This window comes from Atractosteus spatula, chromosome 12 (assembly GCF_055471065.1).
Source record: "Atractosteus spatula isolate fAtrSpa1 chromosome 12, fAtrSpa1.hap1, whole genome shotgun sequence".
NCBI classification, from domain to species: Eukaryota; Metazoa; Chordata; class Actinopteri; order Semionotiformes; family Lepisosteidae; genus Atractosteus; species Atractosteus spatula.
The window spans coordinates 1,702,545-1,942,041 of NC_142717.1; the positions used below are offsets into that span (position 1 = coordinate 1,702,545).

The 239,497-nt window shown below is 39.7% G+C and overlaps 5 protein-coding genes across 7 annotated transcripts; 2 read left to right on the top strand and 3 right to left on the bottom strand.

Moving 5' to 3' along the window:
* Positions 1 to 26,137: 26,137 nt before the first annotated feature.
* On the bottom strand, positions 26,138 to 111,314 carry nek11 (NIMA-related kinase 11). The gene is made up of 17 exons (XM_088929648.1): positions 110,959 to 111,314; positions 110,434 to 110,633; positions 109,418 to 109,637; positions 89,751 to 89,916; positions 83,288 to 83,406; positions 82,288 to 82,352; positions 81,850 to 81,976; positions 76,860 to 77,009; positions 75,027 to 75,105; positions 73,025 to 73,110; positions 69,142 to 69,261; positions 68,584 to 68,677; positions 68,055 to 68,196; positions 57,130 to 57,266; positions 54,278 to 54,338; positions 47,103 to 47,199; positions 26,138 to 27,021 (listed from the first exon to the last, which is right to left on the bottom strand). The coding sequence occupies exons 3-17, from the start codon at positions 109,588 to 109,590 to the stop codon at positions 26,799 to 26,801; spliced, it is 1,839 nt and encodes a 612-aa protein (XP_088785774.1). The 5' UTR covers positions 109,591 to 109,637; positions 110,434 to 110,633; positions 110,959 to 111,314; the 3' UTR covers positions 26,138 to 26,798.
* Positions 111,315 to 111,338: 24 nt separating this feature from the next.
* On the top strand, positions 111,339 to 118,022 carry LOC148822515 (single-strand DNA endonuclease ASTE1-like). Its single transcript, XM_088928950.1, has 5 exons — positions 111,339 to 111,421; positions 112,295 to 113,641; positions 114,746 to 114,944; positions 115,878 to 116,070; positions 116,853 to 118,022. The coding sequence occupies exons 2-5, from the start codon at positions 112,313 to 112,315 to the stop codon at positions 117,148 to 117,150; spliced, it is 2,019 nt and encodes a 672-aa protein (XP_088785076.1). The 5' UTR covers positions 111,339 to 111,421; positions 112,295 to 112,312; the 3' UTR covers positions 117,151 to 118,022.
* Positions 118,023 to 118,129: 107 nt separating this feature from the next.
* atp2c1 (ATPase secretory pathway Ca2+ transporting 1) lies at positions 118,130 to 152,149 on the bottom strand. Its single transcript, XM_088928949.1, has 27 exons — positions 152,023 to 152,149; positions 138,949 to 139,053; positions 138,403 to 138,519; positions 135,507 to 135,596; positions 135,372 to 135,407; positions 135,077 to 135,138; positions 133,754 to 133,862; positions 132,817 to 132,972; positions 132,361 to 132,429; positions 132,175 to 132,250; positions 131,912 to 131,978; positions 131,291 to 131,415; positions 130,125 to 130,222; positions 129,659 to 129,754; positions 128,683 to 128,772; positions 125,697 to 125,801; positions 125,159 to 125,315; positions 123,805 to 123,975; positions 123,431 to 123,528; positions 123,095 to 123,145; positions 122,734 to 122,900; positions 121,995 to 122,063; positions 121,689 to 121,805; positions 121,269 to 121,416; positions 120,761 to 120,856; positions 119,884 to 120,025; positions 118,130 to 119,578 (listed from the first exon to the last, which is right to left on the bottom strand). Exons 1-27 carry the CDS (start codon positions 152,044 to 152,046, stop codon positions 119,460 to 119,462), a joined length of 2,760 nt encoding a protein of 919 aa, XP_088785075.1. The 5' UTR covers positions 152,047 to 152,149; the 3' UTR covers positions 118,130 to 119,459.
* Positions 152,150 to 155,269: 3,120 nt separating this feature from the next.
* Positions 155,270 to 179,251, top strand: pik3r4 (phosphoinositide-3-kinase, regulatory subunit 4). 3 transcript variants are annotated; one of them, XM_088929651.1, is made up of 20 exons: positions 155,270 to 155,576; positions 156,874 to 157,636; positions 157,888 to 158,021; positions 158,647 to 159,229; positions 159,462 to 159,596; positions 161,394 to 161,615; positions 162,221 to 162,394; positions 164,123 to 164,268; positions 164,873 to 165,076; positions 165,361 to 165,562; positions 168,018 to 168,106; positions 168,941 to 169,157; positions 172,438 to 172,603; positions 174,027 to 174,191; positions 175,723 to 175,934; positions 176,199 to 176,330; positions 176,892 to 176,992; positions 177,610 to 177,698; positions 178,133 to 178,253; positions 178,859 to 179,251. In XM_088929651.1, the coding sequence occupies exons 2-20, from the start codon at positions 156,919 to 156,921 to the stop codon at positions 179,027 to 179,029; spliced, it is 3,981 nt and encodes a 1,326-aa protein (XP_088785777.1). In that variant the 5' UTR covers positions 155,270 to 155,576; positions 156,874 to 156,918; the 3' UTR covers positions 179,030 to 179,251. The 3 variants fall into 3 exon arrangements, with proteins under 3 accessions (XP_088785777.1, XP_088785776.1, XP_088785778.1); XM_088929650.1 differs by having other exon boundaries at positions 155,570 to 155,816; XM_088929652.1 differs by lacking the exon at positions 155,270 to 155,576 and adding an exon at positions 156,442 to 156,672.
* A 1,606-nt stretch (positions 179,252 to 180,857) lies between these two features.
* Positions 180,858 to 226,843, bottom strand: LOC148822518 (collagen alpha-6(VI) chain-like). Its single transcript, XM_088929483.1, has 38 exons — positions 226,756 to 226,843; positions 221,412 to 221,510; positions 220,139 to 220,729; positions 219,031 to 219,651; positions 217,614 to 218,177; positions 215,679 to 216,227; positions 213,328 to 213,897; positions 212,376 to 212,948; positions 211,344 to 211,687; positions 209,439 to 209,517; positions 208,818 to 208,963; positions 207,891 to 207,983; positions 207,200 to 207,253; positions 206,424 to 206,495; positions 205,794 to 205,820; positions 205,135 to 205,179; positions 204,988 to 205,041; positions 203,465 to 203,527; positions 201,167 to 201,232; positions 200,127 to 200,180; positions 198,160 to 198,195; positions 194,263 to 194,325; positions 193,432 to 193,494; positions 192,456 to 192,518; positions 190,407 to 190,469; positions 189,957 to 190,007; positions 189,832 to 189,867; positions 189,656 to 189,718; positions 188,960 to 189,022; positions 188,380 to 188,415; positions 188,248 to 188,284; positions 186,753 to 186,764; positions 185,921 to 186,414; positions 185,358 to 185,448; positions 184,452 to 185,108; positions 183,178 to 183,283; positions 182,797 to 182,885; positions 180,858 to 182,496 (listed from the first exon to the last, which is right to left on the bottom strand). The coding sequence occupies exons 1-38, from the start codon at positions 226,841 to 226,843 to the stop codon at positions 182,303 to 182,305; spliced, it is 6,969 nt and encodes a 2,322-aa protein (XP_088785609.1). The 3' UTR covers positions 180,858 to 182,302.
* Positions 226,844 to 239,497: the final 12,654 nt, after the last annotated feature.

Here is a 239,497-nt window from a genome sequence, read left to right on the forward strand (position 1 = left end):
TGTGAGTGCTTCTGCGATACTTTGTGACCACACAAGAGCACAGTTAAATGGTTATGTGTTCTCTTGACACAGGTGTCCCATGTCAGTTCGTGCCAGGACCTGGACTAAGCAGAGCTCAGTCACGTGGCACTCACTGTAGGATGAGGGACTCCCCCCCCCCTCCCAGCCCCCTCCACCCACTAGCTCTGTTGCTAATGAATTTAATTAGTCCTATTACATTGATCTTAATTAGAGATGCAACAGCTTACCCTCTGCCTAGTAGGGAGACTTTTTTTCCAGCAGTGGATTCCCGGAGAGAGTGCAGAGAGCTGTACACAAGTCCTTCCAGTTTTGAGATTTGCATGTGTTGGCAGTGACAATTTGGGCCCCCTTTCCTCCTCAGATCATTACATCTGCACAGCGCTTATGATAAAAAAGACAGAGAGAGAGAAGAACCATCAGATAACTACAAGAACCAGTGTACAGTGTACTTTTTTGCTAAGCATATGCAGCGAATATATGAAAAGGAATAATGCAAAACCAATGAAAATGAAGATCTGCTGCCTTTAATCTTTTAAAATCCTGTTTTGTTTTAAATGCATCTCCATTAATAGAAAACACTTCATTCGTCTGCTTCGAAATGCTGGCCGGGCTGTTTGCCGCTGTGATCACAAGGCCTTAGAGAAGCGTGAACTTCCCCCTCCTGGAAGGAGATCGATTTCTATTATTTTTGGGATTAGGTGTGTCCGGAGGTGATGCATTTCCCACGCAGGAAGTACGTTTACAATGACATTGAGAAGGGCTCAGCAAATGACAGGACTGCACTAATAATAACAGGAAGCCTCACACTGGGTCTGAACAGTGCTGCCCAGCACCCCCTACCTGACTGCGAGGACGAGGAAGCTCACAGTGCGGAGCACTTGGCCACGATTGGAAGATTATTCCACCTGTCAGTGGAGGCAGAGGAGTAACATCTCTAGGGAGGAACAGTGTAAATCCATCTTTTTTCATTTGTCAGCTTGATCATCACAACAGTGACATCCATCTTAGATCCTCCTCATTTTGAATGCAGAGACGGGTCTGGGGCAAAAAGAAAAACTGTCATTTATCCCACAGGGATTAAAGGATGAGACGTAATGATCTCCTTGCTGCCTCCGGAGATGGGCACCATTTTGGAAATTAAAAAACAAAGAGGCCTCAGAAAATTCAACATGTTGTTACAGAAATGCACCAGAGCCTTCGTGTCACTTTATATGAATGGCCATCAACATCAATTTAAATGATCTTAAACTCTGGTACCCGAAAAAAAAAAAAATCTTATAAGTGTATAGATGTGCCAATTAAAAAAGCACAAAATCAACAAATTAACCAAAACTATTTATATGACAAACATAATTACTGTACTTGAGTAAAACTACTGTACTTGCTTCCTGAAAATACCTTTTTATGTCCAAATAGGACATGTGCCATCAAATATTAAGATTGGGCAAAATGCATTTAAATGGAACGGATAGTTTTGATTGATTATTTCATCCAGCAGTGAACACTAAGTGGAAGTTACTACTTCTTTCTGCAAGAGGCATCATTGGGGTGAAATTAATATAAACTCTTTACAAACACGTTTCTCTTCTCTAGGTTTGAAAAAGTGGATAGAGGTCCCAGTCAGAATGAGTAAAATTTCTTTTAATTACTACAGATTATTGAAAATGTTAAAAATTAACGTTTGCGTCTGGTTGCCTAACCGAGAGGATATGACCCTTGTCCCTATAGGGCAGAAGAGGAGTTCATGCAGTCTACAATGTCCCCTTGCCTGTAATCTTCTCTTTCTTTTTTCCTCCCCTTGCTTGCGACACAGGTAGGTTTCATGACCCCAGGTGATCTGAATCAAGTCCACCAATCAAAGCCTGACAGCAGTGTGGTGGGGAACTAGTCGTATGTGCTTTTCACCACGCGATGCGACATACTGTGCTCACATCAGGCGTCGACTGCGCAAAGAGAACACAGGAGGAACAGAACAATCCAACACGCTCGCGAACATAGCTGAACGCATCCAAGACCAATCGGTAACTTCGTAAAAAGAAACGAAACAAAGTGAATTTAAAAAAACAAAAAGAATCAAAGCAGGAATGATGATTTATAAGAAAAATAAATTGATATTAAAGAGAAAATGATAAAGAATATTCATATTAGAAGTTATGGCTATTAATAAAATATGGTAATGATGCATATGAGCAAAAAGTCCTACATTTCCTAACAAAAACTGAATTATATCAATATTCAAGTCGAATATTAGTTTCCTTATTTTATCTCTCGTGTCTTTGGCACAAACAATCCTGGAATTTCCATTTCAATAAACACTTTTCATCAGGTGATCTCGTACTTCGTGACATCATCTTTAATAAAAGATGTTGCAATACATTTAGAGAAGCCAGCTTTTGGAGTTTCTGTGTACAGTAATTTTTCATTCTGATCCAGAACATTTAAAGTTTAAACCAAGCAAAGTTCAATTTGTTTATAATGTCCAGATTAACACAATAAAAGTATGTATATATATGCTGTTGTATGTTGTTTGTCTCTTCTTGTTGTCAGTGACAATCACCACATACAGCAAAATATATTTCATTCAGAATAGTTACTGAAAGGAATACTTTTTTAGACTCAACAAAAGCCTAGAACTAGAGGAAAATACGAAAGCCAACTACCGAAAATTCAAGAAGCCTAAAAACAGGAGCTCTACGTTCCAATATAAGGTGCAAGAAATACCCTGATAAGGTTCTTGGATCAATAAACTACTGATAAGCAGCCTGTGAAATAGAACGGACCTCGTGAGTTTACTTTATCTTCTTGGATTTTCTTTAGTTTCTTGTCAAGGTAATAACACACCTTTTGGGAAAAAAAAAAAATAAAACTGGTATTGATGTAACCAGGGAGCAACAAACATTTCTCATCCAGGTGCTTTCTCCCTTCTAAAAATATACACATAATGAGAAAGTTCATAAACACTCATTTAGAAAATGGAATAGATCGTAAAAGCCACATATTCAATGAAGTTGAGATAACAGTGGTCTTTAGTACAAAACCCCCTGTCAGCTCACTTGTTTTATCTCCTTTCTGAAATAATGGATACCATTTCAATTTGTTGCAATCCATTGTGATCCACTGAGAAGCTGAATAGTGACAAAATGAGTGAATAGGCTTGATGAGAGAAAAATTGTACTACGTTTTTAAGCTATTCTGCACTTGTCTTAACATCAAATTTAATCTCCTTCCACAATGAGACAGGGAACATTTCGTTTTTAAAAGCTCCATATGCAGAACAGAAAAAATAAAAGAAGTGAAATGAAGCTCCTGAATACAAAATGTATGTGACCTTTATCTTGGTAAACTGAATAAATCATGATATCAATTTTGAATGAAGGCTCATTGACTGATTAGCCTGTAAAGAAAAAAAATTAAAGAAATGAATCGGCAACTTAGAAAGCATTAACAGCCCCCTCCAGTTTCAAAAGGTCAGACTTCAAGAGCTAGGGTACTTCCTTTCCGTATGGCATACATGGGCCAGAAACACTGAAAATCAATTTTACATGACAAAGGCAGACGGCGATGGAGATTCAGCACAAAGTTACCTAATCTCTTCCTTCAAAAGATATTCCCAGTGGCTTCTGCGATTGTGAAGGAAACGCAGCAGTACTGAAGAGAGATGCGACGCTGTCGTTTTGGCATTTTTGTATTCCAAAAGATAGACTGCGTAGTTTCCCGGTGTGTTCCCCTTAGACCGGTCGGTCATTAGGCTGCAGGTGAAATCCAGTGACATTTTCAGAATTCTATGGATCAAAATGGCACTACTCGGCAAATGGGATCAGCACTCAGTGGGTATGATATCTGAATCCCAGGAACTGTTTCCCAAATACTTTGAAAATCACAATATAAACATTGAGAGGACAGAAAAATAAACTAGTAGGTGGCATGCATTTGAGCACAGCTCACATTTCTGAACCGATGCTGACCGCCTTTTTCTTTCATTAATATACATTTTATTTTGATGACCTGTACTGAGCTATTCACCATACTTCAGCCCCAAAATGCCAAACTCAAGTTTGGTATGAGTATATGATGAGAGGTTGGGGAGAAAAAAAAAAACACGGGAGGAAATGTTTTGTTTGAGTTTCTGAAACTTCTGCAAGATCAAGGGTAAAATGTGGTACTTTTCTGAGACTGAAGAAGAAACAATACCACAAAAAAAAAACATTGTCATTGATAAAATCCCATGAGACTCCGATCGGCACATGAGAATTCCTGTAATCCAGCTTCGGCTTCTCCCGGGAGAATCCTGTGGATGGGCACTGGCTGGGGTCAGCAGGGACGGCCCTCTACAGAGTCAACTACCACCACGCGAGTCTCCTCGGATGGTTCAGTCCCTCCCACGTACTGAATCCACCAGGAGACTGATTATGCGATTGAGATAAACATCCAGTACAGAAGAGGAAAGCAAGCGGAATCCATCATTCTTCTCCGTGGATCCTTGCAGGAAAAGACTGTTCTTTTCCGATCTATCGCTAGTTCTCACATGACTGATTCTGGCATCCCTTCACCTTTAGGTGCGCCACAGATCTATGGATTTTTCCAGTTACCTGCATCTTGTCCTAAAACTTATGTTATAGTTTCTCCATGAGCTGAGTTTGTGTCAAAGATCGCTCTAGAAGATATATTTACACAAGCCTGTCGCAACATATTGACTATACTGTTGGCTATACCTGTATAAATACAGTATAAACTATATTGAGTTTATATCTTTAATATCCTAGGTGCACAACTGTTTTAAAATACATGCTGTATTAATTGTCCAAAAAGCTTCTGAATGCAGTTATACACATGTAAAGTTACATTTTTTAAAAGTACGATTTTGGTATATAGAAAATCCTGCCATTTTTAGCTTTAGAACTATAGTTTCATTTGACATGAAAACACAGAATGTGATTTATACAAATATTCTGCCATTTCACGCCACTGTAAAAATCAGGACAAAAATGTTACTTGACAGCATATGCTGTAGAGTACAGAAGATTGCCAGAGGGATTTTAAAAGTGATTAATTACAGAAAATATTATGAATGTTAATTTGAAAAATTCAAGGGACCTTAGGTTCATTAAATAATTCTAACAGTTTAAAGATTGAAGCACATTCTAAAACCTCAATTTCAACAAGGGTATGGTAAGTTTATAAATGACTACTAGAAGGCAAGATTCAAGCAGAATTGTAGTTTTCATATTATTTCAGAAATTACTTTTTTAAAGTACCAAGTGATTATACAATGTAGAAATTAACATAATGCATTTCTCTCCAAGCATCATGTTTAAAAACAGACTGCGAAACTTTTCTAAATGCAAATTGTGAGTCCAAAAGCTAGATAAGCTGTCTTTTAGCAATAACATAAAAGAGAATCTTGTGTCAATCAACATTTTTGGTTGCTTTAGTGAAATGTAGACTAAAATGCCATTTTAAAGCAACGTCCCTAAACATTGTAAGAATATCACAGACAAACATGATCAATGCTGCTCTAATATAAAGTGATTATACAGCCGAATTTTAATCTAAACACGTACTGTGAGAAAATATCAGTTTATGCTTTCTTCCTTAAGACACATTTGCTTAATTTAATTTAATCTAATCAAATATAATTGGATGTTTTAATTTTTTGCCAGCTAGTGTTAATAGTTTAATTGCTGATATACTGTATACACATTTTATACTAGCAAGTCTGTAGCTGGTATTTATTATCTGGATGAATCAAAGGCCAACTTGCTTGGCTAAAAACCTTCCACAAAACATCTTTTTGTTCAAGCCTCTGCCTGCCTCTACACTTGAGAAGCAGCTTTCTGACAGCACTGATTTTATGAAAAGAGCATAACTACTGTCAATTTTGAACTTAAAATAGCACCTCAAGCTTCGTCATTACAGCAGTCTGAAACTAATGATGTCTGTGTCGCTTCAAGTGATACCTTGGAAAATATATTTCATCCAACCAGTAGTTCACTTCTGTTACAAAACCTTTTTTCCCCATGGCTCACAGTGTTATTAAGATAGATGAAAAAATGAAAGAAAAAGAGACCCTAGGGTGCAATTCATGTAACTATGGAAATGATCAGTACATTTTTTCTTAGAAAGCGAGAAAAAGCGAGAATAAAATTTTAAAGAAATAAGTTAAAGTTGTTGAAAAAGGCACTGTATGTGTATCTTACTGCTTTAAAAAATAAAAATATTGCTCATTGAGGATGGGAATGTACCTTTTGTACTAGAGGAGCAATATTGTTTCTGTCATTTCAGCATAACATGTCAAATAAAGTCTATGCTTTTAAATCTATATCACAGTACTCTGTTTGCCTTTGGAGAGTTTTAGCATCCTTATTGTCTCAGGTTTAAGTAAGTATTCACCTCTTTTTTGTCTTGTGGGTTTTTTTTTTTGTCTCTGCCACTAGGCTGGCATAATTTTTGCCCATTCTTCCCAGAAATGTTGTCCTCTAAAGCACATTCACTCTCTTCCCGACAGACCACTTCAGTGTGGCTTCAGATCAAAGTCCTTCCCACTGAAATGTGGTTTGCTGACCCACTATTCAATTCTTGGCTGACTCAAGTACTGTAGGTTTTCCTCTAGGATTGACCAGTACTTTCCACAATCCATATTCCCCCCTATCCTGACAAACCTGCCAGTCCCTGCCAGCACCATGCTTCCCAGTTGTGAAGGTGGGTAATGTGCTATGGTGATCTTGGGCCACAAAACACATACACTGTATTTAGACCACAGCCCTCAATATTTTTACTCACCTGACAACAAAAGTACATTCAGTAGCAGCACGTATTGTCATGGGTAAAATCAGAGCAGTCTCTGAAGATCACAGGTAAATGGTCATTGGCCTCCTTCACAAGTTAGGGGATGGCCACTAGAGGTAATCAAAAACCTATCTCTTGTAAATAGACACACTGGGTGTTGATTGGTTAACAAATATGATTATCAGTAGTAGTCAATTAGTGGAATGCTTGGAAAGGGCTTTCAGGTATTAGTGATGATGGACTGTTTTGGAAATAGCACTATAAATGACACAAAGCCTCTTGCACTGAGCAGTACTGACATTCTTGATTTTTATGTGCACAGACCTTTGGATTGACATTGTGTAAGGGTAGAGTCTGTCATGGTGTAGAAGGAGCTCATAGTTCAGCGATATTGTCAGGAGTCCAACCATTCAAACTCTTAAAGATGAGAAGACGAATTTGGAATTTTATTCTGAAATGCGCAGTAAACCAGTGCAAAGAAGCTTAAACAGGTGATACAGTATGTGCTCATACTGTATAAATTACTTTTTGCTGAGTTCTAAGCACCTGAATCATGAGCATGCAGCAGCCTGTTGAGAACGTTTGCAATCAAATCTAGCAAAGTCAAAAGTGTGCACTAGCTTTTCTCAATATTTGTAAAAGTCAGTCTTATAGATAATATTTACATATTTTTCTATAACTACATTTGAACTTTTCCATAACTAAACAGTTCCACTTGGGAATTTTTTTCTTGCAGGCACATGTATTAATATTACAAGAGACAAAGATATTTCAGTCACTGAGATGAGCATCTGCAATGGATTTCCAACACTTAGCATAGGGTACTGCTGTGTCATTGAGCCAGGCAGTAATGAGAGAAAGTTCAGTGAATGGGATATCTCACCACTAATTCTAAAATCTTCAGCATTGTTTTGGTTTTATAATGCTTCTTTTTAAAAGCGTTTCATTTTTGTTTAAGGAAATTGCTGCAAGTAATATGTAGCATTGTTAAACTTATTCCAGACACCTTTTAAAAATGCCTGTAAAACTTTTTTTTAATTTTTAAATCTATTAATCTTTTAAAATTAATGCATTACTACAAAGGGGTACAGCATGCAAAATGTTTCTTGTGTTAATATTGTGATTAAAAAAAATAATATTTTTAAAGGTCACATTTGTGTTACTTCATTGATCAAGACTTACAATTTTTATTTTTCACGGTAAAACAGTAGCGTATGCAAATCTTTAAGATGTTTAAGATACATCAAGAATTTTCTATATTTCATTATTTTCTAAAACCTTTATAAGGTTTCCTCTAAGTGTATAAAATTCCCCCTACATAAATTACTTTGGGGCCTAATATGATGGGTAATTAAGTGAATATGATTTTGATGAGATTAGCGGATGAATTATGCCAACTTTACAGTTGAATTCTGAGGAAGACCTCATTAGTTACTTCAAGTGTTCTTGGCAGTTCCATACATTTTGGAATATTATTAAATTTAATTACACAGAGTGAGGACAGATGACTTAGTGGATCAGACTTTGCATGTGGTACTGTAATTTATTCTACTGATGAAAATATATGTAAATAGGTTTACTGACATAGTATAATGATGTTTTAAATAGGGCATTTATTCTGCACTAGGATAGATTTAAACTAACAATTGAAAGAATTGCTATGTCATAGTGCTGTGGCCCTGGGATCAGTTGTGGACCTGGGGTGCTATATGCGTGTAGTTTGTTTGTTTGCGTGAGTTTCCTCTGGGTGCTCCAGTTTCCTCACACACTCCAAAGACATGCTGGAAGGTTAATTGACTTCTGGGAAAACTGCCCCTGGTGTGAGTGTGTGTCTGCATTTGTGTCTGTGTGCGCCCTGTGTTGGACTGGTATCCCGTCCAGGGTGTATCCCGACTTGTGCCTCTTGCTTGCCTGGATAGACTCCTGCTCCACCGCTGAACTGGGTAACACAGTCAGAATGTGAATTGATAGAATTAATATTTTGTTTCTTTAAAACTATTCCCTTTAATATCTTCAAGGCAATATAAATGGAAATGATGGTAAACCACTAGAGGCACATGATTTTAAACAATGTTATACTGTATACTCAAAACATAGCATGTGATACCAGAGTTATTCTGTGTAAACAGAATTCAATAAATCAATGAATTGCATAATTTAACATTTAGACCATGCTCCTTATGATTAAATAAAACAAAAAGGTTTAAACAATTAAAAAAGACATAAGTAAAATAAAACTTCTACACGTGTCTCTCTCTGAAACATTTTACACTGTACAAGAAAACAACCAAAGATAGCAGTAAAGTCACTTAGCTGTGTCCTATTAAAAAATTATTCCTCTTCGCGATGGATTTGCAGATCTGCTCTATGAACTTTCAGATTCGAACAAGAATCTCCTGCTTCTCATAATCTGCCTGCTGTTTCATCTTCCACTACTCCCACATGGTCCCTGCTGCACTTCCCATTACTGCAATCCCTGACATCAATAATCACAGCATTGCCTTCAAAAGAGAATGCCACAATTTATTTCCATCTATCTGAGGTCCATAATAAGCAAGCTCTCTCATTGTCAGGGTAAAAGGGCCACTGTCCATCATCTAAAGGCAAACACTGAGGAACCAGAAGGATGGACACCAGAACTATACCAGATAACATCCTAGCCAATTATCAACTGTGATGTTGTACCTTACAAGTCAGCACATATCTAATTTTTGTTGGTTAACCCATTGGCTCCTCTTCTCCCTCCAACTACCCTGGCACTCTTCCCAACCACATGACTGCAAGCAGTCCGAGTCAGGACTTTTTTCAAGACACCAGGCAAAGAGATTCAGTCAATAAAGAACAGGATTCTGTCCAAGCTATTCTGTCTGCACAGAAGAAATCTTGTCTTTCACAAACCAATTGTTTTTCGTCATCTGACCAACAAAATTGGAAAGCTTTCCCCAGCAATATTAATCAAGAGAGCTTCTCTCTCTCCTCTCTGCACTGGGATACTCATTGCACAGAGCAAGCAGCTGACCAGTCAGACTAAGGGACCAGACTATCTCCATCACAGCAGCCGGCTTAAACTAGCCAACAAATGTTTGGCCAATGGATCTTTGAGTATAAAACTTCTTTATTCACATTATGATTCTTGAGAGTTGAACGATTATTCCAAACACATTTGATAATTTTGTTCACAACAGTAAATGCACATTAATTTGTGAGAGTATAAATGTGAATGTTATTGTAACTATATAAAACTCATAAAACCTACAAGATAGACCATTACATGTTATAGTCAATATATTTTACCTCTGATGTTATTAGTTCTTGTCTTTGTAATCCCTGAGGGAACAATAAACCTTCACAGCAGATCGATTCACAAATATATTCCATTACTCTTGAGACTTTGTTATGCATGTTTTGGTATTGTATCAATAAATTGTATATTGTACTGTATATTTGGAATCCATGTGTAAATTATTATACATTTGAATCCAGTTGTCAAAGCACTCTTGCAATTTTCTATTGCAGTTTTTAATTGTTCCAGTAAATGCAAAACCCTTACCTCACTACAATATACAGCAATCAAATGTACTTCAAGGTGCTTTAGCTCTCATGAGAAAAAAATGTATGACCATAAATTAATTTTTACCTTATCAGGAATGAGACGTTGTTACAAGCCTGCTGATGCTGTCATTCAGTGTTTGCAATAACAGGCTTTAACATTTGGCATGATTCCACGTGCTTCCAACACTTTCATCACGCAATGTTCTTGTTGATGCAGATCACCACCATGGCTATACTGCTGATGAAGTGTCCCAATAACGTTTTTGTCTTATTCAATCCTTCAGGTTTACTGCAAGCAAATGTGTCTGTGAATCATAGCAGGGATATATGAACACTAACGAACTCCAACCATTTCACAGTTCGAGAGGGCAGACCAATCTAAAGAAACTTCTAATTGTGCTTTGTGTATATTAACTCAAAGTAGGCACAGACTTTTCTCTCTTATTAGGGATCATCAGCATTGCATAAGCCTATTTCACTGTTCAGAGAACAGCTACAGTATGCAATGCTGAGGAGCCCTAATAAAATCAATACTGCTCCTTGTGCTTCCTTTCTTTGACTTAATAGACACAAATGAAACGATACAAAATACATTACTTAAAAAAATCAATGAGACACTATTTTTATAGGCTTTTCTACTTTCTTTTTTGGAAACACAATCTAAGCACCACTATGTGTTGAGCAATGTGCATTCGGACAAATGACTTATGTGTTTACTGAGTTTATCACATAAGTAATCTAAGAAATCATAACTGAAATAAATCATCTTGTTGGGGGGCTAGTGTTTGGTGAAGAATGTGTAACAATGCGGGTTCTCGGGATGAGCCAGGACGAACACTGGTAAAAGTCAACGCCCCTTTTGAGGGGGCCAAAGCCCCTGGGGTGAGGTATATAGTATATGAAACTATGGCTGAGCTTGCCCCTTCAACTCGTAAAAGTGAATTAATATCACTTCACCATAAACTTCACCTCTCTCTGTGCTGCACATTTTTTTCCCTTAACAAGTGTACATAGCTTTTGGTCTTGGTATCGGTAATGATTTCTTTCCTACTAATGGGCTGTAGTTACAGACTTAAGCAGTGATATATAACCTTAAAATAATATGTGTCTAAAATGTCTGAAAATTGAACTATTTCTGCTCAGGTAAAAAGGTATGTGGAACCACAAGGGAACTAATTAACCTTTAAAATTGTTACATCTATTTATAACATTCAGGAAAAGGTTCTTTAGAGAAGCTTATGTCTTTTTGTACTGCCTTGAGGAAAAGGAAAGAATCACAAGTAAACATTCTTGAAAGGTAACTATTAGAGTATTATATATTGACCGCTGCTGACAAATACCACGTTATTATCAATTACTTGCCTTTATGACCATTTGCAGCAGTGCGCCAGACAGGCTGGGACTGTTGCAGGATTGCTGTTGCCTTCACCGGGATAAGATGAAGTAAAAGGTAATTTTGCAAACAGCTGTGGCCCCAGAGAAGAAGAAGGAGTAGCCACTGGGGAAAAAGTCAATCATGTAACATTGTGCCTTTATTAATAGTGACTGTGCTGCTTGGAAACCGTCGCCATACCCATAAGGTCTCACAGAGGGGCAAAATCATTAGATCTTAAAAGTATTTTACATTCAAACCCTTAAATTCTTTCCTTAAAGAAATTTCAAAGTGTTAAACACAAAGTCTGTTATACACTGTCCCAAGCAGCCTAAGACAAGTACAGTACCATTTCAGAGACAAAAACTGATATCAGTTTCTGTATCTCATAATGAAGTACTGTTACTTGTATGGATTTCTGCAAAGTGTTCACCTTTAACATAGACTGATGTTCAACAATTTTAAAAATCCTTACAGAAGTCAAGAAAGTAGGTTCGGAGTAGACTAGGAGTAGCTTAGTGTTTCACAAAGATTTTCTTGTGCTAGGTTACATAAAAAAACATATTTTTCGGCTAGAAATCCAGATAATAAAGTTTTGTATTACATGATCATGAGTGGACACAGAACCTCTTCCACTGCTTATAACATGCTTAAATTCTGTTTGACTAGATCTGGAATTAAGTGTGGGTAAAAATAAAGAATCCACCCACCTCTTTCAGACAGTTAAAAAGCAGACTGTATTTATGTCGTATCAAACTAGTAAAGCTAAAAAATACACACTGTTACGTTTTTTGATTTTGCATTAAAGAAGGAGAATTTCAGGCTTTTTCGACTTATTTTCAACTTCACAACAACGTGCGCACTTGCAGCTCAAATGGAACATTCAAAAGCAGAGAGCAAGAAGGAAAACACAGCACTTTAACTGTGCATTCTTCTTCCAGAGGATTGGTAGAGCAATGTCTCACTTCACCAGGGGGCCGCTGGTGCATAATGGCTACTGCATATCACCCAGCTGGGCGGTGCTCTACAATGGTGGATGAAATACTCTGGGGCCCGTTGAGGCAAAGAATACAAAAAAAGCAATTAAATTCCTATCTTTCCAAATAGGATGGAATTATGAGAATTTCTAAAGGTACAGCAAAACTTGTAATACATGGGTTATCCACAAGGAACAAGAGCATTAGTAAACAAGATTTACAGTACTAATAACAAATATGGACCTGCTGGTTTATCTTGTCATTTTGCAATGGGTCTATGATTAAATTCATACACATTAAATTATTCATATTGGCTTTAGTCTACATGCGTGCAGAGACCCCTTAGGACTGTATGAATAATGTCATCCGATGTCAATGATGAACACTATCTATTAATGTCTGTATAGCTCCGTCACAACATGCTCATTGATCTTTCTCTTACCTTTGTGGCCCTACTTAAAACACAGCAGTGCTCAGTCAGCAGATGTTGTCTACATTATGCCTTTGGGATATGCGCTTTTCTGCAAGTCTTAAACTACTGCATAATCTGCCGAAAGGAGTTAAAGGAACAGAAACATCTGGCACAACAAACAAAGACCAATATTTTCCTTAGATTTGAATATCTGTGATGTGATTTGTGATGTGTTCCCCGATTCCTTCAAATTGATGAAATACAAAAAGAAAAGGTACTTGAAGATTAAATTCATGAATACAGATGAAATTCAAGTTACAGAGGAAGTATGATCTATTAAGGTTTACCTCTTGCTATCTTCTGTGACTTTGACAATTTTTGAAGGCATCTTCCTCAGATACTTAAATTAACAGATTCATCATGTTCTTTGGTTAATAAACAATTATCCTAATAAGTGATGAAATTAGTTGCCTCTTCTTATTAATAACTTTCCTGAAGTATATCTGTCATCATCATATCTTCTTTTTCTTAAATGTTAAGTTTGTTACATTACTTGTGTGACTTGACTGCAGTATTTTGTATAGCCCTGAAATACTTTCCAAAAACTAGATTTATCTCACAGAGAAAGTGTTCTGTCAAAGAGCTGCAGAGATTTTGGAATACTGGAATATTAAGACATTATTTATAGTGCCTTTCTGACGAAGAATACTATAACAAAATCCTAGCAAAAGTTAGGCCGATGAACAACCATGATGAACTCGCATTTCTTTCCTTCACTTATATAATTCTGCCTCCAGTGTTCACTAAGGCCATCAATATGACTCCCTTGAAAACCTACACTTCTGTGTCAGAATTTATCAGATTTTTACTACTATCAGACTTTACATCCTTGAGAACTAGTCTTTCCAGAGTCTAAAAAATCTTAGCAAACTAAATAAAGCCCGAGAGGACTGAGGAATAGATCAGTGTGATCTTAAAATAGATTAATACAAATGAAAAGAAGTTCAGGGTCCAGATCATGCAGGTTCTGTGGATTATAAACCTGAAGCAGAATTGTATTCCTCACTCCTTCCATGACATATAGCAGCTGCATCTTCCCAGAATGAACCTGGAAGCTGACAGGACCTTTCTTCTACTCATTCAAGAAGGAAAATGAGAACCAAAAAATTTGGTTCTTGTTACATTACTTTTACTACACGAGTAACAGACAGCTGGTGCTGAAGTTTAATGTGAAAACAAAAAACATTAAACTTGAAAACGTTTTTTTGAGCCTCCTTGAATATGATGTGTATGGAGCTGAATTTGTGCCATGTAGAAAGTTGGATGATATACGTTTCTATTATTTGTATGTGAAGTTTGAGCATTCTCACATACTGCAAGGACTGGAAGAAACTTATCTTCCTTAAGACCCAAAATCGTAATTGCTGCCAAAGGTGCTTGCAACCAAGATTTGACTCAGGGAGGTGAATTTAACATTTTATACTTTTATAAAATATTCACTTAAAAACATGTGTACACAACATCTGTAATTCAACACAATGGGATATCTTTCAAAGGGGGGAGAATACTTCTGCAAGGCACTGTATCGCAGGCGTTACATTCTTATAAGATTAAAAAAGGGAAAATAATGTCCCTGGTCCCCTGGAACTTGTCTTTTTTCAGAGCTCGCAGACTAGGTTTCTAGATTACATCGACAGCCAAATCGAAACAGATCTGCCCAATTTGCCCGCTGCCCCCGAGTATCAGGATAAATACCCTGAGCTCCCCCCAACCTCACCTCATGAGCAGGCGAGGATCCAGTTGAGCCAGAGTGCAGGGCAGGGTCTGCAGCCCAACACAGACAGGTGGAGCAGACAGAGCACAAGAAACATTACTGCGGATCCGTAACAACAATAGTAAAATACACAAGAAATACTGAACACATCCCGATGCTATGGAACAGGTGAGTGAACTCTATAAAAATGAAAGACCCCACCAGAGGACCTGTGACAAAGGCATGAAGCACAGTTACCTTTAATAAGTTTGCCAACTAGCTCTATTTGTTTAACTAAACTAAAACCTAAGCTAAACTAGGATCGGGTTTAATTAAATTCAAGGATTGAAGAAAGATTGCGCTCTGAGGCGATATAGTGTTGTGAAGTTTCATTGCACTACAAGGTTTAAGCAGGGATTGGAGAAAGAATAGGACCTTAAATTTTCATGCTTGTGTGCTTTAAATCAGTACGTCTAACCTAAATAATTAAAATATAAATTCTGAATGTAGTACATTCTATGTTATACAGTATGATGGATAAAACATTTTTTTATTTCAACATGTTTGACTATATTCATCACTTAAGAAACAACATGAAAAAGGCAATAGTATAAGTTTGAAGGTAGACACTGGGTAGATAAATTATCATTTTTCTACATGTTAACTTTTACAGCAGACATTCTTTGAATCTGAGGTGGATCAGACAACACCACACCAGACCCAAACTAAAATCAAGGAAGAATGCTTCTTCAAAAACATCTTCTAGCAAAGGTATACAAATCCAACAGAAACGGGTCATCTGGAAAACCGCTCGGACAGGGACACTCCAGGACCAGGGTTGGAGACCCCTGCTCTAGCACTGCCTGATGATACATTTTGTCATTAACTGCACCAGGGGTTCCCAGTGCTGGTCCTGGCGACTCCCACGCCTGCTGGGTTTGTTCCAGCTGAGCCCTCGGTTACACAATCAAGCCCTTCACTGCCTTAAGAATAAGGTTCACGCGAACTGTTTGCTCCCAGCTCTTAAACATGTCGGAGCTTTCACCATTTCTTTTGCAAGTGCAATAACATCCCGGACTCCTGACTAGAAACAAAATGCTAATGTTAAACTGAAGCGGCTTCTTTTCAGGTCGCTCATGAAGGCAGGCAGGAATGAAAACCAGCAGGTGTGTGGGTCACCAGCACCAGGACTGGGACCCGGTGCCCTACAGACTGGATGAACCCACTGCCAGATTAAGGCCTCCCAGAATTTCTTTTTAGAAAACCTCGGTCTTCAGCTAACTTGCTGTTGCAAACATTGATTACAGCTTTACATGAGGTCATCTTCTAACATGATCTTTTTTTCTCCTGGGATCACGTCCAATATTTCCTTGGTTCTGCAATTATCCTTTGCTCCTGATCTTTGCCTTAGGGATCAACTCCAATATTTCCTTGGTCCAGCAGCAATCATTTGCTATTTTAGGTTTCTACTACTACTACAAGAATGTTACATATTCTTATTCATCTACCCCATTTTGTTTATTTTTTACCACTTTTATAGCTTCTTATCATCCCAAAAGGCACAGCTTTCCACCTATGGGTTTTGTACAGTTTTGGAAACGTAAAGTGTCATTTCAGAAGGTTAATAGGTTTTAACAGAAAACGATGCATTTCAAGACCAAAAGCAGCTAGCTTCCCACAAAACATCATACTTCATCTTTCAAAAGCACTACAGCCCATTTTTTCTTTTCATTTAAGACAGTTAGTTTTTAATTGATATTATTGAACCCAAATCCACATTATACTATCTAACAACTGGTAGTAGCATCTACAATAGCTTAATGCTTAATGTGATTCAGTTTCCTTAAGAACGACATACCTGTTAAATCTCTGTCTAATATACATTAAGTTCTAAAAGTAGGCCTGTTTTTATTATACTTAATTCATGTAGTCTTCCTTGAGGTGTTTTTTTTTTCAAAAATTAATGGTGCAAATATTAAATAACAGATGATTTAAGTGCAACGTGCTTATAAAGCCCTTTGAGGATATTTTATCTCCTTGGTAGATTTCCTTGGTGTCTTGAAGCCTTCCAACAATACAGCATATAAGAAACTGAATGTATTATCGTAACCAAATAGCTGTGTATAGCAGCATCTTAGGCTGACTGAATAAAGCTAACTGGTTTGTATTTCTTCAGGCTTTTTTCAACACTTCTCTGTGGTGTCGTTCCAATCATCAGCAATTTTCTATGCTTTAGGCTTCCTCTTTAGTCCCTGTGCTTTGCTGATATGTTATTTTATATGCCTCCAAGCAAAAGCGATGATGTTAAAAAGTGGTAATTATTCAAGCCCATAATTCTGTTATAGCTCATTGTGTTAGATGTCACTGTTTGTTGATTATTCCCTTTGTTGTAATGACTTGTACAATGTCACACTGTTATTAATTTTCACACGCGCTATCCAGATGATGTTTAAATGTGGTCTGGAAAACAACAACTGCAATTACTGCAAGTCCAACAAGTTTTATGCTGTGCATTCTGTAAATCTTTAATAGTCTGTGTGTGTGTGTAGAGGTGGGGGGGGGGGGGGGGGGTCAATTTTCAGGCATAATTGCCTGTTGTAAATTACTGTACACTGCTCCTCTGACAAATGACCTGAATTCCACCTGGGTATTCTTCAGTTTATATCAGTAAACATGCAATAAAGCTGGAATAATGCAGTATCTTTCATCTGCGAAAGCATGGAATTGAAGCTCGGAGACTTCTCTAGTGTACAGTACATGCCCTAATTCAGTTAAAAAGAGACTTTAAAATAAATCTACCGTTTTAACACATTTTAAATGAAAAACACAAAACTGAAAAAAAAACGTACGTATAAATACAGCGAGAGACATTTTGCACATTCAACCGTTCACAATAATTAAAAAAATACCTCTATTTGTGGTGGCTCCTGTATTATATTGTAGTTATGAATATAAGATAGCTTACCTACAGTTTACATATCCCGGGGCGAATCAGTAACCTCACTGAACAAGGCATTAAGGTTTACGAAAGCAAGGGTGGCGAATCTGACCATCTCAGGCCCTGGTTCAAATATTTTGGGCCCCCCTCCCTCAGAGTTAATAACATACCTTCGCAGAGCCCCCTGAGACTGTACGGTACCACTTTTACCTGTGCATCTGTTTTATTTTCAGCAACACGCCCGCTGTCAGTTGGATGAACCACCTGGCTCCAGGTGTCTGCTTGTGGAGCTGCAGCGAGTTCATCACCGCCGCTCCGCGATTGACTGTTTGGCTGCACCACGGCCGAGCCCCGACACCGCTTCTTTCGGGCTGTAGCTCCGAGGAGCAAAACCCCTCTGTGTTTCTAACAGCTCTCCTCTCTGAACACTGGGGTCCCCTCAGCACCCGTTCTCACGGTGCGCGTAATTGCGCGTGTTTGGCGAGTGTCGTCCCTGCTTTATACAGCACCTGCCAAACGTGAAGTGTCAACGAGTCATGGAATTACAGTATAAGTATAAAAAAATTGGAAAGTGATATTGCAGTTTTAGATAGGCTGCATTATGACTATGGGATCGAAAAAATTCTATCTGTACGATTGGGGGGGGGGTGGAGAGAAAATACGTACTATAAACATGTCCGGTTTACTGCGCCGAGAGGGAGGTTTGCACAATCTCGTTTCCGTGTCCCCAGTTTTCCCCATGAGTCCTCCAGCGCAAAATGGCGTCATGGAGAAACGGGCAAAAAAGATCAAGCTGACCTTCAAAACTACGGTAAAACTCTCATTGCAATTTCTCAAATACCACCTGGTTTGCTGATCTCCAAAGCGCATTAAAGTAGCTGATAGTTATTGTAAAAAGTGACAGGTCTCTTCTAAATCCTGGGGTTACCTTTGCTTTGGAGAACGGCAAACCAGGTGGTATTTGAGAAATGGCATTTAATGCTTTTATAGTTTTACCGTAGTTTTGAAGATCATCTTTGTCTTTTTCAAACCCAACATGATCAGTTAAGAGACTTTAACGTGTGAGTATGTACAGCAACGAAAAGCTCTTTGAAGGTTTCAACGTTTTTCAGCCACACAAGCTACATAGGTTTGATTAATAGCCCTTCACAGATGAAAAACTAACATCTCAGAACTGCGTTCATCCAGAAAATAATTTTTCTAACCAGTCAGAAAACGTAAGACATGCAAATCCATTTTAGCCAATTTACAGTCAAGAGTGTGGAGTGGTTTTTAACAAAAAGTGATGAAACAAGCTGAAACAGCACAAAAAATTCGGAATGCATTCTTTCACATATGTAAAGTAATTCATTGTGTGTAGAAAGTATTTTTAAGGTGCAATCTTTGGTAAGTCAAGACGTCAAAAAACGATGGATTTTATCTTTCGTAATTTTAACATGGTGTACATAGTGCCAACAGTAAAGTACGCGTTATATTAACATAAACAATTATGTTTATTACTGAATTACTGAACCATAATTTGATCTATTATTTTATCTAGTTGTTGTTCAATGTGCCCTTTTACTTGTCGGATCTGATGTTATTGAAATTTACATCACTGACATACAGTAGGAAAACTAAATTAATTTTAAAAATGATAAATGAAAAACCGCAAAAAAATTGATTTTGCTTTGCTTTCAATGTGAAATAGAAAGTGAAAAACTTTTCATTTGAACAAGATTAAGATTTATCTAACTGACACCTCAGCTGTAATGTACTTTATCAGAGGAATTCGCATATAGTGTGGATTCAGCTGTTTCATAGGTGATCTGAAATAAAAATGAAATGGTTATCAGGCAAGGCCTTTGATAGCACAGAACTACTGTAGGAATCTCAACCTTTAATGTCATTGTGGAAGATGTGATATATGTCATTTTTCCTTCTGGGGGAAAAATGGTATGTATACTTCTTTATTTCACCTGTTAAGACAGTGTTTCAGAATTCTGTGAGCCTAAGCAATCTCTAAGTAATGGCAGTTTCACAGCTGGGGCGGGGGTTTCACAGTTGTGCAGTGACTCACTGAAGGCTTTGATTTTAATTTAGTCCTTGGGTAACAGAAGAAATTGGAATCTATTGGCCTCAAGTTCAGAGGAGGTGTGTAGAAGCTCAGCAGTTAGGACCTAGACCGTTCAACCTTGTAATCAATTCTATTTTAATGAAACCAACAGTTTCAATGTGTTTGGAGAATGAATGACACCCGAGGCCCTACAGTAGTTTTAGACTTAACATAGTACAAAGTACTTTCTTTATTGCATCAGCTCAGACAAAATAAGCTCTATGAAATCTGTAAAGGGATGCGTGGCAAAGACTTGCAGATAACAAAATAAAATAAATTGATTGGTTGACTGATTGATCGATATACGTAACTCCCTAGATATTCTATAGAACAGATATGCTCATGGGAACCAGACTATAATAATAGTCACCGAGTTTTTAATGTGTTTTAGTCTGCTAAGGACCTTAGCTGATGCACCAGCAAACAGAGCAATGCAGTAATCGATTGTTGATGAAACAATGGCATGAACATGCTTTTCAGTGTTGGGTGAAGAAAGGGGTAGAGGCAGGAGGTTCATATTGTGCGGGTGGGGAAACAGACCACATTTCTAACACGTGTCTAGAAGGAGCTCAGTCCAAAGGAACATCAGGTTTTCTATCCGTCGTATAAGAGCTCATTTCCCATCCATTAATATCCAAGCCTGTGGTCCCATCTGCTTTCGTGTGAACCAGCCAAAACGTGATTTTCTTTTAATTACAAAATATTCAGGTGTTATTTACACAGCACCACGATTCTGAAGAAGCACCGTTTGGAACTGCCTCGGTGTCTTGGAGCTCACACTACAGGCGTGATTTAATATCTTTGAGTTACTGAGCCAAATACAATTTCAGGGAATATGTGCATGTAGGCATGTGTGCAGTATGTGTGTAAGTATACTGTGGGGTCTATGAATACATTACAGCCAAAAAGTAATGGAACAGTAAGTCTTGGTAAAATAGATTGATACAGAACATTTTGAGTAAGCGATCCCTGTGACATCTCTGAGGGTATGATTGATAATTGGTGAGCTACACACCGTGCTCTTCACATGTATTGATTTATGTCTAGCGTCAATCTCATTGCACACTGGCACTGATGTCTTGTTTTCATACAGTACGTCCTGTTGCAAAATAATAATTATCATTTTACTATGTATGGAAATATAGATTATTTTTTGTTCCTCACTGAATTTAAATCACAATGTAAATTGTGATTAAAGCCGTTTGACGGGCAGCTATGGTGGTGTGATTGTTAGTACTGCAGGCTGACAGATCTGTGGTCCTGGGTTCGGTTCCAGTTCAGTTCCAGCAGGGACTCCTGTCTGTGTGGTGTCTGCATGCTCCAGTTTGTCTGTTGTTTTGTGTTCTCTAGTTTCCTCCCGTCTTGTCTGTCTCTCCTCTTAAATTACTTTTAAAATGTAACTGGTTATTGCATAGGACTGGGGGTTGAGGTTATCAGACTGGAGGGCTGTGGGATCAAATGTTATGGTAGGATACTGCTGTCACCTTGAGCAAGGTACCTCACTCAGACCGCGCTAGTCAGTGCACTGCTGTACACAGTACACTGGTGCTTTCCAGCTATTTATAAATGATGTGGGGAGTGAGAGCTTCTGACTGAAATGAAGTAATTTCCTATTGCAATAAAAGCAACTATTTATAGTTACATATGTTCCTCATTCCTGTTGTGAATTATAAATCCATGCTGTCACTGTAAGTAGATGCTGCACAGGATGTAGAGGTTTTTCATTGGTCATTTGATTTTTAGACTGAAATGAAACTTAAAATGAAATATATGACCATGTTAAGCACAGAGAAAAGTACTGTGTGCATTATTTTTTAAATAAATCTAGAAAAAATAATTTGCTAAAATTAATCTACTTGAATGTTTTCTTAAAATGAAGTTGAATTTGAGTCCAAAAATCACGCAAAAGAGAGACATATTTTGAAATTGAAATGCAGCCCAAACACCATTGCTGTCTTGAACTGAACCCCTTAATCAACCTCTCTACACATCAAACAAGTGAATGTTTTGACTGTTAATGAGATTTAACAGTTAATTTAATGCTTATTTATACGAATATTTAATTATCACCCTCAAAGTTACACTTACAATTAAACAAACCTCTCTCTAGAATTGCACTTCAGTTAGGTTAGAAAGAGATGTTATTTGGTTACAGGTATAACAGATATAAAAGAACACTGTCCGCATTTTCCTCAGTATAATTTACTTTGGTAATCTGAGCCCTTTTTATATAAAGAGTAGATTTAAGATGTTCGGTTTGTAACATTTCCTGACTACATTCAAATGAAAGATTTCTTTGATCAGTCTTTGACCTCAATTAATCCAAATTTCACAGAACGAGTGTTATTCTCCAACACAGTCTTCACGAGTCCCCTGAGTCTCAGACATTGCACTTTTGAACTAAACAGAAACATTTTCCTAGCTCAGTCTGATTTTTCTACTTTTCCTTCGGTGTCTTGTCTCATGTCTCGTATGTCCTTTAGCTCAAAATCCTCTTACTCTTCACAAATCATATCACACCCTTTCCTGACCTCATGCGGTCAAGAATTTCCTCTCATGCTGCATCATATTCCTCTTTGTCGTCCTCGTCCTCATCCTCACCCCTGTATTTGCAGCAGTCGTTTCTCTGGCTGACCGGTCCACCCATTTGATTTCCTACCTGCTGCTGCCTGTCTTTCCTGTCCTGTGAAGGCTATAGCTTGTCTCTTTAAAGCACAGCTTCGAGTTTTGTGATTCTTGGTGCCACGCATTCGGGCCTGTCTTATTCCATGGCTGCACAGACAAGGTTCTAGCAAAACAAACAAAAAAAATGCTTGCATTGTAATGTATTCAAACACTAACGAGCAGTTTAAAACTATGAATAAAACATCCTGCTGCTGCGGTAAATCAGGACTTAACTGGGTTCGAAGACTTCGGTCCTTTTATTGCCAGGCCTGCATCTTGCAGGCGGGCGGCTGTCCTTTCGGTTTATCTGCCTGTACCTTTCTTTCCTCTCCTGCCTGCATTTCATACCTTCTCCTCTGCTGTTGGACACAGCAGTTCAAAAGCATTAGCTGAAATTAAGCTACAGTAAAAAAATAAATAAAATAATTACTGCTTCAGCTGCAGCAAATTAAAATTAGAAAATATAATTTTAATTAAGTCTTTAGCGTTTCAGGTCATAACTTTAATTTTATCATTAATGTTGGTAAATCGGCAAAACCTAATTTCTCTGCCTATACAGTAAACCATTAAACCCTTAATGTGAGAAATGACCTTATAAAATGAAGAGTTACCCTGAGGACTTGAATCCTGGATACTTCCTTCATCAGTCTCAGAGGAAAGGGAGAAAATGGAAATTTGATTAGCTTTGGAATTCTCTTTAGCTGTAATCATCAGTAAATTGGCTGTAGTGCATCTCTGCAAATTAAAGAAACTGTTAGGGGGTAGCTATGTCCTATGCTTATACAGTCATAGTACTATATTAGTTTTATAAAGTGTTTATTATTTTATTAAAAAAATCAATCATTAAAGGTAATGAAAAGGATGAAGATAGTTTATACTGTCCCGGTATCTTTTGCTAAAGTGCTGGAGAATGATTTTTTGTTTTATTGCTGACTCTGGTTAATGGGAATAAACTGTGTTAGCATATCTGGCTTAGATTGATTATAGCTGGTGATTATTTAATATGATATTGCTATGGTTCTTTGTTTTGGGACCTTTATAAATGGGATGCAGTGCAGGTGGGATAGCCATAACTGTCCCAGTTTATCCAGATATATTTTTTAATAACTATTATAATAACTAATAATGCACAGTACACACTTACTACTGTAGGGGTGTTATCTGGACATCCTGGCCAAATTCCCCATTGAAAATGTACCTGTCATGGCCTCCTAATAATCCCCATCTCTGAACTGTCTTCATCACTCTGTTCTCCTCCCCACTGGGAGCTGGTGTGTGGGGAGTGTACTGGCACACTATGGCTGCCGTCTCATCATCCAGGGGAGTCCCCATTACCTGTAAAGTACTTTGTGTGGAGTGTCCAGAAAAGCGCTATGTACAGTAAGTGTAAGGAATTATTATTATTCAGTTATTTCTTGGAATGGTTTCATTGAGTCATTTCATTGACAAATTAATTGAGGTTTCAAAATGAAATGCTGATTTGTAAACTTTATCAAACCTCCCAATACATTTTGCTGAACCTTTGTTCTGAAAGTACAACAGAGCACCCCCCACATGTTATGATAACCTACTAGTAATCACCAACAGCTGGAGAATATGGATTTAAGTTTAGACCAGCATTTCTTCATTTGAACTCTCCTCTCTGTGACTTCTGTAATTCAGATTCAGAATTCTATTTTCTATCACATGAAATGCATGGAACTATTATTTGGCTAAGAGAAGGCACTTGAATTTGAGCTCTTCTGTGTATAATTACTGTGCCTTTCAATTCCTTTTTCTGAGAAGCACAGATCCCCTGTGTTACTACACCATTAGGTGCCACTGTAAATGGTAAAGTGATTATCAATATCTGCAGTATTATTAAACAGCATTTTCCTAAAGTCAAACTGTACCGCTATATACTATAGAGCAGAGCTACAGTAAGTAGCTACAGACCTTTGGAAATTTCCGTGGGATTAAAGAGTGTGATGAACCTTTTCCCAGTAGGAAATAAACTGAAGAGACATAAATCTGGGAAGAATGGTCTGTGTCCAATATGCACTCCCAGCTTTAAACAAGGTCCCTGCCTAAATTGGATGAAAAACAATCTTAATTGAGAGACAAATAGTCTGATGTCAAAAACTGAATTGCACAGGAAAAACCTTTTGAATTTTAGCAAATCAAATTTTCTTAGCTTGTCCTTCCTTCCTATAAAAATGGTCATTCAGTTCAGGTTCACCACCTATTCTGCACTGTAGTAAAACCTGAGCTCTGCTTTGATCCCCTGTGATCTACAGTATATTGAATAAGTTTAAAAACTGAAAGCACACTTTTTAGAGCCCTAAGGGGAAAAAACTGCACTTTCATTTTCAGTTAATATTTTTAGGTCCAAGGAACTCGTGCTTATCTCTTTCTGCTACCAATATACTTGCTTCAGGGACTTACTGTATGGAGACATTTTACTCTACAATACTGTAATTTTGTGAGCACATTTCCCCTTTCTTTAATGATACTTTTATCGATTCTCTCTATGATGCTCAAAAAGTTCTTTCTAGTTCTAGCAATCTGACGTTGTTAGCAGCTAGTTTGATTGCAGGGGCAGTTAACAAATGCAGTATTACAATAATTATTAACCCCGATTATTTATCCTATAGAGTATCTCATACCATTCACATGCATGCATGCTGTCATTATCAGTGTAAAGCCAGCCTTTCAGAATCAGCACTGTGACTTTCCAGCCTGCTTCTGCTGTTACACAGACTCTCGTCATCAGTGACGGGAAGGAAGGGTGTTGTAAAAAGGTTGCAGCAGGGAGCTGGGTCAGCAGACTTGACGTGACGGTTTATTCCCTGCTGAAAGGTAAAGAGAAGGGACACAGTGCTTCGGCTATGGAGCTTCTTCAGGTGTGTTCACCTTTACCTGTTCCTCAAACAGGATCGTAATGTTACACCCAATAACGACATGTGCCGTTCCTGGACGGATAGCCCTCCTGCACATCTGTTACCTGTTACTCGTAGGTCTTTATAAGGCAGGCCTTATAAAGATTAAAAAGGAATTTGGCAATATTATAGCATGGATACCATAGTTTATTTGTGTAGTTTATACCATGTTTATAGTGAAGTTTATTGGTGTAATGCACCATCTGACCCAACTGAATGCGCTAGAGATTTTCTCAATCGCTGTGTCATTGAACACCTTAGAGGACACAATGTTTCCTTGTAAAGCAGTTTGGTCAGACTACGATGAAGAAATCATTTATCACTTGATCCTTTATATCATACTGTATGTGCACATTACACATTACAATATGTATTTCTCTTCCTACGATTCAAGGCACTTAGGTTTTTTCTCTACCTCTTAGCCCACATGCATACATTTTGAATTCATCTGAGAACCTCTTTTAAATATGTATTGGAGAAATATTTGGAAAAATATCATGGGAACAGGTTTGTCTGTTCAGTGGCAGCTCCAGCTTTAATCCATATGCCATTCCATCAAGTATTAAAAAATAACAAGACAGAGCACATTGGTAAATAACACAACTTTGCTGTGTGTATTGCTTAATAAACGGGCTGCTTTAGCTAAGTATGATATAATTTTTTATTTACGCCTTAAAGATTACATGAACAAAAAAAATGTTGAGAAATATGAAAGCATTACTGTATTAGAGAGAGCTTTCTAAAAATCTAATTTTTATATTTGATCCCTTCTTCCCTTTTGCATATTATCAAAACCAACCTTGCCAACGTACTGTATTCAGCCCCTTGCACAGTTTTCACAGTTTGTTCCTTGAAAGCCAGCCGTCATGACACTTTGAAGCAGCAACTGATACGTGTTATCTACACATTTCATATAATAGATATAAGTTGATATTATGTATTATGTTTAATAAATGTGCATGTTTTGTTTAGTCATTTCACAAAATGGGACATCGCAAGTAGGGGCTGTAGATCTGATTTTGTAAAACACACTAGGACAATGTTTTTGCCATCCTTGCTGGTTTAACAAAAACATTTTTGGATCCGACACCTGAGAACTTCTTCAGCTGATAGTAATCTCATTAATCAGTGCATTCAGCAAATACCTGACACCATTATTTCAAAGAAGAGCTGCACACCCCTGCAGCACCCTTTTCTAAAGAATGATTATTTGTGTAAAGAGAGAGGAAAACCTCTTCACGCAGTGTGAAACAGTTCTAGGTCGTGTAGTTCTTGCGGTTTGTTGTACCCTTTGGACTCCATGCTCCATTTTAGCGCTTGTTTGTTTTATCTATGTCTTTGCCTGCCTTTGTCATCAGCAGTTGCTCTTCAAAGTAGAGAAGCTGATCCACTTCAAAGCAATCACTTGGCTTTCCCGCAATCTTCCCCAAGAAATCCTTGATCTCGGCTTCCTCCACACAGTTCTCCCTGGCATTCTTCAGGTAGTCATAGACCGTCTGGAAGGCCTCTTCTCCCAGTTTCTCTCTTATTGACCTGAACAAAAACAGGAAATGCTGAAGTGCATAACACGGGGCCTCTCCATTACTAACTCTTAAATCTTCTTAAAGCTTTTTGTGATTATATTACAGAATATATTTGGGTTTCTGACATTCACCTCATCGAACCTCTATCATTGAAATGATTTTCTCTCTCCTCAGAATACAGACGATACACATGCCTTCTGCACCCTTTCAGTCCAGAAAAAAACAAAACAATTCGATGGGCCCATTTTGCCAACAGAAATGCATGATCTGGTACGGTATGACCTCATATTTTATTTAAAGCAATACAGCCCCACATAAACTGTACAACTGGTCATAAAACAAATAGCCTGTATATACTATATATGCATATGCAGACATTCATTCATATTAACTGCTGGATCATACAGCAATCTGAGTGTAGAAAAAGCACATGAATAAGAAAATTAGAGCCATTTAAGCTCAAACACCACAGGTCACACAGCGTGAAGATTTAATCAGCATTTATGGAACACACTGACGGCCCTGGTAGCAGTCCAGCTCTGCAGTCCCTCAGCAGGAGCAGCGCTAACAAAAACCACAATGAATTGCTGGAAACCAAGACACTTGCCATCTCAAGCTTTAAAACAGTAAACAACACACACAGATAGTGCAAACAGAACAGCAGGTGCAGGAAATCTTAGCATCTGCCTCCTCGGGAGAGAACATCAGGTGATATATCGCATGTGGGACAATTGATTTTGCAATGCAAACAACCGACTAAAGCTCTATCGTTGGGAAATATAAAAAGGGTACAGTCACACTGAGACATCTGTCACCAAAGTCCTTTTAAGCTACTTGATAACCATACTGAGTTGCCTCACTCTGTCATGAACCCTGTATCTCAAAGCCCCAGATGCCAGACTTCATTCCTGATGTATTATTTATTACCGCATTGCTCTTGTTGCTTTTGTGCATTCAGTTTCATTCACTGGGTGACCTCTAAATAGAAACATAGGCAGCCGCTGTAAGCGGATGTCGGTAGGTGACACACTCGGGCCAGAAATGCCACACCAGGGCCGTGGTTTGGCGACGAGATGATAAACCAAAGGCCCGACTACACTAGAGATCCCGTGGCCAACAGAAAGAGTCAGAGTAGGTGCCCTGGCTTGCTCAATCTGGCCTTCTTCAGTTTCCCCACTGAGTCAGCTGGTGAAGCGGTCTCTCTCTTCTCTGCCAGCAGGGACGCTGGTGCAGAGTGGCTGGCAGGCATTTGTTTGATTCCTTGGTGTTTACTGACCGCGTGAAAACATTTGAGCACTTCTAAAGAAACCCCTCTTCTTGTAGATGGCCCATTTTCTCTTATTCTTTTAGGACAATGGAGAAAATACTTTGATCAATAGCGCAGAACAGCAAGCACATGTACAGGTACGACATCTGTGCTCTCCTATCCACCTCATCACCGAGTCCACTGAATCAGCCAATTCCTTAAGGATAAAGCAGACATCGTGTTGAATGCATCAATTATTTCTACGTAAAATAACAGATAATCTTACTTATGTATATTACAAATAATTATTTAAAAGGCAAAACTGTGAAAGTATGGTTGCATTTTCTTTGCTGTCTACGGCTTAAAGCTATCAGAATGGCATCATGGAAATGAAAACACTTGTTTTATCTTTCAGTAGGTGGTAGAACCAGGAGGAGGTACCGTAAGACGACTTAAACCCACAAAGGGTGGACTTCAGTCTTATTATAAGTACCTACAATAAGTTCCAAGGCATTGCAGTCAGGTAGCAGTGGTCTCAAACAGTGGGTCACCAAGCACTAGAAAACATGGTTGCTTGGGGAATATCTGTGCTAAGCCTGAAGACAACTTCATGGTCCATGACATGTAACATAAATATTATAAGCATGTAATGTAAGCTGTACTTTGAAACACAGTGGACATACTGTTTACTGTAAAAGAAAAACAAAAGGACGTTTTTATATTGTACAGGTTGAAATAATTATTCTTATTTAATTTTAGTTCAGGTATCTTTCCTTTTTATTCTTTATGTCTGTTACTGCTTCATCTTTGCTTCTGGTTATTTTTTTTTTAAAGTTGATTAGTCTTATTTTTTGCCTTTTGCCATCTTTCTTAGGCTCTGTGGTTTAGGTTGTGGGGGAGAGGGGTATCGAGGGTAGGAAATACCAGGGGATTTGTACTGAAGCTTGGATACTTGGTTCAGCTGTTTACCTTGATGTATTGTGCCCCTTTTAAAACTTTGAACTGAACTGGTTACAAGCATTTTATGTTTCAGGGTGCTCTGGACAAAAGTCCATATTTGGCAGTTTAGAAGGAAACGACCGTGGTTGCAATCCTCTCTGAAAGCTTCTCCAACAGCAGCTCACAAAAGAGCACTGCTCCCAGGGTGCTGGAGTTTCCCAGGTAGTCACACATCAGCGATTCAACTAATACACCAGGCACGCAGCAAATCCGCGACAATTAGAGACCAATCAAATGGAATGCCACATGCTAACACGTCTGATTTCCATCTAAACTGCACAAGGCATCCTGAAGTGGTCCAGTAGTTTTTAGACAAGTGTAACTGGAATTGAACTGGAAAGGAAAGAGTGCTTAATACACGCTACTTGATTAATGCCACTGCTGTCAGAGGTACAGTTACCTGTTCATATACAAACATTAAACACTAATTGCAAAGAAAAAAACAACAGGTAATATAAGCTAAGATATTTTTGAATGTGAAAACCAGACATAATTTCCATTTTCAGTGGTTCATCTTGAAAATAATATCACCATGCGAAAAGACAAATTCCTAATGCAAGAAATTGTATGTGGCTAATAGTGATCTCATAATTTAATTCCTGAAAAAATTAATAATGTACCTCCTTCCCTCCATTCCCCACAGGTTTGCCTTGAACAAAGAATTGTTTAATAGTAAATGTAGTAAACCATGCAATAGAAAGCTCATTTTATACATCAGTCACTGCAGTTTGACGGAAAAGACATACTGTAGATCTATGGAGCAGGTCAGTGAAACCAATCGTTCATTTTTTTGTTTTATTCATACATTATTTCACAAATGCCAGTTTTATAAAAGTTTAAAATGTCATTTTCCAAAAAAGAAATAGAAATTCTGTCAAATGATTGTATATGCCGCAAGAATTGGATGTATCCGGGATGTAAAAAACAGATTTAAACATTATGCTTAGTTATCTATCCACTAATTCAAATGTCAAAAGTTGGACTTGTGTTGTGTCAGCTGCAACAAGTTAGTTCCAGTGAAAATGAATCACCAAGTCACTCTGAAGCACACAAACAACACAAAAGCTACCCTCCTTGTCTATCTGGTAGAGACAGAAAATGGTATTAACCATGGGCATATTCTTGTACTTGTTATTCTTGTCAAAAAACCTGTTTCAGAAAACATTTGGATTATACTAAATAAAAAAAAAATACACAGAACTTTTCCAGAAATAAACACAGGTAAAACAGCTAAGTGGATTAAATTTGGTTTTGTCACATTTGGTGTCATTCATATAACTTTTAAAATGATCAAGTATCTAAACATTTCAGATACAGGATTTGTATCTTTTCCCACATTTCTTCCATGGGCTGCCTTCCCCCCCAAAAAAAAATCAAATCTGCATTACTTTCATCAAACTGCTCATGGCTGATTCTGTTCTAAAGATAAAAAGCACTTCATGCCAACACATTTGTGCAGGAAGCTTAAAATCGAAACGTTGATGGGACAAACAGATAGGAGAGGTGTACCGTATACAATATGGCACTATGCACTGTGCACCACGCAGCGGGGAATGCATCTGCATGGTGCAGTGCACAACCTTCTCACTTTGAAACAGCACAAGAAATACAGAGGCCACCTCCCGGCAGGGCCCTGAAACTCACTTTACGGAGGTAACTCCCCAAGCACAGCCAAGCAGAAGAGTTTGCAGCGGCCCGTCTATGTGAAATCCCAGTCGCCTGTCCCGGCTGATTCAGTGCCATGGGCATCCAGAGGATTCTTTTTTTTTACCGGCGCATATGTTAAATCCATACATCATGCTCACATTCATGCAGGGCTACACCATGTTACAATGCTAACTCAAAAACCAAATGCAAAAACGCAAATGTCCAGCTATGCAAAAGCCTTTCTGTGCCCAAAGAGCTGTGGGAGTCTGGAACAAGCTAACCAGCCGTGTTTCTGAAGTTGGCACACTAGCTTTTTCAAGGTATGTCTGCATGAGATCCTACTGTTCAATTAATGGATTGTTAGATTATGTAAAATACAGTCTTTGACTTACTAAATTCCACAGAGGGTTTTTGCTGAGCAGTTGTATTTTATTCAAAATCCCTATTTTTTAATTATGAATGTTGAGGAAACTAAAGACACTTGTTACTAAATTCCATGTTTTTTTAAAATAAAAAAAAAGTAGTAAAAAGTAGTTGTGAGTTAAAGTTTTTTTTTTACAGTTGTCCTCTCTTTTTCTGCTTGTGGCTTGACCTTGACTGTGACTTGACAGATTTACACTGTTAAATAAAAGAACATGTTTGTTTTTGAGCTACACTCACCTGCTCTTTTCCTTAGCAGTCCTGGTCAGAACTGAACTTTTACATCACTGTTAATAACCACACAGAAAAAGCTATTTGAGATAATTTTTGCTCAATAGCTTAAATTTGCAAAAGCCTCTAATTGACTTTATTGCAAAGAGAACTAATATTCACAAGGGACTGATTCACCTCTGCTACACATCTCTGAAGTCCTAGAGCAGCATTTAAAAGTTGTGTAGTTTTACGGTAAGAACAGTACATTCTGGAATCACTGTATCTGTATCACTGATCTCATCACAATTAACCTAAGACATTCAGGGACCTACAGAAACTCATTCTTTGATCACGACTCATCATCAGGGTTTTTATGAGCACTGCATCAGAAAGGACACTCGCATTCCTCTGACAAGGCGATAAGACACTCATCTTCCCACAGGCAGATGCCACCAGACAAAACACATAATAACTGTTCCTGGCACTGAGGTAGCTTCCTCCTTTTGATCCAAGATGAAACTGGATTTGAATAAACTGATTTAATTTTTACAGCAGAGGAGTACGTGCCCAAAGAATATATGGAGATTTGTCTCCCAGAATTGTACTGACCTATGTAACCATACTTCATGTGATAAAAGTGGCAGCCATAACCTTATGCCTTTCTTGTTCAAAAATAAATCCTTACACATCCACTACCTGTTTTATTTTAATTTTTTTTTGGTGTTTTGCTTCTCTACTTTAATTTCTGAAGAATAATTTAATGACTCATATAGATTGTTGGGGCAAATTCTGGTTGTTTAGAATTTCAGTCTAGTATGTCAATCCCAGGAAAATAGATGTCTGAGGTTTAGTAGATGGCTTACAGGTAAATAAATATATAATAGAAGATATAAAGAAGTTTTTATGATGTGAGCAATTGTCCATTCACTGTTACACATGAGTTTAGATTGGTTTAGCTTTACTTTATATAGTGATCACAAAGTCATTTAGAGTATATGATAACACACAACAAAACACTTTTAGAGATAGTGGAATCTCACCAGGAGAGGGATTTATGCCTTTACTGGGTATAATTTAACACTAAATTTTGCTTAAATAAGCTGAAAATGAGAATTATTTCCTTAATGTTTTGCCAGGTAAAACATCTGAAGCTTTTAATTATTTTGAATTAACCATGGTAGTGTTTTTATATAACTGTCACATCACTGGAAAAATAAATCACATTAATTATTTGATCAAAATATTAAAATAATGACATACATCACAGCATACATATGTGATATACAAAATAATCTGAAATAATGCAGTATTCAGTGTTTCCTAAATTAAAAACAAATGTAATTGTAAAAATGTTATATAGAAGGTGTGAGAGATTTGTATGCTATTTTGTTATTGCTGTATAAACCTTTAACCTTAATTTCATACAGCATGAGTTTTTAAATATGAGTAAATTCTCCTGAGAACTACTGTAGCAGCTTTACCAATATGAAGAATTTAAGAGAGTATTTATTAAAATACATAAAGAATATGCAGGTAAGAAAGTCTCGTCACTGAGCATGAAAGAGGTTGAAAAGAGAAGCTGAGGATAAAACACATTAAATATAACTTCCAGCACTCCTCCTTACTGTAGGTCATTTGGTGTAATTGTCTGCCTGACAGCCAGTCTTCTCCTCATGCAAATTACTGTTAAGTACCAAACTTCAGCACTGAATAAATCCTGGTTTTGTTCATGACCTTCACTCACTTTGTAAGTTTGTGACGACTGAAAGAAAAGCAGTGGTGCACACCTCCAGTCCTGGAGATCCACAGTATCTGTGGATTGTACTCCTAACTGAGATCATCACTACTTTAATCAGATCATTTTAACACTTTCAAAGGTCTTCTTTTAAGACACCTAGAAATCATCCATCATAGTCTTGCCCTTGAGGACTGGATTTGCGTAACTGCAACACTTGCAAATTTAACTTATCAAAATAGTGAACTTCAAATATTTTTCTCAATTTTCTTATGTAGTATAAAACCATTCTTCAGAACTGCACACCTGTTGACTTATACTGTAGGTAACTACCTTTGATGAAGTGAATGGCCTGTGAAATCACCTGTAAAAGACTTAAAAAAAAACATAGGTCTAATCTGAAAAATAATTTGGTTGTCAAATGTTAATAGTCTGGTTTGGTTAAACCAGAAAACATAAGGCCCTCCAGGAATTAATTTTAAGACCCCTGGTGTTAAGTGATACAGATGTGGCCCGAGTACAGGGATGGTACTAAGAATCTGCTAAGCATTTAACTTAGTTCTAAATTGTTTTGTAATCACTATATAAAGTAAAGCTAAACCAATCTAAACTCTTGAATAACAACTCAGATAACCTGTTTTGTACCATTCTTAATCATCACTTGTATCTGAAGGTTTCCTTGCACAAACAGCTCATTTCAGATTTTGCTATAACATGTCAAGTGGGGTTTACGTTTAGGTTCAGACGTTGACTTGCCCAACACAAAACAATACATTTCTTCTGCAGCCGTTCTGTTTTAGACCTTCCTACAGTACAGTATACAGTATGTTGTTAAGGATCATTGTCTTGCTGTGTGACCCACTTTGACCTTGGCTTCATCTGATGAATAAACAGCCTGACAGTCGCTCCAGAATTTGCGGACGCAACGCCAGATTCAGGATTCCAAACAGCGATACAGTCGGAATGAAGTAATTGTGTGGGAAGACAGTTTGGTTTTCTCCACACTTCTCATTGTGGCCAAGAAGTTCAGCTTTTGACTTGTCTGTCCTGGGGACATTCTTCTAGTAATCTGTGGATCATCCTGGTGCTCTCTGGGGGAACTGAGACAGGCACCATTGTTCTTTCCAGAGCAAACCTCATGAGAACCATTCCCATTTGGTCTTCTCCTGATGGCTGAGGCATGAAAACTGACATTACTTACAGTGTGAGAAGCCTTCAGATCCTTAGATTTTACACTGGGGAACTTTGTGCCTTCTAGGATAATTGTCAAGGTTGCTCTTGGGAGCATCAAGCCAGAACAACGGGTCCTGGTCTGACACTGGTCTGACACTGGTCTGACACTGGCTGGATGGAGCCTCAAATACTTAAAAGTGGTTTTGTTACCCTCTTCAGACTGAGCATCAATGACTCATTTTCTGAGGTCCTCTGAAGTCGCTTTTGATCACTGCATGAAGTGTTTCTACTAATCGGTATGGTGAAAATCCCACTCACAAGTTTCAAAGTTTCTGACTGATCTGTCGGCCAGGCTGCCCAGACTCGGGTCTTGTTTACTCTCTACTCAGCTATTCAACCACCAGATTCTAATTGCTGAGTAAAATAGACGTTTGCTTATTAGTTCACTTACACCAATTCTAAATTATTCATCTTTTTCTTCTTCATACGTTAGTGTGTCTCAAAAACATTGAATTAGTTAATGTAAACCCTTATTGTTTTTTTAAGAAAAGACTAGTTTTGATTCAACAAGGGTATCACGGAAAGAAAGGATAATAATATATAATGGTAATGTAAAATAAATTCCTACAGTATCTGAAGAATAGTTACAAATGAGAGGGGAGCATTTGGCTCATTTAGCCAGTTTGGGAGTTAGGAGCTAATTAATCCAGTGATCTCATCCAGCTGTGTCTTGAAAGAAGCCAGGGCATCTGCTTCAACAGACTGGCTGTGTAGTTTGTTCCAGACAGCCCTTTGTTTAAAGAAGCGCCTCCTGTTCTCCGATTTAAATGCATTTCCACACAGCTTCCACTGGTGTTGTCTGATCCATTGCTCGGTGTTGTTACTGACGATGTCCAATGCGTTAACTCTGTCGTTGCTTTTGAGAAATTCGAATACTTGAATTGAGTTTCCTCCTTCTGTTCTCTTTGAGACTCTTTCAGACTGTAAGTATAGCCACTGACACTTAAATCACAACATTTATGTTTTTTTTTTAAATGGTGTTTTTCTTTCTGGTACTGTATTATGTTCTTTAAGAAACACACAGATTTAAATGAACACTATCTGACCTCTTACGAATACCAACATTTATTAAGGTCTGCCTGGAACCATCAGTGAAAAGAATGCAAGGGTGATGTAACCAACCACCAAGCCTTCTTCAGTGTTTCTGTAGCCCTCCAAAAAATACAAACTGCAACACTTCTGGGTTCTCAGACCTACTGTATAGTGCAAAGACCTCAAGATACCCATGCAGGTATGGCCACCAATTTGCACACAATAACTCAAACAATTCTCAAACTAACTTTCACATATTTCACATTCTTCTTCTTCTGCCTTAATGGACATAAATAAATAAAGAACGCTGCAGGAAGAGAAATGCAACAGGGCCAGATTGACTTCTGTGCTGTTGCACTTCAGGTATTCGAATATATTAGTTCACAGTTGTGGTTCTGGGTATTACATCTCTTCTCCAGCCGTCTGCTGCTTCTCTTTTTAATGAAGAATGTCCCTACAAGTACATTGAGTATAAAGTCCAAAGAGCAGTCAAACAACGTTGAAAAGTATTTCCAGGGGTATCCCAAGTGCCATGTCAGCAGTGTGCCTAAATCAATTTCATACCAATCCTGTCCATTCGGAGTGTAACAGGTGAGCTTCTTAAATTCTCTATAGCTATTTTTCTTAAAACATAAAAAAATGAGTAAAGAATGTTGGTCTCAAGTGTCCATGGATCTCAAGTCAGTTAAGAGAAAAAATATATTTTCCTGAGCACTTGGAGAATTCTCTTTCCTTGTTTGAGTAGTAGGGATGCAAATCCATGTTTATTTTAATTAAAACCCTTTTAATAATCATTGATCTTTTCCCAAAACCCCCTTTTGCATCCAAAGGAAAGTTAATTGTATTTAGCCAGCAGCATGACAAAACTGGAAAAGTCACAATACTGGGAATAAAATATTTATACCTCAAAACAGATACAGTGCCTTAAGCTTTGGAGCTGCAATCCATCACAGTGTTTAGCGTATCTCAGCACCTCTTACGCTATTACACACAAATTGCATTGCTCTTTTGCAAGTCTCTTCTGACTGCACTAATCAATGCATGGAGATCAGGCTACCCTTGCTATGACGGTAAACAGGATAAATATTAATGCGCTATTAAATAAAGATCAGGATAACAGAACTAGGCTCTGAGGAAAACTATTAAAACATCATTGTGACTGCAATCAATATCTAGTCACCAAGGCAGAGATGAAGAGAGGATGACAGCTCTGAATTGAAACAATACCTTGGCTCAGAAAGGAACAGTATTCAGTTATTTATGACTCTTAAATTTAAAAGATCTGATGCAGCTACTGAGACTGAAAGTATGATTTTAAAGTAGACATCAGATTGCCAGAGAAAAACACTGTATTCATTTAAAAAGTAACAGCCTACAGTGCATATAAATTAAAAGCTTCAAAACTCTTTTGAATATATAACACAGACCTCCATTTCCTTAAGATACATGTTGTTTAAATAATGCATCTATCTTTACTGCATAGACAAATAAAAAAAATAATAATTTTGCTTTCATACATTATTGGCTTTCCATTTTATCAATCATATTATACCTAGATATTTCTCCAACAGGTATTTGTACACATTTTTACAAATAACGATTTAAGTCCATGTTAAATGAATGTTGTGTGCAATTATTCATAGAGTACACTACCAAAAAGTAAAAAAAGCTAAGGAATAAACATGTTTTCCAGAATTGAGGTCTATGTAGGAAAAACAATGATGCACGCATTAAGTTGGAAGTCAATTATGCTTTGGAATCATATAAATATATGAAATATTTAATTACATTTCCTGTAATAAAGTGAAACGTGGTATTTAGAGAAACTAAAATATCAGAAAATGCTGATGCACAGCAAATTCTCATCCATTGTACGTGTCCTGTGGGCTAGGCTACAGCATGACGTGAGTTACTTTCATAGACTTTAAACGTTCACAACACATTGTTTGGTAAAGACATATTTGTTAGCAGTTCCTAAGCCTAACAATTGAAATTAATTCTAAAACAGAGGTGCTATTTGTATGTAACTGTGCATATCTGGCATTTAGATGAAGACATGTCAGGGTGATTTATCACTGAGTCATCAATTAATAGTATCATAAATCTTAATTTAATTAATCCAACCCAGAAAAACACGAAACATCCCATTTTTATTCTAAACATAAATAAAAAATAAAATGCAAATGTTAAAGTCTGAAGTCACAAATTAAGATTAATGTTAGGATTTAATGAGGAACAAATCATTTTTATAGACTGTTTTTACATATTTCAGGACCCTGAAATATGAAATGTTGATGGTGTGTAGAAGACGAGGTTTATTTGAGAAACTCCCAGCTGTTCAAAAACAAACTAGGGAGTACCGACCTCAACGTGACACCCAAGATGTGGTCTTACTGTAACTGTTAGACCACAGGACTGCTATTTGACTGGGTTGCACCAAATTTGTTAAATATATACACTCAGTTATTTCCTGGTGAACTTTAGACGGTAAGCCAATACAGAATAAATCCTCATTGGCAATGACAACTTAGAGGCCCATTAACACAACTGGAGACAATAACCTTCCTCAGTGGTACAACAGCAGTATTTCATCTGGGGCTTGAACTTGCAACCCACTGGGCACTCCACCCTGCTGCCTTCAAGTTATAAGTTTGTTGTTTGTGTGTGTCACTATGATTTGCCAAGAGAGGTTTGATCCGATTTTAGAACTAGTTTAAATGCCCTTGCTCTTTTGTTTGCGTGTAACTCTGTTTAAGAGCTGTTTTCTGTGCTGCCTCTTGGGTTTAAATGGCAACAAACTGCCAATTACTGCTTTAAAACATTTCTTAATTTCTGCCTTTGGCTCTGTATAATAAAAGATTGCTTTAAATTGCTTCTCGGGTTCTTGTACCGAAACAACTTTTACCCACTACAACTTATGTGGGTATTTGTTAAATATTATCCAAGTGATAAATATCATATCTCAAAAACTCAAGGGAAGATGTATGCCCAGGGTGTCTATAAGAAGCAGATAAAGGAGCAAATGGATTGCAGCACAACCAAGAGCATGTGACTTCATCGTAGGAGTGAAGAGACTAAAAATTCTTTGAGAACAGAAGAATGAATTATCATTGAACCAAGGACATACAAGAATGGATCCCAGGAGACAAAACAAATGAAACCAAGAGAGAGACCGACTTAAAGATGGCCTAATTAAATAAAAAAAAGTTTGCGATATAAAGACGAAACAAATTAAAGTTTATTTGGCATAACTCGCCTGTTTGAGGGAAAGGCAGCCTACCAGTGAGAACGCGAGTAACAGGACGAGGAATGAGCCAGGGAGCTGCTACAAGGGTGAAGATCGGATGGAGGGAGAGGAGTGAGAGAGCAGTGCAAAGGGGGAGCTCAACAGGCGAGATATTTACACAGAGGAAAGCAGAATTAGGGTATCTTAGGAATCTGACCTCCTCACAAACTTGTGTTTAAAAATACCTTTTTTAAGGAAAGACGGACTGGAGACTAGCCCTGGAGACAGGCAGGGGCTGACAGGGGTCTGACGCTTGACCATGAAAACGGGAGAATGAGAAGGATGGAGGGAGAAGAACGAGCACGGAATAGAGAACGCGGAAAGTGGATGTAGAAGGAAGAGAGGCGTAGGACAGGAAGAGGACAGAGGTGTTCCAGAGCTTCCAGGCTGGGTGACCATTTCAGAAAGAGCTGGAAGAGAAAGCAGACTTCAGCCTCTGGCATTTTAAAACGCCATTTCTTACAAGGAAAGACACATATGGCGTCAAATGTATAAGGTTTTAAATGGTTTATTAAAGTCGTAATAAGGAACCATAGAAGTATGAGATTTGGACGATGGCTGTTTATTTCATGGCCCATGTAAATCAGAAGGAACAAGAGATGTGTTGTCAAGATCCAATGATGTGTCCTTGAAAGATTTTTTTTTTACAAATTGACTATGAAATATTCATTGATTCAGAATGTCAGTCTCTTAATCATAAATATGAATGACAGCAGCATCTTGTTTACAAATGCATTTTAGTTTAAGACATTAAATTCAAGGCACAGCGAAATTTTAACATTCATAGGGTCTTCAAAAGGAGGCAGACTATACATCCATGTGTGAATTTGTTAGTGAGAAGTGCGTGTCAGGATGCGTCATTTGAAGAATATCCATGCGGACAACTTGAAAACAATGAACTAGGACGGTCAGAAATAATTTTTATGAAAAGAGCCTAAGACTGTAATCCCTAACCTTGTTTGAAAAGTATATGATGTGCAGTAAGTCAAAAAATAAAACAACTTTAAAACACTTGTTTGGCTTTCTTAGAAAGGCCATCAAAAATTCCTTGTTTTAGTTTGTGGTGTCATTTAATGATCAATACACACTGCCAGCTGGTGAAATGCCACAGACTTTGCTTCAGAAAATAATAATTGAGTGGACAACAGTCAGATGCTGATGGAGACTCATCATTTTGCTGAGAAATCTATGTAGTCAGAGCTCCAATTACTCAAAAGGAAGAGAGGCTGATCAAGTAACAGCTGATAACCCTAATCCTGCTGTAGGTAAGATTATCATTGAGAACCAACTACAACATTTCACTTGCCCTAAAGACACATCGAAATCTATTTGCATTTTATTGCACAGCATATATGAACACTTTGTTTGTTGTATTTTTTTCATAGACCAAGAAGATTTTCATTTTGCATACATTCTCATAAACCACACTCAGCAACATATCAGAAGAGTTCGTTTCATACTCCAATTTTGCATCTTCAATGCGGTCAGTTCCAAACACAAACAACTGTTAAAGATTATAAGATTTCCTTTCAAATTCTGAAAGTTGACGCAGATTGCAGTCTCTGGTAATGTGTCAATATACAAGAACATTTATTGGGTTTTTTTTATTTGTCAGCTCCACAAAATAATGTATCCATTTCTCCACTCCTTAAAATGTCCTTAGAAATTCATGCTTCAAACATACTAGTATGAGCCATTAGTAGCCCTTAATCAAAAGTGTGGAGTAGTTCTCATTGGGTGAACAGGAAGGATTTTCGACTGATCAATTACAAAAATCATTCAGCACAGAAATGAAAGGCAACTTGAATACCATATGAATAACATTTGACTTTGTTTTTTTTACAAATGTTCAGGATTCTGGGCCAGCAATAACCTTTACCATACGTGTTGCAAATTCTGCTGTACTTCACACTTTAGATATCCTCAATGTTTCTCTAGGTTTTCTTTCCAAGGCTGGAAATATTGCTATTGCTGTTTATATTGCGGGAACCTCATACAGCTGTGCTGTTGCTAACCTTCAGGTCACATATTCAACAGCTTCCATCTTCACATCGACCCATTTATGCGGAGATGAAGGCAGGCAGAGACCGCAGGACCAGTTCGCTATCAGGCAGGCAGTCTTTGAGGGTGCACTTAAGCCACCTTGTCAAGCACTATTCCGGCTGTCACATGAATAGTGGGACTACTTACTTTCTCTCTTCAACAGCCTGCACAGAACACAGAAAGGGGAACAAACTCTAGCTGCTATTTTCCTGAAGAGTGACTTTGGCAAATACATTGCATAAAAACAATAAAATTATGAATCCATGACTTTTTACCATTTCTAACACCACCCAGTTTTACCATTCTGTAGCCTCTTACCATTTTGGTGGCACCTTGACATCTCAGATCTTAACGAAAGACACATTTCTTCTCTGTGGCTCTAATGTTATGTTTTTAATTGTTATCAGTAAGTTGCTTTGAGGTTTTTCCATTAAGGTTTGGTAGCTTCATATCAGTGTAATCTGCAAACCTGAAGCTTATTTTAAAGGTCTTTCACTCTATTTGTGTTTTATTTTGTTTTGACCCTGTGGCAGCATCAGTCTTTGAGAATAACCCACTTGCCCGTTTCAGAGAATACTAATCATGAAAAGACATTTTTATTAAATCATTTATTGATAGTTGTAGTTATATAGTTTTATGAGAAGAATTTGGCATGAAAATATTTTTCAAAAATGTTTTATCTACATTTTTTAAAAACTTTTTTAAAGGAAACAGAACCGTATAGCGGGACGTTTAATGATTTTGAAGAATTCTATCCTTAACAATCATTTTGATCTACACTAAAATCATTGCTTCACTTTTGCTTAAACAAAAAGCTAAGTAATACAGGGCAAAATGTTTAACACAAGTTCTACTACTGAAGCTGGTTCCGTCTAACCTGATCTTGTTAGATCTCAGAGGCCAAGCAAGACTGAGCCCGGTCAGTCCCGGAATGGCAGATCTCCATATCAAACCCCAGACTAGTAGGTGGCACAGTCTATGCCCCAGTATGCTGACAATTCACTATAGGAGGTGGGCAACATTCATAAGGCATCAGGCCACATAAAAATGACTTGCAGTCATAAAAGATCCCATGGCACTGTGAGAAGGGATATTAATCTTGAAGTCCTGACTAAATTCCACTTGGAGCTTGCACAATCTGGCCTTCTGAGATTTCCACCTTAATTAAAACAGTGAAAAAACGTCTCTTTCCTCTTCCTGATGCTACTAACGCTTTGCATAGCGGGGCTGCTGATAGCATATCGGCTGCCCTGTGTCTGTTAGGTGGGTTCTGCGCTGCACTGTGGCAGATGAAATGGGTGCTCCTGTATACGTGAAGCATGCAGGTATCCTTTGGGATGAAACTGCATTATGCAAATGCAGAAAATTAATTTTCTGGATTATAAATGTGTTTGGTGGTTTTGACTGTTTTCATTGTGTGTTACAAAGCAGCATTCATTGAAGGAGAAAGGGGTCTTAATAGCGTTAAAGGAAGGCATTGGTTAATTTTATTAACTTTGGCAACACATACAAAAACGGGCATGGATGGCTTAGGTCTTTTTCTGTGCCTCTGCAGTATGAAAATAAATTCCAAAGAATTCCTCCCAGATCCAATTCCGCAATCAGAATGATAACAATAAGATGCACTAAAAGGCAGCCATTAAAAACAGTTACCTGTTTTATTCTTTTATTCTCAAATGTTACCTCTGGGAGATCTGACAGGTTATATTTTATGTTCTGTTGGAACTGCACTTTTATTATTAAAATGCCAGCCTAAAGCTCAGCGAGGTGCCTGGCTTTGTCAGGATACGATGACTTACTCAGGTCAACGCCACATGAGTCATCACTCAACAAAATGCAGAGCTGCCTATACTGAAAAGGATTTGACTGTCATGGGAGAAGGCTTTCACCACTGAACCTGTCTGCAGTGCAGAGAATCACAACCTGCTACAATTAAAATCACCCTCTGAGCTCTTACTTTTCAGGGTGAGGATGGAGCCAACCGGTTCAAAGTCTCGTACAAAAACGGTCCGCTTGACAATAAATCTGACTCTACATGTATGTCATTAAAACTATATATAAGACAATTGCAATAACAACATGTGATGCCATTACTTCAGTAGCCTCACAAATGAAATTTGTTAAAACGAAATCACTCTGATTGGGTCCCATCCGTACAAAAGCACTTCCTCCTCTGTCCCCTTGTTGTTACGTTGTCCTTCACCTGACCTGGCAGTTCCTCTCTGTGACAAAGTTGAAACACTCCAAAAGGCTGTACCTTGGCAGCTCAGAACGCCAATAAGTCATTCCACGTGTTAATATTAACCAATTACACACACACGATCGCAGGCTTACAACAAAAGCATGGTGGAGTAGCCCCAGCGATAAAAGAGGACTTTGTGGTTTGCTACCAAGAGGAACTGTCCCTCCCATGTGCCTTCAAATGGATTATTAACACTAATTCTGCTGCCAGCCCCATTATTCTTGTTTTACCGGTAATACTTCCTGGAATCCAAGACACAGTAAGGCATACATACTGGATAATATCATATACTGTATACATATTGGAGGAGTTTATTAACTCTACTCCTAGAGATTAGCCTTGTGTGGACTTGAAGGGTACTTCTATATTTCAGTCAGCAATTTAAAAAGTCTCTAGTAGTAGGTTTTAAAGCCCATCACAATCCTGACCTGAAACATATGTTTGTAGGTTTTCAGCCTTAGTGGAGCCAAATTGTGCTTAATTAATTTTAGTGAACATCAACTAATTGCAATCCCAAAACCCCAGGGATGAAAGGCAAGTAATGGGTCCACTGCATCACCAACCTATTAATGGATGCTTCATTTTAGAAAAATATTTTTTTAAATACACTCATCTTTTAGATGTATTTTAATACACACAGAAACGAGAAGCATAACTCCTTGCCTCCATGACAGAAACCGACAGCCTATTAAAATCTTTTCCATGAGCAGCTACACATCTTAGCCTGTGCCAGGGTTCTGAAAGCTACACATTGTGTAGGTTAATACACAGCAGTGAGCTGTATACAGTAGCTCACTGTAATTTAATTAAGGAGCATTCAAGTAAGACTTTAATTTAAACTATTAGCATCTAGGCAGAAACAACTGAGGGGCATGGTGGTGCTACAAAGTGCATTAATAATACATTGTTGACTGAGACATGTCAGGTTAACAATTTCTCAAAAAAGAAAGCTGACCTGCCTTCAGCGATCAAGCCTAATCAATAATCTACTGTACATTCACGAGACTATTGAGAAAGGCTGAAGGCAATCAGTAACAGTTCCTGATGCATTCTGCATGACTTCTTTGTTAAAGCATTTAATTCAAGTGTTAGAGGCTTTTTCTGACCAATGTTGTTTTAATGCTGTGAATTAAAAAACTGTTGTTCGTATTTTCAGAGTATTGTCACTCCACAACAGTCTACCAGATGACCGAGACGTAATGAGCACACTGAGGAATTCCACCTGAAGCACTCTCAGCTTGGAAGAGCCTTGAGTGACACATGTTGTGTGTGGACAGCATTACTGTACTTAAAAATGAATGTATTATTTTGACATTGGTGTTGAAATACAAAACTGGAGCACAGGCCTCAAAATATGAACAACAAAGACAGTATGTAGTGAGAGCACTACCAATAGAAACGGGCACGTCAGTAAGTTGGTGTTAATACATTTCTGCACCATTATGCTTCTACCCTCAAAATGAATTCTTCTTGATTAGTAAAAGCCATACTCACATGCTCTGCATACACAAATGAAACAAACAACCAAAATTAATCAGAACCTCCCTTTACTAATGTCCAGGGGTTTAACGGTGCCTGATCATTTTATTCAGGTTTATTTTATAGCAAATCAGTTACCAGCTGTAGCTGCTGCCGTGCGGAAGACAGCTGTCACTTGGTCTCTCCAGATCGGCCGATTCTGTCACCTGGGAGTTAGACTTGACCGTTGAGACGATGGCTGTCCCCTGTCAGTTTGTAACTGCACTGGCGTGTAGCTGTGGGAGACGGGTGGGCTTGCACCCCTCAGGGATTCACGTGGCGATGTTGCTGCCAGCAATGTGACAGAAACCCACTTCCTCACACGTTCACACAGACAAAGCATGAGCACCGTGCTTAAACCTGTGGAAGGTCATGCGACTTTTACGCTTCTTTTATGCAACGCCAACACATGCGCGTGTTCTGCCATTTCATATTCAGAAGGTAATAAGTGCGCAAAACGGGGGTGTGAGCTCAAGTGCTTTCTGCAGCCATATCACAACCTTCGTAACATCATGCTGAAACAGTTTGATTTGATAGCGCTGCATAATTAGTCATCTGGTGTGAAAAAGACACGCTGAGTTACTGAAGCGTGTCAGCACATGTTTAAATATCAGCCTTCTGCAAAAGCATCTGCGTCAGGCCCTGCATGATGTGAAAGGCCAAGCTTCCAGATGCTGCTCTGTTTATGCCTGATCCATTTTTTTCTCTGATGCTGCATCACACACACATATATATATTTAATATCTGTGTCAAGGCCACTTATTTTAATATGGCCAAGATGTCCCCTTCTGATATTATTAAATCTGGGACATTCTTCAATTACCAATAAATTGGTACAGGAGGTCACTGTGATCTCTTCTTTTGGAATAAATAAATGTCTCATGGCACTTTTAAAACAGATGCAGTTGACCTCTCCTCTTTGATGTTAGTACACCACAGCTGTCAAGATGTGAAAGAAGGTTGTTTAAGTGCATAAGCAGAAATGAAGCAGTATTACAGAACTTGACCTGACACATATGTTACCCATGGTAACTAAGGAATTTTTAGGAGTGCTAATTTCATCAGAATATTTCTAATATACAAGCTTAAAAACCTACGTACAGTAAACCTATACAAAAAAGGTTAAATTGATACTGTAGATTATACCATTAGTTATGTGATGTTTTTCTCTCAAAATGCTTATTTTTTTAAATGCTTCAAACAGAATGGTGGTGACAACTTTGAGAGAACCACAGGAAGTTAGCATTTGGCTCGTATGCAGCCCTAAGTTTCTAAACATCAAAATACAGCTGATTATGAAGACTGTTTTCCGAGAATCAATGTGGTTCTATGACCCTTCTAAAGCACTCAGATCTAGCTTGGAAAGGCTGACATTTCCCTGTGCTTTGGGATTGGAAAAGCATGCGAAGACTTCCTTGGGGAGTAAGACTGGCAGAGCTGTGTGTACTCTCAGAGGTTACTCTGGTCTGCACAGTCCGCCCGTGTCAGTCAGTCAGCTGCTAGCTGCCTTCCTGTCATCAGAGGAGTAAGCAAATGAAAGGTAGAAATGTGGGAGAAATCCACTGAACCACAAAGTTCCAGAAGAATACAGATCTTTGGCAGGATTTTCAAAGAAAATCTCTAATTACTTGGTCTTTATTGTCAAAACAGCCAGGTTTTTCTAAATCTGATTTTACAAAACAAAAGCTTCCTACAAATTCATCCAGGACAGGACATTTAGAAGGGCATTGTGAGTGCCAGCTTTCCTCCTCTCCTTTGTTTTAGTGTGAAATGTTTGGTCTGCCGAAGGTTAAAAAGCTTTTTTGTACACCTGTGCTGATCTGGATATAAAGAAACACGGAGGTACAGTACAAACAGATATTTAGTGCAGAACTCATGTTCAAATTTCTTTGGTTTCATTTAAAATTGGATTAGGAGGCAAACCCTTACGTGCCATTCAGTTCTGTGGAAAAGGTGACTCTATCATCTTGCACTAGAAGGATCAAGATTTAATATCAGAATGAGATGGATACTTAAATGCTCTATCATCAAAGGAAGAGAGTGCCTGCAGCTCAGGCTTTAGGCTTGCTTGGAGCCTCGTGGATGATCATTCACTTTGGCAACTACAGCTCCTACGCTCTGCGTTGGCATAGATGATGCGTACATCATTCACAGTAAAACATGGCCTGAAAGAGTCAAGTATTTTCTTATTTATTTGACAGAAAAAAGCTTCACAGCAGCTGCAGCTCTACAAATGTATCCACTCTTGGCAATAATCTAAGGGTTATATGAAATAAGTGGTATTCTTGAGATTAAAAAAAAACATACACTATTACAGGGAAGTAAGTTCAATTAGGTCCCTGAGCAACGTACTCATAATTGCGCATGAGTTAACAAGGTTTGCAACTGCGTTAAAAAAGGGAGAATTAACAAGTCGGACCATTTGGATATTCCCACTGTTTCAGAGGAGTAAAATCAGAGGCAGGCACGGTACTCACTGCCGCATGCGCTGGATCTTGCTCTCCGCCATGGTGCAGTTGATCGTCTCTGGCCTCTGGCCCAGGGCTGGAGCCTCGGTGCTGGCCGCCCCAACACCTGAAAGCAAGGAAGAGGTGCTTCAGAGTGTCCAAGCTGCTGTCATCAGCACCGCCTCAAAACCCATGCCAACACGTTCAAGGGCACACAGCAGAGCATTCTCCTTCATCAACAAGGTAGCAAAGGCATTAATTAAAGATGAGTACAAAAATATACCCTGTGCTAGTAACATCACCAGTCAGAATTACTGTACTGTGGCACAAGGTGCAGTTATTTTCTTAAAAACACTGTACTTGTACTTTTATTTCAAGTGTCCTTAATGTGCATTCTTAGTCAATCTTACACTCTCCAAAAGCACAGATAGCAACTCAACGTGACGGTGAACGTCATTTATACAGAAAAATAAAACATTTCTCTCGTCATCTGGTACTGGAGGCTAATGGGTAAACGTGCTGTAGACTACATGATAGCTGCGGATAGGTATACAGGCAATAGATATTCAAAAGATTTTAAATAAATTCGAGAAATTGTCTGCAGAAGAAAATATAAAGCCCAGCCTGAGCAGGAGGCTCTAGCCTCAAGTGCAGACTCAGAGTGCCAACAGCACAAAGATTTGGAAATGCTCTGAGTGACAAGATTCCATTCAAAAAGACTCATCTTAAAATTCATAAGAGATAACGTATATTGCAGAGAGTGTCAGAAAGGTTTGTGGTCAAACAAAACAACAGTTAAACTTTTAAGACTTCATGCAAAATGTTATAACTGGAGTAAAGCCCAACACAGCAAATCACTCTGTTCATCATGATGGTGGCGGCATCTTTTAAGGAGATGCTTTTCATCAGTAAGGAATCTTTTCAGGATGGAGGGAAAGTGGATCGTCATGATCCTAGCAATGGGATGAACAACCGCACTTAAGCAGGACTAGGCCAAAGCCCAACAAGATGGGTTTGGCGGGAAGTGAATGAATGTCATTGACCCAAAATCCCGACAAGAAATGAATAGAAGATTTATGGCGAGACTTGAAGATTAGAGTCCATCAGTGATCCCCAAAACTGTTAGAACTGGAAAAATCTTGCCAGGAAGAATGGGCATAAATTACACCCACTGTGCAAAGCTGGCACAGACCTAAAATAATCACAGCTGTAACTGCTTCTGCCAAATATGGACATAGAGGCCTGAATACTTATGTAATCAGTGAACTCCAATTTCTATATTTTCTTTGTACATTTTGCTGACTTTCAGGATCCTTCTCATTTAACAGTGTAGCCTCAGCATTACAGTTTTAAAATGCACAATAATCAAATAAAAATATATTTTTTTAAATAGAATGATGAAAGAAGTTGTGTATACATGTGTATATATCTAATGTAATAATGCAACAAAGTCATTTTCAAAATAACATTGAGATCATATGTGCAACACTATTTTTAATTAATTAATTAAATGAGTGAAAAAAGTATACAGAACCTGTGCATTCATATAACTTCATCAAGAAACTCTTAAAGCAGAAAAATATATACAAAATCTGTAAAAGCAAGGATATATGCTAACTGAACCAAACTGTTCAAGGGAGCAATATAAATTGTGTTAACATGCTACATACTAAAACTAATGGTGTTAAAATTATTGAGACAAATTAAATTAAAGCCATATACAACTTAGTATTTTGTACCAAATCCGTTGCACACAATAACCGCATCAAGCCTGCAACCCTTTTGACATCACTAAACTCTTAATTTGTTCTTTTGAGATGCTCAGCCAAGCCTTTGTTGCAGCCATTTTCGGTTGCTGTTCCAGGAAGTGAAACGCATGATCAATTGGAAAAAAATCAGGAGATCGACTGCTGGGGAAACTGGGGTGGAGTTGGACGCCAGAGATAATATAAACTGTTGGACGCCTGCAGACTGAGCCAGAGGTAGGACGCCGGACAGACCTGGGACTGCACAGAATTGCATTTCAAATAGATGAAAGGACGCCCTTCTTTACCCAAAGGGTTGTAGGGTATAGACAAGCTACCCAGCTATGTTGCTCAAACCAGTACCCTGGCTTCTTGAAAAAGCTGATTACATAACAAACAAGTTAGACGATCTGAATGGCCTCCTCTCATTTAAAACCCTCGTTATGTGCTTATGTACAGTCCAGTAAATTATGGGCTTTTAAAAACAATTGCAAAATCCAGACATTTAAAACTTTTGCAAAACCTCAGGGGTAGAAAGTCATGAAACACTTCACCTAGCTGTCAGTATTCTTTGCTAGTCTGACATGTTTCATGGTTCACTGGAATTGTCCGCATGCATCAGGAATGTACAAATTCAAACAGTTCAGGGCTTACCTGAATCTATAAAAAAAAAACATGAACATGACTGGTTAAAGTGGAATACAGAACAAAGCAAAAGAAATTTATTTTCTGTTATGTTGACCTCTGCTATTAATGTGTCAAACAGAAGAAAATACAGAATTAAAATGTTTTGTAACATAACATGCCCATTTAATTCTTATTTCTTCTTTTAAAATGTTTATATAATTTCTTGTTTCCAAAATTGACTTTGAGTATTCATCTCACCAAACAGAACAAAACAACCAGGAGTAACAATTTGATACAGCAAACACAACGTTAAATTTCTGGCTCTGTCATCATTCTACAGTTTGCCAATGCAGAATTAAAAAAACATCATTCAAAATGTTGAATTCTGCTGCATCTGATACAGTATGTTCGAGAATTCGGGGTCAGTGAACCAAATCTAAACAAGATCTTATCCTAAGATCTCCCTAAGTGGATCTCTATGACATTTAGGGAATTAGAATTGGCACACCATGTGTTTGTCATTATCACACAGTTACATTAAGTTACTAAACATTTTACATGGCTAAATTACACGGGACCTTTCTAGATGCAAAAATAAATGAGTACATTTTGGATTAAGCAGATTTCTAAATTCAAGATTTCTAAATCAATTTGAGCAAAATATATATATAAATCACTTCACTGGAATTTAAGTCATACCAAAGGAAACTAAGTTAAAGAGAACTTCCTTTTTCAAATATTATACACTCCAACAATCAGATTTGTAATCACAGTAATTACCCAAAAGTGACACTATTTTTAATAGTAGGTTTGAGAAACCTGCAGTTTCCTAGAATAACCAAAACGTATCTATTGAGTTGTCAAAAAATCTCCATATTAAGTCTGTACTTAAAAAAAACAAACATTTACATAAAGCTTTTATTAAAAATGAAGTTTCTTGTGATAAGCATTACTTTCATTAAAAATTAAAAATCATTATTACAGTAACAAATAGCACATTTGATAGAGTATCAAAATCTCTCTCCCTTTTCCTCAATCCCCCTGTGGTAGGTTGTCATTATATGTCACCGAAAATGTTGAACTATAACTCACCTTTTTTACATGCAGACATGCATTAGAAATTATATGCAATGGTGCGGTTGATATATATTTTAATCTGGAATTTAGAAAAATAATTTTGTGCAACAGGATTAAAAGTATGATTCTTGATTTAACTTGCTTCATCAGTTAAACAGTGGAAGTGCATCTAAAAAACTGAAATTTTCCATTGATGGAATTCTGGCAGGGTGTTTGCAGCTCTGTAGCTACATTACCACGTTCCCTATGGATTATAATCTTATCACACGATCAGACTAATTGGCATCTCTAGATTGGGGCAAATCGGATATGAACGATAATTCTTGTAATTTGTTGCAGCAGGTTAAGTGCACTGCCTTCTCTGTTCACGTGTGTTTTCTCCTGCTTCCTTGACTGATTTCTAAACATTAATGATTCATGTCAGCAATTTCAAGCTAAGTATAATTTTTCCGCAGCGATCATTATATTTTTACATTGCAATCAGCATAGCAGATAACAAGCACTCAGCAACAAACAAAATACAGGAACAATAAAATAAAAAATAAAATACCATTCTGACACAACTACGAAAAAGTATTATGTGGGTCATTACTGAGCGTAGTTTTAAAGTCCCATTTTTGCATTAAATCCTCAACATTGACACTGTATCAGTTTATCATACACTAGATATTAAGGGAAAGTAAACTTAAATTTAAAAAAAGTATTTAAAGGCAATATAGGTGGAAAGGAAGGTCAAATGCTCGGTCATTTGTCTATTTTATGTGCAGCAGATGGACAGGATAGTGTTTTGTTATCATAATTTACTAGGAAATAAAAACAGGAACACAGAAATGCTGACTTCTATTGACATCTATTTTAACTGCCAGAATTTCAGCTGATGATTAATGCAACTAATGTAACGTAAAGGATAACTGTTCACAGTAACAATAAATGTCTGTGAAATATTAAACACATTTATAAACGGCACCTAGAAGATTGCTTCTGTACGTAATGCCCGAGAAACACTATAAAAAAAGTTAACAGTGGTAACAAATGGGAAAGAGACGTAAAGTATAATTAAATCTACCCCATCCACCAGAGAGCTCCGAAGTCCTTTTCCAAAGGCCCTTTCCCACCCTGAGGGGACAGAGGGGCCCCGAGCCTGATCACCGTCCCCACCTCGGTGCCAACGCGAAAACTACCGCTGACCCGGGCTTTGCCTCACCACGGGACTGGACTCGCACCAACCTCTTCTCAGCGTCAACAGAGGCCCACCCGTACCCAAGTGCACACCGGGGGGGAAAAAAAGGTCGCTGACGGAGCGTTTGGAAGGTGAGGCGTGTACAGCGCGCGGCTGTCCTGCCGGCGGCACGGGATCCTTGTCGGTAAGAGAAAGGCGTTATTTTTACTTCAAGGCAACTTTCGACTCATGCCCAGAAGACGACCAGAGCCTGCTAGTCAACACATCAAAGTAAAACTGTTTGCTAGCACGCAGAGCTGACAAGAAAACTAGTTGTTCCTGTAATTACATCATTGACTGCAAACAGAATAAGCCTCAGGAAACTGGAACACATACTAGATTATACAGTTTATACCATGTATATAATATATACTGTATTGCAAATACTGTATATTCATCTGCATTTTGGTATTGTTGTGTGTGTGTATATAGAAACACACATGTATATATAATGGAACAAGTAAAGGTTTATTCCATGCAGAAAAGAGAAGAAAAGAAACACGTTTCGGCTGTGGAGCCTTCTTCGGGTTTTACAATTAGTCAATAAATACAATGCAATCACATACACTGCGTAACTTCTCAAACTTACATCAAGAACGGTTGCGCTATCAGGAAGATACCGCACACTGGACATTCTAATTGGTTGTTACTTTTAAAAAACTTTTGACCTTTCTTAATCTTAATTGCTGAGGTAAAAACAAAAATAAACTCACCAGCAAACACTCATAAGCAGCCAGTTCAAAGCAACTTCAATAAGTGATAGAAGAGACCTTTAATAACAAAGAATATACTGTGCAGGTTCTATACAAGTTATATTGGTGGTTCAGAGGAAAGGAAAATTGAAGGCTCAATGGAAATAAGATTAGTTTTGCACGGAGCAATATATTGCTTTTTTAAAGGTTGCTCTGCTTTCTCAGTAATGGGCAGGAGACCTAAAATGTCACCATGTGTACAACATATGAGATATATACTTTTTTCTGAGATATATAATGCTTTTAGAAAGGCTGTTGTTTTTTTATTTTTGTGAAGGTACCTGAACCACAATAATAATGCAACCTCTAATAATATCTGCTATGTGTTTTGATAGGTGCTTTGGTTTTCATCATATGCACTCTGACCACAATATACTGTATACAGCACAGAAGCTTCATTGGTAAATACATCTAAAAAATTTAAATCCTACAATATGAATCCATTATCTGTTTCGGTGGCATTACACATAAGCATAAAAATCATTCAAACATCGGTTGTGCCTTGATTATTGGCTCATATTGTGTGATATAGCCATGTCTTTGCTGTGCTGCTGTTGCATTTAATATAGTAGCCCCAGTCATATGCTAAGGACTAAAATACTCAAACCATTGACACTGTGTATCAAGTAATACCTCATTTGAATGACCACCCGACTGAAGTGGATTCAAGTTCACTCAAATTAGCTTGAAGTTGCCCAGAACTTGAGGCAACACACGCCTTGAGCTGGTTAAAATGAAGTTTCCGTAGACATCTGCTACACTTCTATACAAAAAGGTATGCCCAAGTTCACAATTTCAGTGCAGTCCTTGTAAAATTTGATATCCTAGAGGATATGGCATTAAGACACCTTAGGGAATTCAAATAAAGGAATTGGGGTGTGATTTAAAAATGCTTCCGGCTTTAAAGATGCTTTTTCTTACAAAGTTTTTGCACATTTTTTTGTTCTATTAAAAAAATATTCAATTAAAAAAAACACATTCTTAAAACAGCCCTACCACTGCTTCTGTGGAGCTGTCCAAAAGGCTTTTAAGTTCTGAAGAAAACAGACAACACAAACTGAAGAGAGGAAAATAATGCCTAAGTTGCAACTGAAAAAAAAACATGCATGGCAGAAAGCAATTGGGAATAAAGCTATGTGCCCTGTCTCAAACTAAAAAGTAAATTTGAAAAAAAGTAAATATCTGCAATCCCCCATAGTCTAAGCAGGATTTTGCACTCAAAAGAGCCAAAATGAAAGTCTGCATCCTTTTACACTTTCCCTTGTCAGGCTGGGTCACGTTCTGCCAAATTAAACTGGTGCACAACACGATGCCGCAAAGTTAGAATGACTCTTCCACAAGTTTTAATTGGCGGCCAACAAGAGTTTTGGTGGGAGTGTGAGAGGCTTTTCTACCCATTCTGACGAAAAAAAGATAACGAAAAAGACATTTCTTATGTATTTTACATATATCAGGGGTTTTAATCATAGCATTTTCTATTTGTTTAGGCTTCCCGGCTTGCTGATGGACAATCGTTGTCTTCTGAAGGGTAAGTCTAAGTCCTATTTTCTCATGCCGCTCGATCCATTCCATGGTACAATGCAGCATCATCAGTGTACAGGAGTGAAAAATAAAACATCAGTGAATCTGCTCTTAAGAATGCTGTTGGTTTCGTAATGGGACATATGCAAGTTTCATATTTTAAAAGAAATAGCTTTTAAAATGGATTTCGTATTTGTGTCTTTCACACTGAAATCTCAATCCCCAACTTCATCTTACCCAAGCACATCGATACAAAGTACTTACTACTGTGTTCGCTTTCCAGAACATCCTCCAAGCACTTCACCATGGCTTCTACATCCGTGTCCTGAGTGGAGCACAGAAAGGTCACTCAGATCAGCTCATTTCAGACAGAAAAGGTCAACCGCCCACCTCTGATTAGGCACATTCTCCCCCAACGTTTCTTCTCTATTCAGTCTCCAGGTTGCACTGAACTATAACATGCAAATGTTCACTAAAACAGAGGTCTTGTAGCATAGGTGGAGTTACAGTATGTGCACTGTTTACTTAATCTTGCATGTGCTTCAAGTTAAACATGTGGCCTGCCATAGAGTGTTGGCATTTAATCTACTGGAAAATAATCCACTAGGCAAAAGTTCTAATCAATATAATTAAATATGCAGATTATACTGTGAGTTATGTGCATCCAATGATAATCTAACCCATATCCTTAGACGTTAGCTGTTCCCTATTAGGATATTTACTGGTGCACTTTTATTCTATTGCCAGAATCTTTGAGTACATTAAGTATACTGATGACAGCAGGCTAATATTTTAATGCAAGCTTGTATTTATTTTTAGAAATTTCTGTTAAACTACAGTACTATCAGACGAAACCTTTAAATTCATAAACTGAGATGAGGAGCAGTCTATGGCCATCTAATAGAAGCCAAAAGTCTTATACTGGCTGTATACTGATCTCTTTGTCCACTAACTCATGCCCTGTAAATCTTGTGATAATAGTTTTCCCTTTCAATGCTGAGGCTTGACAAGCAGCTTGTAGTTTAGGACTGTTCTAGTTATTTGTTCATATTCGCTCAAGGGTTTTACCTCAGTTGATAGATGATTGGAAGAGATGTAAACCAATCATTACAAGGAGACAGATGTTAAAACTAAGTCCATAGGCAGCAGCTACAATACCTGTATGAGGTAACGTTCAGCAAGAACAGAACTGTTCTCTCTCTCTCTTTGCCTTTTGAATAAGCAATTAGACATTGAATTATGCCCTCTGATGAGCAGCGAATAAAAAAATCCAAAATGTATATCAGGGAGCTATTAATCAGTCTCAGCAAAATATAGCAAGACAAAACACAATGAATCTGTCACTGATGCCCAGAGAACTACTGTAAAAACATTTATTTAAATACTGTGCTATTAAAACAGTCAAGAAGAAGAAAGGAAAAACAGTTAAGTCAAATATTTCTTATTCATCAACAGAATTAGACTTAAATCTCCTATGATTAAAAACAGGGCTTCAAACTAGATCTCCAAAACTGAAGAGAAGTAAAAAACACCCTCTCAGAGCTTCCCTTCGAGTTGTATGGAAGACTACAATTAAACCACCAGTCTTTCTTTTTATAAGAGGCCATCATTCTTACTTAAGAGATCGATTTGAGAGATCAGTAATGATTACACTGATTTCACAAGTCCAAAATCACATTAATCCATGCAGGCCGTCTTGGAATTGGATCGGCAATGTGCAGTAATGCTGCAGTTCTCCTTATACAGAGATATTATAAGTCTACATAGCAATCCAAGCAGAAAAAACAATGTCTTATGACAGCTTACATAAAACAATCCCTAGCGTTACTGTTTACAGTGCATGCACACAATGTCTATTACATAACCTATTTCTTCTTTGTCTTCACTAATTCTTATTTTTAGCAAATGCCACATTCATGTTCATACCCAAACGGGTCAATTAGGTGGTAAATGTGCTGAACTGGTATTAATTGGTATCACAAAGAAAAAAAGGATCTTTTCCTTCCTCTTCTCCATAAAACAATTTTGCACACATAAAAAAATGAATGTCGAAAACTATATCTTCCTTTGTAACATATGCATCCTGAAAAATTTCCATTAAACGGCAAAATATCTCTCTTACACAGTCTAGCAAGTCTAGGTTTTCAGCAGTTAGAGGTCTAGTTCAATTAACTCTAAACGTTGAACAAATACATATTTCTAAACGTGTGTGCTTTGTTCACAAGAGTGTGCTTTTGGTGATCAAAATCCAATTCCAAAATCTCACTGCCTTAGATTAAAGTGTTTTTTTTTAACTTCATCAATCAAGCATCCAGTCAGCCAATTACACCCAGCTGTATCTTCAGACATTTGGGTTGATTATCAAATTCTGCTTAATTACCTCAGTGATTCTTGACACGCTCTGGAGGAGTATTTTTTGAAAGGGTCTAACTCTTTGACTATAATTATCCCATGATAGTTGCTCATTGCAACTAAAAAAATCCCAAACTAATCAAAAAGTATTTTTTGTTATCCTTCGCAAAAATTAACACAACACTGACAATCGCAGTCTGAAGTTTGTAATTTGATTTTTAAAAAGAAGTTTTAATATACTGTCATTATTTAAATTAGCATATATTTATTACTATAAACAGTGTATAATAGTTTGCAAAAATATAGAATTAAAAGTACATTTTTGCTTTTTTATCCCATTGCAGACATAAAGACTAATTTTAATTTTAAAGATGGAAATTTCAAACCATTTTCTAACATGTCACATTTCAGAATAAACAAAAATATTTTAAAAACAAACATTTAATGTCTAATAAGTCTGACTGAAACATATGAGAGCTCACAACAGTTTTGATCCACAAAAATAGAAGACTTCTTTAATATCAATTTAAATGAATGCAATATCCTTGTAATTTCTTGTTATGAGCAATTTCTCCATTTTTATTCTTAGAAGCTTGCTGCTAATATTGTACAGTAATACCACTTTCCAATGAAGTCTTGCAATTTAATAAAAAAGCAGAAAATTGTGTCTTCTACCACACAAGATTAAAAAAAAGACTGTTTTGGGGATTCCTTTATTCTCAAATGATTTATGTTTGATGCTATGGGAAGAAAGCACATCAGACCTGTCCACAAGTTTTGTAAAGGGTGTCAGAGGGCTTTTCCTCAGAATCCTCCTGCTCATCTTCCTCTTCATCAGAGCATGACTCAAACCTGTCTTCGTAATAGTACAACTCTGCCGTCTGTGGATCCTCAGGAATCTCTGGGAACAAAGGACAGGAGTGACTTCAAGAACAGCTTTATTCCCAGGAGAAGACTGATACAATGGGACACATTTGAAGTGCTGTTACACTCTAATTTAACCCTAAAAATACATATAGATATTTATACAATGTATAGATTTTATGAAGATGTACATCTGAAGGGCAGGCCCACACAACTCCCATTCAACACCTTAACAGAATTTCACTAACACCAACTTGTTTTTCGGGAACAAACACATGTAAGTCTCACACTCTGATTATTACTGAAGTTGCTGCAGTCCATACCCCAGACATGAGTCCATACCCAAGGACTATGTGCTACTGCTTGTTTTTTCTGCTGTGATTTTAAACCTAATTTAGTGTGACAGAACTAATCCTATCTTTTTGCTATGCTTGATATCAACACAAATTATTACATATTGTTATTACCATTAAATGAATCTCAGTGGAAACATGTTTAATTTGTTTTTACTTTATTATTATAAATATTATTATTTTTATTATAAATATATTATTTTCAACTGGAGCTTTGCTTTTAAAAAAGAATGTGCATTTAAGAACAAACAATACATTTAAAATGGTACATTCTGCTCTAATTGGATAAATGGTCTGGACAAACAGCAATTAAATTAGTTATAATATGTTTCTATTAACATTTTTCACAGTCAGATCAAATTGAAAGCTCTACATTATAGCTCTGAAACAATGGCTATCATCTTAAAATGAATGAAAAGGATTTGAAGACTGAAGATGAACCTCACAGACCTACAGAAAGCTGTACAAAAACAGCAATATCGGTATATAGAGTATATAGAGCTTAGACAGGACTTCAGTTTCTGCAGGGCACAAGGTATTGTGTTTCATATTTTAACTTCAGCATGCACAACTCAACAACAAACTCCAGAAAGGTATCCATATCTTCATAGGAAATCCATTTGGACCTAGGAGGCTCATGAATATCCACGGTAAATACCCGGCAGTGAAAATTGTATTCTATCCCAGCTTTGCTGATGGACACCAGATTTATTGCTACAGTGTGTGTGAATTCTCTCTGGCTGCTTTGAGAAAGAGGCCGATATTAAGGATGAACCTTGTTCATCACTACAGTGTGCTGCATCCATTACTGCACAAAAACAGGGATCGACAGGCAAAAATGTATTTTAGATGCGATTTTAGCCTAGACACATGGGTGTTGAATTCATGGAAAAATGACAGTTTCCAAGCTGCCATGTCAAGGATACTCGGCTTCCAATTAAATGTTCAGAAACTCTCGACCAGAGCCTCAGAAGCTACAGTATGAGACTCGGAGCCTACAACAACATCTGTGACCACTACTTGTGCTCCTGAGAGTGATTCAGTACGTGCTTAAATGACTTCATTAGATGTTTAGAGCTCTCCACCTGCTTGTAAAACCACTGAGAGACTAATTTCACACAGCTCCAACGATCTCAATGAAAGAGTCTTCAGAGCAGGGTACTTACTAATCAATTCCTGAAATTAAGATAAGTCATGTGTCAAGACAGACATGTTGCACCATGAAAGGCACCTAAAAATCTACGAAGCACATAAGAAGCTTCCTATAAGCATAAGCAATTTTCCTATTCTTTGTATACACAGTATGGAAAGGGATGCAGTGGGTATTGTTATGGGATGTATATTCAAACAAATCACTACGTCACTTTACAACGATGGCATTTTTATGATGTGGAAAGAATGCTTAAAAACTTTAATTTATCAAGTTACTAAAAACCTGTGATTTTAATTTAGACTTACTTCTTTTATTGTCACAGATTTGCTTTGCAGGCAGGAAAAAAGACAGGCAATACATGATACATTTAACACAACACACATCCAGTCACCAACAAAACCCATACACACTTAAGAATAAAAATGTCAGAAGCTTTAAATAACCCTTACAGTAATAAAAGTTTGAAAAGGTTATATGTATAGAAAATATAATAATAAATCAATCACTTGTGCAAACTGAGCAGGTTAATAGTCATGAGAATAAAAGATAACTCAGTTCTATTGCAATTAAATCTTGTGAGCCTAAATCACTCTCCTCATGGAAGGAGCTCAGATTTACTGTGCAAGGGAACACGTGGTAAAAAATATTAAATCATGGAATATAGCATCCACTGTTATAAGACATTTTCCTGTACAAATATCATTTTCCTTGCACTTGACAAACCGCAGCAGCAACACTCTGAGAGGGAATCTTTTACAACTGTATCAAAAACACACGTAAATGCGACTGGCAAGATATTTCTTCTACACCCCTTCTTCTGAGCTTTTTGCAGTTTTTCACCATTTTTCTCATTTTTGCCAGTTCAGAAATATGCAAAATATGTTTCTCTTTTAGAGTCATCCTTTTGTAGGTACTTTTTATCACTAGTGCCGCATCAGAATGTTGTGTAGAAAGGCTTTCTGCTTTGAACATCATTACACAATCTCAGCTGGATTACACTGCAAGTCTGCTATAAATACTCCACTAACCCTATTCAACTGGGACTTTTCTAAAAATCATTTATATGCCTTTTACGCTTGCTTTTGATAGAACTGTTTACACAGTATTGAAAGATTTTCTGTTTCTGCAGTGTTAATAGGAGCTTATCCACATTGGATATTTTGGGACTTTGGGGAGTAGATTTTTTTTTATCATTCACTCTTTATTAATTAATTTATTCTTTTTATGGTTTGCCATGGACCTATGATGAGGTACTGTAGCACTTTGTTGAACACACACCATATGACAATACTTGCTGCGCTGTGTGCATTTCCAAATATAGATGCAATGATAAAATGATGTGCGTCTTGTTGAAGGGTGCTGTAAGAATGGTGTTCGAAATTAATTTTCATCATCACCAAACTATAAAGTTCTAAATGGATGCTGCTTAAAATGGCATATTTTTTCCAATAGACAAGAATATTGAAGGAGAAAAGCAATGAAAAAAAATGGTAACCTAAGGGTATATGAAATTTAAACAAAAAAAAATCAGCTTATCGGAGGAATGAAAGCTTGGAGGCCATTTCATATTGAGATGGATGGATAACGGCAGCAGGAAGGCCTACTGCACATAAATGTCACCCTGAATGGGTAAGTGCTATATGCATATAGTATATACCAGACACTGCTCCACCTTCTAGTGGGAATGGCGATACAGGTGACTAAAAGATGTATGTCCGTTAACAACTGGAGCCAAGTCCATCATGCTATTCACACTGCACAAGGCAGAGATGAACAATCTTCATAAACTGACTTTCCTTGTCCCGTATACCTCGCCTACAAGGTGTCGAGAGAGGCAACTGGAAGAAATCCGAGCCGTGGAGAAGTGAAATGTGTGCAGACCACTGTGTAGTTTTTGCACAAGAAAACGTGGCTCAGTATCGCGTTGATCGTTGCGACACATTGTTGTGTGTGCCCGTGGGGGGCAGCTGAGCTTCAGCTGGGATGGGCTTGTTTGCACTTCCCAGCTTGATGATCTCAGAAGGGTTTGCACTGTGGATGTCGTTTTCCTGCGCTGAAACAGGTGAAGACATGAAAGCAGGCAAAAAGGTATAGGTGATCTAAAGAAGTCTAGATCATCGAGGTTAATTAACATCACTGTTTAATAATTAAGAAAATCGTATTTAAGAGTAACAATTTAACAGTGACTGGTCAGTCCTTACTGAGGTCATTACACCAGTCACCATGAGAACGAGCCATAGCACAAATCCAGGAGTTCCTACACATGAGACTTTTTATGACTGCACACTTTTAACGCACGGAAGTGTAGTGCAAATGCCTGAAAAAAGGTGAAACTATTTAAAACAATTTTTTCCTTAATCAGACAAACTTTTCCTTTGAAATATACCAAGTGTTAAACTAATGCAAAGTAAAGAATAACACATTAAAGATCTTTTGGTTATGATTCAGGGACTAATTCATTGATCTTTTAAAAAGGGTAAATGGAAGAAGCAGCTACTGTATGTGGGAAAACCAAGATAAAGCACACTTTCAAAATAGTGCCCTATGTATTGTAATATTGAGTTTGAAATGAGGTCATGGAGATTCTGGTCTTGAGCAAAGTCCTTGGAGAGCTGTATGAATGCACCTGAAGCTCTGCCTCTCTCATTTTTAAATAAATCCAGGCCAATTGTACTGCCTGCTTTGGAAATGACCTCTCCTGTCTCTTCAGCATATCCTTCCACTTTAGGTACAATAATGATGTAGCGGGAAGTCATTTCTCTTCAGACACGAGATATCCAGGTGTTCGAAACATCCTTTTTTATTTCTGTCTACTTCCTTATCAGTGTCTGCTTTATATTTTAGGGGATTATCTGTTTGGAGGTGCAACTATGTCAGTGAGTGCAGATATTACAAAGAAATATGAACAATTTTAGTTTCCCTGTACGGCTTACTATAAATCTTGTATTCTAACTCTGACTGGCAGTGTATTATACTTTATAAGAGATAACAGATGATGCGATTACACTTTGGCTTAAACTGTGGTTGCTTATTATCTTTCAAATACTCCTACAATGATAGGTAATCATCGCATTTTGGTCACAGAAACCCGAAAAATCAGAAATTAGCTTTTAGCAATTTCACCCAGTGAGAATGAAAATTGTATACAAGGGAATAAGCAGAGAAATAGAAATCCTGCAGTATTCTGGCTAATAGTGTAATTTTAGATCCCAGGGTAGACACATGAAAACGTACAAATTCACAAACAATCCGGTTGTGTATCTGTGAGCATAGTTATTTTTTTGTATTTGTTAAGACGATAATAGTACACATAATAGTAAGAATTGTATCCCTAGAAAACACAGCTAACTAATGACTTTAAAAGTGAATTTCATGAGGTAAGACATGGGTTTCAATGTCTAATTAGTGGAACAAAGCAGCACTATGGAGAACTCATATAACAAGTTTTACCCCTGCAGAATAACCTGGGAGAGGAGAAGGAACATTGATTTGATGACACATATCCATTATGTTAACGGACTTATTTATACTGGAGTTTTCTTCTTTTTTTTTTCATATTTTGTAAATGTTAACTAAGCTTTTGTAAAAGATACAGCCCCCCCCCGTGCTTGCACCGTGCATTGTATGTTCCAGTTGCATACGAACACTGGGCACGGTTTTAGACAGGCCAATAATCCTGGACAGCATGTCTTTGGAATGCGTGAGGTAACCAGACCTCTTCTGATAAACTCATGTGGCCACTGGGTGAACATACAAACTACACACAGAAGGCACCCCAGGCCACACTCCAGCCCAGGATCCTGCGAGGCAACAGGACCGATCTCCGCATCCCCCTAGTGCCCAAAATGCATCCAAGAAATCATCATTTTAAACAGCTTTTCATTTCCAAGAGAAGCACGGCACTACTACTGCAAATGATCCTGAAGCTTCTAGTCCACAGAATTATTTTCCTGCAGTCAGAAACCTGCCTAATGGCACAAAGCATCGCAGCCACCCCAGACACTGGGTTGAACTTGACTCAGTAGAAGCACTAGTAATTGCAAAAAAATTTGAATATCTTCATAAAAACTGATCATAAACAGAACAGCGTTCTCTGATCGTGTAGTCTCCAGTAAGGCGATATTCCTCAAAGTAAAGAACCACATTACACACACTCACAGTCTCTTTTATAAGCAGAACTTTTATCAGTAGAACGCAGACTAGCAGTACAGCCTAAAATGGGCTTTGCACAAGCTCAATGAACATTAACTCAGCAGGTAAAACAAATGATCCATTAAAATGTTACACTTGCTCTCCAATGGAAATTAGACTTCGACAGACTCTTCAAGTAACAACTTTTCACCGTCGGGGAAAAAAAAATGTCCCTAAAGAGATAATTATGAAGCAGAAATGTACAGATGTAGGATGTAGGAGTTAGTTAAGGAAGTCAAAGAAGATAATTTTGCCCAGCACTGACAACAGCGAATTCACAAAGAACTCGCAGAGGGCTGACTCTTGCACCAAGATTAATTTAGCGTCCCTGGAAACTCAAGAACGAAAAAAAAGAGGGTTTGTTCTTTTTCTCTGGGAACTCTGCCATGTGACAAACAACTCAATCTGGTTTGAATTTTACATTGATGAAACCAGCAGACCATATGACATGAAACATTGTTATTATACAGTATGTTTGGTGACCAGATCACCATGATTTCAACTTGTGTTGTACAGTCGTACATTTTGTTCATATTGTTCCACAATGCTATAAAACCAGTACCTTTGTCTCTTAAATTCATGAATTAGTTGGGCTGTTTCTTGTTGCATTCCCTTTTGAAAACGTGTAAGTATGTGCTCATACCTGAAGAAGGCTCCACGGCTGAAACGTTGCGTTTTCCTTCTTCTTTTTTTCAGCATGGAATAAACCTGTTACTTGTTCCTTTGCAGCCTGCGCATGCTGACGCAGCTCCCCACCTGAACTACGTGTGTGTATTTAGCCTCGATTCATAAAGCTCCAGTGAGAGATTGCTTTATGTCTGAGATTTGGTGTTGGAATACTGCTCTGCCTTCCAGTCACACATCAAATTGTTATTGCGGATTCCCGTCTTTCTTTTGTGAAGAGCAGAAACATTACATGTCCTAGGAAAAGCTCAAACTCCACAAATATTCTAATTAATATTTAAGATGACCCCTGTACAACACCCCATAAGCTAAAAGTTATAATAACTATTAGTTATTATATAACAAATAACTATATTTCATTACATGTTTGAAAGCAGGACTGTGCAGTAGCTAATGTTAAATGTAATCAAAATACAGTAATGTACTGGAGCCTTCTTTCCACAGCCAAAACGCTGTTTCTCCTTTCTTCTCTTTTCAGCATGGAATAAACCTGTACTTGTTCCTACATAGTATATTACAGAGTAGGGCCCTGGGTTCAACTCTTGGGGTGCTGTCTGTGTGGAGTTTGTATGTTCTCTCTGTGTTTACGTAGACTGGTGTCCCATCCATAGTGTGTCCTGCCTTGCACCACTGCTTGCTGGGATAGGCTTCGGCTCCCCCAAGACCATGTGTTGGTTAAAGCAGTTAAGAAATGGATGGATGGATATTATAGTGTAATACTAAACAGTATATACTATTTACGACTGACAGCTCCACATCGGAGGTAAAACATACTTTTAATAATCAAAGTAGGTATATTCAAAGTATACCTATGAATTCATTTAAAATTATCACAATACAGGTTATTTTTTTAAAAAAGAAGAATTTATCGGAAGGAGTATTGTGCACCCAGATGCAAATTTCACTTCAATCTATCTCTCATTTCATAATAAAAATATCTGCAATTCCTGAACTTGAAAAGTGGCTTGAATAGCATGAATGTTAATAGCCACAGCAATCAACCTAATACACTATTTTGAATATTTTGTCTTTTCTAATGTATAGTTTTTTAGCCTTGAAATTGCATCGGCCACTTGATAAATTTGCAGTGATTCCTTAAATGAAGTTACTGAGATGGATCAACAACACAAATGGCTAATGTAGCACTTTAGACTTGAGATTCATATAATGACATTTAGAGATTCTGCAGACATTCAAATGTCTTTCAGGGAGGAAGAGACTGCAACAGACAGTAATAATTAATGAGTCCTCCACAGAGGTAAAGCTTAAAGGCAATATTTTCCTCTGTGGATATTTAAAATATATGCAGGGAGATTTTCATGTGGCCAGTACACATGATTATAATAATTGTAGTGCACATAATTTTTTAAAAAATAATTTAAGTAAGACCCAGCAAATAAAGTATGCAATCCATTCTTAAACACTGGCAGTTTATATCCTGTTTAACGACATGTTCATTATGTTCTCCACTGTGTTTAATCTCTTTCTACTAGTGCACATATAAACTATGTAATACACTGAAAAAATCAGCTACAGAACATCTTTGTGTGTAATTGCTGCCTTTAAGTTCTCTTTAGTGTGCAAGTAATTCAGACTTTCACTATAGGTATCAAGTGTTTTCTGCATAATATTGTCAGAGTTATAAGAACATCAAATTAAATATTAATGTTATCTGCAAACTCACAACAGAATTCCTACTCTGATAGTTATTTGCATAATGAACACTTTTTAATTCACACTGTATGATATTATCCTGAATAACAGATGGTCTGTTAAGGTCTATTATATCAAGTTGCTGTAATTCACTAACTCTTCTTGAATAAATTCTGTTTCTAACTTCATACATAAGATTAGTTTGAAACAAACTTCTAATGGCCACATAATTAAAAAAATCATATATAGATAGGAATAAAGAAGCAATTATATACATTTTCTTTCCTGAAATATATGAAAACATTTTACTGCTACTAACATTTCAGTGCAAACTCCAAGGTATCATCTTCTACAATATCTTCCTTATTAATGGCAGAATACCATGATGGACAATAATAAAAAAGCCAATAAAATAATAAGAAAATTCCTCAGATCTGTAAAGCACTTTTTCTTCAATAGGATTCCAAAGTGCTTTATAAATATAGTGCCTTGCAAAAGTATTTACTCTCTTCCAATGATGATCCATTTTGTTGAATTACAGATGATATATACACATCTTTTTAAAGCATTTTTATCAAAACCTGGCTGACATAAAGGCCTCAAAAAGAGAGGTATATTTATTTTCATCTTTCAGATAATTAAAACTAACAATATAATTACACTGATTTTCTTTTTTTTTGCAAAATTATAGTACTAGAATTATATTTGCAAGAATTTATTACTATTTTTCTCTGTGTGCATTTTAAGTATATTTTGAGAATAAAAAGAAATCCATAAATATTTATAGTGCATGTTTACCCTTATTCCAGTTTATAAATCCTTTAATAATTGATTCAATTAGTTTGGCTCAGCTAGCCCTGAGATCCCAGTTAAATTTATGGTGGGGTATTAGGCAGTCAATTCAAAAATCCCCATGTCACCACAGACCTCTGCTCCAGCTTAAATATGACTGATTGAACAGATCCCCACACACACCTCCAGGCTCTTGTGCTAGTGCAGCAACAGTGGGAAGCTCCATGCTTGTGATCAGTCTGTGTGCTGTTTTGTTTGTTAAAGGGAGTCACCACACTGGACACTGAAGTCAACACTACTTCAGAAAGGAGCAATGTCTGAATATAACAAAATGACTATACAACATTCGGGAACACTTTTTTTCTGATGAGAAACACATTGTAATTTCTTCTCAAAATAGGTCAACTGACAATAACATTAATTTTGCAAAAGATGTTATGACCATCATGTACTAATTGCATGTCTCCTATTACTTTAATCTGTAATGGATTATAATGGAAAGACAATGCTTTTGGTGTCCTTTCTTCCTCTGTACTTATTTTCTTTTAAGCAAAGCTTGGAAGCAGTGACTTTTGTTAGATTGTCATTGAAATGTATCTGCTTCCAGTATATATGGTCATGCTCATTAGAAATGCAGCCTTCTGGTCTAACCAACACAGTCAAATATTTTAAACAAGGTATCAATCAAAATCACTTATTGAAACCTATAGAGATGTCATGTTTAGAATGAACTGTGACGCTGTTGACACTAGTGAAAGTATTACTAAGTTAGTGTTGATACTGACTTTTTTTAGCATTAATGAAAACATGACCATAGACTGCATAAACAGACTGCATTGTGGGACATTCTGTCAGACTTCCTGTGCAACTCTACCCAGCAGGCAAAGACTGACCAGTCATGGCTGCTGCCAGTCAATATCACCAGTGGGGTGACCCACAGATGTTCAGGGACAGGCAATGCCCTAGATGATGGAGGGTTCACCACAGTTCCAAACTGCAGTGGCTTTTGATTCCAGGAAGCCACATGCCACACATCACAGAATGATGGGGCCTCTTAACAGCATGGAAACCGTTTTTGGTCAATCCAATCAGCAAAACACTAAGCACCTAGGGTATTGATGACTTCGCTTGTCTCGAGCTCAGTGTCCCGTTATACCAAGTTATAATACTACTCAAGGCATCTGCTCACTATATAAAATGGAAACATCATTATACATGTTACTTACAATGTAAGTAACAAATGTACATCACAGATGTACATGATTCATTAATTGCACATGAGATGGGTGACTATAAACGTTAACAAAAACTATAGATACATTGGACACAGGAAATACAGCCCCTTAGACAAGCAGGTAAAGCAGACTAAGAGCACGGGACAAATGATGGACAACCATTGCTAGGCCCCTAACACATCAATGCAGATTTGTGGAAAGAACAGAGTCTGTAGCCTGACCATCTCTTCAAATGAATTTTAAATCCGCTGAGCGAAACCAAATTCTCTAGTGCTCACAGTTTTCTTTGGATCGTAAATGGTATAAAACAAAAGGGGAAACCAGCAGCTGAGCCTATAATTCCCTAGAAAACCATATCATCCAACAGATGATCCATGTTGCAGAAAGCCAAAGGAAACATTTTTCCATCCAACTATCCATCCATCCACCAAAATGCATCTGTCTCGGATTTTCAGTCAGATTTTTCATGGTAGTTGTTTTCATTAACATCTTCACCATCAACATCATCTTCATTATTAGAAATATTACGCATAACAACCTTGTAAACGTTTCATACGTTAGGATTCAGACCTGTAAACAGATTAAGCTAACCCTTAGTGGCAAAAGCAGTAGAAATAAAGTGTATTGCTGAAAACATCAGTGAATCACAGCTGGCAAAGAGCGCATACAGACACACAGTGGTTAGACTTATACCAGCTATTTTCATGTGCAGGGAAAATCTGGATTCTAACCTTTTGTGGTAAAGGCACAGGGTGGTTTCTTACCATGATCCAGGGGCTCTGACATACAGAGCCTGTCAGTGTCCTGTTTCTCTGTGCAGCCTCCTGAACGGACCAGGGACTTGAAGTCTTGCACAGTTATGGGCTGAGTCTGGTTAACCTGTTCCACAGTCTGCTCCTGACACTCCTAAAAACACAAAATCAGAATGCTGTCAACCACCAGTCCTTTCAGCATTGGTAAACTAGTGTGTCAAATCAGTACTTATCAAGAATATTTCAGAAGGTGACTCAGAAAATATCTAATGACTTAGGAAAAATGTATTTATGCAACCTTCAAAACATTTAAAAATGAAAGCATCATAGGGGGAAAAAAGATTGTACTCGTAGACTTCTTCTAAATTATGTTGACAATTTGTGTTTGGGAACACTTTTCGTTTGCTTCAAAAAGAATATTTATAACGAAATACATAAAAATGTCTATAAATTTTGAGATAATAATGATATATTCTGCCCTTTTAATTTAGAAGTCTAATGCTAAAAAAATAGTTTTTTTAAAGAGTTGTACAGCTCTTACATGCAGAACGTCCACACTGACATTCTGAAAGTTTCGGGACCGGAATTCTTGTATTCGGCGACAATTCTCCTGATATTTTTCTTCAGCAAGCTGCCTGTTGAACGAATGAAAATCAGGTCCGATTTACATTTATTATTTATTATTATTTATTAACTGTCTAAAGGTGAATAGCTTTAGAATGGTGGTGTTTGTGTTTTGCCTTAGCAAGGAATGATATTTCAATTTTAAGAAACTTGCTTCTGCCTATAGAAATCTTGGAAACAATCTTCATTGTGTTTTTTTAGCAAATAAATGTATCAAGTTAAAGATCAGAACATGTTACAATATGCCTCAATTACCTTTCTGTTAAATGATGAAAAACCCCAATTTATTTTCTCAATTGGGCAATTGCCCCGAGATTTTCCCTTGAGAGAAAACTTAGTGGCAAGCAGGCAAGCAAGCTTAGTGTCACAATTTTCTCCTCTCTCGTTATTCAAACCAAACTCTTAATTCTGCAGATCGCTGCCCGTAGTGCATCAGCTGTGCTCGAAGCCAGTGAACAAACTTCGCTGGCCTTACTTTAACTTTCCGGCTTTCTCATCTGCTGCCTGTAACTTCCGCAGTCTCATGCGCTCCCTGGGTGTCATTTTCTGAACTTCTGACTGCTCCCGCAGAGTTTCCAGGTGGACTTTTTTCTGCCTGAAAGGAACATATGGCGGGGAACACACTTTAAATGAAGCAAGCCAGAGCTCAGCTTCCGGTGCCGTGCGATCACCTGGCGCAGCTTCATCATCACAAGGGGGTTTGGAGACAGAAGCGACAGAAATTTCCACAGTGAAAACGATGTCCCTCAGCGTTAACATTCGCTGCATTCGTTGCTACCGGACACATATAATCCAGCCAAGCTGAAAATGCATACCTTCAGAGAATTCTTCACAGTACATTTGACTAATTTCGTGGCGTGGTCACAAATGGATTGCAAGTGTCTTTAATACTGCACACAATCATGACTCTTCTTAATTCAATCTATATCGTTTAGTAGTGCGTAGAATCTTACATATTTTAGTGAGAAAAGGTCATTTACTGGCAGCTATTAACACTATTAATTCACTGTAGGGAAGTAACTTTCAATCTGTGTCAAGCATTAGCAATTATTTTAGAAGCTTTGAAATAAACATGTCAATGGAGAGATTCTAGTTACAGTGCCTTGCGAAAGTATTCGGCCCCCTTGAACTTTTCAACCTTTTGCCACATTTCAGGCTTCAAACATAAAGATATAAATTTTTTATTTTATGTGAAGAATCACCAACAAGTGGGACACAATTGTAAAGTGGAACGAAATCTATTGGATTTTTGAAACTTTTTTAACTAATAAAAAAATGAAAAGTGGGGCGTGCAAAATTATTCGGCCCCTTTACTTTCAGTGCAGCAAACTCACTCGAGAAGTTCAGCGAGGATCTCTGAATGATCCAATGTTGTCCTAAATGACTGATGGTGATAAATAGAATCCACCTGTGTGTAATCAAGTCTCTGTATAAATGCACCTGCTCTGTGATAGTCTCAAGGTTCTGTTGAAAGCGCAGAGAGCATCATGAAGACCAAGGAACACACCAGGCAGGTCCGTAATACTGTTGTGGAGAAGTTTAAAGCCGGATTTGGATACAAAAAGATTTCCCAAGCTTCAAACATCCCAAGGAGCACTGTGCAAGCGATCATCTTGAAATGGAAGGAGTATCAGACCACTGCAAATCTACCAAGACCTGGCCGTCCCTCTAAACTTTCAGCTCAGACAAGGAGAAGACTGATCAGAGATGCAGCCAAGAGGCCCATGATCACTCTGGATGAACTGCAGAGAACTACAGCTGAGGTGGGAGAGTCTGTCCATAGGACAACAATCAGTCTTACACTGCACAAATCTGGCCTTTATGGAAGAGTGGCAAGAAGAAAGCCATTTCTCAAAGATATCCATAAAAAGTCTCGTCTAAAGTTTGCCACAAGCCACCTGGGAGACACCCCAAACATGTGGAAGAAGGTGCTCTGGTCAGATGAAACCAAAATCGAACTTTTTGGCCACAATGCAAAACGATATGTTTGGCGTAAAAGCAACACAGCTCATCACCCTCAACACACCATCCCCACTGTCAAACATGGTGGTGGCAGCATCATGGTTTGGGCCTGCTTTTCTTCAGCAGGGACAGGGAAGATGGTTAAAATTGAGGGGAAGATGGATGCAGCCAAATACAGGACCATTCTGGATGAAAACCTGTTGGAGTCTGCAAAAGACCTGAGACTGGGACGGAGATTTATCTTCCAACAAGACAATGATCCCAAACATACAGCAAAATCTACAAAGGAATGGTTCACAAATAAACGTATCCAGGTGTTTGAATGGCCAAGTCAAAGTCCAGACCTGAATCCAATCGAGAATCTGTGGAAAGAGCTGAAAACTGCTGTTCACAAACGCTCTCCATCCAACCTCACTGAGCTCGAGCTGTTTTGCAAGGAAGAATGGGCAAGAATTTCAGTCTCTCGATGTGCAAAACTGATAGAGACATACCCCAAGCGACTTGCAGCTGTAATCGCAGCAAAAGGTGGCTCTACAAAGTATTAACGCAAGGGGGCCGAATAATTTTGCACGCCCCACTTTTCATTTTTTTATTAGTTAAAAAAGTTTCAAAAATCCAATAGATTTCGTTCCACTTCACAATTGTGTCCCACTTGTTGGTGATTCTTCACATAAAATAAAAAATTTATATCTTTATGTTTGAAGCCTGAAATGTGGCAAAAGGTTGAAAAGTTCAAGGGGGCCGAATACTTTCGCAAGGCACTGTACATGCACAGATATGAAAATAATCTATTTTGCATCACAGTTATATTTGAGCTGTTGCAAATGTGGGTGTTTTGTAACTAACCCACCCCTTTTAGCATGCAAGGTTTAATGAGATATTTTTACTTATAAATGAATTTGACACACTCCTTTGTAGTTGTTGAGATTCTTTTCAAATCATTGAAAATTATATAGGAAAAAAAACTTGTGAATGGAAGCATAAGTAACGTGTGCAAAGAATAAATGTAAAATCCCAGAGCATATCTCTTCATTAGCACATCCTAAATTAGGCATGCAATCACATGACCTATGGTTACCTATTTTTATCTCCTTTGTATAGCTACATATATAAAACTGACACAAAATAAAAACAGTGCTTAAAATATATACGTTTGATATACAGTACTAATACACAAATACGCTTGTCTTCACATAACGTGAAATATAACTGCATCCCACATTTTTTGTAAATATCACACACAAAAAACTGCCCACAAAGAAAGCAAACATGGACGGAACACTTTTTTTTCTGTGAGTAGCTAAAATTACAAACTGTTAAAACAGAACTGTCAATGACACTGATGTTGTTACAAGTACAGAAGTCTTCCTGAGAAATACATTCACAGACATAGATTATTTCCATTACTCCTTTGGGACTTCTGTGTGCCTAGGATCACCAGATTAAGAACAGCTCAAGAATAAATGATAGGGACAATGGAAAACCGAAGGCACACTCCATTATCATTTTACAGCTCACCTTTAATAGAATGCCCAATTAATCAGAGTTCAGAGTATTTTAAAAAGAAAGATTTTACCAGCCTTGGTAGGGTTTTGTATCTATTCTATACAGTAAGTACGCAGCCTAGTTCTCCAAAATATGAGAGCCAAGTATATTTCACGTCACATTCAGTCAGTGTACACTTTGTCCAGAAAATTGAAAAAAAAAGACCAATTTTATCCTCTGAATCCAATCTGTTACAAACACAGCAGATAATAAGACAGTGCTGAGCTGCCCAGTGAATCCACTTACTGAATGTTGTTTGAAGTTCGGTATGAGTGTATTACCAGTCAGACCAATTATTTTTTCAGGAGGATATCTAAGTATTAAGAGTTTGTATTAATATTTGTGAAAATATGACCTGTCTTGGGGGGTCACGTATTCTTACAAATACTGGACAAGTAGTTAAGAGTCACAAATTCTGACTTTAACGTTGACTGGACAGAGACTGTGCTGTGAGAACTGCTATTCACAGCTGCATTTTTCATGCTCAGCACAAACCATTATGACATACAGTACCTTCATTGTGAAAATGAACCGCTATAAACGATTTTGGATGATATTTAGTTGAAACCTTATCTTCAGATTATATTTCAATCATTTCAATTTTCATATATGTTACTTATAAACAGAGGATTACATTCTTCACAAGTCAGCAAATTCACAGATTTATTCCTCATTAGAACTGCTACTACTTGAGCCACTTAAATTGCAAGCGTAAGCTATATGTTTCAGGAACTGATTTGCAAGGCCTGAGGTTTATGAAAATGAAGGTCTTTGAGGTTTTGGGTAGGCCTTGATAAACGCAAACGTTTAGAAATTGTATTTTCACTCTGAGTACGGAAACGTGTACTTACAACGCATTCCTAATTTCAGCAGCTTCTTTCTTACAGTTCACTGTTTTTTCTTTCAGTGTCATGCTTGAGAACTTGTGTTTTATATTCTGGAACAAAGAGAATCAGTCAAAGTGACATCTGAGCATTCGGAATTCAAGGCTGCAAGACCAAAAGGAAGTCAACAGAACCTGACAAGCTCTGCCTGCTGTCCTGAAAGGGTTTTTGAATATACAGAAGTCACCAACAGAATGCATAATTGGGCATAATTTTTTTTTTGGAACACAAACAAGGTATATTTCACTATTCATAAATAACTTAAAATCTGCTATTTAAACATTTTGTGAATAACAGCAGGACATGCCAAAATGTATAAAAAGTTCCTAATAATTTTGTTTTTACTACGAGAAAAAGATTTGCATAGTATCACAAAGCACAGGTTCAGCTCTGAAAAAAAACATTAATTATTAGGTTTCCGAAACACAGACAATAAAACAATAGCCTGGAGAACTGCAATCAAGAAAAAATACTTCTTTTGAAGCCTGTATTTTGTGAAGCATTCTTTGGTAGTGTGTGCTATTTTTTTAACAGTTTGATGCTTTCAAAAATCCCAGTACAACACAGGAGAAATTTTGTTGCATTATACAAAATATTTCTACGGCTGGTTTATCTAGCAAAGAGTAAACTGCTCTTCTGAACAAAACAGAATGGAAACATTGATTTTTCTAAGTCAAATTAGAAAAATCAATGACATCACGCAATAACATAACGAGCCTAAGGATATCATTAAGCCTATGTACTGTATTACAAGAAATATCATTTTAATTCCATAAGAATTCCTAATAAGCCCCAATGCCACAGTAAGTAAAATTAGATGCAGTATAGCACTCGAATGTCTTTAAATGTAGTTTTTTCTTGTCTCTGATCATTTTACACTAAGAATTAATAATTGATTTTCATCTCAAAGGGTCTCAGAGTATTTCAGATATACAGTAGGAGACCCATACCACACCACTGAAGGGCAGCATCCAATATGCTCCCTACGAACTTCACCAGTGGAATACAGGGTGAAATCTAGGCAGGCCAGGTTGTGCTGAGAGTGGATTTCAGCCAGAACACTAGGGAAACCACCCCCCACTGATTAAAAAATAATGCCACAGATTTTTTAATAACCAAGCAGTCAGGTCCTTGTTCTGAACATTTCTGAAAGTCAGCACGTCTACAGCAGCGTCCCCTGTCACCACACTGGGTTATTGGTTTAGATGTTCTGCTCTAGAGGGAACAGCACCTCCTACTGGTCCTCCAGTGCTACTTACGGCAGCAGCCTAATCGTCCTTTGACTCCTTCCTTCAATCTTCCTTCCATCTGAGTGCTGGCCAGGCCCTGCCTTACTCACATTCTGAGATCTAACAAGATCAATCTGCAGCACTCAAGAGCTCTATCAGCAGAAGGATCTGAGAAAACTACTAAGGCACTGCGACAAATACAAATCTCCTGAACTGTATTCTCACTTCAAACCAGACATGTTCTGCATCTTTCCTAAGTAATGATTCCAGGGCAGCTACTGTATCTACTATTTATGTATTAATTTGTATTTTGCTAAATAAAATGCAGCCATTATTGGTTAAAATCATTCAATGCCTAAGCACTCCATAATTCAAGCCTAAAGGTTTTTGGAATTAGAGGACCCACTTTCTCAGAGCTGAAAAACAAAATAAATGTAAATGTTCTAGTAGGTCAATATTTGGAGTGAAATTTACAAATTTCCTACGGTATTTGCGCAAAATGTGAGTGTGGACAAATATTTTAGTGGTGACAGGGTGGGATTCCCTATTATTTCTTCATTTATTGGTGAAATAATAAAAAATAAATAGTAAATTATAAAAATAATAATTTTCATTTATTGGTGGAGCTGTGCAGTTTGAGAGCAGAAAAAAACTGCATGGATTACGCCTTTGAAAAAAGAACTGATATATTATCTTCTATTGGATGTTAATTCACAACACAAATGTCAATACAAACTTACATGTAGGTGCTCCTCGATGAATTTCATTTTCAGGATATCTGCAGCCGACAGTCTTAATGAAGGATCCTTGTTCAGCATGCTAATAACAGAGAAACCCTAGGCATTAGACAACCTTTTCGTGGTGCCATAATAACATTTTTAATCTCATGTATATGCTGGCAGCGAATAATAAATTTGATTATCATTTAATTCTTCTGTACTGACTAAAACAAAAAAAAATGATTTAATTTGCTGATTAAAGTTGAACTCCCTGTTTGCTACTGCACACTGAAGGAAGAAAAGCTTGGAAGCTCGGCTTTGGTAGGACTGTATTAAAACATGAACCCCTTTAGAGTTTTACTCTGGTATACTATCACTGTATGAGAGCAAAGTGCCGTTAAACCCTTGAGAAAGCAAATGCATGATGTTACAAAAGGCAAAAGCTTTGTTGACCACAGAAACAGCTTAAAGAGCTGTATTGTATTGCAGTTTAAAGGAAATCTCAGCTTACTGTTGATGACCCCTCCCACCCTCTTCATTCCCAACTGCTACCTTCAGGGAGGTTTTTAGAGTGCCTATGGCCTAGAAAATGTATCCAAGCAATCTTTTGTTCCCTGTGCAATTGGTGTATTAAACGCAGCTAAGTGACTGCTTTCTATATGAATCTGACTCATACAATGTTAGTGTAATATGGGCAGAGCAAGATGTGTGTACTGTGTATGCAGTATATGCACTATATTGTTGTATTGCTACATTGTTATGTTTGTAGTTTTTTATGTTGATGCTGATAAAATAAAAAAAAATCACCCTTTTGGATAGACAATAAAGTAATATAAAAATGTTAAAATGTAATGTTACATGTAGGACACAGTCTGCACAACCCACAGAACCGTATAATGAGGATTGTACACTTAAATGGTACTGAGCACAAACATATTTCAATAGAACTACTTTGATTTGTCAGTGTTATAGCCCATGAAATCCCCAAGGATAAAACTACACATCACCTGTAAAACACTATTTAAAGGGCATGCATGTCCAAAGCTATTTTTCATAATTATAACGGATCCGCTTTTTGAAAGAAGAGTGTGAGAAAATAAAAGGTTACTCTGCAAACTGCGCTCTGGAGAGCCTCTCCTGTTGGCAGACCGCAGAGTCCACAGCAATGCAATTACTTAAGATTATTGCAGACAACGGAAGAGAGACTTCTTACCAAACGTTTTTGGTAAGAGATAAACCACACGAGTGTTAAATCGGCTTTAGAATCCACAACGTTTTGAGAGCTAAGTGAAAGATTTTTTAGAAACATTTCACCATTTGATCTTTAAATGCAGTGCATCGAAGGACCCATAGATCCATTTTAAATCAAAGTAATTCAACAAAATATATTTTCATTGATGAAACAGCAATTAGTTGATCAATTTAACTTGTCGTCTTTATTGTTTTTTGCAATTTATTGTTGTTCATGATCATTATAAGTGAATATGTTACATAAATTGCTGTCAAATTATTTTAATTATAATAATTGCTTACACTTATATAGATCTTTTCTGGACACTCCACTCAAAACGCTTTAGAGGTAATGGGGACTCCCCTCCACCACCACCAATGTGCAGCTCCACCATTTTGGTTTCAGACTATAAATAGATCTAGCCATTCTTTGTCTCAAGTGAATGTGTAATTATTATCTGAACTGTATATAATAGAGTTTAAGATTGCCTTGTAAGAATGAGTTCAGATGTTTTCTTCCATTAACAGTGGGCAAAACGTATTTTTTCAGCAAAATGGTCATAGATTTAATTGAGTGATACTGATTTCTTGTTACACCAAAAAAAGTAGGTCGAGAAACCTTACCCCTGTAAGATCGAATTAAGCTCTTCTGAATATCTGTCTGGCAGGACCGGAGTTTTCCCCTCCACAATTTTCATGACAACAGATAAGAAATTATGGCCGGTGAATGCATGCTCCAAACAGCACATCTCATACAGTATGCATCCCAGAGACCTGCAAAACAAACCTGCAGTTTCATTCTCTGCATGGTAACAGAATAGAAGCAGTCCAGAATTTCTCAACTCCTGTGGAACAAGACTGCTGGTGCAAATTACGATATGTGGACAATACTACTGACATTCAAACTTTATGTAGAATTATTGTTTCTAAAAGTCAAAATAACAAAACTCAAGTGCTTGACTTGAGTAAAATCTCTGGAAGGGAATTGTGTGCAAAAGATTTGTACTTTCGGATTTTCCCTCTTTGTGTACTTGTGAACATATGAACATTATACAAACCACAATGTAAATGTATTGGCTATGTTTGTATGCTTGTCTTGCTTAGGCAGTTTAGAGCAAGAGCAGTGAAGTTGCTCATGTATTGATCCTGATGTTTTTATAAGCTGCCTTTGTATTGAGAATTTTCTCAATTTCTTAATTCAGACTATTTTCTTAAGAATGTATTTCCCATGCTGATTTAACACTTGGGTCATTAAGTCCTTACTAAACCACAATTCAAGACATGTTCTGAATATGTTCAAATATGTTTTGTTGCTGAGTTCACTACTGACTGCCGTTGTCATCAGTGGCAACACATTGAAATTCCACTTACAAACTGATCTCCATCCATCCACTAACCACATCATCCAAATCAGGGTCCTATCCCAGCAAGCAACAGGCACAAGGCGGGACACACTCTGGGCAGGACACCAGTCCGTCACAGGACACACACAGACACACACCAGAGCTCATTTTCGCAGTAGCCAATTAACCTACTGTACCTAAATTGAACCTGGGGCTCCACAGAACAGTGCTAACCCTTGCACCACCGAGCCACCCTATATTGATTGCATTCCACAAATTTTTCTATATTCAGTAAAATCAAAACTGAACAGAATTCATCTGCCTTTTTAAAGGCATGTAATGATAATAATGTCCTCATAGCTGTGAATCTAACATTGTCACCAGGAGAATTAATATTTCAGGCTCCTAAACACTATACTGAGGATTCATCCAAAAATATATACTGTAGAAGACCCGAATGAGTCTTGTCATTATTCCAGTATTGAGCTTATTGACACTGCAGAAGTATTTTAACTTCTGTGCAATTTTTTGCAATGTTATAGCTTGTAGGTGGGAAACCTTTTGCAGATCATGCACATTGTCTTCTTTACGTTTTGGTAAAAGTAAATAAGGAAAGTGTAGCAAAACAGTACGTGTAAACATGCGGTTAACTTGCAGTTAAAACACAATTTTCCTTGGTTAAGCACGTTGTTCTTGTTGTTTTGAAATTCATAGCATAGCATAGATGTCTCTGATATCTTGCCTGGTGTTAAAAGAACATCAAAACCCTCTAATTCTATGCAAATAAAACCTGGGTAAAACCTAGTCTGAATTCACTGAAGTGATTTAGTATGCAGTGAGCATATGCCATATGCCTTTTCTTAAAAGGAAAAGGCAATATTCTCTTTTGAAAAGGAAATCAAACTTCAAATATTGACCTACCCAATTCTGGCAGCCCTCATTTCTAATAAAAAGCAAGTTATGCTCTGGCCTAGTCTTTTCATTTTGGGGCTGATGGCACACAGGTCAGATTCTGAATGACTGCACGCTCATCAAGACACATGACAGGTACATATAATTACAGACATAGACAAGTGTATACCCTTTTGCTATGTACAATAAAGAGGACGCAGTGTCATAGATGTCAAATCCTTATTCTCACATTGAATTTTAAGGTGAAATGAAGTAATTTAACACATATTATCTCATTCTTTACAGCTATACTCATGCATAGAAGAAGTACATCGCTCAGGGTTAATTGACGTAATAAAATATTTTAAATAATCTGCCACTTTGTTGTCACTTCTGTTGTTCTGCGGCCCACAGAAGATGGAGATTGTGTCTCTCAACTAATAAAATGTAACATCTGATTTGCCTCCAAGCATGTAGACTGTTTTCGTGCTGTCCAGGAGCTACAATCACTGTGCTGATGTGCACATTATTTCTGCCAGTTTGAAAATGATTACATAGATGACTCAGATCCCGGGTCAGGTCCTGGGGCAGTGTGGTGACTCTTTACCTTCCAGGTTCTCTCCTGCCTGCAGGGCAGCCCTTTCACAGCCTCCCGGGGCCACTGCTGTTACGAGCACAGCCGGCGCCAATTAACTCCAAATGATTCCATCTTCATTCCACACCTTTTCTCCGCGACTGCTCACTGCCACCGGCGCTTGGTATCAGGATTTCACCCGCCTCCTGAGCCAGCCCCGCCCCGCCCCGCCCCCCGTTCCTGACACCCTCTCGACCTCGTCTGGATCCCTTCACCTACGACTCTTTGGCTTTGGATTCCTCGTGACCTCTCTCTTGTCTCGCCCCTCTCGGATTTGTTTGCCTGACTATGTTCTGACTAACTGGGTTTGGTATTATTCACCTGCTACAGTAGTTCTATAGTTCGCTAAACTATACCAGAATCTATACAGATCATTAATATGGATGAGTATGGGCAGTGGTCCTAGAACTGACCCCTGTGGTACTCCACTACTTATGTCATCCCAATGTAAAGGGCTCCTTTAGCATCTTATATTCATATGCTCCAGCTGTGTGTTAAAGGTCATTTAATCAACGAGGTTGGTGCTTTTATCCCAAACAACTCACATTTACAGTATACTTGTTTATACAGCAGGATATTTTACTGGCAGAGTCTGAATGAACTTCCTTACTCAGAGGTGCAGTAGCACTGTTCCATCTGGGATTTGAACCCACAGCTTTCTATGTGATTCTCTGGGAAACTTCTCTCAGACAGGCGACCTTCAGTTATGCCTACGGCATTATACCTACAGCAATCAAGCTCAATTCAGACATTACTAAAGGAGTAATATCTTTTGCTGTCCTATCTTTAATTAAAAATAATATATGTTTGAATGTCTAGTTCTGAATCAATATCAATTTGTCAATGTTAACTCAACTACTAAATACTTCACACCTGGTGCTAGTACAATATCACCTGTTGAACCCAGTATTTTGCTACAGTATATCAAGGAACAAAACTATTCAAACAATCAGCATGATCAATCTGCTCACTAATTAATATGTTAATACTTAAGTATTATGTAAAACATAAGATTGCTTGAATTGCTTCCAGCCATAAAATTTGTGTGCATGGTGTAAATTGTATTACTCCTGTTGCTGTTGCTATGACTAATTGACATAATAGTGTTCTTCTATTTAAAGGAAGCCATGTGCTTGTATATTTACTGTATACTGTAAATCCAGACTCTTCTGTGTACTGAGTTTCATCATACTTGTTAATAGAACATGAGAGTGTTTTCTACGCAGAAGATGATTTTAACACGGTAAACAGAGAATTAGGAAATAGAACTGGAGAACTCCTATGCTGTTAGTACAAATATGCTAAATTCATCATAGGAATTACTGTGAGGTTTAAATGGTAGTTGATTTAATTAATATTACAGATGGTCACTAGTAATATTTTTCTTCTGACCATCCTACATATGAATATGTCACATCAGATACACAGTCTTGATTTCACATAGCTATTTTGTTTTTTTATTTTTCTCCTTTCATTATGAATCATCATCTGTATTTGTCTGCATAAAATATGAATTCATTACAACGCTGACAAAGATCAAAATGCTGAAGGTGCTTGATGCATAAATTATCATAGAGTGCCTGAGGTTAGATGTATTATTGAGATTCCAGCTTGGTTGTCCTCCTACCCGGGAGAAATATTATTTCCTACTCTATTTGAAAATTAATCAGCATTTCCAAAGTAAGAAAATATGTAGAAGTAAATATTAAAATGATTATGTGTGCAGAAGAAGGAGGAAATATAAAAACTAAAGTCTTTCCTAATACAATTTTAATTGTTTTATTGTGACTAGCATGGGATTTTGCTTGGGTAGAATAAGTCTTATTCCGTCTTCGTAAGCATTGAATATACTGTATGTCAACTGCATTGTAATAAGTGGGACATATTACTGATGCATTATTATGCGTCATAGTATTCAGTTATACTCGTTCCTTTTTGTACTGAATGAAAAGCATGTGAACATACCATTACATTTCTGCTTATACTATAATACTGGATAGAGAGCCGCCGGCACGCAAAACACACAAACACAAGCAACTTCATTTGCATATGAGGAACTGACTGAACTTTTTTGGTCACTTAAGTGAGGTTTTCCGTAGGTCAGTGTTCAATTAAGTTAATTAGTGTTTTAAAACTGTGGTATGACACAAGATAGCTCTACACTTTAAATATGCTCTTTAATCAATTTGACTCAAAAATAAATCAAGTGAATTCTAGCAGTGCACAAGTATAGTATTCTCATCTGTAGCCACTAAAGCAAATCTTTACTCACGCAGAAAATGACTGTGTAGCAAGTTACTAGTAAAAGGATGGACAGGAAATGCAGTAATAAAACACACATTTACAGTAATTTTAAGTCTTGTTATGTTTTATTTCTACAAATGTGTGTGCTTGTTTTTGTGAAATCTTTAGGATTTAACTGTTGCATTTACATTTTAACTAGACCCTAACAGTCACACTGGCAATCCTGCTCATTAAAAAAAGAAAGATTAAGTGATCAAAATGACAGACTTGTTACAAAGGATAGGCGTAATCTTAAAGCTCTTATTATCATTCGTTCATTCAGTTTTGGATTTGTCCATGTCTAGCAAATATCCAGGTGAGTGACCCCCCTCTGGAGAAGATCTGGGGGAGCAGCTCTCTGCCACATTCTTCTTCATTACCACGATGCAAGCAGGGAGCCGAAAGACGCGGCTTCCACAGACTGCCTGTCTGAACACTCCCGCACTGGCAAGAACTTACTCACCATACATCAGACTTGGAGTCATACCCCTGGTGGCTGAGGACCTCTGGGCTCATGTAGTACGGAGTGCCTGTGAAAGTCGTGGCCAGGTCACAGGAGCCCATGAGAAGACGAGAAACTCCAAAATCTCCTAAACAGGAGAAACGCACTGTGTGAACGAGAGAGGGTACTGAACGCACTCCTAAGCAGTTACCATTGTACTGAAATTGGACGTAAGGTGTTCTGTGCAGTATGTAAGAATGACACTTTGGGTATATACTGTATATATCCATTTAAATCCATCATTTTCCCTGGATTGGTGCCTTTCTTTATTGTCAGAGAAATTTGAGAAATGCTGGATGCATGCATTCCAGCTCCTAACGCATTAAAAAGCTTTTCTTTGGAGACTCTGCACAGATAAGCAAACATCCAGACGTGTCCACTGAGGAAGGACAATCTTACCTATTTTCACAATGTTATTTTTCAGGAAAATATTTTTGGTTTTTAAATCCCTGTGCAATATCCTCCTGAAAAGCAAAACGAGAAAACAAGGGAAACATTAAAACCTACCACAATACTCTTCTTTAAAATAGTTTGTTTTAAAATTGAGGAAAACTGTATATCCAGAGCCTTTTAACACTCGGCTTTCAACAGAGGCAAAATAAAGAAGGCGTCATAACATTAGACTAGGTGCATGTGGGTACAGGCCCCTACTACAGAACCCGCTGGATACCTAGGACTTTAGCTTTTATTATTATTTTTCTAATTATTTTTATTTTTTATTCATGTTGTTCACTTTGAGCATAATTTATCTCATTCACATCCAGTGAAACTTTTATCTCCGTGAGAGACAGCAGAGTTTATCTGAACTGTTAATTACAGTACAATAAAACCGCAAGGCTGTTCATGATGTGGTTTGTTTGGTTTTTTTTTTGTTTTTTTTTATTGCCGTAAAATTATAGCTTGGATCCAGAAGGAAACCAGCACGCTCAGAAAACAATTTATTATTGCTGGCAAATCAGAGGTACAAACTCTAAGTGACAGCCAAAAACCTGAAGGGAATTTCAATTGAACAAACTGCCAAAGGAACTTTATCATTACCGAGAGTGAGGAGGATTTCAGCAGCAATCAAAGTGGCTATCCACCCTAAGTGTGGACTATTAAACTTGGTGGTTTGTTAGAAAAGAAAGTGGACCCCAGCTGTCTACCTCTGGCAGAGACAGGAGACTCTTCAAACTTTTTTACTTTGGGCTTTTTGTTTAAATATTTTGATTTTTTTAGTCAATTCATTTTCATGAGAAAAATAATTCTGGCTATCAGCCTTAGATACCACACTTACAGATTTCAACTGATTCCCCTAAATGCTCAGGGATACTGTATATGTTGGTTTCAGTACACTAGCAAAGCATCTATGGTTTTTTAAAAAATATGCATAAAAATCAAATCAGTATTATAGAATTACCTCTCATGCATATAGTGAACACCTAGCAAGAGCTGTATAAACCATTCCGTTATCTGGCTTTCAGGACATGACTTTTTAGTTTCTTTGTACTCTTCGATTTTACATTCCAGGTCTTTATCCTGAAACACATGCACACAAACAGTTAGCAATCTGACCTCACCATTATGTGTTTAAACCAAGACAAACAGTACAAGAAGACCAATTTAGGTACAAATAGCAAAAGCGTGTCAGTGTAGAAAGAACATCTCTTTGAAAGCTGTTGGTTTACTGTGTTGTTCACGTTGGTAGCAATTCAACCTTTGAGTGCTTTTTCACATGATTAAAGTAATCATTAAAAACAAAAGTACAGAGCCTAAAACCGTGCTCTGAATAATAGAAATGCAGAGGGCTTTCCCTTGCTTTCTGTTTCCTGAAATTTAGTCCTCCCACTACCCTGTAATAAATAACATTTCTTTAGTTTTACCATTTCATCTTCCCATTCTTATTGACAAAACTGCACTGTGACCACTATGCATTGTGTTGATAAAGGCAGTGAGTGACACGAGACAGTGAGCAGGCTCCAGGGCATGAATATACAGTAGCATATTCCTGTGAATTGGTGTATTGGCTTCAAAGCAGTTACAATGAGGTTCAAAATCGGTTATGCTGAGAACACTGAACAAATTACAGGCACCTAAACAATTCTAGGAACACAGATTGATTTATAACACTAGGTTTTATGTGCCCGTACCTTGTTTATTAACCACATGTTTAATTTTGTCAAGACAAAGCATTCCGTTATACAGTATATAAATACAATGGGATATTATTTTCCAAGGGAAAACTCCTAAACCACAAAAATTCATTTAATGTGCCATGACATTTCTTGTAGTTTACAACTTTGCGCTACAGTATTTCTTTATGATTGTATGCAAAGCTTTATTTTTACAATAAAAAAGCCGTGCTCTTGTACTCTACTATTCATGACTGAAACTGTGTAGTACTCTTAAGTGGTCTGAGTTTCCTGGCCATTAGCTGGAGTCACAAGGGATAACTGACTGACTGCATTTCATGCCTTTAAAGCTTACAGCTCTGTTAAATTCCAGTTAAAAAAACAACAAAACCCCAGAGGAAACCAGAGGCAATTTGAATCAGTGAGCATCTGAGGTGCCCAAATGCACTGCAGAATTAGAACAAAATAATCCTCTGACTGTAGCATTATCCCTCACTTCATGAAGCACAGAAAGTATATTAAAGACAGGGAGGAACAGAGGTCAGTGCTTCCAGGTCTGCATACAACACTAAATCCACATGCTCATGAACAAATGAAATTGGGGTCAGGTGAAAGCGCATTTTGACAATGTAGATTGTAAGTTCTGGACATGTTTTTAGTCTTTGATGATTCATTTATCATCCACAGGCAACACAGCTGTCTTGCTTCACTCAGAAGGAAAGGGATTAGATTAAAAACACACAGTATTTTAGATCACCGGTTTTGATAACATCATGCCATGATCAGAATCACACATTTTATACTTTTGTCAGAAATGGGATTGAAAAAAATAAAATACTTCTTCAAGACATGCAGCCAATTACTATATAAAGTGGTTTTAAATATATTTGCTGATTTCAGCCTATGGATATTAAATTTCACAGGGCTCCAAAAGTACAGTCAATTTAATCAATCAATTTAATTTTTAATTTTTAATTTTTAAGTTTAGTTTTCCTTTCATCAAAAGTGTTGGATATTGGTACCCATTGTTATGATACAGTAATGATGGAAGACAAACATGATGCTGAACTCTAATAGTATCACATTTCCAGCTACCAGCTTCCAGCTTTTTTCTAATCAATGTAGGTTGGGCAAAAAAATAATAATACTGCAGCTCTGCCTAGTTATCCTTTTGTCATTCTGCCTTTCTGTCAATCTAACCATGGTGCTCTGTACACCAGGATCCACACCCGGACGCTTCATCCTTCAGGCTTCTTGAGGATTCCTCATCGTGGCTGCAGCAGCAATGCGCAATCTGCACACTCCGGCTCCTATTAACTTGGTTTGGAGGAGCTCCTCAGGGCACTCCATACCTTGACACTTCGAGATCAAGAGACTCCATATAGCACAAGCCCCGTGAGACTACAGTGAGAGAAGTTCCTACAGAGGCTGCACACATTTCCCCATTTGATTGCTCGGTTTTCTTGCTTTCAGAAAGAACATGGCATATTTTGTGCTTTGGATTTTCACAAATTGCCTAGAAGTGGATTCAAATCCATTCGGTTTCTTTGTCTGGTTTCCCCAAACGTGAAACTAAATCCAGGAGTAACGTAACATTTTGCGATTCGGTTTCTTGATCTTTTTTCTTAGTAGGAGTTTCAATTCTAAAGCAGAAATGAGCTATAAATATTGACGGGACTTTGTAATCTAGCCAGTCAGATTTTAAAAATGTGGCTGTCATTCTTGTCCTGTGTGAGTTTGAATAATCAACACTATTTTATAACTGCAAATTCGGCAATTACTGGATCTGTTTTCCAAAACTGAGAAATATATTTTATAGTGAAGTGGCATAAGCAATTCATTAACCACAAAACAGGCCCAAGAGCTTGAAATTATTTAAGAGAAATATAACTAATTTCATTGTACATTGCATGTGGCCTGGATTTATCTAAAGACGTCTGCTCAGAATTTATTAGTTCTCGCAATATTACAGATACATTGTTGTGTTGTTGCCATAAAGTAGAAAAGCAATAATCACTGTGCGTACATGTGCTTTTAATGAAAATGTAATTCATTATTTACAAAAACACTTATAAAGGAAAGTAGCATTTTTACTTTGTTTCATTGGATGTATAAGAAAACACAATAAATTTTATTGGTTATAAGGCTCGTTTGTTGAGTTTTAGATGTCTATCGGTAAGTATTTAACGTGCAATATGAAAAATAAACTGTAGATCACAATAACAATAAATTGCATATATATAGCGTTTTTTATCCCAAAGCAATTTACATCTAGGAAGAGACCAGCTTTACCCATCTCTGCAGTGCAGCTCCCACATGGGTGACACATGGCAGCCATCATCCACAGTCCCACCACACAGCCAGCCACCTAGAGAAACTGCTTCACCTGTTGAATTCAGCTGGTATTTAAGCCAAACAATTCTATGGCTTCTTTAATAATCTTTAATTAGTAAAGATCTGGGTTCAACGTCTATAGCACAGTGTCCTTGGTCACCATACGGGGGGCAATACCCTGATTTTCCTCGGATGTGTCCCGTCCCAGTACTGACCAGGCCCAGCCTTTCTTACCCTCTGAGATCGGACGGATCAGACTAGAAGGTGCAGTTATGTGGGACTCCACCCAGCCTGTCCCCCAGGGCAGCCTGAGACCCAGCTGCCCTGTGGCTTGTTTAATACTGTGGTGGCCATGTAGTGTATGTGTATTGCATACTCGTTGGCTCTTAGGATGATGTTAGCTGGCAGGGAGGAGTTATCTATTGGTGAAATACTGTACCTAGCTCCAGGCACTCTTATCCTATGCTGTAAACCCAGGTTATTACATTACTTCACTGCGGTGTACTGAAAACCTGCACCTACTTTTCTGATCTTTGCCTCTGATGTTCCAATCACAGCAAAATGGGGAAAAAAAATAGGATTTCAGTCCCTGGCTGAAGCTTTTCTCCATTTTGCTTACAATAAGTGATGTGCGGCTACTGTCGAGTCAGAATTTAGGAGCATTTTGTTGTCTTGCAGCGTCTTGCTTTTCCTTCAGCCACTTCAGCGGTGCAGTCAGTGTTCACGTGGCAGGTGCTGTCCTAAATTTGGCAACACTTAGAGGTCCACAGGGAGGTGGGGGTGTAGAAACCTCGGATAACGCTAGCTGACGGATCGCACTCAGCACAATCTTGAGGGATCCCCAGGGGGGGCGACCCTGTAGATGTGCCAGGCTCAGAATGGAAAGATCTGAGCTTGCACTTTCTGTGTTCCAGCATCATATCACCTGACAGCAAGGGTAAATAAGTCAAAACAAATCTGTTCGGGGGGGAAGGGAGAGTGGAATAGTCATTGATAAGGTCAAAGTCAAAGCAGAAGCACTGGGGATCAGGAGAGAACTGGATTAAAAACCCAACGTCACCCAACAGTCCTGAGAGAAAAGTGTTCCTCTGACTCCAAAGAAAGCAACAATTACAAAAAGATAATTGTGTTACCAAAATAATTCTACTGGAATTATTATTGCAATCTTAGAATTGTAACATAATGCATCACATACTGTGCATGTTTATTTGGGTGTGCGCATGGCAGACCAACATGTTCTGGGGTTAAGATCTATTATATGTGTGTGTTTGGTGAGGGAGCTGATCAGAAGATGTCTAGTGTGCTGTGGGTTATTCAGAAGGGATAACTTATTGTTTATGTGTTACTGATAAATCATAGTAGTGGATCAAAAATAAACCCCTTCTGAAATATCCAGCTACCATAGTTCCACCAACAACAGTACAACAACAGCAACACCAGATACATTATTACGACAACATTAGTTAAACAAGGTCTGCTTTTATTTACACCTTCATTTGCAAGCCTGTTGGTTCAATTTTACATTTAAATCTCCTTCTACCAGTTTGCATGATCTTTTTAATTGAAACAATAATGGCCTCTTTGACCCCCTTTCAGATTGCATCTGCTAGATTCCCCATTTTTTATTCCCCATTTATAATATTGTAACGCAACGGGGTTCAGGTGGGCGCCCTTGTCGCATTAGGTCAGCCCCCCACCGTCGGGGGCTCGAATCCAGGACTCCCGCGTCACTCAACAGGGACCCAGCCTGGTGAGCTAAAGAGAGATCTCTCTACAGCCCAGTGGCTGTGGTCCTGCTATCACAGGGAAGGGCGGTGACGTCACCACTCTGGTAAGCCGGCTCTTACACAGTGCCTGTCGGCCGTAAGCGTTACAATATCTTTAGAGACTTTACATTAAAGACAAGGCTGCCAAAAGAATATTTACACCAGAAAAAAATAAAAACAGATGAAATCTGAAACCACCTTTTCTCAAACTGTGGTATTCCCAAGTGAAACTGCTTCCTTCACTTTTTCAACTGTTATAGGGACTGACGATGAGACCAGTATTGCTCCTCCTTCTGTATTCTGATCATTGGATTACTCTTGAACTTCTCTTTTAGAAACACACTAAAGATGTGGTGACATTGTCTAGTAAGTGTAGTGACAGCTCAAAGTTTCTAAGAAGGTAATACACCCATCAAGAGTATTTTTTACCAAATAAATAAGCATAGACTGGGAGAATATTAGGTATGTCGATTCATCAAAAAGCTAAATGTTATCTCTGTGCAGATAAGACATTGTCAGATCAGGGAATATATCCATAACGAGACAATTAAATGCATATAAATACCACAGAGCCCCATCAATATGCCAATTGTGAGAGTTCTCGTCAGGGAATCAGGGAAGCTTTTAAAGTTTTAAGTTTTTTTTTCTTAGTATGGAGAATCCTGCCACAGTGCCAGAAAAGCAAATACTCGAGAGGTAATTCAAGGGTTTGAAATAATTAGCATGAGGGGTAAGATTAAAGTCTGGGAGATCATGTCTGGAAACACCTATGACAAGGAAAAAACAAGACTTGAAAAAAAGCTTGATAAGTGCATAAAACAAGCTTTCATTCTCAATGTAGCTGACTCTATACTCAGAAGTGTATAAAACATGTCAGAAGCTTAAAGATGAATTGGTTTATGGATTTATCAAGTTTAATACATTGATACATAAAGCAATGAACACTTCTTTCTTTCATATGCACAAATGACAAAACTTGCATAAGAAATCATGACATTTGTTTTAGGATCATGTGGTACCAAGCTCTAAAAATGATGTGAACACAAATGTCATGACGTCTTGTGCATACTGTATATTATGTCACTTATGCACGTTCCTGTAAAGCTCTCTGCATGTGATTACACATCCACATCTTCTGTAGCAGTTATGAAGGCATTATGAAGTCACTAAGCAGCAACATTTCAAAAAAGCGTTAACTTCAAAGTTGACATCAAACAGAGCACGAGAAATTATGTGGAAGACTGCACAATCATTGAATCAAGAATCCCAGAAAACACAAATATGGGAGCTATAATTGGACCCTTCTATCTACTGTATATTGTGGCACTTTTACTAATTAATTAGCTGTGCTGCTGGCCTAACACTGGTATCCAGAACTCTAGCAGACTGACATTTTGGAGCTTTCAATGTAAGGTTAAAGATCACTTTGAACAAAATAATACATTGTCCTACAGGTTAATTAAATCTAGCCTCCAGCTTCTAGCAAAAGAGAGATTCTTTTTTAATTAACAACAAATTTGCTCATGAATTTCAGAAAGCACGCCAAAAGGACATTGCATACGCACCGTCACACATAAAACATGTGAAACATTTTCCTGACACTGTGCAGAGTTTAAGAATGACCTTGACTGCTAGGTCCCCAAAGACTTACCTCACAGTATTCTGTTATTATGCAGAAACTGTCTCTCTCAAGAAAGCTTGTGTAGAATTTCAAAATGGTTGGATGATGGAGTTGGGATAATAGCTGAGCCTCCAAATTGGCTTGTACTGTCTCGTTAGGATTGAGGTCTCCCACAGGTATCTCCTTAAGCACCTTTCTGTAAAAAGAAAAATCAATGCTGATTTTTTTTCCCCACATACGCAACACCTTCTTAACAGGGAAGCAGACAACCACCTTAAACATAACCTAAGTAAATCCTGGCACACTCACAGTATCTATAATAAGACTATAATAAGACAGAACCTTCACAGATTTTGTGTGTGGGTGAAGAGGAGGGCGGTGGGTCTTTTGTGCTGTTAGCAACCTCCAGTGTGTCTATGAGATCTAGCACAATGTGTCCTGTACTTTCCAATACCTTCTGAGGTACATTCAAAAACTGTGTGCAAAGTGAAGAAAAAAGATACAATTATACAAAGATAAATATGTGATTACGATATTACTATTGCCATACTCATAATCTAGGAAACTCAACACATCACCTGCTGGACACTTCTGGGGAGGGAAACACCCAGCTGTAAGACCCCCTGCTGGTGGTGGGTGGGAACTGTGCGTCCCTGCTGATACTGGAGCACGGCCATTGATCCTGTAGGTCTGGGTCCTTATTCATGAAGCTAGGCAGCAAAATTCAAAGTGGGGTACTTATCTGGATAACTTAAGTGGAGCACCTGAGTAATCAGGTATGCATTGAGACTCTTCTTCTTAGTGTAGCTCTTAAACCTTATCTTAATTTAGATGTGAAAGGAACTGTCTCAAGTCTTATTTTTACTGTGACCTGCAGTGACTGGAGTTGGTGTTTGACTTTACAAGTGTGCAAAGAATGTACGGCACTTCTTCTCCATATGTTATTTTTTTCAATGCAGGCTTGTTCCAGCTCAATTTCCCTCATCTTATGAGATGCAATTACAACCTATGATTATGTCATTTAATGTCGAGGTTCTATTATTTTCTATTATATGTAACTAAATAAATAAACTAAAAATAATAAATAAACTATTCTAATTTATATGTAACTAAATACTATATTAATTTCTCTGCCTAACCAGCCTATTGCTAATTCTGACAAAAAACAGCACTGCACTCCTGAGTGAACATGCCCGAGTTTACAAAACTTGTTTTTATTCTCTCATTAGAAATGAAAATGGAGCTAGTCTAATTCTTTCAAGCAAATTAAACCAACACCATTTATCTTCTCTGCATGTCGCGTCATCAAGAATTTTCAACATCTCATTTTCAAAATATTTTTAGACATGTTTGGGGCTGTAAGACATCACAGTAACTGATAATACCCCAGTCTCAGTCCTATTTATGTGCAAAATGAAGATGTATACATTTGTTCCGGTTTCTGTTTGGCTCAGCTCACAATTGATACAGTATGTGTAATAAATGACAAAATCACCCTGGAAATTCTGGCCTTTTGAAAGTATTTTATGGTAACATTTACAAAGAAAATAAGTCATTGTGCTCTAAACATATAGGAGCTGCATGTGATATTTTTGGTGCTTATCTGAGAAGCTTCACAAAAGCTGAAAATGATAGTCACTTATAGGATTAGACAAGCACTATTCTAAAGAATCTTTTTTTTTACATAAAAATATTCTTTTTTTTTAAATGAGAAGTTAGACACTATACCATAGATACCCAATGATATGTTAAAATTCACACATATGGCAAACAAAAATTCTAATAAATGTACCCTATTAAATTTAGAATTCTCAAGAAATTAGACCATTATCAGAGACGATAGAAAAGTTTAAGTAGAAACATATTAATTCAGGAGTAGTTTTTTGCTTTTTTATTTGATGCTTTTTTAAGTGTTAGAGGGAGTATACAAGCAGTTTAGGCAAAGACCCCTTTGCAGCACCAGACATCCAAAGAGAACAGGTGACATTTCTATATAAGATGGAGATTGATTGGCCCGGTCATATGTTGATACAAGGAAATGAAAATGGAAACAAATGGCAAGCCTGTGTATTAAAATGAACACCTCACGTTTGACAATGTTTTATGCACTTGTTAAGCGAAAGCCCAACTGCATTCATCAAAGCTACGCTGCCAAACAAGCCATCTCCTTGGACGTCCTGTAGTTCAGATGAGAATTAATAACCCTCCGAAGAGTAACCTGTTGTACACAACCATCCACCCTCTTCCGTTTCTTACACCTCACATTTCACCACAGTGCTCCTTGTCAGATCTCACTAGCCAAGCAGGGGTGGGCCTGGTCAGTGCTGGGATAGGAGCCCTCCAGGGATGTCCACCCTGAGCTCACCACGCCCCAGGACGGTGAAAAAGAGCACTCTGAGAATTTCATCATGAAACACCTCATGGCACTGTTCATGGCACTGCTAAGTCGGTAAAATTAACCCCAGCGCACACTTCTGTACGTCTAACCAGGTCTGAAGGACAGCACCTCCAGCAGCCCTGTCTGCAGTCACCATGCTGAGGCTCTCGGTGTGAAACTCCAGTCCAGGTAACAGCCTTTCACCTGCTGGTCCTCCAGGGCCACCTGCACCAGCAACCTGGCCTTCCAGCACTGATGGGACCCAGCCTTACTTAATGGGTAATGTTCTAATGAATACCTGTTCTCATTTCGTTTCTAATTAATACCTGTTTTCATTTCTAATAAATACCTGTTTTCATTTAATCATTAATGAATGCCTCTTCTCATTTCATTTCTAATAAATACCTGTGTTCAAAACCTTAGTTAAAATACTGCAACAACTAAAAGGTTAAATATCTGAAAATGGGGGGTCCCACCTTAGTTAATCTAATTGCTCCCATTAAAAACAGAACTTTCCGATTTCCCTTGATTATAATCATGCTGCATAGCTTCTTTAACTGACGATTCTGCTTCAAAGGGGGAGATTGTGAACCCAGCAGAGCTTCAGTGAAAATGAAAAATGAGCAAAAAGCGTCTGTCAATCCAAATCCTTAGCCTTCTTTCTATCTCCAGGTCCCCATTGTGTTACAGGGAAACGAGGAACTGGAAATGATCACCATATTTCCTTTTGAAGAACATTGATTACAAACAAAATGTTAATTATGCTCAACTGGCCCTTTGTCTACAAGTTGATTATCATTTCCCTGTTTGGATACAATAGACTCCTTGAGCTATGCTTTCTAAACCTAGTCCTGGAGGAACACTGTGCCTGCTGGCTTTTATTACAGATGAGCTCTACAGTAAATCCCCTTTATTAATTGATGACTTAATTTATCTGCTTCGTTGTTTAGGCTTTCACATATTGTTTCTGTGGTCAAAAACACAGAACTTCAAACTACCTTCAAGCGTTCTGCACTTAACTTGCTTGCTGTTGATTCTGATTCAACAGCTCTTACTATTTGATCAATTGACGATGACCAGAGACAGCAGTATTGGACACACCCAGCAATGAGCACCGTCCTTCTGTAGAGCTCCATCTGGAAATATTTCAGAAAACACCCCTGGGTGAGGGAAGATCTTGCACTCAGAAATTGGTACAAAGTTAATATCAGTTACAATTCCCATTTGAACTTTTAAGGCCTGAAATAAATGTACAAATATTCCCCCCAGATAGAAAACCAAAACCATTTCTGACTGTCAATAAAGACCAGGCTGGAACACAAACCAGCCGTCACATTGTTCCTCCAGGACCAGGGCTGGGAGCCACTGTCCTAGAGGAAGATTACTTAAATGCACATAAAATGCTTAGTTGCAGGGCAGCCATAAGAGTGAACAGAGGGTGGCACTCCTTACTGCTCTCTGAAAGGTGAACTGAGCACAGACAACATTAAGCATGACAGCTGACCCAGGGACACCATCAGTAAGAGGTAGAGTGAATTTATTCCCTTTCTTGGCATAACTATCACACTTTTCTCTCTTACTTAGCTCAGAATGAAACACAACTGAACTTCCTCACTGTCAGCTTAATGGCTGGGATCTCAGATGCTCAATCCTGATCCCTCATGTTCCCTGTCAGAAACAGTCCATTCTGCCGTCTGCTCACTGAAATGTTTTTACACAGCCCGACAAAAAGAGACAGCAAAAAAATGGCTAGAGGTGTGAAATTGAAAGTTTAAACGTATACCTAAGGCATACAAAAAGCCTGTTTAATGGGCTCCTCCAAGGTTCTGCAGAACACTTGCTTTTAGTTTTTGAGCTGATTTGTCCATTGTACTACAGTACATTTAAACGAGTCCTTAAAACACGGAAAATAAAAATAACATACAGTAAGTAGTTTATGAAAATGTGTATGCATCGTTTTGTGATTTTCCAAAACGGGACACCTCAGGAAGGGTCTGAATGCTTTTGCAAGGCCCTGCTTAAACAATTATATATTCAATCAAATGCATCCGTTGCAGCAATTGTGGATGCACAGCCCCTCTCCCAGTCTCCCCACGTGATTTTTGGACAATAGGTTTATTATTGGACTACCAGCTGCTGTGGATCTACTGACATTCCTAAGAATAAAGACGTAAAAAAATTGAGGCTAATTCGCACAGGAGTATAAATGTTTTGTGGGCAGCACAGTTTGATTTTGGATTGGGGTACTTTTTGTGTGGAATTGACAATGCTCCCCTGTGATTTGTAGGGGTCTCTCTGGGTGTCGCCATTTCCTCCCAGCTCCTAAAGACGAGCCGGCGGCTGGCAGATGGGCTTTGTCTAAATCACCCGTTCCTTGAAGATCTGGAGTTCGGTCCCTTCCTCTTTCATCTGCCAGTCTGCAGTGGCTAAGCTACAGAGGGGACCCCGATATTTAGGATAAGGTTCAGGATAAGCAGGACAGAAATTATGGGAAGAAAATTTATGACGAAAAATAAACTATCCTAGTATTTTGTCTGGTGAAATCCAATAGCACCTAACAATTCTTTTTTAGTCTAAACCTCTTGTGTATTATGTTTCATGAAGAGTTATTGGCTGGTATATGTCAAGGGCTAAAGATTCATCAAACCTGCACAAACATTCAGTATTCCACATTGTTCTGTTATAGAGACACCATTAACCCAGACCCACCAGTGGAAGAAACCCTTTTCTCCCTCGCGGTGTGGGACTTAATACGCCAAGCACCCAATCAGTCTGCATACACTGACCTCTGCACTTACTCGTGGAAGTAATTTTGTTAATAAATGCCTGAGAGATATTGGAAATGTTTCAGGATTTTTATGAAAGCTTGCCGCACCAAACAAAAAGGTTCCTTTGGAAATGATTAGTTGATAGGGCGCGAGAATGTTCTTTTGTTTTCTTTGTCAGCCTTCAAGCACTGGATAACTGTATGTTGATTCCTGTCGCGTGTAAAAACGAGTGCATACATCTCCAAGAGACCGGCGTAACTGCTATGTTATAACAATTAACAATTGCTTCCATTCTAAATTTCCCAAATTGTCTACATGACGAGAGAACAGCGGGCACTGCTTTATATAAAGAACTGTGGGAATATGGAACAAGCTACCCAGCCATGCCCTCAAAGCCGAATGGCTGCAAGATGAGCTGTATAGCCTCTTTTTGTTTGGAACTATTCACAGGTGAATCAAACTACTATTTCTTTCTTTAAAAGTTCAAGTTGTGGTTTCTAAAGAAAAAACTGAATCTGAATTCATCACAGGATTTTTCTTGGGAGAACATGAAGAATTCATATGAACAGTTAGGAGACAAAAATACAGAGAATTGCATGAGCAAGTTAAAGTATGGTTTGGCAATTGTTTAAGTTTTTGTCTTGAATTGAAAAGTTCCTACTTCATTTTATGTCAGGTCATTTTAATTAATTGGATAGACCACAAAGAGCTTGAGACATTGCCTGGATGTTAAAGTTGTAAAAGGTTTTTACAGAGGCCCGAAAGACAATGTGTTATGGGTCAGATGGAATCAAGCACAGGCCAATTTCTGTACAGGAAGATTAGAGACAAGATCAAAATTGAAAATAAAATGAAAGGTCACAAAGTCCACAGGAATGACCTCCACTGTTTCAACCCTGGTGAAGCGGTTGCATTTTTTTAGTGTCAACTTTCAATTTCCAATTTTTGGCCTGACACCAGAGATTACATGTTTATGAGAAATGTGCTCCTTATTTACTGGGAAGAGTAGTGTAGAAGAATTTAATTTACTATCAATGCACTTAACAGATTGGTACGTCTGACCTTTAAAAATAGAGAGTGAGTCCAATACCATTCAAATGTTACAGCCTATCATACTATAACCGAAATGTGCTAGGAGAGTGCGATGACCCAGAGCAATAATTATAATTACATTAACTGGGAAAATTAAAGGTTTTATTTCAGACTCTAATGCTTCCATTAGAAAAAATGTATAAGCACAAAAAATAATCAATAATAATACATCTTATCCACAGTTATGTGGTGTTTCCTTAAATAGCGCCCCACTTAAAAAAAAACATTTGCTGTTTAATCAATGTTATATTTGTGTTTCTTCAGAAATATACATTTACTCCATGAATGATTTTTTTGTTGTGGAACACAGGTGTATTTATTATATCAGAAACGTGGTCTTGTGGGCTAAGCTGCACATAGAATATGACAGAATAGACTATTACCATCAAAGGGTAACATGGCCAGTGTGCTCATGGCTCGAGATTTAAACTGGACTTGTACGACATTCGCCGGAACCAAACTCTTCCGTAAGTTGTGCTCAAACTTCTGGAAAACTGCCACCATTTCCTCAGCTCAGACAAATTGCACTGCCTTTATTTTGACAAACCCCAGAATGTCGGTTATTTCTAACAAGTCCTCGTAACACTGAGACAATCACAAATGTTTGGGTATTCCTCTGAGCGTGCAAGTGCAGTCGTTGCATTTTATAATAAAATCACCCAGAACAGGGCAAAAGACTGTTATTGACAGTTACCCCAAATATTTTATGAAGAGCTCTTTTAAACAAGCCCCCAATGAATCGTCTCAATTATTTCCTCATTAATTTGCTTAATAATTAATAACTTGATCATTCTAATAGTGTGTGTTCAGGAAGTCTTTGTATTATAAATTGGCCACCAATAGCCTTGCTAGCAGCACGCTCCATACTATGAGCGTAAAGCAATAATCCAATCTAGTCTGTTGATTAATCAATGACGGTTATCTCTTTGGCAACACGAGGCTCTTTATGTCCAGAAGGGGAACAGGATACCCCAGACATTCATTTAGCCTTCCATTCAATCAATGAGATGGCACTCGACAAAAACAGTACATACTCATACAGTAGTACCAATTTCTGAAATCTACTTTTGAGTCTCATAGTACCAATTTCTGAAATCTACTTTTGAGTCTCATAGTACCAATTTCTGAAATCTACTTTTGAGTCTCATAGTAACAATTTCTGAAATCTACTTTTGAGTGCGCTCTCAGAAATGAGGATAAATTAGTTGCCGATTTGTATGACAGAACAATACAGATTCGACAGGCTCTAAGAAATGAAGTGCATTATTAAAGCTGGTCTGTACAGTATATTCTAACAAAGAATTGTAAATGACAGTACCCATTCCAGCACAGTGCAGTCAGAGCTGGGAAGCAGGATGAATCTTGGAAATAAACGAGAACGTGAATACTGAAAAATGAGAGGCGAATATTGTTACTTTCACTTACAGAAGCAGAAGGCTTTATTTCAAGATTTCCCCTCTAACTGAATTACAAATAAGGACCAAGACTGCAAACTACTGTCATTTGCTTTTCAGAAAAACCAAATGTTCAATCATGCAGATCTACAGCAGTAGTTTGACAGCAATGAAATTAAGTATTCTGAAATTCTTACATCGTTAAATAAATGTTTGACTCCTAAAATGGGTCATTCGTTTTTTTTTCATATTACCCATCAATTACTGAGAAATGGAGCATGAAACTGCATAAACCTGTCTTGTTCCATCTGGCAGTGTACTGACAAAACTGAGGACTGTCACAGCACCTGATCTGACTGCAGCTTTCTCAATACCCTACAGCAGCTGAAAGCTCAATACCCTACAGCAGCTGAAAGGTAATTCCTCTGGCATTTTCTTGTTCTTGCAATCTTTGCTTATAGGAGAAAACAAGTCAAAAAGGTTGAGTGGAGTATCCTTTTTCAGAAAAGCTACTATCATATAATTCATAATTTTACTGCATTTATTATAGTAACCTGCATATACTGTTTTATTTACATGTTCCTTTGTTTCCATAATTATTTCCTAAACGACACGCGTTATGTGGTAGGTTAACACAGCGCTTATTGTGAGGGCTGTCTGGTGCCTCACTCTCTCTCTGCCTGCCTGTTACAGCTCTCTGCCCAGCAGGCGTTCCTCAAAGCCAGGTATGAGGCTATTAAGCATCTCTGTCCAACGCAAACAACCCCGTGGGTCCAGGCACTGCAATTATTGTTAAAAACAGGCACCAGATAAAGTCTCCTCGCACACTTATTTTTAACTCAAAAACTTAATGAGATATCAGTTACTCCAAAAATGAACCACGGTTCTATGAGTTTGGATGATTGGTTTTGTAAAAAAGCGACAACTTCTAAAACATATGGCATCTTAGAAAGAAATGAAGAAGTAATGATGATATATAAAGCAAAGGCTCAGGACAGTAATTGGGACTGTAAGGCAGAGAGTGTTCCTTTTATTACATTTTTGTAGGAGAGCCACAGAGTACGGTAAATAATATGTATTTATGCATATTGCATGCAACTCAGGCCAAGGACAGTTCAAGCAGGTGCGTATATATGATTTGATTTCTGTATTAATACCCAGAAGCAGATGGGACTATTCATGAAATTGTATGCATCTTTGCTCAAGTCAGCCAATGAGTGCAAGGAATCCGTTTTCTTCAATATTAGGCAAGTGTTCAGCTAAGGAAAGTGTTGAAGGGCATTGCTTTTTTAGGGCTGCGAACATTTTATATCTGCCTCTTGGCACACACAGAAAAAAAGCTGTATCTGGCGTTCACTCATAGTCATCTGCTAAGATCAAGAGTCAAGGCTTTGATTCTTGATTTGCTTTGCTCCTCTGTTTACACTGCATTAAATAATATATTCATTTTGAAAAGTGAGAATGGAATGCAGCAGGAAGGGGACCTTTTATGACCCTGTCTTCAAATAGAATTCGACATGCGGTTCACTGGCAGCTAAAAATATGGGGACATTGAAAGCATTACAAAATAAGCCTGAAATTATGTCATAACCGTCTCAAAAGGAAATATACAAGATCGTGTTTTTTTAGCACTGCGCTGCAGACCTCAAAGCAAACTATTCCCCGTAACTAGCAGACACAGGTGAAGGCAATCTGCCAGCAGCCCTCGTCTTGTGGATCTCCATCAGTTGTCCATTCAGGCTCTCATCACCTTAATCGTCATTGTTTTCCTCTCTGTTCTCACACTCATGTGCCAACAAGTGACAGAGGCTAATTGTAGAAGATTGAGCAGGTCGATGCACCCTTTCCAAAACACGTTTTTATTCTTTCTGATTTTTCTAATTTATTATTTTATCTTGTACGTTTCATAGGGTCGTTATCATGATGAAAGCAAGACCCTTTGCTTATAAGTCACTGTTTCCAGGGTGCTGTTAGACATTGAAGAACAGAACGATATTGTTCTTTTGCAACTGCATTATTTTTACAGCTCCAGTCAGTGCACTGGTAAAACTGCCTGTCTGTCATTTTATCATATCCATCTACAACTTAAAGCTTCTTCTTGAACATGAAAGTTCAGCTTTCTCTGTCCATGAGAAACAGCCTCTGTTTAGAATAATTCCTTACCATTATACAGTGCTTTTCTGGACACTCCACTCAAAGCGCTTTACAGGTAATGGGGATCCCCTCCACCCGTGTGCAGCCCCACCTGGATGATACGCCGGCAGCCAGAGTGCGCCAGAACGCTCACCACACATCAGCTCTCAGTGGGGAGGAGAACAGAGTGATGAAGCCAATTCATCAATGGAGTTTATTCGGAGGCCATGATTGGTAAGGGCCCGGTGTAAATTTGGCCAGAACACCATGGTTAACATCTCTACTCTTGTTGAGGTGCCCTGGGATTTTTAGATACCTGCTTTGGGTATAATAACAGCCATGGAGCCTTGTAAATAGTCCCCTGTTGCTCCTGATAATGCATTATCCCCACATAAGCACTGAGGTCCCCTTGTAGTATTACAGAGTCAGTAGGTGGCACACTATTGAACAGACTGTCTCTAAGGAGGGAAACATTATTCACAACTTCCTTCTTTGTGTTTATCTATGTACAGTTTTTCTTTCTAAGCAGGATTCAAGTACTGTAAGATGTATTCACACTCCCAGTTTGGGATTGCAACATAAGTGTAAAATAGGGCAAAAGTCCTACTTATGATGCTTTCCCTGTTTACATCTTGACCCTAGTATATACAGTATAACAACTCTCCCGTCACACTGACTCAAATGGCACCATCTTACAGTAGAATTAAGTGGGTGAATGGAGAATCGTTTTGTTGGATGTACAATTTAATTCCCTCTCTCAATATACACCCATTGTCAAATGTGTATTATGCAACAATTATTCATCTGTCATGATAAATTATAAAACTCTCAATCAATAGAAATACATTGGCTCAGTTCTACATCATGTAATCACAATTAAAATGCCCCGGCTGTGCGATCATTGCTCAAATTCCCTCCTCTTCACTTCAGGCTTTAGCAGATACCCAGTTGTTATTGTTTTTTTTTTTGCTTCTTCCTAAAAATGCAAACAGCGCCATCAAATGTCTAATGGATGAACATCCCTGTCAGCACCCTCAGATTAGCTCTGGTGTTTGTAATAAGAATTCATCAATCATTGAAAATCCTGCAATTAATATTTCAGCTTGTGCTCCCCTTTTTTTCCCAGTGAATCACAGGATGGTTTCATGGTCTTATACAAGAATAGCTGCTCGGTGAGCGGACACCCCATAGGTACCACATGCAGGAGAAGCCCTGTGGGTTCAGCAGCACCCAGCATGTGCCTTCCACCACCAGGACACATTAACATCAATGAATATTAATGCCAGAGAAATCCCTACTGTTACTGCAAAGATCGCCTGTGCAGCTGTTCTCCGTGCTCGTAGCTGAACCCCAGCCTCTGCCCACCACAAGACGAAAAGACACTTTTCTGCAGACACAGCCAGGGAAGATCTATCACCATTCATTAGCTGCTACGCATTCGCGCTTTCCGAAGGCTAACCAGAGGCTGGAGGACAATAAAGACCAATTCTCACTAGAAAGAAAGGGTTTTCAATTGCATGTGTTGTGTTGCTGATTATTACACCCTTGGTAGGGTATTTCATGTACAAAATCTTTTTAAAGAAATGTGCAAAAACTATGACACTTATGCTTAAAAACATTCCATTTGATACATTACCTTCAAACACATATATGACATGTTTCACTGGAAAATACACCTCATAACTCACGACATGGGCAGTAACAATGCAGCTGCAGTTTCAGAGATATGTTACTTCAGCAGAGCAAAAAGGCGACAATTAAATAACAACACAGCTGCCCTAGATCTGTCGCAGGACACAGTAGAAAGAGCCCAGGGGAGACACAAAGCTATGGAAGCTGCTTGCAGTTCTTCTGGATATACTGGATATATGATGTCCCTAATTGCAGAAAAGTAAAAATAACCGGCTCACTGTATGGAAAGCTTCAACAAGTCAGTCGAAAGAGAACGGGAAAAACCCCAAAGTGACGGATGTCCCCAGAACAGAAGCGAAACACGCTGTCATAACCACAATGTGTGGGAAAGGCCAGACAGAAGACTCTGAATTACTCTACAGTGCTTAGCCAAAAATAAAAGAATGTTCCTGCCAGGAGCAGACGAAACAGATAAAATGAATTGTATTTCTAAACAAAACAACAAAAATCTGTTAAAAGTTTGAAATAAAAAATATTTTTTTCTTATCACATTTTGACCTGGCTATTTCTATTATTTTAACTACAGGATCTAGATACAAGAGGTACAAAGGCTTCGCTGGTTTAACGAGATGATTCCGATGGAGCTAGCTGCGCGGGCAGTATATTGTACAGGACGGTCTAGATAAGTCCTGGTCCTGGAGTACTCCTGTATTTGCTTTTTTTGTGTTCCACCTAGGTTATTAACCACAAGCTTAATTAGAAGTTAATTTATTTCTACTTTCGATTTGATGTTTTTTTTTTAATTTGCTTTCACCTCTTGAAGGTCAAAATGGATTTGAAATTATTTTGCACCCTGATTAGTAAGTTTCAGCACTGCTGTCATTCAGGTGTGCGAGCTGATATGTACGCAACTGGACTTAAGCAGGAGGAAAAATGCTAACCTGCTGTGGGGGTTGTCTGACACAGTGTGCATCATCATCCGATCACCTCCTAAGAGCTTTTTAGTCCAACATAAAAGAGCAAATTCTTAATTAAAAAGCTGAAGAGAGACTGCATAAGGTCCTATATGCTGCACATTAACTAGAGTGCTTTTGAAACCTGAGTGCAGAAAAAGAAGCCTAAATCAGCAGCCGATCGATTACAGGCAGCCATCACTGTAGTTTAAGGCCCCAAAACAAAACACAGCAGTTCAGAACCAGCAGTGAGAACCACTGATCCCGATTCACATATCGAACAAGCTTCAACAGTCACGCCAACTCGCGAGTAATGCACCGGCACCGCTATTGATATGCAATTGAATTTCAATGTACTGCACATGTTTGGTGAAAATCAGATAAATGGATTGCCATTACTGCTTCCCTGACCAGGTAAGGCCTTGGCAGGAAGCAAAGCCACAGATATTACAGAATCAATAGGAACAGGGGATAAGCACCTAGGAAGAGGAATGTCAGCACAATAGGCATTGACTGAAAAGCCCTTCAGCCAGTGTTGAATTGGCAGAATCCTTAAATTATAGATTTTTAACAACGTAAATCAAGTAGGGTGAGGGTTGCAGTACAAGGGAAAAAAAACTAATCAGCCTGCAGGTTATGTGAAAGCTGACATACTGTATGTACATAGTTTAACATTTAACATTTCATGAAAGCTCTAAAGGGAATGCTTCATCTTTCATTGGTGTGGCGCTGTGTATACTTTCTGATGCACAGGCTTCAAGGACTGATGCGGAGATCCAAGCACCCATCCATTTACGACAGTGGCCGAACCTCAAGAGAAGGATAGCAAATCGCCGCCTGACCAGGGCAGCACCCTGGCCAGAATCCCAGTCCGTCGCGGGGCACAAACACACATCCAGGGCAGCTTCAGAGGTGCAAATTCACCTGCACAGCGTGTGTGAGGACTGTGACAGGAAACTGGAGCGCTAAAAAAAACCCAAAGGAAACCCACGCAGGCCCACTCGTAAGACGAGAGAACAGGCTCACCACACAAAGCGTGGAACTGAAGTTTGAACCAGGACGCTACTGCGCCACCCCAGAGAGGAACAAAATAAACTCATCAGCGCATTCACGTTCTAGCAGGGTACAGCCTGGGCGGGACGCCAGTCCATCGCAGGACACACACAGCCGCAGACACAGTCACGCACACACTCACACTCACACCAGGTCAATTCACCTCCCAGAAGCCAGCTAACCTACCAGCATGTTTCTGGAGTGTGTGAGGAAACCTCAGCACCCAGAGAAAACCCACCAGAACACAGGGAGAACATGCAAACTCCACACAGACAGCACCCCAGGAATCAAACCCCTCAGGGCCCCAGTGCTGCAAGGCAGCAATACAAACCTCTGCACCACTGTGCTGCCCTAAAACAATGTATTTTTTTTTATTTTTAAATGTTTAAAATATGCTACTGCAAAATACTCCAGTAATCTGAAGACGGCTTTATTCAATAGTGATGGAGATTGATTGGCCACCAGATCGTAAACACAAACGTACCTTCTAATCATCCTATATGTTTACAGAACTCTGAAAAGATGATATTTTATAACAAAATTATTTATTTTCAGGATTCTTTATTTTATTATTCTGCCTCTTCGGCAGTTTTAAACTCACACCTACTTGACCTGTATGCTGTGGAATCTTCCTCCGTGCTGCACAGAGCCTGATCACAGGAGACGACTGCCTTGGATTTAACTTTAATATAACTTAAATATCGGTTTATTTCACCCACTGTGTCCCCTTTCCCAGAAGAAGCACTGCAGGAGAAGGCAACACTCCCCAGCGTGCTGGCAGTGCACTGCAGAGACGAAGCAGATTTCTGGTTTGTATTTCATGTCTGTCTTCATTGCCTGTGACTGGAAATTATTTTACAGGTTCAGAACTTTATGCTGCTCATTTTGAGGCTATTTTTTTACATTATAATTAAATGTGCATGAAAAAGCTGATATATACTCAGTTGCATTTTTCCTGCTAGGCCTTGTTAATAAGGAAATGCAGATGAAACCATAAATCATTCACTTGCATAAATATCGGTCATTATACACAGCAATATCCTGCCACTAAAGGCAATTTGATTTGCATTCTGTATTCACCTGTTACTTTCACCTGTCACCTGGTTAATTTTGCAGAAAGCATATTTAGCTTATTTCTTTCAGATTTTGGATTTAATTTCATAATCCAAATGTAATGTCATTGTATGTTGAAACCTGTATGTAATTTAGAAACATGCTGCATCTTCCTTTAATAGCTCCCCATGTGTGTGAGTGCTTTCAGAGTATAACAGCTTTTCTCACTGCATGAATCTCACTGAAATATTTCAGGCAAAAGCAGTATAAATTTATGATAAGGCTGCAAACATTCATACTGATGACATTCAGTGATTACCCTGAAGGAGAATCAGTTACACTTAATGTTGATTCAGCTGAGCATCTCAACTAAGAAACGTAAAGCTCTTTGTTGAGGTTCAGGTCACTCTGCACATCTGTGCTTGTTTATCCCTTCCGAAGCAACAATTCATACTCTGCAGAGGTCTCCATAAATAATCTCAACAGTGCGGTTCAGAAACAGCCAAACCTATACACTGATATGAGAAAAACCTGCCATTTTCCACATTGAAAATTGAACATTTCCAGAATATTTTACATTTCCCTGATCCTTCCATCCATTTTCTAACAGTTGAACTGAACTCAGGAACTGAACCCAGGACCCCAGCACTGGGCTCCACTGCATCGCAATGCTGCCCCGTTTCCTTGACATTATCATAGTGAGAACATTTTATCCCATAAGCTTATTTCCTTTATGAAACATTGCGGTGCTCTATACTGTACGTATACTTCCAGAGAGGCATGTTCCATCCTTTATGAACATTGCACCAGCAGACGGGTCTTCGCGAGTTTGGATACTCATTATCTCACACAGGAACAATACAATTATCATCTAAACACTCATCTTTGAACACTTACTAGCAGAGGTAGTCTGGAGTCTTGAATGTTACATTGGGTTTAATGAGAGTTTTGTGAAGCAGTACTACTAGCAAAAGCACACTAGAGAGACATACGCATAAGAAACTATTTTTAATGTCGAGGGGTTGCGTATTTGCACTTCATGATTATATACCAAGCTAGCTGTTAAAATCATTAAAAACGGAACACGCCGCCTTCTGCAAATGACCAGATGGTTGGAGTTAGGGGTATGGTGCAGGCGGCAGCTACGGCTTTATTATTAACATGCAATTAATCTACCATATCTTGTTAGCTATTGACATATTTACAGCCTTCTCTGAGTACATTATTAATATACCCCGGTGTAGTTATCTTTGCTGAAACAAGCACCTTGACTGTCAATAACTTGTCGGCTTGAAAGCATCGCTCAAGCCCGCCATCACCGTCACCAGCGCTGCTTGTGAAGGCGGAATAATGAGCAGCGAGGCGCTGCGCTCTGGGTAAGGAAGCGGCTCACGCCGAGGTGCTGTAATCCAGCAGTTCCTCTAATTCACCGCTGAGCAGCAGCTCACTGTGGCCCTCTCGGGAAGGGCTCAGAGCCCACCACTCTCTTTATTGATGAGGCAATATAGGAGCCAGTGACACTTCTCACCCACCACAGAAAGTGATTCATCCGCTTTTACCCCCCAAAATAAGACTGTTTGTCACAGAGGCGTACAATGCGGGAAGAGTATAGCCTGTGAATTAACTGATGCTCAAGACGGCCATAAAACCATTCTGGAGCCGGAGCGCGCTGCGTGACATATTTCAAAGCGGCTGGAAACTGCTGGGGCTCTGTTCAAGAAAAAAAGCAGTACCCGAAGGATGAGGAAAAACAAAGTTTTAAACTTGCTTTAGGTGCAGAAATCCAGTTTTGTTTTCCACTTTCCCCACATCTACCTTTATCACTGCGATTACATACGGAGATAGGTACGAGTACCATCATCGCTGTTTCTTTTCAAACAGTACCTGAAAGTGCAGGAGAAAATCTAGGTTTGCTTGAGATTTATAATGGTTTATCACCCACTGTGATCCCCGAGCCGCGTGGTGAAATTATCAGTTTGAACTCCCTTCGCACACTCAGTCCTTAATCAGTGCAGTTCGTAATTGAACATACTTAAAACTTGTCTTGTAGGCCTCCTCTTCAACATAATGTATGATCTCGCATTTTTTAATCATAATTTGCCAAAAGCCTAGAAGGATGTAAATAGCTAGATGAATACATCGATTATGGAACTTGGGAAGTGAATTTCAATACTTGTGACACATTATGAACTTTCACTTAATTATTAAAGGTGGACAATTAAATCACTAAATATATTGGGAAAAGGACCTTTGTTTTTAGAATCGCACTATAACTTGAACTAAAATTTCCAAACCTCCTAACATTTATGCATGCGTTGATCTAACGAATTTTCTAATTGAATGATTTGTACAGTTGTAACAGCTGGTCCCCTAAAACAGATTCTCTATGTATTAAAAACGATGAGTGAAATGGAACATCGCTACCATCTGGTGGCAAGACACCAAACTACAAGTGAAACGAATATTTTTATTACCCTGAAACAGCAGCCATAATCAAACTTATTTTTCAATATCTAATACAACAGCGCAAAACGAGACATTTAATGTCGTCCTGTAGTTATTTAAGAATACACAGGTAGCAAAAATACTTACAACATTAACCTGTAAAGTGCTTTGAGTGGAGTGCCAGAAAAGCGCGATATAAGTGTAAGCAACTATTATTATTAGTGACTCCAGAAAAGGTCACTGAATTGTGTTCACGTAAGTGACCAGGATTAGTTGAAAATGCAGTACTTCTGTTGAGAGTCTCACTTTCAACAGCCACTTCCCAAGAAAATAACCTTTCTATAACACTTTTAAAACCGACTTTACCAGGACAACACCACTTAACAGCCTTGATTCATTGGATGCTACACTTCAAATGAATTATATTTTCAATAAGCCAGTTTACCAGCTATCATGCTTTAATATTTTAAACGTACCTCCATATGCACAGCTTGGTAGCCTGATTTATGAAGCTTTTGAAAAAATGAGAAACTGAGCTTTACTGTCAGGAGGACTGGGATTCAGTCAGAAAACAAAGAAGTTGTTTATCAAAGACAAACTCATTCTCTACCTTCCTGCACATGTCATGGATTGTAATCAATGTATGAAAAAGGAAAAATATGATCCAATTCTATCCCATGCATGACCATTTAAATCGTTAGTTTATTATTGAGCCTGAAGACTGAACAAGCCAGATAAGTGCAGAGAAAGAAGTCAGGCTTAGCAGAATTATAACGTACTTTCAGAGTCAACATTAATACAGTGTAAATCAGAGCAGTCTGGAGATTAGCTTATCTTTTTCACCGAAATGACCTCCAGTCTATAATACAGCTGGAACTGTGATACATACAGTACAGCAGAAATGCTTCTTATTTCTAAATCCCAGTTTAAGTTGAATTAGTTAAACTGCATTTTTCAAAATGTAATTAAGAACGATTAAGGATAAAAGTCTCCTGTACAGTAAAAGAAAAAAGTAAAAAACTACAATTACATTGCAAAGAACTTTGTGTTTTGCCTCACTTTTTATGAAATAGAAGCTGTTTTAGATGTTATGGATGCATTTGTATGTACAGTAGATACCCTGGAGTGTTTTATGATTTGTCTCATAAAGAGGATTTAAAATGGTGGTTTGTACCTTTAGAAATACCTGCCTATATTATTGTATCATCACACATTACTTATCTGCACACAGCTGAAGGTGCTGCACAGTCACAGGAGGAGGACACAATGCCAGGGAACGAGGCCTGGACAGCCCAAAGACAGGGCCTTGTTGAGACATGGTTGTGTGAAGGTTAATTTGTTTGGTTTTCTTTGTGCACCCTCAAATAATCTCTTCTGACACCCACTGCTCGACCACTTTATGGGGGACTATCCGCCCCAAAAGCCTAAAGCAGAGAAAGTGAGGTCACTCGCGCGATGTTAGGCGGCTCCTGCAACATCGCAACTCCGAAAAGCTCGAGCCAGAGGACCACGCAGCCTGGGAGAGAAAGCTGAGAAGGCGCTACACCACGTGCGTCCCGGACATCGATTTTCCAAACCGCACCAAACAAACAGAAATTCGTTAAGAGTGTTTCAGCTGTGGCAAAACAAAAGAGGATCGGCTGCCAAGTGACACGGCTGTTACCACAGACAGGGGGTAACGTTTCGAGAGGCCTGTCACAAGCAGGCCATTGTCGCAGGCAGCCAGAGACCTTTAATACACAAAGCCTTCAGTACTTTTCCCCAGGGTTCTTGGCCCGGCATCTTTATACAGGTTCAAGTAATGAAAAGAGCTGGTGGTAGTTTAATAGAAGACATTGAAAGAATTGCCCTGGAATATCTTGCAGACCTGAAGGAAAAAAAGAAAAGGCTAATACAATCAAGTAGCTTGTCAAATTGTGACACATACTCAGGCCATACACGCACAATAGTTTCGACTAGACAGCTATTTCAGATGTCAGTATCAGTCTTCAATGTAGACGCCATTTTCAAAAGATGTCTACGAGCTGTGTCAGAGTGCAGCTGTGATTCGTCCTCTTGCGTATGTCCCAGGGAAAACCACTCACTGTCTCAACGTCCTGGGCAACGATTTAAAACGAACATATCAAAATTAGCCACGTAACTGCAACAGAGTGGTGCCTCGTCAAGTTACAAAGGAACTGTGGCTTGCTAGAGAGAAAACAAATCTCAAACTGTTTTTCAAATGTTTTAAATTCAAGGCTTAATGCTTAGCCAGATGAAAATTGAACTGAAGTGAATTTCCTCGCCTAAGACGGCTCCCGATACTGTTGGTGTACCGGACAGAACAGATAGCATATTGTTAAACTAAGGTTTTTCTAACCACTTTATCGATCTCGGCAAGCAACGAGAACGAGAGCAAGGCGGGGTACAGCCTGGACGGGCCCCCGGGACACAGGTCACAGGGCAGATACACACACAAACACAGACGCACTGCACTCACAGCAGGACCAGTTCTCCCAGAAGACAACGAACCGACCAGCATGGCTTTGGACTGTGGGAGGAAACCACCGCAAACACAGAGAAAACACGCAAACTCCACACCGACAGCACCCTGGTTCCGGAGCTGACCCCTGCACCCCAGCGCTGAGAGGCAGCAATGCTGACCCCTGCACCATCGTGCCACTGTGCCGCCACGTGAAGCAGCATCCCGCTCTAGCACTGCTAACGACAGCGCCCAGCCACGCTGCACTACAGAGATCTGACCGGCCAAGGCTTCAACATGATCCCCTCGCTGCGGTACTAGAACAGGCATACTCACAGCTTTTCACCTTCTCTCGCTTTAGTGTCCAGAACAAGGTAGACTGTGCCGAAACTGCCCCTGCCCAGTTTCTCTTGTACGCTGTATCGTTTTGCTATCAGACTGCTTAACCCAGCAGCCATTGACGCAGAAATGAGGGCAGTCTTTGCAGCCATCTCCTGGAACTTGGGCATCCCTTCTTGCACGAGGAAATGCGGCGAGTTTCTTTAGGCACTGTTGCCTGTCAACATAAAAACAGGAGAAATAGCCCCCTTTTTAAGGTTGTTGTCTAGATCTCAGTTAAAGTACGTTGGAATTGTGTATGAGCAAAAAGGAAAGTACTGTAGCATCTAGCAAACACCATCAAATACAACATGTTAGAGAAATAGATGACTCAAAATAAGTTTGATTTTGTTCTGTGCTTGGAACGACCAATTTAAAAATCCCTTTAATAAATAGCGTACTTGAATAAACAGTGTGCTATTTAAGTAACAGTGTGATAGTTGTTTTTATACAAGGTAAGGGCATGATTTTCAATGTTAGGAAAAGAGGGGGAATTATAATTTATCAGAGTTCTTGTATGGCAAAATAAATCTTATAAAAACATATTTTACTCAACTTACTAAAGAGAAGACTTCTGACCTTTAAATCACATATTTGTCTATACCTAAAGGTGTCTCAGTGAATATAGTGGCTATGTTTAATAAATGATACTGTATGTGCAATGCTTTTTTTGTTGACACATGAAAATTTTACTCCACATTTAAAATGTTGTGCTATGTCATCTAAAGCAAATAGATCTGTTTTATTAGCAGCGTTTCTTCATATTTTAACTGGATTTTTGAATTAACTTGACTATTTCACTTTGTAGGATGCAAAGACACACAGATTTGAGAACATGCTTTTTGGGGCACAAACAGTTGTAGTGTTTCTAACTGCTCTCTAGGCGATGTCTTTGTATTGTTCAGCTGTCAGGTGACCAGTTAAAACTACATCCACGGAAATATCAATGACCCACAGCAAGCACGTGTACTCACCAGCAGAGCGAACACTGATTTCCAAACCGCAGGTGTCAGAGTGCTGAAGAGGAAACAGGTTATTGTACGGCCGGTGTTGCCATGACTTTGGAAAGAATGTCAATCCTACACATCCAGTTATTCAGCCTAGACTGGCTTCAGTGCTGGGGAGCCCAGCGCAGTGATATCTGCAGGGTTTATAATCCACAATGAGCACAGACCTGGAAACAGTGGTAACAGAAAGCCAGTTAGTGAACATGCCCAGGAGACCTTATACAGTATGCAATGAAGAAAAGAGCTTACATATTGCAGACGTTTGAAGCACTCACACTTTCCTTCACATGTGACAGAATGTGTAGAAGACTTAACTTACATAAAGTAACACAACACTTAAAATTTCCATAGGGAGCAATACGAGGAATCTCAACAGTAACACAACTCCTTTCTCTTCCAGAATTAAATCGCCATACACCAAATTATTTAACTATCTTCACTACAGCTGCCACATTACTGTGTGCGGCATTAAATAAGCCATGTATTTTTTACCTTGTCTTTCAGAAGAAGCAAACGAGCAGCCCTGACATGACTGTAGCCCTACTTGCTGCCCACCGACACGAATCACAGCCCCGTGTTCACACGCGTCAGCCACCACCAGGTGTTTACTCTTGTTTCTATGGAGACGGACGGGAAGTTCTGGGACCGCCTTGTGAGCGCTCCCATTGTGGCGTCACAATCCCCCCCCCGAGGGGGGAAAACACAAACCCGTTCTCGCCAGCTCTCAGTTTTGATCTTAATAAAAACGATTGGGCGTTTTTTTTTAAAAAAAACTGCATCAATCCATATCGTATTCTGAGTCTGTGCTTCTGCAAATGATCTTTCAAGGAACGTTTGTACTTGACCCCGGAAGCAAAATTATCAGCTTCAGGAAATGGGGAGTCTTTAGTTCGGAGTTTATTTTGATGAAGCCGAGCAGGGCTGGGCGTGCAGACGGTGGCGTGTGCTGGCCACAGTGAGTGTCAGGCTTCTCGACATTCAGTTGTTTCTGTTTTTTTTTTTCTGTGACGGCGGTGCTTCGGTGTGCCGGTGCGCTTGGGCACCCCGAGTTAAAACGCGCTGTGTTGCGTCTTGCCCTTCAGACCCGGAGGCACCGGCTCTCCTCGGTATTAAAGAGACTTGCGAGGCAGTTCCCCAGTTAGACATCCGAGCCCACATCTGTAAGCGAGATATAATAAAGCTAACAACTTCTAACCCTATTAAATTAGAATGTGTTGCTGTATTTTTCTGCACGGGACATTTCCTTTCCACCACATTTTTCCCCCCTCCCGCACGAAAGGGCGTTGCAAAGGTTTCCCCGTGCCCAGCGCGGGGCGCCAGGGAGCACAGCATTAATCTTCAGCGACGCCCCGTCCAGACGGCGGCGTATACAGGCGTAGGTCACGGGTTTATAAAGACGTGCGGCAGTAGCCCCGCGTCCCGATGTCCAGCGTGGGTGCTGGACAGGGCCGCCCACTCGCGGAGTGAGGGTTAGCACATGGCGCGGCCCTGCGGCGAGCCTCGATTCCACCTGCCCCTCCCACCCCCTGGGGCTGTGGCTGTGGCTGTGGCTCCACCCCGTGGACGAACTGCCCCCGGCCTCGGCGCTTCGTCCCATCAGTCGGGCGCAGAGCGGGGATCGGGGACAAGTGAAGACGAGTTGAACAGAGGCGTTGGAGAGTTCTGATGCCAGACTCGCCTGTCGGGCCCTGTTGATAAAAGCCCCATGGGCAGGGAGCAGGGTTCTGTGCCCCTGTGCGGCGAGGAGACGGACCCGTTGAGCTTGTTGTCTGTGTTCCCGTCGGCTCTGCTCTCCTAACGGTTGTCATCCTGCTGCCCTCTTTTGCAGGAGTCCGGGGCTGTCACCATGGGGGTCCAAGGGCTTACAAGTTACATCGAGGGCAAGAGGGAGTTCTTCACTGAGTTGAAGCTAAGAAACACGAGAATTGTCATCGACGGGAATGGCTTGTACTTTCGGCTTTATTTTACTTCGGGTCTGGACAAGCAGCACGGCGGAGACTACGACAGCTTTGCGGAGCTCGCCCGGCGCTTTTTCGAAGCCCTGTCAGCCTGCAGTATAAGGCCCTTTGTTGTGCTTGACGGTGGCATTGACTACACGGACAAGAAGTTCGGGACCTTGAAGCAGCGTGCCCAGAGCCGAATCAGGGAGTCCCATGCCCTGTCCCGGGGGTCAAACGGCTCCGTGCTGCCACTTCTGACCAAGGAGGTGTTCAAGCAGGTGCTCTCCAGACTGCAGGTGCCGTATGTCCAGTGTGTGGCAGAGGCAGACTGGGAGATAGCTTGCTTGGCCAACCAGTGGAGCTGCTCGGTATTGGCCAGCGACAGTGACTTCTGCATCTTCGACTTGAAGAACGGCTACTGTCCCTTCGCTGACTTCCAGTGGAATAACGTAAGGGTGTGCTCCGACACGGCGGAAAAATACGTCCCTGCCCTGTGCTTCTCCGTGGACAAATTCTGCTCGCACTTTGGTCACATGAACAAGCAGCTCCTTCCCCTGCTTGCGGTCATCATGGGCAATGACTATGTCCACCTGCAAGATATGGAGGTGTTCTTCAGCCAGGCGAAGTTCCCCGTGGGGACCCTGCCCGTATCTGGGAAGACCCAGGCCCGAATTGACGGCCTCCTCCGCTGGCTCTCAAAGTTTGACGGCCCAGAAGAAGCCGTTGAGAAGGTGGTTGAGTACCTTGGCCACAAAGGCCACAGAGGCTCCTTCCAGGAGCTCCTGTCCTCTTCCATGAAGGAATACGAGCTGTCCACGAGCAACCTTGCGAAGTTCTTCACGGATGGAGTACCGGTGTCCAACGTGCCGGAAGTAATAGCCTGCCTGCCGGACTGGATCCTGATGGCTTTAGGGAGAGGGAAGCTCTCCTCGCTGATCATCGACGTGCTGGTCCTGGAACGGGTGCTGCTGCACGTCCAGGTGGAGAACTGCGCGCTGCCCAGCAGCAACCTGTGCTCCCTGCCCATCCGCCAGGTGCTGTATGGACTGCTGCTCAACTGGAAAAGACACCTCTCGGGGGAGACCGCCTGCGGCTGGAACAAGGTGTACAAAGACAAGAGCAGCACATTGTCTGTGGAGGAGTTCGACAGGCAAGATTTAAACCTGAGAAGCACTTCAGTTCAAGCTGTTCTACCGAGATCCCCCGAGCAACTTTTGCTGGACAAGCTGGCGGAGGTAATCCCAACCTGAGGGGACAGGCCAGTGGGAAATGGCACATGGAAAACATGTCAGGGGAATCGTTGTCAGGACTGTGTAGGATGTGTGGACCCAGTTCACCCTTCATTGACATTGATGTTAGAAAATGTGCTTAAGCAAAGCAAGCATCAGTTGGTCACTGCAAGCCTACGGACTTGTGTACCGTTCAGAGAGGCATTTTTTAACCTTCGAAACACAAAGCCTTCAGCCCAACATGCCTCAAAACTAAAGCCATGCATGTGCATATAATAGATTCTGCCAAGCACAAGCCTCAGGGGTGAGGAGTTAAAGCAGTAATGGGCATGGGCATCGAATCACATACTGGGTTAGAGGAAAGGCAGTGGCCTAAGGCAGTGTAATGCAATCTGATGTGCTTGAGACAACCTTAAGAGCTGGCCTTGGACTGGAGGTGCTGATTGGAGTGTACACACAGACCAACTGTACACCGAGTCCTGTACAAAGGGGGCATGTTAAAAAGCAATTTCATTGTTTGATCTGCATCTGCGTGTGCTGGCTGCAAAGGAGCAACTGAAGCTTGATTCCACGCTAAAAACTAAAAAGAGGAAGCACAACATTCTTCCTACTTTTCAGCATGGAATTAATCTCTGCCTGTTCTGTTAATAACCAGTGTCTTCTCTGGACAGAAAACAAGCGCTTAGTTAGAAGATTAAAACACATGCCTTACACATTTGTCAAAGCAAAGCTTTATCAGTAACGCTGGGCTTTTGTATGCATTGCAAGGATTGTTCCTCTCTTGTTTGTGGTCTTTGTCACCCTCACCTGCTTGTGAGGCTGACAGGGGCAGCATGTGGCTTTTCTGTGCTGTAGCTTCATTTCTACGTGTGTCCTACTGACTAGAATGGGTGATTGTTTTTGTTTGGAAGCAGCAGCAAATTTCTATTCTGTCTTTGGGGAGGGAATGTGAGGTTTATCTGGCACAAATCCTAATTCTGGAGTGAGCACGTGCAGCTCAGAGCTAAGCAGGATGTAAAAATCAAGCAGATATTTGGTTTGCCAGCTGCATTGCGAAAGCATCAGTATATAGCTCACGTTGAGGATATTTTAATATCTCTTGTTTTGCAGGTGCCTCTAGCAGTTCGTCTTCAGACCCTGCTGGAGACGCTGGGAGTGAAACCCTCTGTTCTGCACGCTGTCCCCCCCCACCTCAGCCTGCCTGTGTCTGTCACCTGCTATTGGCTGACTCACTCAAAGCCCCGACCTGAGCTGCAGCACCTGCAGGCCCTGCTGCTGGGCATGGTCTATGGAGAACTCTGCAGGTTAGGTAGGCCTGTTTCCTGGAAATGAAGTCCTGCCTGCTACACAGCAGGGGTTGTTGGTGGGGCTGGGGAATGACTGGGGATACCTGAAGGATAGCAAGCCAGCTGTAGTGAACAGCTCTGGGACAGTCTTTCTAAAAGTGTTATTATATATAATAGTTTTATAAACCAAGTACAGCAGTGACATTGGTTTGGGTATTCTTGGTGTATATACACCCTTTAGAAGAGCCAGCGTAGAACAAGAATGGCAGTGTACTTACATAGCAGAAATTAAAAAGTCAGAAATGAGATATTACTACCATATTAATAATGAAGGGTACCAGCTTAGCCCTTTTAACTAAACAATAATGAATCAAATTGTTTAAAGGAGTGAAGGTTTTTTTTACCGGTTTTTAACTGACCTTATTTTCTAACTTGTCTGTTTTTGACAATATGCTTGTGTTTTGATTAAATCTTAACATCTAGTAACAATAATGTGGCTCTAGTCAGCAACAAACCAAAATAATACCAGAAACATACCAAATACCACAAACAGCCTGTATTCTTGACTTAACCTGTACTAATCATGCAATTTGTAAACACTTCAAAATGACATCTTAGTTGTTATGAAGAGCATCAAAATGTCCAAAATAAAGCCGTGAAACAAGTTATATTCCCTGGTTCAAACATGTGCGATGACTTGCTGGTATTATTTTGGTATTGCCCTAGAGAAGACTAGCATGAAGTTGCTGTATGGATTGTGTGTGTAAGAATACTAACAGGGACCCTGCTGAATTTAGAACAGCATCCGTGCTCCTCTGACCTTTATTCTAACGTGGCTGGAGTCGGTGCTGGGACTGTAGGTTGTATCATGTTCCGCTCTTTACAAATTGCTGTTGAACTGTTGGCTTTTCCCTGTGTAGAGAACGTGAAACGATCTCTCTTTCCGCCCCCCCCAGGCAGCGCCGCCTCCTGCCCGGGCGTCCGAGCGCTGCGTGAGAAGCTGTGCAGGCTGCGGGTGTGGAGGGGGGACAGGCAGGGCCTGGACATGGATGCGGCCCACGTGTACAGCCAGTGGCAGGCTGCCCTGCTGACCAGCCACTATCTGAACCAGCTGCTCTGCTGCCCCTTCCCGGAGCCAGACTGCTCAGGGTACGGTGTCGGCCGCTGTAGCTAAAGAACAATATCAAAAACTCATCTTCACTTCTCTCCTTCACGGCAATCGTGAATCGGTGACATGTCTTCTAGATTGTAGGAAGTATTCGGATTAGCTTGCAGGCACGTTTCCGTTCAGGCCTAGCTTTGTGTACGAGCGTGTCTGGCGTTAATCTTGAAACTGGGGATTTACATCAAGTCGTGTCTTGTTTAGTACCACTGTTTTTTTAAAACGCCATCATCTCCTTTTGACGAAAAAGGGGAGTGTTCTTTGAAAGTCATTAGTTAAGCAAACATTGTTTGAATTCAGATTAATGGCTTTAACTGGAAATTTGTGTTTTCAGAGAGTAGATATGTTTGTAGTAGTAAAGGAAGGTAAATATGCAGTACAATTTCATTACAATAAACAGCGCTAATTAAAACTGACAATGTAAAGTATAAAGGACCAAGAAGTGGCTATTTGACACGAGCTGGCGATGATCCCTTCATTGGAAGGAGTAGAAGGCTTTGGTCCTGTTGGGTCGCTTGCTTTCGAGAAAGGAAAAGATTACATCTGCTTACCTTGTTTCCCCATTTTATGTAGCTCCCTACAGCGGAGAAGCTGTTGCTGGTTTTAGCTGAAGACCTTTGTTGTAGCAGAAATCCAGCATGCAAATCAAATGTCAGTATGGAGGATATATCTTTCACATGCATTCATATAAAAAAAATTGTTAATGAAGCATTTATAAGATTAGTTTATAGATTTGTTCCCTAAGGAGCCAAGTGCCGTTGTCTCGCAGGGTTTACAGCGGAACGTTTGTGCACCGGGTGGTCAGGGAACTGAGGGGCGGGCGGTCTCCGGAGCTGCTGCTGGCGGGGTCCGCCCTGGCCCTGCAGACCTTCAGGACCCTCCTGGGGGCAGTGCTGGCCACCGTGCCCCCAGACTTCTTCTTCAGGAAGAGCAAGAAAAGAGCCAAGAGGCCCCCCCGGCCGCGGGCGGAGCAGACGCAGAGCGGGGCGGACAGGCAGAGGCCTCCCGCCGTGCACGACGCAGCCAACAGGTTTTCACTCCTGGCGGTCGAGGACGACGAGGACTGAGCTGCGTTTTTACCCCTTTTTGTACTGTACCACCCAAGGAGACATTTTCTTAACACTGCCTGTTTCTGAAGTCGCGCTGAAACAGTTATACTTTTTTGTAAAAATCTCTTGGTAAAATGCTTTTGGTGTAGATTTTATACGTGTAAGTTTTTATTTTTCTAAGGTGTCAGTAAAAGCAGAGGTGAATGCCCAAGAACCTCGACATGAGTCTTCAGTTGCTATACTGTTCTCGTGACCTACTGCTCATCCACCTGCAAGTTGTACAGACATATTTTCAGACTGAAGCTGGTAAGTCCTCTAACGGGAAACGCAGGTGTTTGTAATTGAATTCTTTTGGTAGCAAAACAAAGTTAACTGGTATGATGCAGTTAACTGCAGTATAAATCAAATCCATCTCTTCATTCTGCCCAGCAAGTGAGATGAATAAGAGCTGTTGCAAAGCCGTAGAAAATAAGTGTAATTAAGTGCAATTGTTTTAAAAATTAATATCAATAAAAAAGCCCGGCACCGGAAGAAAACTGGCATATAGTATTACCATTGTGAAAAATGATGCCAAGCGAAAATGTTTCCCAGGTTGTGCAATGTTTAAATTACTTGTCAATGTATAAAGGTAATAAGGTGCAAATGCTTTTTGATGAATAGACAGTTTATTTAGACCTAAAGATGAAACAAATTTATTTGTTAAGGTCCTGTTTACAGAAATGAGAGCCTAATCTTGCACAAGAAATCTTGCCAAGAAAGCTCATTTTGTGCAGTATAGTTTGGGGAAATCAAAATAATCTACCACACTGTGTACATCTACCATTGCCTATTTTATATTGTATTTTAATAATATATTAAAATATAAATGAATAAAAAAATCATTATTGTCTTCACTGAAATGTAATTATGTGAATAACACATTTGAATTAAATACCGATACATTTTTCTGTAAATCATAATTTATTCAGTCTTTTCAGCCCAACAACAAACAAGAGACTTGATGAAAAGGTTTATAAAAATTTTAATATACAGGATTAATTTCATACATTGTCAACAGAATGAGGTGTCAGCTGTACACACATTAAACAAAGCACACTCAAGTCACTGCTTTTATCTGTTTAAAGAGCAGAGCAGCACAAGTGAGACCAGTGAATTAATCTGACCAGGGAAAAGCCTGAGCTGCAAATCAAAGATCTATGTGAAAAGGGAAGTAAAAAAATGCTTTACTACAGTGAGTCCATAAGGCTTGGTGCTCAATTTCAGGAAAACACTTCATGGGCCCAGTTGGCCAAGATGAATATACGCCCTATGTACGTCTGAAGCCCATTATGTATGTGTGAAACACGTAACATGGGAAGGTTCAACAAAATTTTAAAAGCAATTTTTATATCCAGTCTTTCTCAAACACGAGACACTACAAATCAAGCAAATGGACATAGATCCCATAGATATAAAAGTTATTAATGGTGCTGTAGTATAAAACATTTATAAATTCAAATACCGTCCATTGTTGTACCTTCTGTAACAGTTACTGGTTTTTTCAGTGTGGTGCGATTTAAAAAAAATTAAGTGCCCTATGTGCTCACTTATAATGAAAATTTCATTATCCAGAAAGGGTATAAATTTAAAGAGAAATCACTCAAACAGATAACATCTGAGAACCGAACACAAGAGTAATTACTTTGTTCCCGATTCTTACCCAAAACAAAGACTTTAATAGATCCAGGTATACATACAAATCCAGCACTTGACCATGCTTTCACACATACTCAATATAAAGACAAACAGAAAATGTTTGTGTTTTATAAAAAGGTTCTTTGTTCACAAAATACATGGTTTAATAGTGGTCACCTCCTCCAAAGTTTGCATACAAGATGAAAGCACAAAGTATTTCCACAATTACTTATTCTTATTGTGTAGTTTAATAATGTAGCAAAAAAGACCTTGAGCTGCAACGAGATCAGCTGGAATGCCTGAATGTAACATCTTTGCCGTTTCACAAAACAAAATCCATCTGGTTTTCTGAAAGAATAAAACACCTTTAAAATAAAACTGACACCCAAACAGTAATTTAATAAATAAGGGCTTTCAGATACTCTGAAAGGTTGTACAGTCTTGAAGCAGCACACCAAATCTTAAAGGGAAATATGTCGCCACTACAGTTCCTGTAGTTTAGCTAGTGCCTTCCCTGCAGATTTATTATTGGAAAAAACAAAAAACAGAATTAAATAAAAACCCTTAATGGCAATAGAACCTGCTGCAAGTCATTTCCAGTCTGTTTCTGTCTGTAGACATTGCCTGTTCCTTTATCAAAGACACAATATGCATCATACTTCATGGAAGAAGGCTTCAGGCTTCTGGCTTCGTTCTCTGCCTCTCTCGATCTTCTTTATGGTCTCAGACACAATGCACACGGAGGACGTGAGTCCGAGTAAGAAAATTAAGTCTGGAAGATAACAAAATTGGTTACTACAGTTGTCAGAATCTCGAGCGCCGCACAGCAATTATTTCCAAACCTAATTACGAAAAGGCACACCAATAAAAAAAAAATGAATACCACAAGGGAGCATACAGGACAAGCGGTAATCATTCTGTTCTAATCATTCGTGAACACTGCTCTGCAGCAGGCCAGACTCATCTACAATGGAGGACATACAGGAAACGTACATAATGTCAAGCCATTGTAGGTGCGTTCTGGTAAAGGTAAATTAGTTCAAAGGCGTGGTAGATGACTCCAAAGGTAGATCTTACCGAATATGCTGAGGCTCTCTGTCTGGAAAACCTTCTGCAGGGGTGGGAAGTAAATGACGAGCAGCTGTCCCATTATGGATCCCAGGACCGCGTAACAGAACATCCTGTTGCTGCACAAGCCGATCTCGTAGACGAACTTCGTCTGCCAAGTTCACAAAATTAACAAGGGGCAATCGATTCCGACTCGCACGCCCGACATAACGCCCGGTTTATCTGTAAGCGTTTTAAATCACGGTGAAATAAAGTAGCCCATGAAACTAATATAAGCAAAGCATTTAAAACATGATGTTCACTATTGTTTCTGTTAAAAGAGACTGCATATAAGCTTTAAAGAGTTGGAAGCTGCAATTATACCAATGCAGACATGTTCATTCAATACACTGTGCCAAGGAAAAAGCACAAATCACCATTTTCCATTCGCCCGACTCAATTAACACCATCGTGTCATCCATTATTAAAGATTGCATTCCTCGTAAGGCTGTGGCTATCCTGAGGCTATTCCAGAAGCACAGGGCACAAGCTAGGACTATGCCCTGGATGACGCCAGGGTCTTACAGGGCACGCAGACATACAGTATACACAAGGCACAATCGAGAGAGGACAGCTAACTGAGCAAAAAGTCTCTGTGAGGTGGGAGGGAACTGAAGGACCTGGTCGAAGGCTATTGCAGACTCAGGGATAAAATACAAACTCCTAACAGAGGGAGCTCAAGACACTCAAGCATCCAACAGCTGGAATTAACAGCATACCACTCTGCCAGACTACACTCTTTTCACTGGAATTAAAGCAGAGCTGGACAGAACTCATTGTTGGGCCACCTTGTATCATCAACCATGAACGATGCACAGAGGATTTGAAAAAAATGTAACTACATTACCTGTGACCTTGAGCTCAGCGCATTGAACATGTCAAAGAACACGAAGCACGTGAAGGTCATTGTCGTGTCTCTAGGAGTGATCACATTATCACGCAGCTGTGGGAGAGATCGATACACTTTGATTAAAATATTGGATTACAACTACTGTACTGCGAGCGCAAGACTTAATTTTCAACATTAAGGAAACCAATGCGTTTACTGCATCGAAAGGGGAGTGCAATATGCTACTGCTGGCAAAAACCAAACGAATCCAATGACGTATCATATTTTGAATACGCAGCATTTTTGTATTACAGTGTAGATTCTCAAATTCCGCAAATTTAAAGTAATGTTGCCCACACTGAGCTTTATAATAGGGACTGTTTTATTAGTTCAACAGATGATGATGTTATAATTGCCAATAATACATTCATCTCTACTTTAAAACAACAATTTCGCATATTCTTGTTGAAAAGGTGTACTCCTATTTTCCTAATCCCGAATGCTCACAAAAGGAAAGAAACGATACCTCTCTCCAGAAAACAAAGAGAGTCCCGCACACGATGATCAACGAGGACACCAGGATTTTCACAAGCAGGTTCTTGGTGATAATGCTGTCTTTGACATTTCTTGGAGGCTTTCGGATAACATCCTTATCTACAGGTTCTACTCCCAAGCTAGAGGATCATAAAGAAAGAAACCAATATAGACAGAAATTCCTCAGAAGAGCATTTCAAACAGAGAACAAGAGGCAGTTCTTTAGGCAAAGGGTTATACGAGTCTAGAACACGTTACCCAGCCATGTTGTTAAATACACTCTAGTTTCTAAACAGGTGGATGAGATCTTTGGATACATTAGCTACAAACTATATGTTAATTATCAATGATCCATCAACTACAGCAATAACCTTAGTTATTATTCCTGAACTGAGTGCATAATGTTCGTTACCTTTGTGCTGGAGGTCCATCCATTATGATATTAATCCACAAAATCTGCATTGCATTTAAAGGATTAGGGAAATTCATTAATGTGGCCAAAGAAATTAAAGTCAGTGCTGCTATACTCCTGAAAAATAAAGAATACAAAAAAAGAATGTATTTTTAAAAGAACTGTTGTCAGTACCTGGTATTTGAAAACATGATCCAACAGTCTTAGGATATACAGTCTTAACATACTGTAAGAAGCTTGAACAAGTTTTGTAGGGGAGGTGAACAAAAGTAAATTCTCAGAGTGGAAATAAAAACAAAAACTCACGTGCTCAATTGAAATCGGACAAAGTTTTTGATGTTATTGTAAATTCCTTTTCCTTCTTCAATGGCAGACCTGAAACATTTAAATCATTTTTAGAAGTCATACATTCATCAATACTGTGAAAAAAAAATCTTTAACAAATACTTGGGAGAAAACTGGTTGAAATTGAAATGTATGCTAAAATCTGAAACCTCTTACATCTTTAGCAAATGTATTACAAAAGAATTGTTAACTTCCCATTAAAAGTGAAGCTTGTAAAGATCAGGATGGAGATACAAGTTGTTTCACCGATAGCTAGGTCGTGGTCAGGGATGTAATTATGTCATCATAATGGAGAAATTATTGAAAAAACAAGGGTCCTGGCGGTTGACTCGGAGCAGGAATTGACAGAAATGCTTGATATTTGATTGAAAGGTGAATTGAGGGCTTCTGACTGGAGCACATCCTAGGGAAAGTGCTGTGGCTCTGCTGCTGCTCTGCTCTGCTACCTAGGGAGGTAACTGGTTATTGTCTTCTCATTAGATGTCTTCTTTGGCTGCCCTGCCCTGCCCAAGCTGTGAAATATAGCGTCTCCAGCTGGGACAGTGATATGCCCTGATGACACTGTATGACACCCTAGTCTGGTCTGCTGCCCTCCAAGTTTGGCTAAGGGGTCACATGAACAAGACTCGCCAGCGGTGGGTGACACTCTGATTAAATGCGCAGTGGTCTTTTAATCGCCGGGAAGTAAAGCACGGCTTACATAATTGTCTGGAAGTCGTCATCTACGAGGATCATGTCGGCCGCCTCTTTGCAGACATCGGTGCCCGTCTGTCCCATGGCTACGCCTATATCAGCCGCCTTGAGGGCCACGGCGTCGTTGACTCCGTCTCCTGTCATGGCCACCACAGCTCCAATGTTCTGCAAAGACTACATAGACAGAGGTCTCCTAGATGACACAGATCGATTATAGCCAGCGATACTTTCATTCTGATAAAGAGTAGACAGGAGATAATTCCTAAGACAAACTGCAAGTGCTGAGCGAAAGCAGACCCATCTACATAAATGAAAAACCAATGCATTTCAGAAACCGTCTCCACACCCAGCGGTGGCACATACTCTACCTTCACAATCTTCAGCTTGTGTCTGGGGCTGGCTCGATAGAACACTGCCACCTGTGGACACAAATACGTATCCCTGTTATCTCCCCCTCTGCGTTCAACAGCATCTTCATCACAGGCAGACAGAAAATTAAACGGGACAATGGAAAGAAAACCCTCCTAAAGAAATGTATCTCTGTCTGTTAGGTCAAAAAGACTCAACTACAGTTCTAATTGTCATAGCTCGCATAATAATTAAAACAAAGACAAGTTACATAAGTCTAGAGCTACATTTCGCATTGCTGGGTCTTTAAAAATAATTTTTCAATATAGCTAGAATGCTTAGTGTTGCTCCCTTACCCTTGGAGAGATCTGAGACAGCTGTTGGATGTCCATATGGTCAACCTCTTCCCCAGAGAGAGACTGAGATCCTTTAGAGTACAGTCCAAGTCGGCTGGCTATAGTAAAGGAAAGTGACCACAGTTTCTAAACCTGAAAAACTGGACTGAATAAAGAATTCAGATCACCTTCTCAAATACGGTGTGCCCATTTTAATTGACCACTAATCTGAAGGTTTCCAAACAAGCATTCTGCATTCAATATCGCTACAATTTGAAGTGGGGGGTTTAGTTGATAAATCACAGCAGCAACGCCACTGCAGTCAACACCTCCCGTTCCAGCATCAAGGACGGCATATTAACCCAGCAGGCGCGCAGAACGGACACGCCACGTACCGATGGAAACCGCGGTCTCCTGGGAGTCTCCGGTGATCATTTTGATGGCCACCCCCGAGCTGATGAGTGTGCCCACAGCCTCCCTCACCCCCGTCCTCGGGGGGTCGATCATGCCCACAAGCCCCAGGAACGTCAGCTGTCCGAGCTCAGCGCCTGAAGCGAACGCCAGCACTGCCAACCACAAGACAAGAAGCCAAGACGACCGTCAGCAAGATCCTTCACGTTCAGAAATGAAGGGACCTGTATCTGTTAGGAGTTAACGGTTAACCTCGAGAACTGTCCCGCTGTTTTGTGCACTCCCACCTGGCCAGGTGTCTTCAAGGTCTCTTGAGTGGAGGTGTAACTCATGTATCCTACATGTGATTAGCGACATGGAAGGCAATAGAGTCTTAGTTGATTAGGGTCTTGGTTAACTGCGCAAAGGTGACCTACCTGCCTGACTTTCTGACTTTGTTTACACCTGATATGGTAAGAAACCGCTACTGACCAATCATAAAAGTATGTTTTTGTATGAAAAAGTCTGCTCATCTTCAAGAATAAAAGCCCGTCGCTGTCCTTAGGAAAGTGAGTGAGAGACAAGGTCAACCTCTGAACTTTGTCTGTCCTCCTATCTTTCTTGCAATAAAGAAATCCCCAGCTTGGTTTACCAGTCATGTGGTTAACTGAGAAAAGGGTCTAACAGAAAGATACTGTATTAGATATCATGTGCTCATCCATTCCTCTCACAATGGGTTGCACCCATGACCACTTGTGTATCTTGGTTCTGACCCAACCCATTCATTACTTTCTCTTTCTTGAAGCTGTTCTGAGTGTACAGGAGTCCATGCTTCCTTGTGTTTTGTGGAGATATTTCAATCACTTTCATTCACATTTAAATGGATTTAATCATCCTGCTTATATATAATTCAACTGTTCAAAAGAAGCACCAGTCAAAAGCTAGACTGTAATCAAAATCAAACTTTATTCTCATTTTACCGCAGCTGGAGTCTCTGAGAGTGCAAAAGTCAAAAACAAGAACAAATTCTAGAGTTTTAATAAGATTGAGTGATAATTTCAGAAGAGCCAGTAATGTCATGTGATAAAAAATAACAGTACTGATACCTAAATCAATTAATTTTTTATCATCTTTACCGAAGAAGCTGCTCAGAGTTATTGCAAATGAAATGCACTACAACCTTTGAAGCAGAAAAGCACAAATTAATCATTTAGTGCTTTTCCTCAAGAGCCTCTGAGGATAAACCTCAAAACTGCTCAGATTACAGCCACAAAGCACATACAGCTGAAGCAGCCTGGTTGTCTAAATCACTGCTGAGAGCCGTGCCTTCGCTCTGGAAACCTGTCTCTGCTGTCCTACCTCTCAGCCCCGCTGTGCCCATGTAGGTTTTTTGCTGCTGGAAGAGCTCCCTCTGCTGCTGGGTAAGTGGCAGTACCAGTCCTTTGCTGTTGTAAGAAGTGCAGTACCGTATGACTTGTTCATAGGCCCCCTTCAAGAAATAAACCCCAGGTTTGTCCTAGAAGAGAAGAAGAATAAGAATAAGCAAAGCCATTGGACTTTTAAACCTATACACAAACTGTTTCAATGTATGACCTACTTCTCTCTTTCATCTATTCGTCATTTTTTTAAAAAGATCATATTTATGCACAGCCTTCTTATTCTTAACACCAACACATGGTTTCAGAGCTTTTCTGTGTGCATAAGCTTCTTTGGCATTTAAAGGATAAGGCTTTTTATATACCTGGCAATTTCCTATGTTGAGTGCTTCATGCCAAATAAAGGAAAGTTCATTTTCGTTATGTAGCTACAGTACATCACTCAGATAAAATTCCCGTCTGTTCTCAGCGCTGGAGCAAACAGAAGGTGGTTTCCAAGCGGAAAGGATCACGGATCCCACCTGCTGTGTCCGATGCACACATTTGACAGCCATCCATTTCTGCTCCGAGGTAAAAGGGTGCTCTTCTTGTCTGAGATACTCCTGTCGCACACCTTCAAGGCCCATCTACACATGAAAGAAAAACCATTTTCACCTTCTGAACACCTCCAGGTAAAGAATAAAAAGAAAAAAAATGTATAAATGTATAAAATAGCCTACTAGCATCATCTCTCCTATGAGCCACTGGCTTTGGGTACGTGAACAGATCTGATAGTGTGCTCTATCATTCTCTGACACTTTTCACTGTAACCATGACATTCTAGTCAAGTTTTCATTGCAAACCTGAGTCTTACACTTTTCTGAACTAATAATTCCTTGCATGTGCTTTACACACAGGAGGGGACCCACTCCATCTACCACTGAAGATCAGCTCCTAAATGTAAGCACGAGACCTGGATTAACACTGCTGCTCTTACTGACAGCACAGGACCTTGCAACTACCAAGTGGTCAAGACATTGGTTTAACGCCTCATCTGAGGGATTCTTCTACAGCAGTGTTCCCATCAAAATACTGGGACACTGGTTTGGAAAGTCTCATCTAGAGGGAAGGGTATCGCCAACATCATTTACAGCAGCTACATGTGTCTTTCACATCTCCTATCCCAGGACTCACCATTCCTAGATAGGTCAGGCTACACGATTAACACCTGTCACCATGCATTAAAAGATATACTGTAGAAGCTCCAAATACTAGCAATCAGTAAATTACTTTTATTATTCGTACAGGTAGGTTTTAACATTCGCTGTTTGTTAACCAAAAGGGGAAAAAACTCAGGCACTGAAACCCTAAACTGAAGGTTTAAAGATACTATTTCTAGGATGAATACAATTTTTTTTCTATTATCAGCGGAATTTGGCTCTCTAGACTCATGGAAGACACTTCCCAATAATCATATTACAGGATCACACCAGCTACATCAAAAATGGATGGCATGTGTTTCTCCAGACAAATTTCGAACAATGTCCGAACACTGACTGGGCTTTGGCTGAACGTCATACAACAACAATGGCTTCATCGGCTTCGCTCAAGACCGCCTACAAACGGAGACAGGCGACTTCTTCAAGCCAAGAGAAAGACAGGCGTTCGGAAAGCTATGCCAAAGCTGTTCCTCTGAAAACGGATGTTAGTTTGCAAGACTAGTGCCGATCAGGAAGAAGCCAGGAACGAGAATCTTAGCTTGACTTTGGTGAGGAGAATATCAGCGGAGAACAATGCGCCTGTCAAATCAGAAGCTACAGCACAGCAGGGTTCCAAGCTTTCTTTCCCACTGCTTCTCCCCTTTCTCCCTGCCCCGGAGCAGCTCCGCCTCTTGTTTCCTGGGTATTTGCGATTTTAAATGTTGGTCTGCTTTTATCTTCCGAGTGCCGTCCAATAATAAATTGCAGGTTTTGCGATATTAGTTACACCTCTCGGTTCTGCAGCATACCAAACAGATATTCTTGCCTTTGTTCCTTCAACAGAATGGCTTTTTGATGCTGATATTTCATTCTGGCACTTTTCTTTAACTGCCCAGATCCATTGATTTGCACGGATAAAATGAACATTCGTTTCTTATTGCTTAGTTAATCACAGTTCCTAGAATGATTAGGCAATGACTGCTAAGATTACAGCCCTTTCAGGGCTCATCAGAGGATAATTTTACTACAGGTTACAGAACCGAAAGTTTACACGGCCAAGAAAAACTCAACCCTACTTACTGGCCATTTACTGTAAGTTTCTATGGGTTAACATAGCAGGGACTGGCACTCGGATATTATTAGCACGTAATAATCAGATATTAGTTTAGAACTTGCACATGGTGATTTCAAGTAATTCCTCTTATTGTTGCAGGGAAATTGGAAAGCTTTATACTCTGGGGTACAATAGCCTACTTAATATAATAAGGCTTCTATCAAGAAGCTTATGCAATAGACAGGGTTAGTTTCTCACCTCTAGTCTACGGACTGAAGAGATTTAAGAGAAGAAAAATGTGCATACATTTTTGGAAGCGCAGATTGACTTGCATTAATTATATTTTATTAGTTGGCAGTTCCCTCAAGACTACTTCCAGCACAGTGCTCCCTGGAGGTTCCGAAGCCTTCCGCAGTACAGGATGAGTCAGACAGCCTGATCTCAGTGATCTCAGGTGCAGACAGAAGATGTGTCGATTGACAGCTGCAGCAAAGATGCATAGTCCAGTTGTGGCATAAAAATGCGGTCAGGCAGCTCTGTAGGACACAACTGTCCAAAGGAACCTTGATCTGCAATGTTTTGCAATCTGCCTTCTTAATTCTGCATGTGTAGATCTAGGTGGTGTTTCTGTGTGCAGTCCTGCAGTTGACAGCTAAGACCTTGATTTATGTTTAGGAATCACAGAGCAAAAAGAAGCAACTGGCTCAGTTGTCTCAGAGATCATTGTTCATTTACGTTTAGGGCAGCGCAGGGTGAGTATAGTTGAATAACAGCTGAAAATGTTAAAGAAGAGTATTGAAATGAAAAATAATTGCAGTGCAATTTCTTAAAACCCCTAAAACATTGTGCACCTTTCTCCTACGTTTCATCCTGATAGTATCCTAACTCATCAGTTTAATTCCTTTTATTCTTCAGTTAGTGGAAAATAATTCATGTTGTGTTTAAATGCACCAGAGTTTTGTAAAGACAATCAAGTTGCTAGTAGCTCTGCAGCACAAGCATGTGACCAACATCAAATAAATTAGACATTAAACTTCTAAGGAGCTTTATAAACTTCTTACATCTGATTTCTACAGTTATGTCTAACACACTGCTTAGAAGACCGCAAAGTAGAAATTGTTGTGCTGCATTTACAATAAGCAGAAAGGCAGAAGTGCAACACAGACAAGACTAAATATGACTGAACCCAAAAATGCGCAACACTGTGCTACTGTGAGAGAGCAAGCCTACCACTGCTGCTGTCCTCCGAATCGACAAGAAAGGGTGTGTTCTCACCTTCATACCCAGAGCAATCAGCGCTCCTTCTGTCGGTCTTCCCATCAGAGTACCGTTCCTTATTACAGCATCATTGCAAACACACCCAGCCTTAAAATGAACACAAGAGTCAGAGAAAAGAACATGAAGCATTAAAAAAGTTTCTTCGGCACAATTCTTAGTCCTTTATCTTTAAGTACTGTATGTGCAGAGCAGACAGCCTTACCCAGGACACTTACTTACTGATTGAGTGTAGGTAATGTGCAAAAGGAAATAACAGGTCTTATTACAGGCAAGTACAATAAGATTTAATACACAGATTAACAATTAAGTTGCTTTTTCATTTTCATATCTTGTAAAAAATTATGCATTTTGTCTGGTTGAAAGTAGCCATCTTGGTTTAAGCAGATCATTTAATATTTCAAATTCTATTTTAACTGCATTGGAAGAAGACAACACAATGTTAACGTATACCAAGATTCAAGTCTCAGGAGTCTGGAGGTTTGTTTTAGTCAAAATCTAATACGGCTACCATATCATGATCCATTCATGTTTCCTTAAAACCAATTAGTTCGGGACATGACAGTTCTATGTACACAGTTTGACAGCTATAATATTGGCTGTTCCAGACAATAAGAGGTTTAAAAATCTCTTCTTCGAATCAAATAAAATTCAATATATCCTGGTGGTCTGACCATGTGACCCATTAACACCAGATCCACACAAGTCTAGCATTCAAGGAAACCCAATGTTTTGGGTTCTAAATTTTCACTTTTCAAAGTTAACCATCTGGAACTGACAAGAAATGAATGTACTCAAGTTTAGTACTAAAATAATTTAATAATAAGCTCACTCGGTCCGGTATCTCTAGAGGGAAAAAATATACAATCAAATATCTTGGCGCGTCAGGAAAAGCCAACAAAGGAAAATAATCTTCATAAGAAGGATAAACGTCCAGACACCTTTTGCTTGGTGGCCCGACGAAGTAGCAGCTTACCTCTACTATCTTACTGATCGAGGAGTTGGAAAAGCCGTGGATCACTTCGCCATCAAGGGTAACCTCTCCAGCACCATTGTATCCAACTCCAGTAACCTGCCGGCCACAGGGACACACTCCACTATCACAGAGGTTCACTTCTTACAGTACTAAATCAAGGCAGCCTCTAGCCACTTCGTTTACTAATACACGTTATCTGGGACTTGAATCAGGCGGTGGAAATTATATGGCCCCTGATTAAATAAAAGTTAGCTAATGCAGTGTCAAAACACACCTAACAAAGATGGTCTGAAGGATAAAGTACTTCCTTGTCTTTTAAAAAATTTAAAATTCAAGAGGAAATAATCTGTCTGGACAAGGATAAAGTTCCATTTTACTCCAGCCAGATTAACTTAATTTTACAATTATTAGTAAGAACTCCAGCGCCCCCGAAAACAGCTCTGGCCTTGAATTCTTCGACTCTTACCTCGGCGTGGAGCCCGTCGGAGGTGAACACGTGAGTGACCGTCATCTCATTCTTTGTCAGGGTTCCAGTCTTGTCAGAGCAGATGACATTGCAGCAGCCTGCGTGAACATGGGGTCAGATTCCGAATTTAACAATAAAACGACTGAAATCCAATTCCCAGGGAGAGGAGAGAAGAAGGCATTTAGGAGGTTTTGACCGTGGCTCAGTCGTCACAGAACAATGCGCAGAAATTCTTTTTTATCTCCTATGCAATGCCCTTGGCTGTAGGTTAAAGGGATAGACTGACAAATAAAGATATCACTGTACATTTCCTTAGTCACACCAACACCACTGAAATTACTGAGTGCAATACAAGCTCCTGAAGGTAATTTATGGAAATGTCAAACACTCAATTTACTGCCTTGTTCTCCAGGCAGCTTCAAACAGCGGATACTGCTCAAAAGAAAACATGCTTCTTTACAATACGTATTGCTGTCCGGATGAGGTCCTGCACACAGCAGACCCCAGCCTGCTTCAGTGCATGAATTATTCCAAAAACATTCCTACATGCACAGCATGTACTAACTACAATTTCACTGAATTGCCAGGAATATAAAAAAGAACCCTAAGCTGTGCAAGACATATACACATTTTATATTGAGAGCCAATACGAAACTATTTTTTCCATTTTAACACCCAACCATCACAATTTATAAAACATGCTGGACAGTACGCCGAGTCCCAGACGTTGTACAAATTCCTTGTCAAGCTCGTGTTCCTTCAGCGTCAACCAGGCGTGAAATGCAAATTCTCATTGTCGGACAGGACGCATATCATTTAATGGGCAATGTGCAAATGAGATTAAAAAAAACAAGACTCATTTTTAAGCACCTTTTTTATTCCTGATGAGTCACCCTTCAGACTTGCCAGAACATCTGAAAACCATTCTATTGTATATAAAATTATTCTCTTTAATTATTTTCCAAGTCCCTCTTCAATACTAATTTTTAAGACGGCTCTATGTTGAAAGTTCAATGGAGGAACCACTCAGTTCCTCATATCTAAAGGTACAATAATATACATGTATATATATATACACACACCTATGTGTACTTACAGCATACAATACACTCTGTAGGTCACACAGGAAAAACAAACAAACAGAAATCTGCTCAAAATGGCCGTACCTAGTGTTTCCACAATTGGCAGCTTTTTCACAATGGCACGCTTTTTCACCATCCTCATCACGCCCAGAGCCAGCGTCACGGTCACCACGATGGGCAGGCCTTCAGGAATAGCAGCCACTGCAAGGCTGGGGGGGGGACGGCACACATTTTACAGTACGGCAGAAAACGGCACCGATTCGGAAACCAGGATCATTTTCAGTGTAATGGCATTCTGTACAACTGGGATGCCAAAAACAGAAAAAAAGATGATGACCAAGAGACACCAAATTAGCCTGCTTCCTGATGACTTGCAGGTCATGTTAACAAAATCTGCAATTTAAATAAAGTGAGCCACATCAACTGCCAAAACAATCTTTTTAACATACCCACTGTACTGGCTTTTTATTGAAAAAGTCAGAAGGAAACTGAAGATAAATTCCAGGGGTTCTATAATGATGATGGAAGAGAACAACACCCTTGAAATTTACCAGAATTTAAATAAAAGGTATAAGAGAATAAATAGATCATGACAGAACATTTGAAGCCTACTATAGCAATCACACAGTGTTTTACTCACATTTTATAGAATTTAAAGAGCCAAATTTATACATGTAGATGTGTTCACCATAATGCTTTACTTACCTAACACCGATAGTAAACATATCGAGAATATGCTTTCCTTGGAGCCAGCCGACAAGCATGATGACTCCTATACCAAACGAAAAGTTTATAAGTAATACCTCTAAGGGATATAAGTGAATCATTAGTAAAAAATAAAGCGGCACAATTCGTTTTGCAGTCTATCACCCTTAGAATGGTGGTTTTGAAAATATATCCTGAAACGTACAAATCTCAGGCAAGTATAGCTCTATGCCAATATCACGGAAATGTGAAAAAAAACCCACCGATTATCCCAAATGAATATAGGGAGAGCTGTTTTCCTAAAAGATCCATGCTTTTCTGCAGAGGTGTTTTGGGGGCCTGTAAAAAGAAACAGATGAGTTTGCCAAGAATGCGAACGTGTCCCAATTACAATGACATTACAATACGTTCACTTTCTGATTACGATGATGTCAAAAATAGTTACTCACATCTTCAGCTTGCATCATCTTGAACACTTCACCAAATTCGGAGTTTTCTCCCGTTCCAATGACAATGCCCTAAAAATAATAAAATACAGAAAGGCTGCAGTTTGTAAACTGAAAGAAGTATCATCATACACGTGAGACACTTACACAGTACCAGAAACTTTCTGTCTATCCGGTCAATAAAAGCTATTAAGCTATGGATTTATCTCCCTGCTGTTTGTTTTTAGCACCAATTTCGAACATTTCAGACTAACTTCCCTACATTCCCCTGCTGTGCCGTTTGCCTCCTGCGTCGGTTCTCATCCCTGTGAAGAGGACTTGTCTGATTTAATTGCACAGATTGCACGAGAGAGGTTTTCAACGCGGCAGGAGGTCCCTCTTTCCCCCCGGAGCGTGCGGGGCACAGTGATGAAAGCAGCAGCAGCAGAGCCTGCTCTTCGTGGAGCGAGCAGAACTCACCTTGGCCTTTCCACACCGGACCAGAGTCCCCATGAAGGCAATGTTGCTGCGGGAGGTGATGTCTCCGTTGGCACCAGCCGGCTGAGGTGCCGTAGACTTCGCACATGGCGCCGTCTCCCCCGTCAGGCTCGACTCGTCCACCGACAGGTCAGCGGCCTGCAGTCCGAACCCGAGGAAAACCCAGATTACTGTGGATTCGGCTGCCCCAGGAAGTCACATGTCCGAGACAGTGAAAGCACCGCTTTCTCAAGCGACACCGCCCAGTGCTATTCCACAGCTTAGAGGGAAACAGCAAACAAGCCACTGCCCCAGGCTTCCATGATACGTATTCCTCTGGTTAACTGGCGTCACTAAATTGCCCCTCTATGCACGCAGATGTGTGTCCTGTCCAGTGAAATCCTGACTAAGGTGCGAGGTGTCGCCTCTAAGGACAAAGTGGTTGTTGAAGATGGGTTAAAGGAAGGAGCTTCTAAGGATGTGCAACACCTGAGGAAAAAATGATCATGACATTTTGACTGGCTCACGCACGTTCTGCTGTACATCATATACGGCACTTGAGCCACGATTAAACTTTGAAGTAACGTCTGCAACTTTGATGTACAGTGTTATTTTATGGGTGTAAGAAGGGCAGCTGAACTGAAAGAGAGAGGGAGTCCTTAATCAGTCGTTCTAAAAAGCATGATAAAAAGAGAAACTATACTATACTAATAACCTCATTACTGTAAATGGGATGCAAACAGTGTGACACTAGAAAAACTAGTCCATGTGATGCCTTTACACCTGAAGGAGGCTCCACCGCCGTCTTTTCTTTTCCTTTCAGCTAGGAATAAACCTTCACCTGTTGCACATGATGCCTCTGCCTGATGGTCACCAATACACAATAGTCATGACAATAGTCATTCACTGAGCCATCCAATGAAGTCACACTCAATCCTACCTCAAAGAGGCGCAGGTCAGCAGGAACCCTCTCTCCCACGGACAGACAGACCGTGTCCCCAGGAACCAGCTCTCGGGCCAACAGATGTTCAAGGTTTCCTTCCCGCGCACTAGAGAATCACAATAAGCCAACCTCTTACCTATATCATTACAGGTTCTGGCGCAAAGCTAACAGTTGAAACTGTCAACACTTGGCAAGTGCTGCACAGTCGCTGAAGCCTATAATGTGGCTTCTAGCCAGAAACAGCTGAATCAGATCTTTGCATCAGTTAGCTACCACATTGGCTACAGTATATAGTCTGAATAGTCTCCTTTCCTAAGAACCTGGTTACAAAGGTGATGGAAGATCTGGGATTCCTAATGCTTTCCTTTTTGTATTGGTTATTTAATTCAAATGAAATTAAAAACATTTTCATGTAGGTGTTTTCACAACACCTACGAGCATACAGCACAAGCCTCATTCAACTGCCCTGATATAATTCAAGGAATGTGAACCCAGCTCTTAGCAGTGGGTTTAGGTCTTGAGAACCGGTTTAGCGTGTTGATGTGACTGTTTGCAGTGAGTATGACTGTACAAAGGAGTGCAAAGAAAACTCACACCATAAGATTGACAAAAGAAGTAGAAATTGAGAATGGGTGTCTTGAGCTGTATGCTCACTTTTTGATATGTAAATGAGTAACTCCTGGGCATGTTTGATATGGAAATAAGGACAGCTTTCTAGTCATTGTACGCCTTTTCTCGCAATTAGTTTGACACATCATTAGAGGAAACAAACAAATCTTCACTTGAAAATGACATGTACCATGAACCCTTTACACAAGCTTAAAAAGAACCTCACAGAATAACAATTGTAATAATCAAAGACTTGTAATAATAATAAAAACAAAAATATTAGCACCTAACTGTTTTTTTAGAAATAGCAAAGGAGCTTATTAATTCACAGCTCAAAAAATGAAATGGCAACACTTTTAAAATTGATCAAAACCAGATCTTTGTTTTCCATTTCATGATTAAGGAAACCAAACAGAGTCTATAAACACACCACCCATGACAGCACTGTCATGCCCTAGATACTCCCTGCTTCTCAAAAATGCTTCTATTATAAAAGACTGCAGTTGAATGCAGCTGTACTGTGGTTATGACTAATATCCATTGTGAATCAAGTTACAACTTCCAGGGTGTGTGCCTTTCTCAACTCAATTAGATTTCAGCCCAGATTCCTGGAGACTGCATATTTAAAGCAAGATGTTATACCTTTTGACCCCATCATTTTTAACTGTTAGTGACAAAAAAAAATAATCTGATGAAAATAAAATAACTTACCAGTTGCATTCGGGTGGCACTAATTTACCCAGTTCTTCTAAAGATTTTTCAGAACGATACTCCTAGAGAAAAAATAATATATACTGAAAATACAAATGAAGTCTATAACAAAGTTTATAGAAAACACAGTTCACACACAATAAGTTTTAATCTCAACCTTTTCCTTTATATATTTTTACGTTGAAATAACCCATGCGTGTATCATAACATACAGTATAATATACTCTTGGTGTTTTCCACACTGCAGTCTAATTCCCCATAAAAGTATTAATTAATTCAACAGCACAAGTCTTACCTGTACAAAGGCAACTGTAACAACAATGATAATGGCCTAGGACAGAAGAAAAAAATATCATACAACTGAAATTATGTTTCTGAAGGATAAAAATAAAACAAAGCCAAGTATGAACTGAAAGAACGAAGCACTTACCACAGTGATGCTGACCGCATCGTCGAACTGATGCATTAACACGCTGATGACAGCTGAGGCCAGTAGCAGCATGATTAGTGGGTTTTTAAACTGAAAGGAGTAAAGTGGGGAATTAAACCAGGCCCATGACTGAGCCCTCAACACAACAGGAAAAAAGCACCAGCAGATTAAAAAAAAAATGAAACACGTTTTCCTGACTGCACAAAATGCACAGTGCCATTATTTATTCATACAATGATATGGCAAGTGTCAGTGTAAAGCGCTGAGAGCATGGAGGACTCTGACAACTCAACATGACTGTTCCTGTTACATTACTGGAGGGCAGAGGCTACTTGGAAATTGAGGTTTTAATGCCAAAATTAGGTATTAGTTTCATGGTCAAAACTCATAAAGAAAGTGCTTCCTTTGTTCTAACGAGAGCTACAAATTACAGGCACGGCTCTTCAACCAAATACAGCAGTTAAATACATGCAGAAAACCAAATGATGTCAAAATATAATTTCACTCTCTGATGAAAACATTTGATCAATAAAAGTTTATTTGACCTATTCGTTGCTAATTATCTACAATTGCTCTGATTGAAAATCATCACTTGATGACTACCGTAAAATACAATATCATCAGACTGACGCCAATATTCGCGACGCAAAAAAAACAACAATACATTTGGTGATGGAAAAAATATTTTCGGTATAACTGTGTTATGTTGTGTAATGTTATGTACAGCAATATGACAGCAGTGCCTACACCCAGAGAGGCATTTAACCTGATGAAGGATGGCAATATCTAATATTGAGACCCAACCCCACAGCCTGGTTTGGAAGCTGTCTATAGGGATGCATTTCACTGCATCATGTCTTTCTTCTTAAGACTTCCTGTAACAAGTTGACAAGAGCAGTCATGTACACAGCATGACATGGTATGACTTGAAAATGTGTCAATTTCTAGTCAGCCTTCCGGTCTGATGAAATCACAATTCCATAGAGTTGTTAACCGATAGAGGTGTATCACTCTAAGGGTTATTCTTACTGAACACTGCTAAAAAAAAAAAATTTGTCTGATGGTGTAGCCACAAGAAAAGTTCACATTCTAGAACTTCAATCTTTTTCCATGTACTAAAAAAAGGAAAATAACCTCAAGAGCACTGAGTTCTTCAGAACTCGGAGCATGTTGCCCCACTGCCTTGTTGGCATTATTGACCTTCTTCCTACTCCTCCCAGCAGGCAACCGCACAGGGCAAGAACAAGCGCAGATTCGCCTCGCCAACTTCCTTTCCTTTTTTTATTGCGCTGTGCTCTTATACACGGCCCTTTGGAACTCTCCCATCATTTAGACAGCCTCACACTGGCGAGTCCTCAAAATACCAATCAAGGTCCATGGTCCATTCTCAAGGAGCCCAGTCTTCTCAGTCCCAAACCATTTTCTCTCCTGCCGTCCGGTAAACGGTAGTGAAGCATTCGGTCAGAGTCCAACAGATCACTGAACAGCTCCTACTCTCCAGGCAATAAGACTGCTAAATAGCCAACCTGCAGCTCCTTTAGCAAATCACCCGTAATGTCTACATGGACACACAGTCTTCACTGTCTTCATCACACTGCACTACCTGGACATCATGTACCGCACACACCCTAAACACATAGCAGCTCTATTTATATTGAGTTTTGTCTGTGTTTGTTTTATTTAATTTCTATTACATTATTATCTATCATTACGTAACCTTATTTTTATTATGTAACCTTATTACCCCCCAGTGAGCTCATAGAAAAGACATTTCATTGCCAGCAACTACTGCTGCTGCACACTGTATTATTGTGCATTTGATAAATAAACTTTGATTGAAAGGGGACAGCAAAGGGCAAAAGACAAAGGTCATTGCTATCAGAATTCCAGCTAAGAGGCTTATTTGCATTTTATACTACTTTAAATGAATTCATTCTGGATAGCTGGCTTTCTACTACTTATGCCTCATTGTAACTGCCTACTTAATAGTAGCTATAACAGTCGTGTGATCAAGGAGGATGAAGACTCACTGAAATTATTCATGGTGATTCCTTAAGTGACTGATTCAGATTACACACAAAGCACATTAAGCAGGAAGACCAGACTCCTGCTGTGGGTAATTGTGTGTAAGGTAATTAAAGACTGTTCAAAACCGCAAAACAAAAAGTGGGATGGAAATGCAGGTGTAATCAGGCAGAATAACCGGACAAAGCTAGCCAGCACTTTACTGATGTTTACTAAGGCACAGAGATATAGATTTCTTGTATTTCTTCACTGCCATTTCCTCTGTAGGTTACGTTTTCCTTTCCAATTTACAATGAGAGTTAAACCATGGTATAGGATCTAAGGTATAATGACAATCCTGAAAAAACAGGTACACACTGTTTTTTAATAAAGCTGCCTATAACACTCAATTCCTAAGCAGCTGACAAGTCAGTAATTTCACAGTGCCGCTAATAGCGGAAAACATACAACTTCTATGATCATGGATGTGATTTTTCAACCTATAATCCAGTAGTCATATGCAAATCGAACAACTTAATGGACCGAGTAAATTGTTGTTGTGTTTCATGGAGACGGATTGCCCATGCAGACTCAGAAATGTGACAAGAAGCAAGCAATGGAAAAATGCATACCTCCATAGGTAACATAAGACACAGAGGGACAGAATTCAAATTCCTTCCATCGGCGGTGACCACATTTTTAATTTCAGATGTTCCTTTTGCCAAGAGCATACAGGAGATTTTTTTCTGGAAGTATTCTATCAACGGAATAATAACATCGAAAACATACCCATGTAAACCTAGTCTGAGAGGGAAGTTTTCTCTTCTGAGAATTCAACCGATAAAGTCCCTTGGAAACGCACAAAGGCTAGAGAATAAAGACCAGGTCTTACCTGGGAAATGTATTTCTTCCACAGGGGTTCATCTTCACTGATGTCAAACTCATTCCAGCCATGGTAAGCTCGGCGACGTGAGACCTCACCGTGACTTAAGCCATACTGCAAGTCAGCCTGCGAACAGCGATAAACCATGAGCAGTGATCTGTTCATAGCAGGTTATCTGGAGTTCTTGTTCAGACAAAAGCCCTCCCAATTTATTCAGCACGAACAGCAGACTTAAGCGTTCAGCTTTAACAGCTGTAATGAAAAATAATTCTGAGGCCTTTGGCTGACTTAAACTATTCAGGATTTTTGCTTTGTTTCTAATCGTTAATTTTTAAATGCATGTTTAGTTTTATACCCATTGTATTTCTGTGACACAAACGGGTTTATGGAAATGGCAGCAATCAGCAGGTGGAAATAATAACCAGCTTCTTATTAAGCTTATTATCTCTGATGTTAAGTGCTGTATAGGTTTTCATTACTGTTACCGATTTTCATTCTAAAAACAACAGCTGATCTGTTCTCATTTTCTTTTGTTCTGCAGAGAAACAGACATACCTGTAGAATACAAGCTACTTCATTCACCGGAAGCTCACTGGCCTTTTTTGATGCTAGTACCGGAACCATATTCTCATCTTCACAGTGGGGTAGACTTTCAACGAGCTGGAAGCAGAAAAGCAAAAGTAGATATAACCATACGTGCTTGCAGAAAAGATTCCTCCCACTTCTACAGGAACGGTAAACACAAATGAACACAAATTAAATCTAAATTTAACTTTAGTGGAGTTTTTTCATGACTGCCAATGGATGAGTTTGTATTCTGTGACCACTTTTATATGAACATAAAGATGGGTACAAATGAGGGAGGCTATTTTGCAGTTTTGTAGTTAGTAGCTAACTGGCCCAAGAATCCCGTGAAGGTGTTTCCTGAAAGCAACAAGATGGTATGAACCTCAACAATATGGCTGGGTAGTTTGTTTCAAATCCAAGAGTACATTAGCAGTTTCTCAGTCCAGGGGTAGTACCCCCATCTTGAGTCACTGTTGGAAAAGAAGCATCATTGTCTTCTGGCCAGCATCTTTTTTCCTTAAGCGAAACTGATAAATATGCCATCAGACCCTGAGGATTTACTTGAGTGCTTCTAGCATCCAAAACACTTCTATACTAATGAGTAAAGAACTTCGGCCTTCCACTTCTACGTTTCGACTTCCTCCACAGTGAACACCCGAGTTAAATTCTCGTTTAGTACATCAGCCATTTCCCTTTCATTTACTACTCGTTTCCCATCATTTTCTGGGAAATATTTTCCTTCTTCCTTAAAGTCCTTTTGTTAGAACACTATATCTCCTCCTTGTTAATCTTTTTGGTTTCAACGGAACAGAGTCTGTCTACCAGGGTTACAAAATACACTGAAGTTTCATAAGTACTGTCCATGAGTCATTTTAATTCATCCCTCAACCCATAATAACTGATAATGGACTCAGTTTTACAATTGTCTAAAAATTGAAACCAGTAATTTTGGAAACTATCATTTGAAATAACCTCAGCATTTCTTTTCATCTTTATAGAGAAAATAATCTGTAGATCTAGATCTAACTGAAACCCACCAGAATCTGAAATGGGTAGGTGAACTATACCTATAACCAAACAATAAGAAACAATCTGTAGTTTTATTTTATACTGTTATAAAACATGCTTGAAAAAGTAAGTTTAAAATACCTCTGTTGAAGTTAAATGCATGACAGGGAGTCCTTTTCCCCAGACATTTGTGTTACTGTTAACCGATTTGCTATTGTGAATATCAGTGGAATACCACATTGCAGTAAGATGGAAAGGCATCAAAAGAAGACGCAAAAGGCATTAATATATTCCTACAAATCACAGTCAACATCTACACATTTGCCTGTGATTACAGTGTCAGATCTAAACTGGAAAAAAAAAATGCTGTGACCAAATGGGTAATTTTTAAAAAAATCATTTGCAGCACACAGTATGATGTTCTTATTTTCCTTTAGAATCATTTATTGAAAAACAAAGAACAACCAATTTGAAATTACCCAATAAATGCCACATGTTGACAAATCTGTTTTACAGACTTTATAATGCTATGAAGTGAACTGAGAGATTAACACATCTGATATAGTCTGTAAAGCTCTGGGCTTACAGTGCATCAATAATGCAATTGCTAGCCTCGCACCATATGTCCTGAAAACTGTTCCTGTAATATTCAAATTGTAAACATCATCACAGAAAAGTACAATTGCCTTGTACTTTTTGGTTGAACTCTTGTTACTGAAACGAGCAATTGAGTTCTATAAATTCAGTCCACGACCATTAAGCTACGATATCATATTTGAAACAATTATGACAACACTGTTCATAATTAACCTCAAGCCTATTCTAGCCGTTAAACTATTTGTCAGTTTTATCAATTATGATAACAACTTGCCCAGGACTTACAGTTCCACATTCACATGTCCGAAATGCACAGCACAAACAAGAAAACTCCACTACATTAAATGCGAAAACCTCCTGTTATCCTTATCTTCTTTGGTGCTCATGTTGTAATAAATCCCACAGTATATCTGTCGCACACAGAGACTGCCAACAACCTAGCTACTTAAAACAATTGGACAGGTATCATGTCATGGTAATCCCTAAGATATTAATCATGCATTCTCTCCTGCCATGGCTGTGCAGATCAATCCCTTTAGAGACCATCTTGAAAATGTCCACAGTAAGAGGTCCTTCAAAACTAATATTAATTTTCCCGGTTTAAAAAACAAAACAAAACAAAGCATTTTACATAAGAACAAGTCTTAGCCAGATAGGATTCTCATAATTAGGTCTGACAAGTTCTTAAATCTGGATCAGACTCCTCTTCTCCATACAGTTGGTACAGCAGTAACCATAAGCAGTTACACTATCCAGCCCAGGTCACCGCATGAGATATACTGCATGCATGCACTAGTTTAAACTCCACCTTAAAAGCAGAGAAAAGGTATACAAAGGCTACTTTGGAAATTAAGCTTTCAGTCCAATACATTAAAGAAAACAGAGGAACAAAATGAGAGATGTAGAGTGTATAGAGTTAAAAAAAAGTCCATTTAAAGTCTAGGATATTTAACACCACAAAACCACATAGTATAAGGTAAACATAATAAATGACTGCTGGGTTTAAGATCTAAAAAACAATTTGAGTGAGCTCATAATAGCAACAGCACTTAACACATAATTACTCACTGCAGTCGCACTTAAAAGACTGATTCCATTGCGTTTTTAAGCTACAGTATGCAGAGGTACAGCAGGACTCATGAAGAGGTTTCATTTCTCAAGGCAACAATTAGCAAATTGTAGTACTGAGAATTTCATGACCATTCAGACATTGTTACATAGGTCAGGTCTTATCAAAGAAAACACAACTGAAAATACCCCCAAAAGACTTAATTAGAAAACCAGTTTTTACCTTTTAAATCAATATAACACAGTGTTGATAAAATGTTTTAAATAATATCACATATTGCACTGTCAGTTTAAGAAAGCAGTATTCGAAAAGAAGACATTGTACTAAGACCAATCAATCACACTTTTCGGCATTAAGGAAAGACAAAATGCAGGAAATAAAGGAAAATCGGGAATTTGTATTGCAGAATAATGATTTCTGTCGTTTCTTCCAGCACATCAAATCATGCAAAACTGTGTTCAACTTTCATTTCATTTTATTTCATAAAAATTGTCTGCTAATTTATTATTTGCTTACGTGCAGAGATAGATTAGCATGATGTGACTGAAGCAATCAGTAACATATATATATTTTTTACCAGGTGTTACTGAGTATTGTATATGCATTGCGCTTAAGTTGATTTTGAATAACTGAAAAAAATGGATCTGTCCAATGATGACACTAAACTGAAAAACACTAAAAAACTAAAAAAAGAAAAAACTACATTCTTTATAATATCATGTAACCTGGAAATTGCTTTAAAAATGTTCAGGGCATGAAGAATAATTTGAGGACAAAGTGACACTTCTACATTCACGGCATTCAAGTTTTACCATCGTCTCGGCCTTCAGCCCTGAACCTCACTCTCTGGAGCTGTAGTTTCACTCTGCAGGACAGATAAGCACTGCTAGCTCTGCTTCTGATGCCCAGGTGGTTTAGCGTTTCCTCTGAGCACTTTATTTAGCAGAAATCAATTGGGTGTTGAAGCAGGAACTCACTAATGGTGAAAGAAAATAGAGTTTTTGGTCCTAAACGAATCATCCATCACTGTAATTTTGGGTTAAAGTGGGCTATGGCAAGAAGGTAAGAACATCGTGCCCACCTACCCCTTATTTCAGATTTCAGGGGAGTAGAAAATCGCATTGCCTAATTCTGGCCACTGTGTTGTTGTTTTTTTGCCAAACTAATGAGGAAATGCACAGGGCACACCTGTGATAAACTGCTCGTGCTATATGGATTTCTAAAAGTGTCAGTGGAGCTGCACATCAACACAACCAAGAACTGATCAGTAAAAAATGGCTGGATCTGTCTACAGAAAAAAAAATCCACCATAAATTGTGTTTTATCAAGTCAAGAGGTTTTCAAACCATACAATAAAGCTAATTACGGGTCTTTTTTTATGTATTCTACAGTAGATTTGCGCCTATGCCTTCTGCATGTCTATCAAGACATGGCCACGTTTGTATTAGGTTTTGAAGAAATGAGAGAGAACTAATTGAGGTCAGTCAAAGCAACAGGCAGGCTAATTCTGCTCTGCTGCAGTAAATCAACAGAGGCATTAACTGCCTCCTGCCACATTACTCACAGTTACTGTACAAGCTGAGACACTAGGGCACTAAATCCTGGTACTGTCAGAGCCCAGATTATAGATGCTCTTGCTGAATGTGAACAAATTACAATCATTATGTCTTGCCTACATGTACTGTATTTTTACACTACTAAATCATTCTGGTAATCTTTAATTCCTAAAAACTGTTTAAAGTGCTAATTTTTATTCACCTTTTTCTGTGTGACTGTGTGAAAAAATGTCGTTTAAGCAAAACTATGCTACTCTCCATACCCTCCTGCTATGCCTTTAAAGGAACTGTTATACAGGCCCAATAGTGTACTGTATTGTCCCATGAAATCTTTGTATACAAGCAGAAACACATTTTGACAACAATGCTAAAAAATGATTCTCCAAAACAATTCTGATTAACTACAAAGTTTAAAAATGAATTAATATGTGGGGGGATTTTATTAGCAATCAAATGAGAAAAAAGTAAGATTTTCCAAATGGTCTCCTTGTTTGTGAACTGATGCTATACTGTCACATTTCAAAACATGCTTTTGAAAAGCAAAAACCCGTTCTTTTTCAAGTCCCTGCAGTACAGTAAAGTCCATATGAACTGGAACGGAGAGGAGCACTCTGTGAGAAAAATAAAGAGTTAAGAATTTTCTAACAGTATATTAAGTGGCATGCGCACACGGGTCTCACCTAAGCTGATTTAGAACAGCTCAGTTTAAACAAATTGAAAACCATGAGGATCTTTGTCATCAACTGCATCTAAGTTGGCTTATGTCTAAGACCCAATATAAACAGAGTATCTGTTCTGCCTTTTCTAAAGGCTATACAGGTACAATACTACTGCGTGTACAAAGAGTGTAAATAAACATCCTCAACCTGAATGGCAGTACACTATAGCTTCAGTTCAACAGAAGAGTACACCCGATTACAAATAAATATTTTATTTCACTGTATAAGGTTTGTACTTGCTTTGAATAGAATATTCGCTTGATACCCCATACTCAACTCCGTGCTGTGCTATAAATAATGATGGCCACAAGGTGAAACTCACAGGAAAGATAGAGAAGGTTGTCAGGTAGAGTATAACAAAGCCTTCTAAAACTCCTAGGAAATGTGTTTGAAAATGGTCAAGTTGAAAGGCCACAAAATATTTGTTTTGTGAATTCCTCTTCCTTCACGTCACATGTACATTAGGGACAAGTTAGCGCCAGGTATAAGCTTTGAAATGGCACCAAATTCAAACCAGTCTGTCTTGTACTTCAAGCTGTGAGGAAGCTATGGCTATGGAGTGGTTTGGTGGGGATGTCAAAAACAGGCAACAATAAAAGCGGTCTAAATCCTAACATAAAGATTAAAATGTCTCAAGGTATCCAAGTACAAAAATATACTGAAGATATGCTCTTTTTAGGTACTATTGAAGTTGTATATGGTGAAACCCAATCCCTAACTACAGTATATGCAGCATATAAATGGCACTGCATGTATTCTTCTAAGAGCTTAGCAGAAGAGAGCACAGCAGAAGAATGCAAAAACCTGGACCTTCAGGAGGAGACGAGAGCTCCAGCAGAGGCAGCTGGACCTGATCACTACAGAGATGGGAGTAACCTGGGGAAAACCACGGCGCTGCTGTAAGGGAGGCTGCTGGACCAGCAGGTGGAGCTTCTCCCTCTGGACCAGACTTTCCCAGGCAGCACCCCAGCCTGGTAAGAGGGGAACACTGTGCTGGAAGAGGCTCCATGTTCCGGATAAGCCGAGCTCCTGCCTGCTTGATCAACACAGATCCCGCGGCAGCGTTCAGCAGACTGCTGCCTTATGTTCGCCCTGAACGGAAACGGTGAAGCAGCTTCTCGCTTCTCCAGCAGACCGGCTGCACAGCGGGGCCGCCGGCACAGAGCAGAGGACACCACACTTCAGTGATGGAGGAGCTGTGTCCCCCTCCAAATATCAAGTGCTTTGCGATCCTCCGGGATGAAAAGACGTAGATGAATGCAATTAATAATTATTCTTAAGAGTACAACCCCAGCAAAAAAAAAAAGAAGTGCCTTTAAAAAGAGTAACAAGCATCTGGAAGGTGGGCTGAGGGTCTTGCCGAGAGCATTGTTTAAAACCTGGAGCTCATCATCTATTGAAAGCCTTTCCTGCAGATAGGGCAGGCTGGAAACCGATGAGCAGCACCAGATATGGATGAGATAGGTCTAAAACACAACCTTTGCTCACACAGACCTCGCGTAAGGAAAACATGTGGCAACACATTCCAATAATGGCAAGCCTTCAAGTCAATATACTGAGAGTCCAGCTACACAAAACCCCTTGTGTCTCAGGTATCCCCACTGCTCTGTCAGCACCGAAACCTGACAGAAAAAAAAAAACTTAAGTCCTGTAGTGACTTCTATAACTTGTTAACTATTGTTTCCCCCAAAAAAAATTTTAATAAGAAAATTAAGTTTACCAATGCAGTTTATCCCACAAAAATATTTTTCCGATGCATCTGCAATACAAAGCAAGCTCCACAACATCTGCCCTCACCGTATGAGAATTAATCTATTGATCCAACTTGTAGGTTTAAGTTTATTTGCAACACATAACAAATTACCATAAGACCCACCACAAAAAGGAAACTAATCCATCACTTATTTTCAGCTGAGAATATTGAAAACACAGTCATCCAGAACAATGACCTTCATGTACACTCTAGGAGTCACAAGACCACTCAGTAGGAAGTACTTACTTACTAGCTATGTTCTTTAAAAAAGCACAAGATTCCAATAAATGTATGCTCATTAATATTAAATGTTAAGCTAGATGAATTAATGGCAACACCTTTTTTGCTCCTTGACCATCAGTCTCCAATAAAGTCAAAAGGAAATACTAAGGAAATACTAAGGATCTGAAGTGTGATGACATAAAAACTTCAATATGAATTTCTTCACAAGGAAGATGGTAAATAATAAATAAAACAATGGATATTTGCTGCTCAGTACACCAGTGAGCACAATGCAAGTCCTCTGGGGAAAGTAAATGTTTTCCAATACATTAATTACTGTCCCTCACATCACTTTAACATTTCCTTTTAATCAATCATTTAATATACAAACAGCACACATATTGAACAATACTGCCTTCCACTGCACATAGTAGTTTTTCAAATTGGAAAAAAAATCACAACTTTCATCTCAACCAACGATGGCCAAAAAATGTGGAGCTGTAAAAAAACAACAGTGCTGGATAATTTAAATGTGTCTTTAAGCAAAACTTATAAAAGTATTCACATTAGACATGGAGAAAACATCGCAATGGTGATCACGAAGAAAAAAGTGGTCTGCTGCATGTCATTCACACTGCAGAGTTAACATGCTGTTTTGCCTTCAGACAGGCTACACTGGCTTACAATATTTAAAGTATGAACCACATTGCAAACATGTGGTCTTTGGATGCTAGTGGCACTCCGCAGTACTGTGGCAGCCTCACTTTAACAATACAGTTGACATTGAATCGGGGAGAGCTTCTGCACCCGAAAGGAATTTGTTTGATGGGTTGGCCACTCGCGGCCTAAACAGGTTTTGAGCTGCACGCGCGATATCCCCTTCTGTAACCAAAGCAACGGTGCTTGAATAAGAGCTATAGATTTCAGTGCTTCATGGAAAATGTCAGCAGGGAGATTTTAAACAAAAGATTCTAAAAAAGAACTGTGCAGTGCATTATTACCCAGGCAACAGAATCTCACAAATGCTACCACAGCGGCTCTGAACCCTTAAGGCTCCTGTGCCAGATATATGGGAGCTACAGCCTCTGCCCCTGTTCGAAAAGACCTCATTACACTTCTACAATAAAGGCAGCAGTCCTTCCTCAGAGGAACGTCCTCACTCTTTACTAATTGGTTTGTTCCAAAAACAATCAATAGCCTGACCACTTAACAAGGGAACAGGAATCGGCCATTATTATAACCGTTGCAAAGACATGACCCTCCCTCCCTCCGGGTTATTTCTCCACGAGATAATCAGACTGCAGAATCTGTACCTTTGTACTTGGGTAAAATATTCTTTTTTCCTATGGAACCAGCTAATATGTTTTCAGAACATTACTACAGATGCAAAGGACTTCCCGATTTAGAATTTCTGATTATAGATCAGGCTCTGCAGAAAACGCTTCTGTACTCTCTTAGGAAGAGTTAAACATGCTCCTCCAACACAACTTGTTCACATCCGTCAAGCTCAACAGCACCAACAGGGCGAATGCAGCAGCTCTTGTTGCCACAAGTCTGCAGACCACCAGCAAGACATAGGAATCATCGCTAGAGAGCCAAGACAGCCTGAACTGACTAACCCCACCCACACCCCTTCAGGACCCAGCCAGTTACCTGCAGCCACGTCTGAAAAGATCAAAGGAAGCTGGTCACATTACCCAGGCTCAAGCACGCAACCACACAGCTTAACGTGAGCCCCAAGCAATCACCTGTACTGGTGGAACAGCTCAGGAGCCCTGAAGTAAGCAGTTCTTGCATAAATTCAAAAGAAGAAAATGGATGTTGACTTGGATGACATTGTGAGGCATCTGGTGCGTTCTGTTGACTTTCTTTTCATTTCTTAACACCTGCGTGCATTTGAAAGACAGCTGGTATGGTGGTATAACTCCGAATGCTACAATGCTGTGTGCCGAGGCGTTTGCTAGTTACACCAGTATGGGTTATGGTGAAGTCATCTACCTGTCTGTGCCACGTAGCCTCTGGTAACCTGTAACAACGAGGGGACAGGGCTGACATGTATAGGCCACCTGCTGAGTCACTTCACCTAAAGATCTACCTGGTTAGGAGAACCCAGGGCAGGTTGGGTGACTGTTGAGAGTTCTTTCTGCATCTGTAACCGAGACGGCCTCAGAGGTCAGCGACAGGGGACTAGGAACAGAAAACTGGCACAGACAAGACCTGGCCACAAACACTGAACCTCTTCCCTTGGGGTGGGAGCAGCAGTGAGGTGGAGACTTCTGGTGAAGATGCCCAGTGTGCTAAGAGATGAGTGGTCAGCTCAAGAGCACTAGCTTAGCAGATCAGCAGCAGGGTCAGGCACAACTCCCTCATGCTTCACAACAGAAGAAGTCTGATGTTTTGAGTGAGTTCCACCTTCCAACAGACCAAAAGCACCAGCAGTTCAGACACACACCTTGAGGACTGAAACAAGAAAATGGTCTTTCTAAGCATGGGGATGCTGGAAGCAGATTTTGGGACCACAGGGCTGTCTTTTCATTTCTGAGGGAAGATTAATTTCCTTTCAGTATCGACCAGACAGAGCTTGTATCCTTCGGAAGCCTTTATCGGGTTTAGTAAAGCTGTTCTCCTAACTGTGCATCAGTCTTCTGGAGCAGACTCCTGTGCTTCTGTTCAGAGTGGGGGACATGTTTTTGAGGAGACAAGCGAGAGTTGCACTAAACCGCAGCCACTGTGCCTGGGGAGTGAAGGAAACACCTGATGGACTAGTGGTCAGTCATCATTTCTGACTATAGGAGGCACGTTATCCAGTAAATGTGTTTTTTTCATTAATACAACTACTCCTTTTTTAGTCACTTGGATAATCAAACATGATATTTAAAACCCTGTACAGATAGACACAAGCAGTAGAACACAAAAGGTTTGCGACACAACCCTCTTTTTTAACCTTTATGACAGCAGATGTCATGGGCATTGTGCCGCATTGTCAAGGCTTTATTTTCAAAGACAGAACTGATGTCATCATTAAATATTTTCCTCTGAACATAATTCACTTCACTGTTTCCTAAAAATCCAACTGCTGCTCAGTGTATAAACTAGGAGTCTAAAACTCAGACCTTATTCTCAAACCTGAACTGAATCTTACTCTTAGATAAAACGCCTGGTCCCATGAACTGGAGCACCAGTTCTAATTTTGCAGATTGTGAGATCTGTATTGAAACCGTAATTCCAATTTAACATTTCCTTTATTAAGACAGGACATAAGCCCATTGAGATCGAGGCCTCATTTACAAGGAAGTCCTAGATTCCTGTTAAGAAAATAACTTCAGCTAATTAACAGAGCTCAGACAAAATGAAAACAAGAAAGCAGTACAGTACGCAATCTCTGGTATTCTAAAGTGTGGGATTACAACTTTAAGTGTCACAGAGTCAATAAAAATAACAGATCATTGTTCAAAATACTGTTCCAATTGAAAGCAGGTGTATCAGAAATTTTGTATAAAACAGCACAACTTTCAGTTGAAATCCGGAATTCTAAAATTAAAAATCAGTGATGTAAATCCATTTAAACAAATGTGGTGTTTCCTTTTAAATGTCTTAGCCCAGATATCTTCACAAACACTGATCGGCGGTCCTTTGCAGCACCACACCTGCTGAACGCTAGAACCAGCAGGGGGTTGTGAGATATTCTCAGGTGAGTCTCCAAAGGGGGTTTGGAAGGTTAGATCGGAAAAAGTGTAACAACCACTTAAATCGGGATCCTGTAGCAGCTCACGTAAAGGTTTCACAATAAGGAAGAGGCGGATCTTCTTCCCTGTTGTGTATTCAGCAGTAGAACAAGTGGCACTCGTACACTTTTCAAAGCGACTCTGCCAAACAGCTGTTTCGTTACAAGCACTTATCAAGAACAAGCATGCCCTGTGAAGATGGTTTTTAGCAGTTCCCCCTCATTTCAACACTGTGCCGGCGAGAAAAAGAAACAAAGTAAATAAAAGAGTGGGACTGAGATTTCTTTACACTTATACATCAAAATGTTAAATAGGGGAGATTTTATTCTTATTCACAAGTGGACTATACCATACACCAATCACTTCATTTGTGCTTTCTCCATGCTTTGAAGTAGAACCAACAAGATGGATTTTTCAAATTGTACCGTGGTGCTGTATTTTTAGCCTTAACTTCCTCTCTGCATCGAAGGGCACATTTACAGTCACACGACAAAAACAAGTGTTTTCATCTTCCACGAAAAAGCATGGGAGGGTTATGAACAAGAAACAGCTGAGCTTTTTCGCTCCCATCAGAAACAGTATGAGGGAAAAGAAAACAGCCAGTGAAAACCAGGCTGCTCAATGGTGCCTGTACTGAAGGTTTAAGATAGTTTTGCCAGATCACAGTGAACTGTAGCACAAGCCATTGTGCCGAAGGTGTCCCAAGGAGGGCTTCTTACAGTACTAGGGGCAGTGTCTGGTCCCTTTCTGGGGACAAGAGAGCTTGTCTGCCCCGATCTTCACTGGGCCAGGGGCAAGAGCTCCCCTCGGCGGCTTCAGCTCTCCTGTCCAAGCTGCGTCGGGCCTCCGTGCTCTCTACCAGGGAGGGGCAGGGAGCACAACACCTGAGCCGAGAGGAGACCTGACGTCCCGCACAGACGCCTGGGCCACCGGGAAGAGGAGAGACTGAGGCGAGGTGGCCCTGACCAGCGGCAGAAGCGATTGGGCAGCATGGTGGCAAGGAAGCAGAAGAGAGAGCACAAACCCCAAGGCGCCGGCCTGCGGTCCCAGTGGGAGAGCTCGTAACAGCTAGCAAGCATGGTAAGGCTAGAAGGCACAGCCGTAAAGACACCGAAGAAACAAACCGTTCCACACCGCAGAGTCATGCAATCTGTGAGAGAAGGGCTCATTTCTCATCCTGACAGTCACATCCAACACAGCCGTGTGCCTTTACAGGGCTACTGCTTGTGCACTCTGTAATGAAACAGCTCTCAAAGGCTATGAGGCCAGAGCTTCTGAAGGGGATGTCAAACCATCTTTGGGCAGCTTGTCGTAAACAGACTGTGTGAAGTGCCAAACTCCTGCACAGTAACTAGCAGTCAGGTTTTTATTTCACCTAAATCAACAAACAAAAACCCTCATCAAAAGCTTAATGTAATCAATGTCGCTGTGCTTAGGATTTTTTTTTTCTTCCAGTAGTGGCATTGAGATACAGTGAAGGTGGGACTTTTCCTTTTTGAAAAAACAACCTTTTCCAACATTAAACTCCGGAGATATTTACGTCAAGTTTCATACTCTAATGTACATTTTGTTATGCGGAACGCAATTAAGAGCTTAAACCCAAAGCCCGAGTTCATTTCAACCCACAGCCCGTTGAGGCGATGTGACCCGACGGCAGCAGGATTAGCGCTGAAAGCGTGCCAAGCGCCCCAGCCCTGCGCCGCGCTTGAACTGAATGCATTTCGCTTAGCGGACTGCCCGCTACAGTCCCAATGCCTCATCCATTTTCAGTCTTTGATCAGCTGTACGTACGCCGCCTGTGACACCCATTAAATTACACAGGGAGACATTCCGCAAATCATTTTTGACCCACAACCAGGTTCCTAACCCGAGCTACGGTTGCAACTGAGTGCCGGGCACCTCTTGCGCCTAAATAAGTGGAACAGTGCCCCCAAAATGATTCCCCCCCCACGCGTTACACATGCGTAAGCCATCCCAAAGAGGTGCTTCATCCTAAAGCACACAGGTGTCACAGGTGACGACTGTGTGTTACTATCACACAGCTGACAAGACGAGCCGCGTAGCTAATAACGTGACGAGCAGGAAGGCAGGAGACCGAGCTGCGCAGCCGGAGCCGAGGACCAGAGCCGCTACCCAGCTGCAGTCCTTCCTTGTACCCACGTCGATGGTGCTACGTTTAAATCCAACTTCTTCCTGCAGCAGGTCCTTAACAACAGGCCTACAGTGTAAACAACAAAACACTCAGCGGTGCGGACTCAACTGGCGAAAGCACCTCGCCGCAGCAGCGTGCCTCAACAGGCGGATATTTCCGGCTAGGCGCCCCATCCCACTTCCACACTTCCACACATCCACCGGCTCACACCGTCCTTTTCCACCCCGCGAAAGAGGGAACCGCAACCAGCCTGAAACTCACCGCCGCTTCCCTTTTCTTCAGCATCTTCCGTGAGATCCACGGCTGTGTCTGACGGCTGGCGCTGAGGTCACTGCGCACCGGGCGCCGGCGAGGGGCGGCGCGACGCGCTGACGCACCGGGCTGCCGGGCTGCCGGGCCCCGGGACTGGGGCAGAGGAGGCGTGCGCTCCGGGGGGACGGTCTTGGTCTTAAGGGGCCGGGCTGTTCATTTTTTTTTAATTCATTACACGTAAAACCCACTCGGCCGCGGATAGGTCTGTATATCTGCCGAAAAAGTCACTAGTCTTCTTGCAAGCATGAGATCCTGTTGCCGGTCTTGACTCGTCTTCTGTGTTTCTGATTTTCTTTTTAAAATGCAAAAAAAAAACTACAAACATTCACAGCATGAACAGCATGACATTATGAAAAGACCGCGTTTGTTAACGTACTGTATTGCTGTTGGAAACGAAATAAAGAGCAACGAAGTTTTTTTATTAAATAAAGACATTCGTTTTTGCTAAGAAACTACGTGCCCTTCCTTGTTCGTATTTCTGTTGTGCGAGACCCGTTATTTCCAGCGGTTGGAGATATCGTTTGGAAGGAAATTTTAAAGGAAAGAGTACGACAGAAATCGTCAAACGTATACAGAAATAGTGTGGAGGGTACTTTTTTACAAACACGCATCGAACTTGGTTGACAACGTGTTATTTTCATAACAATTGAAATTATATTATTGTCATTTAGATGGTCATATCCTCTTTGCAATCAATAACAATGCTCATGGTTAAAGAACTGCCGTAGTCTGTTGCTGTTGTTTTTGCAGGATCACGTGTAGAAGAAATGCAATACAAAATACAATGTGTCACATCTGTGAGGCAAACGCGGAACTGCTATTTTCAGCAGCAACGTGCAGTAGGGGGTCTGAAAGACAGTGACAGTGGGGTTACAGTATGTCAATTCCCCAGGGCTCCAGAGAGCATTCACACACATTTGCTGGGAGGAACCTGTGTAAGTCATGTGTGAGTTTAGACTGGCAGACTTGAACTAATCCAATCCCTTGTATTTATATAACGTTTTACATATAAGAGGGGGTCCCACCTCACCCTTAAACTGAAGTGCAGACACCAGAAGCCCAAGTACACAGCAGATTAGACAGAGAAGGGAGAAACTGTTTCGCCCCATGAATTCCGCGGGATTATTCCCAACACACACAGCTATTGAAACGGGACAACATGCAGGAGGGAAAAATCTGCACTTTAGGAAAGAGAGGTAATATTCCCTCAAGGAGGCATTTCTGTCAGTGTATTTTGAGGTAAGTGTCTGACTGTTAGTCACTTCCCCTTATGAGGTTTGAGCACAACAATCAAAAAATGACTCCCTGCATGAAGAGCTGCCCTTTGGCCTGCCTCAGCCCTGCCCATCTGCACTAGTGCGTTTCTATTCTTTGGCATCATGATGCATCAGTGCCCTTGGATACCGAAGAGGGAGAGGGAGGGCACTAGGGTATGAAGTCAAAGGCAGGTGGGGGACGTGGATCTGGAGAGGGGGAGAGCCAGGGCGAAAGAGAGGAGGGTTGTGCGGAGGCAGCAAGACGAGTGCCGGAGGATGATGAGAGAAGGACTGTAGCAGAGCAGGAGGCACGGGCCGGTACAACACACACAGCTGAATACGTCCACTTCCTGTATTGTCCCAGCTGGGGAATTGGCTTTGCGAGCAGGTAAGAAACACAACACACTCAACACAAAATGAACCCATTAACAAATAAGAGACGTGTGAATGATGAGAAACAAAATATATATAAATAAAGTAAAATCTACAATCAATTGTCCATATTATGCAGGTTTATAGCCATGGGAATAAAATATAACTTAGTTAATCTCTTCCACATCACTGGTTCCCTTTTTCTACTCCTTTATTCCTGTTTTGATATTGCTGTTGGATTTGCACAGTTTGCTTAGCTACCAAATCTGTCATGCCATGATTGTTCACATTGCATCGTTACTGTCTGTGGTACCGTGTAATATTCATTTTCCCCCTAAAAACCAAATTCTGTAACTAAACACTGTGCCATTTCCATGGGCATTGATGGGGGTTAATATGTTCACTGGGTTCAACTTTCTTTAAGTAGAGCAGAGAGAGATCCAAACTGCCAATGAAAAGTTTGGCTTGGTTAGAAGACCCTAACCAGGTCAAATTCTAGACTGCTAAAGACAATAATTTGAATAACTGGATATCCATATTATGTCTGTCAGAGAAAAAATAAATTGTAGCTATTTTTTTTTATTCCAGTCGATTACCTCGGAGCTACTTATAAATCTAATCGGAAAGTTTACTAGTTAACTTGATATACACCTTAAGTACTTTTAAGTCATACACCACGAAACGGTCATATACATTTAAAGTCACTTAGGTTAAAGCTACTACGAAAATTGAATTTGAAAACCTTTCTATGCTTAAACGCAAAGACCTGTTTTTGTTGAAGCGAGGTTTTCTATGTACTGTCACATACTGTACTTTTTTCTTCCGCTAGAGGGTTGTTTCCTCCTAGTGGTGCTGATATATTAATACATCTCCTTGTTTGCAGCCACATCGGCGCTAAACTGCATCCAACAGAGCAACACTTGAACCTCAGCTTGAAAACAAGACCAGTTACTGGGAGAGATCGAAGATGACCGGCATTATGTGTTCTTTCCTTTCTCGTTCCGAATACAGAACTAGAAGGGTCAAGCTTTCTGTTAAACAGCTCCTCTAGCGATCTTAAAATAAGAAAGTCAGAACTTTAGCTGTGCATTTTTTTTTTTTTGGGGGGGGGGGGTTTATAATGTTTTAGCAGGAAGCATGAGTAATACTGAAGAGTTGCTTTCATTTTAAACATGATTAAATTTGACGCATAACAAACTGCGTGACATAGTGGAAGAAGTTGCATATAATAAAATGTACTAAGTAAATAAACGTATGATAAAGATGTATATTTCAAGATACAGTTTGCTATAGACATTGCTACAGCTATAAACTGTAATTTTCAATGGAAGAGTAAAAGTCCATTCATCTCAGGAGAGAAGAGCAGTAGAAAAAGATTGGGATAGATTAGTTACATGACATTAACACACGTAACACTCAATGAACAACTGCAGCACAATTAAAAATTTCAGTGACAATAATTTTAATATATAAGTGCAATGTTGTATTTGTTGTACGAGAATTACAGTTTTTAGATAAGTTCACTACCATTTGGTACTGCTCATTGACCTTACAGAGCTGTCTATGGGAGATGTCCTAAGATGCAAAATGGCTGTATGTATAGAATATCCACGTTTTGGTTAGTTTATTGCAACTTTTTCCTGTTAGTGGCGAATTGAATACTGCATGTTATGGTATTTTCAGGATTAAGGTAATAATAATAGCCCTGTGTGTGATATTATACACTCATAATGATTTATGGGTTTTAGGTCCTCCCATAAGCCAGACGTCTGCACTGCATCCCTCGAAGAACGCAGAACCGTGCAAACCTGCGGGAGTCTGACATCAATCAAGTGAGGTCATCACTTAACCCGGAAACAATACCTCTTGCCGGAAGTACGTAGGGTTTAGGGTTTGTTGTTGTTGTGATGCTAGCACTGTACTGTACAGTAACAAGGAAGGATGTGCTTGCGCTGATGCAGGATTCCGGGATAAATAGGAATTGTGTCTTTATAGCTCTAATATGTTTATGTCGTCGTCTGTGTTACGGAAAGAACAAGATTAAGTTTCATGAGAAATAATGAACGCCGCATAGTTTTTTTCAGTGAAATACTACTTCATCGTTTCGCTAACAGGGTAGGAAATGCGATCCTTACTCCTGCTTGTCTGGTGTTTCATTTACTTATTGCTTGCTTGAAACCTTTGGTTGGTTTGTCGGCGTCGTTTCTATATCATCTTGTAAAACTAAGGACATCAACGTGCTTTGTTCTCTTCGAATCTGCTACATTGTCTTTGCAAAGCCTGGGCGACGTCTGAGTCTTTTTTCGACAGTCCTTTCCTTCTTCTAAAAGTTAGCCTAGAGCATAGAATTATATATATTATTGAATTATAGATGTAGATAATAGGTTAGTTATTACGAAAAAAATTCGCCCCCTTATCACGTTATTACGAGAACCGTATGTGAGGGCTCTACGGCCGTTGTTTCCTTTTTTTTTATCTTTTCAGCATGGAATAAAGCTCTAACTTATTCCTTTGCAGCCTACGCATGCTGGCGCAGCTGCCTACTTGATGTAGGTTTTGTCCGACAACTGTGCTATCGCGTGATCACATTAAGTACGCGAGAATTACTATCTCGTAATTACAAGATCACTTTCTCGTAATTACGAGATAAGGGCAAGGAGTTTTCTTCCGTGGTCGCAGCATTTCGGTTCCGTAAGTTATGGAATAATTATAGATTATAAGTTTACTATATGATGCGTTACAGTATATACAGTATAAGCAGACCGATTTTAAAAGCACATGTTGTGTATTCAATTCGGTGTCTGCTGCCCAATATGCTTACAGTTAATTATGTTTTTTGTAACCGCAGCCATCATTATACATAAAGTTATTACATTCAAGTGTAGACGGCCTCTTTAATCTTTATTAACGCTTTAGATCATTAATAACGCACTAATGAATCAGCACTAAAACATGGGATACGAACGAGAAGGTGATTTTTTTTACAGTATTACAAACCCAAACTAAAGGCAAGTTATTTCAGACAAACTAGAACACAGTGATGTTCCAGTTAGTAAGTACTGTAACCTTTAATGCTCCCGTTTTGTGGTTAGTGATGTTTAGATGTATTTAAAATGCGGATCGTGAAGGAAACAAAAACACTGACTCTTATTTGTCACACTGTTTCTCTCAGGAATAGTTCTGACTAGACTGCACGGGGTTGAACAGAGGGAGCATCATGGGGAACCAGCTTGCTGGGATCGCGCCATCGCAGATTCTCAGTGTTGACAGCTACTTTTCAGACATCCATGACTTTGAATACGATAAAAGCCTTGGGAGCACCAGGTTCTTCAAGGTTGCGAGGGCGAAACACAGGGAGGGCTTGGTAGTGGTTAAGGTCTTCGCTATTCAGGACCCTTCCTTGCCTCTGACAAGCTACAAACAGGAGCTGGAGGAGCTCAAGATCCGCCTGCACTCATCGCAGAACTGCCTCCCGTTTCAAAAGGCAACTCTCACGGAGAAGGCGGCCATGCTCTTTCGGCAGTACGTCCGGGACAACCTGTACGACCGGATCAGTACCAGGCCCTTCCTGAACAACATTGAGAAGAAGTGGATCGCCTTCCAGATCCTGAACGCGGTTGACCAAGCTCACAAGTCTGGGGTCCGCCACGGAGACATCAAGACGGAGAACGTCATGGTGACGAGCTGGAACTGGGTCCTGCTCACCGACTTTGCCAGTTTCAAGCCCACCTACCTGCCTGAGGACAACCCCGCTGATTTCAATTACTTTTTCGACACGTCCAGAAGAAGGACGTGCTATATCGCGCCAGAGCGCTTCGTAGACGGCAGTATGTTTGCTACGGAGAGCGACCAAACCACCCCTCTGGTAGACCTCACCAGTAACAGTCAGAGAACGCGAGGAGAACTCAAACAGCCCATGGACATTTTCTCTGCAGGTAGTCACTGTTTGTATCTAATTGTGTCAGGACCTGTCTCTCAGTAGCTTCGGCTGTTGGCTAATGTTAATTGTCACCCAGGTTAGAAATGGATTGGCAGTGTATCCCAGGTCCATCCGTGTCAGGTTACTCAGAATGCAAGGCAAAGATGGTTATTACTTTCTAGAGAATTAAGAACGAAACTTGCAAATTGAATGGCTGTTTCTACAGGTCAAATGCATGACTCTAAAAAATGTTTTTGTGTTATTCAGGTTGTGTTATAGCAGAGCTTTTCACAGAAGGAGTACCCTTGTTTGACCTCTCCCAGTTGCTGGCTTACAGAAAGGGACATTTTCAGACAGAACAAGTACTTATGAAAATTGAGGATCGGAGTATCAGGGATCTGGTAAGGTTCTTAATTGGAACGTTGTCCACGAATGTCATTTTTGTAAAGAAAAAAAGTTTTTTTGGGGGGGGGGGGGGATTCTGAATTAGGCACCTTTCTAATCCCTCCGATCAATGTTGTACATCATTGACTCATTAACCGTGCACGGGCACCAGATGTCCAAACCTGTGGCTCCTCTTGCATAGGAACCTCTTGTGGTTCCTCTTGTATACGTTTCACTATGGCAACAGTGCATCATCCATAGAGTAAAACTAACCTGTTTCCCACCATTCATGACAAAATGCTCACATTTTTTAAACAAAATGTTGCATTCTTTGTTTTAAGTTTTTGAATCAGATTTACTAGTGAGGTATTAAGTAATAGTTATCAGCGTTCTACAAAGAAATGTCAGTAACGGGTCAGAGATAACAGTAGGTTTTTCTGGCTAATGAGAAACTAGTGTTTCTTGTATATTTTGAAATATACCTAAGATTTTCTAGCACTGGGGGTGGTGAAAGCATGATTCAGTTTCTCATTAAAGCCAGAATCTGCCCAGTGACCAGCAGGTTCTTTGCTATGTATTTGGCTGCAGTCACGGTCAGGGTGCGTCCGCGGTTGTAATAAGTCTGTTTCTTCTGGTGTGCAGGTGGCTCAGATGGTCCAGCGCGAGCCGGATCAGCGCTTGACAGCAGAGGAGTACTTGAAACAGCAGAGGGGCCACGCCTTCCCTGACATCTTCTACACCTTTCTGCAGCCTTACATGGCCCAGTTTGCGAAAGAGACCTTTCAGTCTGCAGACGAGCGCATCCTCGTGATCCGCAAGGACCTGGAGAACATCATCCACAACCTCTGCGGGGGCGACCAGGCGGAGAAGTCCGAGGGGGACACCAAAGAGCACGGTTTGGTTATCCTGGTGTCCGTCATCACCTCTTGCTTGCAGACCCTCCGCTACTGCGACTCCAAGCTTGCGGCTCTGGAGCTCATCCTGCACCTGGCTGAGAGGCTCTGCGTGGCAATCGTGCTGGATCGCATCACCCCTTATCTGCTGCACTTCTGCAATGACCCGGTGCCCCGGGTGAGGGCAGAGGCCGTGAGAACTCTCACCAAAGTGCTCGCGCTTGTCAAGGAGGTGCCCCGCAATGACATCAACATCTACCCAGAATACATCTTGCCTGGGATTGCCCATCTAGCCCAGGATGAAGCCACCATAGTTAGACTTGCCTATGCAGGTGAGTGTGTATCCTTTTCAGACATTTTCTTGGAGTCAAAATGTTCTGCGTTGTCTCGGCATAGTAAGAGTGAGCTTTGTTTTGGTGGGATTTTATGAGCAGCATGGTGCGTGTATTTTGTATTCTAGTTTCCAGACCTAGTCAAGTTGAGGAATTCTGGGTAATGGTCAGGTGGCTCTGCAGCTAGTTGATTGTTCTTTAAATGCATTTGTATTGTCTTATTTTTAACCAGAGAACATAGCACTTCTGGCTGAGACCGCCCTTCGCTTTCTGGAGCTGGTCCAGGAGAATAACCTGAATGTGGAACATGATTTAAATGGAGAAGATGCTGAAGAAGCTCTGCATCCCAATGAAAACTATGACTCTGGTAAACTGCACTGAATGTTGCTACTCGGGCATTTTGACATAAGTATATTTAAACTGAACTTGTGCTAATTCATTTGGTGCTGCTCATATTTGACTCAAACCTTTTCATTTTGTATGTTATGTGGATGTTATTGGCATAGTATTAACTCGGATGTCAGAGGCCTGGCCATTGACACCACTGCTGGCTGGTGTGACTGGAATGAAACTGTGTTTGCCGTTTCACAGGCTCGGTGCGAGTGCTGTTTAGATCCAGCAAAGTTTAGAACTGGGGGCCATTTGCAGTTTTGGTTTAGTTTTGGATTCTTAAGGGATGGAGCTGGCGTTTACATGGATCAAATTAAAATTTAATTGAAATGCTTGAAATGTTTTTCAGGGGGCCTATATAATGAAATAATATCATCTCAATGTAGAATGTGATTAGCTGGTGTCATTTTCTAAGGTTTAGATGGGAAAGGGTGGCATACTCCATTCTCTAGAACATTGAGAAATAAGGAGGTGGAATGTAGGTTCTGGTACAGCCCATTTAAGTACAGCTGAGTGAAACAGTGGCTTTCCAAAAGCTTAGTTAACTAAGTTCACCAGAAATGATCCTTACAGGTCAATCGCAGTTTCTAATTCAGGTTACTGTATGTCAGAACACTATCCTTTTAGTTTTGTACGATTTTTTAGTAGTGTGAGAAAAAAGTCACTTTCTGCAGTCTTGCTTTAATTCACTCCTGGCCTTGTTTCCATTGATTCTATGGAAAAACCTCTCATACAGTAACTTTGTGACACTGGAGGAAAAACTGATGAAGCACATCCGGAAGCTCATCTGACAGGCTCACTTGCTTATCGCCTGATGTTCTCCAGTTGCAGCGATCATTTCCTTGAAATTCCTTAATTCTAGATGTCACTATGAGCCATTCCCTCAGAATGATCTCACCCTCAGGTGATAGTCAATTCACTCAACACTCCACCTTCATATGCATCAGCCTCCTGGAAAAAATCCTGTTCAAAACCACTAGGTGTCAGTAGGGTAAAAATATATGATTTGATTTTACTGTAATTACAGTACAGTCTACACTGAGTTTTCTGCTGCTCTTATGGGGAACTTGAAACAAATCTGTTAACAAAGAAATACATAAAATATATTGTGTAAGCACAATATTTTGATTTAGTAACAGTTCTCAGATGGAGATGTAGCTCAAAAATAATTTTAGACATGGAAGAATGAAACACTTTCAGGCAGGATAAGTTAAGGATTCACATGTTTAGTGTAGTTCAATTAATAAGAACCCAGGTGACGCCTCTTCGGGGAATTTCCTCAGGGATGAGCAAACATCAGTACAGAGCTGACAATTTTTCTGTTTGCTCATGTTTTTCCCATATCATCATCTTAATGAAGAGCAATTCATGTAGAAGAACAAGCTCTGGGTTTGTCCGATTTATAATTTCCCCTTAATTGAACTGGTAAGGCAATTTGTCACTTCTTGTTAGCAGGACTGCTGGCATGTCATGCCTGTCCCGCCCCACCCGGGCTGGTTCTGCACTGTGCTGCAGCTGCGGGTCTCCAGTACGTGAAGTACTTTGGGATCCCTGGGGATGAAATGCCCAATGCAGACGTAGTTAATTATACAGGCTAATAACACATCCTATACGTACAGTATATGTTTAGTTAAAAGGAACACGTCACCAATGGTCTGCCACTCGTTGGTCCGCGGGCCTCGGGGATGCCTGTAATCGGACTGGCTGTGTATCCAGAGAAGACCCTGCTGCCGCCTCGCTGTGCTCACGTCCCCCTGTCCCCCATGCTGCGCAGAGCTGCAGGCCCTGCACGAGATGGTGCAGCAGAAGGTGGTGACGCTGCTCAGCGACCCCGAGAACATCGTGAAGCAGACGCTCATGGAGAACGGCATCACCCGCCTCTGCGTCTTCTTCGGCCGGCAGAAGGCCAACGACGTGCTCCTCTCCCATATGATCACCTTTCTCAACGACAAGAATGACTGGCACCTCCGGGGGGCCTTTTTCGACAGCATCGTGGGTGAGTGTCCGGGTGGCATGTGGCTATCTGCTCTGCACGGGGGGTGATCAGAGTCTGACGCCCCAGGTGCACCGTCCAGCCTTGTGTGTAGTCATCAATTTTTAAACCATTGCTTGATGAGCTTTGCAACCACAGGCAGAGTTTTTAAATCTTTGAAATGGTGGCAATGTCCAGTTTTCAAGGAAAAAATGCTATTCATAGAAAAGCTGTTAAGGTGTAAAAAAAACAAACCAGCAAAAAGCGAACAATCGCAGTGCACATTTCTGCATGCTTATGTATTTTAAAAGGACTGGATATTAGATAGATCTAATATCTTGATACTGTAGCTTGATAATAGTTACAGTATCGATGTTACAAAGTTCATTGCTTTGTGGAAATGTTAAAAGAAACAACCCTCCTCAGGAGCTGAGCAGCGACCGAAGGTACTCTCGCTGCTGTAGCTCCTCTGGTTTGATATCCAGTGTGACTATTCTTAGGGTCCTGTGGGTTGGTAATTTAAACAATTCAACTTAATTAGTTGTAGCATTTTAAATTGAGTGAAAATAGTGGGAAGCTGAGAGCGAGGCTGGACGCGTGCCTGAACGCCGTGTGTGTACCCCGTGCAGGGGTCGCGGCGTACGTGGGCTGGCAGAGCTCCTCCATCCTGAAGCCCCTCCTGCAGCAGGGCCTGAGCGACGCCGAGGAGTTCGTCATCTACAAGGCTCTCCACGCCCTCACCTGCATGTGTCAGCTGGGGCTGCTGCAGAAGCCCCACATCGACGAGTTTGTCGGGGATATCGGTGAGGCCCTCGGCGCGGTTGAACGTTGTTTAGCTTTTTTGGGGGGGGGTTTAGATTTTCACTTTACCCATTAATTCCGCTGTGCCAGAGGTATATGTCTCAGCATTGTCGTCCAACATTCTTCAACGGTCCGGTGTAGTTTATCTCATTCGGCACTAAGTGCTAATAATAGGACCGTTCTGTATGAAATCAGCCTGAATTTGACATTGCCATCTCGCATTTTCCTGAAATTCAGTGTGCATATTTGTCCTGTAAAGGAAGAATTTCTGGTCAAGTTAAGCTTAAATATCTCAAATAGACTGTAAGATGAGATCGGTTTTATTATGGTCATTTTTGAACACTTTTGTCTGCTCATGTTTCCTTGAAGATGGCACGAACTCAATCGTGGTGTTGTTTTAAAGCTCTTTACAATAGTTCCATTAGTCTTTAATATTTATTAGGAATTGACTAATATTAAGCTTTCATATTTTAAAAATATTTAATATATCATAAACACTCTCTTGGTGTCTTTGTTTTTTAGGCTCTAATGTGTGAGCACAGAAAACAGGAGTGGAACATCCAGTAGCCTAAGAATTATGACAATTTAAACGAAATGGGAGAAAGTTATCGGAAGAAATGCAACATATAAGAATGTGATTTAATTGCCTATCCATTACCTAAAATTAAAATGTATCTTTGTTTAGGAAGGATGCTATTTAACAGACACTGTTCCACTGTGCCAATGAAAACCTCGTTCAGCATCCCAACGGAAAGAGGAGTAAATTTTAGAAAAAGCACTGCAGTCTATCACCATGTTTAAAGGATTATTTTGCTTAAGTGCAAAATGGTGACTTGATTTGCAGTGAAATTACCCTTTCTAAAAGTAGCAAATATTTCAGTAAATACTTTCTCAAATTAATCGCTAGTCATGACCAGTGTCTGCAGTATTGATTTGTCTGCCAGTGCCCATTGGTTGTTTTAGTTCTCCTCGGTCTTATGCAGGTCCAGAGTGCTTAGAAATACCCCTTGCAGGTGGGAGACTCTGTCTGTGCTCACATTACACTCTCCAAGATAGCATTTTGGAAGAGCACAGCAAACAGTAGCAGCTAGACAGTAACGGGAGGAGAGAGTGTTTACTCCAGTGGTTACTGAAATTTAGGTCTTGGCTTAGCTTGACATTGTGGTGTTTGTGTGATACAAACACACAGTGTGTGGCTGCCTCTTGCTCCAGTAGTGACACCTTCTCTTGGTCTACAGTCAGCAATCATTTAAAAGCTGATGTATTTTCCTGGAAATGTCTTTAAAATATGTTTAAATTGCAAAATAACAGACATCTCTGGACCTGCACTTTCCATCAGAAAAATGCAGATGGAGTCTTTTTCCTTGACATCATTCTGTTAATTTAATCATTTCTGTACCTGGATGCAGTTCCCTTTGCATCCCACAAGAAACTGCCAGACCTTGTTTTTGAAGTAGAGTGCACTCTTTCTCATCCAGCACTCTTTTTCCATTCTGAATGCATAGTATTTCCTGAGTGCTCCAGCTTTCTGCACAAGACAGATGCAGGCGCATGTGGTGAATCTTGGGAAAGTTTTAGATGGTTATGCTGAAATCAGCCTCATATCATTATTTCTCATTGTCCTTTTGAGAATGTGAGACTGTGATGGTTTTTAGTGTTTTTAAATTAATTTCTACCTTTATTATGTTTGCTACATCTGCTATTTCATATGTTATTTGTCATTCCTTCAGCTCCCTTTCTCTGCCATCCTAACCTCTGGATCCGGTATGGGGCAGTTGGGTTTATGACTGTTGTGGCTCAGCACCTCAACATCGCAGATGTTTACTGCAAGTTGATGCCTCATTTAAATCCCTTTATTACCCAGCCAATCATACAGGTAAGGCTGTGCACCCTTCTGTTAACTGTGACATCCACAAAACGGTGCTGCGCCGGACAGAATCTGCAGTTTGGCTGTTCCGAAATTGTAAATGCATTTAGTTAGTCAGTGTTAAAGCTACTGACAGTCTTCCTTCCTCAGGAGAGGGTACTTAAAACAATTGTGAAGTCTGTTGTTTTTTTCCCTGTGAAATAAACAGCTCCTCACTCTGAAACTATGTGTTTATTGACTGAATTAGCTGTATGAAAAAAAATGGTTTTCATTTTATGCAGTGCCTCTATACTGTGAAATTCTGTTAATGTTTAAAGTGTTCATTTGGAAAAAAGCATGCATATGTAGGTGCAACGACATACAGGTATCAATAAAGAAACCATGCATGATAATTCCTTAAGGCTCTTATTATATCTTATACAGTGACTGCTATGTACAGTTGTATGCAGCAATGGAAACATGCTTGTTCACACTGTTAACCTAATACCTCATCACTTTTAACCTTCTTTAGAAGTGGAATGTAGGCATCCCCTTGGGTTCTTGCCCATGTTATACAACAAGCATTGGTTTAAAAAACAGTGTATATAATCAAACCTGTTTCCACGATTCACAGATTGACAAGGAAATAGTCCTCCTCAGTGTTCTGAAGGAACCTGTGAGCCGTTCCATATTCGACTATGCGTTGAGGTCGAAAGATATCGGCAGCTTGTTCAGGCACCTGCATCTCCGCCAGAAGAAACGCATTGGTTCCATTCCTGAGTGCCCTGGGCCTGAGGACCCAGCTGTAGGGCAGATTCTGAAGAAACTGCTCTCACAGGTCAGGGCAGGTGATGTTTTCTTCAGACAGACAATAAGTTTTAAACTTCCTAGGACAAAACAACATTGCAGTAAGCATTTGTGTGAAGCATTAAGAACTGTTGGCTTTACTTTAAACATGTATTTCAGCAGAGGAACTGAGATTAATGCAGCAACAATCTTGAGTCCTTGAAATATACTTTGTTACAATGGTCAATAGACGTTGCATATAATATAACCAACTTTAAAATGACAGAAAACGCTATCACTGTACGATCCTGCTGTATGTGCTGTGCTTATATTTAGGGAATGACTGAATCTGAGGAAGATAAGCTGTTGGCTCTGAAAGACTTCATGCTAAAATCAAACAAGGCCAAGGCTAACATTATGGACCAGAGCCACCTGAATGACAGTGCCCAGAGTGGAGTGATTGACCTGGGCATGTTGGGAATCACTGGCCGACACGTTGATCTCATCAAACCCAAACAAGAAGCAGAGGAAAAAAGAGGTGGGCCGACTCCTTTGTGGCACTGGCTAAATAATACACATCAGTGTTGTTGTCTCAAGGCTTGAGAGAGAAACATCTCGGAAATATGTGCAGGGTAGTCTTCTTTAAAGAAAGACAACTGAGCTTGATTGCAAATATTTAGACCACCTCAGATGCTTAGTTTTTACAAGCACATATTATCTTGTGAGAACTCTTACTTTTTAAAGTGCATTGTTTTGGATAAGCCAGCTCTGAAATCATTTCTATGTTGTTATTCTGGCGGGATATGGAGAGCTCATCCATATACAGTGTTTTTATAGCAGGAGTCTGTGCATCACAGCAGCAGTATTGGCTTTCAGAAGGTGGGAAAAAAGACTTAGAGATGTTTAACGATAGGTAGTAGGTTTAAGTCACCAACTGATTTTTTTTTCCTGTTATGTCACCATGAAGTGTACGGCTACGTTTGTTTTTTTGTTAAGAAATTAATTAAAAAATAGATGTGTAGACATTTTAGAAAAATGACAAGTACATGTGTTTGTGGAGTATTATTCTCACACAGTATACTTCAGACTTTTTTATGAAGTATGTCTCCTTTAAATGGGTTATGTGCAGGTTGACAGGCACTTTATTCTGGGAGATATTAGTGACATTTGTGATTTGTTTCTTAAGATAAAGCAATATAAATACATAAGTAATTCTCTAGTTGAAAATGTAATTTAAATGGTGCTACTGAAAAGGTTTGTGACGTATCTATTCATAATGAAACGGGCAGTGGTGTTTTTTTAAGTGGGAGTGTTGCTCTGGTATGCTTGTAATATGTTTAATCGTGATCATTCAGTGTGATTCCACATACTGAATGACCAGAACTTCTTTCACAGAGCCATTCCATCTGAACGTGACATCTGTGGACCAAATGGAGCATCTGTAAATACAAAGCATGGAAACATGTTTTGAAACAGCTTTTAACAAATGTGCAAAAGACTCCAGACGTATTTATTTTAAGACCTAATTGCTGCTGTATGTCCCTAAGTGGTGTTGCCATCGTATTCGTGCAGCCTTCTGGATGGAGTAAGAGTGATTAAGAGGAGAGGAGCTGCAGTGGATAGCTTAAGACCATTTGTTTTCCTCCACTCCCTTCTGCCACACTGTCTGTCCACGGAAACGTACTGCAAACGGAGTCAGGAAATCCACAACAAGGCAAGACCAGGATAGTAACTCTCAGCTGGGCTTGGTCTCTGCTAAACAGAGGGAACAAAATAAAACATTGTTCATGTTCTGCTTTCCGAACATAGGTGCTTCTAATGTACATTGTAATACTCTACTAAAGTGATTTGTCCAGTGGTATTTATCCAATCGTAGGGATCCTTTGAATGTCAGGGGTTGGACTGGGGGTGTTATACTGTGTTCCTGTTTCTTTTTGAAAATTTAAAACAGGGAAAAAAAACAATTTGTCCATATGTAACAATATTTGTTGGACACACTTGAGAACTGCTTTGTCTTACAGCACAGATAAAGCTGCAAGACAATTATTCTTGTGGTTCCCGGAAGATTTTGAGATGACTGGATTCTTAAAGATTCTTAATTGATACTGAAACATATATCTGAGAAATGTTTTCTGCCTCATGCACACCATTTGTATTGTTTGGTTTGCATTAAGCATTGAGGTCATTTGTATTCACAGGGATTAGGGAGGAAATACAGTCTGTGGCAGATGGATTTATTTCTTTATAATCTTTTTCCCTGTAAGTGTCAGTAAAAACTTAAATTACCTTTCCTAAATATGAGTTGATCATTTGAAAACATTATTCTAAGCTATTCAAGCTTACTGAAAGAGGCACATATGCTTTTGATCTTTTTGTGTGACATGGGGGATTAAGTGGTAAAATTTCACTGTGAGTTGACAGTGTTGACAGTGGATATTAAAATTCTTTCATAGTATCTCAATCCCTTGTAGTTTGGTAAATAATAGTATAGTTCAGTAACAGTCGGTCATCCTTGTGAAAATGATTATTCAGTGTTGGATGAATAATACATGAATGAAATGTACGTTGTTGTACATTTACAACACTTTTGTGTTTCTTTACAACACTTTGGCTTTTGATTGTATTGTGGTGGAAATGTGCTATGGTGATGTATGGTATCTGTGGATTGAGGCATCTTTTTTTTAGGTTTTTGTGTGTGGGATTTGACGACAAAGCAAACTAATGGTACTGGAATTCCTGTGCTCTTCAGTGAAGAATCATTCATGGTTTTGAAGTGCCTTTGTTAGGACATGCTGGCTTGATCGTGTTGGGTGCTCCAAGTAAGGCAATGTATTTTTAGATCAGAAACGCGGAGGAAGATTGGCTCTGGTCAGGGACTTGGTTGCAGACATCCATTTGCTCACCATGTCCCATCTGCTCATTCTCAGTGGAAGGTGTGTAGTTTATAAATGTAATTAGTTGAATAACTCCAATCTTTCCTTCCCCTTTTATAGCAAGAAAACAAACAAAGCAAGACTCCAACATGAACGAAGAGTGGAAAAGCATGTTTGGTTCCTTGGAGCCTTCAAACGCAACGCAGACGGTACCTAAACTTCTCTTTCCACCTGGCGAGCCTGAGGGAACTCAGCCTGGAAAACCCCTGCGAGCCGAGTCTTCCCCGCTTGTTAACATCCATGTCACATCTTTGCCGCAGGTTGACAGGAAACCCTGGAGCCCATTCCTTTTCTTATTACTTCATACACTTCATGGATAAGACCAGCTTCTCCTTGTCTCATTTGATTTGAATACATTCATCAACTGATTGTAGTTAACCCAAGGTCTGTCACTGTACAGTGAACAGATCAGTACTGGTTTTAAAAGAACTTGGCTGCACTGCCCCAGTATATTCTGTGCATATATCCAAGCATGAAGGTGTCTCACACTGAGGTACCAGACAGCTGTATTCCATGTGGACTGTCTGCGCAGGTCGACAGCAAGCAGATCCTAACCGTTCTTACCCTTTTGATCTACTGTTAAGTAACTGTTGTGTATGTATTAAGTATGACTTTACTGCTCACATACTTAATTTATCTAACGTTGTTAATTCTCTGCTCATTTTCTTTCCTCGGTCTCCATTTTCATCAAGTAATAGCACAGATCGGTTCATAGACTGGAAAGTGTTTGGAGCTGCACGTTTAGCTTTGAAGTGCTCCACCGAGGCCAGACAGCCCAGTCTCTCATCGGACATGTCTGTTGGTGACGAAATCGCCTCAGCCAGGGCAGGGCCAAGCTGTGACTCAGCCAGGGCCCTGACGTGTTGCTGGTGGTGGCCGGGAACGCGGCACAGTGTGAACCCTACTGGGGAAGGAGACCCCTCCCACTGCCCTCGCGCTTCGAGCCGCGCCGCGCCGCTGATGCCCCTCCCTGTGTGCGGCAGGTGCCCGACGGAGCAGGGCCTCAGCCCCGGAAGACCGCCTCGTCCCCGGCGGTGGTGCAGCCCGCCAGCGGCTCCTCGGCCTACCAGAGGAGGATCACCACCTGCAAGACCGAGCTGCAGCAGCTGGTGCAGCAGAAGAGGGAGCAGTGCAGCGCGGAGCGGATGACCCAGCAGATGATGGAGAGTGCAGAGTGGGAGACCAGGCCCCCCCCTCCAGGTACCCCCGGGGTTTCACAGGCCCGCCGGGTCAGCGGACCTCGGGCACGCCTTTAGGTCAGAGTGCAGTGCTTGACGCGGTTAATTCATTGTAGTAGCTTCGGTCTGGGAAGCGTACTCCCCTTTGTGAGGGAGCTGGGTTGGCAGAAGAACAAGAAACGCCGGCGTTCCGTATCGTCCTCCCACACCTCTTGTGCCTTTTAAGAAGTGGGCGGTTTCTGTAGCCAAATTTACAGTTCTGGAGCTGGCGCAGTTTCGAGTCTGGCTCTCGCGGGGACGTGAGGCGGCCTGTTCCCTGGAGTTCTTTTCACTCAGGACGAAAGTGTCATTTTAGACGCGGCTGTGCTGCAGCCAGCCTGGGGAAATCCGTGAAGCAGCCATTTTTTTACTCCATATGTTTTGTGTTTTGATTGAAAAAACTGCTGGACGGGCTGTCCAATTATTAGATTATTCAGCTTCAGTGTGTCCTGTTGTATAATTTACAGACCTCATTGCTGGAAGACTTCTGACAGGCAGGATGATTTAGTTCAGGATAGGCATACCTTTCTTTCATGTGATTTTCCAAAAATCCTAAACATTTTACAACGCATACAAAAACAAAATTCAAAATTGATTTTAATATCCCCACAATGAGTGCCAAAAGTAACAAAAATTTAAACAACTATGGAAAGAAAAATGAAACTGCTAAAATATGCTTGCAGTTTCATGAAGTCGAGACTTATTATTAAGATTAAAAGGATAAATCACTTTTAAATACAACACTCATTACAACTGAGTTAAAATATGTTTCAGTTTACTAAATTTGGCCTTTACTGTGTATGTGAAATAATGTGATTATTGTCTTGTCCTAAACAACAGAGCATTATAATGTTTACTATATTAAATATTAAATTATATTATTTAAATTATATGCAAAAAAAGTAAATTAATATTAATAATATGCTGTGTATGTTACCAGAACAAGTGGCTTTTTTATAGTGGATAGATGGATAGATCGTTGGATGCCATCAACATTTTATTTAATAAAAAGCAGATAGGTTCACCCGTAAAAAAAGAATTAGCAATTTGAACGCATACAGTTTGTTTTCATATAGGTCTGTCAGTATGGAGAAAATGAAAGTGTGAGAAAACGTGAAACAAGCCTGATTGCGTTGAAATTGTATTACGATTCAGTTAAGCGCTGCAAAAAATCACACAATTAAATGTTTTTTTTGTTGTTGATATATTTCTGTGTATGATAACAGAAATGGTTATCTGTAGCATGTGCCGATAACGAGTCATGTCAGCATAAGCATTTTGGCAGGGAGGGGCGAATCTATTTGCATTTACAAATATATGGAGAGAGAAGACTGTTCCCTATATCGCATTTTGGGAAGGTATCACATCGGTCTGTTCTTGGGCATTAGGAATTCAAATATCGCTGTTTTTCTACTGCCTGGCTGTGAAGTGCAGATACGTTAGAGCCTCCTTGTAAAAAAAAACCTGGCATCAACCGTAGTTTATAGCTTCAGGCCTGAGCCTCAGGCGTTCAGCTCTTGAAAGACTCTGGCTCAGACTATCAGCACTGAGTGCTGTAAGGCCTATTCAAATAGACTCCCACAGGAAGGGACTAAAACAGGTTATATAGGATCCTGGTGCATTTATTTTTATGGATCTCATTAACGGATTATCGCTAGAGAGGAGCAGTCCCCCAGCCTGTCTGCCAACTTCATTGGAAGTAGCTCATCCATATACTACCAGATTAATATTGTCCAGAAGACCTACCCTGAAATCCATCCTGTATGCTCAAATAATTCATAGTTCTTTCATACCTTATCTTATGTGCATTACACTAGCCTTCCTGGTATGAGCCTTAGCACTCCTCCAAGCTATAAATCTGTCAGGAAGTATCCTTGCAGATTTTCTTTCCCAGTGTTTTAGTGAACTTCAGTTGACCCTTGGTCACCTAGTTCCTACACGGACAACAGACATTTTGGATGTTTCGCATGTGCCAAAACGAGCAGGACCCTAACTAAGCTGCACGGTCAGTGCCCACTAGTCAACTAGGATAGAACAGGCCCTAAAACATAGGGCCACGTGAAACTTGTTCTTTTCACCAAACTGTCCAAAAGTGTTTTTCTTTTTTAATAAAATGACTAAAAATGTGATATTCTGCACATACTAATCTTAACGAATCTGCAAATGCTATTATCTTAGTATTAAATATCGGATGGAGTGGTATGGATACTACATTGTAGACATTATATTGAATTTAAAAATGCAGGCTGTATTTTTAAAACGCTGTTTATTTTGATGCTCATTTATTGCGTTTTTAATATATCTAGAGTACTCTATAAACACAGTTGATTAATTGCCTCGGTACAAGAACCAATTCTATTTATGTGGTTTTGTTTCAGTAAGTAATGAAAACAGTTGTGAACCCTGCCTGAACAGAAACCTGGAATAGATTAGCCTTTGGCAGTAAACGTGGAAATATAATCTTATGTCCTGAAATAAATGATTGTTTTAAAAAGTGAACTATGGTGAAGCCATATTGAAGCCACATATTTACGGTTATAATGATAAATCAGTAGTGAGTAAGCACTGATGCAGGCAGAGGCTGTGCTGCTCCACTAGGATGTGACCAGCGGTCCTGGGATATTGGCTGGGGCGTGGTCAGGCCGGCGGTCCCCGTTTTCCATTGTTTTTCACTTTGAATGAAACGTCCCAGATCTACAGTAAGAAGCCCTGCCAGCAGCAAAAAAACAAACAAAAAAGTACTGCTGTTGAAGAGAAACACGGTGAGGTGGATAAAGTGACTAAATTTGAGTCTTCAAGTTCCACAAGGTGCACGTGGAAGGTCTAGAGACGGACAAGAACCCAGACGCTTTCTTGGAAAGACAGACTACGAAAAGGGATGGTCACGGAGAGAAAAAAGCGCTGCACCGAATGTATTTGCTGAGTTCAATAGCACAGAGCCCCACAACCTAGTGCAGTGTTGTGAGCGCAGGTTCGGGAATTAAACACGTGCTTAGAAGAATTTAAAGTAAGAATGGTCTGGCTGTGATGCTTTCGTTAGGAAAGATTCTGTGTGTGTGAGAGACATTAAACATCTTCAGTTCATGCAGCTGCAGAAACTCCAAACATCTGGACTGCTCAGATCTTCCTGGGGGGGGTCACAGTGTAATCAGTAAACGAGACCGTACTCATTTTAGAGCAGCCGTAAGGGTGCTTTTCTCATGCTCCGTTTTCCCCCACCGTCCTAGACCCTTTGCACAATAAGGGACGTTCATTTCTTACAGGGTGGCATCCCAAGGGCCTCCTGGTGGCTCACCTGCACGAACACAAATCGGCAGTCAGTCGCATCCGGGTTTCCGACGAGCACTCCATGTTTGCAACGTGCTCCAATGATGGAACAGTGAAAATCTGGGACAGCCAGAAAATGGAAGGAAAGACCACAACTACCAGGTAATTAGCAACTGAGATCACCCGTCGGTCCTCTGGTGAGCAGTGTGTGAGGGTTTCGACGTGTGCCAAGATGACTTTGTGCGTCTGTTTTCATGGCCTGGATCTGAACCCGGGAGGAGTTGCGGACTGTCCGAGTCTCCTTGTTTGTCAAGCCGCTGGAAAGATTAGTCAGTCTAAATGTCTCACCAAGTGCAGTGCTCTGAGAAAAAAAAAAAGATTTCTTAACCTTGCCTTAGCATGCTGTATATTTTGTTTGATTGGCTGCCGTTTTAATGTTTGTTGCAATCAGTTCCCGTAGAATACATAGCATCCTCTTCAGTTGATTCATAAATGTTTATAAACAATGAAAACGCTTATTAGGACTCCAGTTCCAAATGTTTGCGTGATCTCACAAGTAAAATATGTAAACAGCTCAACTGTAGCCTTTGAGAACAGATTTTGATTGAATAATATTTACAAGTGCAAGGATTATCATAATGATTTTTTCAGCTTCTTACTTAAGAAGATGCACCATCTGTAATCTGGTTTGACCTTTTCCTCAACCTATTACTGTAACATACAATCTCACAGATGCTCTGCCGATTCTCATTCTGTGATTTGAACAAGTAGCAACCAAGCTGGTTTATGTAAAACTGTGTTCTTATCTTACTGATACTACAACCTCATCAAGCCAGAAAGTCCGTTTAGCTTCCTACACCCACTGTTCTCCCACTAAATAGCTGCTTATTTTCAGTTTTAAATATTCTTGTCCTCAATTTTCACCTGGGCTCTTGATTTAATCCTTCCTTTTTAGCCCTTAGTGCTTAGATTGACATTACAAATGGCCTCCAGGAAAGTCAAGTCAAAGAGCAGCTCTCGTAAACTTGTTAGGGCATGTCGTGCTTTTAAATCCAGGAGTCAACTGGATATTTTTGCACTCTCCTGGGTATCCTTTTTATAAAATTCTGGCTGCGTTTCAACTACCGTCTCACAAGTGGCACAGTTTAAGCATGGCTGCCCTTTACTTACCTTCTGTATATTCAAGTGTTGAGTTAACTGCTTATTTTGGCTGATTATGCTGTTTTTTGCCGACTTAAATGAGTCAACATAAACATCACTTTTAATAGGTACAATTTTCAGAATCACGCACCTAATGTTTTTAGCATCAGCAGAAAAGCATTCCGTGTTTATCTATCATTATCACTACTTTGATTTACCACGTATCCACCCAATTCCGAATGTGTCCTGAATCGTTTTGTCTTTTTGCCTGTCCACACGGTATGTGCATCTCCTCTTCGTGCTGGATGTGTCAACGTGACAGATTACCTTTCCATATTTGGAGAATTCATCTTTCGTGACTGCACTGTCCGGGTCCTCTGATCGGCTTGTTGGGTTATATTTATTGTTTCTGCGATGCGTTCCAAACACTCTTGTTTTATTGCAGGTCGGTGCTGACTTACTCGCGCATTGGCGGACATGTGAAAACGCTCACGTTCTGTCAAGGTTCACATCTATTAGCTGTCGCCTCGGATAATGGATCTATCCAGCTCCTGGCAATTGAAGCAAACAAGCCTCCCAAATCTCCCAAAGTTCATCCGTTTCAAACCAGGTAGTCACATTTATCATAGTTCACTGGCCAGTTCATTGGTATGTTTTTGTATTGGCGGTTTCTGTTTCTCTTCAAAGGGATAGGAATATTACATTGTCCTACTGTTTTCCCTCAGTGTTCTGTGGTGAATGTACAAGACATTATTTCAGTAAATCATTGTAGCATGTGTTGATTCCACAGAAGTCTCTGTCTTTGTGTACCCAGACAAACACAAAAAGAAGTACTACAGTATCTTTGAGTAGGCATGTTTTAAAATTGCTTTTAAATCTCAAGAATTGAAGCTGGTATGGCCTATTCACATTCTTTTCTTTCATGTCTAAGAGCGTAAATACCACTATCAACTGATTAAGACGTTTTTTATCAACCCGATGCAATCAGTGTGGGGCTGCACTAGTATTGAGAAAGTAATATGAGCAAGAATTAACTTAAACATCAAGAAATTAGTCTTGGCTTTCTTACAGTCTTTGATGGAAAGAAATTTTTTGGGGAGTGTGGTTAATTGTTTTTTAAAAACCTTGATTTTGTGACAGTGATGAATGCATGTTTCAACAAGATGTTTAATTGTATTGCAGTGAGAAGTTCACCAGATGTTTTTCAATGAGAACATTTTTATGTACGAAATAGCAGCCTGACCAAAGTTTACAGATATGTTTGATATGAAACACCTTTACCAGAAATATACATGGCAGCGTACGGCTCTGACCATGCCTGCGTTTAGAAATATAATAATAATATTTTGGATATCGATTCAATGTTTTTGTGTAATTTTGATTAATTAACCATTCATGGCTCTCCATGGTAAACTTGAGTGACTTTGTTGCATAAGCACTAAACCCGCTCATCTGTGAGAGTTGAATGGGAACAGAAGATGAGGTGGCTTAACCCACGTACAGTATCAGTAAGCTCCATTTATCAAGAGAATAGAGTAGTCATCAGCATGTTACAGAGTGGACTAAGTTACCTCACATGAACATGTCAACAATGGAGCCAAGTCGTCTTTAGTGATTGATCAAGGCTTTGTGTCGGACCGCACTGATGGATGTCAGAGGGTGCGACTCACAGCTGCAGCATGATACACCAACTGTCCTGACTGTACAACGGGCAGTGACAGCTTCCAGCAGGACGACACACCTCCTCCGCGCTGCTCAAGTAGCAGCAGGTTTTCTTCCAACATGTGGCTTTTACGACTCGGGACCCAGTGAAGAGGCGCGTGCTTATCCAGGCTCTGAGAAGAATAGGACTGATTCCCACACAACATCTGCAGCCTATTACAAAACGTGTTACAGCTTCTACTGATGATGTGGCTACGCATGCTAGCCAATAGCGGATGATCATTGTGAATCAGCATAACAAATTTAACTACTGTAATTTGTCTGTCCAATAAATAATAATGTGCTATCGCTACGCATTTTAATGATAACTTTTAGGATTTGTTTGCCGTTGTAAATGATTTTTCGCTTGATGCTCAGTCCATAAACACGTGCAAACAGAGATCAAAGAGTTTAAGGAAGCGTTCCCATTTTTGCGTCAGGTTCTTGGACCAGAAGGACGACGGCTGTGTGGTCGATATGCATCACTTCAATGCGGGGGCGCAGTCCGTGCTGGCCTACGCCACTGTGAATGGCTCTCTGGTTGGGTGGGACCTCAGGTCATCCACCAACGCATGGACTCTGAAGCATGACCTCAGACTGGGCCTCATCACGTCTTTTGCAGTGGACATACATCAGTGTTGGCTATGTGTTGGTAAGGGCGTTTAAAAGATATTGCAAATGGCTACTGAAATCTCTCAATATTGTGTTAAAGAAATACTGCATAATGCTAAAGTATCACATTTATGCACATCAAAATATTGATTGTATAACTATTCACTCTCTTTGCTATGATAAAGCTAAATTGGTTCAGGTCCACAAAATTACGCATGAATGGCGATAACAGTGTTTTTCATGTTTGTGAGCAACATTTGTTACATGTGTTTCTGACGTCAGAACGCCGGTATGTCTGTCGCAGGCACAAGCAACGGTACAATGGCTTGCTGGGACATGAGATTTCAGCTTCCGATCTCCAATCACTCGCACCCTGCCAGGGCTCGGATCAGGAGGCTCCTTATGCATCCTCTCTACCAGTCGTCCGTTATAGCAGGTAAGAGACACCTCAAAGCCCTTCTGCAGCTCTTACAGAACGGAGAATGATATATATATGAGAAACACGCTGCAGTGTTGTCAATTTAATCTTTTGGGTTCTTTAAGAAGGTTGTCTTCAAATTCACTTTTGCTATAGAAAAGTAATTAGTGTCAGTGAATGATGCATGGTTAATTGGGCTTATGTTTAAAAAAAACTCAGTTTTGACCCAGTCCCTCATAACCAGGTATTGTGGGACACTAAAAACATTTATACATTTTATCCTATCCTAATATGTAAAAACGCAGCTGATTTAAATAGCGTCAGAAACGCAAACTGCTTTGTAAGTGACATGTGAAATCCTACATCCTACCACAAAGCCTCAGTGTGATTAAACTGCTCTGTTTTGGTAAAACCCTCTACCAGAAATAAAAAGGAATATGACCGGTTTTGTTCTTACTTTTGTTTGTGGTCTTTGGCTTCTTTTGCAGTATTATGGTTGTAGTGAAAGTATTACTTATTTTTCATTTTAATTTTAATTAAAATCGCGCAGTTTCTGGTAATAAAAACTGTTTTTTCAAGCTGTCCAGGGAAACAATGAGGTCTCCATGTGGGACATGGAAACGGGAGATCGGAAATTTACCTTGTGGGCTAGTTCGACCCCTCCTCTGTCTGAAATGCAGGTTTGTACGTCTTGGTCAGTTATGCAAATTACATATTTTCATGTATATTGTGGTACTAAATTATGGACAATTCTGCATTACCCATGTCTTCAGCTGTAGACAAGGGTAGTATATGACTATTATAACTATAATAGTTCTAGTTCCATAGTCTCATACATGGCTAAGTAAATGCTAATGTGCACAGATTTAACTGAATGATCTTTTGCGTAGGCGACCGTCACATCTGGCAGATGTTACAGGGTTCATCTTTAAACTGCACGTGTTTAGATTACAGCTGAGTGATGCCTGTTACCTACAGTTTACAGTCAGGGCAGGAAGCTGTGGAGTTGCTAGCAATGTCTTGTTTGTCTTCTGCGTCTGTACAGTGTATAATAAAAAATGTACCTTTTCTCTTAGAGCGATTGTTTGTCCTAATTTGGCCAGAGTAAACTTACTCCCACAAGTAAGCTAGGGGCAGCTTAGAGCCAATTTAAACAGAACTTGTGTATGATTTCACTCACCAATGTCACTGGAGCATCTCCTGATCTAGATTGGTTTTATTTCTTTATAATAAATCCATAGTAAAGTATACTGATTACATTTGCATTTCCTGTTGTGTTTTTCCCGCTTGCTTCCAGCCATCTCCCCACAGTGTCCATGGGATATACTGCAGCCCCGCGGATGGGAACCCTTTGCTCTTGACTGCTGGATCGGATATGAGGATACGGTAACACTGCGCATTACACCACAGCTCCTCCCTGTCAGATATTTGCTACAGTCTTAACTAAAAGCAGCATGCAAAATAGGGAAAAAAAGATGTAGTTGAGAAGAGAGATTAATGTGGAATGGAAGCAGAGAATAGCGAAAGCTATTTGCATGTATTTCAAATGCTTTGGGGCACCTTAATTCAGTGTTCCTCAGACCCTGCATTTCAATCGGTTATTGACTACAGAATTTTATTATTTGCCACTTAAGGGTTTAAAAGGCCCTTCAGTACTTTTTCTTCCCTGGTAGATCGGGACGTGTGACTTTTCCCTCAGTTGTGTACGATACACGGTCCCAGGAAGGGATTCATTTGCACAAACGGCTAGGTATAAAAAAAGTCGGTGTTAATCAAATCCTTGAGTGTCGTCTCCCCGGTAATCGCTCATTTCCATACAGGTTTTGGGACCTTGCTTACCCAGAGAGGTCCTATATTGTTGCTGGGGGAGCCAATGACTCCCTTCACTGCCCCTCTGTCTTCTACAGTCGCAAGATTATCGAAGGGACAGAAGTTGTACAGGTGGGATAATTCATTTTCTTCTGTTATCAGCCTTCAGAGAGAGCCTTTTGATTTGTTTAAAGTTTAATTGTCAGAATATTTTAAAGAGCTTTCAGTGTGCAAAGTAATCAGCTATTTCAGCGTACAGATTTTCAAGGACAGATATTTCAAGAATGAATTTCCACTTTTTCTAGCATGATGAAGTGATTGTTTATTTGAGTTGTATGCAAACATTTTATCTCTGTTATTATCTGTTTTATTTGAGTTGTATGGAAACATTTTATCTCTGTTATTATCTGTTTTATTTGAGTTGTATGGAAACATTTTATCTCTGATATTATTGTTTTTTATATCATAGCTCCCAGCTACTTAATTCAGAGGTGTACTTATATCTGGTTGTCTAAAGAAGTAGTAATCACATGAATGGGTGCAATACAAAGTTCAAATGTTATTGTTAAGACTTATTGTTACTGAACAAGAAGAAGGAGTAAGCTGTCAAACCAATCTGCTTTACACGTAGGAGGGTGCTTGGCTCATCCAACACTGAAGACACACTCAAATCTGTGTGACATGTTTAAGACTGTGTTCTAGGGGCTTATCCGCCTTGCTTCTTATGATCTCCTCAGGAAATCCACAGCAAGCAGAAGAGTGGATCCACAGAAGATGTGCCTCGTCGTGGACCAGAGTCTCTGCCCATGGGCCACCATGATATCATCACTGACATCGCCACTTTCCAAACCACGCAGGGCTTTATAGTGACGTCTTCCAGAGATGGCATTGTTAAAGTGTGGAAATAAGAGCAGGGTCCCTCCCGGAGACGCAGTCAGTCATGTTGTACTGTACATAGCAGTGTATTTAAAGACAGTTAATCAGAGAGAGGCTATTACCACTGATATTGTAGAATATGTATTAAAAATGCAGCAGCATTGCCTAAACAGATTCGCTCCTTCAGGAGAATGTAAAAGAACGATGCCAACAAGATCTGTATAGTAAACTGAATAAATGTGTTTCAACTTCAAGTTGTTTAGCACTCCAGCTCTGTGACAAGGCTTTTGTCTTTCATTTCGAAAGTCAGGTGGCAAAAAGCCCCAGGTGACATCTCAGAAAACTTGTACTGAGCTGCATCAGTTTGATAGAAAAACTTTACATATGTTTCCTTGTGTTAATACACATGGTCCCTTCAGATTGCGATCAGGATCCTTATATGACTGGAACAGCAATGTTCTTGCATGATAATGGCAATCTCATTGTCTCTGATTTGCTTTTCGTTTTTCCATGTAAGTCATCAATTAGTATTGCAGGTATCTTTTCTGTTTGAATGTTGTCCAGAACCTGAAACTGTAACTCTTCCACATGTATTAATGCACTAATGTAATTTAAAAATCAAAAGTAAATTAAGTGATTTTTGTACAACATCAAAACTAATACAAAACATGCCATACATCTGTTTTCTAACCATTTAGTCCAGTACAGGGTCCCAGGGGAGCTGGAGACTATCCTAGCAAGCAACGGGCACAATGCACCACAGTGCTGCCCCTACAAAACAATACATTTAGCACTGTTGAAACATTTGTTGTAAGCACGTTTCAAAAGGTTTGCAGCTTCTACTTAGTAACTTCATCTTACGGATGCACCCCAGCCCTGTGAACAGTGTTGTGAATTTTTGCTGGCTGCCTGATTTGATTTCCATTTTTCTTTGACCCTTATTTGCTCTTGCCTTTGTTTATTTCTGTTAAATTTTGTATTCATCTGAAGGTGTCCTTAATTGACGTATGTGTTTAAGCAGAGGATTGAGTAAGGAGTTGGAAAGAATCGTTAGAGCAGAGGACAATAGGAATGTTACACGCATGTGGAGAAGATAAAGGCCCAAAGCCTCTCTTGGAAATACTGGAAACCTCCAGCTGTGCACAGATAAGTCCCACATGTTCTCATGAAAAACTAATATTCAAAAGTCTTTAGAAAGAGAACTTCAGCAACTTAAAAGGGAGTTAAAAACTCTAATCTAAAAACATTTTTTAGCTGTGAACAGGAATAAGTAAATCTCCATAGACTATCTGTTCATATCCTGGCCGTCTCCGGTAAATCATTGCCTAAATGTTTTCTGGGTGGAAGAGCCTTCTGGTTGTGTGGTTTCGAGTGTTCATGCAGTGGCATAAGCATCCTTCAGCTGCTAAAAAAACATGTAGGCAGATGGGTATTGCTTAAAGTTCTCCCCAGCGTTCGGTGTGTTCTTAATTATGCATGTATTTTCTCTTCAGTTGCTTCTTTTTACTGGTTGTGTGACAATGATCTGATAAGAGCTCTGGGACACATTATTTAATGGTATTTATCATCCTTTTAGTTCACAAAGTCGTGATGTAATCTCTTTAAAATTTGCTAATATATAGAAAAATCATATTTTCACACCCCACCCAAAAAAACATCCACTTATTCTTGACTTTTTTGCAAAATACATGCTTCTTTAGTTAGATTAATTTTATGTTCGTGAAGAAAAATAGGCATTAATCTATTGTCTTGTACATAACCTAATGTCTTGTCTTGTACTTATCCATTATGTACATTTTCATGTACATGACCAACGTGTATTTTAATTTAGTGCATTGAAAATTAAGATGGGCTGAAGCATTTTGTTAACATTCAAAAACTGTATTACACAAACTCAAAATCACTTAAAAGTAGGTAAGTGGAATTGATATACAGTATATATATCACAAAGACTTTTTTAAATTTTCCCCTAAAACATTAAATTTCATTTAACAACTCCTAAATTGCTCGATGTTCTGAAAGTGGCCTTCTCTAGCTAAATCCACTGTGACCAACACTGGAACACTCATCAGCAACTGTAAGCTGTTGCTAGCAGTCAGGGACAAGGTCTGGACCAGAAGCCACACTTGGCGCCAGCTGGACTCACTCTGCACATCCACACAGGGGCTTTTAACCAACTGAGCCACTTATCAGACGGGGGTCAGGGATTTTCATGTTCAAAAGTGCACGGCTGTGTCTATGTGTAGAAGACAATGTGAGTTAAGAACAGTGTCTGTGTCTTGGCTCTGAACTTTGTACAGGACACTATCCTTAAAAAAACATCTCCCAACATTACTTTTAGCACCGTATTAGGGTTGACTAATATGGTTGAAGCAGCAGCACCTCACACTAGGAAAGACTTTTCGACGTGCTTATTTCAGTGTTTTGCACTGCACATTTATCAGGAGTTAGAAATGTTTGTTCTACAGAACGCAGAAATATTGATTCTATCCAGTCCTTCCTTGGTGTTAGGCAGCAGCTGACCCAGCACACCACATTGACTCAGAAGGGTGAACATAAAGAAACTGAGCTGTACACAGACACGTGTGGAAAGAAACATCCAGGCAGAACAGGGTAAGCAGTTATGATAACGGGAAACTCCGAGTGCCTGAGAAACGGCTGAAATTCTGTGCTGCTGCTGGTTACCATTTTCAGTGTTTCTCCTCTATCCCCAGCTGAGACTAGTCAGAGACCAGTCAACCCTAATTCACCATGCAAAGTGAATTCATGTTGGAGCTTTTGAATGAACTTCTCGTACATGGCTAGCTTTTCTTCTTACAGAACTAAAAGGAGTATCTTTAACTGTATGTTGTTTTAAATAAAAAGTTAATGATTTTTTTAATGTTAATGAAGGTCTTAATAAACAAAAGTCCTAAATAAGTAAAATGCTGGTTTCTTACTATGTAGTATAAGTAAAAATATTAAATGTTAATGTCAGACTTTTACTTCACCACAGAAGGACAATTAAACTGAACTTCCCACTTATGGCATAATGTTCAGTATTTATAAATGTTGTTTGGAAGATATTGGAAGATCATGAAGGGAAGAATGACTTTGTGTATGACATTTTGTGTACAACAGCGCACATTTTTCTGAGGAGGTACTGCTTTTTCAACAGGTTTACTAGGCTACAGATACATAACCACTCCTTTGTATGGAAACCTCATTAGAAATCATTAATGTTGACAATTTCATGTTCAGTGGTCACATTTTTCCAATTTTCTTCAAGGATCACCTTGTTTTCCTGCTGGGCCGATTTGTCATTTTTACATTTTGATTTTAACGTCTTGTGAAGTACATATCCTAAGGCACATTTCCCTTGAAATAAATCGGTTTTCATTCCCAAAACAGCCACCATACCAGAACGGCAAACAGTTATTTCTACTTTTGCTGTAATACCACCTTATCCTTTGAAGTCCTTTGCAAGTTGTACCATACTCCATTGTCAGTAAGCAGCGATCTGCAGAAAACAAATAATTATGGAAGAAAAAATTAAGTTCAAAACAGGAGATCTAACTCTTGATCTAACAAAAGTAGGTATAATCGGGAGAACTACTCCTAATCACTAATCCTCTAATCTCCTAATCCTAATATTACAACTGTGATAAACGACTGCTAGAGATGCATCACATACAGTACATAGAGTTACACAATAATGTAACATATATGCAGAATATTAACAGTAGGTGAAAATGCAGGTTAATTGACAATCACCTAGTATAAACTTTAAATACGAATTTAAAAAGTCTTGTATACTCACCAGGAATGGGAGGTGATGTTTGTGTTACAGTTCTGTTTGTCTTAAAATCCTTGCTTTTGCTCTGCTGTTCTTCAGTCACGGGAATCATGCTGAAAACACCATGACACACCATTATGACTGGGTGGTAATATTACATTTATTGTGCCAAAAAGACTTTTTAACTGACAGCTTGCCTAACAGGTTATTCCATTTGTTTAGTTTCCTCAACTTTAAAGTATTTATAGTTTAATTTTTCAGTTTTCCTCAAAAACTATTAAAATAGAAAGGTTTCATATTATTAATAATTTCTGTGAATTTAATTATCTGAGTTCAGATTAAGATTCAACCCATGAAGAGGGTAAATACTGTTTTCTGTTAAAATGAAAACTAAAATGAAACTACCTTTCTGCTGAGAAGACCTGTGCATCATCACCTTGTGGCTGTAGCTGGACATTAAGCTTTCTACATTGAGGTGCAAGACTTTTATGAGGATATGTATTGATTTTTTCTACAAAGAAACAAGAAACAAATGAAAAAGAAGTTATTGTTTACAACATCTTTAAACTGTGGCTCAGTTTGTGTGTAAAAGTCGAAAATTAAAATGAGGGTATTTTTTTCAGGATTCGTTCATGAAATACTGTAGAAAAATCCCTTTAGAGAAAGAAAATAAGAGAAAGGAAAGCATGTAGAAACAGTCTGCTCTGCACAGGCACCACAGTTCTGAAAAAAAAAATCCAGGGCTCAAAATCTCTTTTTTCTAATCACTTTTTCCAATTCAGGGTCAAGGGGTGAGCTCCAATACAGTTACATTAAACAGATCCAACAGTAAATACGGGAGGGCACAGTGGCTCAGTGGCCAGCTTTGCTGCCTCACAGCCCTGGGGCCCTGGATTCAGTTCCAGAACTGGGGTTCTATCTGCGCGGAGTTTGGAGTTTGTGTGCTTGTTCTCCCAGTGTGCTTGTGGGTTTCCTGGTAGGTCAGTTCTAGCAAACTTGACGGCCTGAGTGTGTGTGTGCGTTTGTCTTTACGTGTGCCCTCGGGGAACAGCTTTCATGCTATACTGTAGGCTTTCATATTGCACCGTATGTTGACACCATAAGAAACAGTTTTTTAAAACTATTTTTTGAGATTGTGACAGAATCAGTGTCCTAATCAAGAGTATGCTGAAAAAAAACTAATACTATATGAAATGCTTACTTGGCTTGTTCCTATTATTTTTTTCAGTCATCCTCAGTCTTTTCATGGAAAAATAAAAAACAAAGATATTTTAAAAGTCTAGTGTCAATCTCATAAGTACTTGTGCGAATACTACATATTCTTGGGTGTACTTGGGTGAATATTACATATTGGTATACCATTGGTAAAAAATAAAATAGTCTACAAACAAGTTACAGGGGACCAGATCAATCAAACATTTTGTAGTGTGAGTATGCCATTCAGGGGGGATTGTGACTTAGAGGCGTTCAGTCACGATCCCACAGATGGTAGCTTCGCACCATTGGCTCCTCAGCCAAGAAGACGCACCAGATGTCTGAACCTGCGGCCCCTCTCGTACTGAGCAGGGTTACTGTTGCAGCTACACATCATCAGCGGGGTAAAACCAGCCCGTCTCGTGACTGGCTGTGCCCTGTGGCATCAGGAAGGGGAGAGAAGTGAAGGAAGTTCTCACACTCACCTGCCAGCTGACGGAAGAACGTCCAGGTGAACTTCAGTGCATATTCAATGTCCGGCTCCACAACCCTTCCCAGCTGACACGAGTGCTGACTCACAGGAAGGGCGGACAGTTGCTCCACCTCGGTATCGCTGACACCCCTCCCAAACGCTAGTGTAAAGAGGACGATCCCCTGGCACTTGGCCTTGAGGGACACCTCTTTCAGTTTCTCCCTCAACCAAGGCTCGGACCTCCCGCCTAGAATGGTGAATATCACTTTGGCACGTCTGGGACGGGCAGCTTCTGTGAAGAAGTTGTTAACTATCCACTGCAAGGAGCTCCCGACACCAGACGAGCTTTGCAGGTGGTGCAGGTCCTGTCGGACTTTCCTCTTCATCTCCGACAGACTGTCGCGGCTGGGGAAATCGAAGATCACGCGAATGGGATCCAGGCCGGTGCTCGGCTGGAAGAGAGCCAGTCTCGTCTGAGCCGCGGAAGGGCGTAGCTCGTCGCTGACGGCAAAGTAATCCAGCACCGCACGGAGGAAGTCTGCCGCCCTTTCGAATTGATCGCCGCCCATTTCATGGGAGCTGTCGAGCAGGAAAGCCACGTCCATCTCCTGGGTGATCACAGGCGGGCCGCCCTGTCGCCTGTTACAGGCTGGGTCTGGACTGCACTCATCTACGCGAAAGGAATACACGAAAGATGAGTTTTCTTTTCAGTCATCTTTGGCAGAGTTATTTTTTTTTCCCCCCACATAGAGCTTCAAATTAGCGCATGTCAAAGACGCAGAGTCTTTAAGATCCACTCCCACATTTAAAAGGTTCAGTGCTCATAGCCTTAATCCTTCGCAAAAGTGAGATTTTCAGGCACGAAAATATCTATTTTTAAACACCCTGTAAGAATACCGCTCCTGGTTTATGGACTCACCATAGCAGAAGTAACACTGCCGCACTCCGGACAAAGCCCTTTTCGGATTCTGCTCTTGTATGATGACCACCTCAAAATTGCTAGGCTCAACCTTTCAGCATTGCAGTAAAGAAACAGACAAAATTATTTTAAAAACAAAGGCTTTTTAAAAGATAAAAAAAACTTTAGCTTCCTTATTTCTTTTTCAAGTTCAATTATTTTAATGATCGTAAGATTGCTTCTGAATATAAGAGGTGGAACCTACGTTGTTTCTCAGTCCTATTTAGGTCTGCATTTTCTGGAAATTAAATTTTTACAGCGATGAGTTGAATAGTTTCGTCCTTTACAATTCATTCATTCAAACCTACTGTGTGGAGTATTATTTCTTCAGGAGCTCATCCACCCATCAGCTTAGTGACTAACATCACAGGCTTCCGAAGAGCCCAAGGAATAAAACTATCAACACAGTCAGTCAAGACTTTCTAACATTCCTGTCATTCCTGGTCTTGGAAAACTGCTTACTCCTTCACTGAGCAGAAGCTGAGAAAATAAGAAACTCATGTTTCCCCAAATATGTTTCTTACCGAGAAGGCCTTCTGAAGATTAGGAAGTTTACGAGATGCAATGACCACTGCAGTGATGCCCATGGCGTTTAACTCTAAAACACCCGTGTGTACTGATTCTGTGTTTCTGGAAGACCCATCTGTCAGGAAGATAGCCATTTTCTTTACGAGAGCCCCCATCCGCGTGCGTTTGAAAAGGTGTCTTGCCGTGTAGCTCATGGCGGCACCGATATCTCGTGAACTGCTGGAGCGTTGGAAGGCGATGTTTTTGACAGCCTCCAGGAGGAGCTTTTTCTTGCGGTAGTCCACAAAGCGGATTAACTGCTTCACATTAGAGCTGTACGACAGGACAGCGACACGGGCTCCTATCGGGCAGTTGCTTTCGCTGATGAAGAGGTCATCTAGGACCAGAGAAGCTATGTTCTTCATTTTATTGAATGCTTTTGGCGTCACCTCAGTTGACATGTCGATCGCAATCACCAGTTCTGTGGGATAGACTGGACAATCGCTTCTCCCTGGAACAAGGGAAGAAAAAGCTGAGGCATTAAAAAGAAGTTAAAGTATATTCTAGGTATACAGTAGCAGGCGGCAAGATGGTTTCACATTCAAACTCAACTCATACTTACATTAAGTACAGATAATAAAACATATGTACATATGCATACACCCATGGTATGTCTGAGTATGATTTGACGATGAGTGGAGTCCCTTTCCAGGGCTGCAGTGGTTTCCAAATATAAATGAACAGGCGAAGCCACAGTTCAACGCAAAGTTATCGGAACGATTAGCGTGCTTTTGTTCAGCCTGTGCTTCCATATTGTGTGAGGGATACGAAAGAGGAAAGCAATCTTACCTGATGCGCATGCTGAAAAACAAAACAACAAAGAAATTAGACTTAATGATGTCATGGCCTTTTTATTTTACATAAACTAAAGAGGAACAATTGCACAATATTTACAATATATAGAACAATATATAGAACAATATTTATTTAAACAACTTTAAAAAAAGTCCTCATCAGGAACATTTAGAACACTGCAAACATTTGCAGACATGATTTAAATACTTATGTATTCATTATGTTACAGAATAACAATTATTCTGAATAATTACTCTAATCTTGAGACACATGGATGACATCTTTATTTAATAATACAAGTGCAGGTACATCACAGAGCCAGCCAATGCACAGGAACAGGTGAATGTTTAATCCATGCTGAAAGGAAAAGAAAAGACCCACATTGTAGCACTGTGGCTATGGAGCCTTCTTCAGGTGTGGGGGCCGTCTTCTTTTCCTCTCAGCACTGAATTAGCTTTTACCTGGTCCTCTGCAGGCAAAGCAGCTAACTACTCAAACTTCATCAGCCAATATACACAACTCCCAAACCTTGTCCTGGTTTGTCAAAGCCACAAGGTACATAATCCAACAGGTCCAGAGAAATTTTGGAAACAGTGCATCTAAAAAAAGCTCCTCTTTAATCTGATACCCTGAAAACAGACTTCCTTACAATTTTTTCTGTCTACACTTGTGTTCTGCACCCTACTGTAAATACAGGTGCACATGCAGTAGCAGCTGTTTCCATAGGATCTGCTTGTCCTTTGTACTTTACAAACAGATGATAATCCAGTTATTGTTGCATTGCTTAATGAGTATATTAATCATCCGAATGGATGATATTAAATTTGTTGTAAGTTTCACTCTAGAATTCCTTTCAGTGGCTGCTTTACACATATTCACCAGTATAATATTATTTTCTTTGTTTGGAATGTTTTCTTGAAAACACAAAGTCTTACATTAAAATGTGTATTTTCTACAATGTATCTATACAGGTTGTCCTCCCTGGTCTTCCTTTTTTCACACTATCTCTCCAAAGACACAGACTAACACTCCGAGCTTTTCATGTTTATGAGCTAGATGCTAGATTTTACAGTATCGGAAGCCAGCTAAAGCTTTTTTTTTAAGAAAATGAAATTGGCAGACCTCAGACACAACATATTTCACTCTCCCTGGATCACTGCACTGTGCACACATTTCTTTCGTTAAAAATTTAATTTACTGTCTGAGGATCCAGAACAATTTCACTCATCCTGTCCCAGTGTGAACAGCTCTGGCTGTGCTCACTCCTCTGACCCTTTGAGTGCACAACACTTTTCATGCTTTCTGCATTCATATACTGTATATAAAATTCTTACGTTAGTAGATGTTTATCCATAAGTGCGTGTGTCCTGTATACTGTAAAATCTATCAACAGAAACTCCACAGGATGTAGCATGTGCAGCCAGCATGCAACTGTATAAATACAACACGAAGCATCAATGTTTAACACGAACGATTGACAAGCACTTACCAGAGTTTGCGCGTATGTAATTGATAAGGTCACATTTCTAAATTGAAAAAAGTGAAAGAACAGAGAACCTCTTTAGAAGTGGTCTGTGATACCAAGTTGAATGCATACAGATGCAACAAAAAAGCTACATACTGGCATTGACTGTTCTCCTCTCTGTCCCTTAAGCCCCTAAAAGGAAACAAAACAATTCACAATCACACGTAGAATAAAGGAAAGGGAAATTTATCAAAACACATAACAAGGATTCTACTCATCTAGAGAGGCACAATTTTGCTTTTTTCTTTTTACAACAGCAAATACTGTACCCCTTTGAGTTCCAGATTTTAGTTGTGACCATTCTTCACCTTCATACTGCGATCCTAATGCATTCCTTCTCCAGGGCTCAACTCTGTATAACTCCTTTCATGAAAGAAATCATCTGATTGAGCAACATTACTTGGAAACACCACCAAACTTTATTGTTACACAATCTTAACCATACCCTGAATGGCTAGAACCTTTCATTTGATTAATTCCCATTTTTTCCAGAACTGTGGAGAGAAAATGCACACACATCTCATCCCTTTTTCTTTAGTTGTTTTTTGCAAAATACGAAGGACAGAACCAATGCTTTTTGATATGCGTGACTCCATCATGATTTTCACTGCACAACAGATGTATGTTATGGCACACTAATTAAAAAAAAACAAGTCCTGTTGTTTATCTTTCTTACCTTTGGTCCTTGATGTCCTGGGATCCCTGGATCGCCTGGAACACCAGGAGGTCCCCCGTCCCCCTAAATATTCCAAAGCATCTTTCAATCCTTATCATGCTGTCTCACCAAAACAGCCTTCACTGTAGGGGACTGTCAATCGCTTCCTCAGTCACTAAAGGTCACAGAGTCCTGAAGTGTTATGGTGTGTGTGAACCTCACTGAAACCAATCCAATGTTTTCCTTAATTAATAAACATCTCGATTAATGCTTAATGCTTAATGTATCAGCGCAGGACTCAAACAGTGAAAGGTGTTCATTGCAGGGTTCCAAACTCCCAGAGTTTTACCTGGAAATTCCTGTTTTTAGCCTTTATCTCTGTATCTTCGTAAACAATGAAAAAAACGGAATGTCCCCCCTTTCTTAGGTTATGGGTTTGCGTCTACAGCAGATAGAACGGACAACGATTTGAGTCTCACCTATGCAACATGGGAAACCTGTCGGAGGGCAGTGTCCCACGTGATTTTCAGCAGCAGAAGCATCTTTACATCTTCGTGCCACTCAAATCTCAGATCAAGTCTAGTGCACTTGCCAATTAAACTCGGTCCTATCAGATGCAAAGACGTTCCCACGAACTGGCTTTTAAGACCCAACAGGGAGTGCAAGACACATGTAGTGGTATTTATCATTTCTTACACGCCGCCCACTGACACTCACCCTCTTTCCTCGGATCCCCTTCGGCCCATTGACTCCTTTTTCTCCTTTGTCACCATCTGCGCCCTAAATGACAAACACACGAGATTAATAGGCCGGGCCGTGAAGCACAGGAGAAAAGAAGTCCACAGCGTTCTTTTGGAAAAGCTGAAATACATTCATATGTTTAAGTACAGTACCTGCATTCCTGGAAATCCCTGGAATCCTATATCCCCCTGTTTTGGAAAAACAAGTGTGGTTAATTCATGTGTTTATTTTCTTAGAGAATCGGCATAAAATAACACCAATCTTATCATATATTTACTTTTTTCCCTGCTTTGCCGGGAACTCCAAATTTATCTTTCCCGTCTTCACCCTGTAAAACAGACAGAACTGTACTGTAAATCTGGGCATTGCTCTCTAGTTTCTTCCACACGTATGTTATCAGAACATACAGTAAATGAGATCAAATCGAGAGACAATAACAGGCTTTAGGCATTGCCAGGTGTCCTATTAGCCATCCATGGTGAAGAACATTCAAATGTGATTGTGTTGGAGGCATTGTAGGGGTTTGTTATTTAAGTGGGCTCTTCCGAGTCTGGGTTTTGTTTGCATTTTAAACTTTGGCATGGCAAACTTCAATCTCGAAAGATAAAAAATATTTCAGATATACTGTAAATACCAAGAATTACTGCGCATTATCTGTAGCGCCATTTCCCCAGTGGATTCAGTGTCCCTGACGTGACAGTTTGAATTGTAGAAATTGAAGCTCAACCTGGTCTCCTCTGGGGCCAACTGGACCAGTCTCTCCTTTCAAGCCTGGCTCTCCTGGCTCGCCCTGGCATACAGACACAAGAAGGACATCTTTAAACGCGAGTTACTACACACTCTTAACTCCACCTCTCTCTGGAGAGCAACTGAGCTTACAAATTGTGGTAAAAAAGGAAACTATATTTGAATTAAAAATGCGGTGATGATAATAATGGTGTTTTATTGACTTTTTAATATTCTGTTGCTTTTCCTCAGAGTGGTGAAGGGTTTATAACGAAGGGTTCATATCTCACCACCTAAAAAAGCTTCATTTTAGATTAGATTTTCTTAGATAATCTTAGATTAGATTTCGATTTTAGATTCACTGTTTGCTGCAAAATGCAGGAACTCAGCTCCTCCTAGAGCTCTGCTGAAGTCTGAAATGCTGAAGGACAGCAAAAGAAAAACAGAGCAGACTGGTAATGAAAGAAATGCAGATAAAAGCAAATGAGGAGGGAAAACAATTATTCGAACAAAAAGCACAAAAACCCATGAGACAATGTAATACATTGTGTACATAACCTGAAAACATAAGGAGCTCTTTTCTGACTGTATAAATACAGTATGAACTTCAGTCCAATAAAAGGACTTCAGTTTAAAGAATGATAAGTTATTCATAACCCTGTTCACCTCATATTATGTTTAATTTATGGAAATTCAGATTTTAAATGTATGTTTTATAAATTGGATGATAGCTATCTACACACTTTTAAATAGCTCATAGTAAATTAACAACACCATCTGTGCCAACTATTTTCTCAAATTTAGAAAGGTTAAACAGATGGAAGCATTCAAGCCCTTTAGCATGCTCAAAACCCTCACAGTGACATCTGCTACATTTAATTCATCAGATATTGATTACATGGAATTTCAATCCTAGCTCCTAGCTCTCCTGGAAGGAAAACAGCACCCTCTTTATATTTCATAGGATGATTGCTTTATATCAAAAGCTTTATTGAGTTTCTGACATGTCATGCTTAGTGTGCCGAGATCTTTCTGGCGATTCTCCAAGCCTCATGGGGCACACCATCTTTCCATTTTGCAATCTTCTCCCCTCCTTTCCTTCTTCACTTGGAAAGAACAAAAAGCCAGATGAACTAAAGCCTCACAGGGATTTGGTAGACTTTGAAGATGGACTGTACAAATGCTGTAATAATTGAGAGATTTAAGGATGCAGGAAAATTTGTCCTTGCAGCCATGAGTAATTATTTCGAGAAGCCACAGAAATAGGGGGGAGTTTGTTCAAATGAGGTTTCTCAGCTATAACAATGACATGCAACACAGCAAGCAGCAATTGCAGCATTTTGTTAAGAACTTTTGAGGCGTGGGATCTTAAACAGCCACAATCAACACGCTTTTAAAAGGCGATGTGAGAAAAACACCTTTTCCACAGCCACTGCAATGGCAGCAATACAGAAACACTGTCTTTGGCAACAGTGCGGGAAGTGCAGGGTGAGAAATGAAAGGGTATCCTGTCTGCCCCAGCCTCTTCTGACATTAACAAGTACTGGATAATATAAAAGTTCAGGTACTGTTGACCAGACCAGCTGCATCAAAAGACTGGGTGCATGTTACATAGTCCTCTCAAGAAAGAAAAACACAGTAACAACTCGTTTGTAAACACAAACTTTTTATGCAACATTCACAAGGACAAATGTAAAGTCCTAAAAAATACATTGACGTGCAGATGGTCTTGACTTCCTCTAAATCTTGGCTGAAGGAGCAGTACCCGAAACACATACAAAACATGCTCCTATGAACGAGTCCTGTCCCCACGTTATTTTACTTGTTGAATTACACAGCTAAACATGAAATTGAAGTGCTTTGACACGAGGTGACTTGTTTTTTTGCAGTATCATTGGGAGTGAGACGGGGAGGGAGATGACTGCAGACTTGTGCTTAGAAAAAACAATCGAACAGCGGAGTTCGATTTTATAGGCCCGGCCAACAGAAAGATTGCCCTGAGGGGTTTCGTACATGTGTCGGTACAATGCTAAGGAAGAGAAACACTTACTTTTCTGCCCCTCTCCCCGGGATTTCCTTTACTTCCCTCTGGGCCTTGCTTCCCAGGAGCGCCCTACCAACAAATAGGTCACATACAGTAGCCGATGAGCTTCTCTAGTCCCGCACACAGTAATGAAACCGACTCCTGTGCTGCTTCGAGTGGTCAGCACTCGTCAGTGTGATCTCCATGTGCCAGGTATTTGCACAGTCCTGCATGGCGTCTACGTTTTCTTACTGCTCGCACAGTAATTGCCTCCTGACCTTGTATTGTAGCATCATGAACTGCCTGTACCAAAGTCTGCATCCTTCATTTAACCCCCCCTGTGGTATTTTATTAATGATCTCATCTGGAGCTCTTCCGAGCATGAATACATTTTCATTTTGGGTGCTCATTCAACCTCAGATTCTCACAATTTTCAGTTTATGAATTAACTTCACTTAATGTTACTTTTTGAGGGGTTTAACTATCTTATACCAAAAGCACTGGTGTTGTCCAGTTCAGATGTCGACTGCTCAAGGAAATCTAATCTTCTTGGTAAGGAAGGTCTGTCTTCTTCATGTAAATGGTGACTGTTCATAACTACCCAGCCTCTTCTAAACCACAGCTTGGGGAATCCCAGTCACAGTAGGCTAGTGACAGAGCTCAACCTGCTCTCAAGTGAGCACCCTTACCCTTTTCCCAGGATGCCCTTCTAAGCTTTTTCGTAATGATGAATAAATAAAGTCTCGCACCTCTGTGGTGTCTCTCCTTGTATCAGGATATTCTAAACTGTAAAAAAGTAGTATGTTTTCTGAAATGTATACGCGGGACCACAGCATAGATTCAGCATTAAAAGCTTCAACAGACTGAGCAGCAGACTGAGAAGATTCTAGATTGTTTTATGTGCTTGAATGCACCTGGGGAATTACAGAGGATACTCTAAAGGACGTTGTTGAAAGGACAGGGTGAAACCAGCGAGAAGACAATGAGTATCAAGCCCTCTCACCTGTGGCCCCTTTGGTCCATTCTCTCCAGGGGGTCCATTTTCTCCAACATCTCCTTTAAGTCCCTGAAAAAAGTACAAAGTAGTTCTTGACCCTATGGGACATTGGCGGCGTTCGACCTCTGTTAATCTCATTTTTCCCATATGCTCTTCAAAATGTCTCTGGAGTGACGAAGCAATGATTTTTACACCAGATGTCTGTCAAGATTAAGGGACCTACAGACCACGTCTTTGTCCTTGCCATGCAACCTGGACAATGAGTAATGTAGGGTCAACATTGACAGGGTAATGTATACAGCAACATGAGGGGTGCATCTTGCCCCTCATCCGCTCACTGTTAGCCAGGCTTGTGACCAGCCCTGAACCACACAGCACCCCCTATCAGCAATGGAATCCATAGCTGCAGGTGGACAGGTCAGCCCTGCTGGGAGCCTCTTGCTGTTGTCCCTAGTCACACAGACTACCAGGATATCATTCCTAATGTACAGGAGCAGTTCACGAAACCTACTGTACCTAGAATGGCAAAAAAATATATAATGTCTCATTTAAAACACAAATTAAAATATTCTAAAGTAAAAAAAAGCAAAAACAGAGCCACGAACTTTGGAGTTTAGACCTACTTGTACATACGTGACCAGAGAAGCTCAGTTAATCGATTAAAGGTCAGAGCTCTCTGCAGCAGCTGTGACTGTATTTCTCATGGCAAACACCGGTGCTAGCAGCACTATATACAGTACACTGGTTACCATTATCGCCAGCAGGCAAAAAGGTGATCTTCAAAAGGGTGATCTTCAAAAGTTGGATAGTCAGATTAATACAGGAATTTGTACAAACCTGAGGACCTCTTATTCCTCTTTCGCCTATAGGACCAGATGAGCCAGGACTTCCCTTGTTGCCCTGAGTGCAGATTTTAGAAAGAAAACATTTCAGTCCTTCAAATATATACATTTGTAAGCGGTCACAATGCAATCACATCTGTAACCAGTCACAATATGTCTGACATTTCTTTTGTAGATTGTTATTTAAAATGCTATTTAGTGCATTCACAAAAATGCTTGAAATCTTGGAATGTAATCTTGAATAAAACAATCAGTGGAAATGAAACATGAAATGTAATTCAAAATAAGCAGATTAATCATAAAGTAATCATTTCATTACTGCAATCAAATCAAAGTTAAGGGCACATGATGTGTACATGTGTACAGTGGCTGTGTGCTGGCTATGTGTGTGGTTGTGAGCACAGTCAATTCAAAGTCTACAGTTTAGAGTGATATCTGTAAATCTGGAGTGAATGCGTAGGTTCATTTTTGGCAGAAGTTTATTTTTCATTTTATTAAATGCTTGGGATTTATTTTTTAAAAAGCCTTCGCAGAGGCGGAGGGTGTGTTAATGTGTGTTTTGAAGTGTGCCGCGGGGGCACCACCTGTGAATACACACCGCAGGGCTACAGTGTGTGCTTTCCCTGAGTCTCCATTGCTGTGCCCTGGCTCGGTGATAGAGAACTTTGAGGCTGTGAAAGAAGCTGGTTGGACTCAAACTGCTCTGTGTTCCAGCAGGATGTTTCACATCAGAACACCCAAACTTTCACACAGTACAGTAGTATTAGCTCAATTAGCTTAGTATTAGCGTAATGAGTACAACATAAAGATTAATGTATTAAATGTATTAAAGTTAATGTGATGTAACTGGCCTGGCTGAGGGAACAGCAGCCCGCCCACGAGGATGAAGCGAAAAAAGACCCCCATTCTCCCAAAGAGGAATGAGCCAGGGAGCTGCTTCAAGGGTGATGATGGGATGGAGGGAGGGGAGGGAGAGAACAGTGCAAAGGGGGAGCTTAGCAGTTAGAGATTTCTGTTCAGGAGAGAGGATGTTGGAAAGACTAGAAATCTTGTCTCCATCTAAACTTCTGTTTAGAACACCATTCTGTATTTGACCTTATGCTTGTTTATAAATAATGTCCAAAAAATTGTATGCCCATTTTAGATGACTGGCCATATCGGCTACGATGGAAATGTTTCGTGGATTTAAAGGAGAATCTGACGCTTTGCAACTAGGCCATATATTTGGTGCAATGTATTAATGCACTGTGCATGGTGAGTCAAGGCTTCCAGTCATCATTAGGGCTCATCCAAGTCATGCTAAGCTTTTTGAACTACAAGCTGTTTTCTTTAGGGAGGTAGGACACAGTTAAGCAATGCTATTAGGAGAGTAGAGCAAAACAGCTGGCTATCCTCCATGTGCCAGAATAATCTGTAAAAAAACAAGCTTCCAGACAGACCTACTGCAAAGAATTTTTTCTTGGACCAACAACCTGTAAAGACCTCTCAATTTATTGTCAGCACACTTTCAAATCCAAAAGTAGAATGTTGTGGCTGGCAAAATGTCTACCATTCCCAAGACTTTTTATCCAAGGGAAAAGGTTAATGTGTAGATTTTTCCATATAATTTGCAGTGAACTGAAACCAATGTGGATTTTAAATTATTATATCTTGTTCCCAGTAACTATAGTTTGACCCACTGCGCTAATAGTGTTGCTAGATATACAGTAAATGTGTAAACTTGCTGAAATACTGAACTGTGTATTTAGTCCATGCTAAGTCCACACTTTAATTCGGAAATTAACGGTATATTAGTATAGACGACATCCAAAATCACAAATGCTTTCAAGCCTAGGAAGTTACTTTTCCAAAGTACCTCTTCCTCCAAGGACTCCCAAATTTATCTTAAAAATGAAATGGAAATATGTATTTATTAATTTGTTTTTTATGGCGGACTATGCTTTGGTAAGTGCTAGATATGGCTATTTGTCTCATATTATTGAGAATAATCTAATTTATCCTAGATGGTTTTTTCCACCACTAATCAAGTGCTACAAACTAATTGTTCTGTCATCTTGCCCGTCACGTCTCATTTATGCAAAACATTTCCAGAACATTTCTTTTACACATCCAAGCCTGACAGCATCTGACACCGCAATTTTCGTGCGTCTTTCTATGATTGGCTTTGATGATTTTGATGTCTTTCTCACTTTACCCATCTAACCCCTGTGGGCCTCAGCGAACAACATATGAAACCCGCTTTCCTTTTGTTGGGCCTCATTACCTTTATTTTAGTTTGCTCTTGTCTGTTTGCATTTTGCCCTTTAAGGACTTAATATAACAAACTCTATGAGCTCAGGCGTGATGCCGCCAGTTCTTATAAACGGCGGCAGACATGCCAGGGCCTATAAAATGTTACTCTGGTTTAATGTGTGTTCCCAGTGTTTATCTACACTCTGTGGGTGACGGGGCCTTTTTTTCTTGTGCCCTAAAGCTCTGGATCAGCATCTCAAAATGAATCAGGATCTCAGCCCCATCAAGTGCTTCCAAGTCTAGCTTTATGAAAGATCGGTTTTAACCACCTTGCTTTTTGAGCATACCTTTCATGATTGTTTTTTCAATCTAGCTACAAAGTACTGTGACAGTGTGGAGGTGGGCGGAGCCACGGCGAGCACCGGTAAAACGTCTACGCCCCTCACTGAGGGACCAAAAATAACACAAATAATGAAACGGAAAGCAAAAAGAAGGGCCGCTAGCACAGTGTTGACAAGACTGGATGTTAACGGGGTTCGTAAGGCCATAATAAAATAAAAACTCAGTGTGTGTGTGTGGAAAAGGGTTTGCCTGCCTCGGTGAAAATGGGTGATAGGACAGGCGAAAAGAAAAGGAAAAAAAAAGAAAAAGAACTGTTAATAATTGTACGCGGGTACAATCCTCTCTGGGACTGCCGGTGAAAATAATCTTCCCCCGCCGGGGGTGGCCCTGCTCGTCCCTTCCGGGGGTGACCAGTGTGCCTCTATAGGACCCGCCCAGCTGCGACTCATCCTCTAGTATCCAGAACAACTAGGGGTACACAGGCGAAGCGTCGCCCTTCCTCCAGGGCTTCGTCTCCACGCTGGGCACGCCGCCGCGCAATGCCACAGTACTTTCAAGCTACTTCATTTCCGTGATGTACTCCTCTTTAATTTCGTGTAATGTGCCTTTCACGCATCTAAAGAACTTTGAGTTCAGTGTTTTTTATAGGTGTTAGGCATATTTATATGGTATGGATCATTACTGATGTACGGAGGGGCAGTGGTTAGCATTGCCGCCTCACGGCACTGGGGCCCTGGAATCAATTCCTGGGGTGCTGTCTGTGGTGAGTTTGTGTTCGCCCCGTGTTCGTGTGGGCTTCCTCCGAGTGCTCCTGTTTCCTCCTACGCTGCAGGCTCATTGGCTTCAGGGAAAACGGGTCCTGTGTTTGTGTCTGTGTGTGACCTGTGACGTATCCTGCCTTGCGCCCATTGCTTGCTGGGATAGAATGAAATGGCTAGAAAATGGATGGGTTATCAATGTAATGGCGTTAAATTTTATACGCTGCTGGAATGTGGGGTGAAAATTGTCTCTTTGTTTCCGGGACACCTGCCCCAAACCCCTAACAGGGGCTTGAGACCCCAGGGAGTGCCCTACCGTTTCGGAACCAACAAGCCAGGTCTTTGTCTGAGACGAAAGTGGGATTTGATCCCGAATGAATTTTTCTCACTATTGGGAAAACTCTCTTCACTTCGGGGTAATTTTGTCAATTTAAACTAGGGGGGAAAAAAAAACAGTCTTCCTGTAAGTAAAAAGACTGAATTAGCCTATTAAAGATGATCATTTTATCGTTACAGAGTTTTTGAAAGATAGAATAGTCTTTGAAAAGACTGTGCAGTACCTTTTCTCCTAATGGTCCCCTGTGACCCGCGGAGCCCTGAAAGTATTAAACAAATAACATTATACATCTTTACAACCTTTTCATTCGCAACTGCTGAATGTAATTGAATATTTTAACTATTTAAATAGGGAGCTGCGTCAGCATGCAAAGGCCGCAAAAGAACAAGTAAAGGTTTATTCCATGCTGAAAAGAGAAGGAAAGAAACACAATGTTTCAGCTGTGGAGCCTTGGGACACCCGAAGGAGGCTCCACACCCGAAACATAGTGTTTCTTTTCTTCTCTTATCAGAACGGAATAAATCTTTCCTTGTTCCTTCTAATTATTTATACAGTGGATAAACTAGAAAATTACTCTACAATGACTAAACATTTTTTTGATAGGCTTGAAAGTTTTAAAATGATTTTTTAAAACACATCTTTAAAATTTCAATCCAGACAGTGACAGCCAGCTTTTCTTTGATCTGATCTATGCGCATGTCTTCTTGTAAAGTTTAGAAAAAGCTGGGGGAGTGACAGGAAAAATTACTCACAAGTTCATAACGTGATTAAGTCTGGTTATTTTGGAAAGGATAGATTAAATCTCTTAAAAGAAAATTAAACAAACAGATTTTTAATAAGTTTAGCTAAAGATCTATTAACATGCCATTAATAATTTTCAATTATAAATGCAAAATGTAGGAAATGATTAGTATTTGCTAAGTTGTATTAAACTAATGTTTAATTAAAGTAAGGTTCACTAGAATTTCTAAATTTCTATAACTAAATTATTTATTTCTCTTTATAATTGAACAATTATATGGAGAGAAAATCAGAAAGAAAATGGACCAAAAAGTAAAGTATTCAATACTGTTAAGGCTGCAGAAGAATTAAAATGGGTATTTCTGTTTAAGATCAAGAGCGGCAAAAGATTTAAATTTCTTATAAAGCAATGCAAACTGTTGTTGAAGCCAGAACAACATATTCATCAAATGACAACCTCTAATCTTTTTCTGTTTTTGTATTTGTTTTATACGCAGGTCAAGTCTATATTCAAAACAGCTTTCTCTTTGACACACGACTGACTTGCATGAGAATATGCAGTAATATCTCGTCTTCCTTAGAGATCCCAAAGGTCATTTATCCAAAAAACATTTTCCTAGCCACGTTATTCAAAATACCCAGGTGTTATTAGGGATGAACCTTTTACTGAGCATTATAATTTTTTTCACATCACAATTTATGAGGAACCCCCATCTGAAAGATTTTTCTTGCTTTCCAGGCCTTGACCTCTACTCTTCCCAGTAAGTTACAAGCATGAGTGCTGTATCCTTTCCAGTTAGCCTCTTTCTTAGCTGCCTTTTGAGAATTGTTCAGCTGCCAGGAATCTACTGCAGCAAGTTCCTTACGTATGTATAATATTGTATTTGGGGGGAAAATACTTTTTCGTTTTAAGCTTAATTTGCAAAACAATTTGTTTAGTCGTGGAAGTTTTCAATAAGCCATCTATTATCTATCATGTAATTCATTAGGAACCCATGATTTTGGGACCAAGCTGAAGTGAAGTGTTTTTCTGGAAGTTTCCTTAATTTTTGAGCAGCAGAGCTGTTGGCTATTAAAGCTGTTCAGTATGAAGAAACACGAAGGGAATCCGTGATCTCCGCATCACTTGCACGAGCAAAACTTGCACGAGCAAAACAGAAAAATTGTTCCTGCTGGCAGAAAGCTCACAAATTAGCTCCCAAAGTAACTATTAAAAGTTAATTTTATGTAATCTTTTATGAAACTTTCTTGCTTAGTCTTCCAGGTCAGTTTTTCATTCAAACCCTGGTTGGGTCTGAACAAACCCATGTGTCAATATACAGTAGCACAGGCATACTGAAGGTACTAACTGTGGAATAAGTTCTTCTAGGAGACAATTAGAGGAACGGTGTGCATCATTCATTCCTAATTACTGCTTAATCTACTCATACGTATTGAAACGTGTCTTACTGTTTTTCCAGGACTTCCTTTTTCTCCAGGCCCCCCATCAATGCCAGAATCTCCCTTTAAAAATCAAAACCAAACAGACCAGAAAATAAACAACCAAGTCATATAGTGAGGACAGTCACACATCTTTCACAATCCTTGGATTTTTTTTTTATTTAAGGTTCACCCCTGTGGAAGTAAATGTAAACTACATACAGTACTCCGTACAGTCCAGTAAATGTAGCAGGTCTCGGTGTGCCGAGCGAGCTGCAGCTGTGACATCGCATCCCCTTGAACTCCAGGTGGTGTAAGGCTCTGCGGGGTGTGGAGTGGCGCTGTGCGTGCTCGGAGCCCATGGGTGACCGGGGTCCAGTCCCAGCAGGGGTAGGGTCAGATGCACTCACTGCACAAAGCTAGTCTAACATGTCTGAGAGTGTCGCGCTGGCATCAATCCCTGGGACTGTCAAGACCCCTCAAACGCCTTGTGAACAGGAGCCAGGCGTTTAGAAGAAGCAGTTTGGCGCAAGAATAGTGGGTGTGGGCTGTGTGGACTGGGCGCACTATGCTGTGTGTCAGATGGGAAATTCAAATCAGTGGTCTGACCCCATACACCACTCAAGAAATGACTTTGAGCCAGTACATTTAACATCACTTACAAATATAGATTGTAAAGGGCTGCCTTAAACTGTATTTTCAACGCCGAATATAAAGTAATGTAATACTATATACTGTACATAGCACTACAGCTTGCCCTCCCTCTATATTTGCAAATTCTTGCTTAGACATAAACATCAATATTCTACTGAAGGTGAAATAAAAGATGCTGCAGAATGAAAAAAAACGTGCCAGACATTACCAGCAGCAAGAAAACTGGCAGATAAAAATAAATTTAGATCAGAAATGCAGTTTGAATCACATCAACCAGGAGCTTTTAACCTATAGTTCCCCCTAACTTTCCCAAACAGTGTTTATCTGCTTCGATTCATGGAGACGTCACAGTGCTGTTGCCAAGGACTGTCCAGTTATTCAAGAGCAGCTGTTGTAAGAAGGTCTGTTTCACATACCGGGGTGCCAACTTGCCCACTCTGCCCTTTCTCACCAGGCACGCTGCTATCCCGTCCAGCAATCCCCTGCAATGATGAAATAAAATATGAGAAGAGGTTAAGACCTTCCACAATTTTTCATAAAAAACAAATTAAAAAGACTAATATGCTATTATACGTTAATTACAGACTAATAATATTTAGCTCTGTGTGTCAGATTTTGCTAGAGACATTAGGGTCAGTATAACCAAACACTATAATCATATAAACCCACTATAATGACTGTACATAAAGATGGGGCCTCCTATTTAGAGTGGGCAGAGATGGCAGCTGCAGGCGAGATGGCTGCTCTGGCCTGAACTACATTACCCAGAAAGCTGAGGGAAAGTCATGTTGCCCTCAGTCACCTGACCAGTTCCTGGAAGACAATGGGTCAGGTGACGATGGGAGATTCAATGGTTTGTAAAGCTCTTGCTGCCTACAGCAAGTTGTCTGGAAGGTCATAGGAGCTGAACGGCAGGGCTCTGCGGAGGAAGCCAACGGCTCCCCGAAGATGGTGCGCCATCTCCAGTTGCAGGAGCTGAGCAGCAGGACCGAGGGGACAAGGTCAGACACCTCACTGAGTAAGAGGACAGACAGCATCACAGCTAGCGCCCCTTGGCCGAAGGTGGCAAGGCTCTCCTATACAGTAGCAACTAATGCAGCGTCAGAACAGTTTATCCAAGAAAAGAAACCAAGAAAGGGTCTTGTCAGGACTAATTTAATCATGTTATTTATATATTTTATATACCAACATCCATGGATTGATGATAAAATCAGGAACGATCTTAAGTCCAATATTAATGCATAATTAATTGTGTACTGGGATTCCTGACTTTAATGACGAAGTAGGTTTTATTGCAGCTCAGCATGATAGGCTGGTCCAAGTTTTAAATTTTTATGCTGCTCAAGGGGATTGACTATACCACTGATTCTCTTCAATACTTAAGAGTTAGGCTCTTTAAGCTCCATAAAGGCCCATTGTCTCAGCACAACACTTTATCTTGTTATCATCAAACAGATCATCTGGGGCTTTAAGAAAAAAAATAATCATTTTGTATGAGACATACTGTAAAAACAATAATCTGCAGATGAAGACAGAGCAGACGTTAGAATCTTAGTTTGTTTCCAAGCTGTAGAGTCTTTTACCAGACAGGCCAGGCCTGACACGCAATAGCATTTTGGGATATACTGTGACAGTGGTCTTCATTCACTTCCTTAAGTCATAATTGACCATGATTCACAGGAAAGTTAATACTATTAAAAAATTCATCCTCAATGTTACCTTTGCATAAACAGCTGTGACAGGAGTAATGTGTCCTCATCAAACTTTGGGTTCTCAAATTTTAAGAATTAGTTTTCCACTTGAATGCAGAGTTCAGATTCTGAAATTTCACTATTTCACAGGGATTTCAGGTAATTGAAAGAAGAGAGTGCTTTGTTTGAGAAATACCTATTTGCTTTGAGTGTCAGAGAAACAGACACCAGAGGCAGTGATGTCATCTGGCTTGTGGTAAAAGACAGATTACATTTCTGCTGCACAGATGTGTTATTCATCATTTGAAATTGAGATTCAGGATGTGTAACAAAGAAAACAAGAACAACACAGTTTGAGCCTTAAAACTCAAAAGGCAGCTGAGATGCTACAGATGACCTTTAATGTCTCTTGTAAATGCATCCATAAAACTCAAATAAATTACAGGCTGAGCACATTTGGCAGGGTAGTAACCTAAGTGCTGTTAGTTCACTGTAATCAGATACATATGGTAAAAAAAGAAAAATCCAGCACTTCATTTACTGGTTTATATGGGGAAGATTCTGTCTTACCAGCAGACTTCTAAAACTATTGTGACAGTTGGCTCAGGCACGTCAGCTTTTATTATTGAAACTCGTGCAATTAGAGAGTGTGCCTTAGAGAGAAGCACTCAGGTGATTACAAAGAAAGTGGAGGCCAGAGGTAAGATGAGGAGGGTCGGGGTGACACAAGACAACAGCGACTAACTTTTCAATGACTTACAAAACAAATTCAAAGTCTCAAACATCAGGTTTTAACACAGCATCCAGCGCAACCAGCTATACACAGGACTACCTGGCTCAGCCTTGCAGCCTGTACAAATGTACAAGTGTACAAATATCTGATCCAATCATTACAAAGAAACACCTGCTGTGCTCATCTCAATTTATAGAATTTAAAACTTACAAATGAAGAGAAAATGGCTTATTGTGCAGTTACTGTATGTCATCAACAAGTGAGATCGCTGGGCATAAACAGTAACTCACTGGGTCTCCTCTCAGGCCCTGCTCCCCTCTCTCCCCTGGCATGCCTTTGGTGCCTGGTCTTCCCTGAAACACAAAACAACGCCAGCTGACATGGAGAAGAGCGCGAGAGCTCATTCGGAAAAGAAACAAGAAGCACATCAATACGGCAACGCCTTCTCCCTGCTGCCGTCACTGGGAACGTACAGCAAGTGTTTTACGAACGAGCAATGAGCTACAGTGCAGTAGGACGAAATGAAAGAGTTGTATCGCATCTGAGAATGGGTTGAAGGAGGTGTCAGACCCTCCTGTCAGCAGAGAAGGGTCACAGGGGTCATGCTATTGCAAAGCAAGAGAACTTCTTCCTCGGTGGCCAAAGTCCGTTGAGCTCGCTGTCATCTTGGCTCTTAGGATGGCAGTGGAATGAGTGCCACAAGACTACAAGCTTGGTGAGATTCCTGGTAGTGTGAGCAAGGACGTGTGTTCACAGAGGGAGCTGGTCATTTAGTCCTGGGAAAACATTTGAGCGATTTATACTGTATAAATTGCAAAATTCAGAAATGTCTTTAACTGGAAAACGAATGCATCACTTATACATATCCAACTTAGTGAACTATGCCTGTATTCACAGAAAATTCTAATAAAAGAGATCTTGGGCCGTTACTTGTAAATTACAGTGTGGAGGATACATATAGTACAATATATAACATGCACGCAGAATACAGAAAATAGTCACCATTATGTTCTTGTAGTATTTGTACAGCTCAAATTATTTAGTTTTAAGCCATCAGTACTGTAAGGAAATAAAGCACTGAAACCTTTTCCTTTCACTGTCATTTTAAGCCAACAATCTCATTTTGACATTTATGGGGACAGTGGACTTACCTAAGGGAACCTTTGATTTCAGATGCAAACAAACCCATTCTTTGCTGCCTTCTAACATTTTTGTTGCAGTGAAGATCTTTAGAGGGACTGTGTATTAACATTAAATAAAACAGATACCAAAGCCGTTATAAGATGCCAAAGGAAAAGAGCCTGAGGAAATAACTCAGACCAAAACTCAACAAACTCAAGCTATTTTCAGGACAAGAGTAGTAGTTTTGTTTTACTGTGGCAATAAAAAGGCTGAATGAAGATGGCGGAGCTTTCAGGACTCACTCCTTTACTGTCAGCATTTAAAAACTGGGACTGCACAAATGCCAAAACTCTCCTAAATAAAAGGAATTAAAAAAAAACAAACAAGAAATCTGGCAAGTTAACGTGTCTCAAGATGATTTTGATGTTCTTCCAGCCGAGTTATATTAGTATTATGTCTGGCAGGCACAACAACAGAACTTTAAAACAATAAGCAAGGCGGCTCCAATTTTTTTAAAGATCACTCCTGTTATTTTGACAAATCTTAAAAGGTTAAGCTGCAAAACCTACCACATGTGATTCAGCAGATGTGCATGGAGATTCCTCACATTCAGAAAAAAAGTGACTTTCTTTTAAAAATACAGGATTTTTAAAGTAATCGTGTGAGAAATAGGCCATTGTAGAAAGGTTACCACTCTGCCCGGAACGCCATGCTCTCCCTTCTGCCCAGGAAATCCATTAGCACCCTGTGCAAGAAAACACAACAACACAACATGTATAACATGTGGCATAACAAAGCCTGAAGTTAATTATCTATAACTGAAATCTGTAATATTGACCTCCTCTCCTTGGATACCATCCAGTCCGTCTTCCCCTTGTTGTCCCTGGAGACACAAACCAAATTCATGCATTATTATACATCGGGAGTGAATTCCAGGACCAGGCAGCACTTTGAAAAGTATAAAAAATAAAGCTTTTTATTCGTGCAAAAAATGAGAAAATACCTCATCTTGACTTAATTAATTAATTAATTAATTAATTAATTGTTTTCCAGCGGACAGTTATGGTCTGTACATGTTTCTGCTCCAACTCCCATATGATGCACAGATCCAAGTAGTTTCAATAAAATAATTAAAATATGTTCATTTAGGTTAAAGCACTGTACATTAAGCATTCTGAAAGTATCTTGAAACTGGAAAAGCTGCTGTAGCTTCTTTACTTTACTCTCACAAGACTACAGTGGTAATCAATCCATCAGTTTAGCTTCCTCTGTATGTGCCAGAGTAAAGGATCATTTAAAGTTAGAGACTTGGACCATCTTGCTCCTTTGTTATGCTTCCCTAATCTTAACTGATTCAGTCATATTCACAAGGCTACTGTACTTACAACATGAGGACAAGGATTCATTTGATCTTAATACACGGAATCTCCTGGAAGTGGCTTTTGTCTGTCACAGGAAGACAAAGAATTAGATAAATGGTGGATAAATATGTTTTACCTTTTCTCCTGATGAACCTCTAACTCCCTGTTGATAAAGAAAAAAAAAATCAATCAGTGACAACAAATCTATTTGTCACTTGAACTTCTTACCGAGAATCAAATACTGAACCAGAATGATGTCTCCGAAGATTATAGAAAATAGAGGAATGGTTTTATGTCAAAACACACACATAACCACTCAAAGGCCTTGACAGAAATTGAGATACGAAAGAGGGGTGCTCACTTTGGAGCTGCAGAAAAATACAATACTGATGTGAAAAATTGGACCCTAATCCATATTGTAGGACAGTAGGATCACTAAAATAAAGACTAGCTGGGTGCCAGAGATGCCCCACTGAGCCGCGCTTGTGCAGGACTGGAAATGACCCGCCTGTCCTGAGAACACCAGCAGACTTACTCAGTGCCTACTATAACAACAAACTCTGGAGAAACCTGAGGACATGTGTGCAGGGAGGCAAGGTGATCCAGTTCCTCTGGCTTATAGCAAGGAGCAGATGTGAAACTGCCTTTGGAATTACGCTCATATAATATTTCTTTCCTAATTTCCTTCTCTGACTTTTCAAAGCTACTGAGGCATATTCTTAGCATACCGTTACAGGAAATACTGCACATGCTTCTGTGTTTTTACCTTCAAGCCTCTAAATCCATCACATCCAGTCGATCCCGCTGAGCCAGGCAACCCAGGAGACCCGCGTGTGCCCTGTCAAATCAAGGGTGATTTATCGTTTAATACATCAAATCTTTAGAGTAACAAGTAATAGGTTTATTCCATGCTGACAAGAGAAGAAAGAAAACATAACGTTTTGGCTATGGAGCCTTCTTCGGGTGTGAGGGTATGACCCACCTGAACTACTTAAATCTTTAGAGTTCCTGCTTAATTTCGAACAAACAACATAAGACGAAATCCACTGGGACAGTGTCAGCCAAGCTTAATATTGCAAAGTGTTTATGAGCGCATTAGTGAACACTTTTTGGTTACAAAAGAGGCAGTTATGCACATGAAACAAATGCTGTAGTCCATTTTCAACATGTCCGAAACCTTGTTGGCATTATTTGTGCTGTTTCTGGAAACTTGGCGATCCTTACATATACAGGCACACCAACATATCAAAATGATTGCTTATCCGTGAATTCTGGAGAATGGGTATTCACGGAGATGTGGTATATAATATCCTCCCATATTTGTGAAATCTGCAAAATCTCAACTAAAAAGGAACTACAGTAGCCCATGCTAATGATGCTATATATCTTCCCTGTCATTGTTCTGAAACCAACACCATTCCTCATCCTGACCGCTGGTGTTTACTCTTAATCAAGTACTGGGAACACTTTGAAAAAAGGCAGAAACAAGCCTGTCATCCGTGCAGTAGTGGGCGTATCGCTGATTCAAATGAAATAGCTTACAGGTGGTCCTTCGTCTCCCGTGTGGCCTGTATTCCCTTCAGGACCTGGTGCACCCTGAGGAAAAAGAAGAAAGCAGGAGGTGTTGAACATTTTGCCGCAATGAGGAGAATGTAGTAAACAACAGGACACTTCACAGGTCGGATCTTAGACCCTGTGGCTGTTTTAGGTCCTTATTCGCAAACGCATACAGTACAGTATATATTCTTAGTAAGATGTAAATATTTATACTGTTAGTGTTCACATCTGTTCCAGACTGAACTGAGATGTGTTTCCCTTAACCTGCTACCTGTGCGTAAACTTCAAGCTGTGCCTCTTATTCTGACAAAGAGAGATGTCTGTTTAAATCACCCTGTTTTGTTGTGATGAGACCTTACCTGCTGTAGGTATGTGCAGTGACCGTGCAGTTGACTAAATTGCCTGACCTGCAGATTCAGCAAGCCTTGTGGAACGAGTGGCGCAGTGATCATTCCTGCTTGCGAATATGTGAACCATAAGGTGAAAACACACAGACAGCAAACAAGGAGGTGAACTCTACCTCCACACACCCCTCACTGATGTGTAGTAGAGTGGTTCACTGAATTGATTACCAGCTGGCAGGTAAAACTTTGGGGGTATGAAAGAGAAAGTAATTTGATGTCATATTTTAGAAAAGGAAAAAAAAAAGAATAACCCTATAGTTCATAATCTTTACCTTTCTTCCTGGAAGACCGTACGGGCCCAGAGGACCTCTGCTGCCTAAGCAACTACAACACTGCTCACAGCAGGACTTTTCTGCAAGTGAATTCTGAAAAAAAAAGAACAACACATTTAACATGTATGTGGATAGAACATTTTTTTAAGTGTTTATTCCTGCGGCTTTGTTCTAATATTGTTATCACCTTAACCATTTTCTCTTGACAGGGAAAGACATCAAGAGCATCCCTATGTGACCATTATCACACCGAGGGCACAGAAGTTACTCACACATTTTATTCATGATCCTTGTAGTCACAACAATTTCACAATAATATAAGGGCATAACGGGGCAGCACGGCGGTGCACTGGTCAGACTATCTGGAGTTTGCATGTTCTCCCTCAGTCTCCTCCAGGCGCTCAGGCTTTCTCCCAGAATCCAAAGACATACTGGTAGGGTCACTGGAGGGTAGGGTCATTGACTTCTGGGAAAATTGACCCTGGTGTGATTGTGTGTGTGTTTGTGTCTGTGTCTGTGTGTGCTCCGCGATGGACTGGTGTCCCGTCCAGGGTGTAGCCTGCCTTGCACCCGTTACTGGCCAGGATAGGCTCTGACTGCCCTGTGACCTTAAATTGGGTGAAGCAATTAGAAAATGTATGCTCGATTAAGGAACTTATCTTCCAGACAAATACAACTACTACTTTCTTTAAAAGATTAACCGCGAAAATGCTTGCTTTAATGAGGTAAACATTTTTAGATTACTGTATACACAAAAAATTAAACTAAGGTACACAAGAATTTTAATGACATATTGTATTGAGCGGGTAATCATGGGTAAAGGTGGTAATTCAAATAGATTAAATTCTAGGCCATGGGAAAAAGCAAAAAATCTAAAAAAAAATCATTGCAAACACAGAAACCTATAGAAAACAATAAAAAACGTACAATTATTTTATATAAGGATGTACTTGTAGCATGGTTTTCAATGAGCAGCTGTGGCTTATATTCATATCCTCTTCCAAATTCAATATATTTAAGATTGTCAATAGCTGAAGTTCCTTCTAGGGCAACAGTTATCAGGGCATCCAGTCCTGTAATCAACCAAGTGGAAAATCACAATATTAACTATTTATCAGAGCACTTGGTTAGTATACTCAATTGTTACCTTTCAGGGATCGTGATTAAAAAGCTACATCGTCCTTTTTATCTTTAATTGACATTAACTTGTCAATTAAAAATCCGATCTTACAGTATGTTGCCGAAAGCAAATATCAAAACGTGAATGTTTGTGTTAAAATCAGAAATTTTCAAATAAACAGTGTAGGAATAAGCAACAGTTACAAAATAGGTAAATTTGGAAAGTATATTTACCATTGTGAAATATTTCATTGTAACAGACCACTTTAAAGGTTATTGTATAAACTCTCCCGGAAATGTAGAGTGTATCAGACAAAAACAAATGTATCTGACACCTGAAAATCATGTAACACTCTCCAGTATGCTCTAAACTTTTATCTATCCTATCTTGTGCTCCATCTTTCAGTCCCAAAAACCTTCACAGAATACCTTGTCCTCTCAGCCATTTAGAAGTGTCTTCAAGTGTCTCTATGTTTTCATCCAGTCCGTCAGTAAAGATGAGTATGACCTAAAAGACGGTGACACAAAGTAATGAACATCATTGGGACGGTCCGTTTCATAATATAACCTCCTTTAACACATTCAGGGGAAAAACATAATGAAGTTTGCATTAGTAAAGCATCTACGGAAGAATGATAAAAAAGGCCCTACATTTTTGTGTGGGATCTAAATGATCCAATGGTATAGCCCACCGAGTGAAGTTATGCAGTATTACGCGGCACTAAAAGAAACTAGTGTGCTTTTTTAATAACCTGAAGCGAATTGAAATGACGAATGGCATGGAGTGTACGGTGGCTGCCGCAAAGCGTGTTGGAGCGACCGATTCTGTGGGTGCTGTCTGTACGATAGGAATGGTAACGACTTTCCTGTGCTTCCCGGATCTTTGTCTGGGCTGTGTACTGTACCTAGAGCTTTTGTACGCTTTTATGTATTAGCAAAGCCCAGCGATGGACTTGCGTCCTGTCCAGGGTGTACCCTGCCTTGAACCTGCTGCCGGCCGAGATCTCCCAGGCCCCTCTGAATTGGAAGAAGCAGTTAGAATGAGTGAACGGATGTTTTATCTAGTCCGATCAGGGTTCCTTGCCTCCCTAGTGTCGTTAGACTTTATGACTCTGTTTTCATTTTGCCGTTTACTGAACCAACATTGCATGAAAGGGACAAAGCGGTTATCCCAATATCTTTCTGCAGGCACAAAGGTGGAGCGGTTGATTTGAAACTAATACATCCATGATATTGGAAATTTCGAGAGGGGTGACGACAACCAAACCGCTTTCTCCCAGCTGTCGAAATCCCACTCATTCTCAACGTCATTTCTCATTTGCTCTTTTTGCACTTCGTCTCATCCCTCTTCCTCCCCATCTGCACCTCTGCAGCTGCCTGTTGCTTCACTCCTCTCTCCCAGCCTCCTGTTCCTGTGGCTGGGGGGCTGACTCTTAGACATGGGGTTAAGCCTAATGTCGCTTTAGCTAAACACTCAATAAACATGCTCAAACACATCTAATTCTTGGGTGTCATCATTCCTCATGAAACACTATCTGACAAATGATACAAATCCCATCACATAGGAACATATGCTATTTAAATGCAAGTAGTACAAGTGCTTTTTTTATTTTTTTAACATTTTTAATAGATACAACAATAATATTCCTTGTCCCCCGTACAGCATACTACCATTGTCTGTGACCAAAACTGGAAGACATTTGGCTTCATATTGTATTTGTTTCATTTAAGTAGGTAACAGTGTCCAAGTCAATAAATATGGATAAGTAGCCATAAAAATAAAGTAATAGCTTTGAGGAAAGGGTAGCATTCATTTATGACGGCAAAAAAAAAGGTGTTTGCCCCTGTACTACTGTACAAGTGAAAAAAAATCTCAAACTTTTTACAGGTACCTGAATACAGAACAAAAGGTAATCTGCAAGAATAGACAAGTGATTTTTATCATGCTGTTTACAATTAGAATTTCCTTCTACTTATGGTTGTAGATTCAGAAGGCATGAAGACACATCAATTAGGCTAATTATATATCATATTGAATATGATAAAAATGTCCCAAAGGTTAAAATTAAGCATTATAGGTTAATTGTAACCAAAGTGTAAAATTACTGCATTATACAGCATAGGCAGAAGTGTCACATTATTCAATTTTGTTTGACAATAAACACAATTGCTTATGTTAGTGTCCAAGCGCATCATATTAAAGTTAAAAGTTTTTTTTTTGCATGAAATGAAAAGATGGTATTGAAGCTCTTATGTTTAAGTGCAGTAAATAAATTATTGCCAGTATCTTGGCATGACAATCACAAATTGCAACTATGAAATATAAACACTCACCTTGGTGTTTGATTTTGTTTCATTTTTTAACTTCTCCCAGAGGGACTGCAGGTATACTTTATTAAGAAGAGAGGGCTCTTTGACTCTTAGTTTTTTCAAATCATCAATGAAATCTTTTTTGAAGTTTTGAAATTTGGTATTATACTCCTTTTCTGTGTTATTAATACTAAACCCAAAACTGATCTGTATTGGTGATGAAGGAGTACAGCTAACTTCATGAGGAAAGTTAATTTCCTGTAAAATATTGAGGAGGAATACGTCCAACTGATGTTGGACAGAAAGTAATGGTGTCCCTACTGCTTGGTTTGTAATGTCAATACCAACTGCGATGTCAACACTGCAGTCTGAAAGAAACAATGTAGATATATGTTAAAAACTTAATAACAACATACAAGTCTTCAGTATTTGGTTCTGTATACAGTACATGCCTTAAGCTAATCAGCATTACTAAATTGTGTTCAGCATCGACGGCCTTTCTATGTTATCTAAAACTAAATGTTTTTAAAATTATAACACTTTAGTATTTTTAGTAACTTTGCATTTGAAATAAACAATGGGATATCTAAAAACCTTTGTGTTTTTTAATTAAAGATAAAAGTGAATTTTACATTTAATAAACATAAAAAATCTTTAGATTGATTATGGTCTTTTTTTCAACCACTGCTTAATTGTAAAAAAGGATTGCACCCAAACGTTAACTACTTTCTTTGTTGAATTTATGATTCCATAAAATAAAATATAAAAAATATTAAAGATACCTGAACAGTTAGCAGTTTAATAAGCAGTTCTTTCCCAGTCTACTTCCTAGCTTTTTCTTTGTGCTTCCAATTATACCTCATTGATAAGAGACACTATCTATAAAGTACAGGTCTTACAAGCTGGATTTGGACAAATCCAGTACCCAGTGTATTTTAAATTATGTGATTATGGTCATCTGTAACATTTCAAATGCTTTAAACAAACATGTCCTATTTTGACAATGTATCCAACAATTTCATTTAACAGTGTTGACTGAAACCATGCAGTACTCACTGGTAGGCTTAAACGGTGGGTTACATAGTTCTCTGGGAAGCCTCTTTTTAATTTGGTCCAGTTCATTAAAATTGTCTACCTTATACACCCTGTCTGGACTTCCAGCGATCTCCGTGAGCTGAGTGGCATCCATTCTACCTACGCCTAATGCATACAGGTTTATATTGTCTTTTCGGAGAACTTGAGCTGCCTGCGAGACTGAATCCTGCGATTCTCCATCAGTGATCACAAGTAAATACTGTTCAACTCCCTTATGTTTTCGGCTGCCGGCAGCTTTGGTAAAAAACTCTTTCACATTTCCAAGAGCAGCTCCTATTAGAGTGTTTCCATAGATCTGTTGGGTTTGGTCTATTTCATTGTTGAATGCCGCTTTGCTTTTGAATGAACTGAGATTGAAATGTCTTCTGTATTCATGGCTGTACTGAGCTAGGCCAATTTGTGCTTTTCCATTGGTGATGTCGAAACCGTCAGCCACGTTTCTTATAAAAGTCTTCATGGTGGTGAAATCTCCTGGGCCAATGCTGCTAGAACCATCAATTAAGAAGACAATGTCCACCTCCCCATGTTCACAATCTGAAAATAGAATTTAAAAACAAATAATTAAATAATTATAGAATAAACATATTTGGGATTTTTCATGATTTCTTTTTCTATAGTATTTGCCTTATGGTGTCTTAGCAATATTTTTACATTACCATTCAAATATCATCATGATTTTAGTGGGCAAGAAAACCTTACAATTCACTCTAAATGTACACTAAATTTCACTGGAAGTCAATGTCTTATACAGGGAATCGTGCTACGTGCAGATGCACAGTACTCTTTACTTGTATCCCACAACAACATAGCACCCACTCCTTGCTCTTACAAACACAAAAGGCTGTATGTAAATATAAGTGCATTCATTTAAATGTATTGCATGTGATGCTGCGATTGGTTTAAGTTTACTCACATGGTGGGGTAGTTTCACAGATTCTTGACGAAAAGTTCTTATGTATATCTTTCAACTTATCAAAGTCTTCCACATAGAAGTAATGATCTTCAGAGCCTCCAATGGTCAGAAGTTCATCTTTCGTTGCATTCTTTATTCCAATAGCATAGGTGATAATACCAGATTGTCTGATGTACTGGGATGTTACGTTCAAAAGACTCCTGTCGTGGGATTCTCCATCTGTCACTGTCACAAGCAACTGGCGGACCCTCTTCCGCCCCCCAAAAGCTGCTCCCAAACGCTCCATGGAAAAGTTCATGGCTGCTGCTGTGTACGTCTCTCCTGTTAATTGCTTCATCCTTCCGATTGCTTGAATGAGTGATTGCTTGTCAAAGTTTTCTTTCAAATCAAAGACTTTCTCAGCCTGATTGCTGTACCTGGTGGCCCCAATCCGTACTTTATCTTCGCCAATGTCCGAGTTATTTACCACAGCATACAAGAAGTTCTTCATGCTTTCAAACTGGGTGGCTGAGATACTTGTAGAGGTGTCTATGACAAACATTATATCTGCAACATTTATGTCCAGGCATTCTGTAGATTAAACAAGATCATTTTAAAGTAGTTGGTATTAGTAGTTAAAATAGTAGTACTGAGTAGTATATAGTGTTTAAAATTAAAAGAACTTCATCACTTATAATTTAAATACGAGGAAGATAACAAAACCTTTTTTAGTAGCAAGTGCTCTGACATTTTAATGAACAGCCAAACAGTTAACTTCATTATTCCAACTAACATTTGTCTTCAACAAGGCTGTTCAACAAGGAGGCTACTGCGAAGGTCATAGGTTAGTAGCATGTAAGACCACGTTCGGAAGCAGTACTATCAGTCAATCTGTGACACGCACGTCACACCAGGCGCAGATGCTTTCCTGCTTGTCTTACAGTCGGAAAGACTGTTCACCGGTCTCTGAGCCCCAGATGCAACAGGCTATTCCAGTTCATGCTTAAATGTTCAAGAGAGCTTGTGTCTCGTGAAAAGGCCTTTAAAAAAAAAACGAAAAAACATGGTCCCTTGGAGCCACTAATAGAGCATACCAGTAACAAGTAGGAAAGAAAGAATCAGTGAATCTGTGCTGCTATTTGGTGTGATTTATTTCTAGGAGCCAAAAAGCCACAAAGTAGTCATGGAATTAACTGTTCCAATTTTTAGCTGTTCCTTTACTTCAAGGATTATGTCAATTTTGTTAATATTCTGTTGGCACTCAAACTGAAGGTTATCCACCCCCATTGATGATAAAACTGCTGCGATCCTCTCCTTCAGCTACTGGAGATAAGACTACAGTAGATGCTTCCCAGAGTGAAACAAGTAACTTCAATGTCAGTTTGAAGAAATGAGTTAATAGAGTCTCTGAGGTAACCCACAATGAAGTCCCTTACGGTGTTAGGGGGATCTGAACTTGGCTTTTTTAAAACAGTCAGTGCAAGTAGTCTGCCTTGGGTCTAGTTATGAGAATGACAGGTGGGGAGGATTTGGTTCATCCTGTGGCCTAGCACTAAGGATTATATGCTGATGATCAGGCTGTTGACGAAAGGGTCCATCTGTTTTAATTTAGTTGATCAAGTTGATCAAGTTAATGAATCACTAGATTTTTCCTGTTACCAAGAAAAATTTTTGGCAGAATTCAGGCAAGGTGCAGACCCACTCTTTCTTTTGGCCTGTCATGTGACCTAAAGTTCAATTTCCTGTCTTGGACAATGCTGATTGTAGTCACATGTTTGAATCTTTAGTCTGGTTTCAATTGAGAGGCCAGAGCAGAGAAAATGAGCAAAACTTATGTCTTTACAATGCCTAATAAAATCCTGAAATCACAACAGGTGATCGGTTCTCATGTCGTCAGTTGTAGTATCCTTCTTCACCCTGCATTTTCCTCATTTGTTGGTCGTTTTTTGGATGATTGGCTGATTTGGATTTGAGCTAGAATCACTGCATGGATGGAATGGTTACAGTTTCTGCAGACAAAGAGATGCCTAGGGCAGGACATCAATCCCTTAAAGGTACCATCCTGGTGTGTGTCACAGACTCAGAATATGCTGATTATCAGGGATACCCATCTCAGTGGCATTCCCAGTGAATTTACCTAATCAGTAAGCCGCTAGGGTTGTTGTCTGGCCAAGGCAACAGAAAGGTTATTAAGTTCTTTAATTAATCTTCTTTAATTTTAAGTGTAATAATGTATACTGCCATTACATTGCATTTCACCACACAGAAAGTTACACTGTTTTGCTTTGTTACTTTGTAACCAGGAAACAATTAGCACATTTTCTAGAGATTAGTATTTTTAGAAGAAAGTGATGCATGTAGAAACAGCTTACCTTCCTTGGGAATGCAGATACTAAAGATCACCTTATCTAATATCCCAAATAAAGCTTCATAATTCTGAATGTAAAAGATGTTGGCCGGGGAGCCACTTATTTCCTCCAGCTGAACATAATTTGCACCAAAAACACCAATTGAGAAAATAAAAATCCCCTCATTTCGCAGAGCTGCTGCAGGTTGTAGAACTTCATCTTGAGCTTCACCATCTGTTATTACAATGAGGATCTTATTGACGTCCTGACGTGCTTTTTTAAAATATTCAGATACTGAACGAAGGGCTTGTCCAGTCAGAGTTCCTCCACCTAGCTGGTTCATGCTATCAACAGCCTTCATTAAATCCGATGCTTGAGTGTAATCATCCAGTGCAAATTCATCCTTTTCTAGGTGACAGTACTGCTTTGCACCAATACGCACTTTGTCTCTCCCAATATCTAACTTTTGAATGATCTTTTTCATGAAATCCTTCATCTTTTGGTAGTCTTCGTATTTAATGCTCCCTGAGCTGTCAATTAGGAAGACAATGTCCGCTTGATTTTTCTTGCAAGCTGTAAAATAAATGTTTTCATTATTCTTAATAATGAATGGGCAGTAAGACATACAGTAACTACCATCATGCTCAAATCTCTAAAATGCAGCCCAGTCTTTCATAGAGGATTAAATGCTTTTTCAATATAATCTTTGTCATCTTTGAACATCTGGGTGTTGCAGTTGACAATATTATTGTGACAATATTATTATTGATTTCCGGAACCAAGCCCTTAAAATGTACTCTTTTTTCATCAACAGAGGATACCCTAGCAGTGTTATTGACAGGGCCCTTGCCCGAGCCAAAATCACCCCTCGGACCATCAACTCGAGCAGGAACTCCCGCCGTAACAACCGTATTCCTTTGGTGCTTCCCTACCACCCCAACACGCTTCCTATGCCCAGGACTATTAATGACAACTTTTCCATCCTACAGGATGATCCCTCCATTGGGGCCCTCTTTTCCTGACCGCCCCATCATCTCATATCGCTGACCACCTAATCTGCGTAACCTCCTTGTTCACAGCTCCCTTGACCGCCCTCAGCAAACATCCACGCCAGGCACTTTCCCTTGAAACAGAGCTCGCTGTATCACCTGCAAGTACACATCTAACACCACACTCATTCAAGGCCCCTCAGGACAATTCTGGATCACTCAGATTATATCTTGTACCTCCAGCAACCTTATTTACTGTATATCTTGCAGTAAATGCCCAGCCATCTACATTGGGGAAACAGGAAGGAGACTCGGAGACCGCTTCAGAGAACATGTTTGGACTGTGAAGATTAAAGATCTCTCAAAGCCTATTTTTTCTCATTTCACCTCTGACAGCCATGATCACACTAATCTCTCCGTCTGTGTTCTCAAGGATGGTTTTCCTAACTCCAACATCAGAAAGACTAAGGAAACTAAAATTATCCTGCAGTTAGGATTACACCTTTCCCCTTCTCTCAACGACAGAAATATTCTTCTCAATTCCCTCTATTCATTGTTGGTTTCACTTCACGCCTCCTGATTGGCCTCTCTTTCTGTCCCCTGCTCCCGCCTCTCGCTCCTCCTCTCTCCCAGCTTTTGTTCACCTGCTACATAATCTTTGCCTACTGGCCTGTCTTTCTCACACCTGAAGAAGGCTCCACGGCCGAAATGTTGTGTTTTCTTTCTTCTCTTTTCAGCATGGAATAAACCTATTACTTGTTCCAATATTATTATGTTAATAAGAACTGAACTGGAATGAGACCCAGGTATCATACTGACCTACCAGGAACGGATTAGACTCTCTGATCCCATTACATTTCCTGGTTTAGCACACAATTTTTATTGAGTAGACTTTTTTCTCATTTACACATTTGTAAGTTGAATCTTAGAGTGCTAATGAATGTTAAACAAGTCAGAACTGATTTCTTACCTTCTTCAAAACAGATATCCTGAGCAATATCATTCTTTATATCTTTCAGAAAATCAAACGTCTTGGTATACTTGTACCTGTGATCTGACCCTGCAATTGCTTTAAGTTCTTTTTCAACTGCATCACCAACACCAATAGCATAAGTGATAACTCCATCTCTTCTCAGTTGTTCTGAAGTCTTATTTACATCCTCAGGATCATGTGAAGCACCATCAGTTAGGGTTATAAGGTACTGAGGTACCTTCCATGGTTTTATTTTTACTGATGTTTTCAGCCATTTCTGCATTTCACCAAGAGCGTTCCCTGTATATGTGTTTCCATACTGCTGCCGGATATTTTCAATGGCACCTTGTACTTTTTTCTTGCTGCTGTGCTCAGTTTCTGTGAATTCCAAGTGGTAACCAGTTGAGTATTGGGCTACTCCAATACGGATATGATCAGGTCCAATGTTGAAGACATCAACCACACCAATTAGAAATTTCTTAACCTCTTCAAAATCTTTTTCTTTGATACTTGTGGACCCATCAATAAGAAAATATATATCTGCTTCTTGTTTTAAACATCCTGTATACAAAATGAAAAATGGCAATATTTAGTTGAAATAATATGAAAAACTGTCAATTAAACTTTATCATTCTGAAAGCAAAAAAAGACCATGTTAAGGACAAGAGGTAAAAGTTTAAATTCACACTACAACAGTTTCCTGAAATCTAGGTTAGATGCTACTTTAAAGTCTTTGGATTAGTTTGAAACAGATTATGACAAACCCTAGGTGTGATAAACAGATTAGAATATGTTTCAAGCTTTAAACTTGCAATAAAATACTACAATACTAAAAACGTGCATTGCATGAAAACTACTAAATTGGATCTCTGCAGAAGATAAAAATGTTTGATTGACTAATTCCCTCCAATGTTTTATAATTATAAATCACCTAATAGATTTTTAGTAAAAAATAAGGGCAAGCAAATTCAGGTTAAAAGTCTGTGTGCTGACGTTGTTGGAAATTTGGAATTTTGACTAAGCAATCAGAAAGTTAAAACCATCAATTAACATGATTTATATACAGGGCACTGCAAAAATGTTTATAATACCACAAATAACACAAATAAACCAAGAATAAATACCTTTAAAAGAACATACTTATAAAGGCATTTACTGCAAAGTGCCATTGATCACAATATTCTAAAAATAACACACATATTTAAAATGTAACAACAAATTACTCTAATTCAATCTAAAACCCAATTACTTAATTAGTCAAAAATACTAGCCACAAAATGTAAAAAATGTCAAATAATAGGACAGCATACTAGAGGGTTAATTTCAGTGTTGAATATATCACTCATCTGTTACTTTTATAAATTGAAATGAAAATAGTCTTTCCAGAGAATTACGGTGCCAACATTAATATTACCTCTTTTCAGCTTGTGGGTTTCTTGGGGGACATTAGTTACTCCTCTGATGATGAAAGAGCAAATCTTTGTTGCTATAAACTCTTGAAGTGCTGATAACTGTAAGAAAGTCTCTGTGGTGGAGAGGTATTCTTCTGGAGGATGTGACACAATTTGACTGAGCTCGACTTTGTCAGCATTTTGGATTCCCACAGCGAAGACAGTCACACCGGCACGTCGAAGAGCAGTGGCTGCCTCACTTACATTGTCGGTGGACCGGTTATCCGTTATCAGAACTGCAATTTTGTGTACAGCTGTTCTGCTACCCTTTTCTTTTGTAAAAAGCTTCTGTGCTGCAAACCGTAAGGCTGCACTAGTATTGGAAACCCCTCCAGCTCCACTGTACTTCAGTTCCTTTATGTGCTGCAGAACATCCTCCCGACGTCCGTAGCTGTTCAGATAGAACTCCACGTGAGGCTGGTCAGAGTACATTGCAAGGCCAATCCTCATGGTACTGTTGGACACGTTGAAGGAACTAACAGTTTTATACAGGAAAGACTGAATCTGCAAAAAGTTTCGGATCCCATTGTCGGTAGAATTGTCAACTAGAAACACGATATCTGCAATTTTTGACTTATTGCACACTAAAAAAAAAAAGTGAACAAGAAAAAGGTGATTAGGTATTAGATTAGATTTTGTAAAGCAATGAAGAGACTATTAAACTACACTGAATATTTGGTTTTAATGAGAAAAGATCTGAATAACATTTTCCAATTACATTTCCATTTTCTTTTCTGTAAAATGACTTTAAAATTTTCTTTAAAATTATTTATTTTTTTGTACTAATAAATAGTTCGTGCTGATTCATTCTTACTCATCTGTTTTTCAGTAAACTTGTCCAAATGGCATTTGACTATGAGTGTGTACACACATACAGTGTAGACCTCAGGCCCAAACCATTGTCTTATATTCAGTTTATATACAGTATGTCCTGTACATGCAGAGATCTAGAGAGCTCCCTATGGGTATTTAAGCACCTGCGTGTTTTGACTATATGGCCCTATAGTTACTATATAGTGAATTAAATAAAACCAGCAACAAAAACCACAAGAAATCAAGAAAAGAAATTACCGGCTGGCGGTTCGCCCATTAGTTCAAGGTGATTCTGGACTTCTTTTTTGATGATGTTGGTCATATTCTGTGAGAGCTTTATGAGAGAAACATTCTGGAAGGTTAAATGAGGCATGCCCATTTCTTTCAACTCTTTAGGGTCAGAATTCTGAAGTCCTATGGCTATGATTTTGACCCCTTCGTTTTTTATCATGGTAACAGCTTGCTGAATATCATCCTGTGACTTTCCAGAGGTCACAACAACTAAAAACTGAGGGTACCCCTCACCCTTGCGACTCCCAAAGGACTCGTTGAAGTGCACTTTGTATGCGTGCATGAGCCCAGTGCCAGTTTTCAGATTTCCACCCTTGTGAACGAAATTCTTTCTGATGTGGTTTATGACTTGACTCTTTGTTTTGAATGTGTTGAGAAAAATTTCCTCCTTGGCGTCATCGCTGAACTGCGAGAGCCCTATGCGGTATTTATTAGTTCCGATATCCAGGTCTCCTGCAACTTTGATAAGGAAGTTTTTCACCTGCTTAAACAATTCACCCTCGATCTGCTGGGAACTATCAATTAAAAACACCACATCTGCAAAGGAGGATGCTGTATCTGAAAAGAAAAAACAAGAGAATGATGAATGATAACTGAACCTTCTGTTCTGGATTCCTTTGTTAATACTGTATATATCACATTAACATACTGTATACAGTTTTTCTTTTTAATAGTCACAGTTTGATGTGTCAGCTCTTATTTAAGCTAGTGTTCAGCAGTGTATGGATACTTTAAGCCCATGAAATACAAATCAATACATCGTAATTGCCCCTGGTCGATGATGTTTGTAGTTGAATACTGCGAGTTATCGTGAATCAAGGTTACATGACTTTGTCATTTTGTGAACCACTCTGTTGTGCATCCTGCATTCTAGTGCTGTTTTTCTTCACCCTCTGGTCCACTTACAGAACTCCTGGAATTCTTGCATTTAATTCTTTGACCTCCCCTGGCAAGCTTTACTATGATGTTCATCCCCCAGCAGTGTGGTCAGTGCGACAGCTCTCCATTGACTTATTTGTCCCCTGTTTCCTGTATAGTGTCTTTGCAATTTAGAAGCACGTGCTTTACAGTACTTTGTTCTCGAGACTGATTTGAAAGATTGACCGTGACTGTATGTAATATCTGATAGTAATACAGTACATAATAAAATGATAAATAATTATTTAACAGGAATCTGAACCCTTTACCATCTGAATTTAAAAACAAAAAAGCAAGTAATGATAAAGCAGTGAGGTTCTACCAGGTTTCTGAGCTGTGCATGATGGCACCCACAGGAACGACACCAGTGACAGAAGCCAAACAGCCTCCATCTTCACTGACTGCTCTTTCTTTACTCTGTCTGAAAACAAAAAGCCCATTAATGCATTACTGAACGAACACAGCAATAACAGAGATCCTGGATACTTCTGCTTTTCTCTTCGGCATTTTACTCTGAATTTACTGATTTATATTTCAAGGGGATGTTTTTCTCTTTAGAAGACAACATATTGTATAAAGTTGAACAATGATGGGTTTGACAAACAGTGTGGGTGGCAATAGAGTGTGATCCTTTTTTATTTTTGCAACAGGTATCCCTGAATCCCGTATTTGTGGATCAGTGTTTTATTATCAAAATTTTATTTTTCATTAATATATGGATAAATTATTTTTAAATCTTAAAGTCATACCGTATATACTTTTTATAAAGTAATTTTTTTGTATTCCATTTCCCCCTTAGCATGCTGTATACAGCACAGCTTTTTCAAATTGCATTTACATTGTGACAAAGTGCCTTGATTTACACAAAATTAGAACAAAGATGTCGATTACTAACACACCCAACTTAAACAAGATAAATTATCTTCAGATTTATACAAAAAAATAAATAGGGCAAAAACTGAATGGTTAAATCAAGTTTAAGTTTGAATAAATACTTTCTGTACTATTAACATGGATGAAATACAATATGTACATTAGGTAAGTCAAAGACTTAAGTTGTATCTTGGCATTTCTTAAAATGACCTATTCCATGTTTGTAATGTATATTAGATTTATAATTGTTAACAGCTTTAGAGCCTTCAAAACAAATAGATCTTGAATGATCACATTTTCTCTGCTTATTAAATGCAATCCAGATGCATTTAAAAGCAGCGTGTCAGAAATTTTGAAAGTGCTACAAAAAAGGTCAGAGGAGACACAACAGTGTAAATGGTTTTGAAAAATGTCATGCCTGAAAAACAAATAACACTGCGAAACCATGGTATACCATACAAGTCTCACTGCTGTTGTTCTTCTGGGACTTGCAGAAGTATTTAGACTAATTCTCTGTGCAGTTTCTGTTTTTCCCAGCCAAGTACAGCAACATCCTGTTTGAATCGTGAGCGAACGCAACCACAAGATGAATTGTGAATGGCAGAAAAAAAAACCCTGAGGCTAAACATGTTGCTCTTGAACTATATCAGTGCTGAAACTGATATGTGTAGAATCAAATTTCGTTGTCACATCCTCTATATACATTTGCTCAAGTGATTCTGTGCACTCTAGTTTCAGTAAACTTCCTTTCATACCAGAATGCTGTTTCCAGTAACTCATCTGTTCTCCCCTTACTCGTATTGCTTTCTCTTCTCACAAGTTTGAATCTCTTGCTGTTGTAGCATTTCGGCGATGCCATTATTTAACTTGCATTGTATACTGTAGGCCATGACAATCTGAAGACAGCTTTTATTTCTATTTAACTATGTTTTTTGAGAGAATGAGAACCACAGCCAGGATACAGTATATGCATAAAATTAATCATTGTTCTAATAAAACAGAAAAATAAGATGTGTTGTTGTTTCTCTGTAATAAACACGAATATTAAAGGTGTAATATGCAGACCTAGATTTGCAGATGAGGTTTATACTACACTGTACACTGCATTCATTTTCTGTTGGCTGTACTTATAAAAAATTTTAGCTCTTCTGGCGATGTAGTTCCATGAGTACACTTTACAAAAATTGGAATTCAAAACTCAGATTACACTAATTACCATCTGCTAATTAATCAAAACAACTCAGATTTTGGTCAAGTGTGATACCTAAAATAAACCCCTGCATTACCTACAGTATATTGAACTTACCTCAGTGCACATGAAGATTCCCGTTCTTCCGGCAGACAGTTTGACAAGATGCGCAGGTCCCACTAAATCTGAAATCAGCCTACTGGGGAACCGTCACAACCTAACAAGAGACATAATTTTACTACTCAAACAGTGAACACATCCTTTACATTTCCATATGTGGTTTCATAGGGGACGTCTTAAAAATCGAGGACTATTTCTAAGAGCCCTGGTATCATAAACTACTGTGGCGAAGCAGCGCAAACCGGGTCCGGCGGAGAGGCCGGCAACGGAGGAGAAGCAGGAGGCAGGCGAGTGGCTTCACAAAGGCAGAGGGCTTACTCCCCGTTTGGTTACGGGGCTGCGCTGTTCACCAGGGAGAGATAGAGGCAGAGACTGCAGGGAGAGAGAAAGGGGGAGCGCAGTTTCTCTTAACAGGGCAAGCGCTAAGGGGGGCCCCCCTTTTCGTACAGCGGAGGGGAGGAAGCTGTGACTCCCAAGGTCATGGGGCACCGGCACCGTCCATAACTCCAGTGGGCAGCAGAACCCAACAGTATGAATATGTGTATGCTCCCAGGGGCAAGAAGGAAAGATGATAATCACTGAACAGAGTGTACATACACTCACATTCTGGCAAAACCGCACACCTGTAGAAGGAGGACTGCGCCTCGCCTCACTGTTGCACATACTGTAGTGGTTCTGCTCCAGATTGTGCCTCAGAAAAGGTCCCTTTACAATCAGCGGGTTTGTGAAACAAAACGTGCACTTGGAGAGTACACGTACTCAGAAACAGAACCCAGCCCTCAACTCCAGATCAAGAAGCTTAGTGGGGAAAATACAAGTTGAAAAAGTGAGGAGCGTTTCTTTAAGACCCGTGGTGTTAGCTTGGCTCCAAAGAGCATGAGGACTACCTTACTTCAAACACGATCTTTGCTTGAGAAGGTTTAATCAAACCTGATCAACTTTAAAATAGTTTAAAAAAGAGTCTGGATTAGTGGGATTGAGGGCACTCACATCTTCAAAGTTTCAGAAATATCCCATGGTGGGATGCTGACCTGCAGGAAACTAAGTAGGACAGGGACCTGGTTATTTAGGAAGACACTTCTGTGTTTTCGCATCTGGATGATATGGAGAAGCAGTAATAAGTAGAGCCAGTGCTTGGATATTTAGCACAAAGTGCAGTATGCAAATCAAGAGAACTTGTGTTCACATTTCACAATGCAGAAGTAAATCCTCATCTAGAGTATAGCTTTCTATTTAGTCGCCACACCGCAAAAGTGACAGGCAATTGCATGATTTCCCAAAAAGTTAAAAGATCAACTGGAATTATTCTCAGTCTCAGAGAACTGCAGACAACTTGAAAAGTCAGTTGAGCAGAGGCCTGATCAAATGGATAACTAAAAGAGAGTTCATTTATGAAGGAGAAGAAAAAAAAATCTTTCGTACAAAATGAGAGTCTTTGGTGCCTGGAAAAAGCTGCTCATTCAAACTCCAGGCTCCTTCAGGAACCAGTTGGCTTCCTCCTTGTTGGGTGTCTTTCTTATGATTTTAAACTTATTCCGCCTGCCAGCAAACCAGCAGGTTTCACCATCTGTTAAATATTCAGATCCTCCCCATTCCACTCACCCTCCTTCCACACTTCCCCTTGGCTGGTTTTGCGCACTGTGTCTTGTGACCGAGACCGACAGCAGGCGTGCCTGCATATTAATACTGCACATCACCTGCAAGCCCCAGTAGGAAAGTTGGTCTTTCTCAAAAGTGATGCAGGTCTGGAAACAGGAGGATGAGACAGACGAAATCCCAGCACTGAAGGAGCAATCGATTTGAATCTTCACTCCTGGATACTGTACCTGCAGCTACACTTCAGCCCTCCAGTGAATCACCTTGTGCCCTTCATGACATATAACCAGTTTTTGAACATGGAAGGCAGATGCCGATGTCTCAATCAATACAGATGAGTAAAACAATAGAACAGAGTATTGATGTACACCAGCCTCAAAGATGGTTTTAACATTTATGGTTTTAAGCTACTGTACATTAAAACTCAATATAATCCCATTATGGTCACACTCGTTTGTTTTATTTATGATGTCAAGAAAAATGCTACATTACCCTAAATTTCTGCTTGTACTCTTAAAAACCTTTCTTTATTACAGAGTTCAGCAGGAGATTTTTCATTCAGGGAGGGTAAACGTTAAAATGTAAAATGTGTCTGGGCATCACTGATATAGTCATTGATGTATCTTTCACACATTCTTTCTTTTGATTGTGTTAGGAGCTCCTTCAGAAAAATGATGTTAAAAGTTGGAGAACATAGAGGGTCTCACATTTCCAATTACAGTGAAAGGCAGGAGAGTACCCATTTCTACAGCAGAGAAATTTACTGGAGTATTTTGAGAGCAGTAATTTGTGCACCAGTAAAACAGCTGCCCACAGTTCTTGATCAGACCCCACCTGAGTTCAGAGTCCTTACTATTACTTCATCCTGCTCCTCAATATGCATACTGTACTGTATATACTATATATACTCTCTGTAATACACATTCAGTGAGTACATGTCTGCTGCTTTAGAAACTTATGTCTTCAGGTAGTGAAATACAGTAGCTGCAGTCTACTGGATGGATGTTTTTGTTAAAAAAAGCACACTTCTAGCATTTTGAGTTGAAACTACAAAGCCAAGCCTTCTATTGGTGAAGAAACAAATGCAACTCTTAAATACATTTTTGGTTTAATTATTGTAATTTAACTGTTACTCTTTGCTGTTTGCCACTCAACCAGATAAACAATCAAATAGCAAAACGGTAAACAAGTTGGGAATGTTAAATTCATCTGGGAACAGTCCTATTTTCAGTTCTAATTGTGTAGCCAGTTGACTTGAATTATTTTGAAATCTGGCACAGACTACCGTGCTCCCACATGGAATCGGTTTTTCACTTGTCTATAGTTAAGTCTTACATACAGTTGGGCTGTACTCTGACCTTTTAAAGTCATTATTCAATCTCACTTCAACAGTCTTTTGTACTCTTAATCCTAATCTATCAATTTTGTTGACTTAAAGTATTACATTTGTTACCAGAAAGGCTTTACTTTTCAAAATCTTTATAAAAGCGATGAATTACTGGAGTTTAATAGTATGCTTTACTCCTATGTCGCAGTGTTCTTCTTTATAAAAAAAAACACTGGAAAAAAAGTGTTTGCCAAGTCTGGAAAGAAATTGTATATGATATATGTCTGCTCTAGGAATGAAACTGCTCAACTAGAATGCAAATGCAAAAATACCTCTAATAGAACTGTTCCAACTGTGCTGGAAACCTGCAGCAGCTCACCCATAACACTTGCCCCCTGCCCTCCCGTTAACTTCTAAATCTCTTGACGTTCCTGCTCTCTGCCAGTCTTCTGCTATGCTTACTGACCTACCGCCTTCTTGCATTGCTTCACAATGCACGTCTTCTACAGCAGCTGCCTGTCATTTTCTTGGTATTACAGTCTGAGTGTTGGGGATCCCCACCACTGCTGCCGCCTGCAGCATTTCCCTCCCTGTCTTTATGCTGAAGCATGCTGGCGTAATACGCAGGGGACGAACTGCGGCACGACATCCCTCTCCAGGAAACACAGGAAAGATCTTCCCCTTCATCCTCAGCATCCTCCTCCAACCCCCGCGCGAGCCAGCAAGAGGGACCCTATAGCACCAGGATTCCTCACTTCTCGACAGAGTCGTAGAGAACTCTTCAGATTATACTACTTGCTCCCCTTCTTTACCTGAAGCTGTATTTACTCAATACAGTTTTATATATGCCTTGCAACAATACTTTCATTGCTCATGCCATATATACTGTATGAGAGCTTGGTCGGTGTTACCCCCTTGCCTGCCTTAATTCTGATGTTCGGTATCTGCTGGAGATCAAGTCTTAATCGCCATCAGCTGTGGACGTCTAGCCCGTATAATCAGACAGGACAGGGATCTAGGGGGGAAGAGCGGAAAAACCAGGGTTCTGTACTATTTTTTTTTATTGCACTTCTCCTTGCAGCATGTCCGGCTCTTTCCGTATAGTTGGCACTCTGTTTTGCTGTTGTTAGCCAGGCTAAGACGGAGAGACAGCTGCAGTAGCTCCTGGCAGGCTTCTCTTTGGTATTTGTTGTTTTTAAGTATCTACTGTACATCTAGGTTGTTTTTTTTTTGTTTGGTTTTAGTTACAGGCTGGTGCGTTCATGGGGGAATAGGTATTTTTGTAGCTCCCCTGCAAACGCAGATCTAAGCCAAGCTCTCTTCTGTTCTTGCCTCCAGTTGTTTCAGGTTCTGGTGAAAACACCACCAAATTGCCAAGCACACTTCCCTGCTCCCCTGCTTTACCCATCATTCACATCTGTACTCTTTCACGGCCCAATAGCTCCTCCTCTCCCCCTATTACACTTCCCCTTATTTCAAAATAGGCCTTTTTCTTACAGCCAGATGGGTTCAGACCAAAAATGCTGCAATCCTTTGACAAACGGGCGAGTCGTAGTGTGCTGACCAAATAACCGTAACTCCTGAATTCAAGTAACCCAGCACATTTTGTCACTGCACAAAAGAAAGAAGAAACGTTTGAGACTTGCTTATTTACTGTATGTCGTTCTTCTTTGGAAAACTGAACAGAATCTAGTATTTCTTACAAATTCATGAAAGGCAATCAATTCAGCACCGGTTGTTGAACAGCCTGCCTTGGACAGCTGGTTTGGAAGAGATGCTGCAATTGTACAGGCAGGGAAGGGCTAGACTTCCAGTCTCTAGACTTTTATATATAAGATTAAATTAATTATTTTATACATGATAAGATTAAAATAGTGTTATCGTGATTCAATACATTTCATTCAAATTTTAATTTACCCAATTCAAAATAAACTATTCAGTAAGATATTTTTCTCACATTTATGAGTGGGTCGTAGCTCATCAATCTGAAATGTATATTTGTTTTTTTTGCCGATGCCAGGGGTCCTAAGGTAATGAGCCACACAACAAATTCTTCAGTTCTGATTTCAATATCCACTTCTCAGCGAGCTGACGGATGAAATTTGAAACTAAGATGGACGCTTTGTATATTGTTTTTGTTAAGTAAATAAAAAAACATCACTGAGCCGAACACGCTGAGTGCACCCTTCTGTTTCTGTTTTCCTGTGGTGTTTCTGTCCTGAGCCCTAAGCACTTTCTTTCATGGCTTGTGAGTCTTAACAGTTTTAATGTTTACGTCAAACCTCAAACGGGCTGAGGTTTGTAGTCATTTGGCAGGGATGCTGTTCACGTGTTGCTCCGATTAAGACAGATTCAAAAACTGTCCAGCGTTGCCTGTTTAGAACAATTGTAATTGGAAAATGGAAAAATTAACCAAGTGGATTTATATTCAGCTTTATATTTAGTTTTACAACATATTGTATGACATTGTAGTCAAGTGTGCTTCTGTACTATACTGTATGTGCACTATTCTGTATACGCTGTGTACATACTGTACATATTTGGGATGAAAGAATGCTCTATATTGTTCAACCTGTGTTCAACAGCCAAATTATAGTTTTTTGGGTCAATCGCTGTGTATATGCCGTGACATATGATGTTGTTTGTCTTAAACTTTGCAATTTGCACGTTATTGTGGTCGGCTTACCTTTAATAAAGGGAAATTTCTTTTTGCGAATCAGTGACAGCACGCTCTCATGGATGAGTTGTGTGTGTCATTCCTTAATCCAATCTACGTGACTGTGTAAAGATGTCATAAAAATGTTGATATTAATATGCTATTTGCATCTTTCCTGGGCTGTTAAAATGGCTTATTTGGAAAATCCACTTTAATCAATAATCCAACTTGTGGAGTTTAATACAGAAAATAATGGAGTTGTTACATTTTTTGTAAGTCAGTACAAAGTAACATGCTCTACAATCCTAGACACAATCAGGAATTATTCTATGTATGTTATGAGCTTCAAACAATTCCTAAACATGCTCCACCTATGTTTCTTCATATTTAATTAACTTATTGCCTACAATGTTTAAACGATTGATCATACCAACTCAAGATTAACTACAGTATACATGAACAGCCAATATCGTGAATTGTAGCTCTTAACCAATCGCATTTACCAATCAAATCTTATCAACTCATTATCAGATTTTCCTGCTCATTGATGACTGTTCCTCCCTATACATCCTTGAAGCTGAAAGGACACTTTTTTATTGTTTATAAAATGAAAGATTTATCAATATTAATTAATTAAAAAACAAATGACTGAAGTTCAAGAAGTAGCATTCCCACAGAATTGCTTTTCTACCTAAAGAAGACAAAACATGAGCTGAAAAGAACTGAACAATGCAAATGGATCACAATGCTTCCAATTCAAGGCAGAAATGCTCCACCACACCACAGTGCCACCCATTTTGAGGTTTACTATGCTTTCTATGTTTTTAATAAGTCATATTTATCTGTCTTGGTTATACATTATAGGTCTTGATACAATACAAATGTCAGAACAGACCCTGTAAAGTGACTGAAAAGCTGCAAGACCTTTTTTCTGCAAACTTACAGTACATATTTAATCAGTGCTTCTGTTCACCCAGAGACTGCTGACAATGATATAGAGTTTCTATTGTATTGATGCCTTGGTAATATTTTTAATTAAATGTTTCATTTTAAGTATCTGGAACACTTAATAAACCTTTTTACATAAAGTCACTTTTTTTTTTTAAACATGCCAGTTGTGCCTGTACTAAAACCCCTAAAACTATGAAGTAATAAATATTTGTCCTCATGACTTTTGTGTTTATGTTTCCAATGTGCAAACCTTTCAACTTTGTAACTCTTCAAAGAATGACTTTGAAAATGTGAATGTTGAAATTGCAGTTAAAGGAAAAGAAGATTTGCAATATTGAAAACTTGTTCTTTTATTAAAGGAAATGAGATGAGTCTGTTTTTTGTGAATCAAACTTTTGGACAGTTTAAACAGCCCTTCCAGAACACTGGACTACCTTCTGGAGCAGGATATTCACAAAAATGCAATGCATTCAGTATATTGTACAAAAACACAAGTTCCATTTAACTTTCTCTGCAATTTCTCTGCGATTAGTACAAAAAATTGTTCCAAAAATATTTCCGTATTTTTGCATGATACTTTCAAGAAAACCTGTATCTGTACTAAAGAGAAAGTGCTCCCAAGATATTTTATTGTTAGAAATAATGTAAATGAATTAGCTTATTTTAAACAATGAAATACAGAAAATATAAAAAGCAAACTGTATGAAACACCTTGGCAGATGTGAACATTTATAAATTTAAACCATAAGGAAAGATCAGAAACATTTTTCCCTAAATATCACAGCTATGCAATACATGTTTTATTATTTATTCCGCTTTACTTTCTGCCTATATTCTGCTTTCTACAGTTTTTTCTCAGATGTTTTGTTTGAATCAGATATTCTTCCCCACAGCAAATTTTCCCCATATCAGAAAATATATAGACACAGTGAGACTGTGCAATACATATATCATAACTTTGTTGTCCCTGGAGAAAATACACAAGCAATATGCAAGAAAAAAGCTCCAAAGTAAAACCAGACACAGAAAGATTGCAACTATCATTCACAAGCAATGTTTGCTGCAACATTCATTATTCACAACAAAAAAAGTAAAAATAAATAAAAATAAAATGCAATTATACATAAATAAAAAATGTACAGAATATCTTCATATTCATTCCTGTCAATTTTTTTAAATGGCATAGAGAATACCTCTGTATTTTAGAATTCTGCATGTCTGGGTTACTTTAAGCTTTTATAACACTAATCGAGACAAACTGCAACCAAAATACAAAACAGCACTAAAACAAAGTGTTTTCAGGCAGAGGATTCTTTTATATAATTTTATGTTCCTTAATTAAATTCTGATTTGAACAAACCAAACAATGAAAATGCAATAAGGATGTATTAAAATTCAACGGTATACCGTATCAGCCAAAGTTTAAAATTGATAGAACATTTAGACAGAAATAAATTATGCTACTTACAAGCAGTGGGTTGTATGTTCTGCTCTGACCCCTCAAGAAGAAAAAGTGAAGCTCTGCTCAATCATATACTGTATTACAGAAAACCACTCCTCTCTCTGTAAGGTAGCCCTCCCAAATATTTCAACAAACCATAGCTCCATAAAATTCATAACACAATAACTTCTTTCAGTTCGTATAGATGCGTCCAATTTCAGCTAGGGAAGGTGATCAAGTTTCATTTTGTAAGACTTTTGTATCCTTCCTGTAAACGTTTGCACAGAACTGCGATCTTATTTTTAAAACAAATATTATGCTGAACATTGACTAAGTACAGGCCCATGCCACTGTACAAATTTAATCACAATCCTCACATTCCAGCTCTCAGAATACGTCAATTCACATTTCCTGTTATCCAGTTTAATACTGAATGGTGTTGCAGGTCGCACTCCGTGTATCGCTGACACATGACCAGGGTTAGCTGGCCAACCCCCAGCTCTATCTCCTTCCTGGTCAAGACACTCTACCCACCCCACGCCCAAACATCTCCGTCAGATGCACTGTCCTCTCTGGAGGCACTCCGGATGCCATGGGGCCATAGTCCCTTGTCTCTGGCACAGCCCTGATCCAGGATTCTCAAAGTCCTTCTTCGGGATTATGGCTTCCATCCTCTGGATGGAAAGTTACAGCACAGTTAGCCCCTGCGAAGTCCAGTCTGAAATACCCCCTGTTGTCCAGCACATGCTGGAAACAGTCCCAGGGTATAGTCAGATTCACTGAGCGAGGGATTAAACCTTTCAGTAAATGTCATTAGGCTTATAGGGGTCTTGCGGGCTGTGTCAACATCCGCACCATGGCTGAGACATAAAGAGCTTTGCTCCAGGAACCAACATCTGCCTAAATCCCATTCTACACCCCGGTCCACAAAGAAACATAAATCCAGGTCACATTGTGCTTTGGCCCTCTGTGGAGTTTTTTCCAGTGTGCAACGAAACGCTCATGCAGTTCCTAGTTCATTGGGTCTGTACTGAACCTCCAGGGAAGACATTTACTAGCTTTCTGACCCTCCTGATACAATGGAAGCCTAGGATAACTTCCCTTAGACAAGGGGCTCTTTTCTGCTCAAGCGGCGACTGCAGATGTTGACGGGACTGGGCAGCTGGCTTGCTCCCAGTGCACATGATCTTGCTACACAAGCTGTACTCCCGGCACGCACATATGGAAACTAGTTTCTCCAAACCCAACGGAATCAAGACTGCAGTCATGTCTTCTGGCTCTACAGGCCCACAACTGTTACAATACCTTTTTTTTTTCATATGTTTTGGCTCACACCAATGACATTAAGCCACATACCAATGAACCCATTCATTTTCTGACATGACAAAAGCTCCTCAGGAACATACGGGTATCTCGGCTCTGGGTGGATGAGCGGTGTGTCCATCTTTGATGTCACTGCAAGCTAGCAGGAGCCTAGGGATTTCCCAGGGTCTCTGGTTTGTAGGGAGATGAGAGAAGCCCACTGGGCCAATCTTAATTTCATCACGGACATTGCTGGATATTACTAGAGGTACCTTTCCTTCCAGACCAGAAGGCGAGGTCCAGGGCCAAAACTGTCAGCAACAATTTAAAAGAGTAGCAGTAAATTATGAGCAGTTATTCATCACCGGACATCAAGAAATAAGGCATTCATTTTTTATTTATATATCCAATATATCATATATAATTAATTACTTAAAATACATAATTGGAAATGTGATTTGGATAAGCTATCCCTGCATGAAAATTAGGAATTACAGTAAAAGCATTACATCGCTGGTTTACAAGAACAAGAACAACTAATGGCATTTGAGTGCTGTGTGAGTTTCCAAGTAAAGCCAGGCCAGCTGGCTTCCATTGGTGATATTATGTTGGCATCATAAAATCCAGATGTGTAGCTGGGCTCATTACAAGGTTCTTACATATAACTGGTAAGTCTCAGCTTGAAGGAAATAAAGACTCATGCAATTTAATGGACAAAGGCATGTAAATGAGCATTGTCAATATTTTTGGAGTTTAAAATATATTTGGATGTTAACGGACCTCTGTATAACAATATTTGTATTGTTGTCGCTGCTATTTTTGTTTGGCTTATTTTGGTTGAAGAGTTTAAAAAAATGCAGCAGACAAAACCAGGAAATGATGACAGAGAAGATCAAATGGCTGGGGGCTCAAGAGAGGAACTGGACATGTGAAAGAAAAGCAGTTGATAAAGAGCATCCCAATCGGCTATTCGCCATTACAAGACCCAGAAGAGATCATGCTTCGGTTCTCTGCAGGTGGCTGGAGCAAGAGGACAACAAGATTCATCATGGGAGAAAGATGTCTGAGGGAGGGAAAACTGGGGCATTGCATTCAGTAGCACATTTATCCTCAAAGTCAAGCAAAACATGTTGCGTGAAACCTTTAGCAGCAAATAAACCTGGGTTTGTATATTCACTGCCACTGAGGGAGATGGCGCTGCAAAACGAAGAGAACCAAAACGTTCTTGAACTTCGTCAAACCAACATCAAACAGAAAGACAAGAACCTTAACAGGTGCACATCACGAACACAGCCAAAGGTGGTGTAGGGTATGATCAATACAGATGCCTGCTAAGCACAATAACAGTTAAATGCAACAGAAAAATGAAGCTGATTAGGTCTGGAGCCATGTGGTTTGCAGGACACAGAGCTGTAAGAAAGAAACAAGTTCCAACACCTGCAGTAAAATGTATAGGGCCACAGGCTAATGAACGCGTGGTAAAATAAAGACTTGCTTCAGAAGCAAAGGAAAATAAAGGCTGAAGGTCCTCAAGCTGGTCCGGTAGGAAGCAATGGTAACCTTTCAAAGACGTGCAAAGCAGAACAAAGAAAACCTTGTGCAACAAGAGCAACCTTTTAAAACAATCCGTTCAACTTTGTAACAACACTTGTTTTCCACTGATAAATTTCCAGTGATAAATTACCTCAACAGAGCCCAAGGTATAGAGACTCCTTGAAGAAACACTCCCAGATCCTTAAAAATATTAAACAATAGGTCTCCCCTCTGTTATCGCACCCATTCGTCCCCCAGAACGCACATGGACTGAAACCACACCTAAGTGGAAAGAGACTGAACAAGCAGTGAAAAGGCAACAGCTCCATCAACATCTGGATGCCTCCTCTAGGATCAACACCTTTGAATTTTGTACACTCTTTTTCGTACTCCCATTTGGTCCAAGACTGCACTTGGAATTCTCAGAATTTTGCGGATGAAGGTTGTTGTGTAACTTGTTGGTGCAAGTAATGAATGGCACAGGGGGAGCTGTGGCTTTCAACATTCGTCACTCGATTTCCTGATAAATTTGGAAAGCAAGATGTTCTTCAATATTGTTGCACGAAGTTAATGCGTGTCTTCTGAGGAATCGCATAATGGACACAACAGCTCAGATATCTGGCATCCCATGTGTCGCAGCATGTCAGGAGTACATATTTGTGATCAGTCATCACTCAACAAATTTAGAGCAAGAAGAAGAAAAAGGAACACCATGTGGCCCTTCATGATTTAATGAATGTGTACCATGTGAAGTGCTTAGAAAAAAATGATTTTTTATTGCACCAGAAACCTACTTTGGGAAACTGCTGTTCTCCACTACATGTTATAGACATATTTACCACATGGAAGTACAGTAAGTTGAAATAGTAATATTGTTAGAATGTGCTACCTATCCACTGTGTTACTGGGTCCTGTGACTTCTCCTCGGACAAAGAGGTCATGTTAATTCCTCTAGGTGCTGGTGGCTATACATCCAAACCACTTGTACAACTGGGCCATATCACCATATATTTCAGTCAGATCGTAGCAGCATTTTCAATTTACAGCTGGCTCTCTCCAATGCAGCTCAAGAGATGCACTGGCAGTCTCCCAAGAAGTACTTCTTCACATGTCAGGTGAAACAATGGAATTTTTCTTTCATTTCTCACTTTCTTTCAGTTTTGAGATGAATCAGCTCTAGGATTTTGGCGTTTATTTTCCCCATCTGGGGAGCAGAGATTCTGTCAACTCCGTTCTCTCTCTCTCTGCGTCTTCTCCTTGACCTCCACAGCAGCAATGCCAGCAGCTGTAGTGAGGAAAAGTGGCTCGTTAGCTCTCATTAGGGAGGTTTTTAAGGCTGCTGTAACAACCTCTTTTCTTCCAGGCAGTTTATGTTGCTGTGGTGCAATCTCCTGTCTCTGGTAGAAACTTGTAACAGACTGGTACAGTATCTCTCTTTGAAGCTGGTCTTTTATAACCTAGAGCAAAGCACACAACTTACACCATTTAAAGTTCCACTTGCAGCATGTTTTTTTGCACACAAAATCCCCCATTTAGAGAGTTCTTCATGACAACCCCAAAATACAGCACAAACTTCTTCCATTGGCAAACTATTGAATGACATTGACTGGCCAAGAAGAAAATTCCTATGACCATTATGTTCTCAGCCATGATGAAGCATATTCTTACAGGGATTCAAACACTCAAGGAGTCAAGGACAATTCACTTAGCACCACAATCACATCCTGCAAAACTTAGCAATTCACTAATAGACAAATATGAGGTCTACAACTCCATACCAATCCAGATAACATCCGATGACTGCATAATGTCTTGTGATCAAGCTAAGCACACTGTCTCCCTGGTAGAGTCAACAGCAACTTGGGTGAATGTTTTGGATGAGATGACTTAACACCAGAGGCAGAGCAAGAAGGGTGGCTAATTCAAGTGTATCCGGGGGGGCAGGCGGGCTTGTGACTTTCTACACATACTCTTTGAATAAGGACGTCAGTAACATTGGATCAAATGCACAATTTTAACAATCGCCTTCTCGAGCTGAAAAGGAGGTGGAAGGAAGCTGTGCGGAGACTACAAAGGGAGAAGAAGAAAGGAGACAAAAAGCTGTCCTGGGCTCGTTTGGGAACGACAGCGACCCACACAATGCACTCCCTGGAGTCAGCATTCCAAGTCACCCCTCCACATGGGGCCAGTGGAAGGGTCTTGAAAGGAAGCACCCAGAGAATATCTAACAGCACGTCACCATTTCGGCTTTTCTTCATTGGAACTGCTGCTGGCAAGAGCCAAGTATTATTTAAGCATAATGTGGGGATGTGTTTGCCAGTTTTTCCAAATTAAGTACATTATGGACTGTATTCCCCGTGACCAAAACTGATGTCAAAACATTAAATACCAATCTTTCTATTCAAAATTAAGCTACACCATCACAAATATTCAAAGCATGTTAATTTTTGTTATGGCTTCATGTTATATTGCACAGACTACTATATCATACTTTCATGAATCATTATACTGTAAAACCTTTACTGTTCAGAAATACCTGCTACAGTACCTCCTGGTGTGCTGCTTACAGAGTCTACTACAGTACTGTTTTTTGTTATTTGTGAATTATTAATAAACGCATAAATCTAAGAATACATGCACACATTGTTACAATGACTCCATAACCAAGCCAAGTTTCATTTCTGATTCAAATCGCATGCCTGTTTGCGAGTTTGTCAAATGTTATGTAAGGAATTGTGCCAAATTAATATAGCAATAGCTGACAAATGCATACAAGCCTTGTTAAACTGTTTTTTTTCATTAAAGGGAGACTAACAGGCAACATAGACCCAGATGTGTCTCTGTACTGTAATAGTTTCAAAGAGAAAATCTTCAATACAAACAGATATTGGAAAAATAAGATCTTTCTTGCCATACATACAATATGTGATCAGCCTTCGCTCATTACAGCTCCTTGGTACATCTTATTGTAAATGAGGTGCACACATACATACAGAATACATATTCAGTGTATGCCATGCTACAAACAAGAAGAGACTATTTGGTCCACATAGAGTAGCTCTAACTACAAACTACTAACTACATGCTGTTCAGCCATTTCTTGTTTTACTGATGCATGATGGAAAAGAAAATAAAGAAATATATACAGTATACTGTATATAAAGTAAACATACAGCCAGCTGAAGTTTGCAGAAAGGTTGCATTTCCTTTCTTCTCTTTTGAGCATGCAATAAACCTGTACTGCTCTTATACAGCCAATTGTCCAAACTGAGCAGGTTAGTAGTTGTGGGAATGAAAGATGTCCTAGCCGAACCGAGGCAGTCTTAAATCGATGCCCAGGTGGAAGGAGGTCAAATTCATTGTGCAAGCGGTGATCAGTGATTATACAGTATTGGCCTTCCACACTATCTGCTTCACATACAGTAGATGTCTAAAAGCTGTAGTTGTTATGTATCAACAATTTTGTTATCTTCACACTTATGCTCTGTCTGTGCTTATTACATTTACCTAGACATCTTAATATCCTGTTTGCCATTGCTTTCCCACAATATCTAGAGAACACCGAATGCTAACATATTGTAACGCAACGGGGGCTCAGGCGGGCGCCCTTGCCGCATTAGGTCGGCCCCCCACCGTCGGGGGCTCGAACCCGGGACTCCCGCGTCACTCAGCAGCGACCTAGCCCCGTGAGCTAAAGAGAGATCTCTCCCCAGCCCAGTAGATGTAGTCCTGCTATCACAGGGAAGGGCGGTGACGTCACCTGCTCTGGTACGCCGGCTCTTACACAGTGCCTGTCGGCCGTAAGCGTTACAATATACACTTAAGTCTCTCAAAAGCATCTAGTCAAGATCCATGTTCACCACTTCACATTTATAATTCTTGTTTGTGCTAAACTACCTTTCCCTGCTGACTGCATAACCCCAATGTAAGCATTCACCCCTTAACAAACTGCAGATTTCCACCCGATAACCAGTTTTATAATCAAACTACAAGCATTTCTTCGAATACCTGCGACAAACTCAATGACGACATAAGATGGCTCAAGGGATCTGAACACACGGGGGGAAAAAAACCCTCACAAGCACTGCTACTTTTATAACAAACAAACAAAAAAAACTAACACTTACTCTTCAAGAGCTCCACTATCGTGAGGCACTTTACATACATCGCAAAATTCCACTCACGAACCCCCACGTGTGAATGTGGAATTAACCGCCACTCATAATCTCATTCATTCACGAAACTCCTCTCTGGTGTGGCTGCGGTACTTCCTTACGATGGAGGCCTTGGGTGGCCTCTAATGGCAGGCCCTGTTATTACAGCCCCTCTCTAAAACCAGCCTGCCGCAATACTAATTGTCTTTAACGGAAGAATTACATCTTCGCGGAGGACTGCTGAAACTCTTCTAAACACCTAAATATCCCATATCACACCCTCTGTTTATTTCTGTTGCTGCTTGCTCTGATAGCAAATTACACGAGCAAGACATAGCTCTTAGAAATTCACTTTGATTATCCCCTTGAATGCCACTGCCAAACACATGATCATCTACAGTATGTTCTAATCATCATTTTCATAGTCTCAAGTCTAGTAGAATTAAGACTTAGAGGCTAATAATTATTTAGCTCGATTTTCTCACTTTTTTATGGGTGGGTGTTAAAGCACATATCCAGTGCGTGAATATTAACTCTCACTGGAATGCCTGTTGGGAGAAACTGAATGAGTCATCTGAATGTTGGAAGACAAATCCCATATGTCTCTATGAGGTCAGCAGTAGTTTTAAAATCACAAAAAATTAGCTCCGAAAGTTAAAAAAAGTTATTGTTATGCCAACCATACCTGCCCAGAAAGGTTTCTAACAATACGCTCGCACCACTCAAAAAGGACGAGTTTGTTTTATTTCTCCTAGAGATTCAAAGCCATGTAATTAAATATGTGCCACCTGTACAGAAAATGAGCATTTTTTTGGTATCAGAAAATGGTCAGATCTCTCTTGAGTGATATGCTATATCATTTGCAATCCCTTACTCTGCACAAGCATTTTTAAATTATCCAAAAGCCACAATCTTTCAATATAATCCTAATAATAATGATGATAATAATCATTCTTACTGTATAAGACATATACATAATGAAATTGTACAATAAGTATTTATGTGTTAAGAGGCTTGGGTTTAGTACAAGTTGTGAAAATTAATTGCAGTGTAGAGATCACAAAAAACACCTGGACTCACTGACTTGCCTGCAATTACCTTTCTTACTAAAACAAACAAAAACAGAGGAAAAAAAAGATAATTGCCTTGAATAGCTCAATTTAAGATTTTCGCTGAGCTGCACATAATACAAAAAATACGAGAGCTGTGAACCAACTTAATGCTCAACGTACATGTTAAAAATATTTTGTGGACTCTATAAACAGT

What these genes read in the sequence shown, in the direction of transcription:
- nek11 (XM_088929648.1), bottom strand. Translation starts at nt 109,590, where the DNA reads ATGCCCAAGTTCCAGGAGATGGCTGCAAAGACTGCCCTCATTTCTGCG. An exon ending in AAATAACATTGTGAAAATAG is followed by an intron (nt 81,977 to 82,287) that starts GTAAGATTGTCC and finishes TCTCCTGTTTAG; the next exon opens with GAGATTTTGGAGTTTCTCGT. An exon ending in TCATCGAGGAGCACCTACAT is followed by an intron (nt 73,111 to 75,026) that starts GTAAGTTTGTAT and finishes TCTTTGTTCCAG; the next exon opens with AATATAAAACACAAGTTCTC.
- LOC148822515 (XM_088928950.1), top strand. Translation starts at nt 112,313, where the DNA reads ATGGGGGTCCAAGGGCTTACAAGTTACATCGAGGGCAAGAGGGAGTTC. An exon ending in TGCTGGACAAGCTGGCGGAG is followed by an intron (nt 113,642 to 114,745) that starts GTAATCCCAACC and finishes CTTGTTTTGCAG; the next exon opens with GTGCCTCTAGCAGTTCGTCT. An exon ending in CCGGAGCCAGACTGCTCAGG is followed by an intron (nt 116,071 to 116,852) that starts GTACGGTGTCGG and finishes GTTGTCTCGCAG; the next exon opens with GGTTTACAGCGGAACGTTTG.
- atp2c1 (XM_088928949.1), bottom strand. Translation starts at nt 152,046, where the DNA reads ATGCTGAAGAAAAGGGAAGCGGCG. An exon ending in TCTTTGTTTTCTGGAGAGAG is followed by an intron (nt 120,857 to 121,268) that starts GTATCGTTTCTT and finishes TCTCTCCCACAG; the next exon opens with CTGCGTGATAATGTGATCAC. An exon ending in CGCTGAGCTCAAGGTCACAG is followed by an intron (nt 120,026 to 120,760) that starts GTAATGTAGTTA and finishes TGAACTTGGCAG; the next exon opens with ACGAAGTTCGTCTACGAGAT.
- pik3r4 (XM_088929651.1), top strand. Translation starts at nt 156,919, where the DNA reads ATGGGGAACCAGCTTGCTGGGATCGCGCCATCGCAGATTCTCAGTGTT. An exon ending in CTTTTTCGACAGCATCGTGG is followed by an intron (nt 161,616 to 162,220) that starts GTGAGTGTCCGG and finishes TACCCCGTGCAG; the next exon opens with GGGTCGCGGCGTACGTGGGC. An exon ending in TCAGTGTTGGCTATGTGTTG is followed by an intron (nt 175,935 to 176,198) that starts GTAAGGGCGTTT and finishes TGTCTGTCGCAG; the next exon opens with GCACAAGCAACGGTACAATG.
- LOC148822518 (XM_088929483.1), bottom strand. Translation starts at nt 226,843, where the DNA reads ATGTCGTGCCGCAGTTCGTCCCCTGCGTATTACGCCAGCATGCTTCAG. An exon ending in CCCACCGTTTAAGCCTACCA is followed by an intron (nt 211,688 to 212,375) that starts GTGAGTACTGCA and finishes TGTTTCTTTCAG; the next exon opens with ACTGCAGTGTTGACATCGCA. An exon ending in TAAATGGCTGAGAGGACAAG is followed by an intron (nt 208,964 to 209,438) that starts GTATTCTGTGAA and finishes GGTTGATTACAG; the next exon opens with GACTGGATGCCCTGATAACT.